Source organism: Scardinius erythrophthalmus (genome assembly GCF_964197995.2).
Source record: "Scardinius erythrophthalmus genome assembly, chromosome: 11".
NCBI lineage: Eukaryota > Metazoa > Chordata > Actinopteri > Cypriniformes > Leuciscidae > Scardinius > Scardinius erythrophthalmus.
This window is the reverse complement of record NC_138231.1, coordinates 42,027,988-42,237,996: the sequence shown is the minus strand read 5'-3', so window position 1 is coordinate 42,237,996 and position 210,009 is coordinate 42,027,988. Positions and strand designations below refer to the sequence as shown.

General features: G+C 37.6%; 6 protein-coding genes across 23 annotated transcripts; 3 read left to right on the top strand and 3 right to left on the bottom strand.

The window, feature by feature from the left end:
- Positions 1 to 12,425: 12,425 nt before the first annotated feature.
- cnr1 (cannabinoid receptor 1) lies at positions 12,426 to 15,914 on the top strand. Its single transcript, XM_081378606.1, has 2 exons — positions 12,426 to 12,520; positions 13,266 to 15,914. Exon 2 carries the CDS (start codon positions 13,290 to 13,292, stop codon positions 14,718 to 14,720), a length of 1,431 nt encoding a protein of 476 aa, XP_081234732.1. The 5' UTR covers positions 12,426 to 12,520; positions 13,266 to 13,289; the 3' UTR covers positions 14,721 to 15,914.
- Positions 15,915 to 20,222: 4,308 nt separating this feature from the next.
- snx14 (sorting nexin 14) lies at positions 20,223 to 74,211 on the top strand. Of its 10 annotated transcripts, XM_081379322.1 has the most exons (31): positions 20,228 to 20,352; positions 20,741 to 20,882; positions 21,107 to 21,227; positions 28,047 to 28,123; positions 30,341 to 30,419; positions 30,505 to 30,548; positions 30,660 to 30,747; positions 30,837 to 30,921; positions 32,574 to 32,730; positions 34,603 to 34,678; positions 34,862 to 34,906; positions 35,011 to 35,091; positions 35,283 to 35,397; positions 37,239 to 37,394; positions 37,467 to 37,591; positions 37,678 to 37,736; positions 38,763 to 38,786; positions 41,695 to 41,820; positions 42,151 to 42,283; positions 52,231 to 52,423; positions 52,530 to 52,613; positions 52,700 to 52,800; positions 54,048 to 54,156; positions 61,092 to 61,132; positions 65,316 to 65,435; positions 67,194 to 67,317; positions 69,248 to 69,412; positions 71,202 to 71,297; positions 73,432 to 73,523; positions 73,629 to 73,685; positions 73,775 to 74,211. In XM_081379322.1, exons 2-31 carry the CDS (start codon positions 20,746 to 20,748, stop codon positions 73,814 to 73,816), a joined length of 2,952 nt encoding a protein of 983 aa, XP_081235448.1. In that variant the 5' UTR covers positions 20,228 to 20,352; positions 20,741 to 20,745; the 3' UTR covers positions 73,817 to 74,211. The 10 variants fall into 10 exon arrangements, with proteins under 10 accessions (XP_081235449.1, XP_081235445.1, XP_081235448.1 ...); XM_081379323.1 differs by lacking the exon at positions 38,763 to 38,786 and having other exon boundaries at positions 20,223 to 20,352; XM_081379320.1 differs by having other exon boundaries at positions 37,239 to 37,591; positions 73,629 to 73,680.
- A 718-nt stretch (positions 74,212 to 74,929) lies between these two features.
- On the bottom strand, positions 74,930 to 100,616 carry nt5e (5'-nucleotidase, ecto (CD73)). Its single transcript, XM_081379328.1, has 9 exons — positions 100,259 to 100,616; positions 89,345 to 89,567; positions 85,755 to 85,943; positions 83,646 to 83,843; positions 81,443 to 81,597; positions 78,500 to 78,608; positions 78,276 to 78,425; positions 77,905 to 78,105; positions 74,930 to 75,569 (listed from the first exon to the last, which is right to left on the bottom strand). Exons 1-9 carry the CDS (start codon positions 100,583 to 100,585, stop codon positions 75,409 to 75,411), a joined length of 1,713 nt encoding a protein of 570 aa, XP_081235454.1. The 5' UTR covers positions 100,586 to 100,616; the 3' UTR covers positions 74,930 to 75,408.
- Positions 100,617 to 105,955: 5,339 nt separating this feature from the next.
- mei4 (meiosis-specific, MEI4 homolog) lies at positions 105,956 to 122,295 on the bottom strand. The gene is made up of 5 exons (XM_081379678.1): positions 122,060 to 122,295; positions 120,183 to 120,422; positions 114,761 to 115,254; positions 109,370 to 109,501; positions 105,956 to 106,313 (listed from the first exon to the last, which is right to left on the bottom strand). Exons 1-5 carry the CDS (start codon positions 122,088 to 122,090, stop codon positions 106,089 to 106,091), a joined length of 1,122 nt encoding a protein of 373 aa, XP_081235804.1. The 5' UTR covers positions 122,091 to 122,295; the 3' UTR covers positions 105,956 to 106,088.
- Positions 122,296 to 124,756: 2,461 nt separating this feature from the next.
- On the top strand, positions 124,757 to 146,198 carry impg1a (interphotoreceptor matrix proteoglycan 1a; the record flags this gene model as incomplete). Its single annotated transcript, XM_081378990.1, has 16 exons — positions 124,757 to 124,853; positions 125,650 to 125,862; positions 127,895 to 128,061; positions 129,139 to 129,170; positions 129,283 to 129,329; positions 129,413 to 129,525; positions 132,380 to 132,529; positions 133,050 to 133,108; positions 133,487 to 133,665; positions 134,517 to 134,578; positions 137,613 to 139,635; positions 140,048 to 140,799; positions 141,507 to 141,726; positions 141,874 to 142,084; positions 142,654 to 142,839; positions 146,159 to 146,198. 16 exons carry the CDS (start codon positions 124,757 to 124,759, stop codon positions 146,196 to 146,198), a joined length of 4,551 nt encoding a protein of 1,516 aa, XP_081235116.1.
- Positions 146,199 to 147,935: 1,737 nt separating this feature from the next.
- On the bottom strand, positions 147,936 to 205,831 carry myo6a (myosin VIa). 9 transcript variants are annotated; one of them, XM_081379360.1, is made up of 35 exons: positions 198,627 to 198,694; positions 185,185 to 185,308; positions 179,339 to 179,408; positions 179,140 to 179,213; positions 178,784 to 178,913; positions 177,892 to 177,997; positions 177,674 to 177,729; positions 177,489 to 177,586; positions 177,099 to 177,263; positions 175,916 to 175,996; positions 174,072 to 174,252; positions 172,268 to 172,412; positions 171,910 to 172,067; positions 171,617 to 171,708; positions 170,289 to 170,361; positions 170,044 to 170,171; positions 169,865 to 169,960; positions 168,575 to 168,745; positions 166,534 to 166,572; positions 165,860 to 165,953; positions 164,994 to 165,124; positions 164,833 to 164,910; positions 161,960 to 162,089; positions 161,510 to 161,600; positions 160,403 to 160,553; positions 160,100 to 160,308; positions 158,407 to 158,485; positions 156,961 to 157,121; positions 155,982 to 156,017; positions 155,692 to 155,730; positions 155,008 to 155,111; positions 154,325 to 154,456; positions 154,193 to 154,222; positions 152,053 to 152,271; positions 148,012 to 149,049 (listed from the first exon to the last, which is right to left on the bottom strand). In XM_081379360.1, the coding sequence occupies exons 1-35, from the start codon at positions 198,632 to 198,634 to the stop codon at positions 148,850 to 148,852; spliced, it is 3,879 nt and encodes a 1,292-aa protein (XP_081235486.1). In that variant the 5' UTR covers positions 198,635 to 198,694; the 3' UTR covers positions 148,012 to 148,849. The 9 variants fall into 9 exon arrangements, with proteins under 9 accessions (XP_081235488.1, XP_081235491.1, XP_081235489.1 ...); XM_081379362.1 differs by lacking the exons at positions 154,193 to 154,222; positions 198,627 to 198,694 and adding an exon at positions 205,736 to 205,831 and having other exon boundaries at positions 147,936 to 149,049; XM_081379361.1 differs by lacking the exon at positions 155,692 to 155,730.
- Between the last annotated feature and the right edge of the window lie 4,178 nt (positions 205,832 to 210,009).

Genomic DNA, 210,009 nt, shown 5'->3' with positions numbered 1-210,009 from the left:
ATGTTAGCATTTCTGACTACTTTTATTCAGCAACGTGGAGTGTGCTGGAGGAGACTTTACAGAGAGCTGGACTCTTGAGCAAAAATGTATGCACCTCTTGATGGAAACAGCATCAGAACATTAATGTCCATCAAGAGGTGCATCATCTTTGGTGAAGATCTTGTGTTGTCAGTGCAAGAGTCCAGCTCTCTGTAAAGTCTCCTCCAGAACATCCTGAAGACTTTCACTGAGTTTAAGATCTGGACTCAGAGGAGCATCAACTCATGCGTGACTCTTCATCTTCAAGCTCCTCACAACCATTCTTTCACAATCTGAGCCGGATGAATCCTGACATTGTCATCCTGGAATATGATCATGATGTGTTTCATACATGGTTGTTTAAGAAATGAAAAGCTACTCACTCCATCAATTAGTGTTAGAAGAACTGATGTCAAACATATAACACGATAGAATCATAATAATCACTGCAATAATGATCCAGTCACACACTCTTAAGCACTTACCCATTTAAATCCAAACAGTGACTTTGTTTGGCCGGGCAGAATGATATTGTGCTGACAGACTGACAGTGAGACACCTTTATGAGTTGTGTGTGAGCTCTAACACTGACTGGTATGTTCCACGGATGCTGGTGACGGCGTGTGACGGATCGAGGAACTTCTAGTACTTCTTCAAGCAGCAGATCTTCTCCACATCCATCACGACCCCAGGCTACGTGGAGAGGATATTCTTCATCATGAAAAACAAGTGCAGTGAGTGGAGAAACAGATGCTCTGCGGTCACTGTGAACTTTAATAAACCGTGCTTTCAAAACTGTCCTCAAGGACAAACACGTGCTTGCTGCTGTGAGAGGTGAGAAAAAAAGTCCACATGAGAAATGAAGGAAGCTGTGAATCTGTGCACCTTGAAATATTCATGTGCGGTCGATATTCATGCGTGTTATAATTTGCCTAGGTACAGTACAACATAAATTCATATGTGTCTAATGGTGTGTGACACTGTAGTGCATTCAATTCATTTATTTGTACAACACATGCAATAATGTCATATATACTGTACATATAAGCTAAAAGTGATGGCATCTATAATGCCTTTTTAGAATTTAATTCACTCAAAAATCTCAGCAGACACCAGTATGTCACCAGTAACCAATTCTTTAAGTCGGGTTCACACTGCGTGATTTTAGCCACGATTTCGTGAATCCTAAAAGATTCCTCTGATCCCAGGCCAAAATCTGTAGTCTTTGATCACTAGTTTGACATGTTCAATGTGCGATCAGAGTTAGCAAATTCTGAGAAGTGCACTGTAAAAAATAAAATCATATGATCAAATGTTGACAACATATGATTTTGCATTGCTTTAACTCATCAAAATAAGTTATGCAATTTTCAATGGTTTATTTTAAGTTGTACAAGATTCACATCATTTTAAAGTCAGTTTAATGCAATTTAAGTTGAAATGACTTAAACATCCTTAAAATAACCTTCTTTTTTTTTTTTTTGTGAAGAACATTTTAATAACCTAAGGAACCTTTTCCCACTATCAAGCACCTTTTGACTAATGGAAAGATTCCATGGATGTTAAAAGGTTCTTCATGGAGCCGTCAATGCCAATAAAAACCTTTATTTTTAAGAGTGTACAGTGTGACATGGCTTACAGCTGGGATCATGTTCGGACAGTGTGAGAAGCAACAATCGTAAAGGACTAATATAAGTTGTAGTGTGAACCCGGCTTTACTTAAATTTGAAAAGGTCTATCCCTTAGGAAATAAATCACATACTGAAGAGAAGATGGAGGTTAACCTATTATGTTTTTGTTGAAACTTTCTCATAGAGAGTCATGAACATGCCTGTGAAGTGTTGACACTGATGTCTTGTGGAATATCCATACATTTTTTTTTTCCATTTCTTTCAGTTCATGCATGGTCAGTTTGTTGGGACTCAAACCCACAATCCTGTTTTGAGCTTCAGGAAAACACATAGAAGTGCTTTTCCATATACATATATATACCATGTATATAAATATAAAAAATAAGTTGTTAAATACAACTATAAATCACGTTTTCATGTGTAATACATGTTCATGTTATTTAGCTTTTTTTTTTTTTTACCTGCTTTTTATTAATGATTGTTTTTCATAGTGTGTTTTTTGGTGAATTGTGAATTGTACCAATTAAGGTCAATGTCACAATTCAAGTCCAGTGGTGAAGAGGAAGGCAGATTAAGTGGTTCAAAATAAAAACAAGGTTTATTGAACTAGAGCAAACAACATTTTAGAGTGGTTTTATTGTGGACAGCCTAAGGCACACCTGTGCAATAATCATGCTGTCTAATCCACATCTTGATATGCCACACCTGTGAGGTGGATGGATTATCTCGGCAAAGGAGAAGTGCTCACTAACACAGATTTAGACATATTTGTGAACAATATTTGAGAGAAATAGGCCTTTTGTGTACATAGAAAAAGTCATATCTTTGAGTTCAGCTCATGAAAAATGGGGCAAAAACAAAAGTGTTGCATTTTTCATTTCGTTCAGTATAAAAACACAAGATAATAAACTCAATAATGAACAGCTGTGATAATCAAATGAATATATCCGGGAATACGCTGGGAAACTAGAACAAAGGAAACAGGAAAGTCAAGAGAAACAAACAAAAAATGTATGAAACTCAAACTAAACCGTGACAGTCAAATTGACACCAACCATAATGATCTTACTCAGATTTTTAACCTAACACAATGGCTAGAGTTTGAAATGAAATCAATGTCTTGAACAATATAATCACACCATCTGAACAATAAACTATTCCTCTGAGATGTGGTGAAAATGGAGGTGTGCCTTAATGTGATATCAATGAGGGTTTAGGGACATTTTGTGTGTAACATTAAAAACAACAACAACGTTTACAGTACCTTTTATTTAGTTAAAAAACAAAATCTGCAAAAAAGGTTAGTCTCATAGTCATGATTTAGCATTTGATGTGACTATCATCTCCGAGACTGCAAAACATATAATATTGCCCTCAATTAGCTTTTCCATATGGTTTCCTATCATTCGCTGGAGGAGAGTCCGGAGCAGGTGTTTATGGCCCGTCTCACCAGAGACGTGATGGATGTGATGGATGGGTCCACTGAACACATTCCTGTGAAAGTGCCAATCTCAAGTTCTCACTTGTCTTTTCTACATCCGATTTATTCCATGGAGGAAGAGAATGACGTTTTGTCTGGATGTCTTAGCACAGCTCCTTTACTGAAAGAAAAGGGCTTTAAATCAACTTTCACTCACACAAATTACAAAGAAACAGCCTGTAACACATTGAATATAACGTGAAAAAACATACTCCAATAATCTCTGTTTTATTTACAACAGAATAAAGCAAGGGTTTCAACTGGGGAGCGCAGATTTACATTCTGCACTCTGAATTCTGACATATAAAATATCTTGCTTCAAGGTGTATTTTAATTTGGTACATCCTGTAGTTTTTATGTTACTAATGAACGCTACTATACAGATTCTGCATTTTAATGTTAGGAGCTGGGCGAGAGGACAGGACAACCCCTGCTCTAAGGCAAAACTGCAATCCTCAACAAGCCTTCAATCATTCGTCATGTGTGTGGGTGAGAGAGGGAGAGAGTGAATATGCCAACAGGTGTGTTATTATTTGTCAGTAATGTCTGAGTGTGTGTGATTAAGGGATTTGTAAAGCATCTTCACATCATTATGAGATTGAGACGGCCAATTTCACTGCATCAAAGAACACAGTTCCCATCTCATTCCCAGACATTTGGTACGAAGATGAAGGAACATCATCTCATTAATAACAGCCTTGTTGCCATGACAGCAAGTATGTGATGATTATTATCATGGCGTTTATGTATTTTCCATTAAGAGAGCGAGATAAATGGGTTTTGAAGAGTCATATGCACAGAGTTGGACAGAATTGCAGCGCAGTAGGTGAGAACATTGTCTTCTGGGAGGCAGATGGGCTAAGATAGGACTTTTTTCTCCATACACAACTAATCACGCTCCTCGTCTGAGCACATATTGCATCTGCTCTGGTAATCGTCGGCAGTTTAGACGATTCCTGCTGCAGGTTTTCTTTGTTGGGCGAGGAAACGCTCACAAGCCAGGCACAGACAAAAGAAGACCATCTACAATAGTCAAGGCAACGATGAACAAAAGAGACAATGCGTTGAATGCGAGGAATTATAACCTTGCTGTGAGGTAAACATATTCTCATAAGAATGTTCATTATGTGAAAGAACATTTTGCTCATTGGCACCCCTGCAATTTAAGCTTTGGCACATTCCCTTTGAGCACTCAGCCTTTTATAACGCCGGATGAGACGGGACATATAAAAGCATCTCAGGACTTCATAGTCTTCACTTATTGATCATGCTCTCCAGCTCAACTCTCAAAATATCAATGCTGTTTTGAATGTAGGACTACAGGGACGAGCCCTTCCAGAACAAAAACAATCCCACTTTACAGATGCACCACCAATGGAGCCAATACTCTTAACATTTGGACCACTTCGTGTGCGACAGAGATTGGAATTGAACTGGATTTGATTGCAGAATGGAATTTTTATGTATCATATTTTGTCCTGGTCCCACCCACAGAATCCTCTACATGGATTTTCAGTCCCTTTCCCGTAAGATTCTGTCTTGCTTCGGTGCCACAGGCTAGTTTTCCATTTTGCCCACACACACACACATTACCTCAGACCTGAAACTTGTTGCATTTGCTGCAGTGGGCAAAAGGAAGATGTTTTCCCTCGCTGCCACTTACAATAGAAAAACATTGAGAATATTCAACCCTGTGCCTGTACACAATACATTTTCTACATTTGAGTCAATATTTATATGTTGTGCGAGTCCTATACCAGGACTATCTTCAATCCTATCAGCAATCATCAGTTCTAAATTTGTCCCGCATTTTTGATTTGATGACCTTAAACTTCTAGCAGATGTTAACAGTCACAAGTTCAGATAAATAAATGTGTGCCATCCCCTTTAAAACCTTAAAAACAAAGAGTAAAATCTTAAACTCTATTCTAAAACACATGAAAATTTAATCTTCACATGAATGAATTTCTTCAACCAATGCAGAGAGAGCAAGACGGGGGTAATGTGCTCATATTTCCGTGTGCCAGGGAGACCACTTTGTTGCATCGGGTCCTGTGGATCCCATGGTAGTCCCAAAGGAGTGCAGACCTCTTGCGTTTTAATGACTAGCCACTCACAATTCAATTCAGCCAGGCACAATCTGATGATCAATAAATAAGGTGTGTTATAACCAGACATATATTAAGATTTTCCATCTAGTCAATTGCACTTTCAGCATTTCAAAGAGCCGATCGATTCAAGAGTCTGCACTGCAGTGATGGAGCAATGCAGTTCAGTTCCAGTAAAGCATGCCAGATCATGGTCGTCTGCTACCCTGGTAATCCAGAGTTCTCGCGAGAGCACAAGTTGAATTTGCTCAGCGAGTTACTCTGGTGTGGAGTAATGATGCTCATTAAATATGCCCCTCGATCTGAGCTGCACCAATCACATCGGGTTATCTGATATAGGCAGGGCAGAGGTGAGAAGACGACAGCGCTGTGACGTCGAAGTCATTAGTAAACATTGCAAGATGACTATGGATTAACACCAGTTGTTTGAAACGGCTTTCGCCGCTACAATGAACGAGTTAGCCGTGGCTTTTTATCTAAAAGCGGAACAGAAGACGCCGCTCGAATCGTTCATTTGCAAGAAGGGCGTTTTTGTTGTTTTGCCGACCGGATACGGTAAGAGTCTAATCTACAGTTATCTCCGCTGCTAGCTAAGCGTATGGGGTTTATTGTTGTGATTGGTCGTAGTGTTATCCAATTGCGTGCAGTGAGATTTTCAAATGCATGCTTGGTGCCGCCCCTCGAGCTTGACGATCTTCATTAGTCGACGCCAGACCATTAATCTTTCAGATTTGGGTCTGGATTTCCAGGCTAGTCGTCTGCTGTGACCCCTATTACTATGGAAGCTCACATCGCAGACTTTATAACTCACCCTATCATAAACCCGGCGCTGTGTGGCGCCAAGTGCGACAGAAATGTTTTTTGCTATTTTTCCCATAGTTAAACTAGCAAAAGTGGATTCGGACACGCCCTAAGTGCACTTGCACCGTGCGCTTAGATCATTAAAACAGGGTCCTATATCTCACAATTCAGATTTGTGAGTTATGATCTCAGAATTGTAAGAAATAACGTCAAGATATATGTAAGATATAAACTCTCACATGCTATTTTTCTTGCAACTGCAATTTTATATTTCACAATTTCGAGATCATAACTTGCAAATCTGAATTTTTTGTGACAACTGCGAGGGGAAAAAAAGTCAGAATCGCGAGGTAAAAAGTCGCAAATGCCATTGTATTCTGTAGCAGAAGCAAGCTTCCATATATGGTGGAATTCAGGATCAAAATGCTATTTTTACCTGCTCACATAGAAAAATATATGATCAGAAGGTTTTATAAAGAGCGACAGGGAGCCATAACTCATAACAAGTAATCTCTTTGCACTCTCGCAAAGATTTTAACTTTCAGTTCTGTAGCTCTGTGATCACAAGAACAAATGAACGAAGGGATGAGTAGGATAGTGAGTAGGGTGAGTAGGATCCTCCATAAAACAGGATGTGCGTCCAGAGAGGCCCGAACAGCAGGGATCTGTGAGTCACCATTAGATTGGTGAAGCTGTTACCCACTCATAGAATATAACTGCACTGTTGTAGCAGCAGAATGAGACGTCTCTGGCTGTGCTTGTCGGGTTTGTGAGGGGGTGGGATTTTTTTTGTTTAGTGTTGGAGAACTTTCCTGAGAGCTTCTAATTTTTTTTATACCTGTGGTTTTATTATGCCTCTTGGTCACAACAACCCAAGCAAACTTTGAAGAGTCCTAGGTGGCATTCAATAAATCATGCCACTTTCAAATGTGAGGTATTTCAGCGCAACATCCGGCTTCTTACTGACTGTGATCAATTTTAACCAGGCATAATCTGATGATCAAATGATGGAAAAGATTACTATAAACTGATATTTATCCAGACGTGCATTGAAGTCAAGTGCACTTATAGCCTTTTAAATTGCATATTGAGGCGCCTGGATCAGAGTATTCCAGTGATGCTCCACAGTCGCAGGAAAGCCGGCCAGATCATGGTGTTGTGCTGCGTTCTCCAACATCCAGCACTCCGAACCAGTGTTGTGAGAAATCGGGTCCTCCCTCTAGATTAGGATCCCTCTAAGAAAAATCGCTTTAATCTCTTTAGTGTCTAATTACAGCCACTACAAAATCACTGATCATGGTATATGTCACATCATGAAATAAGTCATATGACCATTAATGTTTATTTTAGTTATTATTAACAGTTTATGAAGTCAAATAAATTTTGATTTATTATGCACTATATAGCAATTAAATATATATTTGAAATGAATGGGTAACGCTATATTTCGATAGTCCACTTTAGACAATCTAACTTTGCAACTACAAGTCAACTAGTTGTCATTAGAGGATTAGTAGACTGTCTATTTAACTTCTGCAAACACTTTATTTTGATGGTCCCCCAACAGACATTCCACTGACTATAAGTAACTTGGCAACTACAAGTCTCCTAACCCGAACCCTAACACCTAACCATAACCCAACAGTCTACTGACAGTCTACTAATACTCTAATGAGAGTTCGTTGACATGTAGTTGCAAAGTTACTTATAGTTAGTAGAATGTCTAAAGTGGACTATCGAAATAAAGAGGAACCGATAAAGGCTGTTTTTAAACAGTGCGTGCAGAATTATTAGGCACGTTGATTTTCTCATCTTGAGAATTCATCTTCCAGAATAAGTTTTAATAAGTTTTTGGAGTTCATTTTTAGTCCATCTCTGCAAAACGGACTTCAGGGTAGGAGATGGACTAAAAATAAACTCCCAAAACTTATTAAAATGTATTCTGGAAGATGAATTCTTTAAACAGTGGTAGAAGAGGATGTGGTGTCTATAAAGCCTATAAAAAAAACAGTCTTCATGTATTTTACTGCACTTCAGCTTGTGATTCTTATTAAGTGGGGGTCATGTTTTAGGATTCTTTACCTAACCTAAGTCTCTGAGACCCTGACACCTCGCTCTTCTGGAGACTCCAGGTAGGTTGCAGGTCTGGAAAATGGTGGCACTGGAGACTTAAGGGTTCCTGATGGTTTCACACTTAATTCTTCACCTTGATTCCTAATTATTTTGCAGTTAACATGTGTCTTTTCTTCTCCACCTGTTTTTGTCTGACCCTGCTGACCCAATATTTCACTGTCCAATGGTCATGCCTTAACTGCAATCTCTAGTGTTGCATTAGTATTGCATCCTTCTCATGGGGATTTAATAATTTTTGACTTTTAAGTCTGAATTAAATCTCTTTTTTGGCTTATTTTATCTGTAAAATTAAACGTGCCTAATGATTATTATGCACACATGAATATAAGGCGTTTTTTATTTCCAGCCTTCATGAACAATTATATATCACTTATAAATGATTAAATACAAAATTAATAGTAGTTATTATGATTAATGTGGTTTGGAATTGGTAAAATGTGCCTGAAAAAAAAATATGATCAGAAAATCAACATGCATAATAATTCTGCACGCACTGTATATAGTATAATAGTTCATGGAGACTTGATTTCTAGGCAATTGTCACGGCACCGGCCTGCAAGATGGGGAATTTAGCCATCCAAATGGTGGCATTTGTTATGTTTGGCAGTCAGTCTAACCCTTCAGAATTCACTAGCACCTTCTAGTCACACTAAATGCGGTCGGCGCCCCAGCTTTCAGGGTGGATGACGGGGGTGGTAGCCAACCGGCTCCTGCTGACGGGGTCTTACAGTGTTACACCCATTGAAAGGTTACGAATATGCTTTGTAAATGGCAGGATCTGGTATCCAGTACTTTAAAATAACCTTTAGTTAAGACAAAAGAAATTGATTCATGAGTTCAGGGGCAAGGTGTAGCCATTGGACTAGGAGATTTCAGTGCTTTATCTGTAAGCCTCTGGTTACCGTAGGGTCAACGTCAAATGATACCTTGGGGGGTGAGGATTTCGTGTTCTGTAATGGTGGCCCAATGGGGTTTGTCTCTGAAGACGTCATTATATTGGATAATCTGTCAATATCAGAAGGACAGCTCTGCTGCAAAGGTAGTAACCTGGAATGGACGGCTATCTACTTGTTTAGGGAGATAATGGCCGAATCATGCATGGCAGATTTCCTGACAAGACTCCACACCTGCAGTATTGCATTTATATATCCAGAAAAAGACCCACAGTTGCCACCAAGGCAAAATCCACAAGCTGTGTTGGACTGTGGTACTAAGTATGTTGGGCTTCAATTATGCTGGGTACACACCAACATTTTTTTTATATCTTATAAGATTTTCAAAGTGTGATAGACCACAAACATGAGGACAAAAAATCCTAGATTTAAGCGTTTTGCTCCTATAGTGTGTGTGGTATGCCATGATGTGACAAAGACAGCACACCACACACCAACAGATTTTCAACCAGAGTCTTGACTGTGAACACAGGAAATCTCGGACAAAATAGTGTTCAACTGCAGACTTCCTGGTGAAAGACTACATTCTGCAGAGAAATATCCACCCGTCAGAGAATTGTGACAAGTAAATCACACCAAAAGAACTCTCTTTAGTTTTCTCTCAAACTACTTAAACGTTTGCATGCATAAAGTGTAATAATATGTTATAATAAATGCAAAATATATTGTTTCTATGTATATAATTAGCAACTTTAAATCAATAGGTTTATATTAGTTCATCATTATTATTATTTTTTTTTTACAATATAATTTGCATTGCTTCATGGGATTGTTTTTCTTTCCCTCATTAAAGCCATTAGGTACACAGTCCTCCACACAGACCTATGACCAGCTTCGTCTCCATACCGGCGTAATGAATCCCATCTTCAAGCAAAAGAAGGATAAATATTTGAACGCTACCGATCCACAATCTGATTTCTGACTTGTGATGCAGCCTGAATCATAATCACACCGTGTTTCTTAGTTGGCCAGAAAAACAGTTCAACAATATTACTGATCTGACTGTATTGACGCTGTTGTGTAAGAACCGAACTGAGCTGGACGATGACATCACTGTTTAACTGCTTTATAGATTAAATGCACTAAATTATTAATTGATGATCTTTATGATGGAATTGAATCGACACTGAACTGACTTCAGCTGAACAACAGCCGAAATGCATCATTTTCCTGTTTTCACTCTAAAGCTGCTTTGAAACAATCTGTGTTATATTAATAAAGGTGCTATATTAATAAAGGTCACACTTATCCTACAAGCTTCCTCATGCCTTTCCTCCTGTCCGCTCCCCTCACTCTCTTCTTTTCTCTCGAACATGGTGGATGATGATGTAGGCCTGCTTCTTTCTCCCTGGTAAAGCCTGTGATTTGCTGTTTGCATCCACAAGTCAACAGTTGGCTTTGAGTCAAAAGTTGCTGTTGTCATCTTAGACAAGTCAATGTGCATCAGAGATGAGAGGCGAGAGTCTGACAGGCAGGATCTTAAAGTTAGGTGGTAAATATAGGTTCATCTTTGTTATATCTGTATTTTTATTTCATTAACATGAATGACAGACAACAGTAGAATATTCGGCTGCTGTCACTTTAAGACCGAATGCACGGACCGGATATACTGACACACATCCGGTTTCTTTCTCAACTGGACACTTATGACATAACTGAGAGAATACTTGTCGAGACGGGTATTTTTTACATCATTTTGTGTGTCCAGTAAACGAGAAAGAGTAATCAATTGTGTGTTCGAGCGCTGTCTGAAACTCTCTCTCTCTCTCTCTCTCTCTCTCTCTCTCTCTCTCTCTCTCTCTCTCTCTCTCTCTCTCTCTCGTGCGCTTCGGGTGTGTGAGGCTGCGCACAGGTAACAGCGCCAAGTCCCGATTTTCACCTCTTCTTGCGTGTTTAAAATCGTTTCAATGTGTAAATTGGCAAGACAATGAACTTTCCCTCCATGATGGTTAAATTTAGCAGTTAATCCGCGAATCACCTGCATGCCAAACCGTGGGCCAGTTGGTCCATACGGATCACGGATTAACTGCGATCCGTGACACCCTAAATAATTAATGAACACACTTATCATCATGATTGATATCTTACCATGGATAAAAATCCTAGTCCAGTAAGTAAACGTGTCTCTGTCCCCAGAAATGGCAAAAATGTTGGTGCTCAAAAGCGCTTCCCTCCTCGTTTTCTGCTGAACATCGTTTATTTTTTGGCAACAGTCTTTAATAAACTCCAAGAACAGGTAATCAAAGTAAACACAACCTTGAGACCAGACAAATGAGAACTGAAAAGACTGCAAACTTAAATACACGGCAAAGGTGATAATGACAAACTGAGGGGCTGGAAAATAGACAAAGGAAATCAGGAAACTAATGAAAACAAACTAATAGCCGAGTCCATGAAACTGCACACACACACACACACACACACACACACACACACACACACACACACACACACACACACACACACACACATAAATATGACAGCCATATATAATATAAATATAATAATATACACACGTAGTACACTACTGTCAACATTTGAAGTGGACCAAAAAAGTTCATCAAAGATGTCCTAAGATAATAACAGGTATTGTTCAAAATTCATGTATAACTTTTATGAAAGGTTTTGATCCACATCAGATGTTGACTACTGTATATTGCGTAAAGAATTTTTTTTTATGTTACATGCAATTAATCACGATTAATCGATTTGACAGCATATAAACAATTAAGAAAGAAACCTGAAGCTTTGGGTATTCCATACTGGGTGGAGTCATTGAATTATGGGTTATATGTATCTTTGGAATAGACTGCTAATGTACTATATGAAGTGAACTACATACTGCACTATAGGCAAAATGCAAGATACTTAGTATGAACTGCACAAAAACAATTAGAGATCTAATCCTTGAGGGCAGTCAAAAATTCAAGTTCATAAATAAATGAAACCATTTATTCATTAATATAATCATTCATAAATAAATGATTCAGAAAGAAAGTCATAATTCTGCACGTTAATTTGCAATACTAAAGAGTTCTGCACAGGAGACCACATGATTAAAACCATTTACGCAGTCAATATTACATGATATTCTTATGTGGAAGAACAATTAGAAACTAGACAAACAGGAGGTATGCCGAAAACAACTAACCACCACTCAACACACATACATTACACTTTTGAGTTATTTTCATTTTTGACATTAAAGATGCTCGTGTATGTGGGTGGTCATGTGACTCGGGATGCGTCATATAGGCTCTGATGCGCACTGAGGAGAAGAGCATCTCATTTCCACAAACCCAGAGCATCTGAACTCTCACTCACTCACTGGATCACTGCGAGATCATCTCATCTCTTCATACAGCGAGGAACACAGTCTGCGCGAACTATGTGAAGGTAAAACCACGGCATTTCTCAACTCTATCAACTTGATGAATTTGATCTTTTATTATAACGCTGGATAATAAGACCTCTATGACATCGCTTATTTCAGCACAAACAGAAAAAGTTAGCTGTTTTTAAACAAATGCGCCTCGCAGTGAGTATGTGCGATAGCCTATTAAATCTTAAATACTCTAATTTGACAATAAATGAATCGTGATTCACGTGTTGCGATACACAGTGAATCCAGCTCCGGAATTTAAACTTCTGATCTGATGCCGCGCAATGACTCAATACACAGTTAAATGAGCACACAGGTGAACACTGCATTACTACTAAATATCTGCAGTCTATATGTTAGAGTTTATAATGTTTTCGAAATTCTAACTATATTTTTAATACTTTTATTTCATTTTCAATTGCATATTATGAGTTTTTTTTTTTTTTTTACCTGTTTTCTCCCAAATATTAAGTTGTTATCTGCTTTATGACTATGGTGCTTTAGGTTGAATCTGTCAGCTGCAGCCATCAATTATTCAAAGCCTGTCTCTTAGTGTAATAATCCCTAGGTGCTCATCCATGCAAGGAAAACAACAAGCGCAAAATACAAGAGCGTATGAGAGGGCATTTATTTCTGTGCTCGGTGAAGCATCGATCGAGCTTTTGAGCGCTCAATATTCTGTTATCTTGAAATAATGAGGATCCATGTGCCTCAGTCAGTCATGTTTGAACAAAACATTCTCTCAATTTAATCCAATAGGTTTCCTTTAGAGCATCTTTGACCATGCTGTTCCCTGCCTCAAAGTCCGACGTTAAATCCGTTCTGGATGGAGTGGCAGAAACCACGTTCAGAACCATCACTTCTGGACTTCAGTACATCGGGTCGAACGACATCAGCCTAGATGACCACGTCATCGACGGCGACTTCACCAAAAGCGGATACCCGCTGCCGAAGCCGTTCGCCGCATACCGAAGAAGCCCTTTCGCAGGCAAAGTGGGACCGGATGAGGAGCTCATCGTGAAAGGTCTCCCCTTTTACCCCACTAACAGCTCTGATGTGTTCGGGAACTGGAGCCTGGGAGAAGATGGGAGTAGCCTTCAGTGCGGGGAGAACTTTATGGACATGGAGTGTTTCATGATACTGACTCCCAGCCAACAGCTGGCCATAGCAGTGCTGTCTCTCACGCTGGGGACGTTTACGGTGTTGGAGAACCTCGTGGTCTTGTGCGTGATACTGCAGTCCCGTACGCTGCGCTGCAGGCCCTCGTACCATTTCATCGGGAGCCTGGCCATCGCGGACCTGCTCGGCAGCGTGATCTTCGTCTACAGCTTCTTGGACTTTCACGTCTTTCACCGCAAAGACAGTCCCAACATTTTCCTGTTCAAGCTGGGCGGCGTGACGGCGTCGTTCACCGCGTCTGTGGGAAGCCTGTTCCTCACCGCCATCGACCGGTACATTTCCATCCACCGCCCGCTGTCGTACAGGCGCATCGTGACGCGCACCAAAGCCGTGATCGCTTTCCTCGTCATGTGGGCGATCTCGGTTATCATCGCCGTGCTGCCGCTGCTGGGCTGGAACTGCAAACGCCTCAACTCCGTTTGCTCCGACATCTTCCCGCTGATCGACGAGAACTACCTGATGTTCTGGATCGGCGTGACCAGCGTTCTGGTCTTGTTCATCATCTACGCCTACATGTACATCCTCTGGAAGGCCCACCACCACGCGGTGAGGATGCTGAGGCGCACGTCGCAGAAGAGCCTGGTCGTACACTCCTCCGACGGCACCAAGGTCCAGACCACCAGACCCGATCAGGTCCGCATGGACATCCGCCTGGCCAAAACCCTGGTTCTCATCCTGGTGGTGCTGGTGATCTGTTGGGGGCCTCTTCTGGCCATCATGGTGTACGATCTGTTCTGGCGGATGGACGACAACATTAAGACAGTGTTTGCGTTCTGCAGCATGCTGTGCCTGCTCAACTCCACGGTAAACCCGATCATCTACGCCCTGAGGAGTAAAGACCTGCGGAGAGCGTTCCTCACCACCTGCCAGGCCTGCAGGAGCTCCTCCAGCACGACCCTGACGCTGGACAACAGCCTGGAGTCCGACTGCCAGAGGAACACGCACCGCGCCGCCGAGAGCTGCGTCAAGACCACTGTGAAAATAGCCAAACTGACCATGTCCGTGTCGGCGGAGACCTCGGCGGAAGCCGTTTGATTGTACGGCTCAACTGAAGAATGTTTGTGTACTTGCCGGTCAGAAAGTTCAAAACACAAAGCTGCTTAAGTTACCACTGGTTTGACGAAGTGTTGACTATGACGTTTCATTGCTTAAGTGCCAATCCCAAATCCCCCCCTCAAAAATAAGAGGTTCTCACTGAGTAATTCTGTTGGGGCTTTTTTGTTGTTGTTCTCCCTTATATTTAAGTGTAATATGTGTGGATATTGTGTGTGTGGTTTATGAAAGGTGACTATATTTTTATACTTTGAATTTTTGGTTTTTGAACTATGATATCTTCTCACATGGGAATAAGGGGCTAATGATCTTTCTAATACGAAAACCGTGTAAGAATGAATTCAAGTGTGTGTGTGTGTGTGTGCACACATTGTTATCTATGTAAATATGTTGTAAAGCTCTGTGGTGATTTAGTGTATCCAACATCCTTGTGATGAGCGATAAAAGATAAAAGTCTCTGTTTTTGAGATGTCTTGTTTTTCCAATGAAGTAAATGGAAATGATAGTATTATAAGAGAGGAGGATGTTTTGTTGCTCCTCAAGGACATAAATAATGAAAGCAAGAAAAGTGTTATTGAATGCATTGAATCTTGTTTTTAGATATACTGTATCTGGTCCACATGATACTTTTCTGTTAATGTCGTGAGGATCAGAAAAAAAATACTATTTTCAATTATTATTTTTTACAAGATGGCCTGTAATCGTCACAGATAATAATACAGTGACATTGGATTTAAGATTTAAGCCTTTTATTTTGTCATTCTGCTTATGTATTTCTCTGAGATGTGAAGTGAAACAGATTTTTTACAACATGCACAAAGCCCAGAGAAAAAAAACGCAGCGTGTTCATAAAAATTAGTATTTAATCTTGTAGTTAATTAACAAGCAGTTGAAGTGTAAATATCATAACTGTTCAGTGATATTCCTTAAACCGTGATATGGTGTGGTGGTGCTTTTTGTTTGCACTTTTCAAAAGTATAGGTATACATTTTACCTGAAATGAATCTACTTAAGTATTGAAGCATAAAAATCATAAAACGTCACAGTGGCTTTTGTCCCAAAGTAGTTTCTAAAAGTCTGTCTCGAAGTGAAGCTGCTTGCACACCTGTGTATCTCAATTTCCATTGCAAGCTTTTTCTTTCGATTTTCTTTTTTAAATAAAGTCAGTTCTGACCTAAACTGTGTATGCCGGGATACTTTTATTTAAAACTACATGTCACACCATTATGGAATCAAAGGGATGAACCTGATTTCTGCAACATGCTCCTGATCTAAATCAGATTTAAGGGACCAGTTTACAGTTTATGTCAAGTTTAGTCTTCCAACCAGGGTCTTCAGTGTTATTCACCTAACATTTCTCTCTGATATTAAGGATAACTTATGGGTAGGGTTAGAGTTATGGTTAGGATTGCATTTTCAGACAGGAATGTTGTTCCAGGATCAGTTAATTATGTTGACCCAGGGACACATCTTACTTGGCAAAATCACAGATGAAAGTCTGGCCAAATTGCACATGTTGATGATGTCTGTTTCCCTCTTGTGGATAGTTACATTTTCATCGCTACAAGAGTCATTTTCTAGAACGGAAAGCAATTAACTTCTGAGGCAACACATTTCTGAGTAATTTTAAGAATTCATTTTTTTTTATATCCCTTTCTGGCTAAGGGATAATGATGACTTGATCTGGCACATTATCCCATTGTAACAGCATTAAGACAGCAATAAACACATTTTAAGATGAACATTTTAAACTTTCATCATGATTGCATTTCTTTTTCCTCACTGGAATCTGAGAGATGTGTAGTCTTATGATATAGCAAGTAAAAACATTCATATTCATCTCATGAAGCTTCAGTCCATGCACCAGCAGGGTGTTTTTGGCTCCATGGCCAGTGATGGAGGACATACTAAACACCTCGGTTGGAAAACACTAACGTGACTTCATGTTTAATGTACCAGAACAACCACAGAGAGAAGCAAATTTCCCTCACAGTTGTCATAAACACATCCACTGCCACTATCTGCGAACATAACCCAAGGTGGTTCTCTCTCTCTCTCTCTCTCTCTCTCTCTCTCTCTCTCTCTCTCTCTCTCTCTCTCTCTCTCTCTCTCAAAAACCATGGTAAGAAAACAGCCAAACGTGGCTTAATGTTCTGAGAAATAGCCTTGGAACACAACATTTCTGTCAAACCTTAGTGGTTATAAACAGTTAGATACTACAAAATACAATATTTGAAGCATACCCCCCCCCCCCCCCCACCCACCCCGCAAAAAAAATTGGGACTATATATTTTCACCATTGAGAAATACCTCAAGGTAAACTTTCTCATTGGATTATGGTGTTTTTGCTTTGACAGATAGATATAAATATAAAACATAAAGCGATGTAAGTGATACTCCATCACCTTGGATGTCAGTTTAAATTTGTATCTAATAGTGATGTATCTAAAATATCTAATACCTATGCAGAATTTAGACAGGCCTGATCAGGCAAATTATGGGCTGTCAATGATCATCAAGAGGGTGGTCAATAGCACTTTCCAAATATATGGTAAGTGGTATATTATTATTATTATTATTATTATTATTAAGATGCACTGTGCATCTCTTAGCATATTCTGTTAGATTTCAATATAATTGAAATGATTTGCACTCAGTCCTCCTTGGTTTGCTGATGCCCCCTTGTGGGGTTATTGCGAATCTCTTTGAGAATAATCGAGAATAAGACAGACATACCATGTTCTTTGCTGAAGAAACAGAAAAGGAAAAACAACGTTAGATATGTAAGACTATTATTTAATATAAAATTAACATAGACAGATTAATCTAAATCTGCAACCCTGTTACCTAGAACCCTGTTAGTTACATATTCTGGTGTATTTCTATTTTTAAGTATTTCATTACATTTATTTCATGTGCTACAAAATATCCAAATTGGGCTTTTAAAATTAATTTACACGTCTCAAATATCCGTAACAGGGTTTGTAAGAATCCTCAAAAACGGCATATATAGTGAGGTGGGAAAATTCGATAAGCATCTCCGTTCATTTGAAAAAAATACTGAAAAATGGTGATGAATTCTTCATATATATATATTGAGTGTGGGAGTGTGACTGGAAGTGGTTCAAAGAAACAGCCTGATGAAGAGGTGGATGCTTTTATGGCTCGACCCACAGCGGGAACTTTACCACAGTCAGATTTATGAGTTATGAGTTGTGATGACCACTTTATGGATTATGGTCACTGATTCTTGAGATAAGGGACAAAACACATCTTACACACTAAAGCCCTCTTTATGTTAAAAAATAAAAGATATTAATCAAAATAAAAATACTTAAAATTTTATTTTTAGACAGTTTCTTTTATTTTAAACACATGCTCTGTGCTTGGGAAACCTGTCCTCAGCATGGGGTCACAATGTAAAACTGCCATAAAGTGTTTAAAAATGCAACAAATGAAAAAATATGCATTTAAAATTGAAATGCAGAGATCTGTAATATATCAAACAATACAAAAAAGTAAATCTTGAATTATATTTTCCATAAAAAAAGCCTATTACAGTTTCCTACGTGTCCTCAACTCCATCAGGATTGGTTATAATTCTGAATAAATCAGGCAATGTCATGGTCATCTTTAACTCTGAGGACCCTTCCTATTTCCTTAACACAATGAGTAACTATGTCTTAGATGTATAAATGTACATTTAAATAGTTTATTAATCATTCGTATGAATGACAACCAGATAAATAACTGGTTTGTAAATAATGTAATACATAATTTAGAAATGATAAATTGATCATAAAGTATGAAAATACAATTATTAAACACATTATAGATATGCTTATAAATCAAGAATGAAGCATTTATAGCTGTATTTATAAACTGCTTATTATTAATGTTTTATAAATGATAAATGAACTATTTACTGATGCTTAAATATTTGTAGCATGCAGTTATTATAAGTGTTACACATGTACTTAGTAATTACAGTAATGCAATGTACTATATCACTATAGTAATAACAGTGAATGATGCATAATTACAAGTACTGTAACCAACCCTAAACCAAACCCAATCCCTTACCGTAACTCTATAGTTAGTACATAGTTAATTAATATTACTCAGTACAATGTCGTCACCTTAAAATAAAATGTAACTTTTTTTGCATATGGCAAATTATTCTAATGTTTTTTCATCATTTTATTTACACATTTGGCCTGATTTACATGCCTTATAATCTTTACATCTACTGTCACCATGAATTCAAAAAGGATGATCCTTATTTTTTATGGAATATTGCAGTTCTTACTATAAATAACACTTTGCATTTCTTTACAACCTGTCACTCACATGAGATCCCTGCAATAGCAAACCCTGATTAATTGACTAGATAATGGATAGAAAGCAAACATCAGTTTCCCACTGCTGAAGTCATGCAGGGCGGCACAAATGAATGTACGTAACTGATGAAGTTAAAGACAGGCCACAGATCCTTTAGATTCACACTGGGAACATTTCTGTTGCTGCTACAGGCCGGCACATAATGCTATACCATTACACTCACACGCAGAATGAGACCGCTAAAAGGAGAAACAAACCACTGGAAGGATTGTTGTATTAAATTTAATATTAGTTTAAAAATGAGTTAGTTGTCTTAATTTGTTATCTTGTCAATCAGTTATTGTAACCTTCAGTTGGAACTTTGTCAATTCCCTCAGTATTTAACACCATCAGATTAAGGTTTCTGTTAAATTTGAAAGAAATATTTATTCTTTTTTACATTTATTGTGTTAAAATATTAAAACATCAACTGAACTAGCCTATATGATATTATGTCTGATTTACCGAAGAACATTTATATATGTCTAATATTAAAAAGGATGGTAGAGAATTAAGCAATTTGAACTGGATTGTTCATAGATAATGTATTTTTTCACTTAGCTGTAAGCCTACTAAACACCACTATTACATAATTGAAGACTTTACACTGTTGTTGGATGGACCAAATAAAATAGCATGCTTTTTAATGCGACTGACGGAGTTGAAACAAATTATGAGGTGAACAAATGTAGGCTAAATTTTTAGAGAAAAAAAAAAAATATATATTTTCAGAAAAACATGTTCACATGGTTCATTAGCTGAGACCTTTTTCCACAAATATATCAGTTTATAATAATGTAGTATTAAATAATAAAAAACTAACTTCTAAATATCTGTTGTCTCATAACTCAAAAATCAGTGGACTTTTATCCTGAGAGGAATAAATCACAGTCCCACGAGAGATAAGCAACACACAAGATCACATTTTACCCTTTTCCTTTCCCAAAATATGTACCACACTACTTACCCCATATTAATGTATTATTATGATAACACAGCAACACTAACGTTAGTAACTGGTATTTTAATGGAAACCGTGTTAACTTGCGTTATTTTGTAAGGGTTGTCGTTCAACAGGACTTTTATTTTGAATCGAAATTTCGGGATGACGCCTTCATGTTAAACCCGGTAGTGCAGCTCAATAATCTGATCATGTGAAACGATCAAAACATTAGTGTCAGGATGTGTTGACATGTTTCTAGAGTTTATATCAGACCAGCGCATCATCTGTGAGGTGAGAGATCTACAACATCGCACTAAACTGACATTTAAGAGCAAATGTTTTGGTGTTATTTACGCTGTTTACATATTTGCAGGTTAGCTGAGATTACCAGACTGTCATCATCATCCACTGTAGTTTAACATCTGATATTATTGTCTAGATTTTACAGTAACAAAAAGTAAAAGTACCATGGTACTTTATGTTTGAATACCATGTTACATTTTAAATTAAACTATTCGTTTTAGTGTGTATAAAATATAGATGTATCGTGTGTTATTACAATGTTTTGGAAATGGCATAGCCTAATAGTTTTGGAATTATACCATGTAAATTCATGAATATTGGTAATTACCAATATGAATATGGAAATCATTCAGTATAGATTGATTCTCTTGTTTAGATATAATGTCGGACCCTCACTCATTTCTGGGGTGTGTGAGAAGAGGTCTGCGCTTAGATGTGTTTAAGGATGTTGCTCGTCAATATCCTGTCATCTTCTGTATCTTCACCTTTATGATCTCCTCCACCATCATCCTCAACCAGTGAGTAGCTTTCTGGAGCATGTTATCCCCCCCGCTTATAATGTCAATCAAGGTTTTTGCTCCAAAAATTAATTTTGTACCAGTTTAGCTTTTAATAACAATTTTCCAGGAGCTCTACATGCAATTGATCCATTAAGATCTTAATAGATCTATATATCTTTGTAATTAACAAATATATCCACATGCTTACAGTAAACATGCTTGCATCCTGCCACTTTTTCCAGGTATCTTCATATTCTCATGGTTTTCTGGTCGTTTCTGGCTGGAGTGATCACGTTCTACTGCTCCCTCAGCCCAGAATACCTGCTGCCGAATATCCTCATCTCCGTAAGGTCCAAGAGGAAAGTAAGTGTGTCCATTAGGATTTGAGAAGTGTCTGGTCAGGAGCGCAATAATGAGAGTCCTTGATAAGAGATTGTTCAGTTCCACAAAGTGATAAAGCTGAGTGAGATTAAAAATTGCAGTGGTAGCCTTACTCCGGTCACATGTTCTATGTTTCAAGCATTATGTGAACAATAAGCAGTCAAAACAACCAAAATGTGGTATTGAAAACAACCAGAGAATACTGTATGTACACACTACATCTCCCTGCTCTTGATAATGCTTTATTATCACAGAAGTCCAGGAAATGCTATTACAAATTATAAAACGGATAGTTCCGGTCCTTGATTCTGATTGGTTGAGCCGCGTTCGAAGCCGTTGTAAATTACTCAACAAACACACACCTGTGACCGCATTACATTAGTATTAATTCACTGTAAATCACGGCTTCACGGGACTTATTGCTTTAATAACCAACATTTTATGGAGTTTTCTTTTCATATGTGACATACACTCACCTAAAGGATTATTAGGAACACCATACTAATACTGTGTTTGACCCCCTTTCGCCTTCAGAACTGCCTAATTCTACGTGGCATTGATTCAACAAGGTGCTACAAGCATTCTTTAGAAATGTTGGCCCATATTGATAGGATAGCATTTTGCAGTTGATGGAGATTTGTGGGATGCACATCCAGAGCACGAAGCTCCCGTTCCACCACATCCCAAAGATGCTCTATTGGGTTGAGATCTGGTGACTGTGGGGGCCATTTTAGTACAGTGAACTCATTGTCATGTTCAAGAAACCAATTTGAAATGATTCGAGCTTTGTGACATGGTGCATTATCCTGCTGGACGTAGCCATCAGAGGATGGGTACATGGTGGTCATAAAGGGATGGACATGGTCAGAAACAATGCTCAGGTAGGCCGTGGCATTTAAACGATGCCCAATTGGCACTAAGGGGCCTAAAGTGTGCCAAGAAAACATCCCCCACACCATTACACCACCACCACCAGCCTGCACAGTGGTAACAAGGCATGATGGATCCATGTTCTCATTCTGTTTACGCCAAATTCTGACTCTACCATCTGAATGTCTCAACAGAAATCGAGACTCATCAGACCAGGCAACATTTTTCCAGTCTTCAACTGTCCAATTTTGGTGAGCTCGTGCAAATTGTAGCCTCTTTTTCCTATTTGTAGTGGAGATGAGTGGAACCCGGTGGGGTCTTCTGCTGTTGTAGCCCATCCGCCTCAAGGTTGTGCGTGTTGTGGCTTCACAAATGCTTTGCTGCATACCTCGGTTGTAACGAGTGGTTATTTCAGTCAAAGTTGCTCTTCTATCAGCTTGAATCAGTCGGCCCATTCTCCTCTGACCTCTAGCATCAACAAGGCATTTTCGCCCACAGGACTGCCGCATACTGGATGTTTTTCCCTTTTCACACCATTCTTTGTAAACCCTAGAAATGGTTGTGCGTGAAAATCCCAGTAACTGAGCAGATTGTGAAATACTCAGACCAGCCCGTCTGGCACCAACAACCATGCCACGCTCAAAATGGCTTAAATCACCTTTCTTTCCCATTCTGACATTCAGTTTGGAGTTCAGGAGATCATCTTGACCAGGACCACACCCCTAAATGCATTGAAGCAACTGCCTTGTGATTGATTGATTAGATAATTGCATTAATGAGAAATTGAACAGGTGTTCCTAATAATCCTTTAGGTGAGTGTATATCTTTTTTTTTTTTTTTTTTTTTACTGAACTCAGTTGGGTTTTAATAAAGCAATAAGCCCATTGAAGCCGTGTTTTACAGTGAATTGAGAACAGCTAAGGGGTGTTGTTAGCTATGACGCGGAGCGGAGCACTCATCTTTTCCTTTCTTGAACATTATACAGGCTTTCCAATATGTCCTTTTTTCCCCTAGCACTTTAATATAGACTTGGTGCGCTGGAAAAAACACATTTGTCCTTATTTTCCTAGCACTTTAATGTAGAGTCGCTGCCCTGGAACAAATATATGAGTCATTCTTTCACTGCGCCCTGTTCTGCAGCTTCACTTCAATCCACAGACTAAAAAATCAATTTGCCAGTGCACTAATAACCCAGTAATCTAGAGAGCCACCAGGTACCATGAGAGTTTCTCATTGTCCATATGATGGCTGGCACAGTTCCTTTCTCCGCCTCTGTAATTGGTGGGTATTATTTGCACAACGGGGAAGTGCCTGTAAATTACAGATGCAATATCTCTGTTCTGAGATAAACTCCCAGAGGAGTTGTCTCTTGAGTTGGGATTTTTCACAGATTTTTGACCGGCTTGCTTCTTTTTCTTCCTACAGACCTCCTCCCACTCCTCCTTTTTCTCACAATACAGGCTCTCACAGGGGTCTTTGACGAGCAGGGGTCCCCCTGAGTGCTGTAAGGCAATGCAGCTGGGTAAACTGACCTGCTTGTCTCTCACATAGGGTTCAAGTCACCACTGACACTAGTGCTTTTTTCAGCCTTCTAGCCATATCCCAACAAGTGGTCCCTTGTTACCCTGCTCATCGAGGTCAGTGTCATTTCCATCCCAGAGTGCTTAATGTATGCTGACATCAGCCTCTCCGTTCAGTCCGCCGCGTCTTCTCCAGCCTTCTACTTAACAGAAGTTACCTCGGACCAATCAGTTGTACTTTTGTTAAGGTCTTTCAGCAACTTTGAGATCACTTACTATACATTTATATACCAATTCCCAGATGTTTTGCGTCGTGGTCAATGAGCAAATGGATCTATCATCTCTCCAAGACAACCCATAGTCACTTATGTAACTTCTCTTTTGCTGGTGTCACTGAGTAGCACTGTCACCTCACGGCTATAAGGTCCCTGGGTTGAGTCCTGGCTGAGTCAGGAGGCCTTGTGGAGTTTACATGTTATCCTGTGTTGGCATGGGTTTCCTCCAAGTGCTTCAGGTTCTCCCACAATCCAAAGATAATCAGCAGTGAGTGTCAACACTCTAGTGTCCGGGGGACTCCCTTCCTTCAGGCCGAGACATCTCCTGCATCGCAGTGACCCTACATAGCACAATCTGTTCAGAGGATGGATGGATGCTCTTTTGCTTGTTGTGGATTTATTTTTTTACACAATCACCTCCATCCTTAGCTCATATGAAGAGTTCAGATGCAAAAGCCGCTAAACACCTCCTTCGTCAAAAATGAGATCATGATATCAAGCGAATGCTCTCCGCACATAGTATACGTTAATCAAATGCTTACGCTTCAAATCCGCTAAATCCCAGCATCAGCCTATTCAGAAATACCAGTTCATTGGCAGAAACCACTAAACGCCACTTCCCTTTGCCAGCAAAATCCTCTAAGTCCACAGAAGCGAATCAGAAGACGCAAATCAAATCATGTGATTTCATGATGAATCATGGTGTGCGAATGAGAAGTTTTTCTCATTTCTCATTTTCAATTGCCGAGCTTGATTTCACGAGTAGCAAGTAACCTCAACAGTGTTCCTTGTGCTGCTGTAAAACTCTGACAGAAATGGACATGGCAGTCACATGCATCACAGCTGTGTGGATCAGTTTACATTGTGAATTCTGCTTTCATCATTTGCAATGTTTCCAGTTGCATCTTTAGTGATTTTGCCACTTTTTAATGTCTTGTTATCCAAAGAGGTCGACTTTAAAGGGATAGTTCACTTTGAAATTAATTTTTGATATGTTTTAGCTTACCTCAAGGGCATCCAAGATGGAGGTGTCTTTGTTTCCGCAGTAGTTTCAATTTTGATATTTTTAGGTCAAACCGTTCTTGTCTGTCAGTCATATAATGCAGGTCTGTGGTCACTGTCTCAAAACACAAGCACAGAGTCCAAATTAAAACAATTCCACATCGTCCAAATGAAACAATTCCCCATCATAAGTACACATTGATGGCCTAAGACACGAAACGAGCGGTTTGTGTGAGAAAACGAACAGTATTTATAACGTTTTTAGCTCTTGAAAACAGCACACGTCCAAATGGTCTGACGGTGCGGGAGATACATAGATGTCGCCTTGGCTACTGCAGTTCATTGGAACGAAACCGTAGCAAAGCGACATCTAGTGTATATATCTATGCGGGTATAGATGTATACACTAGATGTCGCCTTCGCTACTGCAGTTCATTGGAACGAAACCGTAGCCAAGGCACATCTATGTATACATCTATACCCGCCCGCGCCGTCAGACCATTTTGGACGTGTGCTGTTTTCAAGAGCTAAAAACGATATAAATACTGTTCGTTTTCTCACACAAACCGCTCGTTTCGTGTCTTAGGCCATCAGTGTGTACTTATGACGGGGAATTGTTTCATTTGGACGATGGGGAATTGTTTTAATTTGGACTCTGTGCTTGTGTTTTGAGACAGTGACCACAGACCTGCATTATATGACTAACAGACAAGAACGGTTTGACCTAAAAATATCAAAATTGAAACTACTGCGGAAACAAAGACACCTACATCTTGGATGCCCTTGAGGTAAGCTAAAACATATCAAAAATTAACTTCAAAGTGAACTATCCCTTTAAGGTTTTTGCAAAAAAAGCACACATGAAAAAGTAATGAATTGACTAAAGTGACATTTTTTTAAAATAAGGCATTTCAATAACTTTTGATTGCCAAAAGAATGGAATTACTGAACCTAAACATTGGAGCCTGATTAAAAAAAATCCTCATTTAAAAAAAACTTAGAGGTTTTTGCATCTGAACTCTTCATATATTGCGTGAGTTTAGGTCTGGTCATTAGTTGTAATAGATCTTAGCTTCCTCTCCATCCTCACACTTTTTAGTACTGCTACTAACCGCGAGGGGGCGCTGTCGAGTTCTTCCTCTCACTCCTGGGCCATCAGACCCCCAGATGATCTCAGGCAGGAAGGCAGAGGCATCCTTATCCTCTTGCTGGTCAGAGTCAGAGTCTGTATCTGAGTTTGGCTTAGACTGCACATGCATGGGGGCTGGTTGTGTAAACTGCCAAGACTAGTCTTACAAGTGTCATCACATTTGTTTATAACTGTTTTAAGTCAAGTACGTAAAAATGTGGATTGGTTTCATTTGAAACCAAGAAGTAACACTGATTTCCCCTTGACTAATCGTTAGTTGGTCGTTCTAGTGCTTAAGACACAGACACATATTGGCTGTGTTTATGCAACTGGCAGCTGGATGCTGAGAGGAAACTGGGGGAGCATTTCACACAGTAACTGAGCTAACTTAGCTCACTCACAACACAAGTGTTGTCCCTTGAGAGTCTGCATCTTTTTACGGCACAAGTGTAAGATTTGTGCTTGCAACATTAAAGCAGAGAGACTACTCACCCGCCTCCAGCTCTTCACAAAAACAACTGAGAGTACATTTAAAAAAGTAAAATTCCCTCCCTTCCCTAACTCCCATGCTAATCCAAAAAAAACTTTTGAGCAACAACTTAAACAAAACCAGAAGCAAACAATGTGGAAACTGCAACATCTTAAGGCATGAGGAAGGAATTTGTTTGTATGGTAGTCTCCACTGTCTTTATAAATATAATATATTATATAACACAAGTACTTGCTGTTCTTACTGCGAGTGATTTACGAGGACACATGGTGCAAATCAGTCACTCGCAGCAAGAACAGTAATTACTTGTATTATCTGAGCTGTGAGGCACATGAAGTTCACACAATGGTAGCAGAAATCCTAAAACACACCATCTAGACACAAACACAACAAATAAATAAATAAAACTACATAATTATACATCCTTGGACTTAACATATAACATACAATTTAAATCCTTGCTAACTCCTGTTTTTTTCATCTGACAGCTCTTTCAGTTTATCATTAAGCCTCTTAATACGCCCCTTATATTGGGACTTTTCAGGCATATCCTGGTCTTTCTTTTCTTTGTCTGTGTGTCTATGACACTTCCACCAAACTATAAAAGCCTACCGATGTTTTTTGCACTCAATCAACCAACCATAATTTTCCGTTGACCATTAGATGCCCCTGTCATACGTGAACCCACCATTGGTATGATCTCAGCTTGCATGGTCTTATCCATAACTGTAAAATCTATAATTTGGCTACCGTACACCTTTTTTTAATCTCTTCTACGGAAAGCTCAGACTCAAGATGACCTTCAGCCACTCTTTATTAAGATGTAACATAAGTCACTGCACACTTATTTCGATGTGACACAACTCACGTTTCTGTAGCTAGACTGAATTCATAGTTTCTTGGCATTGGAACTCTATAGAGATTTCATTCTCATTCTGTACTTGCATGATCAAGTTCAAGGTGACAGACCAAAAAGTGAAGATAATGTGGGACAAATATAATAGAAAAACTCCATGAGTGGAGCTCTGTGGCATGATGGGACTTGGAAGTCTTAGCTGGGCTCCACCAACAGATCCTGAATATAATAAATAGCGATAAATGAGCAATATGATTCTGGTAGAATATCAGCACATTTGTGAGGCCTCTCAGCTAATCAGATTCGAGGACCGGAACTATATGTTGGATATATTGTGGACCAATATATTGACCTGGGCAATACTTGACCAATTGGATACCTCTGCCTAGTCATTTTCAAAATCTTCCTCTTTTTTGTGAATTTGGAGCATATATTGTCTAAAATAAGTGTTTATTTCTCATTTCATCAATATTGTGTACAATGCTGGTCTGCATTATATCGAATGCTCTCCTGATATCAGCCAAAAACCTCTATTGACCAATAATTAAAAGTAATGTAAGCACTTGGATAATATTGTTCTACCTCAGATGTCACTGGAGACTCTTTTAATGTCTGTACTGTATTAATGAATAATATACTGTATATCTGTGTATCTTTAGCCACAGGAACAGCAGGAATTATTCCCTCTGGGTCACAGCTGTGCAGTATGTGGGAAAAACCAGTGCAAACGCCACAGGTATGATAATAAATTATGTTAAGAATAAAAAAATGAAAGTTTTATTTTTTGGACCATTAATATGGTTTTGGTTCACATTGTTACATTATTTCCCTCCTGATGATATTGAATTTGAAAAAAACTTTCTTTCAAGTTTTGCGATTTAAACTATGGAACCTTTTCATATTTCTGTCGTTCTCGTAAGTGGAAGTCATCATAGTTTGGTAAACTTTTATAGTGGTGAATGAGATGACAGCAAATATAACTTTTTGTATTCCTGTTTGCTCCAATAGCAAAAGATGGTGTTTCCATGACTTTCCAATAGAGGAAAAAAATATAGAGAGATTGATTACTGCGGTCAGAAGAGAGAAAGATGTCAAATTTGCCGTCACTCCATTCGTTGCATTAGAAAGTTTTTTTGTGACTTTCTGCCAAGGTGAAAGAACACAAAGTGTAGCGTTATAAATGTATTTTTTTTAAATGAAAAAATGTAAAACTTTGGAAACGTGTCTTCACAGTCTATCAAAAGGGTCCATTCAGCTTAAAATGCAAGAAAAGACAAACAAAACAAAAAAAAACTATTCAACAGTAAAATTCTACAGCAAAAATGAAAGGACAATGTAATACCGTTCGTAGTGTGGGGAAGAACGAGGTCAGTGAGAACAAGCTAAACTTTGACATAAGAATTATGTTAACTATAAACATAATTCCTAGTAAAAAATTGGACATGGAAAAACTGGAATGCCTTCTCAAGTCGTATTTACCACTGGGAAGCTCGGGGATAATTTTCAAACCCAAGTTCCCGAGTTGGGCGGGCCATAAACTTAAAACATGGCGAAGAAGAGGATGATTGCTGCTGTGACTGCATGGTATTCTTTATTAGGTTTTTCCACAACCGCTGCATCATCTGGTCTCGTCGTTAAAGTAGTGCATGTTACATATATAAATAATCATTTGAAGCATATTGTATGTTTTACATATAGCAAAGATAGCCTGTATTTGACCGAAATTCCAGAATCATCTGCAAGCTGACTATGTATAGGCAAGGCAAGTTTATTTATAAAGCACATTTCATACACTATGGCAATTCAAAGTGCTTTACATAGAGAGGAATAATAATAATCACAAAATGAAAGCAAGGAAAATTCAAAGTTATTCAAAAGCTTTACATAGAAAGGAATTATAATAATCACACTATATCAATTCATAGAGCTTTGCATAGAAAATAGACACAAAATAAAAGCAGGGGAAATTAAAACAGTTATAAAAGGAATTAAAAGAGATAAATGATCAGAGAATCAACATTCACTGATCACGCAGTGAATGTTTATGTGGTTGTCAATTACGGGGACGCTAAATATAATTTTGGCTTTATTAAGATTTTCCCAATCAATAGGCAAGAGTAAACCTGCTGTCCTCCATGATTCCTGTTATTTGCGACAACGAAGCACTTGAATGCGATGATCTTGTAATAACTTCAGAAGTGGGAAGTAGGAAATCTCTGATCGCATGTGAATGCCTCATTATCCCTGAGCTTCCCAGTGGTAAATATGACTTCAGAGGGCATTCATGTCCAATTTTTAACTTGAAAACTCGCAGTTACGATAATTGCGAAAGCACCTGAAGGCAGCATAATGGTGCGTTCAAGTCATGCTGGAAAGATCGTATTTACGAGTTGAATGCACATGAAATCGTAAATACGAGTGAAAATTGGGATTTGTAAGCTCTGATCTGCAAGAGTGAATGGTGTCACAGTGAGAAACATGGTGGAATACCACAATACTTACAGATATCTAGCAGTGACATTGTCAGGATTTTTTATTTATAATAATAAAAATAAAAAAACTGATTTGCTGCACAAAATATGATAGCATTGTAATATAACAATACGATAAAGTTAAAAGTGGCTTCTTGATTTAAAAACATAATAAAGCGAACACACACCTGATGCACATTATTAGTTCTTCATTATCTTGAAGTAGAGTTTTCAAAAATGCTTGCTGTATTCTTGTGTAGGTAATTAAGGGGTTTTCACTCTGGAAGTTTAGTTCGAAACGGGGTTTAGGTCGCATGAAAAATTGGTTCTTTGAGACCGGTGTTCTGTCCTCCAGCCTCGCTCTGTTCCCACGGCTCTCAGCCCCACCCGGCTCACCACAGACTACAGCAATTCTGCTTTTTTTATTGAATAATGAAGATGTAAATGTAACTATATAAAGGATTTGTGTTTTTCTTCCAAAGACCGACCCTTCTGTTGGAGAACTATCAGCCATGGCTGGACTTAAAGGTGTCGTCCAAAGTGGATGCCAGTATTTCAGAGGTAGAGCCATAACTCCAGTCATAAGTAAAATTATAAGCAATTTCATAAATCTAACTATTAAATACTTTGCTTGACTGATCTTCAGGTTTTGGAGTTAGTTCTCGAGAACTTTGTGTACCCATGGTACAGGTATGGCTGCTTTTAATGCAAAGGTTGCTTTTATCGCAGCGTTTTAGCTGGGGGAATTAAAGAAGTATTCAACTCACCTTTTTTTTCTCTTTTTTGATGATCTGCAATCAGAGATATTACAGATGACGAAGCGTGTGTGGATGAACTGAGACAAACAATCCGTTTCTTTGCTGCAGTTCTGGCTCACCGAGCACAAAGAGTACACACACCTTTACACAGTCTATTGACACAGACATCACTATTGACATACATCTGTAAAGCGGCACACTGACTTCAATTGTCTTGCAGGTGGATGTGCCCTCACTTGTGATGGACAAAATGATGAAAGCGGCTATGAAGCACATTGAGATCATGGCAAAAGCACAGCAGAAAGGTGCGTCCTGTGATGAAATCATAAAATATAAGAGATTAGGTCTAGAATTAAAACTAAACAAATGAATGAAAACGAAAAAAAAAAACGACCAAAAAGACGGTTCCTGTCCATTCCTGTAGTCGCCTATGGAGCATCTCTGTCGTAACTCATGGTATAAACTTAGGAGTATAAATGACGTTTTCCATCATTTCAATTAGTTATTTTTCATAATATGTGACCCTGAACCACAAAACCAGTCACATGGGTCAGTTTTTTGAAATTGAGATTTATACATCATGAAAAAGCTAAATAAATAAGTAAATTTAGAAAATCGCCTTTAAAGTTGTCCATTTATGTTCACGATTGTGCTGCATTCACTCACAAAAATAATTGTTTTATATATTTACGGTAGGAAATTTACTAAATATCTTCATGGAACATGATCTTTACTTAGTATCCTAATGATTTTTTTATTTTTTTATTAAATAATTGTTTTTGTAGTTTTAAAATATCAAAACCGTGGTACAGGTGTCTCATGGCAGCACATACAATCATCCATCAACTGGTAGTTAAAGGGATAGTTCACCCAAAAATGAAAATTCTGTCATCATTTACTCTCCCTCAAGTTGTTCCAAACCTGTATGACTTTCTTTCTTCTGCTGAACACAAAAGAAGATATTTTGAAGAAAGTCGGTAACTAAACGACTGATGGACCCCATTGACTTCCATAGTAGGAAATAAAATACTATGGATGTCAATGGGGACCAGCAACTGTTTAATTACCAACCTTCTTTAATATATCTTCTTTTGTGTTCAGCAGAAGAAAGAAAGTCATACAGGTTTGGAACAACTTGAGGGAGAGTAAATGATGACAGAATTTTCATTTTTGGGTGAACTTTCCCTTTAAAGTATTGGGTGAAGGGTAATAGCAAACGAGTGAAGAAATAAAGACATTCAACATTCTCAAGAAAGTTCCAAAGAGGGAACCAAATATGCCAGAAATCATTAGACCTCCGGCGTAAGTGACAAGTTAGCTTTTCTAAAGAGAGGAAAATAGCAATTTGATTCATCCACATATTAACAGAAGGGACATGAGGAGTGGATCACAACAGGAGTATACATTTTCTCGCTAAGTAGGTACAAAGATGTAAAACACATTCTAGATCATGGTTGAGGTGTAATTCCGCTTTATAATTCAGGAGATAGATACTCGGGGATAGAGCAAAAGATTTACCAGTAATCCTCTGAACAATTTTATGTATTTCTTCCCAGTACACCAAAACATATGCATCACTGTGCCAATATTAGACTTACACTTGAAACAAAATTGGGAAACATTAGGGAAAATCCTATGGAGACGAACCAGTGTTAAATAAGTCCTGTAAATGAACTGAAAGTTTTGCTCGTGATTCAATATTGAAGCCCCTCTAAAAAAGACACCGGAGCAGATCGATTGCCACGCCTCATCACTGAAATTTGTCTCAAAGTCTTTTTCCCATATCGATTTCAGAGGGTGAAAGGAAGAAGGCCCGACATTAGATAACTATCCTAATGGTTTTTGACATAAAAGAAAAATCTATTTTGACCCATACAATGTATCACAAATATACCCGTGCGACTTGTGACTGGTTTTGTGAACCAGGGTCACATATGTTGTGTGTTTGTGTGATCAGTGAAGAACACCGAGAGCCTCCAGCAGGCAGCGCTAGCCGAGTACGGTGCCGATCTGCACGTGGCCCTGCGGAGCCGCAAAGATGAGCTGCTGTACTTGAGGAAACTCACAGAACTGCTGTTTCCTTACGTCATGCCGCCGAGAGCCACAGACTGCAGGTACACCTCACACCAAATACAATATCCTTCAAACGTTTCGGGTCAGTGAGATTTTTAAAATGTTTTTTGAAGAAGTTTTTCTCTTTTGCTTATCAAGGCTGCATTTTATTTATTCAGAAATTCTGTAAAAACATTACTACAATTTTAAACTGTTTTTCTGTTCAAATATATTGTAAAATTCATCATATTTCAATGATGGCAAAGCTCAATTTTCTGAAAAAGTAATGCTGTTTTATTTCAGCGCACAGGCCTTCATCAGGGCTAAAAGGTTACATGTGAACAGTGGTTCCTTTAAATACAAACAAGGACAAAATTAAAACTTGCAAACAACCACAATGAAAAAATAAGGGATGCACCGGAATGAACATTTTGGCCGATAACTGATAATTCTTGATATTTGAAAGCTGATAACCGATATATTGGCCGATAAATCTAAATCCAAATTTGTATATAATTTTTGAGAGCCTGTTTACAAAAACAAAAGTCTCACCATTAAAAGCCCTGTCCAAAGCACACAATTATATATTATATCTCATTATAATGTTATGTAGCTATATGTTGCACTTTACTGGCAAGAAGAGTGGAATATGTACAAGAATAATAAATTGTAATCCGGAAATTACAAACAGACTTTTTATCAATTTTAAAACTAGACTTGATCAAGTTGTCTACACTAGATGTCGTATGGGTCACACAAGTTTGACCCATGCTTTTTTGCTTAAGGGTGAAGATCCAACTCTATGCATGTTTTGTAAAATTCCCTTATCTGTTAAACATATTTTATTGGATTGTCCTGGACTTATTACAAGCAGAATGCTCTTTTATGAAGTTACTTCACTTAAGGACATATTTAATGAGATTATGCCTGAAAAGGTTTTGGATTTTTTATCATGTGTTAATTTAAAAAATCTTATATAATATGACTTGCTGTGTTTATTTTATTTTTTTATTTTTTATTTTTTTGTATTTATATGATATTTGTATTTTTGTAATTGTATTTTTGCCATGAAAATAGCTTTGAGTGCTGACATGCCATTAAATAAAAATAATCTGAATCTGAATCTGCACTTTACTGTATTTTCCGTTTTTGAAGTGATTCCAGTCATATTTCAAGCAATTCAAAACCATCATGGGGAACAGTGCTCATCTGAAGTGTCTCAACTGGAGGAAATAATCCATTATTTATCGGAACCTATGTACACCTGTAACCTTTTAGCCCTGATGAAGGCCTGTGCGCCGAAACGCGTACTTTTGAAACTTTTTCAGCTCCATCTTTTGTTTGTTCTGACCGCCTGACGTCACAATTGTTGCTGGTGTTCTCCAAAAATAACTTAGTTTCTTCTTTCCATGCACCTTGTTGATCGTGTGATGTTGCGCTAGAACAATTACACAACAAAGCTGAATTTTCAGCATCATTACTCCAGTCGTCTTATGTTCTGATTTTGCTGCTCAAGAAACATTTCTTATTATTATCAATGTTGAAAACAGTTGTGCTGCCTCATATTTTTTTACTGTTTTTCAAAGATTCTTTGATGAATAGAAAGTTAATCAAATGACAGCATTTATTGGAAAGAGGTTTTTTTGTAACCATGTAAAAGTCTAGTTACTGTCACTTTTGATTACTTTAATGCATCCTTGGTCAATTAAATAATTATTTTCTTTAAGATATCGTACTGACCCTAAATGTTTCAACAGCAATGTATAACAAAGACACGGCCATTTATAGTGATTTAAGAACGATTATAATAATAATAATAATGATTTTATCATTAACGTCTGAACGTTTCTAGGCGTGAATTGCATGAAAAGTGTGATGAGGATCATTTGATGTTCCTCTGCTAAACTCATTTAAGCTCTGTGATTCACTCTCAGATCTTTGGCCCTGCTGATTCGAGAGGTCATGACAGGTTCTGTGTTTCTGCCAATAATGGACTTTGTGGCTGATCCTGTGAGTGTAACAGGTTACCTTAAATAAGGACATTAAACCATAAATATTTTCTGGTTACAACTTTCCAAATTTTGCTTGTATATTTTATGCAATAGACATATAAATGTAAATAAAAGTCTTTTTTTTCTGTGTGTGAATCTTGTAGTTGTTTATCCAGTCTATAAATCACATATTTTTCCGCAGGACACAGTAAATCACATGGTGCTCATCTTCATTGATGATAGTCCAGTGAGTGATTCAAACAAATCAATAACAAACTGTTCAGTCAGCCTTTCCTGCCAAGTGTGTTTTAATAATGTCTTCTTCATATTTGTATGCTATTTTTCTGCTAGCCTGAGCCAATCTACGATCCTCCATCTGCTCTGGTGCCCTTCCTTGAGAAGTTTGCAGATCCACGCAACAAGAAATCCTCGGTATGTACAACTTATGTTATCTTAACATGGCCCTTTCACGTTTATCAAGACGTCTAAAGAAAAGGGATGTATGCTTATCATATATGTTATGATAAGCAACATCAACATCATCAACATCAACCTTATGTTGATGAATTTGAGTTTAGTAATTTTCTTAACTTCACTGGTTAATGATTTTGTTATTCTGCCAGGTGTTGAAGTTGGATTTGAAGGAGATCAGAGAGCAACAGGATTTGTTGTTCCGCTTCATGAGTTTCCTGAAGGAGGAAGGAGCGGTACACGTCCTGCAGTTCTGCCTGACCGTTGGTGAGGACATGCACTTCACTGCTAACATCAACACAACTCATGACTGTGCCATCACTAACTAAAAGGGGAGGTGTGGGTTTCTGTTACTAAAAGATGTGCCAGTACATCATTCATTAAGATAACAATAATGATTAACCCCTTAGATGGTGTTAATTTAACTAAAGTGATTATAGATTAATCAACTTCAGCACAAATGTTTTCAGTAATCATACATGTAGATGGGAAAATCACATTGGTTCTCATTCATGAAACACGAGCAGAACGAATTTTAGTGTAAATCGTGTGTAAAGTGGTTCTGGCGTAAATTTTCAGATTCATTAAAATGTTCGTATTTTCCAAATGTTAGTCGGTACGAAAGAAATCTACACCTGCTCCCAGCCACACGTAAATAGTGCGTTTAACATCTGAACGTTATACTCATTAATAAGGCTGCATTTTAATTCACCTTAATCGGATACATATTTACACAGCATTTTGAAAAAATATTATATATAGTAATTACATAAATTTTTTCTTTTTACTTTTATTATGAGAGCCAGTAATAGCTCTCATTTATGAAAATAAAATGTGCCGTTTTGAACGAACTTCTGATAATAAAACTTCAATTTCTGCATCTGAGAAATTTCTCTTTTTCATTCGCTTTTGAGAAGACATGTTGAAATCCTTCGTTTGGTGTCATAATATGATGCCCATATACACTTGTCAGTCGGATTTAATGTGTGGGATTTATGGTAATTGAGAATGAGCGTGCACGCGCGTCCCATTTACGACTGATTGGAATTCATTAACACACACACACATTTCACTATCACATCTGACGTTTACGAAGTATTTGTGAATCAGGAGAAGAGTTTTCGGGAAGGTCTCTTTACGCAAAAATCACTCACATATTGACTGTTTCATGAATGAGACCCAATATCTGCTAGCATGAAACATACAAAGAAAGATCGGAGAATGAATTTCTGGGCATACTTTTGAATCTTATTTCTTATTTGTTGTCTGTTTTTTGGTTAAGAAAAAGTCACCACTCATCACTGGCGTGCAGGGCTGTGCTAGTTTGATACTATGCATCTTCTTGCCCTCTAGAGGTGTCTGGCAGTTGTCCCAGCAGCGTTATCCGCTGGACAGTTCTTTTATGTTAGTCCACCAAGATCCATTGAAAAAGTTGCAAACCTTTCTCGCACCGTGCCCTGGAATGTCCTAGTGAACGCTGCCCACTACATATGCTGCTTTAATTCAGATTTGTGCATTTTAAATTAGTTTTTGACCACAAAAGTGATTTATTCTTTGACAGTCATAATTATCATAGTTATGATAAGATCAGTGCAGTTGGTTTGGCAGGATTTTATTCATTGCATCGGAAAATGAACAACTTTTTAAGGATTAGTTCACTTCAATGAAAATTCTGTCATTATTTCCTCACCCTCAAGTTGTTTCAAACCTGTATGCGTTTCTTTCTTCTGCTGAACACAAAAGAAGATATTCTGAAGAATGTGGGTAACCAGGCAGTTGATGGACTGACTTCCATAGTATTTTTTTTCCTACAATGGAAGTCAATGGGGTCCCTGTCTGGTTACCCACATTCTTCAAAAATATCTTCTTTTTGTGTCCAGCAGAAGAAAGAAACTCATACAGGTTTGAAACATCTTGAGGGTGAGGAAATGAAGACAGAATGTGAACTATTCCTTAGCTTGATAACTTGGTTGACAAAATTGTTCACATGTATTGTGAACGATGAACAGCAGTTGTTTAAAAGTTCATAATGCATAATGGTAACGTGCACAGTGTTTAATAATGTTAAAAATGTTAATAAATGTAAAGGTGTGTTTTTGTGTGTGTAGAGGAGTTTAATGACCGGATCCTGTGTCCTGACCTGAGCGACACAGAGATGCAGCGTTTGCATGAGGAGGTGCAGAAGATCTATGAGACGTACTGTCTGGAGGAGAGCATCGACAAGATCAGCTTTGACCCCTTCATCATAGACGAGATCCACAACAGTCAGTGTCATCACAGCTCTCTGTGCAGCACCTGTGTTGTGTGCCATTGTCTCTCACTGTTCTCTCCCTCAGTCGCTCAGGGGCCGTACACCGGCGTGGTGAAGCTCCAGACGATGCGGTGTCTGTTCGAGGCCTATGAGCATGTGCTGTCTCTGCTGGAGAAGGTCTTCACCCCCATGTTCTGCCACAGTGATGAGGTAACCTCCAGCGATTGCTTTCTCAGAGCTGCAGAAGATGTTGTGTTTAAACTCTCCATCATGCGCCTGTCTCTGTTCGTCCTCAGTATTTTCGACATCTGCTCTGGGGTGCTGAGTCTCCTGCTCGAAATTCAAAGCTAAACAGGTGAGTTTTCTTGCATTTGTGTGTGTGTTGCTACACTCACACAGCAGCAGAACACAGTTGGAATTGCTAAAAATAGTTCTGTTCATATATAGTTTGATTATGAATGGGTGTAACGACACCCTCATGTCACGATTCGATACATATCACGATACTGAACTCACGATACTATATTATCGTGATACTTCGAGGCATATGGTAAAAAGGTTAACACAAAATTTACTGATCAATGCAAAATTTGATATTACGTTCAGTAAATGAATAGGACAATGGAAAAAAATGAAAATACAGAATTGTTTTAGACAAATATACTTTCACTCCGTCACTGATTACATATAGTTAAAATAATGTAGGCCACTTTTTAATGGAACAAAAGACATTTGGCATTATCAGGACCCACAAATATTCCCCCATTGCATTATTATACATTGTATTCAACATTATATATAGTAGTTTGATGTAGTACTGACACTAAAACTCTGTAAACGTGATTTATTTTCTCACAAAACTTTCATTTTGGGTTTAACTAAACACAATACAGATCACTATCCACGATATATTGTTGAATTTTTGTACTGTGATATATTGAGACACAATATATTGTTACACCCCTTTTGACAACTGATTTGTTAAGACAGCCATAAACATTTCTAGTGTAATTTTGCTGTTGTTCTAAATAAAATTATTATTATTAAATAACATTTTTTATTTTACAGTTCAATAGCATAATTACTAATTTTTTTTACTTTAGTTTTTGTTGTAATAAAACAAATAGTAATTTAAATATTGTATTGTCATATTGAATGGGTTCCATAAAACAAAAAAAAACAGGCTTTTTCATTACTATTTACACCCGGTTAAATGGCACCTTTCTTTGCTGTATATTCTGTATGAGAGAGAAAGCTCATATAACATGAATGTGCTTCATTGTCAAAGAGTGAGTATTATTCACTTCATATAGATGTGTACATGTGTAGCAGTGAGAGACTATGTGGGGTAGATGGTAACCCCTTTTGCCTGTTATTCCAGGAATTTGAGTTTGGATGATTTAAGGTAAGTGTATTTATGGAGGTTCAAGTGGCTGTTGTCCAGTGCTCTCACCGCATGCCTTATAAAGCTGCCTGAAAGCCATACAACGCATCTCAGTGTCATGAGGAACATTTACACCGTTTGATAGAAGGGGCAATATATCAGATATTTACAATATTATCATCACTGCTTTTGTGGCAATATGAATATAGTAAATATCATGATGATTTTAACACAATAATTTTTACTGCGTCTGAAGGTTATGGAATGTTACATTAATTGAAAATATTAACCCTTTTAAAACTTTTCAGAACATATGTTTTTCATAACAAATTATTGTCAAAATATATGTACAGTGGGTTCAGAGTCTTAGACCACTACTGAAAAATAATTAGTTTTAAGTTGAATTTAAAAATGATGTTGACATGAAACCTCTTCTTGTTTTACTAGAAGCATCAAATTAAGCTGACATGAACTGAACCTCCGGTGTGATCTGAGAATGTCTAGTGTGATTCAGTGGAAACAATGTCTAGATCCTAAAACTTTCTAATAATTTCAATGTTTACATGAATAAAATACCAGACTTCCCATGTGATCTCAGACTTTTGTTCCCCACTATATGAAATATTATCAGATGACTTTTTCCCCCCCCTTCTCAGTTATATTGCCCAACCCTATTCTATATTTAAAGATTTTTTTTATTTTTTTTTGTCACATCAGAAGGATTCTAGGAGATGGTTTTTACTTTTTTATTCTGCCAATTTTTCCAGCTGGATGTCAGACTGCACACAGTGTGAAAAGCTTGCTGTTGTTCAATTTCTGAACTCATAACACCCCAAAAATGGGTTGGAATATCACAACAATCATCTGACTTTGCTGAAATCTTGACACTGTAATTGAGGATCTCTCACACTGAACACTTAATATAGAAGATGGTTGATCAACTAAGCGACTTGGCTCTGAATTTTCCCTCTGATCACTTCACGTATGTGGAACAGGAGCTCACCGTGAAGACAATCTCCATCTTGCTGTAGCTTTATAGCACATCATACAATACAAATTATTTCAAAGCAGCTTCACAGTTCTAAACCATAAAATAAAAATGAATTATTTATGAAAAGACAAAAGACAGCTGCAAACGGCTCTACAGAAGACAGTAGTGTAATGATTCAGCTCAGTTTAGTTCAGTGTGGATTTCATTCAGTTCAATAACAGTGTCAATGTTGCAACGTCCGTCAGTTAAAAACTAACTCAGTTCAACTATAAATCATCTGTACAGAAGACAATAATGTGATTATTCAGCTCAAGTCAATTCAACAGTACAGGATTTATACACTACTTATACTTCAAACTAAAACGAAGAACAAAATGTCATTTTGAACAAAAAATCAAGCCAAAATTAAGTCATTTGGAGTTCGTTTCTAGAGTTTGAAATAGCTTTCCAGAATAGTTTGCTCTGACTGGTAAACTCCTTCGGATTACCATTGGTCTGTGATAGGTAGTTGTGGATCTGAGGCTCCACCTTCTTTGACATGGAAAATTCCCCGGTTAATTTCTTCTGTTGAGATAATCCATCATTCAACTGTAACCAGTCCATTACAACAGTTTGCTGAGTGCGGTCACTATGGTGGCTATTTTGTCCAGTTTTTATTTCACTGAGCTTCACGTAAACAGAAATCAAAGAGAAAACTTGAATGCAGTTCTTAAGTGTGTTGCCTATTGTCTGTTCTTTGGTGAGTGTGACAGGCTCACTGTCTGAAGGGGGCAACAACCGTTGCTAAGTGTGCCCCCCCCAATCCTGCAGCTTTTATCAAGAGTTTGTGGAGCTGTTAACATTCACTCCCTGACCTGTCTTGTGTAACCAGACCTTTGATTTCCTGTGGGGACATGAAGTCTGGATAATATAACTGTCACGGATCTGTGAGAGAGAGCTCAAATGCAGAATGAGTTTCCAGGTTTATTTAAAAGTTGGCAGACAAGACAAGAGATGGCAGGAGAAGAGGTGGTCACAGCCCAAAAACAGTAGACAGAGAGTGATGAACAATGAGGAGCACTTGGCCAACTTAAACAAAGACCTACATTGTCGAAGAGAACAACAATCCAATCAGATTCCCGACTACAACGTAATATCCATGAGTCAGAATAAAACTGTGTTGATGAAATAAGAGCTTGTGAGAAAGAAGTAAGTGCTGGATTTGCCAAAGTTTGAAAGGTCAGAATCAAATGTTTTCCACAGATTTTTTTTTATTGAGGTTCATAGAAGCATGCAAACTACTGTAGATATATTCAAGGACTTTGTTAAAAAAAAAAAAAATTCCCTCTGAGAAAAAAAAAAATCTGTTTTTTATCTTTTGGACGGACATTATTAATTCTTCTCACAGTAAGTCTACATGCATTTCTGCTAGTGTTTTCTGAACTGTTCTCGGCCAGAATGAGCTGTTACTGTCAGGGTTTTCATCTGCGGTACTGTCTCTCTTGTTTCATTCAATGTTTTCTTTGTTTGTCTTCTGCTTGAGCACATGGCTCTGTCTTTGTTTAAGTTGGAAGTGGAAAACATTTGATTCTGACCTACTTCTTTCTCACAAGCTCTTATATCATCAACGCAGTTTTGTTCTGAAGCATGGATATTACGTTGTAGTCGGGCAGTCTGGTTGGATCAGTATTGTTTGCAATAGGATTTAGGCGGTCAGCGAATGGCGAATGCCATCTGGAGCTGAAACTAACTGCTGACTTACATGGCTACAGACACTAGATCCTTTTTTTTTTTTAAATGTTCATGTAAACGAATTAGTAATGAATGATAATTTGATGTGCATTTGAATCTGTCTTCTCCCATCTCCAGGTGTCCTTTTAGTGCTGATGTGTATGTTTTTTTTTTTCCTCTTTTTTCCCCCTCATTATTTGTGCTGGCATGCTTATTTGCTTCATTTAGATTTGACAGCATCCCTTTGGCCAGGAATTATGTCACTGGCCACAGGTCTCCAGTGGTCAATTCCAGAGCCTCACCCACATCTGTCATAACACGTCGCCCCACAGTATCACCAGCCCTCCCCAGGAAGTAAGTCTGGGGTGGAAGATGTTCCCATGCTCATCTTAGACCAGTTTGCCTGTCAGAAAGCATTTTCTGGAAGTAAAACTGGTCCGAGTTCTGCACAGGCAACAGGATTGCTGCATGGGTTTACTGGACTGTCTGCATTGCCTTGCTTTGTTTGAGCCTGTATCTGTATTGCTCATGTTCTTAGGTAAACCTATCATTTCCTGTGATTATGATTTGTTGAGTTATATACCCTGTCATTGGTCATGTGACTTTGGTGCAGTGTCGTGTGCTGTATGTCTTTTTTTAAGCAACCATTCAGAATTAGTGACCGCTGTGTGTTTTTGCACACAGGAACTCGTCGAAGCGTGGCGAGTCATTTGGGATCAGCCGAATTGGCAGCAAGATAAAGGGTGTGTTTAAGAGCAGCACGATGGAGGGCGCAATGTTACCACAATATGCCATGATTGAAGGAGAAGACGACACGGTGAGACAAAACATTTAGAACATGCTGACACTGAACAGTTTCAGAACTAGTGTTGTCACAATCCCAATATTTCAGTGGTCAATACCAGTACCAGTAAAATTTCACAGTGCTCGATACCAATTTCGGTACCATAGCAACAACTGTTGGAACTATTTAAGTATTTTCTTTAATTGTGTGAAAATAAAAAAGAATATTTTAAAAGGGTCATGACATGAGAAGTCAAATTTTCCTTGATCTTTTGACATAAAAGGTCTTCGTACCATTAAAACGTCCTGCAAGTTTCATTGCTTAAAATGTCCTCCTCAAAATCAAAGCATTTATTTAATTAAGCTCCAGCTAGTTTTGATATTGTGGGATCTGTGAAATCACCCAGGTAAATACATTTGATTATGCCTGCCTCCAGAGCAAGACATTGATGAATAGTGATGCATCATTACACCACACATTACACCCATTGCTGTTCAGGCGCTTCACTGCTGATATTTGCCTACACTGGATGTGAGCGTTGCGTCACTTCAAAAGCAAATAAAACCCATTATACGCTGTCTACACTGATACAGTATACAGATGCGTGTTCAGATTATAATGACTGACGCTGTCTACACTGATACAGTATACAGATGTGTTCAGATTATAATGACTGACGCTGTCTACACTGATACAGTATACAGATGCGTGTTCAGATTATATTGACTGACGCTGTCTACACTGATACAGTATACAGATGTGTGTTCAGATTATAATGACTGACGGTGTCTACACTGATACAGTATACAGATGCGTGTTCAGATTATAATGACTGACGGTGTCTACACTGATACAGTATACAGATGTGTGTTCAGATTATAATGACTGACGCTGTCTACACTGATACAGTATACAGATGTGTGTTCAGATTATAATGACTGACGGTGTCTACACTGATACAGTATACAGATGTGTGTTCAGATTATAATGAGTGACGCTGATACACTGATATAGTATACAGATGTGTGTTCAGATTATAATGACTGACGCTGTCTACACTGATACAGTATACAGATGTGTTCAGATTATAATGACTGACTCTGATACACTGATACAGTATACAGATGTGTGTTCAGATTATAATGACTGACGCTGTCTACACTGATACAGTATACAGATGTGTGTTCAGATTATAATGACTGACGCTGATACACTGATACAGTATACAGATGTGTGTTCAGATTATATTGACTGACGCTGTCTACACTGATACAGTATACAGATGTGTGTTCAGATTATATTGACTGACGCTGTCTACACTGATACAGTATACAGATGTGTGTTCAGATTATAATGACTGACGCTGATACACTGATATAGTATACAGATGTGTGTTCAGATTATAATGACTGACGGTGTCTACACTGATACAGTATACAGATGTGTGTTCAGATTATAATGACTGACGGTGTCTACACTGATACAGTATACAGATGTGTGTTCAGATTATAATGACTGACGGTGTCTACACTGATACAGTATACAGATGTGTGTTCAGATTATAATGACTGACGGTGTCTACACTGATACAGTATACAGATGTGTTCAGATTATAATGACTGACGCTGTCTACACTGATACAGTATACAGATGTGTTCAGATTATAATGACTGACGCTGTCTACACTGATACAGTATACAGATGTGTGTTCAGATTATAATGACTGACGCTGATACACTGATACAGTATACAGATGTGTGTTCAGATTATAATGACTGACGGTGTCTACACTGATACAGTATACAGATGTGTGTTCAGATTATAATGACTGACGGTGTCTACACTGATACAGTATACAGATGTGTGTTCAGATTATAATGACTGACGGTGTCTACACTGATACAGTATACTGATGTGTGTTCAGATTATAATGACTGACGGTGTCTACACTGATACAGTATACAGATGTGTGTTCAGATTATAATGACTGACGGTGTCTACACTGATACAGTATACAGATGTGTGTTCAGATTATAATGACTGACGGTGTCTACACTGATACAGTATACAGATGTGTTCAGATTATAATGACTGACGCTGTCTACACTGATACAGTATACAGATGTGTGTTCAGATTATAATGACTGACGCTGATACACTGATACAGTATACAGATGTGTGTTCAGATTATATTGACTGACGCTGTCTACACTGATACAGTATACAGATGTGTGTTCAGATTATAATGACTGACGGTGTCAACACTGATACAGTATACAGATGTGTGTTCAGATTATAATGACTGACGGTGTCAACACTGATACAGTATACAGATGTGTGTTCAGATTATAATGACTGACGCTGATACACTGATACAGTATACAGATGTGTGTTCAGATTATAATGACTGACGCTGATACACTGATATAGTATACAGATGTGTGTTCAGATTATAATGACTGACGCTGATACACTGATACAGTATACAGATGTGTGTTCAGATTATAATGACTGACGCTGTCTACACTGATACAGTATACAGATGTGTGTTCAGATTATAATGACTGACGCTGATACACTGATATAGTATACAGATGTGTGTTCAGATTATAATGACTGACGCTGATACACTGATACAGTATACAGATGTGTTCAGATTATAATGACTGACGCTGATACACTGATACAGTATACAGATGCGTGTTCAGATTATAATGACTGACGCTGATACACTGATACAGTATACAGATGCGTGTTCAGATTATAATGACTGACGCTGATACACTGATACAGTATACAGATGTGTGTTCAGATTATAATGACTGACGCTGTCTACACTGATACAGTATACAGATGTGTGTTCAGATTATAATGACTGACGCTGATACACTGATACAGTATACAGATGTGTGTTCAGATTATAATGACTGACACTGATACACTGATACAGTATACAGATGTGTGTTCAGATTATAATGGCTGACGCTGATACACTGATACAGTATACAGATGTGTTCAGATTATAATGACTGACGCTGTCTACACTGATACAGTATACAGATGTGTGTTCAGATTATAATGACTGACGGTGTCTACACTGATACAGTATACAGATGTGTGTTCAGATTATAATGACTGACGGTGTCTACACTGATACAGTATACAGATGTGTTCAGATTATAATGACTGACGCTGTCTACACTGATACAGTATACAGATGTGTGTTCAGATTATAATGACTGACGGTGTCTACACTGATACAGTATACAGATGTGTTCAGATTATAATGACTGACGCTGATACACTGATATAGTATACAGATGTGTGTTCAGATTATAATGACTGACGCTGATACACTGATATAGTATACAGATGTGTGTTCAGATTATAATGACTGACGCTGATACACTGATACAGTATACAGATGTGTGTTCAGATTATATTGACTGACGCTGTCTACACTGATACAGTATACAGATGTGTGTTCAGATTATAATGACTGACGGTGTCTACACTGATACAGTATATAGATGTGTGTTCAGATTATAATGACTGACGCTGATACACTGATATAGTATACAGATGTGTGTTCAGATTATAATGACTGACGGTGTCTACACTGATACAGTATACAGATGTGTGTTCAGATTATAATGACTGACGGTGTCTACACTGATACAGTATACAGATGTGTTCAGATTATAATGACTGACGCTGTCTACACTGATACAGTATACAGATGTGTTCAGATTATAATGACTGACGGTGTCTACACTGATACAGTATACAGATGTGTGTTCAGATTATAATGACTGACGCTGTCTACACTGATACAGTATACAGATGTGTGTTCAGATTATAATGACTGACGGTGTCTACACTGATACAGTATACAGATGTGTTCAGATTATAATGACTGACGCTGTCTACACTGATACAGTATACAGATGTGTGTTCAGATTATATTGACTGACGCTGTCTACACTGATACAGTATACAGATGTGTGTTCAGATTATAATGACTGACGGTGTCTACACTGATACAGTATACAGATGTGTGTTCAGATTATAATGACTGACGGTGTCTACACTGATACAGTATACAGATGTGTTCAGATTATAATGACTGACGCTGTCTACACTGATACAGTATACAGATGTGTGTTCAGATTATAATGACTGACGGTGTCTACACTGATACAATATACAGATGTGTTCAGATTATAATGACTGACGCTGATACACTGATATAGTATACAGATGTGTGTTCAGATTATAATGACTGACGCTGATACACTGATACAGTATACAGATGTGTGTTCAGATTATATTGACTGACGCTGTCTACACTGATACAGTATACAGATGTGTGTTCAGATTATAATGACTGACGGTGTCTACACTGATACAGTATACAGATGTGTGTTCAGATTATAATGACTGACGCTGATACACTGATATATTATACAGATGTGTGTTCAGATTATAATGACTGACGCTGATACACTGATACAGTATACAGATGTGTGTTCAGATTATAATGACTGACGCTGTCTACACTGATACAGTACAGATGTGTGTTCAGATTATAATGACTGACGCTGATACACTGATATAGTATACAGATGTGTGTTCAGATTATAATGACTGACGCTGATACACTGATACAGTATACAGATGTGTTCAGATTATAATGACTGACGCTGATACACTGATACAGTATACAGATGCGTGTTCAGATTATAATGACTGACGCTGATACACTGATACAATATACAGATGTGTGTTCAGATTATAATGACTGACGCTGATACACTGATACAGTATACAGATGTGTGTTCAGATTATAATGACTGACGCTGTCTACACTGATACAGTATACAGATGTGTGTTCAGATTATAATGACTGACGCTGATACACTGATACAGTATACAGATGTGTGTTCAGATTATAATGACTGACACTGATACACTGATACAGTATACAGATGTGTGTTCAGATTATAATGGCTGACGCTGATACACTGATACAGTATACAGATGTGTTCAGATTATAATGACTGACGCTGTCTACACTGATACAGTATACAGATGTGTGTTCAGATTATAATGACTGACTCTGATACACTGATACAGTATACAGATGTGTTCAGATTATAATGACTGACGCTGATACACTGATACAGTATACAGATGTGTGTTCAGATTATAATGGCTGACGCTGATACACTGATACAGTATACAGATGTGTTCAGATTATAATGACTGACGCTGATACACTGATACAGTATACAGATGTGTGTTCAGATTATAATGACTGACTCTGATACACTGATACAGTATACAGATGTGTGTTCAGATTATAATGGCTGACGCTGATACACTGATACAGTATACAGATGCGTGTTCAGATTATAATGGCTGACGCTGATACACTGATACAGTATACAGATGCGTGTTCAGATTATAATGACTGACGCTGTCTACACTGATACAGTATACAGATGTGTTCAGATTATAATGACTGACGCTGATACACTGATACAGTATACAGATGTGTTCAGATTATAATGACTGACGCTGATACACTGATACAGTATACAGATGTGTGTTCAGATTATAATGACTGACGGTGTCTACACTGATACAGTATACAGATGTGTTCAGATTATAATGGCTGACGCTGATACACTGATACAGTATACAGATGTGTTCAGATTATAATGACTGACGCTGATACACTGATACAGTATACAGATGTGTGTTCAGATTATAATGACTGACGCTGATACACTGATACAGTATACAGATGTGTGTTCAGATTATAATGGCTGACGCTGATACACTGATACAGTATACAGATGTGTTCAGATTATAATGACTGACGCTGATACACTGATACAGTATACAGATGTGTGTTCAGATTATAATGACTGACTCTGATACACTGATACAGTATACAGATGTGTGTTCAGATTATAATGGCTGACGCTGATACACTGATACAGTATACAGATGCGTGTTCAGATTATAATGGCTGACGCTGATACACTGATACAGTATACAGATGCGTGTTCAGATTATAATGACTGACGGTGTCTACACTGATACAGTATACAGATGTGTGTTCAGATTATAATGACTGACGGTGTCTACACTGATATAGTATACAGATGTGTGTTCAGATTATAATGACTGACGCTGTCTACACTGATACAGTATACAGATGTGTGTTCAGATTATAATGACTGACTCTGATACACTGATACAGTATACAGATGTGTGTTCAGATTATAATGACTGACTCTGATACACTGATACAGTATACAGATGTGTGTTCAGATTATAATGACTGACTCTGATACACTGATACAGTATACAGATGTGTGTTCAGATTATAATGACTGACTCTGATACACTGATACAGTATACAGATGTGTGTTCAGATTATAATGGCTGACGCTGATACACTGATACAGTATACAGATGCGTGTTCAGATTATAATGGCTGACGCTGATACACTGATACAGTATACAGATGTGTGTTCAGATTATAATGACTGACTCTGATACACTGATACAGTATACAGATGTGTGTTCAGATTATAATGACTGACGCTGTCTACACTGATACAGTATACAGATGTGTGTTCAGATTATAATGACTGACTCTGATACACTGATACAGTATACAGATGTGTGTTCAGATTATAATGGCTGACGCTGATACACTGATACAGTATACAGATGTGTGTTCAGATTATAATGACTGACGGTGTCTACACTGATACAGTATACAGATGTGTGTTCAGATTATAATGACTGACGCTGTCTACACTGATACAGTATACAGATGTGTGTTCAGATTATAATGACTGACGGTGTCTACACTGATACAGTATACAGATGTGTTCAGATTATAATGACTGACGCTGTCTACACTGATACAGTATACAGATGTGTTCAGATTATAATGACTGACGCTGTCTACACTGATACAGTATACAGATGTGTGTTCAGATTATAATGACTGACGCTGTCTACACTGATACAGTATACTGATGTGTGTTCAGATTATAATGACTGACGGTGTCTACACTGATACAGTATACAGATGTGTGTTCAGATTATATTGACTGACTCTGATACACTGATACAGTATACAGATGTGTGTTCAGATTACAATGACTGACTCTGATACACTGATACAGTATACAGATGTGTGTTCAGATTATAATGACTGACGGTGTCTACACTGATACAGTATACAGATGTGTGTTCAGATTATAATGACTGACGCTGTCTACACTGATACAGTATACAGATGTGTGTTCAGATTATAATGACTGACTCTGATACACTGATACAGTATACAGATGTGTGTTCATATAATGACTGACACTGATACACTGATACAGTATACAGATGTGTTCAGATTATAATGACTGACGCTGTCTACACTGATACAGTATACTGATGTGTGTTCAGATTATAATGACTGACGGTGTCTACACTGATACAGTATACAGATGTGTGTTCAGATTATAATGACTGACGCTGTCTACACTGATACAGTATACAGATGTGTGTTCAGATTATAATGACTGACGCTGATACACTGATACAGTATACAGATGTGTGTTCAGATTATAATGACTGACGCTGATACACTGATACAGTATACAGATGTGTTCAGATTATAATGACTGACGCTGTCTGCACTGATACAGTATACAGATGTGTGTTCAGATTATAATGGCTGACGCTGATACACTGATACAGTATACAGATGTGTTCAGATTATAATGACTGACGCTGTCTACACTGATACAGTATACAGATGTGTGTTCAGATTATAATGGCTGACGCTGATACACTGATACAGACAGATGTGTCTTCAGATTATAATGACTGACGCTGTCTACACTGAATTCTGATTTAGCATAAGCACACACACTAATACAGTGGGAACTCACCATCATCCTCATTTCCAGAAAGAAACAGCCCCTCTCTCCGATGCAGCAATCGACATCTGCCCTCAGCTGGAGCCCTGAATGAAATGCTAGGTTCCTCCTATTTTTAAAAAAAATTTTTTTTGAAGGACCAGCAATTCCATCCAGAAGCTGCACAACTTGTGATGCGCTAGAGAGGGAGGGGCCCAAGGGGGTTGGTTCCCCGAAGGAGAAGCCCTCAGCTCTCAGATCACCCAACCTATTTTACTGAAGTAGACCTCTCCTGGTGGCAACCAGGGAGGGCACTACACTGGAGAATAGACAAGGGGACCGCACACCTAGAGCGCAGAACGAGCGCTGGGTTGCTGTGACAACCCGCACTGCAGTCCGGTAGCTCGACGCCTTACGACACAGTGAGGAGTGAGAGACCCGTCGGGTTTTGCCCGGTGGAAGCCCTCGTTGATCCTCCATGGTGTCGAGTGTCGAGCAAACCTGCAGCTGTGCTTTTACGCTCAAGCAACAACAGAGGGGACTCAAGCTTTCCGGAGAAAGAAGAGTCAACCGGTGTGCTGACATGGTCATGTTCCCGTGCAAAAACATGAACCACCCACGAACACAGCCTCACATGTTTCCCAGGCATGCGAGACAGGAATCGTGGCCATCAGTGAGGACAGGAAACAACCACGTCCAGAAACACATTGGTGGAATGTCATCTTTAGAAAGATGCAATTCACACCCATGTAAGCTCTTTCAGGGGAATGCTGTCCTTGGGTGAACACAGACAGGAAATGTGCAATCTGTCGTGTGCTGTCTCTCTTCTCGGCGGTCTTACCAGCCATAAGAACGGCTATTCAGCGCTCTTGGCGCACTGTTACCAGCTGTGAAAACAGCCTTTTTGTTTTGATCAGTAAAACAAAAACAAAAGAGAGAAAGAAAATCGACCCCGCTGCCACGCTGTATCGCCCGCACCGGACACGAGAGATCCTCCTGAAGAGCTTGCTCGTTGTTTGATCACTCATTAGATTAAACAGCATCGAAACGCTTGGCTCCTCAGCAAAAAACTGAAGTGCAATCGCACCTCCTGCTCATTATATACCCGCGCTGCGTGGCTGAACAGCTGATGCAAATGATTGCACGCCAGTGTGCATTGGCTCGTTTAGTTTCACTCGAAGTACATTGGGCTCTCTAGCGAGATTCCTATCCGTCGGTCACGACATACGTCGAGAGTGATCGACTGATAAGGGAACAAACATAAAACAAACACAACAGAACGACTGTATATAAAGGCTATTCATATGACCATGTTTAAATGAAAGAATTTATACTTACATTTTGATATGCTACTTCACATAGGAAGAACAGACTTGCCAACTTACTGACCTGATGCAGACACATAGCTGAAGTGGACTGATGTCGTCTTAATCTGGGGTGTGTTTTACATGAGGTAAACGTAAAAATAAGCAGAGCAGTTTGTAAATCTTGCTCTCTGAAAGCCCGCTGTGCTTTCATTTTTTTTACTACAGATTTACATTGGAAACCTGTGGGGTGCTGTAGGGGAGGGATGACATTTTTATATATCCTGCTCAATTTACGACTTAAAATAGTCTAGAAAATGCTGAACACAAACATATTTACAATTTATTATTAATTCCGTGTATATATAGGTCTATCTTTGGATAAATATTAAAAAAAATCCATGCCATGGCCCCTTTAAATAAGTTCATTATTAATGCTAATTATAAGTAAATATTACATTAAAGCATTTGCATTTAGCATGTTAGTCTGATTTTATAATGTTTTGAATGGAATGAAGTGAATTTTGACAATCTTAAACCATTCTGATTTGCCATTGATTTCTCAAATTCAGCATTTGCTTTTATACTCAACGCTTAAAAACATGTGGTAAAAAGAAACTTTTACAGAGCGTGCACACAAACACGCATGCATTTTAATTGGCACTGGAATCCATTTTGGTGCTAAAAATAATTGAAATTGGCTGGCTGAACATTTGCTGTTCTGTGTGGTCAGGTGGAGGAGGCAGTGATGGTGTTTGAGGACGACTCTCCAGTGCCTGTGGAGGGGGTTGGAACTCCAGGATCATCCCGCAACCTCTCCGCTTGGACCATCTCAATCCCTTATGTGGATTTTTCTGAGGACGAGGTTAAGAAAGAGCGCAACCCAGTCTTCTGCATCGACGTTGAACGCCACGACAGGAAGAATGGTGAGTTTCAAAACTACATTTAGACTAAATAAATAAACATTTTTTTTATCCGTCAATGTCCTGTGAGAACAGGGCCACTTTGTGAAAGTTCTTGTTTGTTTTGCAGTGGGGCATGAGACCGAGAGCTGGTCTGTGTACAGAAGATACGTGGAGTTTTATGTGCTTGAATCTAAACTCACAGAGTTTCATGGTAAAGTTAATTATTGTCTCTCTTTTCATGACTGAGCCTACATGTTTGTGGTTTATTTATCTCTGTAGTTTGATTTTGTATTACAGGCCCCTTCCAGGATGCTCAACTTCCTTCCAAAAGAATCATTGGACCAAAGAATTATGAATTCTTGTCCTCCAAACGAGGGGAATTTGAGGAATATTTACAGGTAATTTACTTGACCTTGTACACTTGATTCATCTTATTAACAAAGTATAAACATCATTTGTCTGCCATAAGGTTACATCAGTAAAATCAGTACTTATACATTTATAAAAGTAAATTACAAGCTCAAAGTCTCTAGCAGTGTGAGTTATAACATTACAACTAGTTAAATGCTAAATGGATATTAAACAAGGTAGAAAAATATTAACAATGATTTGCTGAAAGCATCATTTACTTAATGGCCTGGTTTCACAAACAGGGCTTAGATTAAGCCAGGATTAGGCCTTAGTTCAATTAGGACATTTAAGCATCTTTAATAAATGTGCCTTAGAAAAAAACATTACTGATGTGCATCTTAAAACTAAATAATGGCAGTGACATATTTTAAGATATGTCAGTGCAAGCTGCTTTCAGTTAAAACAGCTCAAACAGATTTTAGTCTGGGACTAAGTTTAAACTTTGTCTGTGAAACTGGGGGAATATGTGAAAAGAAAAGGTGATTTACAATATTTACACAGAGAGAGACACAAGAATTTTCCAAAGGGCTTTTCACACTGCGTTTAACCCTGGGTTATCGTCATGCTAAAACCCGATTTTTACCCCGGGTAAATGACCATTTCATACTTGTAATTTAGATGTGGGTTTAGTACTGCTTTTTACCCAGGAGTTTGACTTTTACAGTGTTAACCCTGCCAAATGTGTGAAGTGTGAATCTATGCGGTGTTAGAATGTTAAGGCTAGATGCTAGCAAAAGACAACCAATCGTGTGCCTCATATTCATGTGCTTTGTACAGTCACAGAAACATTGCATGTTGTATAAAAAGTCGTTACAGCTTGTGATGAGAAAAATGTCAAATATGCAGCAGAAAAAACGTCAATTGGAATGAAGAAGAGACAGTTTTGTTCTTATGTTTACAGTCCGAAAGATCCATTCTGAAAAAAAACATTGATAGTACAGTCAATAGTGTAATATGAGGATGCACAATGCTAGGGCCCTCATGTAAACAGATCGTCCAATCAATGACACTGACACCTTGAATATGCAAATAAGGACGTTAACCTAGGATTTAAGAATGTACAGTGTGAAATTTTATTAATACCCAGGATTAATCGTTAACCCCAGGTATTCCATTTACTCAGGGTTTATAATGACCCAGGGTTAACTATTTCAAGTGTGAAAAGCCCTCAAGTGTGTTAATTTGATGTAATGTAATTTAATTTAAAACATTTTTTTCTGTGTATTAACTGCAGAAACTGCTGCATCACCCTGAACTGAGTAACAGCCAGCTGTTGGCAGATTTCCTTTCTCCCCACAGCATTGAGACGCAGTTTAATGATAAAGCGCTAGATGTCAACCTAGGTAGGCTGAACCTCCCTTAACCATATCCACATAATCTGCTTAATGTTTGTATCAGCGATTTCAGGCCCAAACATAAATGATCACATTCATCTAATCTTTCCTAACGATCCGCTAGCTGCCCGCCCCATAAGCATGCCGTCGAAAAAAGGCGTCTCTGTAGGCAGCCTAGGCTCTGAGATCTGCTCACAAGAACAGTTGGTTTCACAAACACTCAAAACCAAAATAAATAGTGTTCCAACCAATCACTGACAGGGGTGGGTGTTGTGAGGTTTTGCGCTCGTGCACGCAGCCGGTGTCAGCCTATGACGGCTGCACGTGAAAACCTCACAACACCCGCCCCTGACGGTGAAAAGCCCCTGTCATACTTTGAGAAAAGCTGAATTGGCGAGTGGAATTTGCATGCGCCACTCCATCGGACATACGGATATAAAATTAGATGGTGTGCATCTACTCATTCGGGATTGTGCTAAGGAGCTGAGAGCGTGTCCCGGACATTCAGTGGGATTCTGGGAAATCACTACATATGGAGCATTTAGCTCAAGTACACGGGCTGACCTGAAAAGGGCATACATCACGAGTACTGGGCCTGGGCTTAACATTATAGTCTTGCCCATTCAAGTGATGACTGATTGGTGTTAATAGCCTGAAGTGTACCAAGACATTGGCACATTCCCCTTAAAGGGTAAGTTCACCCAAAAATGAAAACTCTGTCAGTAATTACTCTCCCTCATGTTGTTCCAACCCCGTAAGACTTTCGTTCATCTTCGGAACACAAATTAAGATATTTTTGATTAAATCTGAGAGCTGGATCACTCCTCCATAGGCTTCTAAGACACTATAACTTGCTGGCCCAGAAAATGTATTAAAGACATTGTTAATATAGTCCAAATGACTCCAGTGGCTCAATCTTAAGATTATAAAGCGACGAGAATACTTTTTGTGCGCAGAAACAAACAAAAATAACGACTTTTATTCCACTTTTCATTTCCTTCTCTCTGGGCCTCGAGTCTTTTCATGTAGTGTTTAAGCGTAGCGCGTCTGTGCATGTCACCACGTGCACGGCTCACTATTGGCCGACGCTGGTCATGTGTGTGATACGTGGTGACGTGCACTGATGTGCTACACTTAAACACTACGTGAAAAGACTCGAGGCCCAGAGGGAAGGAAATTAAAAGTGGAATGAAGTCGTTATTTTTGTTTGTTTTTGCGCACAAAAAGTATTCTCGTCACTTTATAAACTTAAGACTGAGCCACTGGAGTCACTTGGACTATATTAACGATGTCTTTAATACATTTTCTGGGCCAGCAAGTTATAGTGTCTTAGAAGCCTATGGAGGAGTGATCCAGCTCTCAGATTTAATCAAAAATATCTTAATCTGTGTTCCGAAGATGAACGAAGGTCTTACGGGGTTGGAACAACATGAGGTTGAGTGATTACTGACAGAATTTTCATTTTTGGGTGAACTAACCCTTTAACACCATTACATCACCACTACCAGCCTGGACACACTGCAGGTACAGTTCATGGATTAATGCGTTTGCTTTCAAATTCTGAGATTCATCAGACCAGGCTGTTTTTCCAGTGTTTCCATTTTTGGCAAACCTGTGCACACTGCTGCCTCATCTTTCTGTTCTTGGCTGACAGAAGTGGACCTGACATGGTCTACTGCTGTTGCATGGTCTACTCCAAGTTTCCACATGCTGTGCATTATGTCGCGAGATCGGAAGGATTAACCGAAAAAATCTACATAAACTAACAAAAGAAAGTAGAAACAATTACAGAAAAACTATTTATTTTCTTTTGAAAGCTGTAGGGAGGTGGTCCTGTGTTTGGCCAGACAAGGAGATGGTGTATCTCGACCTGTATCACAAGGAGATGGTGTATCTCGACCTGTATCACAAGGAGATGGTGTATCTCGACCTGTATCACAAGGAGATGGTGTATCTCCTTGTCTGGCCAGAAACAGGACCACCAACCTACAGCTTTCAAATTAACTAACACAAAATGATTCACATGTTTGGGTTAAGGAGAATCTCTTACAAGAGGATTAAAGATAATTTCTTTGGAATATTACAACAAGAAGTTAACACAAACACCAACATGAAGTCAACAGAAGGGACTGTTGCTCCAGTTCTCCACACTCCAGACATCTCAGCCCTGCCTTGTAACTCCAGACAACTCCTCCAGTGGACTAATCAGGATAGCAGTCATCAGCGAGATCACCAAATGATTGAACTCCACCTGATAGTCTTTGTTTTAGACAAAGAAAACAAACAGAACAAAGGGGCTGTTTACACGACACCGTTTTAAACTAAAAACGTAAAAATTTGTATACGTTTTGGCCGTTCGTTTACATGACAACAGCATTTTGGGAGCCTGAAAACACAAACTTTTGCAAACGGGTTTCAAAGTGCACATTTTTGAAAACGGTCTCTGTGTAAACAACAAAAACCCGAATCTCTGAGGACGATGGCGTCATGCACATGCGTGTTACGTGTTCAGTCTGTAGTGTTTCATCGCCATCTAATGGTCTGGCAGCAGAATACAGCGTTTGTAGTCGTTTTTTTGCGGATCCGTGTGAATGGGGATCGTTTTGATGATAGTGTCGTCTGTGCACAGAAAACTCAAAGGAAAAATTTCTCAGTTTAAACCATATTGTTGTCGTGTAAACGTACCCAAAGAAAGCAGAGAAAAAAAACACTCCCACTTATATACAAATCCTAGAATGTAACAAATGCTTACTCTGGCCACCACAGTCACACAGAGTGTTTATCTGAGTTGAGCTTTGTGGTCTGCTCGCAAGTGTGTATTTGGTTTGAGTGTGTCAAATCAAATCCACCACACATATCTTATCGTTTCCTTCAAATTCTGTCCTTCAAATACAATAGCATTTTTCATTATATTGGGAAGAGCACGAAAATGATTACCATTAGGCTCCTGTCTGTCTGCGCACGACACCAACAGCACCTGCGTGAGCAGAGGTTTTCTGTCTCTGTTGCTAAGCCATATCTCTTAGACGGAGCAAGTGCACATCACTGATCATTATTCGCGTGAAAATATTTTCTCAGAACACGAGTTCTGCTATTTAGAACACAATTCAAAGTGGAATTATCATGCTGTAGCTCAAACAGTAGAGCGTTGGCGCTTGCAATGCCAAGGTCATGGGTTCGATTCCCAGGGAAAGCAAAAACTGATAAGAATGTAAATGTGTACATTGAAATGCAATGTAAGTCGCTTTGGATAAAAGTGTCTGCCAAAAGCATAAATGCAAAAGCAGCGCATCCACTACAAATATTTATATTTAAATTAAAATAAATATTTATTGTAGCCTAACTTCTGGATAATTGCTTCATGGAATTTCAGTGCTTAACTCCATTTAATGAGAGTGGAATACTTAATCTAAATGTGTATATCAGATGTAAAGCAGTTTAAATCATTCTGTTTACTTCGCCCATTCAAGAGTGTGTATGTGCGGTCTAGAGTCTCCGTACGGTGCGCACATATTTATGCCTAGTTTATTTTTTATAAATCCTCATGTGCGTGGAAAATTGTGTATGCACATTTCAATGCATTTTTTGTGCATATGCAACATTTATACATCAGGCCCCAGTGACCTCGTTTATCAACAGCACGTAGAAAAGGTTCTATATTTAGACCTACGAATGTACAAATAAATCCATGTTTATCAAAAGTGTGCACGTGGTTCTTAACCACACCAGTAAGAAATCATTGTTGATAAATCCCTCATTTTCTTAAGCACCATGCTCGTTCACGTTTATGCTCATTTGCATTCAGAAACGCCTCCAATGAACCATATACGGTCACAAACACCTCCTTATAAATCACGGGAATGTATTCACCAAAATCATGGCAAAGAGGGCGGAAAAGAGAAACTTCTCAGAAACAGAAATTGACGTGCTGGTGAGCCAAGTGGAAGAAAACCACAAAGTGTTATTTGGGCCACTCATTTCAGACATAAACAAAAGAAAAAATTTTACCTGGGAGAAAATAACGGCTGCTGTTAATTCTGTTGGGTCAGAGGAAAAAACACAGCCAGAAATAACAAAGAAAGGGTTTGACATTAAAACCGCTGCCAAAAAAACAAGGTTACAACACACAAATGGGAAATATCTGATACTGGAGTAGGACAAAAAACACTTGAACTATGTGATTAGTAATAGAGTATTTGCAATTAAAGGACACAGGAAACACATGGCAGCACAGCTGTACTTATATTTACACACATTCCTACATGTAAGTTCATGCACTGTGTGTATGCACTGTTGATTATCGAGGCCCCTGGAATTTGACCATTTAGGGGAGGAAACTACGTGGGAGATTTACATGTCGTTCTCTGGATGAAAGGGAGGATCCTGTAAAAATCACTATCTTGCAAGAACATTATGTTTTCAGTCATGCATACCATTATTGGAAGCTTTCTTCTTTAGGAAACATCAGGAAGGTCATTACACATCTTGTTATTGCAAATTTATACACTGCAAAAATGCTTTTCTTACTTAGTATTTTTGTCTTGTTTCCTGTCCAAATATCTAAAAATTCTTAAATCATGATGCATTTACATAGATAAGTAAAATGGCAAAAAAAATTGCCAATTTTTGAGACATAGTAATCTTCCTCTCCCATAGCAAATATGATTGGAATTGTTCCTCAGGGGATTTACACTGCATTATCTGATGTAATACTGTAGCTGTCGGTTGCATTGTTATAAAAATGATATCAGTCTTGTAATTCATAAAGTCATTGCTGCTTTTGGGAAATGTCTGAACTTGTTGAAGCTCTATTTCTCGTTACTTAAGTTACCGTATCAAATAAATGCCAAAGGTTTTCTTTAGCAGTAGATAAGGTATAAAGTTGTTCCTTTAAGGGAACTGTTGTACCCCTAAATGTACAATCTTTGCAAAAAAAATTTCTGACAGTGCAGGAGTTCTTGCATGCATTACTTGGTTTAATGGAGAAAGTTAAAAAAATGCCCCTAATTACACAATGCAGACACGCTTTTGTGTGATCAGTTTCTGGAGAATGTTTGTAATTGTGCTCTTCGCAGGGAGCTTAAGCGATTTGTTTGTAATAAATGGGAATTTGAGGCAGTATGGGTAAGTAGACTGCAGTGGTTCTGCATTGTCATTCCTAGTGTTATGCCTCTAGAATTGGTTGAGTTAAAGGAAATACCAAAGCAGCAACTGAGACAACTAGATCAGCTTACCCAAAGTTGTTATTCATTATTTCAGGGTAAGCGTAATTGGCCAACTGGTTATTTGCAGGTGGTGTCTGAATCCTGGGCGTTATGCCAGTGATGGGGTTCCTTTGGATCCTAATCATCCTCTTGTGCTCCGGGGATCTGGCAACAATCATGCACCAAAATGGCTCTGCATTGAAAGTTATCCAGGCTGGTGAAGTTGGGTCGTAGACTTACAGTATTAGATATCAGTCAGCCGTGGGGGAAAGAATGTGTTTGGAGAATTTTCAGGAAGCCCATGAATCATTTAGACAACATGAGTCAAACAGTGTTTGAGACAACATCTGTGTGGCTGTTTCCCAGCGGAAAGAGATAAAGTTTTGCATAAACTACCAGATTATGGTCCACAAAATCTGTTTGTTAATTTGTAGCTTTGTTTTGTCCTTAAATATCTTTTAAAAAGTTTAAAAAGTTATCTGGCACCTGGCACTTGTTTTATTTTAAACCCAAGCATTATGTTATTTTTTACTCTCTTCTTATACATTTTGTGTCTGAAGGGGAAACTCCTACAAACACATGTGCAATAAGGTCAGCCCCAAAAATAGCTGTGTCCACGCCTGCCTTTTCAGAGCTCATTTTTCACTGCGTGTCTTTAGTAAATCCTGAGCGTAGATTTTTAATAGGTAAAAGAGGGTTTGCGCTGGTGCAAGCTGTTAATACTGTAAATCTGGTCCCATGTGTATTATATGGCATTTTAGTTCATATTACTCTTGCCACGTTCTGATTTCTCTGAGACGCATGGAGATTAATAGAGTTCACACTCACTGACTTCACACACTCATTATTATTGCGTAGTGATTTTAGAGGTTTATCATGTTTTCCCCTGGCTCATCTGTTATTCACCAAACACGAGGAGTGACTGTATCTGCCAATTTTTTTTTTATGGAATTATTAGTTATTCGTTTCGAAGCCATTATCCGAGCCTTTCCGAATAAAGTATTCAGCTTTGGCCACATACATCTCTATTGGGTAAATATTGCGAAAATGCTGCAACAAAGGGTTTTCAGTGTACTAAAAGTTATAACAAAACTGACTTTCTTGAGAAGCCTGAAAGAAGCTTGTGTCCATGTCAGAGCTGCTGTCTGACACAATCTACAGTTTCATCATCCTTGACCTTATTTTATTTAGCTTTCCAGTGGAAAGTCTTCTCGAAGACTGAAGCCTGTATGTTTATCTCCTCCTATTCCTGTTTTATTTGGCTTTGCTTAAAGTAATTTAGAATGATACCAAAATCATTCTGGATCGTGGCCTTAAATCTACGGTACAGACCAAACTGTTGCAGCCCTAATATGTCTTTAATATTTAAGAACTTGAAACATCTGTTGTGCTCTCTGGAGCTCTGCAGTGAGGGCTAGCCAAACACAGGTTTTTTTGCAGTGCTTGACAGTGATATATAACAAACAGATGGCTAGAGTGATTCTTGGGTCTTTTATTCCTGTCCGTGAGAAACTCAGCTCAATTACTTTAACTTCAATCCCAGATGCTTTCCTGATCCAGTGACAGCATCTTCTAGGAATTGCAGAGGGAGTCCCTAAGTGTAATACTTAGAATTAGGGGGATGTTTAACATACAGAGGCCAAAAACCTGTAATCACTGAAAAGTCTATAAAACATAGGAAAAGTGGACTCTGAATTCAATTAATTCACTTGATTTTAATTTTTTGTTTTTCCTCTGCAGGGAAGATATTTAAGTCTGTGCCAGGAAAACTAATGAAAGAGGTAAGAATTTGGATTTTACATTCTGAATGAATTTCCACTGTAAAGCACAATGAAATCAAAACAAACTCCTAGTCTTCTTATGAACAGCTCATCATTTCACATTACTCCAAATGTATGTTGTCTTAAGCAGCCTTTGTTTGCGTTCACATCTGCTTTGGCGACTATATCTGGTTTGAGCCCTGCACAGCTGAACCGGTCCACAAGGGAAAAAAACATCTGAAAACAACTTTTTTGGCTGACTTCACTTCGTACTTGGGTCTTGTTATTGCCTAATAGTCATTAGTTACCTTTACATGGACACTTTTTGTTTCAAACGCAAGGATATCATTCCGATTGATGAATCTGAGCGTAGTGTGTGTACAAGAACGCTAAATAAAGTGATCGGGTGATGTGTGTGCTTTAATATCACAAGCTTCACATCTGTTTTTTTATGAGCTCACCGCACGAATGTGCTGAGTTTCCTGCGGTTGGCACATGCAAACCTGTGGGACAACAGACACGACAGTCATTTAACACTATATTCAACAACAACAGCTCGTTCATACCTCATTACACCATCTCTACTGTACACCATTGCACACGCACAGAACTTTCCAGTTTCAGTTTTCAATGAGATCCAGTGTTTACATGTCCTGTCGAACAGATTAAAAAAGGTTTAAACCACCCCTTACGTTGCAAATTGGCAATTCAATCCAATGGAGTTGGCTACATGTGACTCTTTTGTTCCGACTGATCTAAAAGGCTAACCACAATCGGATTATTAGGGTTCATGTAAACACTTTTGTTTAGGCTACTGTTGTGGGAAATATGGCCTTTCTAAAATATTGCCAATAGTTATCTCAAAAATGCAAGGGCAGTTAACTTCAATAATAACTAATTACGATTGGGATACATGGAGATGTTCTGGATGGTAAAAGCCTCCTCAGAAGTGTGTGCCAGTGGTGCAGTCGACTAACTGGTTCGATGTTCATGTTTAGCTGGGTGCTAATAACGTTTGACACAAGTTAGTTTTATGGGTGTTGCCTTCCTGAAATTCTGAATGGGGGTGGTGAATCAGTGTTAAACGGAAAATAAATGACACATATGTCCCTGCCTGTTCAGGAAAGCTGTCCAACTTGTCTTTTGTTACCATTGTGACATTTTATTTTACTGTATGTGCACTTACCTGTTCTTACTTGCCTAAGAAAGAACTGAGAAACATAAGGTAAGGGTTAAAGGGATAGGGTTAGGGTTAGCCAAACAGTTGACGTGTCCATTTACTTCCATAGTAGGAAAAAAAAATACTATGGAAGTAAATGGACACGTCAACTGTTTGGTTACAGACATTTTTCAAAATATCTTCTTTTGTGTTCAGCAGAAAAAAGAAATTCATACAGGTTTGAAACAACTTGAGGGAGAGTCTATGATGACAGAATTTTCATTTTTGGGTGAACTATCCCTTTAAGGTGAGGTTTAGAGGTAGGTTCAATTACCTAGTTATTACCCAGTTATTGTAATTGCTATACTAAGTACATAAGTGTGCACATGGGGAACAGGTAGGGATGGGGACCGAAACTCTGTATTAAATGAACCCCGGGGCTAAATTATGAAAGGCCTCGTTTACACTGCAGGTCATTTTTTCAATTGTCCGTTTACACGTTCTTTCAGTTGTGACCCATATCCAATTGATGTGTTTACACTCCCCATACTATCTGAAACATCGCCCATGCTTAAAGTGGGTTCTTGCACAGATGGACAAACGCAAAATATGCTTGATGCTAGCTTTGCGATATAGGCCTATGCGAAGTTCGCCAAACATCACCATGATTTTGAGGCGGAGGAGGACAAAAATGGCCATCATCATTGCGCATATACTTCAGTTATTGTGTGCGAGAGAGATCTCAGGACCGGCGGGAGCGTATTGTGGCGGGCTTTAACGAGGAGCAGCGGGTCCGAAATTTTAGGATGAGCAAGCCAACCTTTGATATGTTGTGTCAACGTTTGTCCACATTCTTCTCCTACGACGACACGACGTTGCTCTCGTCATTAAACCGCAGAGATAGCTTAATACCTCAGAAAATCCAAACTGCCTGTTTACCTGACAGTCGCATTGGCACATATCTGATTTGTATCTGATTGATCTCATTTTTGCTATTTGCAATCCAGAAGAGACAGATCTCTCACGCCGAGCTACAGCACACACAACACGAAAGTCTCTGCTTAATAACTGACGATGACAGAGAGAAATAAACATTCAAACGTATGGTTACACTTTAGGCCTATGATGTTAATAAAATTTTATTTTCAGTGAGATTCACTTAATTTATTGGAATTTAGTTTCAATATTACTTTAGCTCTACGCGTAATCTGACTCCAATTTCAAATGATAATCAAATTTAGATTGTGTTTCTTATTAGAAAATAGTCATAAATATTGATTATGAATTAATTTAGATCTTTGATTATTCTGAGTACCCCATACTTTCAATTATTCATTCATTAAGGGATCCGATGCTGCACAGAGTCACACGCCCCGGGTTTACGTGGATCTCGCGGACACAGCCTCGCCAGTCTGATCTTGGTCAGAGGGTGCAGGGTTTGCTAATACCTCTTAAGTCGGTTGCCTACTGCTCACTCATACAAAAAAGTGTAGTTTATTAAGCCACTTCCGTACAACTTGCCAAGTCAGTGATAGACAGAAATCAAAAGGTCTTTAGATGACGTGCTACTGTTCCGTTCATATAGTTTGACCTTTCCTGGACACAGAGCTGCGGTAACACCAGCCTCCTCATAATCTACTAAAATAATGATTTCAGAAAACTTAAGAATAAATCAAGATGTAACATTTATTTGTCAGGTAAAAATGTATCATGCCAATTACACAAGTAATTAAAAGCCAATTCAGAAATAATAAATACATGACATAATTTACTCAAAGATGACTCCAAAAGTAAGCAATGCATTCCTGACAGAGACATACAGTGGTGTGAGAGTGTTTTCCAATGGGAAAACACTGAAACAGCACTGTATGGGGGTTGTTCCTGGTTACAGGCTTCCCCCAGACTGTTCTGTCACCTACCCTTAAATACCCAGAACAAAAGGGTTGTACCAATATTTTTGGGTCAATTCCTGTTCCCCAGGGGGTAGCACCAGAGGGGAGAATTATCAGATATCTTGAAGAGACATAATCCAAAGAGGAGAACAGCATTTTCCCAAGGTTTCAATCTTTCTCATTCTACCATTGACTGCAATGAAATTAAGACCATTTTACCAATCGAGACATTTAAAATAATACCAAACATGAAAAGGAAAAACAATAGATTCACAAGATACATCATACGTGATATATAGACATTCTTAGTGAACTTTTGGTGACTTGAGGAGGGAGAGGGGGGATGCAGAGATAAGGAAGAAGAAAAGTTTGGACAGTGCTCTCGATCTTCTGTCCAGGGTGCGTTTTATTACTTTATTGCAAGGATAAGAGTTTTATCTCAGCTTTTGTCTTAGCAGGAAAATCAGTTCTTACAGTGCTTTGTTTCTGTGTTGTTATTGTATATTATCTTATGCAAATAAAACACAAAAAATGCCTGCACATTGGTGCATTTACAAAAAAGATTTTACATTTAAGAATATAAAGCAATGTTAACTATGTTCTTAATTTGTTTCTTTTCTTTTTTAAATATAACAAAAACAACGATAAGAATACCGTTAAAACCTTAGCGATACTCATCCCTTGGAACAGGACTGTAAAATAAAGTGCCACCGAGTGAAATTACTCTTTAAATGCAGCTGTGCCATTGAGTGCTGCCATTATGTCCAAATGATCTCTTTTTCCAGATGTACAGTTTAAGGCTTTACTTATTATTCTAATTTCTTTATTACTTTATTGGGACAGGACTGTCTTGTTTGACCTAATGAAAGTCTTGGGCCATCCGGTAACCTGTTTGACAACAGTCATTATTTTTGTAATTCTGATTGGTTACGCAAAAATTATACACTTTACATAAATTTCTCTTTGTTTTGATATTTAAAATGTCAGATATACTAGTATTTGTCTTAATGTGTTAGTTCGGTTACAAACAATGAAGTAAATTAAATTTCACACACATCTATTTTCTGATGAATCACTTTTTTGCACAAAATTTGAGAAGCATAGAATGAGTTTCATATGACTTCATGATGTCTATTCTCACTGATTTCTGTAGAAAGGGCAAAACCTGGAACCATTTATCCAGTCTTTCTTCAGTTCCTGTGAATCTCCTAAACCCAAACCCAGCAGGCCTGAGCTCACCATCCTCAGCCCCACTGCAGAAAATAATAAAAAGGTACGCTTGCTACTCAAAAAAAAAATCTTTCCATAACCCCTTAAAGGAGAAGTTCACTTTTAAAATGAAATTCTGTCATCATATACTCACCCTCATGTTGTTTCAAACCTGTATGAATTTCTTTCTTCTGCTGAACAGAAAAGAAGATATTTAGAAGATTATCAGTAACCAGACAGTTTTTGGGTCCCATTGACTTCCATAGTAGGAAAAAAATATACTATGGAAGTCAATGGGACCCAAAAACTGTCTGGTTACTGATAATCTTCTAAATATCTTATTTTCTGTTCAGCAGAAGAAAGAAATTCATACAGGTTTGAAACAACATGAGGGTGAGTATATGATGACAGATTTTTAATTTTAAAAGTGAACTTCTCCTTTAAGTACTATTACGCATTGACTATGTGTATCATTTTCTGGAAAATGTGTTATTTGTGAACAAAAAGTTTCTGTGGAAAATTGTATTTTTAATGTCGAAAAAGACGCTGTATGAAGCAGGGCTATTGTTGTTAACTAAAACTAAAATGATCTGGATTTAAAATTGTTCACTGAAATAAAGCTAAAATAAAAGAAAATATAAATATTAGTTGAAAAAGTTAAACTAAATGAAAATTAGAAATGTTTCCATGGCAATAAATTGCAATAAGTTTATGTTGAAACACTAAAATTAATAAAGACAAATAAATAAATCTACAACTACCTAACTAAAACTAAAACTGAAAAAAAAAAAAAAATAATAAACCTAAATAGCAATATTTAAAAAAGAAACTAATAAAATGACAAAAGCACAAAAAAAACCCGAATTAACATGAAAACTAAAAATATTAAAATTTTAAATATTAATACATCTATAATAAAACTAAAATATATGTGTATATATATATATATATATATATATATATATATATATATATATATATATATATATATATATATATATACACACACATATATTTTAGTTTAAATTTGTATATATATTGTATATATATATATATATATATTTATTTAGTTTCAATAAATGCATTATTTTTCTTTCTTTCAGAAAAATTACATCATCAGAATTCAGATATAATATATCCATAATGTATTTGAATATATTATATCATGTAATTTATCAGAATCCTTTACAACTGAGAATTTGATATGAACAAAAATACTTTTCTGGCTGCTTTACCACAATAAAAAATACATTTAAAACTATTGTAGCACATGTATACTCTACAAAAATTCTGAACAGCTGCTTAAAAGCCCAGTTTTTCATAAATATCTGTCCTTTTAATAGACGATCACTGGAGTTGTTTACCGAGTTTGAAAAAGGCTTCTTTACATCAAGGAAAGGCAAATTTAAGTCTCAATTAAATCTTTACATTACTGTAGTACAATTCTTCATGAAATTTGAAATGGTTATTCTTAGATTTTCTAAGCATTGATAATATTTATACTAGCCTTATAACTGATAAGAACAAAATGTTTTCACTTTTTTACATTTTTTAATTATTACAAAAAAATGAAATATTACAATTTTGAAATATCTGAAGGTGAAGTTGAAATATTATTTGGGCTAAACCTTGTTTTGTACAGGTCACTTGTACACTTTCACTGAAAGTACACTATATAAACTGTATTCTTCAGTAAACAAGGAATAGTCTTGGACATCCATTTACTGATCACAAATCATTTAAAATGAGTAAATAAAGAAATCAAACTGTCATATTGTCTGTGTATCTTTAATAAATACAATTTCTCCTCATGTCATTTTAGCTGTTCAATGAGGTGTACAGAAACAATGCCAATCTGCCTGAAGGCGTAGAGAGAAAACACAACCAGAACTACTTCATGGAGCTGATGGAGGTTGATGGTTCATATGACTATATGATGTACATAGGTGAGTGTATGTAATTCAAACAAATGTGAGTTTATTCATCCAAACGATAAAAAAAAACAAAAAACATATATTGTGTAAAACATTTGTAGAGCAAATACAGAAGGTATACACATCCACATGTTTGATGTTACTATTATTATAATTTTATTTCACAAAAAACACAAAAGTAACAGTTCATTGTGACCATGTTTGGATCATGAAAGTGTATTAAAAGTAATATGACTCCTGAAGTCGCATGATTGCTTTGTGTGAATAACAGACTCAAGATGGCATTGTTTATCACATGTAGAAACCAAATGAGACGTGACACTTTTTAAAGGGGTCATGACATGAGAAATTAAGGTTGCCTTGATCTTTTTACATACTAGAGGTCTTTGTGCCATTAAAACATCCTGCAAGTTTCATAGTTTAAACCATCCTTATCATTATAAACAAAGCATTTATTTAATCAAGCTCCAAAAACAGCTCGTTTGGATATTGTGGGCTCTGTGATGTCACATGGGAAAATAGATTTGCATATGACTGCCTCCTGAGCAAGACATCGGCGAATACTGATACATCACCACACCACACTATAGGGCCTGCCCACTGGTGTTCAGGCGCTTCACTGCTGATATTTGCCTACACTGGATGCGTTCATAAACCATTATAATCCTTGATGCTGTCTAAACTGGATACGGTATACAGATGATTGTTCAGTTTCTGACATACTCCACATGCTTGAATCTGTCGGCAAATAGACGAGTGAAAGAACTTTCGCTTTGAGGCATCGTTTAAATAGCTTGGGCCCTGTTTTAATGATCTGAAATGCAAGTATCAAATGCGAAACGCAAGTAACTTTGTGGGTGGATCTCTGTTGCTATTATACCGGCGGGATAAATGACTCTTGCGCCCGACGCAAATCTAAAATGTGTTGGTCTGAAGTCGCTTCATTACTCATAGGTGTGGTTTGGGCGTAACATGAAATAAACCAATCAGAGCGTCATCTCACATTCCCTTTAAGAGCAGGCGCGCTTGTTCCATGGCGGATTGCTATTATAACGGCGGATTTGCCAGGAGCGGTTCACAGCCGAGGAGACCGACGCTCTCGTCTGGGCCGTAAGACACAGAGAAGTGACATTGGGGATGGAGAAACACACCCAAATTAGCTTCGGTTAAACAGGTGTATAATAATTTGGGTAAATGTGTAAGCTAGATTTAAGCCTATTTTCACATCTTCATGGACACAACAGTGATTTTCCTCGTGTGGTAATATTTTTCCTTGTAAAAATGTATGGTTTGCAAAAATGTGAACTCCTGCGTCTGTGTAGATGAGAGTAGCAAAGTGTATGTGCGTAGTGCACACGCTATATTATGGCCAAGCATGCGCCCTTAAAATAGCCTCTGAATAATGCGCCACTGACTTTAGACTCGGTTTCTCCTGGTCAGTGGTGGAATTGTTTTCTGAAACTGCAAAATGGCACCAGGGAACGTTTGCGCCGGAACACGCCTCCTCTTTTCACTGAACCGCCCCCGGGAGCGCAAGTTCATTCCCTAATTTACCGACGTGTGTCTGTGGAGGGAAAAGTCTGCTGTGTGTCGGGTGCAAAATAGGAATGATACATGCGTCAGTGTACAAAGTCAATTGCGCTGGGTGCAAGATAGGGCCCATGTCTCTGTACAGACTTCAGAAGGGTCTAAGCTTTAAAGGAGCCTCCCTTAAAAACTGATCTTTTTTAGAAAGAGGGTTGACAATATTTTTTTGTTTTGTGCAAAAAATGTATTAACATTAAGTGAACCTCAAGAAACATTGAAATAATAATAAAAAATCCATGTCATGATCACTTTAATTCTTTAAACACTGAGGGACGATTCAAAGTTATTTTCTTTGGTAATCACCAGTATGTCGCAGTTGTTAATGGATCATTTTATGTGCTGTTTTTTGCCACAGGTCGCGTGGTGTTTCGCATGCCTGATTGGCTGCATCACTTTCTTAGTGGAGGTCGTATTCTCTTGAAGAGGACTCTAGAGGCGTACGTAGAGCATTATTTACAGTCCAAATTAGACCAGCTCATGCAAGAGCATCGCCTCGTCTCCCTCATCACTCTGTTGCGAGGTTTGTATGCTTAAGTCCACCTTTATAAATTCATTTCTTCAAGTTTTTAATGCATACTGTAATACCTGTATCTAAAAACTACAAAACAAATATTGCCTGAACGTGTCATGAACAACATTAAACCAGAACTTCTACCCGAACAGACAGACAGAATGGCGTTAGTTAGTTCCTGGAGGCACACCATCAGTATCTGACCCATGCATGTCAGGACAGCGCCCACTTAACTTTCCACATCCACTTTCTGACTTCCCTTTGCACTTCCCCTTTGTCCTGTGTTTTCCTGAAGCTCAAACGGTAGAGCATGGCACTAGTAGCAACGGCAAGATCTTGGGTTTGATTCCCAGCAAACTGAACATACATTACATAAAATGATCAAAATGTACACCTTCAATGCAGTGTAAGTTTCATCGGATAAAAGCGTCTGCCAAATGCATTTATGTAAATTCCCTCAGAGGGTAAGTGAAATACTGACATAGCAAATTACATCAAAAAATATTTGCACTTTGCATGGATGTTTATGACCCTAAAGGAGTAGAATTTAAAGAAAAAAATATAAAGAAAAACATCATGAGTTACCAGTAATTCCCAGAAATCAAAAGGGATCAAATTGACCCACAACATAAAGTAAGGGATAGATGCTTCAGGCAGCTCCATATCCCAAAGTGCAATTCGACTGTGACATCACAGTGCTTGTGTAAGTTTTCCCCAACAACTGAAGCATACCTACAGGCCTTCAGGATGGAGCATAAAGCAAAATCCTAAGGAAAAAAAGGTCATTAATAAATCAGCCGGTCCGTGTACTTTTTGATCATTTCATTTCCTGTTTGGAATGGAATAACGAGAAATGAAAACCAGCTCGTTTATCCGTTTTTTAGTTTAGTTAAAAAAATTAATTAATCAAATTAATTTTTACTTTGTTTATATAGTTTTTCTTTTTTACCCAACTAACATAAGGATACTGATAAACACAAGGCACATGCATTTTTACTTGTTGCGTACTCAATCTATAGGCCTACTATGTTATGATTGTACTGTACAATTAAATACAATAGTTGCTGAGTCTGTGATCTGAACACTTTACCTCAGAGCATCCGTTAATTGAGAATATCACCTGAAAATCCGATAACATCAGCAATTTTCATTCAAGCAGCTGATTTCTGTAAATGAATGTAAACTTAAATGTATATTGCAGCACAGGGTGAAGTCATTTACGATGATTTGAGACAAATATAATGTAAATTTAATGTAAAACTATGTAAATGGCGCTCTGTGTCACGGCAGGATTAAGGTCCTGAGCCGTTGCTGGGCCCTGCCGGTGTGTGTACATTCATAGAGAACAATGTGTTTTAAAGACGTGGCACTGGTCCGGTGTGCGACCCCCTTTAAGGTAAAAAACGGATAAACGAGCTGGTTTTCATTTCTCATTATTCCGTTCCAAACAGGAAATGAAATGATCAAAAAGTACACGGACCTCAGCCCCATAGTGGATTCAGACTCGTGATTTTCTAGTGATCAAGGACTTAGGGCATTAAAACCCATTGCACTGCATTCTGCCAGTAGTGGGCAATTGCACAACATACATTGCACAAGTTAGTGAGGGAAGGGCATAAACATTTGAAGTGGAAGGCAGTGCAGTCTCTACAAACAACTGATAAGTGTAATCAAGTGTGTTTTATTAGGAATTAGGAATGTGCGGTGTTGGTGTACCTCCAGAAGCAGTTCATTGTGCTGTACTGTTGATCAGGGGTAGATTTGTGTACTTTAACTGATCAGATTATCAATACTGCAGATGCTATTTTCTGTGAGAGCACAGAGGAACGCTCTCCTGAGGACAAACAGAGACGAGCCAAGAAGACCTTTGAGGAGATGATGAAATACCTACCAGGTACCTCATAGTACCTCGCAGTTATCATTTGTTTGTGACCTCTCGTGTTTAAAAAAAAAAAGCCTATTAATCTTTTTTTATTTATTTACTTGTTCATCTTTCTTTAGTGTGTAATGTTGCTATTTGAGCATGAAAAAGATCTGTAGTTTCAAAGCACAAAGTCACTCCAAAGGGAGTTATTTTATATATCAGTAATCACTGTTTCTGAAGCATTATTCTGAAGCACTGTTTCATTAATCACTGTTTTTGAATTTCCTGAAACGCCTCATTTGTAGTCTTAAGATCATATTTAAAAACAAATGGGAAAGGTCTGGCTGAGTTCGTAAGGCTGTGTTCAGACTGTCAGTCCAAATAAGATTTTTGTGCATATCCGATTGAAATTCGATTGGATTTAGAAAGCGTGAATGGCAAAAAATTACATGAAATGCGATTTTTACAAATCTGTTTCAAGCTTCATTCATATGTGGTTTGAAATCCTATTCAAATCATATTTCTGGAAATCCATTTCAGTCTGACGCGTGGTTTATGTGACTTTCTCACGCCACGTAAAACGTAAAAAGTCACTGCTAAAGGGTGTGTTGTTGCAAAGTGCAGAACGTGCAGAAAATGACGATATGTTTTGTATATGTAACAGGGACATGTTTTGATATTGGTGGAGACAACAGCACGAAATACAGCCACACATACCAGCCTCTATGTTTCTGAGTGTTGAGATACACAGTCTGGACATCAATCATTTTTGATCAGATTCCAATCGGATATATAAATAATCGGATATGACTGACAGTGTGAATGTAGCCTTAGTAGTGTGCTTAAACTTGCGGTTATGGTAAGGGGTGTGACATTTCCGTAACACGCTCGAAGCAGTTGACCAATCACAACACACTGATCCAGCCGACCAATCAGAGCACATTGTGCTTTTCAGAAGGAGGGGCTTCGAAGAGACAGGACCTAAACAGGGTTGTGTTTCCCGTACGACGATGTAACTCACTGATTAACTACCATAGTACGATGCATCGTTGGAGACCAACTAGTCACGACTGTTTCCTAAAACTGTAGTAACATGGTCGCACCTCTGTCGTTTGAACCACATTGGCTCAACAATATAGGTGGAGTAATAACTTCTGCTTATTAATCTATTCGAGATCTCCAAAATGCTGCTGTAACGAACATGCATGTTTTTGTTCCATGTCATTTTGCTTTATTTAACGTTTGATTCATCGCGGGATCCCTCATACGTCGGATATATATATATTTAAATAGAAAGAAAGATATAGAATGTAATGAATGTAAGCTTGCCTATTGTGCCCAAGAGTACGATCTGTTTTAGGCCACGTCATTTAACAAGAAACTATGCTTCTAAGCACAGCTCAAGTTGTACTTCCAACCAAGTTTGCGAATGTTCGTTGGAACTATGGTTTCGGCAAGTTAGTCTGGTGACGTAGGACTGCGCGCGACTGCTCCTCCCAGTTGAAATGAAATGCTGTGTGGAGTCAACCAATCAAAATGCGGCATGAACTCAACTCAATCCGTGCTCAATCCAAGTCCCACCCCCAAAAGTTCCTGAACTTTGAAAAAGTACTACCTCGCAAGCAGGGACTTTCAGAGGGGGAATGTTTTACCCGAAACCTGGTTCCTGCGGTGGAAACACACCGAGTACCGCCCTTAAGTTCCTAGTTCCTGGGGAAAGTTCCTGCTGTGGAACCTCGGCTTATGTTGATAACGACGGATCTTGAGACTATAGTTGGCTAATGATGCTTTCGGGAAACGTTTCTGACAGCCTGGGAAGAGAGGTGCTGCAACAGTGTCAAATATATTAAAAACAATGTGTTTTTGAACATTCAAGCATGGAAGCCTATTCTAGTAGAGCCCAAAAAACAACAAAAAGCTAGACCTGCATGTCGAGATGCAGCAGATTGGGTTATGTGTTGTCATTTGAAGGTTTATCTGTACCAGTGATAAATACAAATAATAAAATGCAACTAACCATATAGTTTAGTTAGGAGAGTCAACATTTTAAAGGGAGGAGGAAACACAGATTTCTGCAAATATTGATATGATTTAAATATGGCTTAATCAGCATATCATTTAATTTGATCATATAATCCCCTAACTGATGTGCGCCGTTTCTCAGATCTAGTCGGGAAATGTATCGGCGAGGAAGCAAAGTATGAGGGCGTCAAGATGCTTTTCAATGCCATTCAGCAGCCTCTGCTAAACAAACAGGTACCAACTAATCTAACATACTGTTGTCATTTCCTCAAATGCTCTCACTTTCTGCTAATTGTGCCGTTTCTCTTTCATCTGTCACTTCCTCTGGTTTGCTAACAGATGACGTATGTGCTGCTTGACATCGCTCTCCAGGAGTTATTCCCAGAGCTCAGTAAGGTAACGCTCTTCTGAACCATAGTCACGCTCTGACACAGAGCTGCTCATGATGTTTATTAATGGAGCTTCTGTTGTTTTGTCTTTTGTAGAATCAGAAGGCATGTCTCTCCGTCTCCTCTAGATGGATGTAAAACATTGTCAATGTCTCGACATCAACATTATACAGCATTTTATTGCACTACTAAAACACAATTATTTATTGACTTGTATGCCATGATTATTTCATTGTATCATTGGATCCCTGCCTTATTTTTCCAGTTTTGTTGAAATTGTAACGGCATTACAACATCAGGAGTTTGAATCGAGTATAAATCTACTTCATCTAATGTCTTTATCAGTATAAAAACATCCTTCAGACCATTTTACATTCTAGACTGTCCCTTAAGACATTATGAAAAACAAAAAATACAGAAACAAGAAAAAAGTAACAGTTAAGAGCTGTGTGCGAAATAAAAGTCCTGGGGGGAAAAGGGTTTTGTAGATGTTCTGGCTTTGCTCTCAGTAAATAAAAATGTAATATATCCAATTCTTTTGTCCCTGGTCATATGTATTAGAATGAATGAATTAGTTTGTTTTAAATATATACTGTATGTTCTACTGTAGTTTAAATAAATGCTTTATAGGAACAAGAATAGCAACTCTAAGAAAAGAGAGTGGTGATCTCTTGCCAGACAAACAAGAAATCACAATCACCATCTATAATCTTCAAAAGTTGTGCTAATTAATTGTAATCATATATATATTTATTTATTTATTTATAAAACTCTACCCGAGAAGAATCTAAGAAAATATGTACAGGTCATCACTGTTATACGGTACGGGGCACTATTACACAACTTCTGAAAGAGTACAGAAACTCTGGATCAAAACATTGGCAAAAAAGAAGCAGAAACAAGTGATAAAACCATCGCTTATGCACGTTGTAGTCTTTGGAAAACAAATGCCATCTTCTCAGGTTTTTGCTCAAAAAGTTGCTTTTTTTATGAAACGTACCCATGTTCAAGTGCTGATAAAAAAAAGAATGCATGAAGCTAGAATATTTTTTTTAAAGAAGAGGCTCTGTTCTTTCTTTTGATATAGTGCATGTTCAGATAATATCATACAACAAAATATTTGGGGAGGCCATGAAACTTTTGTGAAACTGATCAAAAATAGATCAAAGAGTTAAAAACAAAGCTGTATTAATTGTGTAAAATGTATTACTAAAATACAAAATGATAAAAATCATCCGGCTAAGAAAGACATCATGGTAGTATGATTTAATTCATGCTGAATTTCTGCTTTACACCTTAGTTTTATTTTCACATTGTATTAATGAGAATTTGAATGAGTGATGAATCATCATACATATCGTCACAAAAATATCTTAATGGACTTAAAATAGATATTTTTAAGCAAAAAATGATTCTGGGTTGATAAATGACCTGGATTTTTCTTGTGAGATTTTTCAAAGTATACCCTCTTATGGATTCTGTGACTTATCTATGAAGAGGTGTAGTAAATGCCTGTATAGAAGATCTCTAGTGCTCTTATATTGCTCTAATAACAACTCGTACAACAAAACGAGTGACATTCTTTTATCCTTGCTAGATAACAGAGTTAATTGTCAGTTAATCTGAACTGTTTACTTCTGTGAAGGCAACTAATCTTTGGGTTAAAGGTTTCTTGTTATCCCCTGACGCTACATGTTGTTACACGAGTACATAGAAAGTAATCTGACTGGCTAAACAATCACGACCCAGAGAGCCCACACCAGCAGAATGATGGGCATGTATCCTCGATGTCCAATGCAAGAGCTGGAAAACTGAATACGTCCTTCCACAACTGGATGAACTCTCTTTCTCTCTGTGATGTAGCTGGCAACAACTGCGATATCCAGGTCGCCTGTGGAATACAGTACATAGTATATTGTAATACTAAATATATGATAAAATATGCAGTTAAATGTGCATAAATGTTAGGGATAATCCACGGCTAGCTGTGCAATAAATGATTTTAATGTGCGACCTGGAGGCAAAGTGGATTAAAATCGTTTATTACACGGCTCTGTGGAATACTTGATTCTGATTGGTCAATCGCGAAATCCAGCGGTGTGTTATTCCCAGATAACAACCTCTGAAAACAGAAACACAGGCTCATCTGGGTTACTGAAGTCAGCAGCGCTTTACACTTGCTAGAAACGTTTTTTTTTCTTTGTGGAAGTTTTGCGTTTGGTGAGCTAATAAAATATTAAAACTCAATATTTTGTGCACAGTTATTTATGTCATCCAGTATCGTGGACTCGCTCTCTCGTTTCATACAAACGCAGCGGCGGCCATTTTGTGACTATTGTTTTGTACACTGTTGGATTATAGGATAACAAACAGGTACTATTTTAAAACAGTTTAATCTCAAATCAATATCTCTTATCTCCATAATTATTTATGTGGTGAAATACCATGTAATAAGTGGTATGACTGTATACCGTATCCCTAAAATGTCCGTCTAGTTTGTACTTGCCGCTCTGCAACTGCTCACTCCACGGAAGCTTTGCGTTAAAAGAGCTAATTTTGTCTAATCGTGTCTAATTTTTTACTTGTGACAAGTAGCCGTGTAATAAGTGGGATAATGTACATCCAGCCGGTTGTTCTCTCAGAATAACCCCCTTCAGGCTGATGAAGACCTGATCCTGATCACCCTGTCTGGGTTTATTCTGAGATAACAACCGGCTGGATGTACATTATCCATTTATCAAGGCACAGCTAGCCGTAGATTATCCCACTTATACCACGGTCTTTTGACAGCATTTACAACTCAAAACTGTTATTGATGTTTGCAGGGCAATATTTGACCGGAAGGGTAAAACTGACGGTTATTTTCGTCAATTACGGCAATTACATTCTGTCCGCTTTGAATCAGACACAGAGATAGAGTAGTGCGTAAGATTAAAGTCCACATGAAATCAAAATTGACCATCTTTACTTTGTTTGCCTAAATTGATCGTTTTGTGGTGAACAATTCATCCATGCAAGTCAATCCACACAAAAACATTTTTTGGCTTCGTAATCTTTAATCAAAATCTGAAAATGCCCCTCCCCTCTGCATTGGAGGACCTTCCCTGATGACGTATATGTTTGACGGCTTGGTTTGGGCAACGCTTAACCACTCCCCTCAAACCGTTAGTCTGTTATGAGCAGAGATGGAGAGGAGGAGCGCTAGAGTAAAACCCTGCCCTCTGTTCAATATTCTGTTTCACTGGGAAATGCGTCACAACACTGGAGGAAAGTCGTTTGCAACTTCCGGTTCACGCAGACTTTAAGTCAAGTCAAGTCACATTTATTTATATAGCGCTTTTTACAATACAGATTGCTTCAAAGCAGCTTTACAGAGATAACAGGAAAACAATTCAACAAAGTTTGTTTCCAGAAGAAAATAGCGTCACAGTCCAGCTGAAGTAAGTTCAGTGATGTTTCATTTTTGTTGTAAAAAAGTTATTAATTTATATGTATAGCCACTCTGGAGAAAACCGGGATGTCATCATCCAGCTCAGTTCAGTTCTCATATAATGGTGTCAATGCAGGCAGATCAATATTATTGTTGAATATTAAAATAAATATTAATTTTAATGTCCCCAACTAAGCAAGCCAAAAGCCAATGGCAACAAAGGTGGAAAAGGAAACGGTGGCAAGGAACCAAAACTCCATCAGTGTCAGAATGGAGAAGAAGACCTTGGGAGAACCCAGGCTCAATCGGGGCCAGTTCTCCTCTGGCCAACGAACAAGCAGTGTATGATTATGATCAGGCAGCATTATAGGTCAAATAAATTACTTTTATTTGAATGAATGAATTATAGCATTTATTTGAATTACTTATCAATAGAGAGCGATTCGTACCTGCATCTGTTTAGCATCTCACTCTATTAGCTATGAAACTGTGAGTTTAAGTACTTAAACTTAAATTACGTGAACCAGCGATGTAACCCCCTCGTTGCTGAGAAATATAATGTAGCAAAGCTATTTAATTACTAAAAGTCACGGGCCAGCGTTGATAAAAGTTTCTGTGCTCCTGAATGTTTGTGTGTGTGTGAGTGACGTATGTGTGTGCTTCAATGAAAACAGCGCATTAATATAGAACGGTGACTTGAACTACCTGTGCATTAGATGGTGTTATTGCACGCCTTTCAGCCAATCAGAATGGAGTATTCAGACAGACCATGTTATAAGCATACATGATGACTTACCACTGTCATGTTTGAGTTTCTGGGCTTTGATCATAGTGTATCCATCTCCTCCGTCCACTAGGTAAGAGGGCAGCACCACTTTATACAGCTTCTTGGGGTTGAGCGGTTCATAACGGGGCATTCGACAATCAGTGCACAGCACATTCACACTTTTAACACGGTTTCCAGGCAGTTTTGATAGATCATACACCAGCTGAAAACCTGCGGAGGAATTATAAACAGTTACATTGCTTCATCTGAATTAACGCACAAGTCATATGGACTAGATTTGTGGCGTTTTTATGTCATTTTGAGCAATGGTAACAATGGTATTCCAGTGCTCAAATTTGAAGAGTTTACAAGAAGTTCACAATGTACAGTAGTAACAATACCTGACACCTGTAGGAATTCTCCAGTGCCTCCTCCGTATCTGCGAACTGAGTGCTCAAAGGCCTCTCGCAGAGCAGATCCATTAATTTGGACCAGGTCGAATGTGCCTCCAAATGGCAACACAGCGATCAGGTCCTCCATGGTGATGGAACCTTCAATCGAAACATGCATTAGGACTGTTTCAATATTATTTCTTATTTGCACTGGAGATTTTGAATAACCATACCATTTCTGTTTCGCTCATCAATAGGTGATCGAATGGATCCACCGTTCAGAATACAAGAGCTGACATGGTTCCACTGGGTTTCATCAGGATATTTAATATTATGATGGACCTGAAATACAAGCAAAGAGGGTAATCCTATGGGTTTAAGGGCAAGATTAACAGCAAATCTATTGCTTTGTTTTACCTTCAATAAAATAGTAGTTCAGTTTAAGGCTGGATTTTCTATTTTCACTTTCCCAATGAATTTTCCCAATTTCCCAATAACCTAACCCAAATTTTGCTCTTTGGGTTCTTAGTTTCAATATTTACCTTTGAGGTCGCTGTTTGTGGTTTTAGAGCTGGGCATTTTGGTTTTAAGAGCTTTACATTTTTTATTTGACCGTTTCAGGTACAAAGATTGTTTTTCAATGTGTGTGTTTTTGCACCTGATAGTAACAACTGTGTCCAGTGATCTAATCACAGACAAGACAAATGTTAAAACCAGATGCAAACAGACTTGCATTAAAAAAAAAACACACATGGTTTGTCACTGCAGTGTATTCTTAAGAATGTGTGTGAAGTTTTGGCATGTCTGGCGGTTCAGTTTTTTTTAATGTTATTTTATTTTAAAGCTGCATGTTACTGGCAGGGTTCTTGTTCAGCTCAGTGGTTGACTGATGAGGTAAGTAGGCGGTCCTCACATATGTGTTGTACATGCCTCCAGATAGTTTTGGGTGATCACAAAAAGCTTTGGACTAGGGATGCACCGATACCATTTTCTCAGAACCGATCCGATCCCAAAAATAGTATCGACTGATATCGATCCGATACCAGCGAAGTTGTTTTTTTAAATCAAGTAGAATTTCTAGAACTCTGTGTGTTGAACTGATACTCACTATTTTGTGATAAACACAATCTACTAAATATAGACAACTTCATTATAAATAAAAACAACAAATCAAAAAAAAAAAAAGATCATAATCTATGACAAAAATGCTACTGTAAACTAGATTAGTGGATAATTCAGCAGTAAAATTTACTCTAGAAAAATCATGAGTGCACAATAATTGTATAAAATCTGAATATTTAGTGAAATTTATATATATATATTATACTTTTTTTTTCTTTTTTCTTACACAAACTCATTGTTTTGCTTCAGAAGGCCTTTGTTAACCCCCCGGAGCCGTGTGGAGCACTTTTATGATGGGTGGATGCACTTTTTTTGATTGCAATCCACTGCCATTATGAAGCTCGGAAGCGTCAGGGTGTTTATTAATATAACTCCGATTGTATTGAAAGAAGGAAGTCATATACACCTAGGATGGCTTGAGGGCGAGTAAATCATGGGGTGTTTTTCATTTTAAATGTACTCTTTTAAGTACTGGTGTCCTCTACATTGGACATGTATGCAGAGGTGTAAAAAGTACTCAAAAATGTTACTCAAGTGAAAGTACAAGTACTGAGGGAAAATTTTACTCAAAAGTAAAAGTATCTGGCCAGAATCGTACTTGAGTAAAAGTAAAAAAGTACCACATTAAAATTGTACTTGAGTATTAAAGAAGTAAAAGTAACAGCAAGAATGAAAACTAGAGATTCTTGTTTAAGCTTTAATCTCTAAAAACATGAAGTGAACCACATACAAGGTTGTATCCTGCTTTAGAACTGTTTGTATTTAATTGTATTTAATTATCAAACTATAAGACTACTATCTAATGCCAGTAAGCAACATTCTTTAAACAGTCCACTAAACATTCTTTTACCACTAAAAGAAAATAATTCGCTAAGGGACGACCACGGCTGATCTTGATCCTGTGGCTGATTTTGGACTCTGTTCGCAGCTGAATCACGTTCTACCTCTATTTTCTTCCACTAAGTTGATTGATATAATTTTTTTAATTTCCAGATCAAGGTGCTGTGCATTGTGGTAATAGATGCGACATGACGTCACTTCCAAAGGACCAATGAACATGTCTGGCTAATTTGGTGGAATGTGAAAACGAATCTCATTGGCAGAATAAATAACATTTAAATTAAACTAGGCATCAGCGCAATTCAATTGGTATGGTAATAGCAAGGGAAAATAGAATAGCCTGGTTAAAACCAGACCATTCTCAGGGGTAATTGAGTTATGGTCTGGCAAAGCTTCATGAATAATTCATTTCCAAAGGGGCGTCACCAACGGACGTCGCTCAAATGCCTCTGGGCGCAATTGGATAGACCTAAAACCAATCAGAGTGATCGTCATCGTGTAAAGCCCGCCCCAACATTTCTGATTGGTGCCTCGATTTGGACGGATTAGAAATTGGCTTGAATGGGCTCTTTGCCAGACTACTTGCAGAGCAAATCTAAATTTGCCGGAAGTTTGTCTGGGTTTTCCCAGGCTAAAAATAGAATGAAGTGATCTCCAAAAAATAAGTACTTTTTGACTATAAATAAAATTTTAAGGAGTAAAAAGTACTTTTTTTCTTAAAAAATGTAATTAAGTAAAAGTAAAAGTATTGATTTTTAATTGTACTCAAGTAAAGTAAAAATCCCCAAAAATAATACTTAAGTACAGTAATCAAGTAAAATTACTCAAGTATTTTACACCTCTGCATGTATGAAATCAATGCCCTGTTCTAAAAGACCAAACAGAAGTTGGTGTCATGGCGAACCCTCCAAACATTTGGTATCTCTGAAAAGCCCTGAATGTGCTCTTTACAGGCATCCAGTCTTAAAACCTAAACCTAAAAACTAAAATATAATGTCCACTACAGTGGACAAAAGTCTTTTCCTTGGTTCCAGGAGATTATCACTGAATGCATTTGAAGGCGTTGAGGTTGAAATTTTTGTTCATAATTTTTTGTAGAGTAAATGTAGAATGTGTCCCATCTAGAAGAACAATATGCTAAACAATGTTATCAAAAAATTCCACCAAACTTTAACAGCAAATTTATCTTTAAAATCATAGACCTATTCACTCACCATGGCATCACAGATTAAATTTCCCAAATTACATTCACGAAATCGACATTCCTCAAAAGTTCCATTGAGATAGACAAGAGTCTGTCCTACATACTGAGAAGAGTAATTGGCCAGATTCTTCCTCCAATTGTCCACTTCAGCCTGAATGTCTGGATCTAGACAAAGTCGGATCACAGGTTGAAACTGACATATCAAAAGGGCAATCCACAACAGTAATGCATCACATCTGATAGGTACATTGTAGTACAGGGGTGTCCAATCCTGCTCCTGGTCGGTCAACGTCCAACCCGCTCCAACACGCCACCTTGGTAGTTTCTGGGCTGCACCCGAAAACTGAAAAATGCTGCTTTCAGAGGTAGCATTCTGTAGGAAGGCATCAAGGCACGTCTAAATGCAATGGTAGCTTCACTTTCTGTCTCTTAAGAGACCTTCATCAAATCGATTTTTGAAAGCAGCATAGATGTATCCTTCACTGCCTTTGATATCCCACAATCCTGTGCTTCCCATTCTGTGACAGTTGTCAAATAAAGATGGCGTCTGAAAGTTGCGGTTGGTGGTCAGTTCGTTTGTAAATGTACGTTTTTGACCACCGTTTTCCACTTTTGATGTCATCTTGAGGGTCATAGCATACTTGTATATTGTTCTCATTTGTAAGTCGCTTTGGATAAAAGCGTCAGCTAAATGAATAAATGTAAATACATTTAAATTTCTAGAGAGAAATTCCTACTGAAGTTATTAAATATTTGCTTAGTTTTCACCAAAGCTCTCTCTATTTTGCTGTACATCATTAAACTGTTACACTGCCTCAGAAGCGTATCTGAAATCATTTTTGTGAGGTGCCTTCGTCCGCAAACGCTGCCTGCAAAGTCAATGCCTGACGGGCCATTCACACCGGACGCCGAAGCGACGCCGAAGCGGCGCGGAACGGAGGCCGCTTCCTTTCGGCGACCATGTTAACCTATGGTGTCGTTCACACCAGACGCGGTGCGCCGTGAAGCGCCAGTTTCGGCGTCTGGTCTATTTTTTTCGCGAGCCGCGAGTGATCCGCGTCCATCCCGGCAGGTAGTCACACCAAGAAACACGAGACATCCGGTCAATTGTCAAAATATAAGCAATTTTCAAATTAAAATACCGCGAGTATTAACAAAAAGTATTAATACAAGAAGTGTACAAACTTCTTGGTTACAGAAACATGGTGTATTCATTTTATGAGGTTATTTACTTACCCATGATGTAAAAAAATAGCTCTGAATAAACAACAACTGAGCAGAAGCGCTTGTAGACCGCCGCGGAGAATACGCCTCTAGTGTGAACAGGCAGGCGCCGGACCGCGCGTGATTTTCCGTTCCGCGTCGCTTCGGCGTCCTGTGTGAACCAGGGGTGATAGAGCAGCGAAGCTACAAGTCAGCTTCCTAAGTATTCAGATGCAGCCTTTGTAATCCTGAAGATCTTGATTAGCTGGTTCAGGTGTGTTTAATTAGGGAAGTCTAGGGATAATCCAGGAGCAGGATTGGACATGCCTATTATAGCAGTTTACTACAGCAGTTCCCAACTCAGTCCTGGGGACTCACCGCTCTGTCTCTTATCTGACACTCAGTTCAGTTCATGGAGCTCTTTAACACACTGATGATCTGAATCAGGTGTGTTTGGGTCCCCAGGACTGCAGTTGAGTTGAAGTTCCAGTGAGTGCCCACATTTTCAGTGGTCCTGGTTCAGAAGTATATTTCCAGTTCATGTTCTCCAAAAGGATTTAGAAAAAGTCTTCAATCAAGAGTTCTAAGACTTGAACTAAACCAACCAGTTTCAAAATAAATCACAACATTACAAACTTGAAGCAAATCCGGAAAAATCCAGAAAAACAAGATAGTTCTTGTATTCGGGCAGGAAGTTATCTTCCCTTGAAGCACTGCAAATAAAAATCAAATAAAACAATATGAAAACCACTGACTTGTAGTCATTAATTATGAAATGATATATCTGTTGGTAAAGACCGACTCAATAACATCATCGGCAAAGCTTTGTGGGCTTTGAAGGCTGCTGCTCAACTCCTTTGTTACAAATGATATTTTCACGCGAGCAGCAAATTCTTTCTCACAGAAATTCTCCATGGTTGAATCTTTACTTCTGGAAGCCTAGTGTCCTATATGCTCTATTGATTTACCATGTGCCTTAAATCTTGTTTCAGTGTTTAGAGTTTCCTTACCTGGTGTTACTGAGCTATTCAGAAGAATTGGGTTGCCTGAATATTTCACCACATTTCCATTTGAATCAAAAGTGACTTTTAGGAATCCCAGATATTTTCCAAATGCAAAGGCCTGGACCACAGGAACCTGACGCCCATCCTCAGAATCGACCATGAACGGGTATGATCCTGCAGGAACCTCTGAGGACGGTGGATCTCCTACAGAGATGAGCACACAAAATGGATGAGTAAATATGTAAATCAAATACAGTATTGGTGTGTGCAAAAGTCCAAGGCACGTTAGATGGTTCACATAAACATTTGTTTCAAGGTGATTATTTATATCTTTTGCTTTAGTGCGCCGTTTGAGTTACACTTATTTAAGATGTCCTTGTTGCAATGAAATTACACATTTCAGTAATATTAATTAACAACATGTACTTGGTTTGGTTTAAAATGTGTTGTATTATTTTCATGTTATCACTGTGAAGCTGCTTTGATACAATCAGTATTGTAAAAAGCGCTATATAAATAAAGGTGACTTGACTTGACTATGTTTAGTTGCTTAATTGTGTATAATTTACTGTTATTATAAAGTACATGTATGGTGTAACAAGGACTATAAAATGAAGTGATACTACACAGAATAATCAGCATTTTGGTTGTTGTAGGTAACAATTAATAGCAATGCTAACTAATATTGTTATAATTTATGTCCACCCATACTTTCAAGCAGGTTTATAGATTGAAATGTGAAGATTGTTTGTTAAATTTTATGTTAACCACATGAAACATTTGTATTCTCACTAATAACAACAAGAGTCACCAGTCTCAAATATATTTTGCTGTGTAGAAATGGCTTGGGTCTCAACTTTAATGTATGTCTGTGGGATTTTTTAAATAATTTTTATTTTATTTTAGCCAATCTTATCAAACAGGTGAAAGTCTTAAAAATATAAAACAATAACATCTTCTCAGCAAATCATATGATTTGTGGCATCATTCATGCCCAAAGGACAAACATGAACACCCAGGTATAATACTTTAGGTATTATGTGGTATTAGTGGTTTATTCAGGATGAACAGTGGTAATGGTGATGCTTGCATAGACAAGACAAAGGCTGCAACAGGGCTGAGTAAAATGCTAATGAGCATTACTTGGCAGACCAGTTTCTGGAGTCAAAGGAAACTTTCATGTCAGCATTGTCCTGGTTAGCTGTTTGGGTCAAAATAAAACGTAAAATGCACTTTCACTTTTAATCCATCCAGTGCCCTTTGTGGTCACAAAGCTTAATCAAATTTAATGACAGTGGAAACAGAGGTGCATAGGCGACACTTTGTTTGTTGTGAGATATAGCAAATTCACCTGTGCATACATAACCACTGTCATTTTTGAGGAATTGTGCATAAATACAAGATCCAGGCCTGATCCCGGCTCCTGTAATACGCCAAATTTACTCACTTAGAGCACATTTAAGAGACTGGAAATAGAGAAATATAATCATGAGTGGGAATAACAGTCCCACGCCGTCAACAAATAAACATACACAATTTAGCTTCTAATTTGTGGATCTGGTGACACTGTGTGGACCTCTTTCTTTAGACTATATGAACATTTAACTGTACAACATCATCAAATACAGCACAATTCAGTTGAAAATGTTCCTCAGTGGCTAATCATGATATGTGCAGTGATGGAGGCTACGGTACACACACACACACACACATAGCCTACTGTATATGGCCAGTCACAGGTGAAGCGAATATCGTTGATCATTTCCAAACAAGGCCACATATTATGGTTTGTAAGAACCATCAGTTCTCGTAATCAGCGTGTTGGATGCAGGAATAAAGATCGGGGCGACTTTGACAAGGACCAAACGGTTATGGCAAGGCGACTGGATCAGTCTCCAGATCTGCACCCTACTATCAGCGCACTTGCACACAATAATAGGGTGCAACAAGGCTAAAGGCACACCTTAAGGTAAATGTGATTTTCACTAATCCAATAGTGTATAATTGCAGAGAGACTGATTAGAAAATTACATAATAAGTGTAACCTGACGTTCTTGGATGATTAATAATTATACATATAACTCACGCACATTGCGGCAATTATATGATACATACCTGTGAACAAGAATGTATTGGTGTGCCCTCCAATCACAACATCCACTCCCCGAACTTTCTTTGCTATCTTTTGGTCCACTGCGAAGCCAGAATGTCCAAGAGCAATGATCTTATTAACACCCAAAGCAGTGAGCTTGTCCACTTCAAGCTGTAAAGCAGTAACCTCATCCAGAAACTGGAGATGAGGGCCTGTAAAACCATTTAAATATGGAAGAAACACCATCATATTACTGCAGGGTGTAACATAACCTGAATATCAATATATCCACCCTAATATGTTTAAATGTGCCACTAGGCTGGTCAATCACTCTCAATTGAATTTTTTATTTTTGAAACTTTAGTCATTTAAGTTTCAGTCATGCATGTTTTTGCAGATTATTAAATAGAAATAAATGCACCATCTATAATTGTCCCAACTCTCTTAAGTCTTTGAATGAACAACTTACAACTTTGAGTAGAACATCCTAGAGGAATTTAAGGCAATAGTTTTCCACGTTTTCTAAATATACTCATCTAATTACATTTTACAGTGTATATATTGTAAATATATTTGTCAATATACGAAAAGCGGCAATTCCTTATGTATTATTCGAGATATTCCTCTTCTCAGATTGATGACAGCAGCAACTGCTTGTCTAATATCATTGCTGATTTCTTTCCTCCTTGGCATTGTGTTAACACACCCAGACCAGCAAACTGCCCAAACTTCTGCTTTTACGGAGGTGATCACACTTGGTGATGATCATCAGTCAATCAAATACATTTGATTAGTAGTGCTGATCGTGATCCTTCAGAAATCATTCTAATATGCTGATTTGCTGCTAATTTATTATCAATTATTATTGGTGCTCAGTTATTAAAAATGGTCTTTATTATACTAATGTAACCTCCGTTCCCTGATGGAGGGAACAAGACATTGTGTAAAATGAAAGTCACACTTCGGAGACCCGAACCCAACTGATACTTCAGAAAAGGCCAATGAGAACTGGCGAGTGAAATTTGCATGCCACTCCCCCATCATACGGGTATAAAGGAGTGCTGTGCATCTACTCATTCAGGTTTATGCTGAGGAGCAGAGACACATTTCAGTGGACAGTTCAGAGTTGTGGCAGGAGGGACACAACGTCTCGTTCCCTCCATCAGGAATGGAAGTTACATTAGTAACCAAGATGTTCCCTTTCTGTCGCTCACTTCGATGTTATGTCGAATGAGACACATTGAGGGTCCTTTTACTAAACGCCACAACTACAGAACAAGAGCTGGTGGTTCAGATGCTAGCAGGCTTTCGCATGCCAAAATGACAAGTGCAGCTATGCTGTCTCTGAACATTCCAATGCCCAGGGTAAATAACATCAGGTCTCCCTATCAAGGTTTCCTCTTGGCTTTTCAAAGAAAAGATTTTGAAGCCAGTGCTAAAGCGGTCTCATAAACCCCATTAACCCCAGTGGTTGCTACAGGAACTGTCATGCCCAAAGGTGATGAATTAAGAAGTCATTTAAGTCAGGTTTATTTGTATAGCATGTTTTACAATACACAACATTTCAAAGAAGCTTTACAGATAATATTACTATATTATATGTGTCATTATAAAAATGTGGTTTTGTGGTACAAGAGTACAAGTAAAAGTATTTTTTTATCAGGGAGCTGCTAGAATGTTATTCTTTAGTCCTTTAGTTTCCCAGTGAGCAAGCCAGATGATGGGCAGACCTGACTAATGCAGTGTAACTACGAGTTGAGGAATGGAATGAATCGGTTAAAAAGATGAGTCTGTGGTCTAGAGTTAAAGGGTTATGAACCCCCCTGTTTCAGAATGGTTTACACTACTGGTCAACATTTTGGAATAATAAAGATATTTTTATGTTTTTCAAAGAAGTCTATTATTGATCACCAAGACTGCATTTAGTAAATACAGTAAAAACAGTAATATTGTGAAATTCAAAAGAACTGTTTTCTATTTAATTCAATTTAATGCATCCTCTTAAAATTAATGGCATTGTATCATGATTTCCACAAAATATGAAGCTAATTAAACTGTTTTCAACATTGAAGAAAAGAAATGAATAATTTTACCTAGCAAGGACGTATTAAATTGAATTAAATTAGAAAGTGACATTAAAAACATTTATAATGTTACAAAAAAGTTTCTGTTTTAACTAAATTATGTTCTTTTAAACTTTCTATTAATCAAAGAATTGATTATTGATTAGAAAATTACTAAGCAGCAAAAAATGGTTCCATATCTGTTGCTCACTTTGACGTTGTGTCAAATGAGAGACGTTATAGGGGTCGCACTTGGGAGCACTAAACACCTCTGATACTTAAGCAAATGTATTTACTAAATGCAGTCTTGGTGATCAATAATAGACTTCTTTGAAAAACATAAAAATATCTTTATTATTCCAAAATGTTGACTCATCTTTTTAACCGATTCATTCCATTCCTCAACTCGTAGTTACACTGCATTAGTCAGGTCTGCCCATCATCTGGCTTGCTCACTGGGAAACTAAAGGACTAAAGAATAACATTCTAGCAGCTCCCTGATAAAAAAATACTTTTACTTGTACTCTTTTACCACAAAACCAAATTTTTATAATGACACATATAATATAGTAATATTATCTGTAAAGCTGCTTTGAAATGTTGTGTATTGTAAAACATGCTATACAAATAAACCTGACTTAAATGACTTCTTAATTCAGCACCTTTGGGCATGACAGTTCCTGTAGCAACCAAATTACGTAAAGAAAATATATTTCCATATATTTATGATCAATATTTTAAATTGTTTAATGCAATGAAAGATATACAGAATAACATTGTGTTAATATACTACAATATATTGAATAATACATAAGGAATTGCAGCTTTTCATATATTGAAAAAATGTGATGATATGCTATGTTATTGTAATATGCATTCATGTGAGTTATTTTCACGCAACTGAGTTATGTTTCTGCTACAAAAAGTTGTACTGGTATTACTTAAGGGTGCATGTTGAAAATTAATTAATTGAGTTCAAAATACTCATGCAAATAGTTGCATAAATTAGTTGAGCTAAACCAAGGCAGTGTTTTTTACAGTGTGTGGAAACTGATAGACTTAAATATCTCAAGCATTTTTTACACAAAGTTGTAAGTTGTTAATACAAAGACACACAAAAGAGTGTTGGGACAATGATAGACCGCTTCGATTGAAGTCAGTCACCATTACTGTGATCAGTGTTTGTTTTAGTTTTGACCCTTGACTTTTTTAATGTTGGTTTTTCTGTGGCTGCTGTAAATCTGTGTGTAAGGCACATTTGCTATGGAAAAGAAAAGGAAATGTCTATGAATGATCTCTATGAATTTTGAGTATTTTGAACAACTAATTTGTGTTTGACCAATCAGACTTTACATGTTTTCAACATGCAACCTTAAGTAATACCAACACAACTTTCCTCGTGAATGCAACTCATATACCTTGAATAGTAGAAACATAACTCAATTGGGTGAAAAAAACTTGAATACACATTATATACTACACTGTCACATATTTTTAAATAAACTAAAAGTGTAAATAAATGAATAACTGAGTGTAATAAAGTATCTTACCTGGTTGAGACAAAGCAGGGGTCTCCACTGATGTGTAGCCAACAACACCTATTTTCTCCGAGTTAACAGTGAAGATTTTATATGGGACAAAGTAGCCGCTGATCTGAGGAGCAATTGTCTGATCGGCTTTAATATTTGCGCTGAGAATAGTGCAGTTCACTTTCTGAAGAAAAGGTTTCACGAGGCCGTCCACTCCATTGTCAAACTCATGATTTCCTAAGGCCTAAAAAGCATCATACACAAAAAAAATTTTTATGCAGTAAAATGTCATATACAGTCAAACCAAAAATGATTGAGACACCAGATATAATTTGATGTTTTTTTTACTAGTGGGTGCAGGACACTATAGTTCCCTTTCGAAAGGGAACTCTCACTGCGTTGATGACGCTATAGGGAACGCCCTCCACGTGAACCAGTGTCTGAAAAGCTATCCAATCACGGCAATCGAATTTGTCTGGCGACAGCCTATGACGTCACTACTAGTGCGACCCGGAAGTGTAAAAGGGGTGCCTAGAGCACCTTACATAACAGCATGTAACAGAAACATAACAGCTTGTTATGTTCATGACTGTATGACTGCATGACTGCATGACTGCATTGCGGCATGAAACATGTTACCATTGTTGAGATTCATAAGCTGATTCTTGATGTCTGTCTTAGAAAAAAAAATCCCCTATTATGTATTTAAAAAAATTCAAAATGTCCAATTTGTGGCAAGAGAGTATTGTTAGTGAACATAATCTATTAACATCAAATGACCACTTTTGGACAGTGATGATATAAGCGCATCATTCTACTTTTTGTTGTTGAAAACTAGATCACCTGAACATCTTTGCATCTGGCATTCTTTGCAACAAATTACATGTTTTGGTAAAAGCTGTTACAAAAACCATTAACACTCAAAAATATAAGCTAGACTCAAACTGCCCAACTAAAGGAAACATTCATCACGATAATGGTGATCATACATTTTCAATAAATCGTCAACATCTAAACCTCAATTCTCAATACGAACTTCTGTAAACGTATGACAGAAATAAAGTTAGTCTGGTTAGTAATAAGGGAAGCTGGTAATGCTGTTTATGGAGTTGTTTAATCCTCCTCTGCTGAGAACTTGTTAACAGCAGGTGTTCATCATTAATGCCCAATCATCACTTAATTAATCACTTAAGTATCTCATTAACTTTAACTCTGATTCAGAGTTATTTTAACTCTCTGTAGAGAGGGACCAAATGTTCTCTGAACAGAGTTAATTTTACTCTGGGGATTTTGCTGTGTACTTGTTGTACAATTTGTATGCATGCACCAGTAATTAAAACTATTTTTGACCTTTTCACAGCAGAAGTGTAACTGCAGTTTGGTCATGACAGGCTAAAATAGTGTTGAACATGTTCTTTTCTATGCACATCAAAAAATGTTATGAAAGGTGCTAGATCAAATAATGTCATTAACCATAAGAAAAAAAGGATGCTTGCACACTTACTGTAGAATAACAAAGGCTAAATAGTCAAAAACATTAAAGCATAATCTTTATAGTTATTAATTAAATACTATGTTTGAAGCATAAAGTGTGTGAAACTCCTAATGATCTACAGTATACGCAATTAATAAAAACAATAACAATACTTCACATGAGAAAAAGGTCAGAAATAATCTGGATTACTGTACAATAAACTAATAAAATATGATAACACCACTAAAGATCCATAGTTTCCAGTCTTATGAGCTTCATGAGGTATTTTTCAAAGACTCTCTCTGTAAACTATATATCAGAGCAAACAATCAATAAAAGGGCTTTCCCATCCTTTTCCCCATTTTTCTTGTGAGATTTTAAATTGTTCTGTTTGCTCTTATTGTGTGATCATAGTGTGTTTGTTATCCTGATGGTGTTTTGTCTTCATTTGGTAAGATTTCAGGTATTCGCCCAGTCACTTTTGGACCATTACCATTAAATAAAAGACACATTTGAAATTGCAATAACTGTGGACATAATAGTAAATTCAGAAGATTGTGTTCGTGAGTTGTAAAACCATGGCGATTTTTACTTTTTGTAAAAATTTGTAAAAATCATGCATCCCTGGCACTACTGATTTTTAAACATATAAATTTCACTGTAAATTCTTTCCAGTGTATGCATTTAAATTTGGCCATATGTATAAGGTCTATAATTCTGTTCTATCAAAAATATAAGTCCAAAATGATCTTCTTTTTTTCCCATCAAACACTCTGTTTGATGCACTCCTCATCTACAGCACTTTAAATGAATCATAGAATGAGAATAGAAGAATTCACCCAACCATATCTTAACTTTCTTTGACAGTGGGTGATGTGGTACCATTCGGGAATCTACATTTGGGAAACACCTTTTCTGTTTATGTTCCACAAGTTTGAATCCCACTACACCTGAACAGGTGCTCTGTCCACTGTAATGAAGACTCCAGTGGCTCATGGGCACCTGTCCAGTACGTCCTGTCCACTTCTGCTCTATATTTCGTCAATAATAATATGAGGAAAATATCCCTTTGGCACCTATGGTGATGGAAAAACTGTCAACACTTTTGACGCCTGGATGAATCATGAGTCACTGTGATGCACTGTAAAAAAAAAATCCAAATTTTACAGAAAATAACTGTGATTTTTTTACGATCATTTTCTTTCATTTTAAATTGTACTCAAAACACTGTAAAATTACAAATAATATCTGTAAAATAAAAATTCAGCTGTTATTTTAGGTATTGTGACATTAATGACAAATTACAGTAATTCACACTTTTTATACAGAAAATGTATTGTATTTTTCATACAGTATTTTTTCTGTTTTCTTAAATTACATACAAATGTATGTAAAATTACAAATATAATCTGTAATTTAACAGAAAGAAAACAGTTAAATGATAAAATGGTCAAATGACTGTCAGCTCCCCAAAAAACTGTAAACCATCCTAAATTAAATAAACTGAAAAACACTGTTATTTTACAGGTATTTCCTGAATAATCACGATCAAAAACCTTCATTGTAAAAAAAAATCGTAAAAAAAGGGTCAAATGACTGGCAGCTGCGGCTGCCAAACAAAAACCTTAAAATTAAAGTCAAATATGGTAATTTAAATAAACTGAAAAAACACTGTTATTTCACAGGTATTTCCTGCATTATTATGATCAAATACCTTCATTGTAAAAAATCTTAAAAAAAGGGTCAAATGACTGCACTGTAAAAAATAAAATCGTAAAAAAAAACAGTCATTGACTGTAAGCTACGGCTGCCAAACAAAAACCGTAAAAATAAAGTAAAATATCCTAATTTAAATTAAGTGCAAAAAACTTTTAAAGAAATTTTCCTTAAATGTTTTACGGAAAAACAGTGTTATTTTACAGCTATTTCCTGAATTATTACGATCAAATGCCTTCATTGTAAAAAAATCCCATAAAAAACAGTCAAATGACTGCCAGCAATGGCTACCATACAAAAACCGTAAAATTAATGTAAAATATCCTAATTTAAATAAGTGCAAAATACTTTTACAGAAATCTTCATTAATCTTTTTTTAACAGAAACACACAGTTAAAACAGTTAATTCACATTTTTTCAGATTTTTTACTGAAAAACATGCAGTTAATTATATGCATGATTTGCTGTGACTATACATCACTGCATCAGCAACTACACAGTTACTGTCAGTTAAATAAAGCAACATGCAGCATATCATCAGTGTTTCTTTGCTCATCCTGGACTGAAGCACAGGCTCTACTCTTCAACACAATGGTGACACACGAAACACACCAGAAACACTTTAAACCCAAACAGAACATTAAACACTATCAGGATCTCAGCATCTTCACTTATTACAATCCAGACTTTATTTCTTTCATACTAACATTCTTATTGAGAATTAACAGAGGTTTAGAAGTTGAGGCTTTATTGAAAAGAATAAAGTTTGATGTCACCATGATGGAGATTAGTGTTTGTTTTAGTTGGGCTCTTGACCTTTTAATGTTTAACTTAACTTTTTCTCTGGCTTCTTTAACTGTGTGTCTTTGATGCATGTTATGGTAGGAATCCAAGAGAAACTCAGATCAGGTGATGTTGGTTTGGTCTCTTTTTAGTGATAATAGTCATCATGTAGTGACCTGCTTCATTGATACAACCTGAAGTGTAAATCTGATTAAGTAATTAAATATTAGTTGTTAATTTTTGCATGATAAAACTGCTATAGAAGATCCTGCAGTGCTGTGATACTCAGATTTTATGAAGTCATTATACAGAAAATGTTTTGACAGGATCATATAGACTCACTCAGACATCAAGGATCAGCGTATGAATCACAACAATGGTGACAAGGAAAAAAAAATCTGAACTACTATAAAGTCACAAAAAGGCTTTGTTGGTTGTCACCATTGTTGAGATTCATATGTTGATTCTTGATGTCTATACTACAAAAAAAAATTAACCAGCTCAAAACTTTTCCATATAATATATATCTTTTTAAATTTCAGATTATTGCAATATTGTTGCCAAGGATCATGTGAGAAATTATGACATTATAGACTTCATATAAAGCTAAATTTCATCTACATATTATGTAATCTAAACTAATATATTCAGAGATTTGGCTGTCATATCAGTGAATCAGATCATCACGATGACTGTAACATCACTGTTGAATGACCAAGATCATCTGATATTTCTCCTGCATTTATTGCTATAACAAATGATTATTAAATACACAGTTAAAGCAGCATGAAAAAACTAAAGTTAAAAACTCACGGGTCATGAGCCCAACTAAAGCAGACACTGATCTCAATCATGGTGATATCAAATTTATTTTAAAGCTGTCAGCTGCGGCTGTCAAACAAAAACCGTAAAAATAAAGTAAAATATCCTATTTTAGAAGTGCAAAAAACTTTTACAGAAATTTTCCTTAAATGTTTTACAGAAAAACACTGTTATTTTACAGCTATTTCCTGAATTATTACGATTTAAAAAAATTATATGCATGTGAGAAATTATGACATTATAGACTTTGTATAAAGCTAAATTCCATCTACATGTAATCTAAGCTACTATATTCATATTTTTGACTGTCATAACAGAGAATCAAGCCATCATATGATGACATCTTCAAACAATGACCAAAATCATCTGAATTTGTAGGGCTGGGTATTGACACAAATTTCACAATTCGATTCGATTTCGATTCGATTCAATATTGATTATTTTGGATATCGGGTACAATACATGGCAAATTTTCTCAAGGAAAACAAATCTCTTACCTAATGCTGTAAACTATGGGAGTCAGTTGTAGCCTATAGGCTTCATTAGCCTACTATAATGTTGAAGGTAAAAATGAACTGATTTGTATACAAACACTTAAATTACACTTTTATTTATTTTTATAATAATAAAGTGATATGAAATATAAACATTTAAATGGTGGCTGTCATAAAAACCTGCTAGATTTATTCAAACATGCAATAAAAATGTGAAATCTGAGACTTTGTTTCATATCAATAGTAACATAGCACAAAGATTATTGCGATTTATTGGATGGGATGCGCGCTACAATGTTACATTCATTCATCAACTGAAAACAGGATGACAGGATTCTTGGGATTTAAGAATCGATATCAGTTCTTAAAAGTGAGAATCGATTAAAATCGAGAAATAGATATTTTTTACCCAGCCCTAATAATTGGAATTTTGCTAATATTTAAGAAAGAAATTCGAAGCCATTTTGACAGCACTAGTTAACTAACACTAACAAAACAACTGTAACAGTATCTCAACGATACTAAAATAAGACTGGTGCACAGTATCTGAATTTACTCGAGTAATACCCAAAATGTGCAGCGTACAGAAACCGTTTCCCACATTGCAATGCACTTAACTTGAGCGTCCATTTCCAGACATATAATTACAATCTCAATATTAACTGCAATTTCTTTGCACTAGCCATCCACTCTCCCCTAGTGCACACTTCAGATAAATAGCATGTAGCTGCACTATTGTGAGAGACAGACAGGTCTCAGCTCTGCAGGCGGTCGGGTGCAACACAAACAAACAAATCAAATGCCGTAAAGCAAACACTACGAGAAAGCCCTTAAAGCACCATTAATAGCTCATTACTCCGCTCAAATGAAACCCCACTCACGCTTTCAGCCTCTACGAGAATATGAGCTTTTATGAAGCGTGGTGCCTGACGGCTTATTCACTGCCGCTTTACTCAGAGAATTTGATTTCGCAAATCAAGACCTTGATTTTACTACAGCCGCACTGACACTTCCCGGCCAGGACTGTTCATGGCATGAAGACTACCCTTGCGGAACAAAAATATATGGGATTATACTGCAAGATATAATGCGAATTTATTCTTTCTCACATTATCACAGTTTATTCGCTATAGTTTAGAAAAAGGCAATAAAATATGACAAGAGTTTCACTGGTTTTGTCCATCCTTCTGTTAGACTGTCTCACAAATGAATTATGTTGAATATCTGTCAGCTGTTAAATTTAACTACACAATTAGATAATAGATAAAGTGTTAATTAATGTGTTTTGCTCGATTTTAATTTTTTAATTTTGGCAGCCGTAGCTGACAGTCAATGACTGTTTTTTTACGATTTTATTTTTTACAGTGTACCTGTAAAAAGTTTGGAAACATTACATTTTTAAAATCTTTTTTAAAAAAGTTTTCAATGCTCGCCAAGGCTGAATACAGTAAAACCGTTATATTGCAAAAAAAAAACAAAAACTCTTTTCTATTTGAATATACAGTATTTTAAAATGTCATTTATTCCTGCAATTAAAGCTGAATTTTCAGCATTATTACTCCAGTCTTCAGTGTCATATGATCCTTCAGAAATCATTCTAATATGCTGATCTGATGCTCAAGAAACATTTATTATTATTTTTTATTAATGTTGATAACAGTGCTGCTTAACATTTTTGTGAAAATGGTGATAGTTTCTTCGGGATTCTTTGATGAACACTTTTGTAATTTTTTAGTGTGAAATTAGAGTATATTCCAGATTAATAATTGCATGACACAGTAATTCACAGTAATTCCACAGTAGGACTTTGCATCTAACTGCACTCTTGGAAATTTCTTGTAAAATCTACAATATCATCCTGCATTTCTACAGTGCATATGTACGGTGAAGGTACCCAGCATGCAGTGTGGCATGAACAGATTACGCTGTGGAGTTTCTTGATTCTTGTTGTTTTTATTTTTGGTAACTTATTAACTTATTTTTGGTTCACTTTTAGCAGTTTGTGTATTTTGTAATGTCCAGAATTTATTTTAACGCTAATAATAGTATAGTTTGACTTAATATCAGCCAATTATCTTATTTCATTTTATAGTGTGTCATTGTTTTAACAAATGTTTTCATTTGTCACACTTCTGACTTGGCTAGATCAGAAATTGTAATATGAATACACAAGGTCCAAGATCCCAAGCTAATGAAACAATAATCACCATTACAGTGACTTACAATATACTAGACAATATAATTTCTTACAGTGGCATGACAACTTAATAATGTGATTTTACAGTAAAACAAGAGCAGTAAATTACTGTGATGTCAGCATAATGTTGCTGTTGATTAACAGTAATTTGACCCATCAATTTAATTGATAAATAAAAGTATTAATTCCTCTCTTTTTTTAAAAGGGGACATATCATTAAAGTCCCCGGTGCATCTACCAACCCAGAAAACGTGAAAAGTGACAACCCAGTAACTTTGTTTTGGCAAGCCTTTCTCTCCAAAAATAAGCTGATCAGATTTCGCTCCCCTTCTGACGTAGGAAGGGGATCTTATTATAATATTACCGCCTCTTAATCTGCACGCTTCCACCCACAGCGCTGCCATTTGGTTTTCGCATGTGACAACAGTGTAACCAGTTCTAACGCAATGGCAACAGTTCGAGCAAAGCATGCAAACGGTTCTGTCGTTGGCTGCACAGACGAGCACTGAACACTATTTGACCAAAAAATGGCACAGCTGTCTTATAAAGACCTCAGGGAACTCTTTCAACTTGTGTTAAAGTTAAACATGACATGCAATGTGGACATAATGTAACTCCACAACAACTACATAAATGTATCCACTAACCATTCAGAAACGTCCCGGTGCGTCTAAAAGTTGCATCCTCTTCCTGAGTCTCTCTGTAAGGCTTCACTCCACTACTGGTTATTAATGAGATTTTGGATGAGTGACACACAAAAAATTTGACAAGCTATAAGAAATGATCTGGAGGGTATTTTGTGCTGAAGTTTCCCAGACACATTCTGGGGAGACCATAGATTTATATTACATCTTGTGAAAAGGGGCATAATATGTGACCTTTGAATCTTACCACAAATGTTTGAATGACATCATTGTTTCTATTAAAATGTTAAGCAGCAAAAACTGTTTCCAACATTGATAATGATAATAATGAATGTTTCTTGAGCACCAAAATCAGCATATTGGAATGATCTCTGAAGGATCATGTGACACTAAAGACTGGAGTAGGGAGTGGGGACGGTTGCAACACTTTTTGCAGTTCCTAGAGTTTCTCAGAGACTGTTTGTATTGGAAAGCCAAAATTTCAATACGATACATGCTGCAACATGTGTGCATATGATCATATACTTACAGTTTATACTTGAATGGAAAAATATTGCAACCGACCCCCGTCCACGGGGGAGTTGAAACATTCATTAAAATTACAATTAAATGGCTGTATAAAGACAAAGACTATAAAAGGCCTAACAAGTAACAACCAGGTTTTGGTAAATTATTACAATACATTTGATCTACAATTTTTTTTTAAATCAAAATCAACACTGTGTAACAGTGACAGAATGCTGGACCTAAAAAAGAAGATGAATATTGTGTCCAATAACGTCCCACCTGTAAACTTTAAAGGGCAGAAGGAAGAAAGTTTTATTTTTATTTTCCAGGGTGGAAAAGATATGTGGAGTTTATTAACATCTGCCACTGCACTGCCTGTGATGACCTCGCCATAATGAAGGGATTTTGTTGCGGGCTGGACGATGAGATATGATTCGTTGGTTTCATTTTCATGGACTTTTAGTTTGTATTCCTCAGTTACCCGTTTCCTTTGATCTAGTTTCCCGCCATTATCTGTTGTCATGGAGTTTAATTCCACGAGTACAGCTGTCATCATTTAGTTCATTATCTCTATGTATTTAAGTCCCTCAGTTTGTTTCAGTCCTTTTCCAGTATTGTTTGTGTTATGTTTGATACATGCTGTCCCATACTGTTTGGAAGCTATACTTCTGTTTATTAAATATCTACTTTATTTTGTAAATCTAACCGTCTTCATCTTCATTGGACCTGAAGCGTGACACACTGAAATATTCTGTAAAAGCTTACAGAACTGTGTGTTAATGAAATGTGGGCTAACCCTAAACACACAGTTCTGTAAGCTTTTACAGAAGTTCTTAGAAGCATTATTATATTTCAGTGTGTCACGCGTCAGGTCCAGTGAAGATGAAGACGGTTAGATTTACAAAATAAAGTAGATATTTAATAAACAGAAGTATAGCATCCAAACAGTAATGCTTCTAAGAACTTCTGTAAAAGCTTACAGAACTGTGTGTTTAAAGGGTCAGCTCACCCATAAACACATTTTTTCTGTCATTAATTGCTCACCCTCGTGTCGTTCCAAACCCGTAAGACCTTTGTTCATCTTCGGAACACAAATTAAGATATTTTTTCATGAAATTGGAAAGCTTTCTGTCCCTCCATTGACTGCAACAAAAGTAGTAAAGACATTGTTAAAATGTTCCATACAGTGGTTCAACCTTAATGTTATAAAGAGACGAGAATACTTTTTGTGCGCAAAAAAAAAACCTATATTTATATTATACGCTCTGGATAAAACAGTGGTGTCATCGTCCAGCTCAGTTCAGTTCTCATATAATGGTGTCAATCCAGGCAGATCAGTAATATTGTTGAATATTAAATGTCCCCAACTAAGCAAGCCAAAAGCCAAAGGTGACAGTGGTAATTAATTAACAGGGTGAATAATTAATGACAGAAATGTCTTTTTGGGTGAACTAACACAGTGTTCCCCAACACTGCACATTTTCTTTGTCTCCCTAATCAAACACACCTGATTCAACTCACCAGCTCATTATCACATGGGTTAATGAGCTGATGAGTTGAATCAGGTGTGTTGAACTGAATATATTTGCAAGGTTATGTGGCAAATGGCTAAGTATTTTGCATCAGACCTCAGTGCCCTGCCTTTATGCTTCACTATGTTTGCTGTTAACAATAGAACAGAGGGACACCCCTATTCTGCACTTCTTCTCTTGTGGCATACTGAAAACTGATTGAAATGACGTGACTTCACAATGCTTTATGAAAACAGATTAGAAGGCATGTAAAAAAATACTTTTTTAACTTTAAATATTTTTTTTGCAGAAGGAATGGTTACATGTGAATGCATTTTACTAGGAAGGAAGAGGGGTTAACAGAGCATGTGTAACATAAATATGATCTCTCTCTAGCTCATTCCTGATTGCAGTGCAACCATTGCAACCCACTCTCCACTAATGATGCTGAAAATTTAGCTTTGTAATCACAGGAATGAATTACATGTTTATATGTATTAAAATAGAAAACAATCATTTTAAATTGTAATCATATTTTACAATATTTCCGTTTTTACTGTATTTTTTGATGAATTAAATGCAGCCTTGCAAATACTTTTTTACGGCATCCTCAATTGCATACTTTTTAAATTGTTGCTCCATGCACAAGGACACACACATATTGTAACTTTCAAAAAGCGCATCAAGAGTTATTGTCTTAGTCCAGACGTTTTCAGTTATTTAACTACAAACCAATTACCCTAAGTTTTCGTGAACTCGATAATTAATGTGGGCATAATAGTCTTACCATCGCATCGTATCCGAGTTTATTCATGAAATGCGCCGCTTCTTCGCCTTTGTAAAAGTTAAACCAGACGGTCCCTTGAAACTGATCCCCCGCGTCCAGCAGAAGAACATTTTTCTCCTTCGTACGAACTTCCTTGATTTTCGTAAATCTCCGTGCAACTCCAGCGAAACAAGGCGCTTTACTGCATTTGCCCGAGTCTTTGTTGGTCTCCTCCACTCGTGCGTGGACATCATTAGTGTGGAGTAAAGTCAGCTCAAATTCTGTCCTGCAGATCTGACAGTGAATCCAAATGAAAAATAATGAACTGAGCCTCTGCATCATCCTCATCTTCTCTGCCTTCGCTCAGTTCGCTGTACTGAGAGTCTCATCAGTGGCGTTCAGCGGGCTTCACTCTGGAGGCGGGGTTAGTGGTCAGCGCCGAGGATGTTCTATTTCAGAGAAAATTACATGATGCAGGCCTACACATAGTTAGCATGAGTAACTTGTTTACCAGGGATCAAAGACGCATCTGGATTGGACAGGGCTACGTTGGACTGTTGTGATTTCTGTTTCTAGAATTTTTGGTTAATTGAAATTTTGCAGTAGCCTACACTTTACACGTCAAGAAATGATCTTAATATCCCAGTGTTGATAATGAAACAACTTATGTAGACCTAGAACTTTTTATGTCCCTTACAGAACAAAAATACATTTCCATATTTATGATCAATACATTAAATGGTGTAAAATGTACTGAAAAATATATGAAACAGGGGAGAGCGGGGCACAAAGTAACGCTTTTTGCCTTTTTCAGTTTGTGTAAATCTACTTATGGTTCAGAGTATTTCTTTTTTCCCACATTCATTTCCCACATGTCTAGTACAATTATGTGGTTTGTTTTATTAATACAGCGTATACTTTTTTTTTTTTTTCTTGATATACCCCGAAAGAATGGAAGTGAAATGTGACAACATGCCCCATAGGTGAGGTACATTGTAACATGACCATACGACAGCTTAAAATGTTATCTGATCTAATAAAAAAAATACAAGAAAAACTAAAATATTTTCTAAATAAAATACAATTAAAAATTTTTTTCATATAAAATAATGGCAATTTTTAATAATTAAATATAAACTCATTTTTGAGTTTTGACTACGAACACATGAAAACACAGCTATACAACATAGTTCAAAACAAATAAATAATTAGTAATTTCTGAACATTGACTCACCATGTCAAATTATCCATGTTATCCCCATGAATGAAATTTAGAAATGTGGGTCTTTTATAAGGTGAAGTTTACAAAACTTTTTTTTAATAAAAAAAAAACAAACACTAAAAACCTATTAAAAATATGTTTTACATTTAATTATATACATTTTGTGGAGTAAAAACATTAATAAACTGAGTAAAATTACATTTGTAAAAAAAAAAAAAAAAAAATTATATATATATATATGTGTGTGTTACAAAATTACATTTTGTTGCCTGGGGTCTCTGAGACCTCAAACAGCCCAACCGTAAACCGCAAACGAACAGTGCACAAGGGTTAAAGTGGTGGAACAAAGTGCACCCATAACAGGGCATTGTGTATCAAAAAGTAAAATGAAAATCAATAAATAGAATGAAGAAAAAATTATATCTATATAACAAAGTTACGTGATGACCACTACACTACAGAAACCTAATGGTCCTTTGCGTGTGCTTTTTCGAAGATGGCTCCGTCCCATAACCTGCCCTGCAAGCAGTGTGACAGTCTGTACATTCCACAAACAACAGAACAAACCTCATTCGGCATGGCAGTCTGCCTACAGCTCCTTGGTACGATGGCCTTCACCAGTCTCAAAAGTAAGGACTTTGTAGCGAATTTCAGCATGTATATTAAAAACACCTCCACTTGTTTCCGCCCAGTTTCAAACCGAGGACCTTTCGCGTGTAAAGCGAACGTGATAACCACTACACTACGGAAACTTCCATTGGAGGACAGTCCGACCTCTTCTAGCGCACACTTGTTCAAAAGCGACTGAAACGATAGACTGCCCAGTGTACTTAAAATGGCAAAAAGCAGCTATTTTTGTTGGCAGACCATAAAACGTTATTACGCTACAGGAAACCTCAATGGTCATTTGTTTTATTTTTGTCCTTTTCTAAAGAGTTTACACTGCAAATCCCCCTGCAAGTGTACTGACCTGCTCAACAGAAAACCACATTCTCGAAATCACTACCCAGTTTCCTCCCAGTTTCAAACTGGGGACCTTTCGTGTGTGAGGCGAACGTGATAACCACTACACTACGGAAACCTGTCTTCAGGATGCAGACATAAATCTTCTGGTGCACTCTTGTTAAAAAGCGTATAAAGGTAAAGAGAGCTAAACCCTCCAGGCGTGGCAAACAGTTTAAAGTTTCTGTCAAAAGACCACCACTGTTTCTGCTCGGTTTCGCACTGAGGTCCTGTCACGTGTTAGGCGAACGTGATGACCACTACACTACAGAAACCTCATGGCCCTTTGCATTTTTAAAAAAAAGAAAAGAAAAAGAGCTGGGTGCGAGGAGCCTGCACCAGACATTACCCTTGCTGAGCATGGTGGCATGTGCACATTGTCCCAACGTCTCATAGGTACAGCTCGAGTTTCTCTTCATTCACGCATAAATAGGGCTGAAAGATTAATCGCAATAAAACCACACGTTCAAATGCACGTTATAAGTGACTCAAACTCACAGTTCTTTCAGATGGAGCAGCATTTACAGAGCCGTACATCAATGACAAGCTGCGCATAAAAAATAATCACAGCCTTTGCGATTTTAAAATCGTGATAAGCCATCTCGATTTAAGTGCGATTACATGGAAAATGCGATTAATCGTTCAGCCCTACGCATAAATCTTTCGCCTTTTACTAAAGATTTCCGTGGAGGGGAACATTTGCGAGTTTCTGGTATTTTTGGATGCTCTGCTCACAGCAGAACTACCTAGTTTGTTCAAAAACAGAGGACTTTTTGCGGCTTGCTCAGAAGAACCGCAGCAGGTTGGGCCAGCGTTCGAGTGTGGCCCGAAAGAATTGGCCGTTTTGTCCATGTCTGGAGCTGGGTGGTCGTCAAACCATCGCCACTTTCCCAGTTCACAACTTCAAGTCTTGGGCCAGCAGCGTGATTGTAAAGTTTACAGAGCACAAAAGGGTAGTGATGGGAGAAACAAACTTTTTTCCAATTTTCTCCCAATTTCTCCCAAAAAAACAATTGCTTCGCAAAATGATTCACTGTTTCGAAGCATTCGGAACGCCACACGCTGGTGACCCCTGCTGGTCAGATATGAAATTAAACAGTGGAAATGCAACAAAAACTCAGGCCAAACATGCATAAAACAACCTTTTACAAACCCATTGGAAACACTTTGTTGAAAGTAAAATCTTTCAAATGCAGTTAGCTTACCATCATCAGGTCAGTCTTGAACGGCGGGTTGGCTTTGTCAGCGGCTTCCACGATAAAGCCTGAGCTCACGCAAGGTGTTTGGCCGTGATAAAGAAGAAGCTTCCCCGTCGGGGAATCGAACCCCGGTCTAAAAGCGTGACAGGTGGAGATTAGGCACTGTATGCTGAACCGTTGAGAAGTCACTTAATGCTGGTTATGCTTTCCATTATGGGAGTTATTATTATTTAAGCCTTTTACTTTGGCAAAGGGGGGCAGGAAGAGGAGCTCATCCTGTCCTATGGAGGAATCCACCTGCAATCCAAGGAGATGAAGGGTTTGTTCATTTAGCTTCCAGGGAGTTCATAAAAATCTCATGCGAATACTACCACTGGTCTTCAATGTACTATCGGCTTCAGTGTCATCCTCTTAGACAGGGTTTGCGGTCATCTGGTGATGGGGCAGATTCTTATTACATCTGCTCCTTCCTCTAATGGAAATGGCTGTATTATTGTTTTTTATTTTTTTAAAGAAAGAAAAAAAGCTGGGTGGGAGGAGCCTGCACCAGACAATATACTTGCTGAGCATGGTGGCATGTGCATGTGCACTTGGGTCGCACGCTGCTGACCCAAGACTCGAAGTTGTGAACTGGTAAAGTGGCGATGGTTTGACGACCACCCAGCTCCAGACATGGACAAAACCGCCAATTCTTTCGGGCCACACTGGAACGCTGGCCCAACCTGCTGCGGTTCTTCGGAGCAAGCCGCAAAAAGCCCTCTGTTTCTGAACAAACTAGGTAGGCCTAGCTCTGCTGTGAGCAGAGCATCCAAAAATACCAGAAACTCGCAAATGTTCCCCTCCACGGAAATCTTTAGTAAAAGGCGAAAGATTTATGCGTGAATGAAGAGACACTCGAGCTGTACCCATGAGGTGCTGGGACAATGTGCTCCCACGCACATGCCGCCATGCTCAGCAAGGGTATGCAAAATGTTTGGTCTGCCAACAAAAATAGCTGCTTTTTGCCATTTTAAGAACACTGGGCAGTCTATCGTTTCAGTCGCTTTTGAACAAGCGTACGCTAGAAGAGGTCGGATTGGATTCAACTGAAGTTTCCGTAGTGTAGTGGTTATCACGTTCGCTTTACACGCGAAAGGTCCGCAGTTCGAAACTGGGCGGAAACAAGTGGAGGTGTTTTTAATATACATGCTGAAATTCGCTACAAAGTCCTTACTTTTGAGACTGGTGAAGGCCATCGTACCAAGGAGCTGTAGGCAGACTGCCATGCCGAATGAGGTTTGTTCTGTTGTTTGTGGAATGTACAGACTGTCACACTGCTTGCAGGGCAGGTTATGGGACGGAGCCATCTTCGAAAAAGCACATACAATGGACCATTAGGTTTCTGTAGTGTAGTGGTCATCACGTTCGCTTAACACGCAAAAGGTCATTTGTTCGAAACTGAGTAGAAGCAGAGGTCGGATTGTGATAGAAACTTTAAACTGTTTGCCACGCCAGGAGGGTTCAGCTCTCTTTTCCTTTATACTCTTTTTAACAAGATTTATGTCTGCACCCTGAAGACAGGTTTTCAAAAGTGTTTCATCACATTCGCCTTAAACGCGAAAGGTCCCCAGTTCGAAAATTAAAAATGTTAAATTATACCATTAAATTGTCTAGTACCTTTCTTGTGTTTCCGTTGTTCCTTGTCAGTCGTTGTAATGTGGATGGATTGTTTCTCTACTCCCTGTGTTCTCTGGTTTTCCTGTTCTTGCCTTGTTCGTGTTTTTCAATAAACCACATTTAGATTCGTGTTTCTGCCTGCCATCTCTTCCACTCCTGCCTCAATACAATTGTTCTAAACCATTTTGTCACACACGTTCTTACTCAGTTCTTACTTATGTAAAGCACTTTGAATTGCCATAGTGTATAAAATGTGTAATATATATAAACTTGCCTTGCCTTACACACGCAACAGTTTATTTTTTTAACGGCTGTCATAAAGTCTGTATCATAGAATAGTAACTTGTCATTCACTGACAGTAATCCATACAACCACAGTGAATGAATCAATATCTTCTGAACCATATACATTTTCTTCCATAGAAAACGTGCCTGATGTAAACGTAAGTGTGTTGTGAAAATGCATGGAAGACTTCTTTGTCACGTTATTGATCAGGTGTCAAACTTTCCTACAGAGTGTAGATCCAAAACACCCGCTTGGAAACTGTGTGTTTAATTAGGGTTGGAGCTAAACTCTTCAGGAGTTTGACACCCCTTCTATAGATGATTCATAATCAAGCATTCATCAACACTAGACTTCCAAAAAGCAAAACAAAATTTGTATTATTTATTAATAAACAGTTAATTCATATTGTTTTAAGACAAGGCAGTTCATGTAAAGTGAGCTCTTAAAAAGGAGCAAAGATTTGGAACGACAGCAGCCCATGTTGGTTCACTGGTGTCCCACCCTGAAGAGACCACAGATCCGCCACATATACAGAGAGAACAGGGGAAACTCATCTGCGAGAGTGAACGCTTTAGTTTCCAGGTCGATCACAAGCTCCTGATTTACATTACAATTAGTGTCCTGTGCAAGTTGTTCCAGCAGCCAGAACACATAGAAGGAATTCTGATAGTGGATCCAGTCCATCGGATGCTGCAGCTCCTCTCTGGACCTCTGCACGAGACAAAACCCTACCGTTATTGAGGCATTATATACAGTATGCACATGCACATGTATGAGAGCATCATTGTTTATAAAGCCAGATTAATATACAGGTTTATGGTCACATAATGATAGACAAGGCAATCTTGTCTGCTGCAGGAATGGATCTGCGGAAATGGACAACCAACTCCTCAGACCTGAGATCGAGACGGTTAAAAGGCGAGATTGACTGCACAGCAGATTCAGAGACACAGAGCATTGTATCAAAGTGGAAAAAGATGGAAATATAGTCAGAGGTTGTTGAATGGATTTTGGACCGGTTGGCGCAGGGACTACTTGATGAATCTAAGATCCGCTCACCACTGTAAACACCGCGGCAGAGGCACTGAAGGTGGGAGATGTCGTCCTCATAGGAGAGGATAAGATGCCACGGCAGATGTGGAAGATAGGAAAGATTGAAGGTGTTTTTCTTGGAAGAGATGGATTAATACGTGCATGCTTGGTGCACACGTCCCTGCGGACGGTGTTGAGAAGACGCTCTATATTTTTTGACATTAGAAAAGCTAATATGTCACAATACAGAAGTCAAGTCGGCATGCTCGTGTGACATGCGCTTTTCAGCAATATACGTTTTATTACGGTAATTTCAGTAAACTATGCAGCTTTTTGGGAGAGCAGGAAGGAAGGATTTGAAAGGAGAGATATGGGCAACGCAGCAGGTTAAAGAGTTTTACTACATGAAATAATAAAATAAACAAACGAAAACATGGCGAAGAAGGCGTACACAGCAGAGGAGGCGCTTGGGATGAATTTTGTCGAGACTTGGGAGAAGGCCGAGCGAGATTCTTCAGATTCTGAGTCACATTCAGGAGGCGTATTCGGTATATTTGTGCTTATGAATATGTGCATGTGTATATGTGCGTGTGCGAGTGTGTGTATTTATAACTGTTATTATTATTTTATTTTATTTTTTTACAATTTTGCTGTTACTAATATATGGTTTCATAAAAAAATACATTTATGAATATATAGAGTTTGTAACACAAGCTTATATTTTTTTTCAGTGTGGCTTCTCTAGTTACTTCTGAAGAAGTAAATAGGCCATCCACATCCACAACACAACCTCAGAGCGCCATCGGCACAGTCGTAGCCGTGAGGAATCTTGTAGCCGCTCGCCAATATCACAAGATGGAGACGGCAGACAGAGGCAGACCCTGATATAAGGCCAGAATAGCATGGGTCGGCATCGTTGCATACGATTCAAAAGGAGCACCCCATGGAACTGCCAGCAGTGTGATGTGGGCCTATGCTTGCGATTAGATAGGAACTGCTTCAGAGAGAACCACATTTGATTTGACTGGATTGAAGGTTGCGAAAATGCCTGGAGAACTTAAAAGTAAAAAAAAAGGCTCCTGAGTGAAAACTGTGCAACCTAGTGTCACAAAAAGACTTGTATAAATGTATTATACAGTTAATTTTTCAAGTCTGAAGTCTTAGATTACTTCATTCCTGAGTTTTTTTTTTCTAAATAAAAATCAATAAAAGAAACTCCAGTTTTTGCATTAAGGCCACTGGAACCAGGATCGAAACGCACTGCATGTTATCTCTCAATACAGGAGCAGAAGCGCTGGTTCTGATATTATTGTTTAATAAAAATACAGCTCTAATATTTACACATGCACACGCAAATCGACTTTCTCCTGCCGCAGTCGGCTGTACTTTCTGCATGTCTTGATTGACAGATGTCTCGTCCAATCAGCGGTCAGTATTTTCCGTTGTGTCTGACTTGTCGTTGTGTTTTCTGACTTGCTATTGTGTTTTCTGATTTGTTATCGTGTTTTCTGATTTGTTATCGTGTTTTCTGATTTGTTATCGTGTTTTCTGATTTGTCATGGTGTATTCTGATTTATTATTTTGTTTTCGGAATAGTTATTGTGTTTTCTAACTTGTTAATTTGTTTTTAGTCTTTCCATTGCGTTTATAAATTTGTTGTTTGGTTTTCAAAATTGTGGTTTGTTTTGCACTTCTCGGCCACCGTAGCAACCCCATAAAGTTATATATATATATATATATATATATTTTTTTTTTTTTTTTCACCGTAGCAACCCCATAAAGTTATATATATATATATTTTTTTTTTTCTGTTTGTAACAGAACTGCTTTTGAAATTACGATTGGAATTATTATACAAATGTAAATTCAGTCATTCTGTTGGATACTATTTGTTCCTTAGTGTGAAATGGAAATGTATGGTGGTCATTTTATTTTATAAATATAAGCAACAACAACAACAAAAAAACTATATGGTGTAACAGAACTAGACAAATCTCTTAGCATTAATAAAAAATAAATAAAATACAGCAGCCCTTGTTTGTTCGGGATTTGAACCCGTGTCATCTACATCATTGAAACCTAAGTTCTACCACTCAACCACGAATTTACAAGAAAGCCCAGAAGTTCGGTTGTTCAGCAGTCAGTGTGTGCACGCACACGAGAGAAAAGCACTCTTCATTCGTATCATTCCTGAATAGAATAGTAAAAATAAGCAGCATCATTGCAACTAATTTATTTTCACTGACTGCGAGGTAGGCATCTATGTACAGTAGATAGTCAACCAGAATGCCTATTACCGCCGCGCTGGCCGACGCGACAAAAATAAACCAGTTGCATTTAAAAGTCGTTCACGAAATGACCGGCAGGTGGCGCAAAGGGACATTTTGTGTCCCTTTTTAAAAACGTAAAAAGTTGCAAAATGTCCCTTTGCGCCACCTGGCGGTCATTTCGTGAACGACTTTCAAATGCAACTGGTTTATTTTTGTTGCGCCGGCCAGCGCGGCGGTAATAGGCATTCTGGTTGACTACCTACTGTACATACAATTTTGTTTTAAAATACTGTCATTAATATATTTTAAGGTGCTTCAGTAATACAGTCAATAATACTGTAACTTACTGATTTCAGTTTCATTAGAAAAATGCATTAACAAAACACTAAACTTTTCCACTAACAAACAAGTCCCTAAATAGGAAGAATGTTTTGATATCTATATGTGTAGTGTGGTGTAACTTACCTCACAGGTTTCCCATAGCTGCTGTGCTAGCTGAAGGATCTCAGACATCAGGAGTTGAATAAATGGAGTTCTCAGGACACAACTTCCTCCCAGAGCCAGCAGACACTCTGACAGCACTTCATGGACTGAGAACTAACAGCAGAATGAGACCACATCAGACTGATCTGTCTCTCTCTAGATCAGGGGTATCACCCAATCCTAGTGAGCCACTGTCCTGCAGAGTTCAGATCCTACACTGGAACTCTCATGCCTGTAGCCTTAGTAATCCTGAAGACACTGATTAGCTTGTTCAGGTGTGTTTGATAAGAGATTGGAGCTAAACGCTGCAGGACAGTGGCTCTCTAGGGGTACGTTTACACGACAACAATATGCTTAATTTTTTTAAATAATTTTTCCTTTGAGTTTTCCCAGTACAGGCGACACCATTGTCAAAACGATCCCCATTCACACGGATCCGCGAAAACGACAAAAAATGCTGTATTCTGCTGCCAGACCATTAGATGGCGATGACATGACATTACCGTCTTCAAAGATTCACGTTTTTGTTGTTTACACGGAGGCCATTTTAAAAACTTGCACTTTGAAACCTGTTTTCAAAAGTTTGCTTTTTCAGGCACCCAAAACGGCATTGTCGTGTAAATGAACGGCTAAAACACATAAAAAGTTTTACGTTTTTTCAATGTGTAAACAGCCCCTAGGACCGACATTGCCTACCCCTGCTCTAGAAGATACAATAATAACTGACCCAGAACACACCTCCAGAACATGACAGAAAAAAAATCCCATTAATAATGAAATAAACAGACTGGAATTACTGATTATGATTAATATATCAGGAAATTAAAATTAGGTTTAGGATCATGAAAAAGCTGCTGGAAAAACTGTGCAAAACTTTTGATACTAATAGGCTCCAGTCTTATACAAAGGACAGGCCTACTGAATCTGTGTCCAAAGAAATTCCCCTGAATTTGAATGCCCATCATCACAAAGCTGCCATAGTTGCTGTTTGGCACTACGCTGTCACATTTAACACACTGTTATGGAGCATGTTACCAAATTTCAATGCTGCTACGACCGATGCAGTAAATTAAGCAATGCTCCCATGTTAGATTAAAGGGATACTTCACCTCTGGGAAGATGAATGTGTATTTAAAATAGGTCATTTAAGTAGAAGAAATGTGAAGAAATTTTTGAATTTGGAGCTTTCTAGACTGAGAAAAGCCAGAAAATGTATTTTTGGCTTATGTGGATGAAAGACAACAACTCCCAGAATGCACTTGCTTCGCTGCCTTAGGAGGCCACGCCTACCGGTAAGAGTGCGCAGTTGTAAACAACAAGGCTAGCCTACGTGATGAGTTTGCGAGGGATTTAGAGATCGTCCAAAATGTCCGGGATTCGGCTTTTGCGTTCTACAGTCGCCATACATCATGTTTACTGTGGCGAGCAGGACGAGGCTGACGGCCGCGGGAGAACAGCGCGAGGCCGGTGGCGTGATTACTGAGATTACATCTCTCACGGAGGAGCGGGAATTTTTCTTAGCAATGGTAAAACGCACATCAACCGATCACTTGTTTAGCGTTCATGTAAACACTACATTTAAATTCACCAATCGGAATAAATTCAGTTAGATTGAAAGGTGTGCGTGTAAACAATGAATGGCGACCGCAGAAAGCAAAAGCTGAATCCCGGACATTTTGAACGATCTCGCCCCCACCGGACAAGTCCGGGAAAAGGAGGATGGTAATTGGTAACCCCTACTTACTCAGCTTTCTCCTATTCAGCTTTCTCCACAGAACAAGAGCATGCTAGCTTAGCTTCCAAAGAAAGACGCTGACACTGTGTACATTCTGTGAGTGAGATCCCACCTCCTATGGGCGGGCTGAAAACATGCGGAACAACGCCATCTACTGGCTGTAGTCTTTAGCCTCTGGCCAGAAAATCCTCGGATGACGCAAAATGACGATTTTTGCGTCATCGGAGGATTTTTTCCAGACAAAAAATACATAAATCTCTCCTCTCAGGGGGATATGAGGGTGGAAAGCATGGTAATTCGAAAATACTACAGGTTTTATACTAATACAAAGCTTAATGCTAAATCCTGAAGTAACCCTTTAATTAATAAAGTAAACCAAAATTGGTAAATTAGGTTCGCAAGTAAATTGGGATCTATATGAGTTCAGAGATTCAGGTCAAATGATTGTGAAATAATGATTATGTTAAAACATAACCAACACCATCAGATCACCTTTTCTCTTTGTTCATCTGGCTGTTATAACTGAATTACTGCAGCCAAACAAAATCTAAAGTCAATGATTTAAGGTCAAGAGCCCAACTAAAACAAACACTGATCGCCATAAAATCATGGTTTTCTCCTTCAGTGATTCTGCTTGTTAACATCAGGTGTCTTCGATGTTGGCAATAAAAAGAAATTGTAAATTTTACTCATTTTAAATGGTTAACTTTTAAGGAATTAATTTGATTAATTATTACTCAATTCTAATTTGTTAAATTTAATTAATAATATTGCTTGTAATCTGTTGCCATAATATTATTCATTAGATATAGCGTCTTCATTTTTACAGTGTATGAATGCTGACACACACAAACGTTTTCTAGGTCAACGGCACCGCTCTCCCGTTCCTGTAAATCCACGGTCAAACTAGACTTTGAGCACAGAAAATTTCTACGGACAGCCAGACACTGCAACAGTCATAGCATTTTTTTTTTTTTATAATACAACATGTAATTCATCTAAAATGTAAAACTAGCACTGGCAGAGTTCACCAAACATGAACTCTGTAACACAGCAAAATTTGCACGAGCATGTGTTTCCTGTCTCCTGTTTGCGTGAATGAAATAAAAAGTCTAATAATAATAATAATAGATAATTAGGAAATCATCAAGCAAATGAATGATGTAAGGGATTGCGTGATTATTAGACAAAATCAAACATACAGCTATAAGCAATGTCGATTTTAGCAAGTCAGGCGCCGCGACCTACGTTTTTTTTAATCATTGAAATTGCTTGATCAACGTTGTGGTTTTGAAGAGAAAATTCTTCAATAGAGATAATGCTATTTATGCTTTGGAACAGATCGATTATGAGGCGTTTTTCCCCTGAGAACTTTCTAGTAGCCACTCCAATAGGGCTGATGCGAAAGATTTCAAAAGGGGAGTTATCGAAAGGTCCAATCATGAATCCTGATTCGACTTCTTTTTTTGATTAAAATGATCTTCTACGTCTAGTTCTGAAAGAGCGGATTGAAGATTGTCACAGATCATTTTAATGGGAAGGCAGGCTCTCCACCCATGTTCAAGACCAGACAGCAGATAGTTAGTAAAGTTAACGTCTGGATGATGAGATAATTCGATAGACAGACAGGAAATATTAATGGGAGTAGACAAATAATTTTATGATCTTTTATTGACATCTTTCATCACTGGACATATGGAGTGGGCAAGAGCGCCGCCACAATATTTACATACATACAAAAAAACGACAACGCGGCCTAGTTGTGAAGAGTGAACTGCATGTTCATTGGTTGATTTTATGGCTGGTTCTGGGCATGGAGGGATTAAAGGATTTATCAGTGGACAAGAGTGTAATGGGCGAGCGATCTGCAGACAGCGCAGGAAATATTCCAACATCCTGTTGTGAAGATCGGAATCAAGTGCATCCCAGTAGGGGCACTGATTCCATTGGGAGATCCGGACCATTTCTTTGCTGAAAACAACTTATGACAAGTATAAAAGTGACTCCCTCCCTCCCTCGCTCGACGTCTTGGTGTGCGAGTGGCAGTTCAGATCGAACGACGTGCGTGCGATGAAGCCGGGGGCTTGGCGGTGGTGTACGCCAGAGGATCGGTGGAAAGAAATGATTCGTCATCAAATGGACAGAGTTCGAGTTCAAACATGGCTGCAATTGAGCGGGGGCCAAATGCTGGAAAACTGTCATAGAACAGAGGTAAGTCTGCTGCATACAGCGCGAAACATGAGTCCCGCATGAGCTTGTATGTAATCGGAGGACAAATGGCTCCCTAGTTTCGAAATGGATTGGGTACAAGGTGATCGCGCTGAAAATAAAGGCGTTTGTCTAGCGTTAGAAGCTCATTTGAAACATTGCCGCGGCTCATTTAAGAAAATGACAGCTCCGAAGAGACGCCGCTTTAGTTTGAGGTAGTGCTAACAATAATAAAGAAAGATGATGATCATCATCACCTTATCTGTTTACCAGATAGCATAGATGACACGGTAGGTTGGCTTTGGCTACCTTTCTCACCCGAAGAGGCTTGCGGGTGTCGCATTTTCAGGTGATACATCATAGATGATGTGCTACTACTGTATTTAAGCACTGTATCACACAAGTTGCAACTTACATCTGTGTCATTCTTTTTGGTGAAATGGTCCCACACACTCCTTTTCTTCGCACGCTTCATCCTGTCGTCTGCCCTGGCTCTAGCCTCGAGTGTTTTAGTCTGTAGCCTTTACTTGTGAGCGCGCGAACCCAAACGCTGTGACCTCGCGCCAAATGTTTTTATTGGTTTATTAAGTACAAACAGGCGAGTTATGAAAAATTGAGTGTGAGGGATTTGTTCACTTCACACAAAAAGATCTTGGAATGAGATGGCTAACTGTAGTAGCGTCTAGTCCACTCTCTATAATAGCCTAATTTAGAGATTTAGAGAAATTTAGAGATTTTTTTTTTTAACCGAGTAACATGCTAACAAAATGCTAATTATGCTAGCATCTTGTTAAAAGCATGCTAGCAACATGCTAATCATGTTAACAACATGTTAATCATGCTAGCATCATTCTAACAACATGTTAATCATAGTAAATCAGGCTGGAATTTGGTAAATCGTAGTAAATCATTTTAGAAACATGGTAAATCGTAGTAAATCATCTTAGAAACATGGTAAATCGTGGTAAATAATGCTAAAACGTGGTATATCATGGTATCACAACATGTTAATTGTGTTAGCTTTAGGTATCTAAATATTAATTTATTTAGGGATATTTTGGGAATATTTAATTTAATTTTATCAATCAATAAACTTCACTAGAAACAAACCTTGTTGTATTATTTTAATTTAATACTGTGAAGCTACTTTGATACAATCTGTATTGTGAAAAGCGCTATACAAATATACTTGACTTGACTTGAGTGTGGATTATATAAACACTGAGCAGTGTTAATTTAACACTGGGGATTTTGATGTGTACCATATCTATGCAGATTGACATCCAGATCTACTTAGCCTGGCATATTGCCTAATGACTAGAGCCCGTTGTCTCCCTGTGCCAGTTGACAAAAATATTGAACTAACCCTCTTCTCGTCTGGTCTGCAACTGACTTTACCCACAATACACAAGCCTCTCTCTTTCTCTTACCGCATTGAGTTGCTGGTTGGTTAGTAGTAGGCTGATCATCTCCTTCAGCAGATTTTCCACTTTGCTAAAATGTTGCACTGAACACCCATGACGAGTTCCCAGGATCTGTGCCACCACCTGTGTGGCATGATGCAGATGCTCTGGGTGATGTAGAGGCTGTCCAACATGTGCCTGCCTGAAAACCTCCACCACCGAATCCAGCAGCTGCACCACTGAATCCCAGACCACCTCACCATCACGACACAGAGAAGACTCACAAACTCTGCGCAAGCCACTCAGGCACTGCAGGAACTGCATGTGTTTTAACAGCCTGTTGTCCTGGCGCCACTGCCTATCCTGGAGGGGAAAGTTCTGACTGTTTGGAGGGGTTGGAGGCAAACATGGTCCTTTAGCAATGTTAACATGTGTCTGGGAGCTGTTATCAGTGTCACAGCCAGAGTCACCCTTTAACTCCTGCGGGTCATCCTGAGAGAGTACTTTGGCCATCTCATGACCTGTGAAAACAAAACACAGCATATCAGCATATCATAGATTGAGTAAAACATTAAATAACACTTAATTTTAACATTTGTGACCCGTCACGGAAACCAAGGACACAAGTCGGCAGCACAACTTTCGAGCAAAATGAGAAAGAAGCGGTTTTTTTTCAAAATTGGTGATTTTCGTTTTTTTGCAGAATCTGTAAGTTGAGATCACGAAGAAGCCTCTCCATGTTTGAGATAACAGTATTGGTATATTTAAAAGCGTACATTTTGATGTTGAAATCGCCTTGTTTTTCGGAGATTCTAGCACGCAGTAGGGGGCGTGTCATTGTCGGTGTGTATTTCCATACTGAATTGCCGGCGTGGCTACTTATTATGCAGCGCTCGGGCCGGCTCTATCTGATTTCAAAATTCAATGAAGATGGACGCCAATAACATTACGATGTCCAGCAATCGATTTAAATAGTAGCTTACATGGGGTTAAAATGGGGTTTAATTTGTCGTTTAACCCTCTGAGGTCGACAAACGCGCCGGCGCGTTTTGCTGGATTTTCTCCACATTGTAGCACTATAAACTTAAATTTCTCCGTCATTTATGGTCATACAGAAAAAAGAAATATAAAAAAAGAATCTGTGGTATTTCTACTTTTGTATGTGTCCACTTCCAATCAAATCAAAACGTTGTGCTTTTGTAAAATAAAGAAAATAAACAGTGTGTGCGTTCTGCCTCTCCGTCGCGGTGAACTTTTTTTTCTTGAGCACGTCTATAAACTGAAACAAAACTCAGCGAATACTTGTCACACATTTATGAGCCATACACCTTTATAAACATTTAAGTGTGTACTTTTATGATCGGATTCAAAACGAAAACAATTATTCTCTGTTTAAGTAATTTGTATAAAACCAACAAGATGTCCAGCTTCTCAAACGCTTCCTAATTATTTTTAATTCGGCCACGCCCACTCGCGCAAAAGATATTCACATGCAAATCTCCACATGGAACGCGATCGCCCTCATTACCTCAACAACAAAACACTTCACTTCACTTTTCGTCGAGTTTGAAAGACGTGCATGAGCTTACATTGGATTTACATCAGAAGAAGAAGAACGATATTTGAAGAAAGAAAGATAAGGTAAGAAATTCTTACATATTAGTTTGCTATTGTTGCATAAATTTCACATTGCAGTTGAACTGTTGCTAGATATATGGTGAACATAATAATATTTAGACCCGTGTTTACTGTTACTGTGTTTGTGGATATCTGCTCAAACGTAGATATGTATATGGTAGGCCTAACCATAATGTTTTATATTTGAGCGCGATCGCGTTTTAATGTATCATATTTTTGATCGCGATCGCGTTTTAATGTATCATATTTTTGATCGCGATCGCGTTTGAATGTATCATATTTTGGAAAAGCAAAACGCTCCAAACGGCTTCATGTTTTTACTATTATCTCATTTTATATCATCATAACGAATGGAAACATTTGAAGTAACATGATAATCAATATATTTTTCTCTAGCTTAGTTGTTACTGAAATCTTTTTGAAAATATATATAGGCTGCTATGCTATATTGTTATTATTTTATGCAGCACTGCGCATAGCCCATACCTACAAGGCACAACAAACCTGGTGTTCATTATATATTGTTGGAAACATTTGTGTGAGTGTGTGTGTGTATTCTGTGAATTTTAAAAAGCAATTTTAACAAGAAAAATCAAAAATGTATTCCCAAAATCGTGCAGGCCTTTCTCTTGATATCAGTATGTGCACTTTTTTTTTTTTTTTTTTTCAGGGCCCAGATGCCACTGAGTCCTGCTGACTTCAACATTCACAGTACATGTCTCTGTACATGAACATGGTAAAGTGAAAATCAAACACCTTAGAAAATGAAAGGTATGTAAAATGTTTTTAGGAATGGCACAAAGGTCTCTTTCTTCAATAAGTGCTTTTTTGTTGTGTATCTTTGGATTATGTTGTGTTGTAAATAAATCCAAACAATTTTAAAAGCCATTCTTTTTTAAATCTCCTCATTCTTTGTGCAAGGTTGGTCAGAATGATGGGCCCTGATAAGCTCCTAATAGGGCCATTAGGGAGGTTCTTTGTCTTTCTCAGGTGTGGAAAGCTTTCATATTAATGAGGTGATCCGCCCCTTCGCATATTGCTTTCTAACACAAAACACGTCGTAAAATTTTTAAATCAATATATTGTCTTCTCTGAATGAGCAGTCAGGGTGATTCTCACATAGTTTTAGAGCAAATATTCTAGGCTACGTGATAAAATTTTCAAAAGTCTTGTGAAGAAATAATCAGTATGGGTTTCATGACTTTAGCCATAAAAATGTCACAAGTAACAGAAATAACCACAAATGTCAGAGCATGTCAGAACACCTCCAGGGCCCAGAAAACAGCTCAGACCCCAGAGGGTTAATGAGATGTAGCCTAATACATGTTGTCAGTGTGAACACATAGATCCGCCAATGCTGTCAACGTGCATATGAATGGTACAGTGGTAGAGCGTTCGCCAGCCATGTCAGAGGTTGAAAGTTTGAATCCGCCCTTGAATAAGTTTTTTTTTTTTCTCGTATAGTTTTTTTTCTCTCTTCAAAACGATTATGTTCATCAGTGGTTGTATATCAAGCAGGGACATGCAAACGTTTGAATTATTTTGTTATTTCAACAGAACAAATAGAGAGTATCCGCAACGGATTGAAGCGCGCGTCGAGTGAATACAATGCAGTGTGCGCGCGAGCCGAGTAAACACTGTATCTGCGCCACTGATCGCAGCGGCAACGAGCACTTTGATCACTTGATTAAAAAAAAAACACATTTCAGCGCTAGTATCTTATTTAAAAAACGAACTAAATGAATGCTCTGCCAGTTAACTGGAGATGTTTTATTTAGAGAATTTGTAGAATTGGTACATTCAGGGGGGAGGGGGAGACGGGGGAGCTTTACAGGGGGTATGACTTATCTAAATGAGATGTAAATGAGCCCTATTGTCATTCCCAGAAGTGTGAGAACTTGCCAATCTTTAGAAGCAGATTTCTACCATTTCAGTTTTTTTGAGTGCCTACCTTCAAATGGCCACAACTTCTCCAAATATTATCAGATTTCCATGTGTTATACATCGTTGGAAAGCTTGAATACTACACTTTCAGAATATGCGAATAACTCAAAATGCCCCAGAACCGACTTGTGTCCCTACTTTCCGTGACTGGTCACATTTACTCACCTTTAACAGTCAGAGGCAAAGCATGCTGGGAACTAAAAATCTGTTGTAACTTAATCCTTGAATACCTTGATACTCATTTATATGGGAACACGTATGTGTAATACATGTAGACTATATGTATTAGGATGTAGTATTTATAACAACAAATTTTTTTTTTTTTCGAAGTGTTGACAACTTAGTGTTTACTAATAATTGTTATAAACTGCTACCCTGGTAATCCAGAGTTCTCGCGAGAGCACAAGTTGAATTTGCTCAGCGAGTTACTCTGGTGTCGAGTAATGATGCTCATTAAATATGCCCCTCGATCTGAGCTGCACCAATCACATCGGGTTATCTGATATAAGCGGGCCAGAGGCGAGATGACGACAGCGCTGTGACGTCGAAGTCATTAGTAAACATTGCAAGATGGCTCTGGATGAACACCAGTTGTTTGAAACGGCTTTGGCCGCTACAATGAACGAGTTAGACTTGGCTTTTTATCTAAAAGAGGAACAGAAGACGGCGCTCGAATCCTTCCTTTGCAAGAAGGGCGTTTTTGCTGTTTTGTCGACCGGATACGGAAGAGTGTAATCTACCAGTTATCTCCGCTGGTAGCTAAGCGTATGGGGTTTATTGTTGTGATTGGTCGTAGTGTTATCCAATTGCGTGCAGTGAGATTTTCAAATGCATGCTTGGTGCCGCCCCTCGAGCTGGACGATCTTCATTAGTCGACGCCAGAGCATTAATCTTTTAGATTTAGGTCTGGATTTCCAGACTAATAAACTGGTACTACCAACAAAATATTAGTGCACTCCTGGAACTGGGCGTCATTACACTACATCCTTATTGCTTTCTGTCAGGACTTTTATGTGCTTTTCTCAACTCAGAAGTGAAGTGATGTTGACGTCTGGGTTATCGGTAGCATGAGCCGTCAGGCGAGTGTTATTTAAATAAACTCCTGATGTACTTACAAACTTTCCAATGCCTCGTTTTATGAGTACAGAACATATTTGTACTACGGTAGAAGTTTGGTGCCATTCTGGGCATTATTAGTGGGGTAATTTACGAGATACATCCTTGGATGCATTAGCGCCTGCACTAAGCCATCCGGCTGATATCTCTAAATAAGCTCTAACTTTAATAATGTTCAACCAAGGGGAAAAAAGGCTTCTTGGGGGTGTTTGGCTCGAGGTCATGGTGCAAAGGACCCTAGGTTGATTTTACTCCATCCCTTTAAAAGGACAGCAGCCTAATAAACCTGCTGCTGTCTGTCATGTTAATCAAAAAAAACAAAAGACAAAGAGAAAATTGTTTGTGCTGTTGTTTGCAATTTGTTCTCATTTTATTACTGGCTTTTTACTTGTCTTTTTTTGAAAATTTAGTTCAAAGAATTAAATAAAGCCACCCTGTGCTGTGTGTAAACTCTTGCAATAAAATGACCAAAATGATCAAAAAATTCTGAGATAAAAATATCTGAATCGCAGTATATGTCAGTTTTCCAGAATATCGAATATCGATATTTTTCAAGGTATCGTATCGAAGTTGGAAATTCCAGTGTCGTGACAATACTAAGTTGCAGTATAAAATAAGTCTGCAAATATATTTTAGGGAAAATGCTATTCATTACAGGAATATCCATAAACTCTCCATGATTTTTTAAAAAGATTTTATTAATCTCCATGTATTTTCCATAAGTCTTACACAGGTGGATATGAAACCTTACCTTGTCCTGGCTCAGTGTTGCTCCTCGTCTTGAACATTAAGCGCGTGAGCAGCAGCTCTTGTCTGAGATGCAGCAGATCGTCATGAAGACCTTGAGCTTTAGACCTCCAGCATTCATCCTGCAGTCGGAGTCGATCAGCCAGAGATTCAGCGAACTGTCTGGCTCCTCCTGATGGTCTGGACTTAATAACAGCCACGGCCACAGCCAGTCTGGAGACTCTGATGTACCAGCTCACCGCTCCTACAGAGATAATGCAACAGTTCACCTTAAGAAAGAACTAGTCCACGTCTAACATCACATGATCCACACCAGACACAAGCAACACACACACACACACACACACACACACACACACACACACACACACACACACACAAAAAGCTTTCACTGCTGTGAGATTTACTGAATCTGCTTTTGTTCCTTAAAGGAACACTCCGACTTTTTGTGACTTTAGCTTATTCACAGTATCCCCCAGAGTTAGGGTTAGTCCATACATACCTTTTTCATTTCTGTGCGTTCTGTAAGTGTTATTTGACGCACCCACCGCTAGCCTAGCTTAGCACAAAGACTGGATGTAAATGGATAAGGTAGCATACTAATCCCGATAAGTGCAAAGGCGTAGGAGCACAGCTACTTGGGCGGAGTGGCTACTTTGTTTACGGAACCATCAACAGGGCGTATCGTGTGCTGCGCTAATCACTCCGCCCAAGTAGCTGTGCTCCTACGCCTAGTGAGAATATAGTTCCCAGCATTTATACGATTAAAAATGGTCTCTGTCTCATATAGCCTTGTTATTTGTACACGCTGTGACTATACAGATCAGAACATGTAAATAGGAAAATGTTTGCATTATTTTGTCACTTATTGGGATTAGTATGCTACCTTATCCATTTACATCCAGTCTTTGTGCTAAGCTAGGCTAGCGGTGGGTGCGTCAAATAACACTTACAGAACGCACAGAAATGAAAAAGGTATGTATGGACTTATCTAACTCTGGGGGATACTGTGAATAAGCTAAAGTCCCAAAAAGTCAGAGTGTTCCTTTAACAAATACAGTTAATCGAATGCACTCATAACTCATAGAGACAACAAATACAACAACACTGATGGAGCTGGAGCTCCACCCCTATGTCCGCGGATACATATTAACTTTTGTTATTTTAACAAAAATCATCAAGTACACACACACACACACACACACACACACACACACATTTTTATGTTTTCATTCAACAATGAGGTATTAGGCCTATATATTTATCCAAAAAAGTAAAAATGCAACTACTTTTTTTTCAGCATGGACACACTGCTTGCACTACCTTACAAAATGGTGTAAAATAGTGCAGAATATGTGAAAAGGGACTTTTTTGTAGTTGTTGTAAACACCAAATAATGTATTCTACAGTAAGAATATGTCATGGCAGACATCGGTGAGGATTGGACATCAGGCAGTCAATTTATTACAGGCTAAAAGCTATGATAAACTGTTGCCACACAAATGTCAACTCAACGCACTGAGGCATCAACGGCACAGCTGCAATCAGACCATCTACACTCGAAATATTGTCTGACAGTCAAAAATTAATGACTATAAGTAAACCCATTAGAACAATTTTAGGTTGAACAATTTCCCAGTTTAACAGATGAGGGGATGGGACCACTGATCGATAATTTATATAGATCAGTAACGTTAGATGGTCTGCAGCAACATGCATTTTGATTTGACTATCTAATAATCATTTTAAAAACTTCATAGCAGTTTTGTCTTGGTACTGTGCTGCCACAGTATGTTTTTTGTAAGCGTTATCAACCTTTGATAGAATGATATCGTTAGCTTAAGTTACATCGTGATTAATTTACAATCTGAGGGATTTTACCTTGACGACATGAGGCAGCTTTCTCCTCCATTATTCTCCAAATATTAGGATGTCAATCTAATACGCTTACATTATGTATACTAATTTTAATAAACGTCGAATAAAAGTAATTTCCAAGAAAATCCATTGATAAATCGCTGCTAATTGACGAGTGTTAGCAGTCAACGCTAAACAGAATAACCACGCCCACTCTAATGCATATTCATTTAATGTAGAATGCGGCCAAGTAATTGGTCAGGCACGTTGGCTCGTAGCATATTTTTAACTCTTTAATGTGTCTAGTTCAGTGACAGTAGTTTGTCAGTGTCACTCAGGTAAAGTATTGTCCGGCAGTCAGAGCAGATGTTCAGCCCTGTGGGGTTTAAACTAATCCTACAAACTTTTAGTAAACAATTCAGGCCTAAACTGCTAGACGACTACTCAAAGCATGAGTGTGAGAAAAGGGAGAACAGTTGTCATGTGTTGTTATGCAGAAATCTATGACTAGACGTCGCTGTTTCCCCTGTTTAACTGTCTTTAGACTGGTGGTGAGGATTACTAAACGTTCATTCAAAACCGTGCATACATGCTTAACAAATCACTAGCTTATGCACATTCATATAGAAGCAACATGTAACTATAATTCATGTTATATTGTCATATACATTCATATTTGAATGTGTATGCGCTAACAATTTTGTGTTATTTACACTAATGTTTAGGGGGAAAGACAGGCAGGCAGTTTAACACAATAGCCTATTAATAGGGAACTGTAAAGGAATGGTTGATATGAATCTAAATTCACTCATAGACTATACACGAGTAGGCTACAAAAGACCAAAAGAATGGCGAGGTGGTGGACAAAGGGCTTCTGTAGAACTGCATGTAATAAATAACAAAGAAACATAGTAGCCTACACTGATTTCATTGAATAAACAATAAAAATAAAAATTCAGTCATTTTTTACCTCCATATGTGCAGCACCAGAGGGTTAAAAATGTATGAATGCACACAAAATATGAAATCAAGTGTTATTTATTTTAAAGAGAGATGGCAGAAGCACACAATTTTGCATAGTGTTGAAAATAAAGACATTTGTACAGTGGCACTTTGTGTTTGTAAAACTTTAACGGAACATGTTCATAATTAATGTCAAAGTAAACCAGTTGAAAAAGTAATTTCATGTACAGGTTGACCTGAATATATGGCATTATATGGCTATAATTTAATGGCTGCTGAAAATGGGGTTTGGCATCATAAAAATGGAAAAATAAGAAAAGTTATTTCAAACTGTCCTAAAAATTCACTGTTGCTGGCTGCATTAGTGAACAGAAGAATCGGCTTCTTTCAAAAACAATGTCTACCATTTTCTTAAATGGTATAGTGGATCTACTACACACAATTGCATCTTACTTGAAGGACACTCAAGCTGATTGAACAATAAAGCATTCACCAGACAGTGATCCGCTCTCCAGTCATCAAAACAAGACAGTTCAATCGGATCAGACCTCTTTACAAAAGCCCTTTATCAGGAATTCTGTTTACATAGTAGGGTTAAATCAACAGACAGATTAAATTGTTTGTTTGTTAGACAATTGCAAGGAACCTGTAGTTTTATATACTCAGTTTTATGCTATATAAATTATTGGTGTTATGACATTGACAGGGCTGTAGATTACACACTAGTTTTTTAATACATCTTCATTTATTATAATACATGAGCATCAGAGCCAATTAAAGTCAGTGTAACCCTGGAGTCACGTTGACATCCTCAGCATCTGATGACGCAACGTCTCTGTCGTCATTTGAAGTGTTCCTGGAAGTCTGCACCTCTGATGATGAATGATTTTTTTCTAAAACAATGCAAACTGTTAAACAAACCATTTACTGGCCTGACAATTCTACCATGATCAAATGTGCACATTTACACAAACAACATAGTTGATTAAATGTGATGTGAGGCGGACTGACATTAAAGAAAAACAGCAGTGAATCCGCATGCAATTCTTCTGATGCCAAGGCTTTGGTATTTATAGACCAAGCCTTTGGACCGTCAATATCAGCAGTAATTACTGCTAACTTTCCTCCACTTATCCCTATCACAGGGGTCATAGTTCAAAAGCAGTCAGACTCAAAAGGCTTTAAACGGCCATTACAGGTGATCCCAAGAACGGACAACCATTTTTGAGAATGGACACCCTCTTTAAACCAAGCAAGTACACCTCGTCTCCACACACGCGCATGAGTTCAGCAGCACTGGGGTGAACACTGTTCCTTCACGAGGTGCTGCCCAATTGATCTGGCACTGCAGCTGACAGACGCTTGAATGGAAAAGCCAGTAATTGGATGAGGTGGGCGGGCCACGGGTAAAGCAGGATTATGTCTGAGCATCAGATAATCAGATTATTCCAGAAACAGATCTTGCTTTTTTAACTACTTCACTGTAATCTGTCACACAATGTCACGCCTCTACACCAATCCTGCATCTCTATCATATATCCCTGCCTGCTTTCTCTCTTTCTGCTTTTAACATTCACAGTGGTGTTTTCTTTGAGACACTGAAAGTCCATCTCAATTTCCAGGTTTCTTCATTTCCATCTTTAGGTCTCAGTGCTTGACAGCAAGGTCTCAGGGACCATAATGGCTTCTCCAGCTTCTGACGGATATATCCAAGAAAAAGGACTTAGCACCTGAAGTATCGGGTTGTCTTAATACAGCATGGGGTTAGATGTACGACTTGAAGTCAGCATGTCTTTGAAAAGTGGGCATCTCTTCACACTCTTCTTCTTTATACTGTCCGTCACAGGAATTCAAGGTAACAAAGTCAAATTTTACAACAAGATGTAAATGAGGAAGGAATTTTCGGTATAAATTTGTGAATTGGTAATAGTCAAACTTGAGGTGGCACTTATTATGATACTCAAGTGATTTGAAATTACTGGACGAACCAGGAAACAAAATGGTATTCAATGCGTAGTAGAGTGCAACCAAAATGTTGTTTTGACAAAGAACATATTTGTGGTAAGTGTTTTATAAGAAACAGTCTCAAGTTTTAAATATAGCCACACAAATGACTACAGAGGCAAATGTGTTAAGGATGTTTTTTTGTATTTGGATCATCAAACAATGAAGTTTTGTGAACTCTAGATATTCACTAGATACATGTCAACAAGTAGTCATGTGCCATGCTTTAAAATATACTGGTTTTGATTTTGCTTTTAGCTTTTCTAAATGATATACAAATTTTCTTTTTACAAATTGTTGCAAAAATGGCCTAAGACAAATTCAAAGTAAGTTTCTGCAGAATTTAAATAGGTGTATGGCAGAATTTATATGGATGGAAGTGCACAGTTCCAGATTTATTTTTCAAAATGTAAATTTGCTTGCCATGTGTGCACACACACAAAAAAACCCATCAATGTCCTTCAAACATGAGTGCAGAAACAAAGCATAGCATTGCAGAATATTTAGTTTTGGGGAAAAAGTATATTGAAAGTCCATGAGGGCTGAGAGCTGATAAATGTCAACTTTTTAAAGAATATTTTGGCAGAAATATGCTGAATTACAATGAAGTTACTAACCTTTTATTTTGAACTTACTATATATTTCAGACAGAAGAAGGCTAAACCCATTAGAGACTCTTGATGCTAGCAGCTTAACAAACCAAAATGCACCAAAGCAGAATTCAGGGGTCAGAACTATATTTGAAATGGAAAAGCATCGCGTCAAGAGGTCCGATTTCTTCCACTCGGAGGTGAAAGTATGTCCACAGGAGACAATGAGAGAGGTCTTAGCCAGCCATCGAACATTCTACACACTGAGAGGTAACTCCTAAACTTATGTACAATAAGCATCTTCCCTGTTAGAAAGGTTAAAGGTTAGAAAAAAATCTGCCATTATTTCCCCACCCTCAAGTTGTTTTAAACCTGCATGAATTTCTTTCCTCTGTTGAACACAAAGAAAGATATTTTGAAGAATGTCGGAAAACAAACAGTTGATGGACCCCACTGACTTTTTTTTTCTACAATGGAAGTCAATGGGGTCCATCAACTGTCTAGTTACCGACATTCTTCAAAATACCTTCCTTTGTGTTCAGCAGAAAATGGAAATTCATACAAGTTTGAAACAACTTGATGGTGAGGAAATGATGACAGAATTTTCATTTTTTAAGTGAACTATTCCTTTAACCCTTTCAAATGCATCAATGGTTTTGTTTAGTACAGTGTCTATCAACCCTATTCCTGGAAGCCCCTCCTTCCCAACACTGCACATTTTGGCTGTGTACCAATTCAGAGGCAGCATCCTTCGAAGGCTGCGAAGTTTGGACTAACCTACGGAGGACCGTTCTTGTTGATGTAACATCTAAAGTAGTTTATGGGAAGACATTGTTAGTTACTTTTTGATGACTCTTTGGCCAGAAATATTTTCAGTAGATCAAAAAATTAATACTGTATGGTTGATGTAACATAAGTCTATGAGGATCCTTTGGTGTGATATGTATAGAAAGTTTAAGATCCAGGACTCTTTTGCCAGAATAATTTTCAATAGCTCAAATATGGACTACTGTATGACAACTTTGACAGCTATCTGTTGATGAGCAGCAGCAACGTTTGTACAAGACTTTTCTGAAAGTTATGTTAAACTGTCTGACAGAGTTCACAAACTGTCTAAATGTGTTCACCATGGTCCATTAACTATATATAATCACATCTTAGTAAGATATGTCAACTGATTTAAACCGATTCTTTTTTCTTTTTACATTTGTATCATTAGATATTTGAGTAAGTTGAAACCCAATACTTACGTTTAAAAGTATAATTTGGCAATTTCTCTCCAAAAAACTCTGTTGTCACTGGTGTGAAATGAATTCTGGGGTAGGCAAGGCCACGAAGGATCCATCTGTGTTATCCTTTATTTCACGGGAAACGAAGGACGCATTTGGTGGAGCCTTCGAATTGGGACAGCCTTTGTCGTGCCGCGGTGACGCAGTCGGCCTAAGAAGGATGCAGCCTCTGAATTGGGATGTAGCATTTGGATGTCTCCGTCATCTAACACACCTGACTGAGATCATCAGCTCACTTCCACCCCCAACTATAGTAGGCGGAAAACAGTATGTGAGCGTCTGAATTAATAATGTTCATAAAACAGCAGGTGAAAAGTACCCGGATTACTTACTACTGCAGAGATTCTGAATTGCGCATCCGATGGACACTTTACTATCCCATGAGTGAATGGCAGGGAAGCGACACAACTGACGCCGTGGCCCGTAGGTCACATGACAGTGACAAAATGGCGGATGTAGTACATCCGATTTTCATTCATACTACACAACACACACTCATCGTATATAGTACATACTTTTTTAACGGTCACAAAGCAAGTTTCAAAACAAATATAGTACCTATTTTACAGTATGCGAATTTGGACACAGCACAAGACAAGTGTGTCAGACATTATATGAATTTAAATTCAAATTTAAAAAAGCTCTTTTATATATCCACTATATAACTTGTATATACATTCAGATTTAGACAAATATATCCAGTAAGCTGAGAGAAAATGTACACTATATATACATATATATATGTGTGTCCAAATTTATCTAATTTTGATAAAATATGCTTGATTATTCTCTGATATATCAGAGAATAATCAAGCATAATTAATCAAAATTAGATAAGTAATCATCTAATGAAACACCTCTGTTGATTTGAACTGTTGTCTTGATTTATATTTGATTGCAATTCAGCAATACAGAAGAATATATTTTAATATACAAAACAGATCCAGAAAAATGGACATATGCTGTGAAATTTATCATTTGAACACTTTTTTGTAATTTATTGACATTGTCAGTTTGCCAGGAGGCTGTATGGGAGGCTTTCCGGATCTTTTTGGACAGAATTCCCAGCAACTCGGAGTACCAGAAATGGGTCCACACATGCCAGCACAACTCCCTGTGCATCTCAGATCTCGCCATGAATTTCAGCCATTCGCAGGAACACGTAGACATGGTCTACAGGGTAAACTAATCAAAAATGCACACAATACTATATAGTCAAAAGATGTCATGTAAATAAACTCTCCTGGGAGTTTATTTGGCTCCACACTCAAGAGTGTTAAAGTGTTAAAATATGAGTGTTAAATGAACACTGAAGAGTGTTAGAGTTAGTGAGATAATTAAGTGATTTTGAGTGATGATTGACCATTATTGAAGACACCTGATGTTAACAAGCAGAATCTAAATTAAAAAATTGAAAATTTTAATTTTAAGTCCCCTTTATAGTGATCAGTGTTTGTTTTAGTTGGGCTTTTGTCCCTTAAATTTTGAATTTTAGATTTTGTTTGGCTGCTGTAACTGAGTTATAACAGCCAGATGAACAAAGAGAAATGGTGATCTGATAGTGTTGGTTGAGTTTTGAAAAAGCTTGATCTTATGCTGTAGAATCACAGTGATGCTGTAATCAGCAATATAATTCTAACTCTATATGAGTTTGGTGATTCAGGTCAAATGATAATTATGTCAAAACACAACCAACACCACCAGATCACCTTTTCTCTTTGATTATCTAGCTGTTACACCTCAGTAACAAGAGCCAAACTAAATCTAATGTTGATAATTTAAAGGTCTTGAGCTCAACTAAAGCAAACACCGATTACCATAATGGTAACCTACAAATTGTGATTTTCCCCTTTGGTGATTCTGCTTGTTAACATTAGGTGTCTTCAATAATGCTCAATCATCACTCAATTAATCACTTAATTATCTCATTAACTTTAACACTGCTTCAGTGTTTATTTAACACTCATATCTTAACACTTTAACACTCTTGAGCGTGGAGCCAAATAAACTCCTAGGAGAGTTTTAGCTGTGTACACTTTAAAAAGTGGTAACCTGAAATTATAACCCTAAAGAGCTATTTCTAGCCATAAAAGTTAGGTCGATTAATCTATATAACATTTTTTTTTTACTTAAATGAATCCAGTAAATTTAAAAGTTGCAATTTTTAGGTCACCATTTTTCTAGTGTTTTTAGTCAATGGCCAAAAATGTTATGTTTAATCAAAATTCTCCTGTAATGATTTTCCTTTTCTTTACAGAGGTTGAATAAGAATAGTGACAAATTAGAACGGTGAGACGGCATATCATTTCATATCCTGAAAACAGCTCCAAGTCATCTATAACAAAAATTATGGACTGTGATTATTTTAATATCATGATACATATTCAATTTAATTTTATAGAAATATAAGTGAAGAGCCAGCAACCGATCAAGCACAAGAAATGGAAGGTATAGTTGAATTGTTTTTGGTCTTCAGTGAGAAGTTTTCATAATTTTGGTAAGCTGAACTAAGCTCAATTTCTGTTGTTCAGGTTCAGAGGAAGTCCTGACTGAAGCAGCAGAACATGAATTTGTTCCCACAGCTGAATCTACTACTGTATCGACTACTGTCCGCACTACAACAGTCACCTCTACTGCCTCACAGGTCTGGAGCACATTTGTCTAACATACTTCATATACTTAATTTTCATGTTAAACAGCTGGAAGCAGTGGTTACTAGAAATTCACTTTAAAAATATCGTGACAGCATTTCAATCATTACACAATGTTATTTATAAGCAGCCTTTGCTCTGCTGTCCATGACCGTGGGCCATGACCACCAGGCCGATAAGCCTTAGCTTAAGCTTAACTTCTAAGACAGATAAGGTAGTACGGATTTGCAACATAAATTGTGCAGGATTCACCCTGTAGCTATATTAGGTGTAGCTTCATCGCACATCAGAACTGTGTGCAGATCTAGCTGCAGCAACATCCACAGTATACACTGCTTTCTCAACTGTCTGTGGGAAATGAGGGGTGCTGGTGGTGGATCATTTTACAGAGTTTAACTTCAACACCAATTAAACACACCTGATCCAGCTCGGGTCTTCAGGATGGCTGAGTTGTGTTCCGCTTTTAGACCTTGGCTTTTATGCCCTACCCTCGCTAACTTCCCTCCGACTTGTTCACTCGGATGTACATCATTGCTTGCGTTGCATGAGTACCCACTACTGGCAGAACCCAGCGCCCTTGGGTAAATTAAGTGCGAGCACTGCGAGTTGCGAGGTCACAATCCTGTTGCATTGCGGTCTATGGATCTGAGCACATATTGAGTGGACTCATTTACTCGGATCAAAATCAAGGGGTTGAGAGTCGGTCCAAATTAGGGGTGTCCATGGTTAACCGATTAACCGTTAAAAATTGCGTAACCGAGTGAAACATTTTGCTCGGTTAAGTGGCGTCAATGGTGTGCATTGAATTTAGTTGTAATACATTTTTGCACCGCCAGAGACCGCTAGACCAGTTTTCTAATATGAAGCGGGCAAAGAAAGCGCGCGTCCGAGAATGAAGGCTGTGCGCGAGCCAGAAACAAATATAGTCAGTCAGTATCCGCGCCACTGATCGCAGCACAATAATATCTGTCTGCAGAGCCGCAGAGCCACAGCTTTACACCAGCAGTTTTACCCCGCGCATGCGCAGTTTCATCACAACAGTTTTACCCGCAGAGTCCGTTTACCGTTACATTAACCCATACAATTTGTATTATGCATTTCCTAAACATGTACTTGCTAATCAAACACTTTATATGAACAAACTACTAATCTATAAAACACAATCGGTCTTCCGACCTTTTACTGTGTTGATATGCGCGAGGGAGAGAGAGCAATACAGCGCTCGTGTTGTTTGAAGGCGGTGAGAGTGCGCGCGCGCGCGGCCGGGGCTCTCTCACTGTTTGTTCTTATGCGCCCTGTCCACTGATCTAAATAATTAGTTGTTACGACGACTTATTTGTTCCCTCGTTTTAATAAATCGTGGACACGTTGAACTATTTCCCTCCCTCATTTTGATTTAACGTGGCCAAAAACAGTTTGATACTATTAATTAGTGAATGCTAAAGACCTATATTTTGTGAATTGGTGAATATTCAGGTGAATTATTTCGTGGCCACGAATTAATAATAATTATTAAACTGTTTTTCGTCCCTGTGAAGATAGCTCTTCAGTGAAGGCCGACTACAGCTTTTTATTCCTTTTTTTTTGTGAATTGGTGAATATTTATCAGTATCAGGTGAATTGTTGTGGCCACGAATTAATAATACCTCAGCACGTTTTACAAGCCCCTTCTCGATCGCAGCGGCAACGAGCACTTTGATCACTTGATTTAAAAAACAAAACATTTCAGCGCTAGATCGCCTAAAAAAAAAAAAAAAACGAACGAAATGAATGCTCTGCTAGTTAACTGAAGATGTTTTGTTTATTTGTATTGGTATTCATGCCGCGAGATGTTTCAAAAGTGGTGACAATATCGACCTTAGAAAATAGTGGTGGGGACATGTCCCACCCGCAAATTTTGCCTATCTCGGGGTTGCGGCGCGCACACTATGGTTAACCGAGTATTAACCGCTAAGGGCCTCGGTTAACGGTTAATGAAAAACTTGAAAACGTGCAGCCCTAGTCCAAATAAACTTTAAAAACTTCAAAATGGTGGTGGGGATTCCCAGAGGGGAAGCGCTTAGGGATGTTTGTGAGTAAATGTCTAAAAGTGGAGTTAAACGCAACCATACACTCACAATCTTCCCTGAGTATTTACCCTTGGGAAAACCAATCCTCCATTTTGAAGTGCGTTCCACTTCAAGTGGACAAGGAAAGTTTATATGGACAGACCCTCAACCCCTCGACTTTGACTGAGGCAGCTCCATATCCCACAATGCAATAATATAATATAATATAATATAATATAATATAATATAATATAATATAATATAATATAATATAATATAATATAATATAATATAATATAATATAGACACACAGGGCTCCCTTCCAGTGATGGTTTGTGCACTTGACCGAATGTGCACTCTGTGACCCTTCTTTACCTGCGCCTATGCCTTTCCACCACATTGATAATTGATAATTCGCCCTAAAAAATACTCAACTGCGATGATAAAGTTGGTCAGTGTCTCACAACTGGCATATAAAGAGATCTGCCAGAAACCAAGATATTTATCCGGAGTAGAGAACAAGATTGCCTTTGATAACTTTGGAGCAATATTTTAGAATGCTGGGATCATGAATCTTTGACGTTTATTAAGAAATTACAGGTCTACAATTGAGCTTCTTTAACTTTAGGTAAGGCAATTTACAATGTGGGCTATTACTGTATGACAAAGTATCTCTTTTCAGCACTTGCATGAATACTTCAATTAAAATATTTGTTATTTAACCTGTAAAGTTGCCTGAATTATGCAGGTTATACATTGTTGCAGTACTTGTTTAATAGTTCTTGTGCTATATTTTCAGGAGTTGGATCTTCACAATGTGGTTCCAGAGCAGCCAGTTCATCATGTCATAGAGTTCAGCGTTACACTGGTGGACCACGGGTATCAAGAGATACTGAGAAGTGCCGATTCACCTCAGTATCGTGACCTGTCACAGCATCTTCAGGATCAGGTTTGTGAAAATGACCAAACAGTGATCCACCATTCAGTGTTTTTGAGGAATCAAAGCTTCAACGGGTTAAGAGGCTTCACCAGGGTTAGACTGAGGGATCTAGGGACAGAAGGGGTTGTAGGAAATGTAACGTTTTGTTAATCTGTTGGAGGACTTTCTATTCTGTCTTGAAAATGATGGATTGTGCTACCTACCTATTGGTTTATACATTTGCCTAAATGTATATAATGGGCAACCTATGGAATCTTGCTTCCGCCATGGAATAAAAAAAAAATACAAAAGATAATTGTGACTTTTTATCTCACAATTCTCACTTTTTTCCTCAGCATTGTGAGATATAAACTCGCAATTGCAAGTTATAAGTCCAATTTTCAGAATTGTTAGATGTAAACTCACAATTGTGAGCTAAAAAGTCAGAACTGTGAGAAGTCGCTACTACCTTTTTTTAATGTTTTATTCAGTTGTGGAAACAAGCTTCCTTTGCAACATGTTAAACTGTACACTTGTCTGTTTGTTGCAGATGCAACATGTTTTCAAAGACCTACCTGGATTTATGGATGTCCACGTGTTACGAATTAGGTAGGTGTACTAAAAAAAAAAAAAAAAAAAAAAAATCATCATCACTTTCTTTAATTCAACAGCAGTGACCAGGTCTGTTGCTAATGTGAAAATAATGATGACATTCACACTGACATTTGTGTTTGTATCTCCATCATTAGCTATTCATATTTCACCAGGGAAGTGTTTGTGTATATCTGATTTCTCTGTTGCATTTTACTTTACATCTTTGTATCCTTTCCTACATGCAAGCGAGGCGGAAGAGCCTGAGGGGTAAAAGTTACATTTGTATATAATGTGCTGTGTAGAATCACCTTTAGTATTATCCATTTATTGCTTGGATAAAATTGCATCTGCTACATAAATAAATGTAAATGCATATTGCCTCCATTTCTCCAGGGCTGGAGGAATATCTGCAGTCTACTCGGCTGTTTTTGAGACTATTGTACCAAGCATTGCTGATGAAAGTCTTGGCACAGTTGTTTCATCTACAGGACCAAGTCTGAAGGACATGATAGTTAAAGCACTGAGCAAAAAGACCTCTCTTCTTGATCTTAATTCACTGACATTTGATACAGGTACATGCACAAATAAAAATGTACGGTAACACTTTAGAATAATGGTCCGTCATTAAGAAGTAACTATGCAGGAACTAATGAGTAGTTCTACATTAACACTTCAGCTACCACTATTAACTAATCAGTAAGTAATATCGAATTTAGGACTAAGATAGTTCCTTATTAGGTAATCAATAGTTACTTAATGAGATTGGGATCATTAAGAACTAATAAGTAATTATGACAACTTATAAAGAATTACTAATTAATTACTAATCACAACATTATCGTGTCTGAGACGTTAGCAATTACCTTCAACGTGGTCATAAAATTCATCACTACTTACTCAAGTGTTACCTAGTCACTCTTCAAGGACTACTTGTGATCTGGACCATTATTTTAAAGTGAAAAAGATGTTTTCCACTTTAAAATAATGGTCCAGACCAGATCACTAGTAGTTCCTGCATAGTGACTAGGTAACACTTGAGTAAATAGTGATGTGTTTTATGACTATTTTCATGGTAAAAATGATGACTGATTACGTCTCAGACACACGATAATGTTCTTTATAATTTATCAGTTAGTTAATAGTTATTAATGAAACTAATCTTATTAAGTAATTATTGATTACCTAATAAGGAATAATCTCCTAAATTTTATATTACTTACTGATTAGTTAAGCTTGTTTCTTAATTAGTTAATGGTAGTAGCTGAAGTGTTAATGCAGAACTACTCATTAGTCCTTCATTACTGAATGAAGTGTTACCAAATGAAGTTCTATGTACAATTTAAATAAATAAAAAAGCCTTGTTTAATTATATTTCACAAGTTCATTAGTTTTTACAAGTTGTGTACAAATTTTCTCTCATCAGGCAAAGACCAACCTTCAACCAGAACGCCTGTCACTGAGGTTTCTGAAGACATAATAACTGAGGTGACTAATCTCATATAATAAATATAATGAGGTACAAGAGACCATTTTATATCGTCAACGTGGATAAAGGGGCACAACTTACAAATGCCTGAAACTAAGCGTGCTCCGATCAGGATTTTTGGGGCCGATCACCGATCAATGGCAGCAGTATTGGCCGATACGATTACTGAAATAAATAATACTATTCTTAAAGGGTTAGTTCACCCAAAAATGAAAATTCTGTCAGTAATTACTCACCCTCATGTTGTTCCAACCGCGTAAGACCTTTTAAAAAGATATTTTTGATTAAATCTGAGAGTTGTCTCACTCCTCCATAGGCTTTCAGAGGGACCGAAACTTGCTGGCCCAGAAAAGTTATTAAAGAGATCGTTAATATAGTCCAAGTGACTCCAGTGGCTCACTCTTAAGTTTATCAAGCGATGAGAATACTTTTTGTGCCCAAAAACAAACAAAAATAACGACTTTATTCCACTATTCATTTCCTTCTCTCTGGGCCTCGTAGTGTTTTTGCGCTGCGCGTCTGTGTTACACGTCACCACGTAGGCTCACAATTGGCCCAGAGCCATATAGAGAGAGAGTTGCGACAACTCCATTGACAACAATGGAACGCTTTTTTTACAGCAATGGCGGCTCGTAGAGCCTCTCAATAGTTCCCGGAAGTAACAACAGCGCGGTAGAACAGACCGTTTGTGATGCACTTTTAAAAGGTAAGACGTTTAAAGAATAAGATTGTATATTATCAGTACATCTGAATCAAATAAACTTGTGTTTTAAAGGATGCTAGTTGATTCCGAAGCACTTCCTGGAACTATCTGAGGTCTACACGAATCACGTGACAACTAAGCATTTTGAACTTCCGTTGTCGCAACTCTCTCTCTCTATGGCTCTGAATTGGCCGAAGCGGGTCATGTGTGTGATGCATGATGACGTGCAACACAGACGCGCAGCGCAAAAACACTACGAGGCCCAGAGAGAAGGAAATGAAAAGTGGAATAAAGTCGTTATTTTTGTTTGTTTTTGCGCACAAAAAGTATTCTCGTCGCTTGATAAACTTAAGATTGAGCCACTGGAGTCACTTGGACTATATTAACGATCTCTTTAATAACTTTTCTGGGCCAGCAAGTTTCGGTCCCTCTGAAAGCCTATGGAGGAGTGAGACAACTCTCAGATTTAATAAAAAATATCTTAATTTGTGTTCCGAAGATGAACGAAGGTCTTACGCGGTTGGAACAACATGAGGGTGAGTAATTACTGACAGAATTTTCATTTTTGGGTGAACTAACCCTTTAACATCAATGCATTTATAGGACAATTTAAGAGATGAGAAAGTATCATGAATTGACAACTCTATTAATTGGTAAGCAACACATTCCATTCCCTCTCTTAAACGTTACTTAGAGCTTAACAAATATAGCATTCCTGTGAAATAAATAAAAATAAAGAAACAGAACAGTCTTTATCAACAAAAGTAATAAATTGTAAAACAACACTGGATCATCTACACTGTGTTAAATATACAGTTGTAAATGAAATTATTCAACCCCCAGTGCAAATCAGGTTTATTGACTAAATTTACAGACTTTCAGTTGTTTGTAATGAACAAATCAAACAACAGTAATTGGAATAGCTCAACACAACAAATGTTTCAAGTGGTTTCCCCAATTTTCAACTTAAAATGCAACTTTTTTACTTCTGCAGTCTCAAATTTATTCAACCTCTTCATGGCAAGCATCTTCAGTAGTAGAACACACTTTTGCTTTCATGACCTGCTGCAAATGAGATGTAGGCTATAACCAGACACCAGCTTCTGGCAGAGTTTCTGAGGAATCTTAGCCCAATCCTCATCCTCATGAGCAATGGCCTCCAGTTCAGTAATATTCTTGGGTTTGTGTGCTATAACCGCCTTCTTAACTGTGATTTGGATTTTGGGGAGGAACAAAAGCACACCGCTGTGAAGGAAAGAAGTTTACTAAAATCGCACAGCCCTAGTTTCTTGCTGTCATTGCTGTAGGGTTGCAATGTCGCTGCTGTCTGCAAAAAGACATTGCAAATGTCCTTTTCATACACCTGGTACATACACTGGTGAATGTAGTGAAGCAATTTTAGCTGCGCATAAAAAATTGTCTCGCAAGTTTTCTGATCTGCCTTTATAGAGACCACCAATCAAACTATATAAAGCTATTAATCGGCCGATAGCTATCGGCACCCAATCAATCTCAACACCCTTACCAGAAACGCCTTCCATATTGACAATATAGAGCAACCTCAAATGCTTTATTGTTTTAAAAAACAGTTACCAAATAAGTGATAGATGCCATTTAGTGTAAATACTTGTAATAAGTGTAAAATAAGTGTAAATAGCAACAAAAAGTATTTTCTTTGCACTAACTGCAGAAAACGTTAAATGTTATTTACTCTAATTGTAAACAGTGATAGATGCTATTGTTGCAGCCTTGTTGGGACATTGATATCCCTAAAGCCCTCCACTACACCTACCAAATAAACACTTTATTTCCACTATGAATTATCCGTTGAGCACTTTTTGAATATTTTCTTAATTTGTATTTAAAATGAATGCCTCTAACGCCACCCGCCTAAGTCTCACACCACTGATCCTATTATTAGCAGGATTTCTTTTGTAGTTTTGTCTGGCTCAATCAGACAATGGTGGGCGGAGTTAGTGGAAATAGCCTCTACCACCAACAAGGCGGGCTATTTGCACTTGGTTTAAATAGACACTCCAAAAATATAAAAACACAGTTTTTTATTAAAACAATAAAAGTGTCATCAGCTAGAAGATATATTTTTTTACATGTAAACTAATAATAATAGTAATATATAGAGCAACATGTGAATGCATTAGCGTATATATGTTTTAGCATGACTGAAGTGCTGTATCGGCAACCAGGACCAGAACGGGCTGTTTTAAGTCTTTGGTGCTTCATGTTTTTTTTAGTTAACTATTTTACAGAGTATAATACTAGCATAATATCTTTAAATGCAACAACATAATTGTACATCTGTTAATTTGCAGTCCTCTGATCGAGATTCATATGGTGACCTCAGTTTTCCAACAAAAGAAACCAAGGTTGAAGTTCATCTTTCCTCAGATGGCGATGAGAATGTTTTGGAGACCATTTTACACACAACTGTAGACACAGTCAGCGCCACAACAACAAAATCAACAGTTGAACCTGAGAATGAGGCAGTCATTATACACCGGCTTGAAACTATTAAAGGGGAAACTGGTGAGCTCATAAAGGTTCCACCAGTAGAGGAAGCTCCTGCTGACGATGACACCAAACCAGTTGTTATTGTTGATAAAGACAACAATCTGGCTCCAACATCTTCAGTTGCTATCTCAGCATTACCGTCGAGTGGAGAACAGCCTAGAACTACAGAGAAACCTACACCCGAGAGTGACTTTAAGCTAAACACAATACCAGAAGATGACATCATGTTTAACCCAGTAACCACCACCCCCATTTTGTTCACCACCGCTACAACCGTAAGTCCTGGGTCTGAACAACCAAGGTTGGCTGTCACAACCGACTTCACCATCACCCTACAACCTTCAACTGAACCAATTGATCCAATAACTGAAGTTACAGACTCTAATGAAATTCCAGAGGTGCCTCACACAGTAATTGTACTAAAGGAGGAAGATACCAAAATGGTGATGGCTGAACCAGTGGAAGAAACTAAGTCTGAGGTTGATTTACCCAAGATAAAGGTTGTGACTACAGAAACTGTAGAAGTAACTGGATCTCAGGGAGTAATTGAAGATACTGTTGTTTTAGAAGATCAGGTATTCCGACCTGAAGAAGTGACTATGGTAACAGAATCTCATACAAAGTATAGCACATTAAAACCTGTGAGATCGACTGCGGCACCAGAACCAGAAGAAGATTGGATTGGAAAATCAACTAAACAGGATGAAGTGACAGAACTAGAGCGAAACGTTTTAGAGGAAGAAACAGAGGTCATTATAGAATCAGAAGAAGATGTTGAGGAACATAAAACTGACGAGGAGATTAAAGTGAGAGAAGAGGAGGATGTTCAGGTAACTAGGAAGCCAGGAACTGAGGCAGTACAACCCAAGGAGGACCCTCGTTTAACAGAACTTGAAGAAGAGGGTGAGGTGGTGGAACCTGAGAGAGAAGCTGATGAATCAAAGCCTTCTGATGTCTTAGAATATGAGGAAGGTATCAAAACTGAAGAGCCTTATGTGGAGATAGCAAGTGAAGTCCCCAAACCTACTGAAGGTTCAACAGAACCTCCTTCAGAGATGATTAAGATTATACCACCAGAGATTTCTGTGACAGAAATTTACCTTAAGAACAATGACTATTACCAACCTGTAAGTGATAATTTACCCTTTGTGCCAGTTGACCGTGTTCAACCAGAAATGGACATTGGTAAACCTGAATATGTGGAAGACTTTGGGCTTGAGGATCCAAACTCCAAAACTGAGGTTACTGAGGGAGTTCTTGAGATACCAGATTTGGTTATAGAGGACACCACCACAAAACCAGAAGTGGACATTGGTAAACCTGAATATGTGGAAGACTTTGGGCTTGAGGATCCAAACCCCAAAACTGAGGTTACTGAGGGAGTTCTTGAGATACCAGATTTGGTTATAGAGGACACCACCACAAAACCAGAAGTGGACATTGGTAAACCTGAATATGTGGAAGACTTTGGGCTTAAGGATCCAAACTCCAAAACTGAGGTTACTGAGGGAGTTCTTGAGATACCAGATTTGGTTATAGAGGACACCACCACAAAACCAGAAGTGGACATTGGTAAACCTGAATATGTGGAAGACTTTGGGCTTGAGGATCCAAACCCCAAAACTGAGGTTACTGAGGGAGTTCTTGAGATACCAGATATGGTTATAGAGGACACCACCACAATACCAGAAGTGGCTGATGTTCAACCTACTGTATCAACTGCCTCAGAATCTCTATCTGAAATGGTCACAGAATCAGATTCGAAGAAAGAAGACTTACCATCTGTTGTGGGAGATACTGAGGAGCCACAGCTCACGGATATAGGTGAGAGAGATATGCTATGTGTGTTACTCAATAAAAATGTTTGGCAAAAAGATTTTTAGAATTACCTTTGAAAAGGTTCACATGGGAATATGTATGGCAAAGAGCCAAAGTTTTGGCATCATCTGAAACACTGGAGACATCCAAACAAGTTTCCAATAACAGATCTGATTACAGAACTTTACAGGGTCTTTAATTTAAATTTGATTTAAATATAAGTTAAGAAAGGATAAAAGACTAAAGAAGGAAAAGATACCTGAGTGCAGAAGTGACAGGAGCTGTTTTAGGTGAAAGTCTTCTGCTACATCTATCGGGGATAGGAGAATTAAGATTGCAGGACAGTCATATTGATCCACGTAAATAACTATTTTCCATTTTACATGTAATTTCTAACCTGTCATTTTTGATTTCCCAGAGGAAGACACTAAGACAGAGGTTGTCCTTAGAGAACAAGAGGAAGAAAATGCATCACTGCCCATTGATATACTTGCAACTGATACACCTTTGACAACTGCACCTGCAGACCATGATCTTTTTGAAGTAGTCCTAACAGATGTATCGATCGTTACTCCGACATCTTTGGAAAAGGATTATGATTCACCAACTGAAAATGTACAATCAACTGTTGTCCAGGATGTTGTATTTAAAGAGTCCGAAAATGACAAAGTGCCGAATGTGGAAACTGAGGACCCATTTACTAATTTAAGAGACCTAGCCACGGAGTTAGACCAAATAGATGTAGTAAGTACTGAAGTGCCGAATGTGGAAACTAAGGACCCATTTACTAATTTAAAAGACCTAGCCACGGAGTTAGACCAAATAGATGTAGTAAGTACTGAAGTGCCGAATGTGGAAACTGAGGACCCATTTACTAATTTAAGAGACCTAGCCACGGAGTTAGACCAAATAGATGTAGTAAGTACTGAGACCATTGACCTCTTGAGTTATGACAATGGATATTCTTTTCCAAATGAAGGATATCCCTTGGAGACAACAAAAGTGCCATCACTAACGTACTTCACAACTCCATCAATGACCACTGCGAGCAAAGGCAAAGAACTAATTGTGTTTTTCAGTTTGCGTGTCACAAACATGATGTTCTCTGAAGATCTTTTCGATAAGAGCTCTACAGAATACCGATCATTGGAAAACAGATTTGTTGAACTGGTAAGTGCAGCTATTTCAGATGTTGATTTCTGTTGATTGTGGTGAGCAGTGATATTTTACAGTGAGAGAACATACAACTCTTTATTTTCTTGATTCATTTAAGCAAAATCACTATGGCATTTTTTTTTTTTATCTGTTCATGATGACCACAGGACGCCACTTGCTGAACTAACATGCAACATAGATGGGTCTTGTCACAATAATGTAGCACATTGCAGCTTTGTTGTAATGTTTATCGTTATATAAATTCTTTTAAGAACATGAGGCGGTATACAGTTTATACTATGCAGTATGGTATTATTCTTTTCAAGGTTATCACTTAGGTTAATAGAAGGTCCTTCTGCTAACTCCTGTAATTGTCCAGTGATTTTTGTATGGTGAACTAGCCCGTTCTCATCCTAGGGCGTCATATATTGACGCTCTTGACATTTCGTCTACATCGAACGCACATGGCACCCTTTAGCGTCAATATGAGACGCAGATAGAAATGGGCCATAAGGCGCCTCCTAGCGATCTAACCCTAACCCTACACCAGACCTAAACCTACCCATAACCGAACAAAGCTCTGTGCGTCTCATATTGACGCTAAAGTGTGCCATGTGCGTTCGATGTAGACGAAATGTCAAAAGCATCAGTATATGACCCCCAAGGATGAGAATGCGTTGGGTGAAATACATAAATTATGCTTTTGTCTCCTCTGTGCACAGCTACTTCCATATCTACAGTCTAACCTAACAGGCTTTAAGCAGTTAGAGATCCTTAACTTCAGAAATGGAAGTGTGGTGGTCAACAGCAAGGTGAAATTTGCCAAGTCTGTGCCGTACAACATTACTCAGGCTGTCCAGCAAGTCTTGGAGGAGTTTTGTGATGCTGCAGCCCAGCGTTTGGACATAGAGATTGACAGCCATTCCCTAGACATAGAACCAGGTAAGAGTCTTACCTTTGTAAGCATCCATTACTATTGATTTCAAACTGGATCAGTCAGTCTGGAAAGCAGAAACATGGACAGAATTTCTCACAGAAGGTAAAGAATTGATACAACTGAGATGAGTCTAATTTGTTCTTTCATTTTAGCTGATCAAGGTGACCCTTGCAAGTTTCTTGCCTGCAACGAGTTTTCGAAGTGCGTGGTGAACCTCTGGACAAAGGAAGCACAATGTTTATGTGACCCAGGCTATGTAACGCTGGAAGGACTGCCATGTCAGAGCCTCTGTGTGGTCCAGCCTGATTTCTGTCTCAATGGAGGAGAGTGTGAGATTGTACCAGGGCATGGTGCCGCTTGCAGGTACCTCAGCGAACAATCATATATAGATATAAACAGTTAAATTCTACAATCTAAATTCAGCTCAATTCTGCTTCGGAATTGAATGAAATGCTCGTTTTTACCTTAAGTAAATCAAGTTTCTGACTCTATGCTAGCTAACTTGTTTAATACATTTATAGTGGGACATTTTTTCCAGCACTCCAGTAGTTTTGCTTATGCTTTGTGGTAATTTCTTCAAATGTTTTAAAAATGCAAGCAGAGGGATGCTGCTGTATAGCTGTGAAGGATCTCTTTAAAGGGTTAGTTCACCCCAAAATGAAATTTCTGTCATGAATTACCTCTACGTCAGAATGCCGACTTGACATATTTCTGGGCCTTGAAAGTTGCAATGACGTTGCTGCTGATTCAGAAACCTCTCGGATTTCATTAAAAATATCTAAATTTGTGTTCCAAAGATGAGCGAAGGTCTTACGGTTTGGAACGACATGAAGGTGAGTAATTAATTACAGAATTTATTTTGGGGTGAACTAACCCTTTAATAATAAAACCTCCATTGTACATGTTCTAACTGTCTCTCTTGAACCTTTTAGATGTCCTGTAGGTAAATTCTGGCAATTTATCGGGGAGAGATGTGCAGAGCTGGTCTCCGTGTCACTAGACCCCTTTCTTTCCCTAGTGTGCCTCGTGGGGGTGCTCGCCTTTCTTTATGCCATCATTTCTCTCTTGTTATCTATGTGCAGGAAATGTGTACGGACCAGAAAGACACTAACTCTAGTGTAAGCAGGTCTTTTTTCGTCAGATTTTCTGAATTTTTTGCGGTTAAATCATTTGTTGTGTTAACAAAGATACCAAAGACAAATTTTGAAATTTTGACTAGACAAATAGATAATACAAATGTAAGCAACATACCAAATGCAAATTCTTTATTTCTTATGTCAGGAATGTTCCAGGTCCAGTACCCAAGTTATTCAGTTTGTAAGAACAAACAAAAAATTCTGTTATGTGTTCAGTTCCAACGCAATTTTCATCTGTTTTTACAAACTAAGAAAAGAAATTCCTTTAATGGCATATTGCTCTGAAAAAAGCATATGAATTAATTTGACACGTGTCTAATATAATATCTTTCTTAAGCGAACTATTCACAGTTAATTCGAAATATAAGTTATTTACAAAATTGCTTTGCATAAAATGTATAAAATCTTTACTTGCTTCCCAGTCTATTCTTCATGTGATTCTGTTCTAAACACATTTATGAACACACTTTTAAACTCTCATTAGATATACATTACATATACATCTCATTCCTTAGTTTCATTCTGTGCCTTTTATCTTTGGGATAGTATCTTTTCATTGACTGAAGAATCAGATGTCTCTGTTCCAGCCTAACTGGATTAACAACTGGAGCCTCCACAAGTAAAAAATATTCAAGAAAAATTAAAAAACTAAAGTCCAGCATAAATTGATTGCAGTATCCCATTTACTGAAGTCAATATACACTCACCAGCCACTTTATTAGATGCACCTCTTCAACTTCTCGTTAAGGCAAATATCTAATCAGTCAATCACATGGCAGTAACTCAGTGCATTTAGGCATGCAGACATGGTCAGGATGATCTGCTGAAGTTCAAACTGAGTATTAGAATGCATGAGTGTATGAATGAGGCATTTATATAGCGTTTTAATGTGTACTATTGCACACCCAAAGCGCTTTACAATCATGTCGGAAATTCTCTCCTCAAGGGTCTCTCCTCAACCACCAAGAATGTGCAGCATCCGCTTGGATGATGCGACGGCAGCCACAGAACAACGGCACCAGTGCGCTCACCACACACCAGCTATAGGTGGAGAGGAGAGAGAGTGATCGAGCCAATTCAAAGGATGGAGATTATTAGGAGGTCATGACTGATAAAGGCCAATGGAGGGAATTAGAAGTGCCATGGGATTTTTGATGACCACAGAGAGTCAGGACCTCGGTTTAACATCTCATCCGAAGGACGGTGCTTGTTACAGTATAGTGTCCCCGTCACTACACTGGGGTGTTTGGACCCACACAGACCACAGGGTGAGCAGCGCCCCCTACTGGCCTCTCTAACCCCTCTTCCAGCAGCAACCTAGTTTTCCTAGGAGGTCTCCAATCCAGGCGCTGACCAGGCTCAACCGTGATAGTTTCATTGCTCAACCAGTCTTGGGCTACAGGGTGATATGGCTATGGCTGGGGAATAAATGTGATTTAAGTGACTTGGCATGTGAATGTGGCGTGGTTGTTGGTGCCAGACAGGCTGTTCTGAGTATTTCAGAAACTGCTGATCCACTGGGATTTTCTCACACAACCCTCTCGAGGGTTTACGTAGAATGGTCCGGCAAAGAGGAAATATCCAGTGGGCAAAGATGCCTTGTTGATGCCAGAGGTCAGAGGAGAATGGTCAGTCAGAGTCAGACTGGTTCGAGCTGATATAAAGGCAACAGTAACACAAATAAGCACTCGTTACAACCGAGGTGCAGAAGAGCATCTCTGAACACACAAAACTTCAAACCTTCTCTAGCAGATGAGCTGCAGCAGCAGAAGACGCACCGGTGACGCTCCTGTCAGCAAAGAACAGGAAACTAAAGCTACAATTCACACGGGATCACCAAAACTGGACAAAAGATTGGAAAAACTTTACCTGGTCTGATGAGTCTGGATTTCTGCGGTGACATTAAGATGGTTGGGTCAGAATTTGGTGTGAACAACATGTAAGCATGGATCCATCCTGCCTTGTGTCAGTGGTTCAGGCTGATGGTGGTGTAATGGTGTGTGGATTATTTTCTTGGCACACTTAGTACCAACTGAGCATCATTTAAATGCCACAGTCTACCCGAGTATTGTTGCGGATCATGTGCATCCCATTATGACCACAGTGTTCATCTTTTGATGGCTACTTCCAGCAGGATAACGCACAATGTCACAAAGCTCAAATCATCTCAAACCGGTGTCTTGATCACGACAATGAGTTCAATAAAATCAAACGGCCTCCACATTCACCAGATCTCAATCCAGTAGAGCAGATTTGGGATGTGGAGGAACAGGAGATTCACATCATGGATGTGCAGGCGACAAATCTGCAGCGACTGTGATGCTATCATCACACAGGTTCTCTGAGGAATGTTTCCAGCACCTTTTGAATCTGTGCCATGAAGAATTGGTACTGGTACTAGCAAGATGTACCTAATAAAGTGGCTTGTGAGTGTATATGCTTCCAGTTGCATCTTCCAACAGTGGGCTGAACCGCAGGCATCTTTTCTGATTAGGACACATGTGGTTTTCACATCCTCATGTTAACCAAAACTAAAGAGTATGAACATCGAATTAGTGATTGCAAGGCAGAACCGTATTGAAATTTCCCATTGCGGTTTCTTCTCCAAAATATTCCACAATTATATAACCACCAAATTCCATTTAAAACTTTTACACACATTTTCAGCTCTAAGTGGGCTATTTTTGGTTTTTATTCACTGATAAATTACTTTATTTTTATGTTTGAAAATCTTAAATTTACAATGTTAGATGTTTAAAAATTGAAATTCACTGAAATTCAACACACCCTCATGACAATCGGTCCTGTTACTAATTTACGCATTGGCAAAATAAAACATACTGTGATGAATTTGTACAATGTCATTCATACACTTGTATTAGAGTTAATGTTAGAGGTAGAGCTTCATGCTTACATTTTAATTTGTACATTTTTGTACAGAATTGGCAATTCGTAAAACAGTTACTTTTTTGCTGCCTTGCAAGCACTTTCTAATTAAACCTCTTTTTTGTTGTAGTTATAATTTAATAGAAAATATTTGCAAACACTTTTCCCATAAAACAGGACTTTACCCAAGGAATCCAAATGAAATGATTTCCAGAATGTTCTAAAACAACAGCCTGTGTTGTCCATAAGAAACTTTTACTAATGTGTCTTTTTTACAGAAATTGTGATGCCTTACACCTGTGAATTTGTCCTTGGGATATGACATTTTCTTTTTCCCTTCAGCTGATATTGATGTCTTTCTTTGCCTTTTGAAACTTGAGCTTCATATTGTTGCGTGTGTTGTCCTGTTTTACAGAGGCCGAGACAAGACCACCATACCAGGCCTGACGAGTTAATCACAGATGATCTCCACATTATAATACTGTCCCTGAGGTAAGATCAGATCTCATATCACCTTGTTTTGTGGTTGTTCAAATCAAATCCCAAACTTTTAGACCAGGTCTAGCTTAATGTCATGTTGCAGGTTATTAAATCAAGACTACAATGTTGTGGGGTTACTAGCTGGACTGTACTTCAGCACAATTGAATCCAATTTAACAATATGGTCCTGTTTACACCTGTGGCCTGTTGCACAAAGCCGGTTTCAGTCGCTTCCAAGGTAAGCTCAAGATTAGTTTGAGCAAACTCTGGTTTTTCGGGCTCAAGGAGGTGGATTGTTTCTTTAGCGGGTTTCATTGCTATGGGAACTTGTGCTACATGGATTTATTCTGGGTTAGACCAATCAGTTGTGAGTTAAGATGCAATAAAGCAATTAAATTGTTTATTATATTGATATAATTATAATTATGCATAATTCATATAATATTAATTGACAATATTAAACTTTGCTTTTAAATTAAAATAAATATAATACATGTATTATATATACAGCTTTTAAACAGATTGAGCTTATGTGTATTCTTTTGAGCTCTTTGTGAAACAATATAAATTATTAGGCCTATTTCTTTGACTCACATCATGCATTCTGCTTCAAAACCCGAGTTGACAGAGAACATTTATACCGAGCGTTGTGAGCCAGTTGAACCTGATCTAAACCTGGATTTGTCAACTCTAAACCTGCTCTGAAACTCAGAGTTTGTTCAACTAGCTTTGTGCAACAGGCCACTGTATTTAGTGTCGTCCACTTGTGATCCGATCGACCAAAACGCATCTTAATACCAGGTGTAAACAGGGCCTAAAACTAAGTCATTTTAATATTTTTAATGGATATTAGATTACTTAACTTTTATAAGATAAGCATATAATGATGAAAGTACATCCTACATATTTTTTTTTCTTTTTTTTCTTTTTATCTATTGCACAACATCAATGCAAAATGACTTGTTTCTCTTTTACCAGAAGTGGGACGTGTCATGCTGTCTTCCAATGGTGCTTGTCCAGCCATTAAATGATGTTCCCATGATCCCACAGCTCATGAAGATAGTAGAATGAGTGGCCAAACATCCTGAACAGATGGATAGCCAAGTTGAGATGCTATTGGTTAATATGTCACATGTCGTTCTCATGAGAACGTTAAGAAACGCAACTGGACTTCAGGTAGAATGTTTTCACAAGGCAGAAATGATTAAGGGTTTTCTCACAATGAGGAAATTTTTCTTGTATGATCATAAAGAATACACTGTTAAAATGTTCTCATAGTTTGGAACATAATTGTTTTGATGTTTAATAATTATAAATTATATACATTTTTTTGTCTTTTAGAATGGTTGTCTTGAGAAGAGAACTTTGTTGCAAACATTATTTGATTGAATGTTAAATAGCACCAAACATAAAATAAAGTGTGATACAAAAAAAATTACCAATTTTGTAAAATGTTTCCAAAGAAATTAAATGGTTAAATGTCTATCTGTCTGTCTATCTGTCTGTCTGTCTGTCTGTCTGTCTATCTATCTATCTATCTGTCTGTCTGTCTGTCTGTCTGTCTGTCTGTCTGTCTGTCTGTCTGTCTGTCTGTCTGTCTATCTATCTATCTATCTATCTATCTATCTATCTATCTAGATAGATATTTCCATTGTAATTGTAATGTCAAATGTTAAAGAAGAGGGAATCCCTGAAATGAGGTTCTCATAACTCTATTGTACAGTTGTGGTTTATTTTTTTTACATGAATTTTGCTGGTTTATATCTATATAAAATCACTGTATTTGTTGGAAGAAAACAGACAATTTTATTTAGCTGGACAGATCATGCCTACACCAGTACCTTGTTTAGTTTGATGATACAAATCTTCATTTTGTTTATAGAAATAAATCTCATTTGCATATTGCTCTTATACATATTTGGTCAGATATCACAATTACAGACTGTGCTTTGTCTATCTTATTGCATAATTTGCTAAATTATAGTGTTACAAAATTAGGGGAAATAACAATATCACAAGAATGACTAAATTCTATTATTAAAATCATTATTCTTTTATTAAACATTTTCCATTCAAAAGTCATAATTTAGTGGTCGTTACTTACCAGAGTTATTGTATTTACTGTTTTGTAGCTTTCGTAAATACTTTTTGCAAGCAGTTAAACTCACAGTGAAAAACAAAACTCAAAATAGAGTAAAGTGCTGAACAATATCAGTATTTACATCTGCAAGTCAAAGAGGAGCTTTATTTCAATGCGAGACTGATTTAAACGTTAGGAAAAGACACACTTGTTGAACTTCTCTACAGGAACCCTCCCAGTGAAGTATTTATGCATTACTGATCATATATCATACCAAAATATTACATTAAGTAAATTATAATAAGAGGCAGATTAGAGGCAATTACACTGTCAAGAACAGTAATTAAAAGATCAATGAGATGATTCAACACACCAGAAACTCAAATAAAAACAACAAATGAAACGGCAACTAAAAAGAAGAACAAAACGAAATAAACGAAAAAGAATATTAAAAGAATAAAAAAAATAAGTGAAAGTCAGTGCTGGTTATGTAAGAGCTGGCAGCCGTCCCTCATGAAACTAAAGAGTGTGTGTGTGTGTGTGTGTTTATTTGAGCATGCTCTGCAGCATGGCGGTGGCGTATGTGGGTCGGGCCTGCCTGCTCTCGATGGCGCTTCTGAGGTACTGGACTCCTCCGCAGCGCTCCCAGATCTCCTCAAACTGGCGAGGCAGAATCTCAGCGCCGCGCTTCCGTGTCAAACCGGTCTCCTCCAGACTCAACTCGCACATCTCCATATCATCCTTACCTATCAACACACAAACAGACACTGCGTTTGAACTGAACAAGGACTGAAGCGATATTGAACTTTTGGTCGATGCAGAGAAAGTAGATCCTTTTTTTTGGGCTAATATTAAAGGTACACTATGTAACTTTTTTGTTTTTGTTTGTTTAACCCTTTAGGCGCCAGAGGTTTTTTCCTAAAACGTTCGATTTTGACATCTTAATTTTAAAAGGCTATATCTTAAAAGTGATAAAAGATAGAGACTTTCTGTAAATTAGAGAAATATTAAGGATGACCCAAAGTTTATGTAGGGATTACATTTTCCCATCTAATTTGCATATTATGACGTCATATGGTGGCGGCCATCTTGGATTATAGAATTTTCATGAAAAGTCACGTTTAAATGATAAAATGCAGCACTTCTTTCCCCCAACATGTCCCTCACCTTCTGTATGCTATATTGCACAATACTGAATGCTCAGGTAAATAGTAAGTAGTAAACAAACTGTGTAAATCATTACTAATAAATGGCAGATATTCCCCTTCAGAATCAGGGTCCGCGAATAAAACACCCAACACTTCATTGCGGGTAAGCTTTATTGATGTCATTATATAATAATAATACTAATAATTAATAATAATAATAATAATCGAATGCAAATACTTGCTGACGTTGACAATACTGCTCTGATAAAATGTCTCACTCTTACACTAGCTCCGCTTTTGTTCGCACTGATTCAATGCGCTCTAGCTCGTAGATTTTGTATAGAAGCATGATGTTTTTTTGAGTCGGGGTTGAAGTATAACATGTCTGACATCTAGTGGATGGGAGGTCGAACGAAATTTGACACCCTATTTGACAAAATCGGCCGTTTTATTCAGTGCCGCATCTTGTCGAGTAAACTCGACCGTGGCGCCTAGAGGGTTAAATGAGTCATACATGTATAATATAGTAAGCCTATTATAAGTTTTTATATTTTAGACCTGACGGGATGGTTTTGTGGGAAATTGCGTACATGTGTCACTCGCCTGTGTCTAATCATATCCGTAAACAGAGTAAAGTTGCTCCGGCTGCTTTGACGTGTGTCTGGTGCGAGAGGTCAGAGGTTAGTTGTAACAATGAGCAAGAAAGGTAGACATGGAAAGTCTGCTGGGGAAAACAGAGCGCCACAGAGCTCGTGATAAAACAAGAATCAACACTGGCGAGATTTTGGAGATGGCGAGAACTGAGGGATTTGAAATGTTGTAAAAGTGACGTGGATATGCCGTTATTTATCATCAGGCGAGTAACGTGTTTTATTGAACAGATAAACTGTCATATGTACATTGTAAAGCATTATCTATTGTGAAGGGTCATATTCATCCACAAAGTCACACAGAGTACTTTTGTAGTTTTGTACAATATTTTGTAAAATAGCACACTGGATATGGATAGCAGTATTTTTGGTTTTATTTTAGAGTTCAATTCGCACTATTAACTAGTTGCTTATTAGCATGCATATTACTAGGATTAGAGTCGTCAAAAAGTACCAACTTCGGTACCAAGTCAGTACTGAAATTTAAAAATGTGCCATTGGCCAATCAGAGACATATATAGTGCTATGCATAAGTTTAGACACCCATGCTAAATTTGACTAAAAAGAGGAATAAAAAATCATCTTTTGGAAATTGAAATTAATGCCTTAATTAAAAAAAATGAGGAAAAATCCAACCTTTAAGGACACCAATTTTCTTTGTGAATGAATAATGTATCGTAAATAAATAAATGTTCTTCCTTAAAATACAGGGAGCATAAGTCTGGACACCCCTATGTTAAATTCCCATAGAGGCAGGCAGATTTTTATTTTTAAAGGCCAGTTACTTCATGGATCCCGGATACTATGCATCCTGATAAAGTTCCCTTGGCCTTTGGAATTAAAATAGCCCCACATCATCACATAGCCTTCACCATACCTAGAGATTGGCATGGTTTTATTTCAGTTAGCCTAATAGCTGGTTAGATTTGCATTGAGAGATGATCTTATGGAAAGTACTCCATGCCAATCTCTAGGTATGGTGAAGGCTATGTGATGATGTGGGGCTATTTTAATTCCAGAGGCCAAGAGAACTTTATCAGGATGCATAGTATCCTGGATCCATGAAGTAACTGGCCTTTAAAAATAAAAATCTGCCTGCCTCTATGGGAATTTAACAGAGGGGTGTCCAAACTTATGCACCTTATAAGTTATGCATTGAATTTTAAGGAAGAACATTTATTTATTTATTTATTTACGATACATTATTCATTCACAAAGAAAATTGGTGTCCTTAAAGGTTGGATTTTTCCTAATTTTTTAATTAAGGCATTAAGTTCAATTTCCAAAAGATGATTTTTTATTCCTCTTTTTAGTCAACTTTAGCATGGGTGTCTAAACTTATGCATAGCACTGTATGTTGAGCGCGTCAACACAATGGCCATTCAGAGCCGTTTAAGAATCGGTTCAACAGAGCTCAAAATGCTGGAGGGAAATGCTGGTATCATCACATTTTTAAATTTCAGTACTGACTTCTGTACTTTTGACAACACTAACTAGGATATTGGCTGTTTATTAGTACTTATAAAGCACATATTAATGTCTTATCCCTTAATCCTACCCAATACCTAAACTTAACAACTACCTTCCTAGCTATTAATAAGCAGTAATTAGGAGTTTATTGAGGCAAAAGTCATAGTTAATAGTGAATATGTGTTCCCTATACTAAAGTGTTACTGCATTTTTAGCCATGATGTATGCAAGTAATGAACCCATGAAAATGTATTTAATAAAATAACCACATACTTAGATGTTGGTATTGGAGCATTTTTGCGTATGATGACTATCAGTGAATTAGGACACGCACAGAGTGCTGCAGGCGTGATTTGGGGAAAATCGTCTAGTGCTGATAAGGTTATCAGAAAGATAACACACTGACAGCAGCAGTGAGGTAAAGGCAGTGAACTGACATCTCCACACGAGAGGAATAAATGTGAGTGAAAGTGAATGGCACCTGCCACCAGCAGAATGGGGTGTTTATCGGGGTGCAGCTCCATCTGTCGGGCGATCCACGGCCCATCGAAGTGGGCGTACCACCATCCTTTCTTCTTGTTCTGCGGGTCTTTAAAATGGTCTCCTGGTCGGATGAAGGGAATGCGAAAGAAGCGCTGCTGCCTGTTCATGACGATCTCTTGCTGCCGAGGCATTACAGGCACAACAGGGTTCTGCTGGGCTGGAGGATGATGGGAAGACGACACCGTTATAGGGCTAGAAAAACACAATCTGATTCTCCTAACATCTCCTAGCCAGCTGCCACAAGATAACACGTCAGAATAAATCTCGGCCACAACCAGTCAAGCGATGTGCATCAAGACTTTATCATGTTTTCTCTTATGATGCATTTGTTAAGCTCCGCCCACAGTGTAATATCATTGGTCCAAAACTCCCAATCCACATGGCTACATATAATAGTATATAAATATGAAATATTCCAAGGCTGTTCAAATCTGATTATTTGTGTATCTGATTGGAATCTGATTTAAATGATTGACTGTATATGATACTGTGTATCACATCTGTTCAGATCTGATTTGTGTGTCCAATGCTGCTCTTTCGTTTTCCGGAACATCTGCATTGGTTTCTATGGCAATGGCGCTGTGTTGGTAGTTATACAGCAAAAACAACATCATCAACATGGAGGGGTTTGCAATATGCAATATAGATGTTGTCTTATTTACAACTTTACTGGCTTTATTTTGTGCTGTCGTCTCTGCCGGTCTCAAAACATGTCTCTGTTATATTGGCATTTTCTGCTCGTTCGGCACTTTGCAACAACACTACCTTGTTTTGTTTACGCTATGTGCCAAGAGAAAGTCACATAAACCACGCAAAATCCGCTTTGAATAAGATTTCAAACCACATATGGATGTAGCACTTGCTAAATATGATCGGATTCCAATTGGAAAATCGCAAAAATTGGATATGGACAGACGGTCTTAACGAGGCTTAGTTGGATGAGACATGTCAACCCACATAGTATTTCATTAGTGAGGATTAAAAAAAGTTTAAAAAATTACTGACTAAACTAAAAAAACTTTTTGGGGATTGGTTACCATATACCCAGAATATGGTATAATGTGAAAAAATACCAACAGAGCAAGCCGAAGTGACTCACATTAACAGTATGCTGACCTTCTACATGAAGCTTTCAATTAATTTCATTGACAGCAATTATATATATTAGTTATATTGATTGATAAAAGCTAATCTAAATGAAAACTTACTGCATATGTGCTCATCATGAAATATTGATACGGTATTACTGGACTCTGCATGTGTGGATCTGATTCAAAGAGCATTATGAATGGTCAGCTAAAAAGATATTGTAAAAGTAAGTACGCTGAATGGACCGTCAATGGAACAAAAGAAACATCAAACCTGAGTCAAACATCAGACTTAGCAATACTATGAGTCTATATATACACACATCAACATTACCAAAATAAAGCCAAACATTAGCATTTCCTCATATTCACCTGAATTCATATCAATGGCAAATATACTGATTTAATGGGGTCAGATATTTTTTCTTTTTTTGGGTGGTGGGAAATTAATATTTTACTGAGCGAGGATGCAATAATCTGATCAAAAGTGAAAGATATGAATAATGTTTGTTACAAAATATTTTCTTTTGAAGTTTGTATTTATTAAATAAATCCTTAAAAATATGAAGCAGCACAACCTTTTTCTGAATATAATCAGAAATGTCTCTTGAGCATCAAATATCAAATCAGAATGATTTCTGAATGATCATGTGACACTGAAGACTGGAGTAATGATGCTGAAAATTCAGCTTTGATCACAGGAATAAATTAGAATAAATCACAATATTACTGTTTTTACTGTATTTTGATTGAATAAATGCAGCTTTGGTGAGCAGAAGAGACCTTTCAAAACTTTTGACCAGTAGTGTAAATATATTACAAATAGTTAGGAAAGCAGCAGGGAAAGAGGGATATTTTATTTATTGTAAATATTATTTTCTATTGGTTTTGTTAAATAAGTGAGTTAAGCTAATTATTGTTTTTTCTTCTCTTTTCATTTTATTAGGCCTTTTAGTTATGTTAACTTTTTAGTGTTTCGTCCATACTTACCGATGAAGGCTTTGCTTTCAATTATATCAACTATAAAAAAAAAAAAAAAAAACACCACCAAAAAATGATTCTGCCTACAGCGTGTATTATGAGTTTCATCCTGACTCCGGTGGGATTTGTGGGATTTCTCACCGTACTCTGTGATGGCTTTCGGCGCCCGCTGCTCGTCCTGAGTGTTGCGCTTCTTGTTCTTTGACTTCCACGCGTGATAAACCTTCAGTCTGCGGTGAAACTCCTCACGACACGCAGCTAACAACTCGATATCTACACGGAGAGAGTGAAAAGAGACGAAACTGAAATAAAACAGACATTTACAATATCCACATTAACACCCATCAACTCAGAATGAAGTTCATTTTAAATAAATTGAAATAATCTAAAAGCAATGAAGCACAGAAACTATTTTTCAGCAGATTATGTAAGAACCTTTTTGACCGATTTTGGAACATTTAATACAAAAGGTAAAATCTAAAACGACAATTTCAGATGTTAAGGTTAATAATCAAGTGATTCAAGCTTATTTATGACATTGAGCAACACAAGATGTCAAATGATGCCGATCATCAGGTTTTATTTAGGCCAGATTGAGTGCAGAAGGGGGACATACAAAAAGGAAATACTCTATTTACTTGACTTGTTATGCTGATAATATGATTTATAAAGAGAAAATATGTATGAAATTGGCTAAGAATGCAAATAGAAGCAATTTAATTTATGGTTTGGACCGTATACAGTCATATTTTTTTCCATTGAAATGCAGAAACAAATAAAACCAAACATATTCTGTTCAAATTTACTGATAAAAGCTTTCCTACCACAGGATGTATTGATGGCATCCCGTAATTCAGCATATTTCCACTTGCTGAGTTCATACTTCTTGACATCAACTTGGGCGTTTGTGGCGGTCACCTGTGGACTTCTGAATCCATGGAAACAACACAAACAAAACCAAATGAAGAGAAAATACTGATGCATTTTCCTACACTAGGCATTTGACAGAAACTAGAGCTACTTAAAGTACAGTGGAATTACAAGTTGTCTGTTACAAAAAAGACAAGATTTACTAATCAACTTACCAATCAAACATAAGATACATTTACACTACAAACAACAAATAAGATGTACTAAACACACTAATATGTATAACTAAATCAAATACATGGTAATAAACAATTATTTTGCAACAAAAATGGCTACATTCATTAAATTGTGAAAAGTATGAGAGATCGGTTGAAGAAGAGAAGAGTTGAAACATCACAACACCAATAACAGGAAGATCAATTTCAGAAAAAAAGGACAAATCGGCATTGATCAAATTGTAAGTAGGAAACACATTCATTCGTGGACAGAAGGAATAAAACTAGATGTGACTCTGGATTCATTTGATTATCAAAATGAAACACTGAAGATAAATTTCAGGCTCTTTATTTTTCTCCAGTGGATAAGGTTTAGATTTTTGGTTGTGTATTTCTGTAGTGATAACAAACCCTTCTACCCACCGAGCCAGAAGATCAGACATTTCCTTGGCCATTTCCTCCCTAAAGGACATGATTATTGGACCGTACATATGTTAGTATATGACGTCAGCAATAATCGCTAAAAGAATATTCCCTCCATTTGTGCATTTTACCAACAAGATTCCCAGTTGGGCCTAATTTAAGCTCATGGTGATAAATGTGAAAATAAATGCTAGTTTCGTGAAATGTCTTACAAAACTACCAAACTAATCTAATAATTTGCAGTAAACAATCAAGATTTCAATAGGAGACATAGTGAAAATGTAACCTACATGGTCAAGCTCTTGAGCTTTTGTGGTGGTGCAACACTGTAAAAACAGACAGGAAGAGCATTAAATATGTGATGGAGAGACCAATCAAAGCGTCCGTCGGTTATTAAACAAGACTCAAAATCCCACCACCATCAATGCTTTAGAAGAATGTTCCAGGTTCAAGACAAGCTAAACGACTCACACCATGAGGAAACATGAGTTTGCTTGATCTTTTACTATATTTGAGTTACATTTTTTTAAAACAATCGTGCTACTTAATATTTTTGAGGAAACCCCGACACATTTTTTTTTTCTTTTTCTTTTCTTAAAGAAATCTTTATGGTAACGTTCGATGACTACGAATCACACGCAAGTTTCAGAAAACTATTTCACAAATAACAGAAGTGCATCAAAGTTTATTATTCTATATGCTTGTCATGTGTTGGAAATGCGAATAGCGGTCAAATCCAATTGATCATTGCCAAAACATGGCATTGACCACTTTTTTCCACTTCTTAATAACTTTTTTATACATTTAACATGGATTTAGCAAGTTATTGACAACATTATCCTTATTATACCTAATTTTCCTGAACATATGTGCACAGGTCATAACCTAAATATCTTTCAGTGGTGTATGAGTTGGAGGATCCCCCAAATGAGGAGCCGGATCTGGCTTGTTCTGGCACTAATTGACTTCCATTATAAGAGCATTACAGTTTTTACTCACGGATGCTACTAAGCTAAACTTGCATTGAACCCGGAACAATCCTTTAACCTGTAGCTGTATGATTGACTGTGTTTGTAGGAAAATTTACACTCTAATGTTTAAATGCATGTGTAAAGTACATGTACTGTAAGTCATTTGAATATAATAAGTGTTTTATTTGGCCCAGTGTGAGGTAAGGTTTTCCTATGGGGTGTGTTTAGCTGTAAGGGGTACAGGGTAAAGGTTTTGAGAGGGAATGTATTTTCTGGACATCTGGCATCGGCTTCACACCTGCGCGATCCGGCTTCCACAGGCGTCTCCTCTGGGATGAGTTCGGCCTCGCTCTGAGCGATCCGCAGGGCCAGCTCTCGGTCCCGCCGCTCTTGCTCCAGCACCGCCTGACGGGACGCCTCCTGCTCCCTCTCGGCCTCCAGCTGCAGGTCCATCTCCTCCTGAGGAACACGCGTCACACCAACATAATATTCAGCACAATATTCTGCGTCATTTTATTGTGTGATTTGTCAGTTCAGACAAACATGTACAAAAATGTGACAAGACGGGCTGAATGAAAGTGCAAAAATCACTGTCTGAAAGCAGGTGGCGCTATTAGAAAAGCAGAAATACTCTGATTACCCTGGTACACACAGCGCTGTGCAACTTCACATTTCCGACACCCGTTTGCCAGAGAGAAGTCAAACATCCGTTGAGATTTGTGTATTTGCAATGGTGTTAATCAGTCGCTACCAAACACAAGAGTACAGACTCAGGAGAGCCGGTTCGGGTTTCCTCCTCTGCTATACAGTGCTGGAGGGATTATGTATTTTTGTAGGCCAAAATCAATAAATGAGTTATCATTTTAGCACTTCCTGTTCCATCGTCCTAAAATCAATGTATTTTTTAAATGGGTTTTTGGTTAAATGCCTTAAATAAGGCGCTGAACACAAGCTTAACATATTTTCGAGTTTTATTCGACAACATAAAAACATCAGTAGTACCCTTTTATGATTTTTTTTTTAAAGCTTTTACTTGACTTGAAAAGGCGGTGCTAACAAGTATGTGTGACTTCAGCGGTTGTAGAAATAAATTAAACATCATCAGCCAAACAGATAAACTCATCTACTCACTAGTTCAATTTCACAGCCTCAGTGTGTTCATAGATCGTGCTCTTGCTAACGATTATAACTCGAACTTTCAGGGAATTTTATTTTTTTTAATCACAAAGATTATCGCGATGACCAAAACGTGTAAGAATCCTAAGATTTTTTTGGTAACAGAGCTTATTTTCAGCAATAATCCAAAAGCCAATGGAAAAATCGCATTGGGTTTTTGTCGAGGGAAACAGGGTAAATGCAAAAGCATTTTCTGGAAGCTGGCAGTGGCTTCACATCTGTGCGATTCGGATTCCACAGCACGCCGATGACATATGATATCTGTGTGAACAGTGGTATGCAAACACACGTTGACTGACAGGGAAGACGTTTCATTCGGACCGAATGCAATGATTGACCGAACATTTTATGGTCCTAAGCCTTCCACAGACGATATTTATATTTATAAATATACATTTAGACCACTAAACATAGTGATTGCTTTCAGGATATGAGGACACTTTCAACCAGCATAACAAAAAAACGTTTCTGTGGAGAATCACCTATTGCACCTTGAAGGTTTTAGACCCTGCTGCTACAGAAAGGAAAAATGCAGAAGAAATAATGTGGAGTAAAACACTGAGCTCACCTGCAGTCTCTTCTCCTCCTCCTCTCTTTTCTTACGCTCCTCCTCTTCCTGTTTTCTCTTCTGCTCCATCTCCGCTTTCCTAAAACAGACCGACAGATGCAAGCTTCAGTATTGTGACGTATATCCAAGTATAGTGGATTAAAGGAAAAGACAAATGCCGGGTTTAAGTGGACTAAATCAGCGGTCCCCAACATTTTTTGCGCCACGGACCGGTTTAATATCAGACAATATTTTCACGGACCGGCCTTTAAGGTGTGGCGGATAAATACAACAAAATAAAATGATACGACCGGCATAAAAACTGGGGTATTTTTTAAATATAATAATAAACGTGAATCCAATGTGTAGTAGGCCTACTCGCAACTTTTTTAGCAGCGTCCTCGTAACATCGCGCCTAAAGACAACTGAGAACGCCTGAACACAAACAAAATGCCCCCCAAAAGAAAAAAATATCCATGTTTTCGGTGGTGATGCGTTCATGTAACATGTAAGGGTGGCGCTGCCAATAAAGCACCTAAAAGCTGTCACAACGAACCGGCAAAATTAATGATTATGAATATGTAAAATATAGCAGGAGACATTTTAATTGTTTACTAATAAACAAGTCTTTTCTGTGTCAGTGTCGGCTGGAAAGATGAAGTTGACGATGCTGACTCGCGATTTTCGTGAACGCACCAGAGAGAAATGCACATTTCATACGAATTACATAAGCAGAGAACAGTCTGTTTTCTTTCGTTTTGAATTGTTCTGTTTAAAAGTAGACATTTCAAGCTTTCTATATATGTCTCAGGTGTGTGAGGCAAGTAGGCTATACCTTATCACTGAGTTTCGGTTAATTTATGAGACGAGCTCCAATTCACGCGCCGGCGCCTCTGTGTCGTGATTATCTATTTTCTAATATATTTACTTCTTATTTATTAAATCCTGGTAATTGGTTGATGAAACATTGATTAAAATTAAGATACAATTAATTCAAAACAAAATGAAATTTAAAGACAGGCTTTTTGCTTTCTGATTGAGGTCTCTGTGAAAGTTTTAAAGCGAGACCTGTCCCGTCTGTATCACTGTTTTTTTTTTTGTGTGAAATAAATTTCTAAATAAATGCGACTTATAGTACAGTACGACTTAGGCTATATATGTTTTTTCTTCTTCATGGCGCATTTTTTGACTAATGCGACTTATACTCCGGAGCGACTTATAGTCCGGAAAATACGGTAAGTTATTCATTCTTTCTGTGCGGCCCGGTACCAAATGTCCCACGGACCGGTACCGGTCAGCGGCCCGGGGGTTGGGGACACCTGGACTTAATGATTGGAGAGGTCCAGTACACATCTCCAAAAAAAAAGCTGTTTCACTGGAAGATCGTGTTATGACATTTTGATTAGAAATTACTAGGTCAAAACTAATTAAAAAATTAAATGCATAGATGAATGTTCGCTATAAAATCTATAACTTACATTTAGAAAATAGATTGTGTGAAATTTCATTTTCTGACAACTTTTGTTAAAATCTAGGTGACTTCAGAATGTAGCACAAAGCTTTTATGATAGTTTTATGGTGCTTTATGGACTTCATTCATCTTATTATAGAGCAAATACCTCGTAAATGCTTAAAAAAAAAAAACTTTTCTGGGTCATTCGGGTTTGGACCGTGATGAAGGTGAATAAATGACGTCGGTGATTTGTCTACTCACAGGCGTCTATCGTCTTCCTCTTGTTTGCGCTTCTGATCCTCTTCTTCACGTCTCTTCCTCTCTCTCTCCATCTCCTCTTGGATGCGTCTCAGGCGCTCCATCTCCTCCTCCTCTTGTTTCTTCTTCTGCATGGTGCTGAGCAGCTCCTGCGAGCGAGTGACCAGAGCCTGGTGCTCGTGATCGATGTCCATGCGGCTCATGACAGTGCTCTATGATGAGAGACACACAGTACAGACTTCTTTATCTACAGGGGTTTCAGGGAATTTGAGCTGTTCAAGAGAGGTCCTTCTCTCTGACACACACCTTTATCTTGAGTATGTGGGCGTTGATAGAGGAATCTAGTTCCTGCATGTGTTTGCTCATTTCCTGTTTTCCCTCCTTGAGTCCGGACACCACCTGATTCAACTTCTCCATACTCTTCTTCAGGTTACGAGCCTTCACCAGCCCATCGATCCTAACACACACAAACACACACAATTACATCAATGCTGGCAGATTATTATACATATATATATATATATACATAAAAAAAAGAATGGAAAAAAAAATCTTACTGGTCCAAATCTTTTGAGCAGTAGTGTATGAATTTCTGGTCACGTGTTAATGTCGTAAATGTGGGTTTAGTTAGTTATATGATAACAGTGTGATATTTGCATAGTTTAAATGTTGGTATCACTTTACGGTTACACTTTATTTTAAGGTGTCATCGTTACAGTGTAATTACATATTTAAGTACTGAGTAACATTAAGCAACTACATATACTTACTATAGGGTTAGGGTAGGATTAGGGTTTGGTTGAGGGTTAGTTGCATGTAATTATGCATAATTTACTACTGTTATTACTATGGTAAGTACATGTAACATTTGTAACAAAGACACTGAAATAAAGTGATACCCACTTTACAATAAGGTCTCACTTGTTAACTTTAGTTAATGCATTAGTTAACATGAACAATGAACTGTGTAGTTTTACAGCATTTATTAACCTTTGTTAATGTTATTAATAAAAATAAATGTGTTCATCATTTGATCATGTTAGTTCACAGTGCATTAACTAATGGGTTAAAAAAATGGGTCACTTTAGATTAGGGTCCAATTGTCACTATTAACTACGACTTTTGCCTCACTAAACTCCTAATTACTGCTTATTAATAGTAAGGTAGTTGTTAAGTTTAGGTATTGGGTGGGTTAAGGGATGTAGAATATGGTCATGCAGAATAAGGCATTTAATATGTGCTTTATAAGTACTAATAAATATCCTAGAAATATGCATGCTAACAAGCAACTAGTTAATAGTGAAAATTGGACCCTAAACTAAAGTGTTACTAAAAACTGTATCAGTAAATGTAGAAATTAACATCAACTAAGATTAATAAATACTTTAGTAGTATTGATAAGTGTTAACCAACCGTGGTTTGTGTTTCCTCCGGCACAGCCACATGCGAACCGTCTTCTGCATCTGGATACATGCCGTGGCTCGGTACAGCATCTTGTTCTTCACTGACAGTGCAACAATGAACAACTGACGGTTAGTCCTTTAGGTATTCATTCAGTTCTGTAATTATGTATTGGTTTAATTAATCTTATCTTAATTTCTGTATTTATTTTTTCATTCATTTGTATTCATATTTATAAGCAGTCAACAAGTGTACAACATACAAGGGAAATCCTTCAATAGTGCTTAAAATCATCCCAGGATGCATCACAGTCAAATGAAAGTCCAAAGTGTGCAGAGACTAATTCTAAACAAAGAATGAACCATTTTTCCCTTCTTTGTAATTTCCAGAGATTTGTCGTTGTAATTTGAGATTAGGAGTGTATAAACATCAAGTCCCAATGGTAGGTGGTTTGTTACGTACGTTTAATGACGGACAGGGCGCACCACTGCACCTTCTTCCAGCGGCTGCAGATCAGCCATTTATTCACACGCTTCACCAGTTCAGCCAGATGATCCGGATCTGACTTCATGATCTGATCAAACTCTGCAAACTGACACAAGAGCAACATCGGTCAGTCAATCATCTGCACAGGTCAAAGCTTTATGGAGGATATTCATAATCACGAGTAAAGAAAAATACAATCAACCATTCCTAAACTACAATCAGAAAAAAAGGATATTCACATCACATAAAGACATATCAGGATTAAATCAATCAGAGTCATTCCATATTCATCCCAAAATCTAAAAAAAAAAAAAAAGGCTATTGATAGATATTGTGCTATTGATATATAAAGTTGAGCTATTGCCATATATCTTAAAAGGAAGATGTACGGTGCACAATGGTGTTACACTTTTCTACAAACATAGTTTCTTCTTATTTTGAGATAAAATATGACCTGCCCATTTATCTTCATGAGACACAGTAAAGATGGATGGATGGATGGATGGATAAAAGGAAGGATGGATGGATGGATGGATAAAAGGAAGGATGGATGGATAGATGAAAGGATGGATGGATGGATAAAAGTAAGGATGGATGGATAGATAAAAGAAAGGATGGATGGATGGATAAAAGTAAGTAAGGATGGATGGATAGATAAAAGTAAGGATGGATGGATAGATAAAAGTAAGGATGGATGGATAGATAAAAGAAAGGATGGATGGATGGATAAAAGTAAGGATGGATGGATAGATAAAAGAAAGGATGGATGGATGGATAAAAGTAAGGATGGATGGATAGATAAAAGAAAGGATGGATGGATAGATAAAAGTAAGTAAGGATGGATGGATAGATAAAAGTAAGATAAAAGATAGATAAAAGAAAGGATGGATGGATGGATAAAAGTAAGGATGGATGGATAGATAAAAGGAAGGATGGATGGATGGATGGATAAAAGGAAGGATGGATGGATAGATAAAAGGAAGGATGGATGGATAGATAAAAGAAAGGATGGATGGATGGATAAAAGTAAAGATGGATGGATAGATAAAAGAAAGGATGGATGGATGGATAAAAGTAAGTAAGGATGGATGGATAGATAAAAGTAAGGATGGATGGATAGATAAAAGTAAGATAAAAGATAGATAAAAGAAAGGATGGATGGATGGATAAAAGTAAGGATGGATGGATAGATAATAGAAAGGATGGATGGATGGATAAAAGTAAGGATGGATGGATAGATAAAAGAAAGGATGGATGGATGGATAAAAGTAAGGATGGATGGATGGATAAAAGTAAGGATGGATGGATGGATGGATAAAAGGAAGGATGGATGGATAGATAAAAGAAAGGATGGATGGATGGATAAAAGTTAGGATGGATGGATAGATAAAAGAAAGGATGGATGGATGGATAAAAGTAAGTAAGGATGGATGGATAGATAAAAGAAAGGATGGATGGATGGATAAAAGTAAGTAAGGATGGATGGATAGATAAAAGTAAGGATGGATGGATAGATAAAAGTAAGGATGGATGGATAGATAAAAGAAAGGATGGATGGATGGATAAAAGTAAGGATGGATGGATAGATAAAAGAAAGGATGGATGGATGGATAAAAGTAAGGATGGATGGATAGATAAAAGAAAGGATGGATGGATAGATAAAAGTAAGTAAGGATGGATGGATGGATAAAAGTAAGGATGGATGGATAGATAAAAGGAAGGATGGATGGATGGATAAAAGTAAGGATGGATGGATAGATAAAAGGAAGGATGGATGGATGGATAAAAGGAAGGATGGATGGATAGATAAAAGGAAGGATGGATGGATAGATAAAAGAAAGGATGGATGGATGGATAAAAGTAAGGATGGATGGATAGATAAAAGAAAGGATGGATGGATGGATAAAAGAAAGGATGGATGGATGGATAAAAGTAAGTAAGGATGGATGGATAGATAAAAGTAAGGATGGATGGATAGATAAAAGTAAGATAAAAGATAGATAAAAGAAAGGATGGATGGATGGATAAAAGTAAGGATGGATGGATAGATAAAAGTAAGGATGGATGGATGGATGGATAAAAGAAAGGATGGATGGATGGATGGATAAAAGGAAGGAAGGTTGGATGGATAGATAAAATGAAGGATGGATGGATAAAAGAAAGGATGGATGGATGGATAAAAGGAAGGATGGATGGATAAAAGAAAGGATGGATGGATGGATAAAGAAAGGAAGGATGGATGGATAAAGAAAGGAAGGATGGATGGATAAAGAAAGGATGGATGGATAAAGAAAGGAAGGATGGATGGATAAAGAAAGGAAGGATGGATGGATAAAAGAAAGGATGGATGGATGGATAAAGAAAGGAATGATGGATGGATAAAGAAAGGATGGATGGATAAAGAAAGGAAGGATGGATGGATAAAGAAAGGAAGGATGGATGGATAAAGAAAGGAAGGATGGATGGATAAAGAAAGGATGGATGGATAAAGAAAGGAAGGATGGATGGATAAAGAAAGGAAGGATGGATGGATAAAGAAAGGAAGGATGGATGGATAAAGAAAGGAAGGATGGATGGATAAAGGAAGGATGGATGGATAAAGAAAGGATGGATGGATGGATAAAGAAAGGAAGGATGGATGGATAAAGAAAGAAAGGATGGATGGATGGATAAAGAAAGGAAGGATGGATGGATAAAGAAAGGAAGGATGGATGGATAAAGGAAGGATGGATGGATAAAGAAAGGATGGATGGATGGATAAAGAAATGAAGGATGGATGGATAAAAGAAAGGATGGATGGATGGATGGATAGATAAAAACATTTTTTAGAATATATAAAAATACATCACCTTTCCAGGTCTGAAGAAAACTTTTGTCAAACCAAATTTATAATCATTTTCATTCAGGCCCAGAGCTTTGAACAAAGCCTGTTGAGGAGAAGAAAAAAACTATGTAAGTGCTTGTAAAATGTGAACGATCTAGAGAAGTGTGTTTACGCTGTGACACACACCTTGCAGAAGAGGCGCGGGTCGAGTCGGGTCAGTTTGGAGGGCATGTACTGCTTGTACATGTTGTAGAGCTCGTGGAAGGGCGCTCGCGAGGGGAAGCCGCCCTGCATCAGATCCAGGACAGACACCATTCCTGAGAGAACACACATGATTATGAGCTTATGATGCATTTGATCCTGACAGACAGAATGCAACAACGCTTTCGACATGTAGCAGTCCAGCGGTCGGCTTGCAGACTCTGACTGATTTGTCAATTCGATTTTTTTGATAGCAAAGACTCTTAGTGTCTGTAAAACTGTGAAACCGTGTGGAATTTGAAATAATAGGTAGTTGATGCTTGAGCTTCCATGTAGTTGGTCCATGAGCTTCCCTTCTTCACCATAACAAGATGAATATCATGCTACAGTTTTTCATGTAGTCTATCAATTAAAAATAGGTCATAAAAGCTGCATTCATAATATATAATTACTGAAATGGTGTTTCATCATTCGTGATTAATGATGAGCGACTCCTGCGCGACGCACCGCTCTCGTATCTCTCACGGAGGAGCGGAGGCATAAAGGCGAGAGAGGACAGGCCTGGATTTATGTTGTGTTTTGTTATATGTGACAGCAGTCGCCCATGAGGGGCTTCTGTCTTTCATTTTGTATTTGCTTATTTATTTGGTTATTAAAGTCTTTAAATGTTCGCCGGTTCCCACCTCCTTCTTCCCACAACAACTGACTAAATTACAGTAAAAATGCAGAAAGTGTGTGTAGGGTTGCCAACCGCTCCGTATAATACAGAACCGTCCAGTATTTAAGGCATCAATGAAGTATTACACCCCCTGTGTGAGAGAGAGTCTGTGTATGTGTGTGTGTGTGTGTACCTGAGCACTGTAGTTGAGACAGAATCTGAGCTCCCTCAAACTGACGGCTGACCATCTTCAGATTGGGCTTCACACAACGGACAAAACTTGAACCCTGAAACACAGCAGCAAAATCATTACCAGCTGTCAATCAGAAAAACACATCATCGCTTTCAAACAATCTTACTGTGCCACCTGAGCTCATATATGTGTAACATATCGTCACTGTCGGAGGAAATCTTGTATGTCCAAAACAGCTACTTTTCAGGAAGGAAAAAACATTTTTTTAAATAATAATAATAATAATATTTAAAAAACACTGCGTTGTCAAAGTTGATGCACTTGCATGTGTCATTATATTATTAACGTTTGACCAAAATCAAGCTAGAGAGGTTTTTGACCAGCACACAAGCAGAGACGCTCCAGACTGTGTGTGGCACTTCATTCAAGATAGAGGTGGGCGGAGTTATGAGGTTTGACTGACAGTTTGATGATCCAATGGAGTTACCAGGTTTAGTCAAGCTCTTTTTAATACTTTTCACTGGTTAAATATTTGCAAAACCCACAGACAGGCAAAAATAGTGACCTATTGTAATGATTTATGAAAAAAAAAATGGAGCTACGAAGTTTCTGCCCGACAGCGATGATATATAACATTAAGGTAAAACTGAAAATCCCAACAAAAATGTACTCACAGTACTGTGCAGCTTTTCCAGAAGAATATTCAGTTGAGTCTGTGAGAGACAGAAGCAAAAAAACACATCAAATTTAAGACCCGCGCAAATAACATTAATATTGTACGAGTATATCCATACAGAACAAAGCCATTCAACCTCAGATTAAAGCATGTATTTCAGATTCTTTGACTTAATTAAACAGGGCAACTGCACGTTTAAAACACTCAAGATATGTTTGCAATATATGCAACACATCAATACATTAGAATTTAGAGGTGGATCAATATTAGATTTTGCTGATATAATAATAATGTGTTTAAAGAAAGAAAATAAAAGGATTATTGTGCCAAATACTTGCAAAATCTGAATGTGTTGAATATAATGTTCTTAGTCTTTCCTTCCTGTAACGGGTCGGCCCAGAGAGAAGAGTTTACTTTCAACTAAACGTCAGATACAGCTTATTGTGTCAATGAAATAACAATAATATCCATAAAATAATTATAAAGACCAAAATACACTGGAACTCTTATTTTAAAATGCCTTTACTTTTCTACTTCCAGCTGCTCGTTAAAGATCGTGCTGGTACTGGTGAGCGACTGCACTGTGATAAAGTCATTTAAGGCTTTGGAGTACAGGAGAATATTGCAGAATGGCTTCCCACAAAAGAAAAGTTATCGAAAGAGGAATCATCAGATGGTATTTTTCAAAAGGCCAAAAAGTCCATCAGGCTCATACAATATTGTGCCATTTTTTGGAGTGTATATAAATCATTTTATTCACAAATATTATTATTATTTTTTTTTAAATTTGTTAGACTATTTACATTTACATTTAATCATTTAGCAGACGCTTTTATCCAAAGCAACTTACATTATTTAAACTATTATTATTAAATATTCATAAACAAGTGCAGTTATATATAGCCTACATAAGCTACCATTTGGCTGCAGATCGAAATAAAAGAATACTTAATTTTATTTTTAAAATGAGAGAATTTTTACAGAATGCGGTTCCACTTTATTCCGTCTGTAGAACAAAATTAATAGCCTAAAAATGTTTTACTTGCAATGTTAACATATGAATAAATATAAAAGAAACATCAAAACAAGATGTGTAATTAAGAAAAAAAGATTTGACAAAATGAGAGAAATAAGCATGAATGCTGTTCGACAGGGAACGCTTCCTCACAGCATAGTCACAGATATATGTCTAATGACATCTTTGTGAGGATGACTGGCAGTGGCAACATTAAACTCTTCGACTCGAGTGTTTAGACACTGCAGACGTCAGGACTCGCCGACTGGAACAGAGCCGGTCCGGTTGAGCACGATCAGTGTGTTCCCGTATCACCATTACTGCTATTACATCCCCAAATTTAAGACTTCTTAAATGACATGAAGACTTTTGTTATACCATTTAAAGTCTCCCTGTGGTGAAAATTCAGCTTTTAGTGTTGTTTATACGTCTATGTGGTGTTTTTAATATGCTTTAAGACAAACCATGTGCAAATGTCGACACCATTGCTGAGTATTTTCTCCTTAAAACTGCAGTGAACCAAAGACAGTCTCAAAAACACGCTTTGAAATCGCTGGTGTTTCTGACGCCACAAACTACCTTGTAACCAATCAGATCAACGTGTGATCGTCAACCAGTGGATCTCTGAGCTGAGTGAGTGAGTGGAGGCGGGGCTCATTTGCATATTCATAGAACCAGCGAATACTACATGAGGCAAGGGTATCAAGTTACATTCAAGCTATTGTAAGGCATGAAGAATTTAAAAAAAAAATAAAAAAAAAACATTTACATTTGTCATTTTGGTGATCAAATATGAGTTTTAAGGGATGCAATTATTGACTACATGGGGACTTTAGGATATTTCAGACTTTTTATGACTTGAAACATCAAACTGAATTGAACTATTTTTCCCGTCAAACAGCTGTGAGACTAACGGCTCGTTTACAGTACAGTACAGTACGATTCGGGACGGTAAACCCTGATCCGGCTTGCGTTTCCACCGCCAACAGTACGCTTACTTAGACTAAATGATCTTGAGACTGACCTTGAATTTGTTGCCGACACTGATGAAGCTCAGCTTGCCGGCCTTCTGCTTGGTGTCTTTGGAGTGGTTGGAGTTCTCGAAGAGCTCGCCGATGAACTTATCCTTCGACTCGCTCACCAGACACGCCAACGACATGTGAAGAGCGTCGTTATTCTTCTCCACAAACTGAGTCTGAAAGACAGAGGAAAAGAGGTCTGTTTCACACAAGTATTGTATCACAACACTTTAAAACACTGTTGTAGGAAGCAGATCAACAGATAGAGTGAAAACAATATCTGGAATAAATGGACACATGAGAGATTGTGAAGTAGTGATTTTAGGAGAGTGCTGGCTTCTAGGAATGTTACGGTGAGGAAATCTTCACACTGGTAAATTAACTTGTGACAACACCAGTATTTCTGATAACACCGGGGTCACTTTTCACTTTCAATTTGTGAGCACAATTTGCAGGCATCAGGGAACTGCTATCAATATGCAGGGTACAATGTAGATTTTGTTTTAAGTACACATTTGTATACATTTTTTATACATTTTAATATCAGTTTTAGTAGTCTAAGGCCCTGTTTACCTCTGGTATTAAGATGTTTTTGGTCGATCGGATCACAAGTGGACGGCGCTAAATACAGGTGTAAACGGGGTCTAAAATGTTTGAGCTCGTCCACTTCCAGAGGTAGTCGAGAACATATTCGACCGGATTGCTTTCAAAGTGTAAACACTCATGTGGTCGAATGTGTTCAAACAGCCTCAAAAGACCGTCTTCTCTTCGCCTACTGATCTAATGCATAAACATTATGGGAAGAGCTCTAGCCAGACGGGATTTAAACTTTGTCGGCTGAAGACTCAAGTTTAGTTTGAAGATGAAAAACGTATCAAGCACAATGTTCTCTCCTCATCATTCCTGATTTCTAACACACACTCACAGCGTTCGGCTGGTGTTGAGGCTGTCAGAGCAGAAACTAAAGCTGATGCTTTCCACGTGTTTATCCAGTCGTCTCCGGGTGCGTTCATATGTAATTGCGTGAGCTTATGTTGTCCATTAGATCGAAAGATCTGCAAAAACCCATACATTTACCCACCTATAGACCCTCTCCTCGAAGAAATCAGGACAGAAGTGTTTGAAAGTGGACAAAAGAGAAAGTGTTTTTCTTTTAATCTAGTGTTTTGCATGTTTCTGTGATGAGCAGTTTAGGGGTAGAACTTGGGTTAAGCAATAGAAAATATCACCTGATATAAAATCAATGGAAGTGTGTGTGTGTGTGTGTGTGTGTGTGTGTGTGTGTGTGTGTGTACCGTTTCATAGCAGACTGCTCCAGCGAAGTGTCTTATGATGAAGCCCTCGTCGTCTCTGACGTTCCTGTGCACTGCCAGCTTGGACTTCCTGGGAACCTGAGAGACGCGCGATTTAAAAACTAAAGCCACTAAACTGGAGTGAGATGCTGAAACGAGGGCTGATGTGAAGTGTGACTCACGGTCAAGCGGAAATGCTCCTTGTGTTTGCTGTGGACGGTCTCAGTAAAGTGCTGGTCACTGGGTTGAGGTAGCCGGTTCTCTTCATCCAAGATGTCCAAGATGCCAACTAACTTCGACTCTACCAAGTCTGAACAGATGCAGATACAAAGGTAAATTCATGCTAAAAGATTCAGCCTTCTGGTTTATAAAAGAGTGCAAACATCATATATTTGTGGCGTAGAGTCATGTTTAATGAGACACAGACCTATACAGTCCTGATTATCCACGTAATGGACTTCATTGACTCCCAGACCTTCTTTCTGATACAGTTCCTGCTCCTGTTAACCAAACACAGAACGACAGACAAGATATCAGTCCAGCTCATGCTTTATAATGGCTAATATTGACTTTTTTATCAGTGCACCACCAAAACAATCCTCAGTTTTGGTTGATTCTGTAAAAACTAAACTGTTTATTTACAGCAAAATGCAGTGAACTTGTGGCAAATCTGCCAGAAAAGATGTAAAACACGCATAATCATGTGTAAAAGAAAAAGCAAAGACATAAAAATGAATGAATGACTGAATAAAACGTTTTTGTTTGTTTGTTCCACACTGGTTATGATAACGACTATAAAACGGCTGTTCTCAAATTCTGTTGAATTTGTTTCTGCATTGTATTTTTTTTGGGTTGTTCTGTTTAATTTGATGAACAATGTAAGTGAATTGCTGATTTCTATTCATGTAATTTCATCACTTTTCAGTTTGTTGCGGTTGATAAATGAATTTTGAAAATACTCCATGTGAATATTTACAATGTTATATTTGTATGAAAAAAAAAATTGAAAACAAAGGCGATACGTACATGTTTGTGATATACAGTACTGTATGAATCATCATTTTGTATGAACGCTCTGTACGCTGCACACATATGAATACGGCAACACAAATACATAATGCAACACGAATATGTGCAGAAAGAAAGCTAACATACACTACTGTTCAAAAGTTTAGGGCTGGGATGATCTCTTCTGCTCAGCAAGGCTGCATTTGTTTGATCAAAAATAAGCTAAAACAGTAATATTGTGATATATATTTAGAATTTAAAATAAGTGTTTTTTATGTGAATATACATTAACATGTCATGTATTCCTGTGATCAAAGCTGTATTTTCAGCATCATTACTCCAGTCTTCAGTGTCACATGATCCTTCAGAAATCACTCTAATATGATGATTTGATACTCAAGAAACATTTATGATCATTAATGATGAAACAGTTGTGCTGCTTCATATTTTCGAGGAAACTGTCATATATATATATTTTTTCCAGTAATGTTAGAAAACATTATAAATGTCTTTACTGTCACTTTTGATCAGTTCAATGCATCCTTGCTAATAAGTACTCATTTATTGGTAAGCCTTTTTCAATAAGGTCTCAAATCCTCAAATTGTTTAACTAGTGTATGTAATATATAATATTAAAGAAAATGTAATAGGAAGATAATTGACAGTAGCTTTAATATGTCCAAACACAGATGTTCTGGTGTAAATTGTGACAGTGAGGCGGTTGTGAATGAGCTGTGATGATCTCACCTCTTTGAGAATGCGCTCGTTAAAGAACTGCTGCAGTTTCTCATTACAGTAGTTGATGCAGAACTGCTCAAAACTGTTGTGCTCAAAATACTCTGAGGAAAAGGAAGAGAACAATTAGGTTTTACAGTTGGTTAGCTTCAGTTCTGATATTTGGAAAGCTAAACATAAATGGCAAATATTTCGTTATATTTTTGTAAGGATCCTAACAGCATGAAATGGAATCTGAATGATCAGCCACATGGCATTAATGGCTCAGGTGACTCGATGAAAATTGAGCAAAGACGGTCTTGTACCAAAGCCAGCGATGTCCAGCACACCGATGAAGTGAGCAGACGAGTCGAAGGGGAAGCACTGGTTGATCCTGGTGACCACATGATCGAAGAGACGGCTGTAGATGGCTTTAGCCAGAGCGTCACGTGCACTGGTGGCCTGCTCCACCTTCAGAGGAACCCTGCAGAAGACACAAGAGCACCATTACACCATTAAAACCAACTGTGTCTTTCACGCTGGGTATCGTGACTACTCAAGGGAAAGCACTCAGTGTTGCTTTTATCTCTGGTTAGGGATTGCCGTGGCTGTGATTGGTTTCCCACTGGATTCCAAGCATCTCGGTTCAATTCTTCATCAGAGGGCACGAGACTTGGCTCTTACTTGATGGCTGTGCCTTTGACGCCCCCTGCAGAGGTGAGCATGACCCTGGAGGTCAGACTGACCCGCAGATCTTCCTCATCCAGACCCAACAGCTCGGCACAGAACTGCAACGACTGGCCACACGTCTTCTTTAAGACACACCCCCCTGAAACACACACATCAACAGCAGTGCAGTGAGAGACCAACACGATACACAGACACATTTCCTAGATGCTTTTCTTCGTTTTCATCAAGATCTGCTTTATAATTGACCTGATGTTTATTGTGAGGGAACATATATGTATCAAATATGTAAAGTTAATATACACTACCGGTCAAAAGTTTTTGATCTGTAAGATTTTTTATGTTTTTAAAAGAAGTATCTTCTGCTCACCAAGGCTGCATTTATTTGATTAAAAATACAAACAAAAACAGTCATATTGTGAAATATTAAAACAGTTATTTTCTATGTGAATATATAGTGAAGTGTAATTTATTCCTGTGATCAAAGCTGTATTTTCAGCATCATTACTCCAGTCTTCAGTGTCACATGATCCTTCAGAAATCACTCTAATATGATGATTTGATGCTCAAGAAACATTTATGATTATTATCATTGTTGAAAACATTTTTTTACATTTTTTATTTCATGATGCTATGATGAATAGAAAGTTCAAAAGAACAGCATTTATCTGAAATCTAAAGCTTTTGCAACATTAAACACTACCCTTCAAAAGTGTGGGGTCAGTAAGAATTTAAATTTTATTTTTGGGGGAAAGAAATATACTTTTATTCATCAAGGATGAGTTAAACTGATCCAAAGTTACAGTAAAGACATTTATAATGTTAGAAAATATTCTATGTCAGATAAATGCTGTTCTTTTGAACTTTCTATTCATCAAAGAATCCTGAAAAATAATCATACACAACTGTTTTCAACTGATAATAATAATGAATGTTTCTTGAGCAGCAAATCATCATATTAGAGTGATTTCTGAAGGATCATGTGACACTGAAGACTGGAGTAATGATGCTGAAAATACAGCTAAATTATATTTTAAAATATATTAAAATAGAAAACAATCATTTTAAATTGTCATAATATTTCACAATATTACTGTTTTTTGTTTTGTTTTTGTTTTTATCGAATAAATTCAGCCTTGGTGAGCAGAAGATACTTCTTTTAAAAACATAAAAAAATCTTACCGATCTAAAACTTTTGACCAGTTGTGTGTGTGTGTGTGTGTGGGTGGATGGATGGATGGAGATATTTATATTTGTTTAGCTTTATTTCAAGTATTTCAAAAACGGATTTAACTTTATTTAACAGTTGCAACACTAATCCACCTGGCTCAAGTGAGTTTTCAGTCAGAAACAGCAAGTCATAATGAAAGCGCTTCTTTGCAATGTAAAATAAACTCACAGCAACTTGTTCTGTCTAACTGGTAAGTAAGAAACCAATTTGACTGAAAACTAAACAGCTGGTTACAAATGTATAAACCCTACAAGTTTGTAGATAGTGCTATAGTCTGGATTATTTTCACCGTCGGCAGCTTTCAGAGAATAAACACAAAGTTAGCTGGCTGGTGTTTTGATACCATGCCAGATCCCTTAGCTATTATAATGTGAGTAAGAAGTAAAAATACTATAAAAGAGCAATATAAAAAGCCTACCTAAGATTTTAAAATGTAGCTTTAGTCAAAAACTCTAAAATGGATTCAGGGTTGACAGTTAAAAGAGTATTTTAACAGTAAGCACCAGACCAGTGTGTGTGTAATAACTGTGTAGTAAGTATATTCAGGAGCTACACTAGCTCTCCGTTTACCTGAGGTGCTTCCAGCCTCCTCGAAATCAATGTTTCCAAGGTGCAAAACCCCAGCCACCACCCTGAACAGGTTGAGCTTTTCTGTGTCGTCCAGACCGATCTTCTTCATGGCCACACACATTCGGTTGAAGTCGGCGTGATCGTCCAGCAGAGGGTCTTTCAGAGGACCGGCCTTCAGAAGCTGAGGAACAACGCTCAAGTTAGACTCATGCATGTTCAGAACAGAAACACGTGAGCTTATCATCATGTTTGCTCAAAGCACAGCAACTAGAATCAATTTATTTTCAAAGTTTTGTTACCCTACACAGCATAACCATAAGCACATGGGCAGCAGAACATCATCTCCACGTAATCCTTTAAATATATCCACAAAGCTACATCGTGAAACTCGTGACTGTCGTAGTCTCCATGTCATCGCCTTCAGGTTGTCAACTGAGATCAAATCCAATATGCTTACATGCAGTTATTCGGTCCCTCTTATGTAACTGAAGACAACCAAATTACAGTAAGTTTACTGTATAGTCGTGCTTGCTTATTGCTTTGAGGTCTTGTAGTTGCAGTCACATTTACTGTTGTTCAGAGACATTTTGCAGGCAAAGTCATATTAAGTGGAAAGAGTTGCTCAAGTTTGTCGTCGTGTGAATTTGCCATGTTAACCAACAGAAAGCTGCTTGCTTTGAAAGTGACTTTAACACATATTTTGTGTCAAATCATAAACAGGAATATTAAGAGAGGAATATCCCGTTACCTTATGGAAAGCCAAGAAAAGCCAAACCAGGAGGGAAAAGGCAGTTTAGCTCCCAATAAATGAAAGTAACTTACCACTTTTACAAGATCTGGGTCAAATATATTTGTCTTTTTGTGTGTTTTTATTTAGCTTTTAAGCGTTACATGGCCATGGCAGGAACTTGCTGTAAATTTGGATATAATGCACAAAGGTTAATATGTAACCAGTGTAATTCAAGTTGAATATTCCTTCAAGTTTGTTAACTAAAGGAACAAGGAAACGATGAGAAATCGATTAAAACTAGTGAACCCACATTCCAAATGGCACAATATAATTATCATTGTCCTCCAAGAAATACATTGGACCCAGGTCATGTATTTATATCCCGAAAGGAGAGAAGAAAACCAAAGTCCCACTGATTGCACAACACACATATTCACCTGCCCATCCTTTGATGTATCAGGGACACACAAACACACACACACACAACGATGATTAGTGCAGTGATTAGATTAGTATGAACACAATCATGCATAAATTATAAACAATTCGACATACATGGTCATAAGCAAGTGCCTTGTATCTGTGAAATATCAAGCCGTAGGCCAGCAACCAAACACAAGTGTAGACACTCGCAAAGGCTGAGACGAATCAGTGCTGAGGCGTATCATGCCTAAATCAACAGCAAATCTATAAATCCAGAATCACGTCCCAGTGACCCTCCACTGACCCCTTCATCAATGACTATTCCTCCACCCATCTCACCAATGACCCTATTGCCCCCTTAATCCAAAACTTTGAAAACAGAATATTTTAAAAATGACACAACTATGAATTATTTCCAGTAAAATCAATCAATTTTACATGATTGGTGTGAAAATGTGTCAAATTGGTGGATAAGAACGCTAAAATTGCTTTCCATTGGAATGTACTTCTTTAACTGAAGTATAAAACGCAACAAATCTTTGCTGTTAACTTTTACAGATGTATCCAAAACATTTATACTAGAGTGAGGGCAAGTGAGTTCCCTCTCAAATAACCTTTAGAGTCGTTCTAAGCCACACTGATGGCAGTTCCTCTGATTACACAGACAACTGATAGAAAATAAATGTATTACCTCTGGACTCTTGCGGTTTTTAGGAATCAGCTTGTCTGAATCCTTGGTAGAGAAGTACCTCGTGCATCCTCGACATAGATACTAGATGAAAAAAAGAAAAGAAAAGTACAATAAACATGGTTTAGCTTACAGATATTTATGAATGACTATTTCAATAATGAAACTTCAACACTTTGCTTGATCACACTCATGATCAACCTGAATATGCCAAAAAATACTGTCATGCTAATATAACACAAATTAAGAACTGACATGTGCTTGTCATAAGTAGAATGCATATAAAAATATATGTTCAGGAAGCCAAATGTCAAAATAAAGTTGTTTGTTAATGTTTATTGACAAATGCATACATCAATACATTGATAATAAGCTGATAACTCCCAGAAATCAGCTTAATGAATTAGCCCGTCAGCCCGGTTAACATGCAAACCAATAACCTGGCAATGCAAGTAAACCACGTTTACAAGACTTCATTAATAAATCAGGTTATTCCCTGGTATTGAGGTCAAAACCTAACTATCCGTGTATCTGATTTAGAGTATTCCATTTTTATGTCAGTTTTGATGTTAAATAAAGCATTAAAAACCCAAGAGTATTCCAAAATATCAGCGAGAAGCTTAGACCCATATTCTCTCCTCTTACACAGTTACGGATGCAGAATTTTGGCTGAACCACTTCTGCACAAGATGAGAACACATTTTAATAATTTCTTGGGTCAGAGTTTGCAAAAATCAATCGGTTTATGCTTAAGCTGTTTATGACCGTACTCCGGTAAAGGAAAATGGGTTTACGTCGCCTTTACATTACCATGTGCATTGATGGCTTATTATTAAGCATAATCGAGTTAAGAACGTGCATGTAAACGCACTGTTGAGTCACTTAGACCCTGTTTACACCTGGTATTAAGATGTGTTTTGGTCGATCGGATCACAAGTAGACGAGGGAGACACATTCTCGTTTACCCCTGGTGTTTAATCCGTCTCTTTTGTCCACTTTCAACCACTTCTGTCCTGATTTCTTCAAGGAGAGGGTCTATGGGCGGGTCCGATGGACCAAAAACATCAGGTGTAAACAGGTTGAAACCAGAGGTAAACAGGGGTCTAAATCTGCACGCATGGCTATTTTAAAGAAGTTGAAGTGTAATGTAAGTGTAGTGGGTCTGTGAGACGCAGGATACACACACCCTGAAACAGTCTGGAGAGCTGAGGTGGAACTTCTCCTTGATGTCTTCAGGAGCTCCAGCGCACAGCCTGTAGAAGATGTGATAGTTCCTCTCCTCATGACCCTGCGTGCAGATGCGGGACTTCTCCAACAGGTAATGGGACACAAAACCACCAACTACTGTGTTCTGGAAAACAAATCAGCACTGCATGCAAAGAAATGTCTGACAAATTCATTTACAAAATCACACATGCATCACTACTCACTATATCAACTAAAAAAAACAACAGCACATGGTGTTGCGCCACGCACTCTGAGGATAACAAACTCAGTGATAAAGTAAAACTTTGCACTGATATCTACAAAGCATTAGATTTATCTGACTCTAGTGAGACTTTTGTACAAGACGCACCTTTTCATTAAAGTGAATCTCCACAAATTTCCCAAAGCGACTGCTGTTGTTGTTTCGGACAGTTTTGGCATTTCCAAATGCCTCGAGCAGAGGGTTTGCTAGAATTGAGTGATGGAAAACAGACTTAAACTTACATTAGTTAAAGTATAGTGGGGTACAAATTTAGATTAGTCATTCAAGCGTACCTTCAACTATTCTTTCATCAATGTCTTGACCTGTACCATAAGACGTAGTTAAGTACCTGTGAGAGGAGAGAACAACCCATCTCACATTAAATTAAACATATTCATATTCCTAAATTCATATCATGTACGTATTTAGTGTTAAAACGAAGGATTGGAGTGTTATGTAGAAATGCATCTCTTCCTTTTATTCAAACTATTTTATTGAGTCCTTTCTATACCTGAGAACAAACTTGGTGTTTTCGGTTTTTCCAGCTCCTGACTCTCCCGACACAACGATGGACTGACTCATCTTCAGAACCTTCATGTCACGATAAGCTTTATCCGCTAAACATAAATAATAGGTATGAGTATATACAGGGAGTAATAAATACCAATTTACATATTCAAGCTAATAGTATATATTTTGTGTACATCATTGAGAAGCCTTAAGTGCCCCTACTATGCTTTTTCCAATAATATCCTTTCATGTAGTGTGTAATGTAGTAGCCTTTATGAATGTAAAAGATCTGCAAAGTGTCAAAGATCAAAGTGCACGACGAATAAAGCTATTGTCTCCTAAAGAAAGAATCGAATCTGAACTATTGAAACGATTTGTCAGTGATTCCAGTCTCACTTCCTGTTACAAACCTACATAACAAATTTGCATAATGCCAGCCTATGGCCAATCACAACAGACTGGGTCATCTGACTAATCAGAGCAGAGCAGACCAATCACAACAGACTGGGTCATCTGACCAATCAGAGCAGAGTAGACCAATCACAACAGACTGGGTCATCTGACCAATCGGAGCAGAGTAGACCGATCACAACAGACTGGGTCATCTGACCAATCAGAGCAGAGTAGACCAATCACAACAGACTGGGCCATCTGACCAATCGGAGCAGAGTAGGCTCTCAGAAAGGAGGGGTTTAGAGAGACTGAATCCTTGATCAAACCATTTCAGACACTGAGAAAAGTAATGATGCTGCAATGTATATAATGAGAAAAAGAGTTTTTTGACCTAGGATTCATGTAAATCTGTTGTAGGAACCTTTAAAATAGCATAATAGGGGCACTGTAATATCCCTTCCTTTGGATTAAATGTAGCATGTAGGTCCACGGCCACTTACCAATTGCATAGACGTGAGGTGGCAGAGTGCCCAGCGATCGGCCCCGGTACTGTTTGATGCTCTCTGGGGAATACAGCTTGGGAATCTCACAATACGGATTCACAGCAATCAGGATGTTGGCAACAAATGTCTAGAACACAAAGTAAAATGAGCAGCAAGAAAGGAACCAATAAATTAATTTTTATTCTGCAGACAACCATTTTCAAATATTACTGAATATTGAAAATTTGTACATAAAAATTAATTTTAGGGATTTCAGAAATTAATAACATTCAATCATAGAAGAGAAGTAAGCATGAAGGGGACATAAAGAATAGTGTCTTCATGACAACATTGGCAACAAAGAATATACTTACATAAATCTTATCTTTACTATAGCGCACACGGACATTATTTAGAAGCGTGGCTTCGTTCAAGTACATCAACGAGCCTGTAACACACACACACACACACACACACACACGCACACGCACACACACACACACCCATTAGTGAACTGTGTCATTTTATCCAACACATGACCAACATGTACATCTCAAACACATTGACACTTACAGTTGTCCTCCACATGTTTGTTGACATCATCTTCAGCAGGGAAGACTTGATTGACAGAAGCTTGAAAGTGCTGGAACACAGAGAAATGACTATCATTAACCGTACGGCACGCTAAAAGCCTGTGAAAACAAGTGTAAAGTGCCACACGCCTTCTCTTGCACATGCACAATCATACAACTCTCTGCTTGCACTGAACGTTAATGAGCACTTTCATAATCTGGATTCTGTGTGTCAGTGAAAAAAAAAAGTAAGCAGTATTTGGAATCATGAAGCTAAGGTGTTGCTAGGGAGTTGTGGAGGGTTGACAGGGTGTTGCTAGGGAACTCTAGATATGCAGTTGCTTAGATGTTGTTTACCGTATTAATTGCGGTGACTAATTTGTGGCGTTCACAGTGTTTTTAGCATGTTGCTATGCTGTTGCTAGGGGGTTCTGGACGGTTAAGGTGTTACTAGGTGCATGTAAGTCAATTCTGAATGTCTCTCTTCAACAAGCTGCACACTTTAAAGTGTTATTTATGTCTAAAGCACAAATGCAGAATTAGTTACATGCTGAAGTTTAAAGGGAAAGTTCACCCAAAAATTGAAATTCTCTCATTCTCATGTGGTTCCAAACCCATTCGACTTTTATTCATCTTTGAAACACAAAAGATATTTTACTCAAACTTGAGAATCCACTTCACCAAAACAATGATGATTCATAAAATTTAGAAAGACATCATAGAGGACATTGTGTGTTTACCACATAAAGCACATCAAACACAGTAAATGAAAGCTCAACCGTATTTGCTTGATGTGAAAACAAACCTCAGTGGTTCTTGTGTCAAGAAATTACAGCTGAGCTTCTGTTTACTGTTCTGCAAGTTCTCTATCTGTACAGTAGCTGAACAAAAGCCTACATTAAATCTGTTCATCATATAAAGTAGGGCTGGTCATCGACACAATTTTCACAATTCCATTTAGATTTTCCCAATTAAATCCCAATTCAATTAAAGGTTAAGAAAAAATATATAATGGATATGTAATATTGTGCACCTATGTAGCTAAATGTTTTATTGGCATCTCTCTGCAGTCGAAGCACTGATTGAGACATGATCTATCTATCTATCTATCTATCTAGGATTATCTGATGTGTGTGTGTGAGAGAGAGGGAGAGGTAGATATTTTTTTAATAGAAAATTGTACTTTTGCATATTATATTGTAAAAACACAATTATTGTTGATTTATTGTTGATCATAACTAGAGAGGAAATGATGAGATGATTAAAGTGACCAAAATTATCACGGTTATCACAGAATCCTGTTCAAAAAGTACTAATACTACAGAATGAACTTAATTCAACAAGTTTTATGTCGAAAAACAGCAAATAACAAATTGATTAGCATCAATATGCACTTTTTGTTTACGTAAACATTAAAATACCATTAAAAATGATGGCCAGATTTTAAAAGAGTGTCTTGTAACATGTTATCTACTAACATGTACAAGTTCAAATAAAGTTTTGACAAAAAAGGTTTTATACAAAGATAAACCTCATATTTCAGCCTTTAAATAATTTTCAAAAAAGAGTCAAAAAAGATAAATTACTGACATTTACACATTAGCTTATATTTATTAGTAGTGTTTGAGTGCACCCCATCCTTCATGTTGACTGAGCTTTCAATGTTGTTATGGAAAGGGGTGATTGGTTGGTTCCTGTCACATGACCTGCGGTGCGTTTGTGGCATTCTGAAAACTTTAGATTTTTTTCATCTTGTTGCACCTGGTAAAAAAAATTAACGCGTCGCTTCAATTATGAGCGTGCTTGCCGCGCGCCTACATTTGAACAAACTTGAGCGCGCAAAAGACGCGATATGTGAACGGCCTCTGGCGAGCTAGCTCATATCAAGCCACAAGCTATTGGAGACCCCTGCTCTAGGGCTCTGCTTTGTAGGCTACAACTCAATGCTTTTTTGCTACTTTGTAATAACTTTCTGCGGCCAGCGTTTCTGGAAATGAACGAGGGTAAACACTTTTTTAGACCTGACTAAATGAAATTTAAGACCTAGGATGAAAATCTGGCCGTTTTTAATACCTTAAATTTAAAGTTCAGAATTTCAGACTTTTTAAGACCCCGCGAAAACCCTGTTATTGTTTCGTGATAAAATTGACAGAATTTGAAAGCTGACACTTTGTTTCATATCAAGAGTAACAAAGCTTGCGATTTATTGGACGACAGGTGCTCTACAAATAATGTTTAATCAAGTTTTGTTCACTCATCAACTGAAAACAGCAAAGACTAAAAGATCGACCATTAGGATTTAAGAATTGATATTGATTTATCAATTGGTCAATCTTTCAACCCAGCACTAATACAGAGTCTCTTCTGAAGACTTGGATTAAACACTTCCTCATGATTTTTTACGGCCACTTTATGAACTCTTTGAAACCTCAATCATCTTAAATCATTTGTGTTCTGAAGATGAACGGCTTTGGAACGACATGATGGTGAGCAATTAATGACAGAATGTTCATTTTTGGGAGAACTAACCCTTTAATACTTGGGGTCTGACAGCAATATTGATGCTTGTCTTAGCAAACACAACTACAACTAATTATGTGCGGTTCCCACTTTATGTATTCCACCTCCATGCTTCTGTTGTGGTATCAGACAATAGTGTGTCTTCCACACACACACACACACACACACACACACACTCTTGTAGCGTGTAAACAGACAACCCCATTGTGCTTTCACAGCTCGGCGACATCACACTGCACACAAATCACATGGGCGAGATGTAATGCTGCACACAACAAGCTGTCTTGTAGTTGTCAGACGTGAAAACACACACACACACACACACACACACACACACACACACACACACACACACACACACACACAGAGTTATTGCTACTGTAATGTGTGTAAAGCTCCAGAGAGGGCCGGACTCCATATGGGCAACAGGACATGTTTGCAGCAGCTCTGAAAACACAAGCATTCAGCCATAGATTTAACTCATTCTGCTGATTCTGCAAACAATCTGTGAAGTGCAAAAAATGTTTTTGACAGAAGCATGACAAAAACACAAGTTACCTCATTATGAGATCATATTAGCAGTTCCTTGTTTTGAAAGCACAAGCTTTTTCCTAAAAGCCCTTTAAATCAACAGAACTTTCCCTTTGGAATGCGGTTTTTAATGAGATTTTCACTGGTGTTCCTTGACAACCAGTAAGAGTTGTGAGAGAGTGAGCGGTTTCATTTCCAGCCTGAACTATAAGTCCTGTCTGGCTTGGTTTTCTACAGAACTGTGGCTCCTATTCACCCTTCCACACTTCAGTCATTTTAACAATGACCACCGTGAAATGAAGTCCATTTTGTGTACTACTTTGTGTAGTTAAGGTTTGTGAAACATACACTTTTTAATCATTACTAACTGACCGTTCTTAGTTAAAGATACACATTTAACATACATTTAAGATACACATAGATAAAAGTACATTAAAACTACAGGGTGGGCCATTTATATGGATACACCCTAATAACATGGGAATGGTTGGTGATATTAAAGTCCTGTTTGTGGCACATTAGTATATGTCATGGTCACATATACTAATGTGCCACAAACAGGACTTTAATATCACCAACCATTCCCATGTTATTAGGGTGTATCCATATAAATGGCCCACCCTGTACATTCAGATGAACTACATCAGTCAGTTTTTGATGAGAAATTGTATTAAAGTTCAGTTAAATACAAAACTTCCTTTCAAGACGGGCAAGGCTGAAAGCAATGACAACTTGCAGATCAGTGAGTCAGTTGTTTAATGATTCATTAACCGCTCTAATGGATTCAGATCAGGAGTTCAGGATTCATTAGAATAATTTAAACAGGTAATGTGAGTTTTTTAACGTGAGTTCAACTGGCTCATAATCAAGCACAGTCATTTGTTTGTGTCAGGTTTTCTTGCCATTGGTTATCTGTACATGGTCATGTTTTCTCATCACAATTCATTTAGACGCAAATTCACATTACTCAAGTCAGGTAAAATATGATTTATTTTTTAAGAACAGTTAAGAACACATTTGTCAGTGGTTCTTAAAGGAACACTCCGACTTTTTGGGACTTTAGCTTATTCACAGTATCCCCCAGAGTTAGATAAGTCCATACATACCCTTTTCATTTCCGTGCGTTCTGTAAGTGTTATTTGACGCACCCACCGCTAGCCTAGCTTAGCACAAAGACTGGATGTAAATGGATAATGGTAGCATACTAATCCCAATAAGTGACAAAATAATGCAAACATTTTCCTATTTACATGTTGTGATCTGTATAGTCACAGCGTGTACAAATAACAAGGCTATATGAGACAGAGACCATTTTTAATCGTATAAATACTGGGAACTATATTCTCACTAGGCGTAGGAGCACAGCTAAATCAACAACAGGGCGGCTCGTGTGCTGCGCTAATCACTCCGCCCAAGTAGCCACTCCGCCCAAGTAGCTGTGCTCCTACGCATAAGCAGGATTATAAACTTAAACACCTGAGGAGAAACTAATTCTCATTTAAAAGGTTGTGTCCAATCCAAGATGCAAATTCGTCTGTCACTTATGAATCTCAAACAATTAGACATATGTCAGCATCAGGAAGTAGTGTGACAACCCTCAAAAACCACAGTACGACACAATGTAGAAAAATAAAGATAAACATGGTTTGTGCCAAACACAATGCGTACACAAGTTTTGCGTTTGGTGAGCTAATAAAATAACTCAGTCGAATCTAATAATTATTTCTGTGAGGAAATGCGGTGTAATAAGTGCATTCTCCGCGGAAGCTTTGCGTTTAAAGAGCTAATAAAATATTTCGACTCAGATCAATAATTAGCGTCTACTTATTTACTTATGCGGCAAGTAGCCGTGTAATAAGTGGGATAATGTACATCCAGCCGGTTGTTATCTCAGAATAACCCCCTTCAGGCTGATGGAAGCCCTGATCCTGATCACCCTGTCGGGGTTTATTCTGAGATAACAACCGGCTGGATGTACATTATCCCTAACTTAAAAAACTGATTTTTAACTAACTGCCATTCCCTATTTTATAAATATCTCTCACTAAATCATATTTTATGGGTTTACACCCTCTGATGTCAGGCTGAAGAATTGCAAGCTTGTAAGGCTACAAAAAACATTACACAAATACGCAGGCCCAAATGATCAGCTAACGCATTTTAAGAGCGTGTTTCTTTTTGTAGAACATGAGTTCTTGCATTAGCAAACCTCAGTATTCAGGGGGTCAATAAAATGACTTTTGTACCATTAAAGCAATAGTTCACCCAAAAGGAAAATTCTGTCATCCTTTACTCTACTGTGGAACATCAAAAGAGCATATTTTGAGGGTTTTTTTGTCCATAAAAGTCAATTGTAACCAAAACAGTTTGATTAGCAAAAGTCTTCAAAATTCCTTCTTTTGAGAAAGAAAGCCATACGTTTGCAATGACATGAGGGTGAGTAAATTATTTCAGAATTCTCTCACATTTAGGTGAACTATCCCATTAAACCAGATGTGTTATTATACACACTATAATGATGACAGTTTAACTTGCTCAGCGAGATTCAAATAGTTGATCTGCCATGACATTGATATTTAAACGAAAACTGAGCATAAAAGACTATTAATGTAGAGCCCTTGGGACTACAGCATGTACTTCCATTGGATAATGAATTACATTTTCTGACACATAATAAATGCAAAAATGTATAAAAAGAGCTTGTGTAACTGGAAGCATTTGTGTTCATGTACTTGCACGCAGCATGTTTCAGCTTTAAACGTGGCGTTGTGTATTTCTGCAGAAGCTCCTCCTCACCTTCCCTCTCTGGTTGAGAGGTTCGATGGTCAGACTATCGGCACTGATGTCGATGATTCTTCCCAGCTGGAACCCATCTGTAGGGTGGGGCGCCCACACCGGCTTTCCATCGTCCATTTCACCGCTGAGGGAGAAAAACAGGAGAACTATCAAATGCCAATTGAAGAACAGAGAAAACGTTAGTTTGCCTCTGGCAAAAAAATAAAATTTCTTTCATTAAAAGTAATTAAAACATTGTATACTATGGGGCTGTTGAATGCTTGAATCTAATTGGTTGACAAACGTTCTAAGGTGTGCAGTTATTTTCAGGTAAATGCACGGCTAAAGTAGTTCCAGGAAGGTCTTGACCGCATTACAGGTCCATATCACTTCGCCAAATGATTTCAGTTATTTGAAAAGGTCCTTACAGCTGACAACAGCAAAAGAACCAAAACCCACAATGACACTGACCATGCAAATACATATAGGAAACAATAGGATTATATATATATATATATATATATATATATATATATATATATATATATATATATATATATATATATATATATATATATATATATATATATATATTATATATTTATTTAGTTGCATATATATATATATATATATATATATATTCTTTTTTTAAAATCATACTATAAAGATGATTAAAACATTGCTGGAGATGTGTTTGTATATTTGATTTGATTTTTCTATTGTCTGATTCAAGTTTTCAATAATAAACCGTTTAAGAAAACTATATATCTGCACTCACAAATTGAAATGTGAAAATTATGTGGTTAAATTATTCACAATTTCTATTCAACAATCTCAAAAGGGGCGTTTAAGACATTTATAAGCGATTTATTTAGTTGCATAGGATAAATGAAATTTATAATTTGTATTTAAAAACTCTGATTTAGATTCAGAAAACAATGTCTATTGTGCAACTGCTGGTCATATTGGGATGGGTTTAATTAGAAAGACTAATGACTACTGAGGGAAAGATAAATGGAGCAAAACACAGAGAGGTGCTTTATCCAGATCTCTTAACTCAGATTTCAGAATGAACACAAATCTTTCTGCATGACATCAAGCCAAAGTACAGCGAGGAGAACAATGGAGTGACTGTGGTGCAAGTCTACAAACGTCTCAATACAACATATTTTAAAAACACCGTCTCATTATTCTCACTATTAACCAACTATTATCTACTTTTACCCCAATAAACTCCTAATTACTGCTTGTTAATAGTTAGTAAGGTAGCTGTTACGTTTAGGCATTGGGTAGGATTATGGGATGTAGAATATGGTCATGCTAAATGCAAGATGTGCTTTCATTGTCATGCTGGAAGATTCAGCCACGGCCCAGTTTAAGCTTCCGGACAGAGTCAGTCAGGTGTTGATTTAATACCTGCTGGTATTTGATGGAGTTTATGATACTGTGTATCATAAGTTGTCTAGGGTCTTTGAGAAAAAAAAAAAAAAAAAAAAAAAAAAGAGCCCCACAACATTAGAGATCCACCACCATACTTCACAGTGGGGGTGAGGTACACTGTGTTTCTGTCTATGCCAAAGATAAATGGCATAGAAAGTTTGATTTCAAATCTGAATTTGATTTATTTGAACTAAAAAACAAAAAAGAAGTTTAAATTTTAACCCTTTTTAGGGAATTAAGTGCTCTGGTCTTGGCTTCTAAATGCGTTTGCATTTTTTGGATTACAGTATTAGTATTTTATACACTTATGATGCATATTGTGTAACTAGATGATTACTTGTCAAATAAAAGTTATCTTCTTCTGTCAGTGCAAGTCCGTCCTGCCAGTAGTTTCGAACTGTCGCGGCTCTCAACTCTTCGTTAGGCGACAGTGCATTTAAGGCTGTTTTATTTGCCAGATTTCTGATATAGGAACTGTTGTTATCTAGTAAGTTTGTTCATAATGCTCCTCTATTTTTTCCCAGTAGATCATTCCTTGTACCGAGTATAACTGGAAAGTAATGGAGGTTGTTTTAAATATCTGGCTTTATAGCAAGCAGGACTCTAGTACTAGACACATTTTAATGCTAGCAAAAACACTTCTTTAATCATTAGGCTACTTTTGCGCGTGCGGCAAGCTTCATGTGTGCGAGGCATTTTCCGCCCTCCAGTGGCCTATATGAGTCTGAGTCTGTAAAAAAAGTCAACAAACTGAAAAAATAAAACCAACGTTTGTTTTTAAGGGTTAGTTCACCCAAAAATGAAAATTCTGTCAGCAATTACTCACCCTCATGCTGTTCCAACCCCGTAAGACCTTCGTTCATCTTCGGAACACAAATTAAGATATTTTTGATGAAATCTGAGAGCTGGATCACTCCTCCATAGGCTTATGGACACCTTAACTTGCTGGCCCAGAAAATGTATTAAAGACATTGTTAATATAGTCCAAGTGACTCCAGGGGCTCAATCTTAAGTTTATAAAGCGACGAGAATACTTTTTGTGCGCAAAAACAAACAAAAATAACGACTTTATTCCACTATTCATTTCCTTCTCTCTGGGCCTCGAGGTTTTTTTACGTAGTGTAATAGCGTAGCGCGTCTGTGTTTCACGTCACCACGTAGGCTCACTATTGGGTGACTCTGGTCATGTGTGATACGTGGTGACGTGCACAGACGCGCTACGCTTAAACACTACATGAAAAGACTCGAGGCCCAGAGAGAAGGAAATGAAAAGTGGAATAAAGTCGTTATTTTTGTTTGTTTTTGCGCACAAAAAGTATTCTCGTCGCTTTATAAACTTAAGATTGAGCCACTGGAGTCACTTGGACTATATTAACGATGTCTTTAATACATTTTCTGGGCCAGCAACCTAAGGTGTCCATAAGCCTGTGGAGGAGTGATCCAGCTCTCAGATTTCATCAAAAATATCTTAATAGATGAATGAAAGTCTTACGGGGTTGGAACAACATGAGGGTGAGTAATTACTGACAGAATTTTCATTTTTGGGTGAACTAACCCTTTAAGGGTAATGTATAAGATTTTCCACCTTCAGTCAGTTAAAGCTAACTGATCTACTACTCAGGATGTGTTTTACGGTCTGAAGTCTGTACACTTGCTTGTGAAATTCAGCAGTCCTGCTTACTACACCTCGAGAAGTAAAGGACATCATTGCGGTTATTGCATTTAAGCAATGTCAATGTGGCACACTTGGGTCAGATATATATATATATATATATATATATATATATATATATATATATATATATATATATATATATATATATATATATATATATATATGGGTTAGGTGTGTCCTTCCTGACATGACAAGAACGACCCATACTTTTCACAGTTAAAAGTAAAGAAAGGGCTTCTTCAGGCAAGCGTTCTGGACGGGTAAGTCGCAGAGTATCAGCCCACATCCAAAGATGGAGCACTGCTGACACCAGAGCCTTATTGTGCAAGTCCCACATAACGTCTCTCAAAACCAGTTTGGCAGTGAAACAGCCTCTGGGTCCAGGATTGACAAGCCAGAGCAAGATCACTAAAAAGCCAAACGCCAACCGGATCTGTGGACTTCCCCGCATCACATTTAATCACCACACTCATCGCCTTCCTTTATTTGAATGAAAAAACCTCTCTTCTGTGTATTACTGTGAAGCCACCGCTACACATGCTCTGAGTGACGCCTTTAGATGCGACACTTGATTAGTGTTTGAAACACTGATGTCCTCTTTTCCTCAAGCTCAAGCCCAGAAAAAGACCAAAAAAAAGGCCAAAGTTCACAAAGTAACTTATTGTCCAGGTTGTAAAATTTATTGAGTATCACTGGATCTAGGCAAACTGAACGCATTATTTCTTCCTGGTCTCGTGTTGCTGTATAATCATTTCCATTTATGGGTCAATGACATAAGAGAGTCCATAATAAAGATAAGACAAAATCTAGTTTAACACGATTATGTATTCATGTTTGGTTTGGAAAAACCTTTTTACTTGATATTTACACAGGTGTGGCGTGTAATGCAGTCACTCCTACTTGCCACTTTGGTGGGTTGAATTTTATATAATATACATTTTTCAGTTGTAATCTTTCAAAAAGGCATCTGAAATAATAAACTTAAGTGCAATGTAGTGTCAGAAATATAGATTTTTCGATACTGATACAGTTCTCTCCAAACGGATGATTTTCTGGAGGTTGGAGATTTAGCGGCTCCATGTCAACATTTCTCGCTCGTTGTGTCAACTAACCTTTGACCTCTCACACCAGACACGCGTCAAAGTAAAATATAAACAATTAGTAGGCTTACTATAGTGAATCAGGGCAAGACAAAAACACGTTTTAGAAGAAGGTTTGATAATGCATTGACTCATTATTTAGATTTTGATCATTTTAAGTGTTACATAGTGTCCCTTTAAATATGTGTACACATAAAACCTGAACTCACTTCGCCTTGTTAGAAAAAGGTCAAATTATTCAATATTTTAAGACAACTATTGACCATGAGTCATTTTCTGCTTGAAGGTTGGATCATACAACTTTGAATTTTGAATTTGATCTCATTTGAGAAGTTTTTTTTAAATATTAAGCAATGCAGTTGTTGTTTTGGTTAAAAAAAAAAAAAAATATGTTCAATACTTGTACAAAACTTATTTTTATGTTTTTATTATTATTATTATTATTATTATATTAATGAGGCTTTTTTCTTTATTAAGATATGAGAACTGTTGTATTACCCTGACATTATGTCCCTCCCCAAAAATATTAAAATACATTTTTAACCAGAAATTAGAAAAAGAGGTATTCATGTCACACACACACACACACACACACACACACACACACACGTACAGAGTATATTGCATTTTAAAAATATTTTTGACTAATAGATTTATTCACAAAACAAACAAAATTGAGCATCATGTCATTGATTTTGATATGAAGAATCAGCTTACTAGACAAATGTGAACTAATGTGTTTAGGATGTTCTTGCTGCAGAATAATTATTATACATTTAAAGCTACACTATGTAACTTTTTAAGTTGATTCTTAGCAAAAAACACTTTGTTCTATCAAAAGTATATGTGCTCATTCATGTGTAATTACTTCCACCAACTAATCAAGTATTCTCGTGAGCGTAGAATCTGCCATTTCGAATACATACGGGCGAGTCGCTCGAATGGCGGCAGCCATGTTGCGCCTCCATCTTGAAAATACATTAGCCAAAGAGGGACATACCTGGAAATTCAAGCTTTGCCTTTCGCATTTTTACACTCAGTGACACCGTGACGAATGCGAGGGGAGATTACTCGCGACTGCCGGCCGATTTGAAAGATTGCTGAAGATGTTTACACTATTAATCTCCTTCAATATACAGAATAACGATAGCACTGATACTTTACTGACATTAGCTTGCATTCGTTTGGGATAGCTGATATTAGCAATGAAATGGTACCAAAATAACGAAAACATAAAACTATTATTCATTTTACATAGAGGTCATAACCTACATGTAAACTGACTAAATAACTAAATGCACTTTGTAATAGTTTTCTAAAGTAACCTCATCACTTGAAGGAACACTCATGGACGAAGTCGAACTGGAAGCCATGTTAATCTTGGAATAATACGGCCACCGTAGGAGTTAAAACATCGGAATTGAAAGAAACAGAAACTAATATTCACTGGGTAGTCATATACAATTTCACCGCTAGATGGGGGAAAATATCACACAGTGTAGCTTTAAGTAACATGAATTAACTACATTTATGTACAGTCTAATCTCTAATCGTTTGGACCTTTCTGGATTACAATCCACCATCAAAATGATAAATGTAATTACTCCAGCTGCTGTGAGAAAAGGCTATAAATGATCTTCCATCTGCAGCAATGGCATCCTCACATGCGATATAGCCTACTAGCCGGGACTCCTTTATGTTACAGACGTGATGAAATGACAAGATATTTCCCACGGAAACCTACCAGTACCACTCATATCAGAACACATTATTTCAAGATTACCGCTGTGAATCGAGCTACGGTAAGGAGATAGTTTTGAACACAGGTTGGTTATATACTTGATTATGTACTTGCAATACATTTTTAACCAAAACAAGTTACGAACTGCAGCTTTAAGCAGCAAAAACATGGCTTAGAAATATCTCTTGAGAAGCAAATCAGCATTTTACAATGATTTCTGAAGGATCACGTGAAACTGAAGACTGTAATGATGATGCTGCAATAACATTTCACAATATTACTGTTTTTACCGTATCAAAATAAATGCAGTCTTGAGCCTTCTTTCAAAAACATAAAAAAAATCATAATTATTTCAAACTTTTGACCGGCAGTAATATACACCATAGGTGAAGAATGATGATAGACTGGTTTTGATGGGAAGTCAAATTCTTTTCTGAAAAATGGTTATTTTGGACAGTTCACTTCAATGAACCAGTTTAAAAAAAAAAAACAGTTTGTTTACTTAATCACACAATGACATCACGTATGCAATTATGTTATTAAAACACCCGATAATGATGTTAAACGCGGATGTTCTACATGTCTATAAAGGTGATAAACTAATCTTAACTCATCCTTTTACATGAACCATGAAAAACCATAAAAATCAATCAGCTGTATCAGCAGCTCATCGGTTCGTCGAGGACACGTCAGTCAGAGTCCGAACGGTTTCCTCAGTTCAGTGTACTGGTGACTCGAGATCTGCTGTATCCATTAACCGACTGTTGACGGGAGAGAGAACTGCTATCAGTACTACTGTTGACTCCAGAACTATTGTTAGATTTACTACAGGTGTGATTTATCATACTTTATGATTTTCAGAAACATCCATTTTGCCCCTTTATGAAACCCTCGGCACACAGTTCATCTCAGCATGTCGGATGTCGGAAAGACTGTTCTCAGTTCAGTGGACTGTTGGACTAACTGGAGCGCTGAATGAGTTGGCAAATACAGGATCATATACTCCTGGATATTGGCTCAATTGGAGTTGGAGTGACTGTCAGGCACGTCTGAAAGAGACTTGAGTAACTGTGCTGATTTGAGTCATGAACTGCGGTTCAGTACGATTGGTTGAACTGGTTCAATCAATCAATTTCTTGAAGCGGCCGCTCAGTTTGGCTATTCCAGTAAATCCAGTGAACACAATGGAATTATAGACGACTGTGTGCAGGACAACATGCAGTAATCCCTTCCTTCGCTGCTATAACCGCTTCTGTTTGTCTGGGAAGGCCTTTCTTTAGGATGTTTGAACATGGATGCAGAGCTTTGCTCCCATTCAGACACAGGAGCATCAGCTTTGCAATCCAATTCATCTCAAAGCTGTTCAGTGAGTTCAAGTCTGGGGTTTGTGCAGGCCAGTCAAGTTTTCCACAATAGACTCAGTAAACCATTGCAATACAGACCTTGCTTTGTGCACAGGGACACTGAATAGCTGAAATAGAAACTATTGCCAAAAAATCATTTGCTATTTTGCTCTCTCAGAAATTACTAAACATACAGCTACTGTATATGCCATGTTTACAGCATTACAGTCAATGAAAATAGATTTTCAGCATTAATAACTTTATTTGTGTGGTTGTAAGTCTTAAAATAGTTTAATTACCCCAGTATTCAGCATTCTAAATTCAACCATCTTCCCTTTATACGAATAAAAACAATTTAACATAAAATGTTGATGTGCAGCAAACAGCAAATAGACTTACATTTCTCCACTTAGAAAAAAAGCAAACCAAATGCAATATATATCATGCTGTACAGTGATAATAACATTGTTGGATGGGATCCCTACACCATGTCTATATGACCATATGCGTGTAGAAGCAATCCTGTATTTGAACAAAGGTTTCAAGGTTCGGCTAGGTGACACAGGCTGGCAGATGTTAACTATCCCATTATAGACCTTAGTCAGCCCGTTCACACCTGGAATTAAGATGCGTTTTTTTTTTGGTCAATCGGATCACAAGTAGACGACATTCTCGTTTACACCTGGTGTTTTAATCCATCTCTTTTGTCCACTTTCAACCACTTCTGTCCTGATTTCATCGGGGGGAGGGTCTGTGAGGGTCTCAATCTTAAAATAACAAAGCAACAACAACAACAATTTGTTATTTTGCGCCCAAGAGCAAAGAAGGTCCCGTTCAAGTCATGTAATTCCAGGGTTCTTGTGCAACTGAGCAACTGCCTTTCCAATGAATGTGAAGACTAAAGGCACATTCACACCAAGGACGATAAAGATATTTGTCAACAGCCAATCAGAATCCATCCTACTTTAAACGGGCTCAAGCATTTAAAGCGGCAGACGGCAAAACTGCAACACGCTTATAATGAACACACTGTAAAAAAAAAATCCGTAAAATTTATGGTAAAAAAAACGGCAGCTGTGATTGCCAGAAATTTACCGTAAAAATACGGTAGCATCATTTTAGATTTTACAGACTTTACTTAATTATCTGACATAATGTTAATTTACTGACCAATTGAAGTATTAATATCTGTTTTGTACCATAGTAATACACTGAAAACCACCAATCACAGCAATAATGAGAGTCGCATGATGAATTAAAGCTCATAACAAGCAGCTCTTTCACAAGATTAATGCTAATATATAGAAGCTACACAGTGTCATTCACACAAACACTAAACACCATCATGGTAACACACATGAAATTTAAAAAATGCAATAAACATTAATTTAACGACATTAAATATAACACAAAACCCTAATGTCATAACTGATTAGAAAAAACTAAGAAAACTATGAAGAAACATAGCTATTTCAACAAAAATACATCAAATGTGAAGTGTCACGCATGGAATTGTGGGAATGTCAATTTACGTTTTTTTTTCAGTGTAAATTATACAATGACTTGTTCTTTTTCACTTCCAAAAACTGTAAATTTAACGGTATTTTACAGTAAAATGTACCGTTAGATCTATCACAGTTGATTACCGTATATAGTAAGGACATTTTCTGTTAAGCTAATGCAGTTATATGGTTATCACTCTTGGTGTGAACAGGCCTTAGTTTGGGCTGGGCTGGCAGCAGAATTAGGGAACTACAGGAAGCTGTCCTGCAAGCAGTTTAGTTGTGTAAGTCTATTAGAATGGATCCGGGAGGTATTGATTCAGGATGAGAAGTGAAACATGATCTTGGATGAATGAGAAACAGGACTAGAGAAAGTGTTTTGGTCTTTCTGTAACGCAGCCACACGTCTCAGTTTCTCAGACTGTTTGAATGAGTCAGTGATCTTCTTGTTGCACTAATGACATTTTAATTATTTAGAGGCCATTCACACACCACGGTCTTGCGGTATATTTTTGGGAATATTTTAAATATGTTGGTCTATGTAAACAAGTGCCATAAATCACATTATGAAATCTCCAAAACACCCCTAGAATTTTTAGTAGGGCTGTCAAAAGATTAATCGCGATTAATCGCATCCAAAATAAAAGTTTGTGTTTAAATAATATATGTGTGTGTACTGTGTATAATTAATTTTGTATATATACACACACATGCATGTATATCTTTAAGAAATATTTGCATACATATACTGTATATATTTATATATAATTTATATTATATAAATATAATTTTTTATATAAAAATGACACATTTTTCTTAAATATATACAAGCATGTTGCATTTTGGATGCGATTAATCGCGATTAATCTTTTGACAGCCCTAATTTTTAGTTAAATATCTCTCTGAAGTATATTCCCATTAATATTTACATTTTTCAGCACACCATGTACATGAATTTTTCTAGCTATGACTTCTTGTTTCACAGGAGTTTAAATATGAGGAAACTCAAAGGCCAAATTGCCTTAATCATCCAACACAATGAGTAAAACCAAACAATATAGTTCAGCAAAAGAGAAAAGTGGCTTAAAGAAAATAGCTAAATAATTGAAAATTATAATTTCCACCATCAGGGAAATAATAAAGAAGTTCCATAAATAAAAAGTACCCCATGTCCCACAGCGCCAACATGGATCTGGGAATCTGAAGGATCTGGAGAGATTCTGTATGGAGGAATGGTCTCATGTCTTCTCCAAACTCATCAGGCATTACAGGAGAAGACTCAGAGCTGTTATCTTGGCAGAAGGAGGTCGCAAAAAGTATTTAAAGCTCCAATATGTAGGAATTTTGTAATAAAATTTCCAAAAATAACTTGCACAGTGTGATATATTTCCTCCAGTTGTGTACTTAAAAATATCTCAAAAGTCTCCAAAGATTTTTTATTTCAGAGAAATTCCGATTTTAAATAACTGGCCGTCCCGGAAAAGAAATGTCGCGCCTCAGTGACGCAATATCCCTTTTTTCCGGTGTGGACCATGTGATAGGATATTCCACCACACCGGATTTTTTTTTTTATTTATTTTTTTTTTTACAACAACTTTATTGAGTTTTTTTTTCTTATCACAATAAACAATAAAGACGTCTGACAAAGAATAAAAAAAGAATAAAATAAAAAATATGACCCACCACACCGGAATATCACATGGTCAAATGCGGAAGTGGTGGGTAAAGCGTTATAGCCATAGACTGTATGGTTAAAGCTGTTATGGATCACGAACTCTTTGGCGAGTATTGAAGTGCCAACAAAACGAAAGCGTCCATATTCGGATACACCGTGTAACAAACGGAGGAATAAAACCCAGATAAATATCGGCAGGCGTTTTCGAGATGGAGAGAGCTGCGCGACAATCTTGGACTTGACCGAGACTCTGCTCTCGCGAGTGTATTGATAGACAGGTAAGACATGCAACTGTCAATAATAGCACTTATAAACAAAGTTATATTGCTCTTTGTACTTTGGTAAGGCTTTTTACCACGTGTGGTGACCGAGCTTATGGCAGTACAATTAAATACAATCGGATATGATGTTAAAAAAATATATTTAGTCATTACTTGCAAATGTTCATTCAAATTTACTTTTAGATATTGGTTTGAACACGTTAAACAACACGGCATTAACCATAAAAACGTAAAACTGCACAACATTAACCAAACAAATCATTTGACAAATAGCTGTATGTTGTAACGGGATAATATAGCATAACATTTCACGTTCCTTGCAATTGATTAATTATGATGAAATAAAATAATACGATCAGACATACAGGTAATACAAAAACGAATAAATTACCTCATCCGTGATCATGATTCATTAATTCCATGTAGATACATCGCTAGATGGTGAAAACGCATTAAAAACGACATCTCCCATCGTCACCTCCTTCATAGCGTCATCAAGCTTCGCCTTTGTTATTGTTTGAAACTGCGCCCTCTTGTGGTCAAATACCAAAGTCGCATACTGGAGCTTTAATAAATGGGTGCCAATAATTATGGCCAACGTATTTTGGAGAAAAGCTTTTATTTCATAATGTGATTTCCCCCCACTTTTTTTAATTGTTACTTCAATAAAAGGTTAGATGTTTGCAAATTTTTTGAATGAAAGATCAAAAGGATAAACAAAGCAGATTAATGTTTACAGCCATCTTTGATCATATTTACCAGGGCAGAGACGCCAATAATTCTGACCACAACTGTATGAGATTGCCAAGGGACGAGTAAATTATTTATAAAGAAATGATTCCTGGAATATAATAAACAAAAGTAATACAGTAATGGAAAATAATGGAACAGCATACAAATTTTCTTCTCTGTGGATATCATATTTAAACATTTCCTGTAAAGCTTCCCCCAGAAGTTATTACTATACAGGCTTTGTAAACTGCATGTAAAAGAGCCATTTGGTTATCAAGCAAAATCCAAGATTTACATATGTCCATTTCCACGTATTACGCAGACAATGAGGAGCATTTAAGCCTTTTTTAGGATGCTTTAAATAAGGGTTTTTTTCTTTATCATACAGACGGGAAAACTCAAACCTAGGGATGAGCATGTTTCAGTGATGGTGACAGCAATGAGTTGCTCTTAAACAAACACATTATTATTCAAAAGTCATATTTCAAGATGAAATGAATGTATCCGCACTATGTTTTAAATGGATGCATCAAGATAACAAACATGTTTCAGCCAATCACGCAAAAATATACAGGCTAATTTTGCAACAAGGATTAAATGTAAATTTCCCATCAAAGTTACACGCATCCACTTTATTTCTAACATTAGGCTATTTTTTGTCCTCTATAAGGTATTAAAAACTATAATGTGTGATTGAGTGGCTGAACACTGCATAATTGTAAATTGTGTATATGTTGTGCATTAGAGCAGCGGTTAATCGTTAAAAGATGGCGATCTCCATTCAAACACAGACACAATATTTTTCCTAAACGACTACAATTCGGCTGAGATTATTAAACCTTCGACAAGTACGACAAGTACAGCGGAGCATTCACATGTGTGTTTGAATGTCACTGAATCATTCATTCAAGAGTTTCATTTAAAAAAAGCAGATTCATCCAATAATGAAACAAACAAAGTTGAATCTTAAAGACTTAATAGGCTATTTATTTTCAAAATTAAACATTTTAATATTTTAATCTGGACTACAACATGCCCACTTGAAAATGTTTTATTGTTCGTAACACTTTACTAAAGGCTACATTAGTTAATTTATATCTAACAATAAAAATTTATTAATCTTAATGTTAGTTTCAACATTTAATAATAGGCTGCATTATTAAGAATAATAACTTCTGTATCAAAAGCCATTGCTCATTGTTAATGTTAAAGCATTAAAGACCTTAACTAATGAGACCTTATTGTAAAGTAATACCTATTGTTCTTTATTATTCTTTTGCACTTTCATCTGTTCAACCTTACATACTTTATACATCTTTGTGTATTGTTTTATTGTATTTAAATGTTGTTCTTTTTGTTATAAGAAAGAAGTTATTAAACCTGTTATAGAATGACAACAGTTTTTTGTCACTTATTTCAATATCATGATAATACCGCATACCATGATTAAAGCTTCAGCAATTATAGCAACATGACAATTTTATACCGTCACATAAACATGTATATAGCACTGTGATATTGCTTTGGGTTTGTACTGTAAAGATACACGCACACCTATAACTGTAAATTTAAGATTTATTCATTGAGCAGACACTGTAAACCAAACTGATTAGATACATGATTGCCCCTGGATGCTAGTGTGGTTCCTGTAAAGGGCTTCACAATGCAGATTTACTGTGTATTACTTCACAGTTCAAATGTATTAAAGTATACAATAAAAATAATGTTCTGCTTACACAAAAAACTAGTAAATCTGTATAAATTATGAATTTAACTAAATACAAGTGAAATGTACATTATTTAAAGCTTTATATATAAGCTATGTAATTTAAAGTTAATTTAACATTGTTTGTAAAAAATAAACGTTACTAAAAAATGTCACCATACACATTAAATACAAAGCAAGTCATTCAATCTATGCTATGACATCACTCTGAGACAAGACATACATCTAATATCACTATAATAACTCACAGTTTCATGACTCCAGCATGACCGTGATGATCTGGTGGTAGAACTGACACAGATTAAGATAATGCTACACCGCACCAAAAGGCATCAAAAGGCCTCAAGCAAAGAGAGAGGAAACAAGGGAAGTAATCGCTGCTATGAACTGACATTTCAGCAGCAGAAAGTTGAGTTATTCGAGTCCAGGCCCACTCTTCCTCAACACAACTCTGGCTGTGTGCGAGGACTGAGGCTCACTGTCACAGCGGTGCATGAGATCATGAGAGCACTGCGTGTTCACCACACAAGAACACAGCAATAAAAAAGTCCAGCAAATGTTTTAGTACTCATCCGGTCAGAGCGAGCATAAAGACATCTAAAGAGAACATTAAACCACTTCAAAGTGTTTGCTGAAACTGAAATATTACACTAATTTATTACATTAAAACTGACAACATTAAAAATAAGTTTGCACAATGCTGGCTGACTGCCTAAATTAAATTTCTATAGATACTCAATTAAATAGCCTATATATATATAAAAAAAATAAAAAAAAATAAATAAATATATAAATATATATATACACACAATAAAATATATATATACACATATTTATAATATTAAGTGATACACATTTTTGTACCTAAATCATATTTCTCCAATAAACAAACTATAAATAGAAGAAGAGTTTTATGGCTCGTTATAATATAATAATATAATTTTTCACTTATGAATGGTAAAGAAGCTGTTTTTTGCATATTTTTTATTTTAATAGTAGGCTACTATACATTAATTGTGCCCAAAATATATTTCTCCAAAAATCGCACTAATATATTATATTATATATGCTATAATATTACATATGGCTTTTGCATATTTTTCAGTAATTGTATTAAAGTCCCCCTGAGGTGAAAATCACGTTTTTAATGTTTATGTCCATGTGGTGTTTTAATGTGCTTTAATGGTTCGCTTAACAGTACGCTTACTTACTGTTAAAGGCGGAAAGTAGTGACCGACGTCATTCTCACGCGAAGAAGAAAACAACACAGTAAACAACAATGGTCTGACATATGGCAGATCTTGGTTTTGCTTCTCGGCATGTGGAGGTTTGTCACGAGACAAACAAATATTGTGTTGCAAGTTGCAACGGTATTGTTTCAACTGTATATTAAAAAATGCCACCTCTTGTGTTGTCATTCCCCTTGTAGCACGCGCCAGTGACGATTCTCTGTCAACCAATCAACGTTCTGCAGGGAGTCTAGCTACCGGACTACTGTGCTACTGCCCCAACAGAAGGGTCCCAAAAAAAAGTGCTACAGAACTGTTCAGTATTTTGGTGTAATTCACAACTTCGGACAATCAAAACGTAAAAAAATGCGTACTGGAATGTACTGTACTGTACTGTACCGCTCGGTGGAAATGAGCCATTAGACAAACCATGTGTAAATTCATAAGTCGACAGCATTGCTGAGTGTTTTCTCCTTAAAACTGCAGTGAACCAAAGACAGTCTCAAAAACACGCTTTGAAATCGCTGGTGTTTCTGACGTCACAAACTACCTTGTAACCAATCAGATCAACGTGCCGGCGGGCTTTAGAATATCATTAACTGCAAAGTCACAAGAGAAGCCAGGTTATCCCAGTATATTATTTTGTTGATATGAAAAATCGGGTAGATTTAGCAATATAGCGGGTGCATGCTATATTACGATGTTTTGATGAATGTGCCTTTCTCCACTGACGTTCTGTGATGTTGAAAGCGTTAAGGATGCTGGTTGTTAGAAGGAGCTGTCCGACTCTGAGATGAGGAACGGGAACATGGTTTGTGTAACATTAGCAACACATTATTAGATGTTTGATAACATAGTCAAGCAAAAGACTAATCATATTAATTATTACCGTAATGTGTCCGACGTTGTAAAGAGCGATACATAGAACGCGTTACCAATCTGACACATTGACTTGTAGACGAGTCTGTCTAATTCACTTTTCCACTTCTTCTTCTGAACCAGTTTCTGGTTCAAACACATATGGCTGAATTAAACCAGTATTTCCACTTGCCATTGTGCAGCCTTAGTAGAGTTGACCGAGTGGATCAGTTATTCTGAGCTGCCGTGAGTGAGTGGAGGCGGGGCTCATTTGCATATTATTCATAGAACCGCATACTAAATAAAGCAAGGGTGTAGCGTTACATTCAAGCTATTGTAAGGCATAAAGACATTTTTTCACAAGAATTTTTTTTTAAATGTGTCAGTTTGATGATCAGTAGTTTTAAGGGATATAATTATTGACTACAGGGGGACTTTAACATCATATTTATTTAATTGGCTAGACTGAACACAAATGGACGGTAGGGTGTCACTACTGAAGGCTGATGTAGGAGCAGTCAGCAGTTCAATGACAACAGAGCAGGTGCAGCTCATTATTACACACTCAACACACATTATTCAACTCTTAGTTTCCATATTAGTTCAGTCTGAGCTGAAGTATTTGGTGATTTTAACGCCAGCTTAAAGATTGACTCTTTACCGCGATCACAGGTCAAACTCTCAGGCTAATGTAAAAGACCTGACCATGGTGTGACAGCACTGGTAAAAAAGTTAATCAGTGGCAGAGGTTTCTACATCGTAAGACACACGCATGACAGACAAGCAATTCTCAAAATAAGTGTACTAGCCTACATGTTTGACAGAGAGTGGTTAATGATTTTAGCTCTTAAATAGACAACATGAACATGAAAGAATATGAAGTTCATCTAACCCTCAACAGTCTGAAGTGACACAACCTGTTTGCCCGATAGAAAGGTCACACATGAGCATATCTGTTCATCCAGAAACACAAAAGACCTGACAAGAGCTGCACAAACACTGCTGTCATTAATGTGGACCTGTTCCAGCAAATCATACAGTAGCCTAGGTCTTCACTGTACACCAATGTTTTGCTGTATGAACAAGTTGAACATGTAAGAATTATCCTAGCAAGTGATGCGACACTCTCAAGCTCATGATAAAATATTTTACATTTCATAAGCACTTGGTACCTGATGTTGGATGATGAGTTGAAAAGTGAGTTTGGCGAGTTCAGCACGACACAAAGCTTTTCACACACGGTGGATCTGTTAAAGGGGTGGTATAATGCCCTTTTCACAAGATGTAAAATCAGTCTCTGATGTCCCCAGAGTGTGTATGTGAAGTTTTAGCTCAAAATACCCCTCAGATATTTTTATATAGCATGTTAAAGTTGTCACTTTTTGAGGGTGAGCAAAAACGCACCGTTTTTGTGTGTGTTCCTTTAAATGCAAATGAGCTGCTGCTCCCGGCACAGGGGGCGGAGCTTCAAGAGGTTGTGTCCTTTTTACCTCACACAGACACACACTGAACATTTCAAAAACCTTTAGCCTTTTATGTTCAAAACGGAGTCAGACAATGATGGAGAGACTCAAGAAGAAGTGACATGTAGAACAACAGGACATTTCTGAATGGCTAGTTGATGAATTTATGTAGCTTATGTGTAGATATCTTCTAGTCATTAATTAGCATATTCTGTCTTGATAATCTATAAATCGTGTTCCGGGGGGCGGGGTTTATGTAAATTTTAGGGTTAGTGATGTCACTAACCCGGGAGGAAGCTCGTGTAGTCTCTACCAGCCGTCCTTAAAAAGTAATTTCTTTAAAATAAAATATCTCCCTTTTGCTTTGAACTTTGAGCGTTGTAACTTTGCAGATGTTGTTTATGCTCAAACAGCAACATTACACACTAACTAAAGTTAGAAAAGTTAAATCATAATCAACCACCCCTTTAACCTAAATCCAAAACCTAATAATGCTGTGTTTTAGAACATGGCCTATGTGGCAGTAGACAGAAACTGAAATGAAACCTCATAAGTTACCAACTCTGTCTGTATGACACACTAAAACATACTAGAGACACAACTCACAAATAGACTAAGCTGCGTCCGAAATCGCAGACTAGCCTATGTCTATTAGCTACAACATTAATTTCGAAAAATCTTTACACCAGTAGGTGGCGACAAGTGACTTAAAATATATTTGTCATTGATTTATTCATTCAAGAGAATCATTCAAAAACACTGATTCTTCCATTAATGAAGTCTTAATGAGAGAGTCATTGAATCATTCACTCAAACCAAGTTTTTAAATAATTTTTAAACAAAGATTGCTTAAATATTTTAAATAGACAGCACAGCAGCAATTAACATTTTGTCAGAACCTCTCCTACATTACATGTTATTTTGTTTAGTTGTCTGTTCAGAATTGTAGGAGAATCATGATCTCTGATAGAAAAATAAATAAAATCGTGATTCTTAATTCGTCCAGAATCATGCAGCTCTAGTCTTTGACAAAAACAAGATTTTCTCAGCTTTTTCCTCAAAATGTTGCTTTTTTTAATAAAACTTATCCACATTCAAGTGTTAAAACAGCTAAAAAAAATCTGTTTAAAAGCAGAGGATCTGTTCTTGCTTTTGATTATGATATTGCATGTTCAGATATACAACTAAATATTCTGGGGGCCATGAAAATTTTGTGAAAATTATCAAAAATGCTGGCGGTGGATGGAAACTTTTTTTTTTTTTTATGCTGGTGGGGAAAGAGTTAATAAAAACTGTGAATTCAGACATTCTACTTTTTTTGCATATCGTTTTTCACATAAGTTTTCTCATTAGCATATTGCAAGGCAAAATACTCAAAGCACAATTTTTTTTTAGATTAAACTATTTAGCTACATTGAGACTTTAATTCACTGCTGACTTTAATTTAAATAAGGTAGTATATTTATATTTATTCTTTCACATTGCAATCCTTAGTTTCGTTTTTACACAGATCATGTAACAACGCATTCTTCTCCACAAAGGACACGTGCAAAGTAACCTTTACAATTTGGCCAAAACAAGGTATCTTAGAAGGCAGGGTAATAATTATGCTGCCTACCTTTTCCTTTATGAAGACAGCGTGTCTATGATGACTTCAAATGCTGCCTACGTAGACTGCCAATGAAGATTGGCACGGATCCACTGTTCAGCATAAGACAAAATGAATGCAATGAAAAGTCTTGTGTGGGTTGTATTGGAGTCCTAATGAGTATAAGACACATGCTGAACATCCTGAGACATCAGTGAAGGTGTGTACACTGATGTACAGATGAGCAAAAGCTCGTCATGAAAATATGACACCAGGATAGGCTATGGTTATCCTCTACCTAGTGTGGATATATTTGAATGCTGTCAAAGTTGAATAATAGAAGTCAGTAGTGCAGAGAACTAGGTAAGGTCATAGGTTGCTGTAACCCATGGTCAAGTGGGTCAAGGATGTAGTGTCAACTATAAATGTATAAATAATTATATCTATTCCTAAAACACTTCAACATGTTCTGATATTAAAATTACAGTAGCTTTTGTAAGAAATAACAGAAATTTTAGCCACATTATTTCTTCCCCTTTACTCTAACTCCAAAACATGTATTTTGCTGTGAACTATGGGAATCACCAAAAATGCGAGAATGATTATGATTTTATTACATTTAGTCAAAGTGGCAATCAATAGTGGATAATATTATAATATGGTAACAAGGTTGCGCTGTTGAGGCTCACGCAGCCTCTCGAGGAGAAACTGAAACAAATGAGCGCAGCACTCAAAGAAACTCAGTTAACATTCTGCGGTAAAAATTGAAATGTGGAGTTTATTTACAATATATGATACAGTTAAGCAATGCCATCACAATTGAAAATGTGGCACTGAAAATTATTTAATGAATAAGTAGTTAAAATGAAGTCACTTCCATATTAGAAGCAATATTGACAGTTTTTGTTCTGTTTCAACAGCGAAAATAGTTCCAAAGAAAGATCACAGCAGAACCATAACGCATCTCACAGCAACACTCATCCGGGTTTCATTACTGAATGAGTCAGCGTTTTGAACGAATGGTTGAGTCAAAGATTCAATGACCCAAAGGTGAAAAAAAAGAAAAAAGAAAAAGCTCTCAGGGTAAATATCACAAATATGCAGATTTAAATATGTCAAAGCTGATGAATATTTTGCTTTAGAATAAATTATATTTACAACACAAAAATCCTATTTTTTCCGGACATGCAACTGTTTTACTCGGACAAGTGAATGAGCGATTTACTTCACAAGCACATTGCAAAGCTTAATGTCGAGCCCTGCTATATCTGTGAAACTTTCCCAGGTATACAGCAAGCCTACAGACTCATTTATGGTGAAAATGACAGAAATATTTTGAGAATGAAAGTGAGGTGAGTCATGACTCTCGCCAGCCGCACCTGTAGGTGTGTCGTTGTGGTCAGACTGTTTGACACACACACACACACACACACACACACACACACACACACACACACACACACAATGTTTGTGTGTCCCTCTCATATTTCTATCATTATAATGGACAGCCAGAGCATAACGACACTGTTTTCTGTCAGCTTTTCCCAAACGATCGATTCCTTAGACAATGACAGGTGTGTGACACTGTCCTATATGGGACAAGTGCATGTGAAAGTTCCCAAGGAGCAAAGGGCATTTACAACTTCTTGTGACACAGCAGGAGTCATTTACTGTTAAGGTAACCTACTTTTCAACATCCATGGATATATTCGAGCTTTTATAACCATTAAGAAAACAACAATATAATTCAACACAATACAATATAGTCTGGAAGTAAAAGTTTGCCTTGTGTTCAACATTTGAATTCCTTACACAAGCACAGCACCAACATTTGCAAGGTAAATGAGGTTTGAGTGACCAGGAAACAGAGGTATTTCTAAAGTAAAGGCCTTATGAACACATACATAGACTACAAAGATGCAATGAGATGATATAAAGCATCTTTGACCATCAGCTGATCTCAGAGATGTGGCAATCAATGCATCAATGCATCATCAGTCATAGAATCATAAAAGCACGCGCATGAACACACAGGACACACACACACAAGAATACACTTATGTTGGGAATGAGCTCCTATGTTTTCCTCCGCAATACTACCCGGACGTCTTTGCTAAAACTAACAATAATCCCAGTCCGCTTTGTTCAGCTGAACCAAACACACTCAAATCCAATTTAATATATAGCCAAAGCGAGTATGATGTAGAGATGAGACTCACCTCCGTCGCTCGCTGCCCGTGCAGTCAGTCGGTGAAGTGTGTAGTGCAGTGTAGTGTGTGTGTGTGCGTGTGTGTGTGTGTGTGTAGGCATTCACATGAACTCAGACCCGGTGTCCCGGATGTTGATCAGCCTCCACTCCCGGGATGAAGTCCACGCTCCATTGTGACGTCACGCGCGTCCATGGGAGCGCGCCTGCCTCCGCTGCTCGGTGTGGGACGGGCTTCATCATCTCATGTGAATTACTTTATGAAACACACACGAGTCTCTGATTAGCTGAAAGTGATGCATACTGTATATGGCTGGACTGTTGATCTTTAATGCCTTGTTTGTTAGATGAATGGAAAACATCGCACTCTAGTGGTTTCCAATTGAAAATGCACTATTGTAAAATATTGATTAATGATTAAAATGCGAATATCGTGTGATTTACGCTCACTTCCTAATAATTTTGATGCAGTTTAAATTAAGTTGCTTTTAAATAAAAAAAAAACAAGACAGCCAAATTACTGGTGATTTAATCTTCCCACAAATATGTGTTTTCCAACCATTTTTAGCTTTTCCCTATGCAGAGAATGCACTGTCAAAAGTGTTAGAATTAGTGGGTAAGTTACTCTAAACAAGTAATTAATTACCAAGAGCTAGCTAATTAGGCCTACGTCATCAACGGTGCAATTAGATTACTGTACTAATTACTCTCTCAAAAAAGTATTGCATTACTTATTACTAATTACTTTCTATTCCATATAAATATCCCATATCAACCTTGACCAGTTGAACAACACAAAGGCAGACATGAAACTGCTCTTTTAATTTTCAAATAAATAAAAATTAAGAGTAATCCCTTAGCCTACTTTACTTTTTCAAGGTAATACTTTTTACAGTACTGGTCACACATAATTTATACTCAAAAACTGATTCCTGCTACAGAAGCACTGACACTTAGCCTGGGAAAACCCAGACATCTTCCGGCAAATTCAGATTTGCTCGTTACTACTGAGAATAGTCTGGTTTTAACCAGGCTAACAGACACTGAGTCAAGTCAAGTCAAGTCACCTTTATTTATATAGCACTTTTTACAGTGCAGATTGTTTCAAAGCAGCTTTACAGTGATAATAGGAAATTAATGCAAAGATTGTTTTGGCTGTACAGCAGCTGCAGAAGAAAATCATTTAAGTTTTTAATTGATTAATTTCTGTTGAAAACATCTTTAACTTTGGGGCCGCTTATACAGCTGAAAACAGAAAACATTTAATGCGTTCTGGCTGGTCATTTACACCACAATGGCGTTTTGGTGGCCTCAGAACGCACACTTTGAAGTAGGTTTCAAAGTGCAAGTTTTTGAAAACAGGTTTTGAAAGCGATACTGTTATCATCACTGTGTAAGGTAAACCTCGGGATAAACAGAGAGACTAATATTCGCGTAGATGCCATTCTTCTTATGATGTAAGGAGTACATCAGGTGTTATGGGAAGTGTTCCCAGTTCCGGCTGACCTAGTTTATACAGCCTGTAGGCTGATAGCAAAAGTACATCTCGGAGATGTCTTTTTGATGTCTGCATTTACATCTGCAAGATGTATTTTTTAGAGTGTTTGCTCATCTGCAATACGTCTCTAGGACGTTTCCTGTTAGATGTCATTTAGACATTTAGAATAGGTCTTTAAGATTTTTAAGGTTTAGAATGTATGTAAAACTGCCTTTTCTAAGATGTTTATCAGATGTTTTTACACAGCAGAAGCTTTCCAGATTAACAGATCTTTAACAGACATCTTACAGACGTACCTGTGCTATAATAATCATTTTACATGATTTGTATAATAGAAATTTATCATGTGCTATATGTATGCCAGGTCAAAGAGATGTGTCTTTAGTCTAGATTTGAACTGACAGAGTGTGTCTGCTTCCCGGACAATATTAGGAAGAGTGTTCCAGAGTTTTGGTGCTAAATAGGAGAAGGATCTACCGCATTTTGATATTCTAGGTATTATCAACTGGCCGGAATTTTGAGATCGCAATAGACGTGAAGGACTATAATGCGTTAAGAGCTCGCTCAAGTACTGCGGAGCTAAACCATTTAGTGCTTTGTAAGTAATCAGCAATATTTAAAAATCTATACGATGTTTAATAGGGAGCCAATGCAGTTTTGACAGAACCGGGATAATATGGTCATACTTCCTGGTTCTGGTAAGAACTCGAGCTGCTGCGTTTTGGACCATCTGGAGTTTGTTTATTAAGCGTGCAGGGCAACCACCCAGTAGAGCATTACAATAATCTAGCCTTGAGGTCATGAACACATGAACTAACTGTTCCGCATTTGTCATTGAGAGCATATGACTTAATTTAAATATATTTTTAAGATGGAAGAATGTGGTTTTACAGATACTAAAAACGTGACTTTCTAATGAAAGATTGGTATCAAAGAGCACACCCAGGATCCTAACCGACGACGAAGACTTGACAGAACATACATCAAGTGTTAGACAGTATTCTAAGTTATAACGTGTGGATGTTTTTGGTCTAATAAATAGAATATATGTTCAGAATTAAGTAGTAGGAAATTACTAGTCATCCAGTTTTTTATATCAGCTATACATTGCGTTAATTTTGTGAATTGGTAAGTTTCATCAGGGCATGAAGAAATATAGAGCTGAGTATCATCAGCGTAACAGTGAAAACTAATGCCATGTTTCCTAATGATATCTCCTAAGGGTAGCATGTACAGAGTGAACAGCAGCGGTCCTAGTACTGAGCCTTGTGGTACGCCATACTGAACTTGTGATCGATAAGACATCTCTTCATTTACTGCTACAAACTGATAACGGTCAGATAAGTATGATTTAAACCATGCTAATGCAATTCCACTAATGCCAACATCATTTTCGAATCTATTCAAAAGAATGTTGTGGTCAATAGTGTCAAATGCAGCACTAAGATCCAGTAACACTAATAGAGAGATACAACCACGATAGGAAGATAAGAGCAAATCACTTGTAACTCTAATAAGAGCAGACTCAGTACTGGTAATCTGTACTGAAACCGTGACCAACCGCGATACAACCCGAACCATGAGTAATTTTAACCGTTACACCCCTAGTATTCATGTCTGATATTCAAATACTTTTTTGTCAATGTAATGTTATGATTCCCCTCATAGGTGGTTGGCCAGGTTCATGGCTTATAACACTTTGACGAAGAAATGAATGGAAAAAATCAACGCCGCTGAAACTCTATTTGGTGGGTACAACATCACGTGTTGTCATCCGGTAATTATGGTTATTGTAACATTGCGTAAATGCAGCAATAGATCATCCCTAGGGCCCCCAGGAAAGCGTGTGTAGCCGCAGCTCATGACTATGCCAGGTGTCACGTTTTGGTCCATGTTCATGTTTTCATTGTTTTTTTATTTTGTAGTTTTCAGATGCCATGCGATTCCCTTGTTCCCGATTCTTCACAGGTGTTTCTTGTTAGTCATTAGTCTTCATGTATATATAGCCCTCATGTTCCCATTGTCTCTTGTCTAGTTTTGTTGGTTGTAACCTGCTTTTGTTGAGTCTTGTCAGTTCAGGTTTATGTTCAAGTTATGTTCTTAGTCAAGCGCTTAGAACCAGGGTGAGGTGCTTCAACATCAGTGTTATTCACCCATCATTTCCCTCTGATTTTAGGGAAATGTAATGGGTAGGGTTAGGTTTAGGGGTAGGGATAGGGTAAGGACTAAATTTTGGGACAGGAATGTTATTCCAGGATCAACAAAATATGTTGATCCAGGAACATGTCTTCCTTGACAAAATCTCCAGGGGGCTCTATAGCGCCCCCTAGATGGTCAGTGTAGTGTAGTGTTGTGTTATTGTCTTGATTTAAATTTAAACATTCAATATGATGAAATAATAAAACTAATAATGACTATTTTCATAAACTGATCACTGAATTTGGTGCTGTACTTAATTTTAGAGGTGTGTGAGTATCCAGTGACAAAATTTAACTTTATACAAAATTGGATATATAAGTTTGTCCAACTTTATCCGCATACATACAGAATCACGTAGGGCGATTTATATTATATTGTATTTCAGCTGCTTTATTGGTTGCATCATCGCAAAATTTAACTATATCATCGCCCAGTTCTAATCTGCTAAATGCAACTATAAGATATGAAGACATTTTCTGAATATATAAAGCATGAACATGAAGATGGTTTCTGTAAAGCTGCTTTAATGTATATTATGAAAAGTGCCGTACAAATAAATTTGACTGGTTATTTTTCTTGCGGCTCTAGAG

Bases quoted from the DNA above. Each gene is read 5' to 3' on its own strand.
- myo6a (XM_081379360.1), bottom strand. The intron at 174,253-175,915 runs GTAATACATTTA...GTTGTTCCTCAG, and splicing joins AAAACCGCAAGAGTCCAGAG to CTTCTGAAGGCCGGTCCTCT. The intron at 166,573-168,574 runs GTCAGTCTCAAG...TGTCTCTCACAG, and splicing joins GTGTCGGCAACAAATTCAAG to ACTCAACTGAATATTCTTCT.
- cnr1 (XM_081378606.1), top strand. From the start codon at position 13,290: ATGCTGTTCCCTGCCTCAAAGTCCGACGTTAAATCCGTTCTGGATGGA.
- snx14 (XM_081379318.1), top strand. From the start codon at position 20,746: ATGTCGGACCCTCACTCATTTCTGGGGTGTGTGAGAAGAGGTCTGCGC. The intron at 30,922-32,573 runs GTGCGTCCTGTG...TTGTGTGATCAG, and splicing joins GGCAAAAGCACAGCAGAAAG to TGAAGAACACCGAGAGCCTC. The intron at 35,092-35,282 runs GTATGTACAACT...TTATTCTGCCAG, and splicing joins CACGCAACAAGAAATCCTCG to GTGTTGAAGTTGGATTTGAA.
- mei4 (XM_081379678.1), bottom strand. From the start codon at position 122,090: ATGGAGGAGAAAGCTGCCTCATGTCGTCAAG. The intron at 120,423-122,059 runs GTAAAATCCCTC...TTATCTCTGTAG, and splicing joins AGCTGCCTCATGTCGTCAAG to GAGCGGTGAGCTGGTACATC. The intron at 109,502-114,760 runs GTAAGAGAAAGA...TTCTGCTGTTAG, and splicing joins CCAACCAGCAACTCAATGCG to TTCTCAGTCCATGAAGTGCT.
- nt5e (XM_081379328.1), bottom strand. From the start codon at position 100,585: ATGAGGATGATGCAGAGGCTCAGTTCATTATTTTTCATTTGGATTCAC. The intron at 81,598-83,645 runs GTAAGGAAACTC...GACTTTGTCTAG, and splicing joins GAATAGCTCAGTAACACCAG to ATCCAGACATTCAGGCTGAA. The intron at 78,106-78,275 runs GTATTGTTACTA...ATTCCTCCGCAG, and splicing joins AGAATTCCTACAGGTGTCAG to GTTTTCAGCTGGTGTATGAT.